The sequence below is a fragment of the Bos grunniens genome, chromosome 14 (genome assembly GCF_055505025.1).
Source record: "Bos grunniens cultivar Pamir isolate PY7600 chromosome 14, Bosgru_T2T1.0, whole genome shotgun sequence".
NCBI lineage: Eukaryota > Metazoa > Chordata > Mammalia > Artiodactyla > Bovidae > Bos > Bos grunniens.
Genome location: NC_141178.1, coordinates 20931150 through 21172869, shown reverse-complemented (window position 1 = coordinate 21172869; position 241720 = coordinate 20931150). Strand labels below are relative to the sequence as shown.

Genomic DNA, 241720 nt, shown 5'->3' with positions numbered 1-241720 from the left:
AGTAGGCAATGGCACCCCACTCCAGTACTCTTGCCTGGAAAATCCCATGGACGGAGGAGCCTGGTAGGCTGCAGTCCATGGGGTCGTGAAGAGTCAGACACGACTGAACCGACTTCACTTTGACTTTTCACTTTCATGCATTGGAGAAGGAAATGGCAACCCACTCCAGTGTTCTTTCCTGGAGAATCCCAGGGATGGGGGAACCTGGTGGGCTGCCGTCTATGGAGTCGCACAGAGTCGAACACAACTAAAGTGACTTAGCAGCAGCAGCAACAGCACGCACCTCTCCTGGTCTGGGCTTTCCTAAAGAAAACCTGTGGACTTTTTCAGCGTCTACAAGGCCAGCCTGGAAAGCCCTACCTGGAGTCTCAGAACTAGTGACAAAGAGGCAGTGATGACTGTCAGTCGAGGAAACACAGTCCTCCTGTTTTGTTTTACTGTAATTTTTATTTGCTCACAGCCTGCCAACAAGGTCAGCTCTAGAAACACAGCATGCTATTCTTTTTCACTTGGACTCTGCACTGACAGAGGTGGCAGCTGAGAGGCTAGAAATGCCAGCAAGGGGTTTTGCCAATGGTCAGCTTGGTTTACAGGCTCTGGAGCTTCCAGTTTTACGAAAGTTTTCATTCAGGCTGTTCAGAAAGACTGGAACCACCAGGGGAGCTAGTACTTTGTCGGTGACTTTTCCTACATAAAGTCTGGAGTCTCTATATATTCAGATTCATACATTTCCTGACAGTGAAACTAATTCGATCCTAGAATAGGCCCCCAAGGAAATAATTCAGCTTCATCCCCCTCTCACCTCCTCCTTTTGTGGTGGAAAATTAGAAAATGTATTCTTAGAACATTTTCCTAATTTTCCCTTTTTTTCTTCTTGAGATGGAAAAGAAAAACCTCAGATTTGGCTGCTAAATGTATTCATCTAGCAATTACTTTTTCTTTTATTTTAATTTCTAACTGGTGTTTACCAGTTCCAGTTCTGCCTTCTTTTTGTATCTTCTTTAAAAATATATTTTTTATGTCTCTATTGAATTTGTCACAGTATTGTTTTCGTTTTATGCTTTGGTTTTTTGGCCCAAGTCATATGGGATCTTAGTTCCCTGATCAGGGATAAAACCTGAACCCCCTGCATTGGAAGGTGAAGTCTTACCTAACTACTGGACTGCCAGGGAAGTTCCTCTGCCTTCCTTTTCTTTTACCATCTTTCTTTCATATTGTTTCGGTTGGTTTCTGCTCCTCTGGTTATGTTCATGACAAACTTACTATGCCATTTTCATTAGTGTTTAGCTCTGGGTCCCAGTGTCTTCTGAACTTTGGGATTAGCCCTTTAATCTTTTCTTTTTAATTTATTTTAATTGGAGGATAATTGTTTTACAATGTAGTGTTGGTTTCTGCCATACATCAGCATGAATCAGCCGTAGGTATACATGTTTCCTCCCTCCTGAACTTCCCTCCCACCTCCCACCTCCCACCCCATCATCCCCGCCACCCCCGTGTTGTCACAGAGCACCAGATTTGAGCTCCCTGTGTCATACAGCAAATTCCCACTGGCTAATTATTTTACATATGGTAGTGTATACGTTTCAAAGCTACTCTTCTGTATGTCTTCTTTGGAGAAATGTCTAAGTCTTCTGCCCATTTTTTGATTGGGCTGTTTGTTTTCCTGATGCTGAGCTGTATGAGCTGTTTATTGTTGTTCTAAGTCATGTCTGACTGCAACCCCAGGGACTGCAGCACGCCAGACTCCCCTGTCCTTCACCATCTCCTGGAGTTTACTCAAACTCATGTCCATTGAATCAGTGATGCCATCCAACCATCACATCCTCTGTCACCCCCTTCTCCTCCTGCCCTCAGTCTTTCCCAGCATCAGGGTCTTTCCCAATAAATCGGCTCTTCACATCAGATGGCCAAAGAATTGGAGTTTCAGCTTCAGCATCAGTTCTCCCGATACATTTTCAGGGTTGATTTCCTTTAGGATGGACTGGTTTGATATCCTCGCTGTGCAAGGGACTTTGAGGAATCTTTCCTTATATTAGCCCTTTAATCTTTTCTTCTCTTTCCTCTTTGTTGATTCATTGCCATTGTGAGTTAATGAAAATGTGATTCTTCTGCACGTGGTAAGTCCCAGTGGTCACTGTTAAAACCTTTATCATCTGGAATTTTAAGTCTTTGACACGTGAGCAGTAAGGTATTAAAGATGATAATATTCAGGCAGAAAAGTAACAGCAGAGCTCCTGCGGTTGTTAAAAAATTACATCTTTCATTTCCTGAGTACTGGTATTTAACTGCCTTGGCAATGTTTAAACTTTCCAGCGGTACTGGTGGAAACACCCACCAGTGGTACACTTCTGAGAAGTAAAGAGGCACTAAAACTGTGATTTTGATGATGGGTGGCAATTACAAGCTGTTTTTCGTCTAGTTTTTCGAGGAAAGTCTAGGGAAGATTCTTTCAGTACCATGAATAGCCACGATGGATCCCAACGGGGTCTGTCTTTTTGAAAGATGGCATTCCACCAAGTTCTGTTCAGGATTTGTGGCTGATTTTCATAGTGACAAATGCTGCTTTATCATATCTTGACTGCAGTTGAATTTAGCTGCACATGGCTCACGCCAACTTCATTATTGTAAATGTAAATATAGTATGTAATTTAGGTCAACTTTCTTGTTTAAAAAAGGTTACGTAAATTCTTATAAAAATTAACACCACTGGGACTGCCCTGGTGGTCCAATGGTTAAGACTTCGCCTTCCAAGGCAGGGGGTGCGGGTTTGATCCCTGGGTTGGGGAGCTAAGATCCCATATGACTCATGGCCAAAAAATCCAAAACATAAAACAGAAGCAATATTATAATAAATTCAATAAAGATTAAAAAAAATTTATGTCACTTACTCTGAAATAGCAGGCTCTTTTTACATCGGAGATGCTGGTCCCATGAAAAAGAGAAACTGCTTTTTTCTTTTGAATTAAGAAGATGGTTTTAAAGTTTGTTATTAAAAATGAATACTTAAAAAAATTCAAGCTTACTGATTACAAACATTATGCCCATGGTTCAGACATCATTTAGAACATAGGTGGATATAGAAAGTGTTTAAGAGCAATTAGTTATTCAAAGCATGAAAGGAAATCTTATATTAGGAAAAGTGCTGACTGTATCACAATTGTAGACTAAAACATTGCTGTTGAGTTGCTCACTGAGGCTGTTTCTTCACCCTCTCAGATGCACACCTGGACCACATTTCTCAGCCTCCTTTGGAGTTAGGTATGGATCTGTGCCTGAGTTCTGTCAAAGGGAATGTAGCTGAAAGCGAAGCAAGCCAACTCCCCGCTCAAGCCATATTTTCCTGTGTGCAGGTGGTTGCTCTTTCTTGCTCTGCCTCCACCTGCTGGCGGGGTGCAGAGAAATCTGGAGGAGAATCTGAAGCCCTAACAGACAGCAGAGAAACCAGACAGAAATGATGGGGGCTTGAGGACTCACTTGGCAGACTAACTCAAGAACATCTGCATTTGTCATGTGAGTGGTAATGAAGTAATGAAGTCGCTCAGTCTTGTCCAATTCTTTGTGACCCCATGGACTGTAGCCTACCAGGCTCCTCCATTCAGGGGATTTTTCCAGGCAAGAATACTGGAGTGGGTTGCCATCTCCTTCTCCAGGGCAGCTTCCCAACCCAGGAGTCGAATCCAGGTCTCCTGCATTGCAGGCAGACACTTTACCATCTGAGCCACCCGGGAAGCGTGGTAACAGATTTTAGAATACTAAATTTAAAATAAAAATCATTGCAGTATAGTTGATTTGCAGTGTTGTGTTAATTTCAGGTGTACAGCCACGTGAATCATTTATACATGTATCCATCCCCACGGACAGAGGAGCCTGGCGGGCTACAGTCCATAGGGTCACAAAGAGTCAGACACGACTGAAGTGGCTCAGCACTCACTTTTTAGATTCTTTTCCCATCTAGGCCATTACAGAGTACTGAGTAAGAGTTCCCTGTGCTGTAAGTAGGTCCTTATTATTACCTATTTTCTATGTATGAGCTACTAAAATTCTGAGGATTGTTTGTGACAGCAGTTAGCCCCCTTAACCAACACTGGTAGCAAAAGGCATTTGATAAAATTCAACACCTACTGCCAATTTAAAAAACTGTCAAATGGAACAGGATTTTTTTTATTGTTAAAAATACCTACCTTATATCAAATGCCAACATTGTTATCTATAGGCATTTTCATTAAAATAAACAAGAATACCTGCTACTATTCACTATTAATGATTACTGGCTTCAAGATCAAGTTAGTTAAAAGGTGAGAAATGAAATTATCATTATTTGTACAAAAAGCTCACTTACCTAGAAAATCCAGGGAAAAATCAACTACAAAATTATTAGGGCCTAAAGGACTTTAATAAGTCATCTGTTACAAAATAAAAATTCAACATTAATATATTTTCTATGACTTTAAAAAGCAAATTATGTATCTTTCAATGTAGGAAGATTGCATACATAATTTCAAAAATGGCATACATAATTTCAAAAAGAGTCATGAAAACAGGAAGGTACTACAAAATGCTCTGTGAAATTAAAAAATGATAGCCAAAATAAAAATTCAACAGGAATTTAGAAGATAAGCTCGAAATGTTTTCTTAGAGAACAAAAACTCAGACACGAACAAAAGGAGAGGAAAAACAAGAAAACTGGAGCATCCATCTATAATGTCCAGCAACTGATGAAAAGGAATGCCATTGACATAGAGCCAGGAGAGGGGAGGAACTTATTGCATATATAATTAATGAGTATTCCACTGAACTGAATGACTAAAGCCCATGCTTTATTCGGATTTTGTTAGTTTTTATCTAATGTAGCTTTTCTTTTCGAGGATACTACATTACATCATGTCTCCTTGGCTCTTCTTGGTTGTAACTGTTTTTCAGACTGTTTTTGATGACCTTGAGAGTTCTGAGGAGTACTGCTGGTCAGGTATTTTGTAAAAACTCCATCTGCCTAGATTTGTGTGACTGGAGAAGTCATGACTAGAGTGAAGTTAGAAATTTGGGGGAGGAAGATCACAGAGGTCAAGTGCCGTTTTCAGCACATCATATGAAGGGTACGTACTTTCAATATGACTTATCATTGCTGACACCGACTTTCACCTGGTGGAGGTAGAGTGTGTCAAGGGAGGAAGTCAGTATGTGCTGATGAGACTGAAGGAGTGGAGGGTTATATACTGCATGTCAAGGGTAGTGTATCCTTATAAATCAGTTAAACACCTAGGAGTGTGATTGCTGGATCATATGGTAAGACCACATTCAGCTGTGTGAGAAACTGCCCAAATGTTTTTAAAGTGCCTACACCATTTTGCATCCCATCAGCAACAAATGAGAGCATCCTCAGCAGGAATTGATGTTGTCAATTTCTTGGATTTTAACCATTCTAATAAGTGTGCAATGGTATCTCACTATTGTTTTTTCTTTTCTTTTAAAATTATACTAGTTTAATGAACCTATGCCTGGAAATTTAGGAGTATCTCTCAATATTTTTCTCTTGTCTGATGTTTGTACCAATTCTTGTTCATGTATTGTTTTTGCATATCTGAGTATGTCTGAGTATATGATGGACATTGTATTTGAAAAAGTATCCACAGAGTAGGTAAAATGACATTTTCTTTCTCCAGAGAAAATTTTCATTTGCTTCTGCCTGGTGCCTGATGGTCAGTTATCCAAAACCACGTTATTCTAATTCCAGGGTTAGAGACTTTTCTAGTCCACCCAGATAACAAAGCAGAGTTGCTTTCCTTATAGTTCATCCTACCCTAGGATGCATCCCTTTGAGGTCACAATTCTGACTCTGTTCTCCTTGTCCTCGTCCTCCAGAATTTGAGGCTGATAACGGCACCGTTCAATGTCTCTGCCAGGTTTTCTGAATTGTCAAATGCTTCCTAGGCAAAAGAAGCTCCAAATGTTGGGCTTGGCAGTGTGAATTTCTCTTCTCCCAAATCTTAATCTGGCAATTTCACATGATCTTATTAGGTTTTTCTAATGTTTTCAGGATGATCTTGTTTTATTTCCCATTGTCAGGAGTGAAAGCAGGGTCCTGGGTTCCCTTTGCTTTATCCCATATCCCAGTTGGCTTTAAAAAGTTATGACAAAAACAGTTCTATAATTATACTGCTGCTGCTGCTAAGTCGCTTCAGTCGTGTCCAACTCTGTGTGACCCCATAGACGGCAGCCCACCAGGCTCCCCTGTCCCTGGGATTCTCCAGGCAAGAACACTGGAGCAGGTTGCCATTTCCTTCTCCAATGCATGAAAGTGATAAGTGAAAGGGAAGTCACTCAGTCGTGTCCGACTCTTCGCGACCCCATGGACTGCAGCCTACCAGGCTCCTCCGTCCATGGGATTTTCCAGGGAAGAGTACTGGAGTGGGTTGCCATTGCCTTCTCCGATAATTACACTATACATCACCAACTCAATAGACGTGAACTTGAGCAAACTCCAGGAGATGGTGGAGACCAGGGAGGCCTGGCATGCTGCAGTCCATGGGGTTGCAAAGAGTGGGATGTGACTCAGTGACTGAACAGGAAATATACTTTGAGAAGAAACTGTGACAAAGAAGAAATAACACAAGCCTTGACTGCCTTTTGATTCTCCAGGTAAAAAAGAGCCTATTCTGGCTTATTAGTCATGGAGCCATCAGTCTGAAAAACTATACCACTTCTTGGGCCAGAACACTGTGCATAACCATAGATTACTCTATAATCTCAAATACAGAGAACATTTTATTACTGAAAAGATCACAAAATTTTTGTATACAAAGTTAAAAAATGTGGAAAAGTTAATATTTACATTTTTCATACAGTACATGATGATTTTCTTTTTATGCTTTAACAGAATGTTAAATAAGAGAAAAAAACCAAAAGTATAAGAAAGTTTCATTCAGGGAAAGATATTCATTGAAAACAAAATTAAGAAAATTCTTTAATATTCCAAAGTATGTTACATGAAATACATTTTATTCTGTTTATCAGGACTATATATATACTTTTTCCATTTGGCACTAATACTGCTAGCACATGTTTGAATATTCAGCAAAATCTTATTTAGCTGCACAGATGAATTCTACATTATGTCTGAGAAAGACACTGCAAAAATGCAAAGTCTGTAGTATTCGAAATGTTTAAAAAACAAAAGTTAAATGTATAAGCAATTGTAAATGGTCATACAAACACAATCTTGGGTAGTCATGATATATTAAAAAAGGAAATCAATTGCACTTGGCTTAATTTATAAAACAGTAACAATTCATCTTGCACTTGGCTTAATTTATAAAACAGTAACAATTCATCCACTAATCCTTCAGAACATTTCATTTTAAAAAATCAGAAGGATCAGTCAGCAGCATAATATTATCAACATTGGACACTCAGTAAGCACCTTATTTCAGTTGCATAATAGATCTGTGAAATTCCTAAAACAACTAGACTTCATAAAATTCACACATTGAAGATGATAAGGTAAATAGATTTTTAAAGTTGAATTTCCATTATAAATGAATTTCAGTGTATCAACTACTTTTCATACTACAAAAGATACTTATTTTCTTAGAAATTCAATGTGAAAGCTACCAAAATAGTGCTAAAATCAGCTATTGGAATAACATAATAAAAATATCTGAATAGACTTCAGGATTTCTAAAAAAAGTTCAAAACATAAAAATTCATTTTCAAATATATAAAAATGATATAAAGATAAGTTTTAAATACTTCAGCAAAGAAAAATCTTGACTTTATACTAGAAAAGTGAAACAGCATAGTACAATTTAAAACACTTTTGACACAGAAGAATCTTCATAAATAGAAAAGGAAGATTCCTCTAACAGTCTCTCCCCCCACACAACTTGAAAAATATTATTAACCTGCACATTCCCATTTGGGGGGGTATATTGCTGCCACTAACCTCTGTGTGAAATGAATCATATCCTCAGAATCTACTGGTTTCAGTGTAACAAGAGGCGATGTAGCTTTAAGTGCAAAAGAAGACTGTAACAGTGATTCTTGTCAGACAGTGTGCTGTCACCTCCAGTGTAGCAGGAATCCACTTCTCAGTAACACGATGACCTGGTTTTCAAGTATCTGAACGACCGCCAGCGCCCTGCTCTTTTCCAGCTCCTGAAGCCGAGTGAACAAGCAGTGATGTTGAGCCTTTGAGGCTGCTTGGCTCTGGAGAACTGGACGCCTGCATGCTGTTGCTCTGCACTGGGCCACTTTCGGGGACATCACTCTTCGGGGTTACCCTAGGTAAAACAACAAAAGCTGATGTACATACACACCAAAGCACAGACGTGATGCTGGATGTCCTTACAAATGCTATTTCTCTTTCCATGAGTTTTAACTGCTAATTGGTAACCACTTTTATCAGAAAATAATTAACTCTTAACACCTCAAAGTACAAATAATTTATTTTCAAAAACAATTTTTGCTAACTTCAGAAACGTCATCAAGCATCACCCCTGTACGGGCTAAGCATGGTATCTTATGGGGAATAAGACAGGATTCCTGCCCTTAGTTTAGCAAACCTTTTGTTGATTCTCCCCCATGGATTAGACCCCGTGTAAGAGGCTGGGAGCACAAAGATGAGAATGACCTCAGCTTCACCTCTGAGGAGTTTACAAATCTAGGGGACAATAAAGGCATTTATCTAATAATACATAATCTAGTATGCAAAAGCTGTTGGAGGTACATTTGGTCTAGTTTGGGAGGATGAGGTAAGACAGCCTTGAGACCTTAAAGTAGTCAGCTGTCAATATTTTGGCTAATTCAGTACTTACCTGTGTTTGGATCACTTATGATCATTTGGAAAAATTCATTAAAGGTAATGTCAATATCCTTTCACGTTCAGAAAATAAAAACATTTTATAATCAAACTCATATAAAATGACAAATACCTTTTAGACAGTATTATAATGTGGGGCTAATTGAAACTTAATAGCCTGTATTTTACATGAATCAAACATTTCCCTAAATTTGTAAGCAACTCTTAACAATTACCATAGAACTGAACATTACTTTTCTATTTGAACAATATACGTAAAAGGCTCTTCCCAATACTAAGAATTAAACTATAAAAGAGCATTTATAGGCAGAATCCAGACTTCTTAATCCCAAACTGACTTGGACTAAAAATGTATAGACCTGTCATCTCAAAGAATGCATTCTTTCCAGCTATATGCTAGAAATGAAAATGTTATGCTTTAATGAAAAATGTGTAAGGCAGTATTTGAAACAGTCATATGATTTAAGAGAATCAAGTCCAAGCTCACCTTCCTTCACTCCGCGCACTTTCAGACACACTGCTCTTGTCATTCACCTTGCCTGCCCGGCCGTGGCCTTTCTTGTCCATCTGCTCCCCGCAGAGTTTGGAGCTGGGTGCTGCTGAGGAGGCAGGCTCCTCACAGTCCCGTTCTCTTAATTTGGGGGTACTCGCTCCATCCCCTCTCACCTCTCTCACTGATGTTTCTGGTGAAGTTTGTATTTCTGTCAGAGTTTCTTGTCCTAAGTAATCATGGTTAGTGATTGCTACTGCAGAAGTACCATGATTTGCCGTCGCTCCTGTGCTGGTTCCCATGGATTTGGAAATGACCTTCAGTTTATGTGAACTTGGCTTGTAGTGCTTCTTTTTGTGTTTAACTTTAGAATTGTGCTTTAAGAAAAACTCACATGACTCCTGTAACACTCTTCGACTTTCACTGATTGGACTGGAAGAAAATTCAAGAAGAGAGTTTACTGGATAAAGGTTAAGTGTTATAATAGAAACCGTAAAGCATATCACACATCTTGTGCCAAAAACCCTTATTCATTCAAGTTAGATTCTATATGATTTACACTATTTATAAAAATCTAGGATTATAAACACTATGAGATATCAGTAGATTGCCATGAAGTGAAATCTTTTGTGCATACACTGTCAGTGGCTTTTGTCAGCATAAATAGTAGAAGGAAATTAAATATGCAAAATCAAAAGATAAGGGCAAAAAAACTCAAACTGGCATAAAGTAGGGGATTATCTGTATGTGTATCATAAACAAAGATATAAAATATGAAAGTAAACCAGAGAGAGAGAGAATGTAGAATAGAATTAATGGTCTTTGTTTAAATACAATTGCTTTCTTTCTAATATTCAAGTTATAGCAAGTTATTCTGAAGTTAGTGTGGGCATATAAATATGGGATGTGCTTAGTCACTCAGTTGTGTCTGACTCCATGTACTGTAGCCTGCCAGGCTCCTCTGTTCATGGAATTTTCCAGGCAAGAATACTGGAGTGGCTTGCCATGCCCTCCTCCAGGGGATCTTCCTGACCCAGGGATCCAATCCAGGTCTCCCGCATTGCAGGTGGAGTTTTTATCCACCTGCAATGCGTCTGAGCCACCAGGAATAGAGATATAATAATAGTTCAAAGAAATTAAAGTCCCGTTAAATGAATTCTTCAGACTTCAAAAATTAATTTGTAAAAAGGTTCTAAAATTTTTACCACAAAAATGTTCACTAATCAAACCAATTGGAAACAGTTAAAAAACTTTGTATTACATTGATAGCACACAATTTATAACATATATAAATAATAAAGTTAACTATTTACTCATAAATGTAAGTCTACTATGTTGTTAAAGAATATTCCATAAGTTGAAATTTTTACCATCTTAAGGCAAATAAGTGACATGTTAAGTCAGTACTATGTGTAATAAAATTTAAAGGTAATGATCATATACCACGTTTGAATCATATTCTATGTTGCTTAATATATATTGATATTTGACCCATTTCATCTTTTATCACTGATTAAAAAGGATAAAATTATTTACAATGCTGAACCCAAAACAATGAATTCAATGATAGCAGTAATAATACTGGATATATTATAAGCCATGAAAAGAAAATGTACATTTTACAAACTTTGTATTTATATTTCAATAGAATAGTATATGTCAAAGACTACTGTAACAAATACTAAAATAAAGCATCTCTCTCCATGAAAAAAAACTTCAAGACTTTCAAAAGACTTTGAAAAACCAGGTAATATAATGAAACTCTGGTACAGTGATGATTTGAATAGTTCCTTGGTATTTGATCTATTTATTTTAAAACAATGTCAGATAATTCAATAGATGCTTACTCTTTCTTGCGATTTCGTTTAAAAAATCCAGCCCATTCTGTGCATGTCTTTTTGCTTCCAACCCAGAAGACAGCAGAGATGCCAACAATTAATGTCATCAGATATTTTATCATAAATAAAGCCAATTCTGGTCGAGTTTCTGTATTTGCCTACAAAAAAATAAGAAGAATTTCAGTGATAAATTTAAAGTAAAAAGAAATCTATACAGTTAATGCAAAACTTGAACAAAAGTATAAATCAGTTGGTCTTATGAAATGTTTGATACGGCATAATCAATAGTGATATAAGTGTAATACATTCCTCATGGAAGTTCTGAACAAAGAACTTTTATCAAAATATATAAATAGAAAGGGAATAACACATCAAATGTATTTAGGAAGGATGTCTTTACATCTGGGCTTGATATCTGGTATTTTTTTTTCCTGTAAGTATAGCAGCCTCTTATAATTCCCAAAATATGTGCCTCTCAATATTTACCTATTTTCCTTAACTATGATCTATTAAAAAATACATTTAAACTCATTTTTAAGAGCATACTATTTCAGAGTCTTTATGCACTATTGATGTTTATGTTATAAAAACTAGGTTGGTGAGAACAAAGTAAGCATCAGTAAAATGAAAAAAATGTGGAAATTTTGTAAAAATTAAATTATACTTTTCTTTCAAGCATAAACTTTCAAATATTTTTAGAATGTTATACAATATCAAAATACTATACATTATGCATTATATCTTTCTTTTTACACTTACTAATATTTCTTGGAGACCATTCTATATCAGTGTAAATAGAACACTTCATTCTTTTTAAACGCTGCTTCATTGTGTGAATAAACTATAATTTATCATGAGAAACGCTGGACTGGAAGAAGCACAAACTGGAATCAAGATTGCCGGGAGAAACATCAATAACCTCAGATATGCAGATGACACCACCCTTATGGCAGAAAGTGAAGAGGAACTCAAAAGCCTCTTGATGAAAGTGAAAGTGGAGAGTGAAAAAGTTGGCTTAAAGCTCAGCATTCGGAAAACAAAGATCATGGCATCTGGTCCCATCACTTCATGGGAAATAGATGGGGAAACAGTGGAAACAGTGTCAGACTTTATTTTTTTGGGTTCCAAAATCACTACAGATGGTGACTGCAGCCATGAAATGAAAAGACACTTACTCCTTGGAAGGAAAGTTATGACCAACCTAGATAGCATATTCAAAAGCAGAGACATTACTTTGTCAACAAAGGTTCGTCTAGTCAAGGCTATGGTTTTTCCTGTGGTCATGTATGGATGTGAGAGTTGGACTGTGAAGAAGGCTGAGCACCGAAGAATTGATGCTTTTGAACTGTGGTGTTGGAGAAGACTCTTGAGAGTCCCTTGGACTGCAAGGAGATTCAACAAGTCCATTCTGAAGGAGATTAGCCCTGGGATTTCTTTGGAAGGAATGATGCTAAAGCTGAAACTCCAGTACTTTGGCCACCTCATGCGAAGAGTTGACTCATTGGAAAAGACTCTGATGCTGGGAGGGATTGGGGGCAGGAGGAGAAGGGGACCACAGAGGATGAGATGGCTGGATGGCATAACCGACTCAATGGACATGAGTCTGAGTGAACTCTGGGAGTTGGTGATGGACAGGGAGGCCTGGCGTGCTGTCATTCATGGGGTCACAAAGAGCTGGACACGACTGAGCGACTGAACTGAACTGAACTGAACAGTTGCTTTCCCCCCTAGTTTGCCAAAAATATGAGCAATCTAGGACAAAATATGGCAGGATCACTTTAAGAGTACTTCCTTATTGATTATATAGTAAAAACAGATGATGGATAACAGACTACGAACAGGCTGTAAGGCAGGTGAAACCATTATCCCCATGTATCAGTATGTAAAATAGGTCTCACTGTTACAGTGCAGTAACTTTCTAGAATATAAATTACTACGTAAAATAATTCAGTCCATACATTGCTTGATCTGATACACTGTGATGATATAGCACTCACAAGTAACAGGAGTCAGTACCATATATAGATATTCAAGAAAAATTTATAAAATCTATTAAAAACAAAGCACACAACTTCTATTTTAAAAACTCAACTAAAATGCTCTAAGAGATTTTCTATTTTCAGATACTTTTAAATCTTAAAATCACAACTTTAATCAGAAGTATTAGAAACACATAAATCATGTTTTAATTGTGCTTTTTTCATAAGAAATGACAGGATAGTTTAGGCAAAAATTCTGTTTTTAAAAGTATATATGAGTAAAATATAAAATGATACATTACATATCATGTTATTATAAACACAAAGATTTTCTCAACTAACTAAAGAATTAAAGTGAAAGTGAAGTAAAGTAGCTCAGTTGTGTCCGACTCTTTTCGACCCCCGTGGACTGTAGCCTACCAGGCTCCTCCGTCCATGGGATTCTCCAGGCAAGTATACTGGAATGGGTTGCCATTTCCTTCTTCAGGAATCTTCCCGACCCAGGGATCGAACCCGGGTCTCCCGCATTGCAGGCAGATGCTTTACCATCTGAGCCACCAGGGAAGTTGCAAGAATTAAAAGCTATTCCCAATTCAGCAAAAGTTACTCTTCTTCTCCATATGAGAAGAACCTGTTCTTCTGACTCTATTCTTCAGTATCATTCATCTGCCTTTGCAATCTAACTTAATTTTTAAAAGATCAGCTAAAGGAGGCACTTTACTATCAGTGTAACTGAAGCTAAAACTTGAGGAAACAACTCTTAGGACACTCATCCCAGTTTCAGCTGATGCCTAGGGAACATTTCCCTCTATTGGATTTTCTCACCTGAAATCTAATTTTAGCTTCATGATGAATTCAAAGATATTTCCAGGGAATGCCATGTTAAAATTAAATAGTGAAATAATACAAATGATAGCTTTTACCTGATAAGGACATGGGATATGGTACTGACGACAGTGGTCAGAGACCCAAGTTATCTCCCAGGTAATCCTGTTTACTTGCTCGTAGACGTAGCATCCCAGAAGAGTTACTAATGGCACGAGATACAGGCCACTGAAGACTCCAATTCGAATCATAAACTTCTTCAGTTTCTCTTGGTTCCGGCCATCGTGTTGTATAACTTGTCGAACGTGATTTAAGGAAATAATGCCAGCTAAGAGAAGAGACAGCCCCACAAACACACAGAGGCAGAGTGGCAAGAGGACGAAGTAGCGCGAAGCATCCAGGTCATAGAGGCCGACAAAGCAGACGCCGCTAATGTTGTCTCCTTCAACTTTGCTCATGGCAAGAAGCATAATGGTGAGAAAACCTGGTATTCCCCACGCAACAGCATGAAACCACACTGCGTTTTGTTCAATGGCCTCACAACTCCATTTTCTGCCAGCAGCTAAGAACCAAGTAATGGTGAGCATCACCCACCACACAGTGCCAGCCATGGTGAAAAAATACAAAAACATGAACAGAATGGTGCAAGCCTTATTTTGAGAGCCTAGAACAACTGTGTCACCAAGTTCCAGTTTCTCATCTGCCTTATTGCACGCTGTGCTGTTGCCTAGCAAGAATCCGATAAAGTACATAAGAGATACAATGCTGTAACAGACAGAGTAATATATAATAGGCCGCTCTGGGTATCTGAATCTTCTAACATCAATTAAAAAAGTAAGGAATGTGAAAAGCGTTGCACAGAGGCAAAATATTGAAACTATTCCAATAAAACTTTTTGCAAACTCTAGCTCATCGCTTTTAAAATACATGTTGGGGCATGGAGGTGCACATTGGTCAATTCCCAGAAACTTATAGCCTTGTCCCCCAGAAGTCTTAAGATGCCTTGGACACCAAAATCCAATGTCTCTTCGGATTTGTTCTGATTTCTTGTGAGGACCAAGAAGCTCTGTGTGTGGGTTAAAAGTTGCAGGAACAGACTCATCACAGTACTGTAATCTGTAAAGATTTAACAAAAAATAAAAGAAGCCAACATTTTTGAGTTACTAGTTTAATGCTATACTTCACAACTATAAAATATTCCTTATGCATTCATTTTAAAATTATTTTACTATTATTATCATTTTAAAATCTTTTGGCCCAGCCACATGGCATGTGGAATCTTAGTTCTCTGACCAGGGATTGAACCCACACCCCCTTTACTGGCAGCATGGACTCTTAACCACTGGGCTGCCAGGGAAGTCCCTTCTTATGCATTCATAACTGATGGGGAGACATACAACCTTAAGCAGATACAGGTTTACAGTTGGGAAGGAAGTTTTGAAATTGACTAAAAACTTGTAGTTGTTAATGGGGCCCCAATACACTAACATATATATTAAGTATCAAGCACGTGAACATGAAAATGCCCTTAATTGGAAAACGATCAATTAATAACTGTTAAATAAATTCTGATTTCAAGGCTAAGTGTTTAAGAAAGAATTTATCTTGATTGGTAGTCTCTAGACAAAAAGATGCTGGCTTATCTGTTTGAAATATTTTGAAATATAAGTCTTGGGGAAATGAATTTTTATTTTCTAATATCCATAAGCAAAGTAGATCAGCCACATAGTAAGGTGATGATAATTAAAATGAATGAAATGAGAACATTCCCTAGATGGAGAAGACCAAGTTCAAGTGATCTCTAAGTTTATGAAGAAGGGCAAGGAGATCACCAAGAGGAAGGCTGGGCCCAGCTGAACTCACGTCACCATTTCGTTGCGGTATGGTTGTTTGCCTCCCTGTTCAGGGCAGTCAAAAATGATACAAATGATGTTTCTGTTTTGTGCAGAACTTTATCACTGAGTTTCTACACACCAGAATTATTTTGGGGGAGCTACAAGGTTTAGAAATTAGTGGAGGACCTCCCTGGTGGGTCCAGTGGTTAAGATTCATGCTTCCAACACAGGAGGCATGGGTTTGATCCCTGGTTGGGGAACTAAGATTCCACATACCACATGGCCAAAAAGTTTAAAAATTAAAAAAAAAAGAAATTAGTGGAGATTTTAAAGGAGAATGCATTTTAAATATGCCTTAGAAAGACTAGAAAATAATAAAATATATGCCCATATAAAAACATGGATGTATCTACTAGTTTTTTCAAAAGGTAGTATATCAGTTTCACTTTATTACAGATACCGTTGGGACCCCTTCTCCTATTCTCTTTTCTCTCTCTCTTCCAAAGTATTCATTACTATGAGTTCAGTTTTTATTTCTCCTCCCTTACTATGCTTTTTCCAACTATAATGTTACACAGTATTGTTTTACAGGTTTTGAACTTTTTTGACACGGTGCTATATACATCATACTTTTTTTTACTTATAACTTTTAGATTTATCTATATTGACAGATGTAGGTCAACCACACTCATAACTGTATGGCAGTATTCTAGTATGTAAGTACATCACGACTTATTTATTCTTACAATGGACTTTCAGACTTTTTCTCATTTAAAAAAACCTTTTATTTTTTTGGCTGTGATGGTTCTTCATTGCTCGAGAGGGCTTTTCCTAGTTTCAGAGAGTGAGGGTTACTCTTTGTTGGTGTGGGGGCTTCTCATTGCGTGGCTTCTCTTGCTGCGGAGCATAGGCTCTGGGCACATGGGCTTCAGTAGTTGCGGCTCATGGGCTCTAGGGTGTGGAGTCAGTAATTGTGGTGCATGGACTTAGCCGCTCTATGCCATGTAGTATCTTCCCAGACCAGTGTTCCTTGCAGTGCAAGGCAAATTCTTAACTAGTGGACCACCAGGGAAGCCCCCAGACTTTTTCTCATTTAAAAAAATCATGAGTAATGCTACAATAAGTATTCTTGCATATGATTCCTTGTTTGGGGAAAAGTTTCCATATAAGGGGATTTCCTAAAATGTACAGTAAGAACACCTTCACTTTACTATGTATTATCAGTTGTTCTAGAAAATGATTATACATCTAGCAGAAGTGGATGAGTTCCACAAAGGCTCTAGAGATTCTTTAGTCTATGGATAAAGAAACAAAAAGAGATCTGTCACCATCGTTCCCAGATTATATGAGGTCTCATTATGTGAGTAGAATATTTCAAATTACAAGCGTCCAATGTCTAAAGATTAGCAGATGAAAGTAATTAATCAAGACATAAGCAGAAAGGTCCATGAGTTGATAGTAATGCCAGTTCCCCCCGGTTTAGAGCAAAGGCATCTTCATTCATTCTCAAAGAACTTTGCACCCTCACTCACTGTATTAGCACAGGCGTAATTGTGCATTTAATTTTATGCTTATTTGATTACTCTCTATTCCTCCCACCCCACTGTAAGTTCTCTAAAAACAAGAACCAAGTCTGGTTTTGCTCACCATGGTGTACAGTGCTGATATACAAGTGCCTAACATATATTACAATGGCAACTCATTCCAGTACTCTTGCCTGGAAAATCCCATGGGTGGAGGAGCCTGGTGGGCTGCAGTCCATGAGGTCCCTGGGAGTCAGACAGTCCCTGAGCGACTTCACTTTCACTTTTCACTTTCATGCATTGGAGAAGGAAATGGCAACCCACTCCAGTGTTCTTGCCTGGAGAATCCCAGGGACAGGGGAGCCTGGTGGGCTGCCGTCCATGGGGTCGCACAGAGTCGGACACGACTGGAGCGACTTAGCAGCAGCAGCAGCAACATATATTAAGTGTGCAATAAACAGTTGTTGACAAATAATGAAAGCTTGTCACTAACATTCTTGAAAATTAATACCAATATGAAAATACCATTAGTAGCTTTCAGCTGAAAACATAATTTACCTATCACATTCAAGTTCCTCAGGCCATCGGATCCCAAAAGTGTCCATTAATTTCTTGCAATCAGAATACACTTTCTCACAAAATTTCCGACAGGGTGGAACCACATGAATTTGCTCAGTGCAGGTTGGTACAAAAGCTTTGCAAAGGAAAGTTTCAACATTTGGTGAACATTCCAGATTTGCAAGAGGAAGAAAAATCTATTAAAAAAAATAATAAGAGGTTAGAAAACATTTTAATACAACAAATGAATTTTTTAGCATATACTTTTTCACTTAGACTCCAAAAGAATTTTAAATCTCACTCTCAATACAATCAAATCTGAGGAGATAAGTGTTTAATTGGACATAAGAACCCTTCATACACAGTGGAATATTAATTTATACAATTATGCATTTTTGAAGCAGACATTAGGGTTAAATCAAAAGTATGAGTTGATTGGTAGATGAAATAAATTATACAAATATTCAATTTATAAGTATATGCTCCCTGGAGGAGGAAATGGCAACCCACTCCAGTAGTCGTGAATGGAAAATTGCATGCACAGAGGAGCCTGGTGGGTGATAGTCCATGGGGCTGCAGAGAGTCAGACATGACTGGGCATGCATGCAAGTATATCTTAAAATATCCTATCACTATACTGAGCATACTGGAGAATAAAGCAATGTTTGGGGCGGAGGGAACAGCATGAAAAATGGCATGAGGATCATAAGAATATGGTGGATTCAGGGAAAGAAGTTCAGTATTACTAGAATACAAGGTCAAATACTTGAAGTCAAGGATGTAGTAGACAGAGATGAGACTGAAGAAGAGGTTCCTTGACCTGATCACAGAGAGCACAGATGACATGCTAAATTGCTTGGATTATAAAAGAAGGAGTGGGATACTAGGAGAATTTTAAGCAAGAGATGTCTACAGTCTGACAGCTGTGTTTGAATGCTAGTTCCACATTTACTAGTTTTATAACTCTGGCAGGTAACTTAAATTCACTGTGCCTTAGTTTCTTAATCTGTAAAATGGCAATAATAATAGTACTTGTCTCACAAGATTGTTATGAATACAAGGTTAATAAATGTAAAGTGCTTAGAACAGTGTCGAGCATATAGTTACGTACTCAATATTCAACCTAGTGGCTCAGATGGTAAAGCATCTGCCTGCAATGCAGAAGACCTGGGTTTAATTCCTGGGTTGGGAAGATCCCCTGGAAAAGGGAATGGCAACCTACTCCAGTATTCTTGCCTGGAGAATTCCACAGACAAAGGAACCTGGTGGGCTACAGTCTGTGGGATGGCAAAGAGGCGGGCATGACTGAGTGACTAACACACACACACACAAGACTGTTATGAATACAAAGTTAATAAATGTAAGGCGCTTAGAACAGAGTCTGGCATAAGGTACTCAAGAAATGTTAGTTGTTGTGACTATTACCCTTTAGGGAGTGTGGATAGGTTCTGGAAAAACATGGTAGACTGAGCACACATGTTTATCTCCTTTCCCCCCTCCCTGCTTCCTTATTAACAGGACAGATCCATTAGTAAGCGAACAAGAGAAACTACTTTAGCATATCAGAGTTCTCCAAAGAACAAACATGAAACAAAACAACAAAAAAGAAAGCCCCAAACGTTGAGCGACAGAAAGCTACTAGAGGAGTGGTAAGTGACTTAATGGGACAAAGCTGGAGTGGAGGGATTCACATGAGAATGAGCTGATTCGTTTGCCCTAAAGAATCTGAGAGTCTCAGTTCTTTGAAGCACAGAGTAGCATAAAAGGCTACAACTGGAGGAACGTTTACATATTAGTTCCTCATTATGTCACCCCCCGCCCCTACCCAGGCAGCCAGATGACCACTGCTTTCTACCAAGGTTGTTTCCAGAAGAGATGGAACTTGGATGGAACGTTCGGCACTTGGGTATCAGGCACAGAGCAGGGCAAAAGCACGATCCACAGTGAAGGGAGGGACTGAGGAATAGGCTGCCTGTGGAAACGGGAAGCCCTCGCCTTCTTCTGCTCTGTTTCCCAAAGGCCGGCAAACGGGCAGATACCTACCATCCCCAAAGTTTGGGAAAAACCCAAACGCTTTGGAGAAAAGACTTCTACACACTGACAATGAAAAAGCTAGTTGCCCACCAGTAACAAGGCCCATTCACTCACACAGAGCTTTTCAGTGCCCCACACAAACATATCGGGCAGCCAAGCATCATCAGGCATCTGAAGAAAACACCACAAAAGACAGAAACTAAAATAAGCGAGCGGATAAAATGAAATGTGGAGGAAACAGAGATTATCCAGGGAATAGAAGAAAACAAATCACAAAACAAACAAAAGCCTCAATAAGTTAAATGAGAAGCTATTGCTTCCATTAAAAAGAATAAGATGGTAAGAAAAATTAAAAAACAAGATAGCTGAAATTAAAAACTCTACAGAAGCACTAGAAGATAAAGCTGAAAGAAGAGACAGGCCATAGGAGTACCAGTCCACGCGTTCAACTCCTGACTAAAGGACTTACAGAAATAAACAAGGAAGATGGGAGTGGGAGTGACAATCAAATAAAGAAATTAAGAATATTTTTCAGAACGGAAGGATGCCAGTTTCCACATTGGAAATGTTGGCAGCACATTGCAATCCTGCCACTAAAACATGTCTGGGCTAAAATGTCAGTCAACAAACTCTTTTACATTCTCTTCTCAGGTGATGACTTTATTCCTAGTTCACTGAAAAGTCAGAAATAATCAGAAGATAATTTCTACTAACCTACTTTATCTATATTCCCTTTCTTCTACTATTTCAATGGTTGAATGGCTTGAACTCATAACCAAGTCTTGCACTTGTACACTGGATCCCTTCCCACTTTTCTAATCAAGGACTTTCCTCTGGTAATGGTCTCCTATTCTTGCAATAATTTCCCCCCTCTGTTACAGTGATTCCATCATACAAACTTACTCTATTATCTCTAACCATTAAAAAAAAAAATCTTTCCTTGACTCCATATACCCACTCCAACTCAGGTATCATTTCTTTTTTTCTTCCTCTTTATTAAAAAAAAAAAAACCTGAAAATAGTTACCTTTACCCACTTTCTTCAATTCTGCTTTTCCATTTCCTTTCGAGCCCACTCTCCAATCTGGTTTTGTCTGCATACTTCAGTGAAACTGCTTGTCAGAGTTACCAATAAGCTTCAAATTGTCAAATCCAATGGTCAATTCTGAGTCCTCATTCTACTCAACTCTTAACATTTGACACAGTAGATCCTGCCCTCCTCCTGAGATACTTTTTTCAACTGACTTCTAGAATACGAATTTTCCTGAATTTCTATGGATCTCATTCTTCTGATTTCTTCCATTCCTCTTCTGATTTCTTCCATTTCCCAACTGGAAATATTGAAGTACTCCAGGGCTCACTCCTCAGACCTCTGTCTACTCTCTGTATACTCAACTCCTCAGGAGAAACAAATCCAGAATCACGGTATTAAACACCATCTCTCCATGAAGGATTCACAATTTCTGGCCTCTATCTTGCCTGTGAATCCTAGACTTGAATGACCATTTGCCTTGTGGACAGCTCCACTTGGATGTCAACATGCATCTCAAACCTAACACGTTGAAAACACAACTCAAACCCACTGAGCCCTATCCGCCAAACACTGCCTTAGTCTCCCCATCTCAGTGAGCTGGTGCCACCATTCGCCAAGTTACTCAGGCCAAGAATCTAAAGATTCATCCTCCAATTAAAATAAATAAATTTATATTTAAAAAAAATAATAAAGATTCATCCTCTAGTCCTCTCCTTTTCTCACTCCATAGCCAATCCATCAGCAAATCCATTGGCTCTCCCTTCAAAATATATCTCACATGTGACCATTTGTTGTTACTGTTGTTTAATCGCTCAGTCGTGTCTGACTATTTGCAACCCCCATGGACTGCAGCATGCTAGGCCTCCCTGTCCTTCACCATCTCCCGGAGCTTGCTCAAACTCATGTCCATTGAATCAGTGATGCCATCCAACCATCTCATCCTCTTCTGTCCCCTTCTCCTTCTGCCTTCAATCTTTCCCAGCATCAGGGTCTCTTCCAATGAGTCGGCTCTTTGCATCAGGTGGCCAAAGTATTGGAGTTTCGGTTTCAGCATTCAGTTCAGTTCAGTTCAGTTGAGTCACTCAGTCGTGTCCAACTCTTTGCGACCCCAAGAATCGCAGCACACCAGGCCTCCCTCTCCATCACCAACTCCCGGAGTTCACTCACACTCACGTCCATCGAGTCGGTGATGCCATCCAACCATCTCATCCTCTGTCGTCCCCTTCTCCTCCTGCCCCCAATCCCTCCCAGCATCAGAGTCTTTTCCAATGAGTCAACTCTTCGCATGAGGTGGCCAAAGTACTGGAGTCTCAGCTTCAGCATCATTCCCTCCAAAGAAATCCCAGGGCTGATCTCCTTCAGAATGGACTGATTGGATCTCCTTGCAGTCCAAGGGACTCTCAAGAGTCTTCTCCAACACCACAGTTCAAAAGCATCAATTCTTTCAGCATTAGTCCTTCCAAAGAATATTTAGGACTGATTTCCTTTAGGATTGACTGGTTTCATCTCCTTGCAGTCCAAGGGACTCTCAGGAGCCTTCTCCAGCATCACAGTTTGAAGGCATCAATTCTTCGGCGCTCAGCCTTCTTTATGGTCCAACTCTTACATTACTACTGTAAAAACCATAGCTTTGACTATATGGACTCCCTGTTATTAAGTTACTACATCTAAGCCAGTATATATTTCACCTAGACTACTGAAATAGTCCTAACAGATCTCACTGGACTTCCCTGGTGGCTCAGTAGTAAAGAACCAGCTTCTAAAGAAGGAGTCTCGGAGAGAAGGGTTCGATCACTGCATCATGAAGATCCCCGGAGAAGGAAGGGAATGGCTACCCACTCCAGTATTCTTGCCTGGTAAATATGAGGGACAGAGGAGCCTGGCGTGCTAATCCATGGGGTTGCAAAAGAGTTGAGCAACCAAACAACAGGTCTCACTACTTACCACTCTTGCTAATCTTACAGTCGATTTCTCTGATTCTTTAAAATGCAAATTTATCCTTGTCCAAAAGACCCCAAAGGAAAAAAATTTCAAAGTCCTTATTAAGTCCTATAAGGCCTTAAGTTCCCTGACCTTTGGCTATGTCTCCAGTCTCATTTTCTAACTCTTTCTCTTACTCCACTGCCACCAGACTGGCTCTCTGCCTCTTGGCATCCCATGTATATGTCAGGATCCTGCATTTGCTTTTCCCTTCATCTGGAACACTTCTCCTCCAGGTAGTCACACAGCTTGTGTCTTGGCTCAACTGTTACCTCAGAGAGGCATAGCCTGCCAGCCCTACATAAAAATTATACTGTCTTTCTCTGGTTCGTTACTATGTTTTATATTTCTTTATAGTCCTTATCATTATTAGACATCTCATTATATTACCAGTTTTATATATTCTCTAGTTTATTTTTGGGCTCCAAAATCACTGCAGATGGTGACTGCAGCCATGAAATTAAAAGACACTTGCTCCCTGGAAGAAAAGCTATGACCAACTTAGACAGCGTATTAAAAAGCAGAGACATTATTTTGCTGACAAAGGTCTGTCTAGTCAAAGCTATGGCTTTTCCAGTAGTCATGTATGGACGTGAGGGTTGGACTATAAAGAAGGCTGAGAGCCAAAGAATTGATGCTTTTGAACTGTGGTGCTGGAGAAGACTCTTGAGAGTCCCTTGGACTGCAAGGAGATGAAACCAGTCAATCCTAAAGGAAATCAGTCCTGAATATTCATTGGAAGGACTGATGCTAAAGCTGAAACGCCAATACTTTGGCCACCTGATGCGAAGAGCCAACTCATTGGAAAAGATTCCGATGCTGGGAAAGATTGAAGGCAGGAGGAGAAGGGGACGACAGAAGATGAGATGGTTGGATGGCATTACCAACTCGATGGACATGAGTCTGAGCAAGCTCCAAGAGCTGGTGATGGACAGGGAGGCCTAGCATACTGCAGTCCATGGCACTGGAAAGAGTTGGACATGACTGAGCAACTGAACTGATATATTCTCTAGTTTATTTCTTCCTTCACTGTCAGAAGATAAATTTCACAAAGGGAAGGGATTTCGTCTGTTTTTTTACTGCTGTATCCACAGTGCCTAGAACCATTTGGTGAGTGTAGAACAATGACAACCCACTCCAGTACTCTTGCCTGGGAAATCCCATGTATGGAGGAGCCTGGTGGGCTGCAATCCATAGGGCTGCAAAGTGTCAGACACGACTGAGCGACTTCACTTTCACTTTTCACTTGCATGCACTGGAGAAGGAAATGGCAACCCACTCCAGTGTTCTTGCCTGGAGAATCCCAGGGACGTGGGAGCCTGGTGGGCTGCCGTCTATGGGGGTCACACAGAGTCGGACACGACTGAAGTGACTTAGCAGCAGCAGCAGAGTGATTTATCTATAAATATTTACTGAATAAATGATAACTATCCAGAGCAATGAATGAACAATGACAAGGCATGTCAAAAAATTTCAAACCACCAAAATGAAGAAAAGATCATAAATATTTCCAAAATATCAAATATTCTGAATATTTGATAATATCAGATGTCAGAAGACAATGCCGAAATAATTCATAAAATTCTGAAGGAGCATTACTTTCAATCTAGAATTCTACACCCAACCAAACATTTAGGTGACAGTAAAATAATGACCTTTTGGGCCCTGTGAGGAAGCAAATTTTTAACTTTCAAGTATGCCTTTTAAGGAAGCAACTAGAGGATATAGTATTCCTAAAACCAACTGAAGGAGTATATGAGTAAATCAGGAAGGAAAATGACATGGGACTCGGGAATTAGTTGACCCAACACTAAGAATGGCAAGAGGAAGCCACAGAACAACAGCTGAGAATCTAAATCAAGCAGCCAGAGTGTACTGATAAGAGGACAGGCAGACAGCAAAGGAGGAAGATCTCCAAGGGGCTGGAAGTGGGGGACTGGAACTGACAGATTATATGATATTCTGAGCATCTGGGATAATTACTGCTATATGTCTAACAGGCCTGCTGGAACATCTGAAAAAAATCAGCCACAGGTACACAGGAAACAAAGCAAATGGGGAAAGATGCAAATGCTGCATTAACTGCGGGGCGGGGGTGGTGGCAGAGGAATTACAGAAGTAAATGTAATCAAAGTATGCTGCTTGATTCAGCAGTGCAACATACTGTATTAGGGTGAGAGACATAAAAGTGGTAGAATAAGATAAATAAATTATCAACTACCATAATGGAGGAAAGACTGAACAGATACTGCCTGAAGTTGTAAACTCATTCATCAATAAATAACAAACTAAGCATATTAGGTAGAATATGGCCTACGTAGCAGGGGAATACCCAAAAGAGCTCAAAGTACCTGCCATGAGGGAGGAGGATTGGGTGGTGATAGAGAATAGTGGGCAAGGGTTGTTGTTTTCCTGTTAAAAGTCCTTAATTCTGAGAGTTTTTTCCCAGCTTTATTCAGGTATAACTGATGTATGATAAACTGAACATGCATAAAGTGCATTCCTTGATAGGTTTTAAAATCATTGCCATAATCAAGGTACCAATTATCCATCACTACCACAAGTTTCCTCTTGCCTATTGGTAATCCCTCCCTCCTATCCCCTCTCTCATCAACACCCTCTCTCCCACCCATAACCTTCCCTGGCAATCACTAATCTATATTCTATTGCTATATAGTGGTATTTTTCTAGAATTTTACATAGAGGGAATCATACAGTATGTATTCTTTTTTGTCTGGCTTCTCTCACTTAGCATCATTTTGAGGTTCATCCATGTTGTTCTGTACATCAACACTTCATTCTTTACAACTGCCGAGTAGTTCTCTACTGTACTGGGCTTCCTGATGGTAAAGAATCCCTGCAATGCAGGAGAACTGAGTTTGATCCCTGAGTCTGAAAGTTCTCCTGGAAAAGGGAATGGCAACTCATTCCACTATTCTTGTCTGGAAAGTTCCATGGACAGAGGAGCCTGGCAGGCTACAGTTCAAAGGATTGCAAAGAATTGGACACGACTGAGAGACTAACACAAACACTCTATTGTATGGCTATATCAAAATTTGCTTACCCATACTCCTGTTGATGGACAGTAAGAACTGCCCATGGGACATGTGAATGTCTATATCTACTAACAGGAAGTTAAATAAAAGGAGCTCTTCAGGTAAGAGATTAGGTTAAGGTTACAGATTTGCAAGTCATCGTTATAAAAATGGTAACTAAAACTATTGAATGAAATTATCCAAAGAGAACATGTAGAGTAAGATGAAAAATCTGAATCAAGGGGGAATGCACTGATCTTATAGAATATATTCTTTCTTTCCAAATGCCACTGAAATGTGAGAAAATGTTTAAAGATAAAAAAGAAAATCTATAGAAAATCTATAGCTACACAAAAAATAGGGAAAGGGTCTCATCAGTGAACTATGAACATTGAACTATGAACACTGAGACATCTCTGAAAAATAAAAAGGAGAATGAAGACTTCTACTTTCAGCACTGTGACCAATTAGACATCTCTGGCTACAAAACATTCAGATTCCAGACAAACTGCAACAGATAAACTTTAAAATACACTGCTGAGCACTGCATTAACCTAATAAAATGGCACAAAATATATAAGATGCAAAGCAACAAATCTACAAGGAGAAGTGGATAATTCCATGATCACAATGGGAAATTTCAATGCATAATTCTTAGTAAATGAAAGACCAAGTAGACAAAAAAATTAGTTAAGTAAATATGAGATGTGATTCAGTTCAGTTCAGTTCATTCGCTCAGTCATGTCCTACTCTTTGCAACCTCATGAACTGCAGCACGCCAGGCCTCTCTGTCCATCACCAACTCCCGGAGTCCACCCAAACCCATGTGCACTGAGTCAGTGATAACTCCAGCCATCTCATCCTCTGTCGTCCCCTTCTCCTCCTGCCCCCAATCCCTCCCAGCATCAGGGTATTTTCCAATGAGTCAGCTCTTCGCATTAGGTGGCCAAAGTATTGGAGTTTCAGCTTCAGCATCAGTCCCTCCAATGAACACCCAGGATTGATCTCCTTTAGGATGGACTGGTTAGTCCTTTAGGATGGACTGGTTAGACCTCCTTGCAGTCCAAGGGACTCTCAAGAGTCTTCTCCCACACCACAGTTCAAAAGCATCAATTCTTCAGTGCTCAGCTTTCTTCACAGTCCAACTCTCACATCCATACGTGACCACTGGAAAAACCATAGCCTTGACTAGACGGACCTTTGTTGGCAAAGTAATGTCTCTGCTTTTGAATATGCTATCTAGGTTGGTCATAACTTTCCTTCCAAGGAGTACACTGCAGTGAACAAGTCTGGTTTAAAGGCATGCCCAACTATTAGAGGACAAGAGCTGTGGAGGACTTTGGACCAGTACAGAGTTCATCTTGCCCTGATGGGGCAAGTGACTGAGCAAAGAGAGGGCTGCCATGATTATACACTGAAAGTCAAAGTTGCTCAGTTGTGTAAGACCCTTTGCAACCCCATGGACAGTATAGTTCATGGAATTCTCCAGGCCAGAATACTGGAGTGGGTAGCCTTTCTCTTCTCCAGGGGATTTTCCCAACCCAGGGATCGAACCGAGGTCTCCCGCATTGCAGGCGGATTCTTTACCAGCTGAGCCAAAAGGGAAGCCCAAGAATACTGGAGTGGGTAGCCTATCCCTTCTCCAGCAGATCTTCCCAACCCAGGAATCAAACTGGGGTCTTCTGCATTGCAGGCAGATTATTTACCAACTGAGCTATGAGGGAAATAAGGGAGATACACTGCATCTCCCTTATTTGAATGATCCTGAAGCCTAAACCACTAACAGGAGCTAGCTGGAGAGCAAACAGTAGAGTACTTTTTCCATTTTCTCTGTCCCGAGGGGGAGAATGCCCAGCCTGTGTGGGTATCCTCCTCTGGGACTGAGGTGGAACAGGGGAGGCGTGAGCAACTTGTAGCATTTACCTCTTTGTTTGCTGTCCCAAGAGAGCCTGCTGCTGCTGCTGCTAAGTCGCTTCAGTCGTGTCCGACTCTGTGCGACCCCATAGATGGCAGCCCATCAGGCTTCCCAACCCCTGGGATTCTCAAGGCAAGAACACTGGAGTGGGTTGCCATTGCTTTCTCTGCAAGACAGCCTAGTTCCTACAAATTCTGAGTCTCTGGAAATTGAATCTTATGATGGAAAGAATTAAAACACACTGTGTTTAAGTCTTCTAACCCAATAGCTATAAATAAATTGAGGGTCAGCACTTTAGAACTATTATTGTCCTGGGTGGACAAAATGAAACTAACACATGTACCTTTTGCTGCTGCTGCTGCTAAGTCGCTTCAGTCATGTCTGACTCTGTGCGACCCCATAGATGGCAGCCCACCAGGCTCCCCCGTCCCTGGGATTCTCCAGGCAAGAACACTGGAGTGGGTTGCCATTTCCTTCTCCAATGCATGCAAGTGAAAAGTGAAAGTGAAGTTGCTCAGTCGTGTCCGACTCTTCACGACCCCATGGACTGCAGCCTACCAGGCTCCTCCATCCATGGGATTTTCCAGGCAAGAATACTGGAGTGGGGTGCCATTGCCTTCTCTGGTACCTTTTGCTACATTAAAACAATTTTCTTATGGGGCAAATACGGCAAGTCACATTCTCTGTCTAATCCTTCTATAGTGTCAACACTGGTTAATCCAATAACGTTGTTTATGCAGTCCACAGGGATAAATCAGATGTTGACAACTCAAGACACCTTTAGTGGCCAGGCAGATAAATTCAAAAGGGTAGGAGTAGTTGGGTAGCAGCTGCTACTCACTTCTAGTAGACTGTTATCAGGGAGTGGGAACACAGAACTCTCCAGTATTTCAAGTTTTCATAAGAAAACAGAATCTGGATTTGTATGAGAAGTCTCCAAATAAAAAGAAAACTTAATGTGAACATGTAAAATAATGTACAGGACAAACAAAGCATGTCTTCAGGTCTGATCCAGTGTGGACTACTAATGTTCACGCTCCGTTACAAGCTAATAGCTGTTTAGAATTTTAGACTTGGGAGGGACTTTGTTTTTAAAACGTGTGTATGTATGTGTGCATTCTGCCAAGGAATAGTTTCTTTAAGTAAGAGGTACAAAGAGGCGTAAAACATTCAGTAAATAAAAGCACAGCTGTACTGGCTGAACAGGAAGCCCTCCCTCTGAGACACCTCTCACTATTCCCCTTTCCCTCCAGTAACCTCAGAGAACCTCCAGAGACCACGTCTGAAAAGTACCAACCTAATCCAAACCCTCAGACTACAAGTGAAAACATGGAATCCAATTCTTATGGAAATCGTTATTGCAATCCCCACAACCAGTCTGAATTAGACTTTAAGGGCCTTATCCCCGAGCTAATGTTACTGATAGTAAATGAGAGCTTTGCACCTACCATAAACCAGCACCTACCGTAAACTGTGCTTTTTCATATACCAGGTCTTTTCACAGCAAGTCTGTGAAGGGACATTCTTATTTCCACCTCATAGACGGGGACACAGACACTCCAAGAGCACCTTTTATAGAGTCAGTAAGTAGTAAGCGGCAACCAGGACAGGAACCTGGGTCCATACGACTCCAGATTTGTCCTCTGCAACCCTGATGCTAAGCTGCCACCCAGCTCTCCCTGAAAACTACTCTTCCCCAAAGCACAACACAGGCAGGAATGCCAATGTGAGTGGAGGCGAAGAAGGATATCAAAAGAGGGCTGAGTCGTCTAACATAAAACAAAACCAAGGTTCACAGGACACATTACTCAAAGACAATAAAACCTTAAACTATGTTTATCATATTCTGGATGATACATGCACCTCCTGAAGCTGGTAATTCTGGAACAGGTAATTTTATAACACATAATAGCACTTTAAATAATGGGTAGTCAGCCCGTTAATGAACTCATCCCAAATGGTTATAAAAACAGAAGGATATTTCCCTCATCTTTTAAATAAAATTCTTGATAGAAATCATCTATGTTCTTCCATAAAATGTCCTGGGTTTCATTATCAGAAACCAAACCTTGACTGAGGCAGAAAGACTACTAACATGACTCACTGTGACATTTCCTGTGTCCTTAACCTTGTACTCAGGATATCATCATGTTATTTAACTAGTATTTAGCACGGCAGGATTTTATCTAATTCTTTGCTGGAAATAACGCCAGCGCTGTAGTTATGGTCCCAGCTCTGCCATTAACTATTGGTGTCACCTCTGGCAGGAAACTTTCTGTCTTTGAGTCTCAGAACATTCATCAGGAAAATAAATGTGACGAACTCCAGGATGGCCTCTGAGGACACTTTGTGTCTCAAAAAGTTTATGAAGAAGCTGACAAAGACGTGAATAGCAGAGGTAGACATACATTTCAAAGCAACTGTTGGTACTACGATGAACATTTCTCCTTGTCAGTTAACTAACTCTGTCTACTGAGCTCTAGCGTGAACATTTTCATTTCCATCTGCCCAGAAGTACAATTCTGGGGAATCCCAAAGTAAGTGGAATGCTGCGCAAACTTAAGGATGGATGCAACCTGACAACAAAAATACAGACACAAAATCTAAGCTAGGCCATTCTTCCAGGTGTTGAGATTCTTGTACCAAAGAACAGTCAGATTCCTTGATGCATCTGCAGTGGGATCAGTAATATACACGGGGCCAAAATAAGTGTTCAGGGACAATGGTTCAGAAGTGCCCACTGGCGCTGGTGACGGGGTGATCTTGTGGCATGATCTTAACTGTGTGTTGTTCCTCTTTGCTTCTCTCTGGTTCTCCAGCCTCTCCAATGATCCGACAAGCCACCCAACATCCATCCATTTTCTGCTTCAGTTAGTCAAAGTGGGGTTCTATTGTTTGCAACCAAGAAGACCAGCCAGCATGGCAATAATATAAAGAATGAGTTGTAAACGACCTCAGTGAAATGAGAAGAATTCTAGAACTAGTTTTCCGGCCTAACCGGGGCCAAAAGCGAGTGAACGTTCTATTAGTGTTTAAAGATGGAAATCTGGAAGCCCGTGGTATGTAGCAGAAAAGCAATTAACTGCGTTATCTTATAATCACTCAGATTCAAAGAACTTCTTAGAATGATGTGCCCAGTGGAGACAAGGCTGAGTGGTTGCTATCAGAGAAGCCGAGAAAGGTATAAAGAGTGTCATGTACTCAAGGCCCGTGGGCTGAAGTGAGTGCTTCTAAGGGCACTGTTCGGCTTAGGAAGACAGTGACAAACTGGCACCCCTGAATTCTCGGTTCAAGGTGTGGGGTGCAACACAAGGATTAAAGGCCACTCCAGACTGGTAGGTGCCACCTTTAGTAAGCAAGAAAACACACACGTGAGGCCTGTCTCGGGCAGTTACAAGATGACCTCCACACCTGCCCACCAGAATCTTAACTGGGCTCAGTCACACAGACCATCCACTGGCCTCAGTACCGCTTTACTGTCTCAAGGCTGAAGGTGAAAACCAAAGGTACGGAGTGATCCTGCAGGTTGCCAAATTACATCAGTTAAATTTGCTTCCCTTTCGTAGAAGAGATCTAATGACATAGTGATAAGGAGGGATACTGTGATGAGTGGGACCTCAAGATGTGACATGGGGATACACGACAAGGTTCAGAGTACCCAGGCAGGATTCTAAACCCACAGCCCTCAAGGCAGACCCTCATCCCTTGTCTGCTGGGGCGCTCCTCTGAAAGATATACTTTGTAACAAGAAAACAAACAGCCTCATACCCCATTCCCACCATTCTTCAATGTCTTCATCTGTAGGTAGAGTTCTGCCCACTGTGCTCTGGAAAGGTCAAGTCAAACTTAAATCTGGAAAAAGGATTATATATTGTTTATAAGACACTATACATTTACACTGGTTTGAGGGTGCTAGATTATGGAGGAAAGGATGAAATTTTAGATGGGGCTAAGATATACTGACACAAATGTATTGATTCTGGATTCAATGCTGTAGCTTCAGAGCTGGTCTTTTGGGGGTTAGATGATCAGTGGGTTTTTGGCAGGGGCTTGGTGGGATCTTGTTGGAGGAGATAACGGGGAGGACGTGACCCATGAGCTAGGCCCTGGCAACTGGAGGTCTCTCATCCCCTCTCCTGTCCTTGGAAGTTATGTTCACTGGCTTTCCCAGCCCTAGAAGCTGCCCAAGACTCATAGTCTGCCCAAGTACCATACTGGCTTCCCGGATAAACATTTTTATGGTTGAAGTAGCCAAATTAAAAATATTAGAGATCTCCCTCTACCATGGCAGGAAATCAAAAGCAATACTGCAGATGGGGCTTTCAGAGATAAGTAATGCCCATCTTCATGGGTAGCAATTCTTGGCATTTGTCCATTTTAACTGGATATGTTATTAATATATTGTCTTGAGCAACCTTAATCAAATGTATAAGGTAGTTTTACAGATGTGGTCTTTTTAATGCAAGAAATCAGTACACCCTTGGCAACACATATGCAGCTTGAATTTGGCCAATGCTTTTTCCTCCAAAAGGAATTTCCTTTCACCCTAGAAAGGAGAGCAACACGTCCTCACCAACTTGCCTCAGAGTGTTCTCAGAGTGCTCCCTGAAGCAGCAGCAGCAGCAGCAGCAGCAGCCCCTGGAAACTTGTTAGAAAGGCAAATTCTCCATCCCGCATCAGACCTACTGATTCGGGAGATGGGGTCAGTGATCTGTGTTTTAACAAGCCCGACAGATGATTCTGACGCACGCTAGAGGGTGAGGAACACCACCTTGGAGTAACATCAGCTCTTCAGCTCTGTGCCTTAATTTCATTTGACCAGAGACTAGAGACTCTAAGCATATTACTGTTTCATAGGCCATCACACTAGCCCATCTTATTTAGGACAGAAAGCTGGTGAGGCCATAGATACATCCCAATGAGGATATGAACCCTACATAAATAAAAGGGGTCTTCCACCTTGATTCTACTAACAGTTCCTGGCAAACACGGGGCACATCTATGGAACACCTGGAGATAATCAGCCCAAGACCGCTCATGAACTGGGTGTTATCTGGTAACCTACTTATGACATCAGGTGTAGCCAATAGCATTCCTTCTTCAAGTGGCCGGAGTAGAACTTAAAAGACAAGGGAAAGCTACTGCTCATACCCTCAGAATGCCTGCTTCTGCCATACGACACCTTTTCCTTAAAACACACTGGCTAGCTCCCCATGCTATAATGACATGATAATGGAAAGAACCATAGCATGGACCTGGGCTTGCTGTTGCTGTAAGATTCTGAAGAGAAACTCTGGGTTAGAAGGCTAAGAGAGAGGAATCTAAAGAGGAAAAATATTTTTATTTTAAAAAATATATAAAATATATAGAGCTAAGCCTCTGCAGAGTGCTCTTGTGGTAGCGTCTTGTCTATACCTTGTCTCCCTTTGTACTAAAGCTGCAGATTATATAAACATTTGTCACTTTTCTGAAGCCCCTGGTACGTGGAAGAAGCCACTTTACTAGTGACCAAGGCCAAGTGACTGTCAAGCATCTGATTCTGAGCTTAGGATTTGTGCTTTCTACTTCTGGTAACACACACAGTAACTCAAGAAGTGGTAAGAGCTTTATTTCCTACCTTAATATGTCACCAAAAAGAAATCCAATTTCCAGTGACAGTAATGAAAACAGAGAAAGTGAAGAAGTTTAAAAAATGGTTGAAACAAAAGTGGTGTGCCGTAGCTAGGAAACAGACTCACTAAAGAGCTAAAGGGGTCCTCAGCCGTTTACACTTCACAGAGCAAATACTTTCAAAGTGGCTACAAGAGTCTAGAGTAAATTCTTTGAGATTGTTAATTGACTAGTATATAATCAAGTGGTGCAAACTTTGCCACTTATTATCATGAATGTGACCAATCTCAGGCAAGTCAACTTCTTTTTTAAAAATGCAAAGCAGGGCATGGGACATAAGAAAAGAATAATAAGCAGAAATGTGCATTATTTCCACAACAGAAAACTTATTACTTTTAAAGTACTTAGGTAGCTCAGTGGTAAAGAATCCAGGGGAGACATGGGTTTGATCCCTGGGTCAGGAAAATCCCCTGGAGTAGGAAATGGCAGCCTCCTCCAATATTCTTGCCTGGAGAATCCCATGGACAGAGGAGCCTGGCAGGCTACAGTCCATTGGGTCGTAAAGAGTTGGACATGACTGAGTACAGCATAACCACAACAACAAAGCAGTGAGCACTATAAATTTTAAACTATTTCTCCAAATGAGCTTTCCTTTGGAAATTAGACAAAATAATCTTGGCACTGCAAAATAATCCATCCACTAAAGAGTCAATTTTTAAATTTAAAAATTGTTACTTAAGGGGATTTAAGTAACAAATTTAAGCAAAATTAAGTAACAAATTTAAGTAAAATGTGCTACTCAAGTCCCCCTACTTAGAGGAACTTCCCTGGTGGTCCAGCGGCTAACACTTGGTGCTCCCAGCGCAGGGGGTCCAAGTTTGATCCCTGGTCAGGAAACTAGATTCCACATGCCAAAACTAAGATCTGACACAGCCAAACAAACAAATAAAAATAAATATTAAAAAGAAATAAACTTATAACTTAGAGAGTGTGGCCAAGATGGTGGAGCAGGAAGACTTTGAGCTCACCTCCTCCCACAGGCACACCAAAATTACAGCTATGTACACAGAATCTACTGATGAACATGACCTGAAGACTAGCAGAAAAGATTTTCCACAACTAAAGACATAAAGAAGGAACCACAATGAGACAGGTAGGGGAGGTAGTGATACAGTACAGTCAAGATCGACTCCCCAGGCTAGGCAACCCACAAACGGAAGGATAATCACAACTGCAGAGGTTTTCCCCAAGGAGTGAGAGTCCTAGCCCTACATCAGCTCCCTAACCTGGGGGCCTCACACTGGGGAGATGAGTGCCCAGTATGCCTAGCCTTAAAGGCTAGCAGCACTGCACACAGGAGAGCTAGAGAGATGCAAGAAAGAGACATTCCATGCTCAAAGGGCACATACAAAACTTCACAAGTGCCAGTGCAGAGGCAGTAATGTGACCGGGTAAGACCACCTTGCTGATCTTAGAGAGCCTCGCAGAGAGGCAGAAGGCAAGGGACGCCTCCTGGGGAAACAGACACTGGCGGCTCCCATTTGGGAAGCTCATTCTACCATGAGGACAATGGTGCTGGCAAGTGCCATTTTTGAGTCTTCCCTCTAGCCTCTTAGTGGTGGGAGGGTCCACTACCACTGGTGGCCACCAAACAAGGCAGGGATGTGGAGCCAGTAGGGCCAGGGACCAGACCCGCCTACCAGGGTGCCCACAGTAGTCAGCCCTGTCCCATCAGGAGGACCCACACAGTGGACACCCTCAGAGCACATGGCCCTGGTGACCAGAGAGGAGTGTTCTCCAAGGCCCCATGCAATGTCTCTTACATAAGACCAGTTCTCCAAGACTGGGAAACATAACTGACCTACTTAATACATAGAAATAAGCACAAGGAATTTGGCAAAATGAAGAGACAGAGGAATATGATCCAAATGAAGAAACAAGACAAAACCTCATAAGAACTAAGTACAGTGGAAATACGCGGTCTACCAGATAAAGAGTTCAAGATAATGACCACAAGATGCTCAAATGAATTCAGAAGAATGGATAAATACAGTGAGGAATTTAATAGAGCTTAAACAAACTACCACACAATTGCACTCATTTCACATGCTAGTAAAGTAATGCTCAAAATTCTCCAAGCCAGGCTTCAGTAATATGTGAACCGTGAACTTCCAGATGTTCAAGATGGATTTAGAAAAGGCAGAGGAACCAGAGATCAAATTGCCAACATCCGCTGGATCATCGAAAAAGCAAAAGAGTTCCAGAAAAACATCTATTTCTGCTTTATTGACTATGCCAAAGCCTTTGACTGTGTGGATCACAATAAACTGTGGAAAATTCTTCAAGAGATGGGAATACCAGACCACCTGACCTGCCTTCTGAGAAATCCGTATGCAGGTCAGGAAGCAACAGTTAGAACTGGACATGGAAGAACAGACTGGTTCCAAATAGGAAAAGGAATCCGTCAAGGCTGTATATTATCACCCTGCTTATTTAACTTCTATGCAGAGTATATCATGAGAAACGCTGGGCTGGAAGAAGCACAAGCTGGAATCAAGATTGCCAGGAGAAATATCAATAACCTCAGATATGCAGATGACACCACCCTTATGGCAGAAAGTGAAGAGGAACTAAAAAGCCTCTTGATGAAAGTGAAAGAAGAGAGTGAAAAAGTTGGCTTAAAGCTCAACATTCAGAAAACGAAGATCATGGCATCTAGTCCCATCACTTCATGGGAAATAGATGGGGAAACAGTGGAAACAGTGTCAGACTTTATTTTTCTGGGCTCCAAAATCACTGCAGATGGTGACTGCAGCCATGAAATTAAAAGACGCTTACTCCTTGGAAGGAAAGTTATGACCAACCTAGATAGCATATTCAAAAGCAGAGATATTACTTTGCCAACAAAGGTCCATCTAGTCAAGGCTATGGTTTTTCCAGTAGTCATGTATGGATGGGAGAGTTGGACTGTGAAGAAGGCTGAGCACCGAAGAATTGATGCTTTTGAACTGTGGTGTTGGACAAGACTCTTGAGAGTCCCTTGGACTTGCAAGGAGATCCAACCAGTCCATTCTAGAAGAGATCAGCCCTGGGTGTTCTTTGGAAGAAATGATGCTGAAGCTGAAACTCCAATACTTTTGCCACCTCATGCGAAGAGTTGACTTATTGGAAGAAACTCTGATGCTGGGAGGGATTGGGGGCAGAAGGAGAAGGGGACGACAGGATGAGATGGCTGGATGGCATCACCAACTCGATGGATGCGAGTTTGAGTGAACTCTGGGAGTTGGTGATGGACAGGGAGGCCTGGCGTGCTGCGATTCATGGGGTCCCAAAGAGTTGGACAGGACTGAGCGACTGAACTGAACTGAAAATTATAAAGAAGAATTAAACAGAACTGAAGAATATAAGAACTGAGAGAAAAAAATATACTCCAAGGAATAAACAGTAGATCAGATAATACAGAGGGCCAGATCAGTGAACTGGAATACAGAGTAGTAAAAATCTCCCAAGCTGAATTGAAAAAAGGAAAAAGAATTTTTAAAAATTAGGATAGTTTAAGAGACCTCTGGGATAGCATCAAGTGTACTAACATTTGCGTTATAAGGGTCCCAGAAGAAGGAAAGACATAAAGGGGCAGAGACTTTACTGGAAGAAAACTTATAACTTGAAAGACTATAATTCACATTCAGGTACACCTTGAACAAACATCAATGAATGAATACATAACAAATATACAAACTAGAGTAATAAAAATATAATATCTACAAGCTGCATTCTCAAGGAAAGGTGATAATCACAACTCAACAGTCTTCCCATGGTCTAAAAGAACCACATCCCTTTGTGGAAGGCTCTCCTGAAATCATAACTAATATCCTAGACTGTGGAATGTCAAGGAATGGCCCTAGGAACCTTGTGCCTATCAGCAGAGACTCCTAGGAGAAATATTGTCCCTTGTTTCCATACAGGTCTAACCTTGATTCTGCAGACTCAGAAGTGGTCAAGGCGCTCTTTCTTTTAATGCAGAACAATGTCAGGAAGGAAGGTAAGTTTATATCTTTGTTTAAAATGCAACAGTGGCCATTATACACACAACTGATCTGGAATACTTTTCCATATCTATTTCACTTTAAATGACTCAATACATGACTTTCAGAATAGTTACACTTATTTTCAGAAAGTCTTCCCTAAAAAAATACAGAGGTTAGTCATATTAAACATTTCCTTTTGCATGGGATAGAAGCGGGGTCCATTAGACTCATCAAAAAGCAGATGAATATGTTTAAAAACCAGTGCCCAATAGAAGCTGACTTTTTTCTTAAAAGTTTGTTTATACAGTTTTTCTCCATCCCCTTATTTCTAATTGAATAGAGACATTTTAATAGTGCGTATTAACAGGTGAAAGGAAAGGGTTTTTTTGGCTCACTTCCCTTTAGACCTTTCAAAAGTGGAACAACCACATGCTGTTCCAAACACAATACTTGACTTAGCTTTTGCCTAGGCCTTAACGTAGGCAATTCAAAAAGAAAAACACAATATTCCGGTTTCCATTTTCCCTAGATCAGTCTCAGCTCTTTTTGGATGAAATTAGTCTCTCAAGGGACATCAACCTCACAATTTGAGAAACAATGCTCTAGATATGAAACAAAAAGCAACACAATGGAAAACCAGCAACCATTTGTTTTTACACTTGGAGAGTTACACTGTACAACATCCTTTTCATTATAAAGCCAAGTAACTACTCAGAATTGTAAATTAACTCTTTGTAATACAAATCACTTCAGCCTCAGACAATAAAATAAGGGGAAAAAAATCAAAGTCCTTTATTTCAGGTAATCTCTGAAACAGAACTAAAGGACCAGGATATTTTGGTCAGATCCTTTGGTTTGTGATAAATTTGACTTAAAAAATTTTATCTGGAAAGTAAATAACATATAGCACATATGCTGCTGCTGCTAAGTCACTTCAGTCGTGTTCAACTCTGTGCGACACCACAGCAGGCAGCCCACCAGGCTCCAGGCAAGAACACTGGAGTGGGTTGCCATTTCCTTCTCCAATGCATGAAAGTGAAAAGTGAAAGGGAAGTCGCTCGACTCCTCGCGACCCCATGGACTGCAGCCCACCAGGCTCCTCCATCCATGGGATTTTCCATACATACAGCATGTAATAAATAATCATTATTGTGCCTTCTTATTAATGTATTACATGCTGTATGTATGTAATCATTAAGAAGATTTTCAAGTACTTTAAACCAGGGTTCAGCAAATTATAACCTGTGGGCCAAAAATGACGCAGTGTTTTTGTAAATAAAGTTTTATCGAAACACATCCACACTCATTTGTTATTTGCTACAAATGAAGAGTTGAATAGCTGTGGCAGAGACTGAATGTTTTACAAAGCCAAAATTACAATTTAGCCCTTTACAGAAAAAGTTTGCATTCCCTGTTCTAAACCAGTGGGTCTCAAAATTTAATGCTCATAAGAAACACCTGAACAGCTTGTTATCCGTTTCCTGGGCTCTACTTTCACAGATCATGGTTCAGTAGGTTGGGCTGGGGTCCATGAACTTGCACTTCTAACAAGCTCACAAGCTGCCAGTCTATGAACTAAACTTTGACACACCACTTTGGCCTAAACCATCTCATATACTCACAGATCAGCAATGACCACAAATTCTATAAAACAGGATAGTCATCACACATAATGGAAACTAAGGCATAAAAGAGGAAGGAAATAGATCTCCTGACTTACATGAAATTCATGATAGCTATGAAGGACAATTGGTTGGCACAGTCAACAGATAACTCTTCACCCCTCATCCTGACATTAGTGACAGTGACAGTGTTGGTAGGTCAGTCGTGTCTGACTCTTTGCGACCCCATGAACTGGAGCTTGCCAGGCTCCTCTGTCCATGGAATTCTCAAGGCAAGAATACTGTAGTGGGTTTCCATTCCCTTCTCTAGGGGATCTTTCTGACCCAGGGATTGAACCAGGGTCTCCTGCATTGCAGGCAGAGTCTTTACCGTCTGAACCACCAGGGAAGCCCCTAACATTACACCAGGGAAGCGTCCTAACATTAATTTACACTGAACACTGGAAATTCAACAGGGACTAGCAGGAATCCAAAGCAATTGGGTTGGAGGTGTAAAACCCCATCAGTTCTTCAGAGAAGTTATAAAACACTTTTTAAAAATAAAAGCCCCTTTATATTCAGTTATAATTTAATACTTGACTAGACTATAAATACTCAAAGACAACATTTGAAAAGAAATCTCACACACATGGTTTATAATACAATGGTCCAACCAAAAGATTAATTCTTACACATCATGTAGATAAATATAAAATTTAAATTAAAGGGTTAGTTAAAAATCTAATCCTTTCAATTAAAAACAAATACATGTCAAGCTAGTATGTGAATGAACACAGATGATACAACTGATGTATTTTATTAGAACTAGCTCAGGCAGATCAAAGGTGGATGATATGTAAACCACTGAAAGATATCAGTGCCTTTCACTTAGACTCTAAAGAAGATACAGAGGAAGGTAAAGATTTGGAGGGAAAATTCTCTTTGCTGATTTATTAGAATAGGAAACATCTCCTCTTCCTTTAGTCAGCCTTTATTGAGCATCTACCAGGCTCAGATGCATTGTACTAAGCATTAGAGATAGAAAAGAATAAACATCCCTCCTCTCAATGAGCTCACAAGCTCATAAGAGAGCTGTGTAAGTAAGTGTACTACAGCATGTTAAGTACAAGGACACTTGCATATATTATGTACTATCAGAGTGTACAGTGAGTTGATTAAATATACTTGGGAGAAAAGTGAAAGGAAGGCTTCACTAGCCATGCTGCTGAGGCTGCTGCTGCTGCTAAGTCGCTTCAGTTGTGTCCGACTCTGTGCGACCCCATAGATGGCAGCCCACCAGGCTCCCCCATCCCTGGGAATCTCCAGGCAAGAACATAGAGTACTTTAATTGAGACCTGAAAAGACTGAGCAGATGAAGAAGGGTAGGTATTGAGGCAGTGGATACAATATATGCAAAGGTATAGAAGTGAGAGGGAATAATATGAATCTGAGTTCTACAAACAGGTCAGTTTGACTGAAGCAGAGTGTATAATGTGGAAAGGGGCAAGATGGGAAGCTGGACAGGAAGGCAGGGTCACATACAAAGAACGTTGGGTGCCATGCTGGTCAGGTCTGTATTTTTCTGGCTTTAGGGAAATAAAGAATTTTAACCCCAGAGAGGTCTGCACATATTTGCATATCAGTAAAATCGCTCTGGCACCACCACAGGGGACAGACTGAAGCCATAAGATTTTGTTTTCCATCTAAAAATTCTGACAAGACTTTGTATCCAAGGCATGGATGAGAAAGAGAAAGGTAACACTGATTAGAGGTTAAAAAAAAATCTCCCAGCTTAATTTTTATTGAAGTTTATAAAGAAGCAGCAAAGACGGAAATTAACACATGACATTCTAATCTTAGGAAGTATTTTGTTGTTGTTGTTATCTAATAAGGTCAAGGGTAAAAAAAAAATACATAAAATAGTTTAAAAATGACACTATAGTCCATGGTGACAGAGAAGACTGCATCAGACCATAGTGCTCAAATCACAAGCAAGTCACAACTTCTTGCGGCTTCAGTTTTTCACCTATATAATGACAGGTTCAAAGTTTCCTAACCTGGGCTATAAACAAAAGTATATTTCAATATAATTGGTTTCCTTTGTAATCCTACTCATTTTATTTAGAATTCTGAAAATGCATCAATGGCACAAAAGAGGATAAGAAACTCTGCGTGATATTTAAGTCACTTGCGTGCGTGCTAAGTTGCTTCAGTTGTGTCCAACTCTGTGACCCTACGGTGGCTACGTAGCCCGCCAGGCTCCTCTGTCTATGGGGATTCTCCAGGCAAGAATACTGGAGTGGGTAGCCATTCCCTCCTCCAGCGAAGCTAGAGCTGAAGCTCCAACACTTTGGCCGCCTGATGTGAAGAGCCGACTCATTGGAAAAGACCGTGATGCTGGGAAAGACTGAAGGTGGGAGGAGAAGGGGACGACAGAGGATGAGGTGATCGGATGAATTCACGGACTCAATGGACATGAGTTTGAGCAAGCTCCAGGAGATAGCAGACTACAGGGAAGTCTGGCATGCTGCAGTCTATGGGGTTGCAAAGAGTCGGACAGGACTTAGCGACTGAACAAGAACAACAAAGACTGACTTAGGTTGATATTATTTTGCCTTTCCATTTCCCTTTCTTCTTTTGTAGACTTAGGTTAATGCTGATATTAAATGACTGCTTGGTATCTTTCTTTTACATCCTTAAACCAACTGAAAAGTGACTTATGGAATAAAACTCAATAGTAAGGGGTAAGAGAAAGTTTAGTGCATGAGGAAGATTATATAATGAAGAAATTAGTAGTGTCAGCAATCAAGTAAAGGAGGACATTTCTTGGGTATGTCCACACACAAAACTACCTGGGAAAGAAGCTAGGTAAATAAAAAAATAACTCTTTCAGGGGGTCAAAAACAATTGGTTTTAAAAAGACATGCATGAAACAAAACCTCATTCTTATCATCTTAAAACTACAGTATCTAATAGCAGGGAGGCATCTCTCTCTCTCTATTCATAATGGTACTTCTCTATGATAAGGAACTCTAAAGAATCTGAATTTTAAGGTCAATGTCAGCATTCTAACTCCAAATGTATATAGCTATTACACAAAAAAGGAAACCAGATTTAAAAAATTTTTTAAGAACGCTATAAGAAATGAGTTATAAAACACATATTAGAGAAAATGTGAATGAATGTTATAATTATTCCTTGAAGTTACTCACACTACTTGATTTGATCAGATTAAACAATCAAAATGGTTCTGATTAGCCAATGGAAATCTCACCACATCATCTGTTCAGTGCTCAAAATGACAACTTTGCACTGGCTTGGAAATCTACTGAAAGATTACAGTAATACACTGATAATTTGCCATATCTTTTAAAAGTACTTCTACTCAGTAATCAAAAGCCCTCCTATTTCAGACACGAGTCTACAATGAGGTAGCTGGACAACTATTCCACTAAACAACAAGGGAAGACTGCAAAATCAAGCCTAGTCCGTTTTTAAAGCTGTGTCTATATTAAAATTGCCGGGGTTTCAACTCTTAGAAACAATCTGAGGAAATAAGTCTTTACCTTTCTCAGCCTTTCTGGAGAAAATCTACAAAAAAATTTGTCATCTTACCTTCACAAAATTTATCATCCTAATAGATCTGTAGGAGAGGACAGGCTCCTGTCTCTACAGGTAACTCTTTCTTCCCACACCTCCCTAGCCATCTGCATATCTCTAAAGCAGACGCAGGCAACTGAGGCACCTGGGGCAATCTTTACTGTCACTCTGCTCCTCCCCTGCCGTGTGGTTTCTTTTAAGGTCGGGCAGATCTCATGGAGAAGGAAAAGGCAACTCTTGCCTAGGAAATTCCATGGATGGAGGAGCCTGGTGGGCTACAGTCCATGGGGTTGCAAAGAATCGGACACGACTGAGAGACTTCACTTTCTTTCTTTCTTTTTACAAAGACTACTTAAGCACTATACTTAAAAAAGTCACTTCTTAGCAAAACACTATCTACAGCCCCCAAATCCCCAAAATCTTCTAGTCACTGATTTGCTTCAGACAAACAGGCCCAAGTGAACATAACAACTACTCACGAAAATATATGTAGTCCAAGCACTTTAGTCCAGGCAATAGAAGATTATACGTTCACGGAATTAGTAAAAATTCAGAATTCACATTTTTTACCATGAGGAATTACCAAATTGACTCAAGAGAGCAAAATATCTGCCAGGTGCACGATATTTCAAAATCATTCACAACTATAATTCATAGAGAATGAACCCTATCTTAGGCAAATCCACTAAACAAAGCCACAAATGTACACAAAATATAAGCCAGTAGGGAGATTTAATTTTCAAAGGCATTTATTCAAAGTAGGACTTATTTACAACTTGAAGAAATCCCTTACTGTTATCTTTTTCAAAAAAAGGTTGCATTTATAGCTTATTCCAGAACAGAGCATAAACTATTCTTCCATAAAGATATGAAGAACTACTCACCTCCATTTCTACAGCAGCAATACTCTGGTCGTAATGACCCATCAGATTAGGGAAAAATGTCATGTTGTAGGCCATTTTCATACATCTGGGAACAGTAATTGGTTCACAGGTGAAAAGACTGTGCCCTCTTACCAGGGGTAGAAAAATACATGTCCACAAAAATGTAAATGTTTCCATTCTCTTCAAATTCCTAATTTTACCACATGGCTTGGATTAATCACTCTTCATTCTCAGATTTCCATCCAAAGATAAAAATGTTCAAATTCCTCATTTGATTATTTTACCATTTTGAAGGAAGCTCTTTTTCCTGAAAATGAGTTCTGGGTCAATTACTGTAAAAACAATCAAAAGGGTGTATCAGCAACATTTGTTATCGACTCAAATGCAAACGTCAAAGTGCAGAGTTTCATGCTAGGTAATTAACACTGGGAAAACGACGGAAAATTTCGTCCCATCAATTACTGTTCCACCTGCCTTGGCACAGAATCTGTGACTTGCGGAGGAAATCTCATCTCTAGGGACCGGATGACCGGAGGTTCGTGCTGTATGGAACACAGGGTAAAAGCGGGGCACTGGATGAGTGAGATGGAGAAAATGGTGGGGCTGGGAACAAGTTAATGAGGATTAACAGAACTGTAAAATCTAAAAGGCCCTGTCGGGTGTTTTATTACGCACAAGAAAACTGAGTTGCAGGGAAGTTCCTTAAGATCTCACGAGTTCTTAAATTCTTTAAAGACTCTAAAGGGCCAGCTTTTGTGGCACTCTTCTGGAGACTAACTTTTGTCTTTAAAAAGGCCAACCAGAGGGAGACTTCTAGGATTCCTACTGCGGAGGAGCGAAACGAGTGTTCAAAAGGCTGGGGAGGGGGAGGGGAGTAGCGATCTCACAGAAAAGAAAAATGAGCAAAGCTGTCCCGGGAGGCCGACGGAGTTTCGGTGGGAGGGAAGCTGTGGGCACTGAGCCACGAATCGTCGCACCCGTCACCCCATCCCCCCAACACACACACACACACGTACGTCCCGGCTTCCAGCGCCGGGCAGGGCAACTCACCCCCTCACCCCATCCCCCCAAAACACACACACAGAGCCACGAATCGTCGCACCCCCTCACCCCATTCCCCAACACACACACACACACATACAGCACCGGGCAGGGCAATGCGCCCCACCCCCGGGCACCTGCCCCAGGCCCAGCGCCGTGCTCCGCGTCCCTGGCCCCGCGGGGACCAGCATCGCAGCGCCCCAGCTTCCTGGGAACCTCGGGCCGGCGCGGACCGTCCGGCCGCAGCCTTTCGCGCACCTGCGGCTCGGAGCGCGCGCCCCCTACCCACCCCGCACCCCTCCAGGCCCGCCCCGCTCACCCCGCTCGCCCTGGCGCCCGCAAGCCAGCCCGCCCGCGGCCACTCGCCCAGATGGCGTCCGAGGAACCTCACCTCGGGCGGCGGTCGAAGGCACCCGTTCCTCCCCGTCCCCGTCCAGCCCACCGTCCCCCTGCGGCCAGCGACAGCTCCAGGGAGCGTCCGGGACTCCGGCCACCACGGGAGCCGGGAGTCGCACGGCCGGGCGAGAGCTGAGCAATCCCGCGAGACAGCGCCGCCAGGTCGGACGGGCAGGTCCCGGCTCGCGGCGGCGGCGGACCTGGCTCTCCGCCCGGGCCCCACCCGCGCCGCGCCGTCCGGGTCTGGCTCTGGGCTCGCCCCACCCGGCAGGGGCGAACAGTGTTGCGGGGGCGAGGTCCAGCTGCGGGGCCTGGGGGCCCCCTCCACCTCGCCGTCTCTTCTGTGCCGTCCGCAGGGGTTCAGCCTAGAGGGTTTTTGTTTTTTCTTTTGAAGTTCTTATTGAGTCCCAGATAAAACTTCTTTTAGAAAAACCCAATTTATTTCGAATTTCAGGAGCCAAGAATTTTTAAACGGGGCCAGTTTGCTCTGTAAAGTCCATTGCCCAAGTGACCTTAGAGGGTGGGTAATTTCCTGGGTATCTGTCCTAAAAAAAAAAACAAAAACAAAAACAAAAAAACCTGTATAATTTATTAATTCAGGGTGTCTGGTCACTAACTGGAGACACAGGTGGCAATGATTTCAGGCCTGGCAGGTCCTGTGGTTTACTGATGCAGAACCGTATTAGGAAGTTGAACTGCTCTAGAAGTCAACCCAGTTTTTAGTACCAAAAAATGGCAACCCACTCCAGTGTTCTTGCCTGGAGAATCCCAGGGGCAGGAGAGCCTGGTGGGCTGACGTCTATGGGGTCACACAGAGTCGGACACGATTGAAGTGACTTAGCAGCGGTGCCACACATCATCTCACGGTGCTTCCCTGTTCATCCCTCCTTCCCTCTTAAAGTTGGAAAATCACCAGATCTTACTGTAACCAAGTTTGGTCTTTTGCAGAATGTCATACCCTTCTTTTTGTCCAGTGGAGTCAAACAGTATGTAGCCTTTTCAGACTGGCTTCTCAGGCTCTTTCACGGAGTAATATTCCTTCATGTCTTCTTGCGTCTTAATAGCTCATTTCTTTTTGGTGATAAATAATATTGTATTGTATGGATGGACCACAGGTTATTTATCCATTCACCTACTGAAAGACATCTTGGTTGATTCCAAGTATGAGCTCTTATGAATAAAGCTGTTATAAACATTTGTGCACAGGTTTTTGTGTGGAAGTAAGTTTTCAGTTTCTTTGAGTAAATACCAAGGAACCAGCTTGTGTGGTAAGAGTATATTTAGTTTTATGTGTTTTTAAAAAGTGCCAAACTGTCTTCCAAAGTGGCTCTACCACTTTACATTCACACCAGCAGTGCTTGAGAGTTCCTGCTTTTTCACAACTTGCCAACATTTGCTATTGTTAGTGTTCTGGATTTTGGCTGTTCTGATAGGTATTTAGTGATAGCTCTGTTTTAATCCCAGGGACGGCAGAGCCTGGTGGGCTGCCGTCTCTGGGGTCGCACAGAGTCGGACACGATTGAAGCGACTTAGCAGCAGCAGCAGCTGTTTTAATTTGCATTTCCCTGATGAAATTTGATGTGAGCATTTTTTCATGTGCTTTTTGTCATTTGAATATCTTCTTTGATGAGGTGTTTATTAAGGTCTTTGGCCTATTTTTTAATTGGGTTGTTTGTTTTCTTATGGTTGAATTTAAAGAGTCCTGTGTATATTTTGGATATCAGTTGTTTATCAGTTATATCTTTTGCAAATATTTTCTCCATGTCTGTGATTTAACGTCTAATTCTCTAGACCTCATCTTTCATAGAGCAGAAGTTAATTGATTTTAATGAAGTACAGTTTATTAATTATTTCTTTCATGGATCGTGCCTTTGGTGTTGTATCTAAAAAGTTGTCACCAAACCCAAGGACGTCTAGATTTTCTCATATGTTATCTTCTAGGAGTTTTATAGTTTTGTGTTTAAATTTAGGTCTGTGATTCGTTTTTAGTTAGTTTTTGTGACAGCTGTAAGATTTGTGACGTTGATTTCTTTTTTCTGCATGTGCACATCCAGTTGTTCCAGCACTGTTTGTTGAAAAGATGGTCTTTTCAACTTTGTCAGGGATGAGTTGATTTTCTTTATATGGGTCTGTTTCTGGGCCCTCTGTCCTGTTCCACTGATGCATTTGTCTATTCTTTCACCAATGCCGCACTACGTTGGTTACTGTAGCTTCGTAGTGAGTCCAAGTTGGTAGTACCTGCTTCCAACTTTGTTCTTCCTCAATATTGTGTTGGCTATTCCGGGTCTTTTTGTTCTCTGTATAAACTTTAGAATCATTTTGTCAATATCCACAAAATAATTTGTTGGGATTTTGATTGGGATTTCATTGACTCTCAATAGATTTGGGAATGAAGATCATGGCATCTGGTCCCATCACTTCATGGCAAATAGATGGGGAAACAGTGGAAACAATGGCTGACTTTATTTTGGGGGGCTCCAAAATCACTTCAGATGGTGACTGCAGCCATGAAATGACCAACCTAGACAGCATATTAAAAAACAGAGACATTACTTTGCCAACAAAGGTCCATCTAGTCAAGGCTATGGTTTTTCCAGTAGTCATGTATGGATGTGAGAGTTGGACTATAAAGAAAGCTGAGTGCCGAAGATTTGATGCTTTTGAACTGTGGTGTTGGAGAGAGTTCTTGAGAGTCCCTTGGACTGCAAGGAGATCCAACCAGTCCATCCTAAAGGAGACAGTTCTGAATATTCATTGGAAGGACTGATACTGAAGCTGAAACTCCAATATTTTGGCCACCTGATGCAAAGAGCTGACTCATTGGAAAAGACCCTGATGCTGGGAAAAATTGAAGGCGGGCAGAGAAGGGGACGACAGAAGATGAGATGGTTGGATGGCATCACTGACTCAATGGGCATGAGTTTGAGTAAACTCTGGGAGTTGGTGATGGACAGGGAGGCCTGGCGTGCTGCAGTCCATGGGGTTGTAAAGAGTCAGACACGACTGAGCAACTGAACTGAACAGAACTGAGATTTGGGAAGCACTAGTTGGAGAGTGCTAACATCTTTGCAATATTGAGTCTTCCTATCCTTGATCATCAGGTATCTTTATTTCTTTTTTGATTTCTTTCATCACAGCGTTGTGGTTTTCCTCGTTACAATCTTATTTACACTTTGTTAGGTTTATGCTCAAACATTTCATTTTTAGATATGCTATTGTAAATGGTATTGGAATTGTTTGCTTTTAATTGGTATTGTACTTTTTATTTCAAATTCACTTGTTCATTGCTGGTACATAGGAAGGGAATGGGATCTATGTTAACCTTGTATCCTGCAACCTTACCTGTAACCTTAGTTACAGGTGTTTTTAATAGATCTTTCCAGATTTTCTATATAGACAATCATGGCATGTGTAAACAGAAACAGTTTCATTTCTTCCCATCCAATCTGTATACCTTTTACTTTTTTTTTTTTTTTTTTTTTGTCTCATTGCCTTAGCTGGGACTTCCACTACAATGTTGATAAGGAATAGTGAGAAGGAACATTCTTCCCTGGTCCCTGATGGTAGCAGGAAAGCTTCTAGCATTTAATATTATGTTAGCTATAGGTTCTTTAGTAGAACTTTTATCTTAAATGGGTGGTAGATTTCATCAATTGCTTTTTCTGCATATATTGATAGGATTACATGATTTTTCTTCTTTACCATGTTGATGTGATGGATTGCATGAATTTTCAAATGTTGAATTAGTCTTGCATACCTGAGATAAATCTGAAGTCTGCTCTGCTGAAATGAATATAGCTACTGTAGCTTTCCTTTTTGGAGAAGGCAATGGCACCCACTCCAGTACTCTTGCCTGGAAAATCCCATGGATGGAGGAGCCTGGTAGGCTGCAGTCCATGGGGTCGTGAAGAGTCGGACACGACTGAGCGACTTCACTTTCAGTTTTCACTTTCATGCATTGGAGAAGGAAATGGCAACCCACTCCAGTGTTCTTGCCTGGAGAATCCCAGGGACGGGGGAGCCTGGTGGGCTGCCGTCTATGGGGTCACACAGAATCGGACACGACTGAAGCAACTTAGCAGCAGCAGCTTTCTTTTTATTTATTTACTTCTTTTTGGCTGTGCTGTGTCTTTGTAGCTGCAAGGGCTTTTCTCGTTGCGGCAAGCGGGGGCTACTCTCTACTTGTGGTGCGTGGGCTTCTCATTGTGGGGGCTTCTCTCGTTGCAGAGCATGGGCTCTAGAGCAGGTGGACTTCAGTAGGCTCAGTAGTTGCGGCTCCCGGGTTCTAGAGCACAGGCTCAACAGCTGTGGTGCACCAGCTTAGTTGCTCCTCGGCCTGTGGGATCTTCCCAGACCAGGGATCAAAACTATGTCTCCTGCATTGGCAGGTGGATTCTTTACCACTGAGACACAGGGGAGCCCTAGCTTTCTTTTGATTGGTATTAGTATGGCATATCTTTCTCTATTCCTTTACTTTTAACCTATATGTGTCTTTATTTTTCAACTGGATTTCTTATGGACAACACATTGCTGAGGCTTGTGTTTTGATCCATTCTCATAACCTCTGCCTTTTAATTAGTATATTTCTACCATTGATGTTTAAAGTGATTATTGATATGGTTGGATTAATATCTGACATTTGATGCTGTCTTCTATTCATTGACCTTGGTCTTGTTGCTATTTCTGCCTTTCACTTTTTTCCTGCCTTCTGTAGTTTTAATTGAGCATTTTGTATAATTCCATTTTCTCTTCTTAGCATATAAATTATTACTTCTTTTCCTACTATTTTTTTAATGGTTGCCCTGGAGTTTGCAATATATATTTACAACTCATTCAAGTCCACTTTCAAATAACACTGTGCTGCTTCAGGAGTTGTACAAGTGCCTTATAATAACAAAGTATTCTTAATTCCTTTCTCCCACCCTTTATATCATTGCTATCACTCATTTCACTTACACATAAGCTATAATCATTGAATGAGTAGTTGCTATTACTATTTTGAACAAACTATTATCTCTTAGATCAACTAAGAATAAGAAAAATAAAGGTTTTAGTTTGCCTTCACTTATTCTTTCTCTGGAGAAGGCAATGGCACCCCACTCCAGTACTCTTGCCTGGAAAATCCCATGGACGGAGGAGCCTGGTAGGCTGCAGTCCATGGGGTCGCCAAGAGTCAGACACGACTGAGCAACTTCACTTTCACTTTTCACTTGCATGCATTGGAGAAGGAAATGGCAACCCACTCCAGAGTTCTTGCCTGGAGAATCCCAGGGATTGGGGAGCCTGGTGGGCTGCCGTCTATGGGGTCGCACAGAGTCGGACACGACTGAAGTGACTTAGCAGCATTCTTTCTCTAATGCTTTTCCTTCCTTTGTTAGATCTGGTTTCTGACTGATATAATTTTCCTTTTTTCTGAAGAACTTATTTTAACATTTCTTACAAGGCAACAAATTCCCTCAGTGTTTGGCTGAAAAAGTCTTTATTTTTCCTTAGCTTTTGAAGGATGATTTTGCAGGATACAGAATTCTAGGTTGGTGGGGTTTCTTTTTTCTCTTAACACTAAATATTTCATTTCAGTCTTTTTTTGCTTGCATGAATTCTGAGAAGTAAAATTTAATTCTTATTTTTGCTCCTCCATAAGTATGATTTTCCCCCCACTCTGGCTTCAAGATTTTTTCTTTATTTTTAATTTTCTGCAATTTGCATTTTCCATGCCTAGGTGTAATGTTTTGTTTTCTGCATTTATCCTGCTTGGTATTCTCCGAGCTTCCTGTCTCTGTGGTTTGGTGTCTGACATTAAAATGGGAGGAGTTTCTCAGTCATTATTTCTTCAAATATTTCTTCTGTTCCTTTTTCTCTTTCTTCTCCTCTGGTATTTCAAAATATACTTTTGTAGCTGTTCCAGAGTCCCTAGACATTCTATTCAATTTTTTTCTCAATCTTTTGTCTCTCTTTGCTTTTCAGTTTTAGAAGTTTGTATTGATATATCCTCAAGCTCAGAGGTTCTTTCCTCAACTGTGTCCAGCCTACTAAAGAGCCCATTTCTGTTACACTGTTATGTCTATTTTTTTAATCTCTAGCATGTTTTTGTGATTCTTTCTTAGGGTTTCCATTTATCTGCTTACATCATCCATCTGTTCTTGCATGTTGTCTATTTTTTTCATTTAGAGCCCTTAGCATATTAATCATAGTTATTTTAAATTTCTAGTCTGATAATTCCAACATTCCTGCCATATCTAAGTCTGATTCTGTTGCTTGCTCTGTTTCTTCGTATTGTGGGGTTTTTTGTTTTTTTTTTTTTGCTTTATGGTATGCCATAAAACTTTTTGTTGAAAGCCAGACATTATGTACTGGGTGAAAGGAACTTAGGTAAGCAAAGCTTTAGTGCTGTGATGTTAAGGTGGTGGTGGTAGGGGAAGCATCCTATAGATGTATGATTAGGTCTCAGCCTTTAGTGTGCCTGTGATCTTGATCTATGAATTTCTCAGTTAATACTCCCATTAGGTGGGATAGTATGGCTAGAGTGGGCTGCCATGGAGTGTTTCTCTCTTCCCAGATCAGTTACAACCTTCACGGAGATCCAGTGTTTGCAGCATACCACACTTCTGGGAGTTTTATCTTCTGAAGCTCTACCAGATTCTCACAGTGAATATTAGAGAAAAAAAAAAAAAAAAACGCTCACATTTCTGGCAGGGTGGAAAGAAAAGGTAAGATTTTGAAACATGCTAGAGAATTCTGTTCTTAACAGTTGAAAACTTAAGTTAGGCTCTGATGAAGCCATGAAATTAAAAGATGCTTGCTCCTTGGAAGAAAAGCTATGACCAACCTAGACAGCATATTAAAAACCAGAGATATGACTTTGCCAACAAAGGTCCATCTAGTCAAGGCTATGGTTTTTCCAGTAGTCATGTATGGATGTGAGAGTTGGACTCTAAAGAAAGCTGAGGACCAAAGAATTGATGCTTTTGAACTGTGGTGTTGGAGAAGACTCTTTAGAGTCCCTTGGACTGCAAGGTAATCCAACCAGTTCATCCTAAAGGAAATCCATCCTGAATATTCATTGGAAGGACTGATGCTGAAGCTGAAACTCCAATACTTTGGTCACCTAATGCAAAGAACCGATTCATTGGAAAAGACCCTGATGCTGGGCAGGATGGAAGGCGGGAGGAGAAGGGGATGACAGAAGATGAGATGGTTGGGTGGCATCACTGATCCTGTGGACATGAGTTTGAGTAGGCTCCTGGAGTTGGTGATGGACAGGGAAACCTGGCTTGCTGCAGTCCATGGAGTCGCAAAGAGTTGGACACGACTGAGTGACTGAACTGAACTGAAAACCCCAAAGGTTAGTTTCTGGTAAGATAATTTCTCTAGAGGGCAGGACTTGTTAAGAACAGAATTCTGTACCATGTTTCAAAATTTTACCTTTTCTTTCCACCCTGCCAGAAATGTGAGGGTTTTTTTTTTTTTCCTAATATTCATTGTGAGAATCTGGTAGAGCTTCAGAAAGAAGATAAAACTCCCGAAAGTGTGGGTATCCTGCGAACACTGGATCTCCATGAAGTTTTTAACTCTCAGAGTCATTGGCACTGAGTCTCCAGAAATTCATCTATGACAGTTCAGGTTTTTCATACCCCTTACTGGTTCCCCTGGAGGTTTCTGCCCATGGGTTTCTGCTCCAGTAAGTTGTGATTCTCTGTTTCTACCCATTTGTCTCTCCAATTTTAGGAGCAGCAGTTTGCTTTGTGATTTCAGTTCCCTGAAAGATCTAAGAAGAGTTGTTGATTTTCAGTTTGTTCAGCTTTTTACTTGTTAGGATGAAGTGATGGCTTCTATACTCTTTATGTCCCAGAACAGGAACCCCAATTCTTCATTTTCTAAAATAAGTATTTTTTTTAAGAATCTTTTTGGCAATTTCAACTGCTACTGAGCAGAAAAAAGTTTCTCCGAAAGTTGAACTTAAATTTAAAAATTCCAAAGCTACCATATTATGTTGTTTGGCATTATTGTTAATAGAACACTAGTTATATGAAAAGTATAGTTATAACAACTTCCTTAAGCTATTTTGCTGAAATGAAGGGGAGAAAATAAATTCATAGAGTAAGTTGTATGCATTTTTATTTTGTTAATATTACTTATCCAAACATCTACAGCCCATCATCAGGCTATGCAGGAACTCACAATAATTAAATCTTGTCATCACTGCCCATACTCATTAAAATGCCCATGAATCTGCCCATATTCATTAAAATATAGCTTTATACATAATAAAAATTTTATCTTAGGATAAAGGTAGAAGGACTGAACATATTTTATTTAACAGTTTGTTAGCTTGATTTATAACTTTTAACTGTGTAAACATAGAGGTGCAACCACTACAGAAAACGGTACTCAGGTTTCCAAAAAACTAGTTACCATATGCTCCAGCAATCGCACTCCTGGATGTATAGTGAGACAAAACTATAATTTGGAAAGTTACATGCACTTCAGTTTTCATAGCATCACTGCTTACAATTGCCAAGACATGGAAACCATCTAAATGTCCGTCCATGGATGAGCGGATAAAGAAGATGAAGTACATATATACATGAGGGAATACTACTCAGCCATAAAAAAGAAGGAAATAATGCCATTTGCAGCACCATGGGTGAGCCTAGAGATTGTTTCCTAAGTCAGTCAGTCAGAGGACAAATACTGTATGATGTCACATATATGTGGGATCTGAAATATGCTACAAATGAACTTAATGAAATAGAAACATCCTCACAGACATAGAAAGCAAACTTCCACGGTTACCAGCAGGGAAAAGGGGTCGGGGATCGACAAACTAGGAGTTTGAGATTGGTAGATACAAACCACTGTATATAAAAGATAAACAACAAAGTCTGCATAGCACAGGCAACTATATTAGTAACCTGTAGTAAACAGTAGTGGAGAAGGATATGAAAAAGAGTATGTATATATATCAGTATGACTGAGTCACTTTGCTGTACACCAGAAACTAACACAACATTGTACACCAACTGTATTTCAATAAAAAATAAATAGAGTATGGTGCCCTCCTTTGTACTCTTGCCTGGGGCCTGCAGACATGTGGATAGGCCTGCTTGTGACCGCCCCTCAGGTGTTAAGGGACCGGGGAGCAAACAGCATTAGGGGGATTCCTGCTAGAAGAGTCTGGCTGAGCAGAGGCATAGAAGAGAACAGAGGGAAAGAGAGGAACTTGGGCTGCACCAGACCTTCCCTCCTGAAGTTTCTGCCTAAACTCTTCTTGGTGTAACCCTTGGAAGAGCTCCGCATGGCTCCAATCCCTACAGGTGATATGTGTGAATTTGATGGCTTATTGACTTAATTTAGAGGAGTCTACAAGCACAACATCCTGGAGGAGGGCATAGCAATCCATTCCAGTATTCTTGCCTGGAGAATCCCCATGGACAGAGGAGCCTGGCGGGCTACGGTCCATGGGGTCACAAAGAGCTGGACACGACTGAGCGACTAAGCACAGTACATGATCACAACATTAAGCATAACCTTTATTTAAAAACTTTCACTTGAAGTATGTTGCCTGTCGAGCCCCGCTTTAAAAGCTACTTACTGCAGTGTTTGTAGCAAAACAATTAACCTTTTCTGTGGTTGTATCCATTATGGTTGGCCAGAAATAATATACCTTCTAATTACTACCTCCTGTATTACTGGAAAATAAAAATTTCAGTAGTAACATGACACTGCAGGAGAGAGCCACATATTTTCCTGACAGTTTGATGTATAAGATTGCCTCGTTGGAGCTCTGGAATTGTCATTTGCAAAGAAAGAGATTCATAATGCTAAAGAAAAATAGCTTCAGCTTTGCTACTTCTTTAAGTTACGTTTTGTGCCTATGATTTTACCCTGCTTGGTTTTGTTCTTAGTGGCTTCACTATCTACCATCTGGTCATCTTTAAAATTTAGTATTTTACCACTTTTTATAGCAAAGCATTATGTTAAGTCAAATATTAGAAATTATATTTTCCCTAAAGCTTTTTGCACCTAGAAAAGGACTTCTGCCTCAAACTTAATGATTTAGATAATAACTAATGTCCTTTGATATGAAAAGCCAACTTTATTCCTAATTGTGCTTCATGGGCTGCTCATGACTATATGTCATTTTCTAAAATTGCCTCAAACCAAGTGGGATAAGTATGTTGTTACAGGGTGATAAGTGAAGGAAAATACAGAATTAAATTTTAGAGAAAACGGAATGAAAGAAATATTAGTTTTTGCTGTTCAATAGGAAAGATTATATAGAGGACGTCAGCTTTTGGAAACAACTTGAATATAAATTATTGAGAGATTTGTTGTTCCAGACATGGTATGTGGATTGGGAGACAGGATAATTTCAAACAATAGACCTTGTGTGTTTTCACTGGAAGGCAGAGGCAGATTTACCATGAAGCTAATGAAGCTTAAGTCTTATAGTTCCATTTAATTTTTTATTTGAAATCCAACTTTCTCTTAAAAAGAGTCCCTAAAATTTGTAAGCTTCAAGAAACTTAGAGTTCAGTCCTCTTGGAAGGAGAAAAAGAATAGTTTGGAGACCAGGGAAATGGAGCAATTCAGGTGGATTTTGAGGTTTCAGTCATGTTCGACTTTTTGTGACCCTATGGACAGAAATGGAGCAATTCAGGTGGATTTTGAGGTTTCAGTTATGTTCGACTTTTTGTGACCCTATGGACAGTAGCCTGCCAATTTCCTCTGTCCATGGGACTCTCCAGGCAAGAATACTGGAGTGGGTTGCCATGGCCTTCTCCGGGGAATCCCAGGGATCAAACCTAGCATCTCTTAATGTCTTCTAGCATTTACCACTTCTAGTCTTTACCACTAGCACCACCTGGGAAACCTGATTTTCAGGCAGTTAATGACAATTAAGAGTCTAACTTATTTCCTCTAGGTAAGGGGAAATGATGGGAGGTGAGGTTGTACCTACCTATGTTCTTATTAGTACTAAACCTGGGTTTCCCTTGTGGCTCAGTGGTAAAGAATCTGCCTGCAATGCAGGAGGCCATGAGACTCAGTGTTCAATCCCTGGGTCAGGAAGATCCCCTGGAGTAGGAAATGGCAATCCCTAGTATTCTCGTCTGGAAAATTCCATGGACAGAGCAGGCTATAGGACCGTGGCGGGCTATAGTGCAAATTTAGTGACTAAACCATCACCACTTGTAGAACTAGTTAAGTTTTGTTTGTATAACTTTGGCAAAACTCAAAACTTTATTTTATTTGAGAAGAAATGGAGCACTGAGCAGTACACATCCGTTCTTGTTGCAGAAATCTTCCAACCAGGGAAAGCCCTGGCCGTCTTTAGCCCTCCACCCCTTCTTCCAATCTAGGAGTCCTTGCTGCCAAAGGCAGCGTTCATGGGAAAAGCAAATTATTCTCCCACATTGCTTGGCCTGGCCCTTCACCTTCCCCATTAGTGCTGAGAATTTCTTCCCACGGCGGTGGACTGGGGTCGGGGGTGGTCTTTGTTACCCTCAAATTATTCTCCCACATTGCTTGGCCTGGCCCTTCACCTTCCCCATTAGTGCTGAGAATTTCTTCCCACGGCGGTGGACTGGGGTCGGGGGTGGTCTTTGTTACCGTCTTCCATTGGTTGGATTTTCTTTCCCACATTGCCTTATCTGAGGGTAGAATCCACACTCAAGGTGGATTCAGCCTCCAAAAAAACCTACTAATGCACAGCCAAAACCATAATAAAAACTTGACTTGATTTCAGCCTCTTTTTAAGTATAATTTCAGATGACCTCTTTCACTTTTAATTTAAACATACTTTTTACTTAAATAACTATGTTTTTGCTCAAATTGAATGGATTATCTTAAAAAGAGAAAGCTTTAAACAGGAATTTTGTGAATAAAATATTTCCATTTTAGTAAAAATTCTGGATGAAATATTGTATTTTAATTGATAAATAAATCCATTGTTGCAAAAATGATAGAATCACATGGGCGGTTCAACAACCAGAGACATCAGAGACTGGAAAAGCAGTCCTCTGGGCTTACTATAGTTATAAGATAAATACAGAATGTTTTCCTACATAAAATTATTTAAACACAAAAACACTGACAGGTCTGGGCTTGAGCGGGGTGAGATCAAGACATGGTGGAAGGGGGCTTTCTTGGTGGCTCAGTGGTGAAGAATCTGCCTGCTAATGCAGGAGATATAGGTTAAATCCCTGATCCAGGAAGATCCCACATGCCATGGGGCAATCAAACCTCTGTGTCACAGCTGTTGAGCCTGTGTTCTAGAGCCCGAACTGCAGCTACTGAGCCCGAGCACCCTAGAGCCCGTGCTCCACAAGAGCAGCTACAGCAATGAGAAGCCCACATACTGCAACTAGAGAGAAGCCCCCAATTGCCACAACTAGAAAAAAGCCCGCACAGCAACAAAGACCTAGCACAGTCAAAAATAAATAATAGATAAAATTATTAAAAAAAAAAAAGATATGGCAGAAGGAATAGAGATTCAGAAGAGAGGTAAAAAGATATATTTCTAGGAGGTATAGGAAATTGTTGATGTTGGGTCCCTTGTGGCTAGCTAATAGTCAAGTCTAAGGCAGAGGCTGGTGTGCAAAGGGGATTTCTATAGAGCATATATTACTTTTATAAAAACATTTTGAAGGAAAATAGGAAAATCTTACTGTGTAGTGCATATACAATAGAAAAACAAAAACAAAAAATACAATACAAAAACCAACAATTAGAATCCACTATTCATGGGAAATAGATGGGGAAACAGTGGAAACAGTGTCAGACTTTATTTTTCTGGGGTCCAAAATCACTACAGATGGTGACTGCAGCCATGAAATTAAAAGACGCTTACTCCTTGGAAGGAAAGTTATGACCAACCTAGATAGCATATTCAAAAGCAGAGACATTACTTTGCCAACAAAGGTTCGTCTAGTCAAGGCTATGGTTTTTCCTGTGGTCATGTATGGATGTGAGAGTTGAACTGTGAAGAAAGCTGAGCGCTGAAGAATTGATGCTTTTGAACTGTGGTGTTGGAGAAGACTCTTGAGAGTCCCTTGGACTGCAAGGAGATCCAACCAGTCCATTCTGAAGATCAGCCCTGGGATTTCTTTGGATGGAATGATGCTAAAGCTGAAACTCCAGTACTTTGGCCACCTCATGCGAAGAGTTGACTCATTGGAAAAGACTCTGATGCTGGGAGGGATTGGGGTCAGGAGGAGAAGGGGACGCCAGAGGATGAGATGGCTGGATGGCATCACTGACTCAATGGATGTGAGTCTGAGTGAACTCTGGGAGTTGGTGATGGACAGGGAGGCCTGGCGTGCTTCAATTCATGGGGTCGCAAAGAGTTGGACATGACTGAGCGACTGATCTGATCTGATCTGATACTTCTATTAAAATGGCCAAAATCCAGAACACTGATGATACCAAATGCTTCCAAGGCTGTGGAACAACAGGAACTCTCTTCAGCTGCCAGTGGCTATGTAAAATGGTTCAGCTACCTTGGAAGACAGTGTGACAGTTTCTTACAAAACTACACAAACTCTTAAGTGAAATAGGATAGGGCCTGTACCTGGGATGTACCTGGGATGTAGCCTTTACTGGATGGAGTGCTTGCACCTGGACAAAGGTCTTCTTGAGCAACAGAATACAAAGACACTACAAGGGACTAAAAATACCTCATGAATTTGCAGTTGGGGCAAATCATGAGCAAGATACAAAGCGGCCAAACCCAACTGCCACTTCTGAGAGGACTTTACATGATTGATCTCTGCACCCAGCACCAGCAAGGGGGTGGGCAGACCACCTAAAGCCACTCCTCCCAGCTGACCCACCAATCTGTCCCTTACCCTCATCCCTTCAGGGACCAGCTTGCCCCTCTCAGGGTGCAAGCAAGGGCAGCTGTTACTTGTTTTCATCCCCTCATGCTGCAGTATGAGTCAAGCCTTCCCCGAATTCCTTGTCTGACCTCTTACCAATTTCTACTAACTTAAGAATCCAGGGATCCTGATCAGTAACTTTACCATACTACCATATGGTCCAGCAATCATACCCCATAGTATTTACCCAGATAAGCTGAAGAATTATTTCCACACAAAAATGTGCAGTCAGATGTTTATAGCAGTTTTATTTGTAACAGCCAAAGCTTGGAATCAACCAAAATGTCCTTCAGTGTGTTATGGGCTTAATGTTCGTGTTGCCCCTCTCCCCCCCGGCAAAAGAGTTGAAAACGACTCAGTGACTCAATAACAACAACATTCCAAATTCATATGTTGAAGCCCTACCCTCTATAGTGATCTTACAGGAGTGGGGTCTTTGGGGGCTATTAGATTTAGATGAGGCATGAGGGTAGAGCCCCCATGATAGGATTCGCTTCTTGTGAGAGAAGGAGAGAACCAGAGCTTTCTTTTTTCTACCATGTAAGGTGACTTCCCCAGAGAAGGCAATGGCACCCCACTCCAGTACTCTTGCCTGGAAAACCCCATGGGGTTTTCCATGGGGTCACTAAGAGTCTGACATGATTGAGCGACTTCACTTTCACTTTTCACTTTCATGCATTGGAGAAGGAAATGGCACCCCACTCCAGTGTTCTTGCCTGGAGAATCCCAGGCACGGGGGAGCCTGGTGGGCTGCCGTCTATGGAGTCGCACAGAGTCAGACACGACTGAAGCGACTTAGCAGCAGCAGCAGCAGCAAGGTGATTTCCCAGGTGATGCTAGTGGTAAAAGAACCTGCTTGCCAGGAGGAAACATAAGACATCTGGGTTCAATCCCTGTGTTAGGAAGATTCCCCTGGAGGAGGGCATGGCAACCCACTGCAGTATTCCCACCTAGAGAATCCCATGGACAGAGGAGCCTGGTGGGCTACAGTCCATGGGGTTGCAAAGAGTAGTACGTGACTGAAGTGACCTAACACACACTCACACACAAGGAGACAGCCAGAAGGAGGCCATCTGCAAGCCAGAAGAAAACTGAATCTAGGTGCCTTTATCTTGCACTTCTCAGCCTCTAGAACTGTGAGAAAGAAATTGTTGTTTAAGCCACCAAGTTCATGCTGTTCTGTTATAGCAGCCCAAGGTGACAGAGATAGCAGGTAAATGGATAAACTATGATACATCCAGATGATGGAATAGTATTCAACACTAAAAAGAAACAAGCTATCAATCCATGATGAAACATGGAGAAAACTTAAATACGTATTACTGATAGAAGCCAATCTGAAAAAGCTATACACTATATGATTTGGGGCTTCCCAGGGTAAAGAATCCTCATGCCAATGCAGGAGACATAAGAGGTGCAGGTTCAATCCCTGGGTTAGCAAGATCCTCTGAAGAAGGAAATGGCAACCCATTCCTCATTCTTGCCTGGAAGATCCCATGGACAGAGGAGCCTGGTGGGCTGTGGCCCATAGGCTTGCAAAGAGCTGGACATGACTAAAGCAACTTACCACACATGGTATGATTCCAACTATACGACATTGTGAAAAAGGCAGAACTATGGAGACAGTAAAAGATTGGCAGTTGCCAGGGGTTAGTGGAGAAGGAGGAATGAATAGGTGGAGCACAGAGGATTTTTAGGGCAGTGAAACTTTCTGTTGTTGTTGTTGTTGAGCCACCAAGTCGTGTCCGACTCTTTGTGGCCCCACGGACTACAGCATGCCAAGCTTCTCTGTCCCTCACCATCTCCCAAAGTTTGCCCAAGTTCATGTCCATTGTATCTGTGATGCCATCCAGCCATCTCATCTTCTGATGCCCTCTTTTCCTTCTGCCCTCAATCTTTCCCAGCATCAGGGACTTTTCCAATGAGTTAGCTGTTTGCCTCAGATGACCACAATACTGAAGTTTCAACTTCAGCATCAGTCCTTCCAATGAGTATTCAGGGTTGATTTCCCTTAAGATTGACTGGTTTGATCTCCTTGCTGTCTAAGGGACTCTCAGGAGTCTTCTCCAGCACCACAGTTTGAAGGCATCAATTCTTTGGTGCTCCGCCTTCTTCACCGTCCAGCTCTCACAAACTATTCTACGTGCTACTATATCAGTGGATAAGCACCATCAGACATCTGTCAAAACTCATAAAATGTAAAATACCAAGAGTGATCCCTAATGTAAAGTGTGTCTCTGAGTGATAACGATGTCACTGTAGGTTCATCAACTGCAACCAACTGTACCGCTTTGCTAGGGGATGCTGATATGTGGGGGAAGCTTATGTGTGTGTGAGAGCAGGGAGTGTATGGGTCCTCTGTGTACTTGTCCCTCTATTTTGCTGTGAATCCAAAGAAAGCCTGAAACATAAAGCCTATTAAAAGAATAAAAAAGGAAAGAAAAAAAAAAAAGATTCCAGGAAAACTTCCCAGAAGACTGCAGTCTTGCTTTTGAGAGCCCACTGGTTAGTCTAAAGGGGTAGGTGAAGTTAGGAGTTCCCATTGAGACCTTAAGAAGCCACAAGCAAGAAGGAGTTAAGAATACAGAATAATATAATCAGGCAAATGGGTAAAATAAAAGGACGGTCTGCATATAGACACACAGGCATTCACACTACTCTGCCAGGGTCAAGTTCCTAGCAGTGGGATGGAAGTGGGAGGTGGTAGAGGATACTCACTTTCCTGCAAGAGATATCTAAACACACACACAATGGGAGGGAAGTGAGTGATACCTCCGGTTCTAATGGAGAAACCAGATAAGGCAAGAAATTGCTAGAAAAGTGTGTATGTCTTACATGTTTCATCCAGTTTGGCATTGCAGTTCTCTCAGAGAGCTACACACTACCAGACTGTAAAAAAATGTTAGTTAGAATGGATACATTCCTTGGCCTTTTTCCTGTTGGACTGGTTTTACTATGTTTGAAGTGTTTGTTGGCAGTCCATTTTACTCAACAAGAAGAGAGGTGATTTGAGACAGTTTGTAATTATCATGAGCTGCAGAGAAACTGTATCTTGGAGGGAAAACCCTGACATATCTTGGACATCAAGCATGACTATTAGATCTGCTTTTATCATTTTATTTAGTATTTGATTCCCAGGTTAAACCTTTTTGCATAAGCCGTCTCATGTATTTTTCTAAACCTAATTTATGCACATTTTCATTTCTTGGTAGAATGGAGACTCTCATAGTGGAAAATTGATTCTCTTTTGGAAAAGGAGTTTTCTTTTTTTTCCCTCTAATTGCTCCCATGCTTTGAATAATGAGTCTTCTTAAATATTTCTCCCGATCATGGTTCTAAACTTTAAGTCCAACAGTGTAATTTCTTAGAAACGGGGGAAAAAGAAAAACAACTTTGAGATGGAAGAAGTGTGGAAAGTGAATGAGGTATTTGGTGACATCCCAGGCTCTATAAAGAGAGCTTGGTAAAAGGCACTGGGGGAATATTTACTACTACCAGGTTTTGTGAAGATATTTTTAGTTCCTACAGACAATCATCTACTTTACATTCAATAGCAAGAAGCAGAGGAGTGTGGCTAAGAGCTAGGGCTGTAGCTTTGTGCTTCCTGAGTTCAAAACCTTGGCTGGACATTTACTCACTCTGTACCTTAGGTAGGTGTCAGTTCTCTGGCCTCGTTTTCTATATCTGTCAAATCAGTTCAATAATAAAACATTTCTGCTTTTCCACCCATTCCCCGCTTCCCCCACCTGCTTGAGCTACACCAGGCTCACTCGGAGCTCGGGCTCCTGCTAAGCTAGCAGGGCAGTGGCCATCATGGTCACCTACCGGGACCTCGTCAGGCATGATGGGATGTTCTCCATCTACGAGCTCTAGGAGGTCGCTGACGGGCTGTGTCTGGAAGCGGAGGGGAAGCTGGTCGTAGCACAGAGAGTAACACTGATGGCTCGGCTCATTTATGGAAATGGCTCCACTGAAGGGGGCGAAGGTATCTAAAGCACAGTAATCACTGGTGTCCATACTGTCATGAAGCATCACTTGCAGGAAACAAGCTTCACAAAAGGAGCTTACAAGAAGTACATTAAAGATGACGGAAACCTGAAGTATAGAGACCAGAAGAGTAAAGCCTTTCATGGCAGGGGCTACGGAACAAATCAAGCCCCTCCTCACTAATTTCAAAAACCGTCAGTTCTTTGCTGGTGAAAACACGAATCCAGCTGCACGGTTGTGCTGCTGGACTTGTGTGAGGATGTTGTGACCCCGTATATGATTTTCTTTAAGGAAGGTTCAGAAATGGAAACATGTTAACAAGTGTGGCTGTGACTTTGGATCTAGCACATAACTTCATAACTGGCTGGCAGCTGCTTTTCATCTACCAGGCCTGAGACAAACGGGACTCAGGTCAACTTGAGCTCTTTATTTTGACATTGATTTATCTGGAGTAGAAGCATTATTTTTGAGGCGGGGGTGGGAAACATACAACACATCATGTAGGTTGTCTAAAAATAAAGTTCATATAAATTCAAAAAATAATACATTTCTCACTACGTCTTTTGAGGCTTAAGAATTAATTTATATAAAGCATTAAAGCCATTGTCTGGCAAATAGTAAGATGCCCAATTAACACTGACCACTAAGTCCATTGAAAAAAGTCTCTGGAGGCCTTTTGGACACTGGTAGATGACAGTGGCACAGCCTGTTCTAATCAGGACATCAGGCATTCCCTATCTCTTCCCTTCATCTCAGACGGTGCTTTTGAGAATCACAGAGCAGCCATTAACTGTGTGAGTCATTGCCTATGAATTTACAGATTAAGCTCACTTAGGTGTCTGTGGAGAGCTTATATGTCAGCTAAGTGGCTCTGCTTCCAGAGTTTGGATGGCTACTAGCTATGGTACTTCACCATAGCTAGTGAAGTCTGGTATTCTCTCAAAAAACTAGTCTAGCTAGGGTTTATTCATATGGGTCTCTGAAATTTCTAGGAGAATGAAACTATGCAAGGCCTTTTGAGACCTAGACTCAGAACTGGCATGGTATTGCTTCTGTTGCATTTGTTAGGTGAAGCAGTTCATAAGGCCAGATTCAAGGGGTGGGGAAATGCCATCTCTCACTGGGAACTATTTCAACGTCATCTTGCAAAAGGATATGTAAAAAAGGAAGAGAATAAGTGCAGCCGTTTTTGCCGTCTTCTACGGTACCCAATTTGTAGCATTTCTTCTACAGCATTTCTGGCAGGTGGTCATGTAGCTGAAACACCTTCAAAAACAGGGAGGTCACTGTTTTACCAGGCAACTCAGTATTGTTGAAGTGCTTTTTTTATGCCTCTGTAGAGACACTGACTTCACAGAATTTTTTAATCATAGAATTGAAGGTCATCCAGGCAATGACATTTTTGAAGCCAGGTTTCTGTACAGGAAGCCACAGGAAGCCTGCAATTTCCACTGATTTGTCCCCGTTCTACCTCTTGGAGCAAAACAATATATTATGTATTTATTACTTCTTTGTTTTCAAGAGAGTCTAACTAAGGCCAGCTTGAGCATTACATACCAGGTGCATGTTCCCATTCATTCATTGTTTTCATTCACTTGTTCTTGCATTTAATATTTATTAAACAGATTCCATGGGCCAGGCACTCATTTTAAGATGAATAAAGGTATGGTGTCTCAAAGCAGTCATATTTAATACAAAGTTTCATTTTACCACTTGCCAAGTGTGTGACTTGGGAAATTTTAATTTTCTAGTTTTCAGTTTCTTCATGTGAAAATTGGGTATATAGTTCCTCATACTTTCAATTTTTAAAATGTTTATTCACTTATTTTTGGATTGCCTGCCCTAGTCTTAGCTGTGATACACATGGTCTTCGTTGTGGCAGGCAAGATCTAGTTCCCTGGCTGGGGATGGAACCTGGCTCCTGTGCACTCGGAGTATAGAGTCTTGACCACTGGACAACCAGGGAAGTCCCTATGAAAAAATTGGATATATAATATCTCTACTTCATAAGGTGGTTGCAATAATTAAATAAAATAAAATGTCTGGTCTTTAATAGGCCCTCAGTCAATGATAGCTGTCAGCTATGATTAAGGTTATTAAGGGATAATTCCTGTCCTGGATATGTTTCCTGGCATTTCTCCACATCTTGGTAATGCTTCTTTCTTTAGAATAAGTTACGTTCTACACAGATAATATCGTATGGTATAGCACTTTGAATAAGTGGCCTTTGCATTCAGACATAACTAGGTGTGAATCCTCACTTAGCCATATACTAGTCTGTGACTTAAGTTCTCAAAGCCTCAGTTTATAAACCTGCAGACTAAGGATGATAATAATCTTAGACTTGGTATGAGGAATATATGAGAGAACGCACATACAACCTTTAACATGGTGCCTGACACTTAGTGAGTCCCTCCACTACCCACTCTCCACCAGATGGAAGCTGTGAACTTTATTTGATACATTTTCATGATTTGTAGCATGGTGTCATGAAAAGAATCAGGAGAAAACTTGGCCCTGGATTTCCCTGGTGGTACAGTGGATAAGAGTCCACCTGCCAGTGCAGGGGACACAGGTTCAAGCCCTGGTCCGGGAAGATTCCACATGTCTTGGGCAACTAAGCCCATGTGTCACAACCACCGAGCCTGCACTCTAGAGCCTACGAGCTGGAACTAATGAGCTCCTGCATTGCCGGAGGCCACAACTGTTGAGGCCTGTGCATCTAGAGCCTGTGCTCTGCAACAAGAGAAGCCACCGAAATGAGAAGCCCAGGCACCAATAAAGAGTAGCACTGGTTCACCACACTAGAGAAAACCTGCGTGCAACAGCAAAGACCCATCATAACCAAGATAAAAAAATAAAAAATAAAAAAAACACCTCAGTCAGGCCACTGTAGCTCTTGGGGGTCTTTGCCTCAATGTATAAGGGAGGGGATGGATTCTGTGGTCCCCAGGATAGCTCACAGCTCCAGTAGCTTATTCCTCCAGGTTCTCTTCCTCCTTTGATCAGAAATAGAGTTACATTCGGAGAAGGCAATGGCACCCCACTCCAGTACTTTTGCCTAGAAAATCCCATGGACGGAGGAGCCTGGTAGGCTGCAGTCCATGGGGTCGCTAGAGTCGGACACGACTGAGCGACTTCACTTTCACTTTTCACTTTCATGCACTGGAGAAGGAAATGGCAACCCACTCCAGTGTTCTTGCCTGGAGAATCCCAGGGACGGGGGAGCCTGGTGGGCTGCCGTCTATGGGTCGTACAGAGTCGGACACGACTGAATCGAGTTAGCAGCAGTAGCAGCAGCAGAGTTATGCTGGGATGAGTGTAAGAGTGCAAGAAAATGGAGACTCAAAGCCTTTCCAAGATTAAAAATCTCATATTGTGAGTCTCAGCTCCCCACAAATGTGCCAGGCCACCCTGTTGTTTATAATCAAGTATTGTGGTCCAGAGAGCCAAAGTCAGAGAGAAACTGCCCTCCTTCATCCAGGCCTCGTGCCAGAAGTTTCACACCGTGCTGTTCTGAATACTGGGCATCACAGCAGCTGTGACTGAGGGGATGGCCACAAGATAGAGTCTGTTTGCAAAGTTGTAACAGCACTGTCAGACGTTACAGGTAAATGCTTAACAAACTTTCTTACATTTTCCTTTCTGTGTCCTCCAAAGGTAGGAAAACAACTGTTTGCCCTCCATCTGCATTTGCTCATGTGCTTTCTTCTGATTTTCTTCAAGCGACAGCCTCATATACATAACCACTGTGAAAATAACTTAAAACCGAAAGACAACACCAACTGATGACCTGCAGCTAATCTCCCATCACTGGCTCAAATATTGTTCAGAGTTAGAAAGAAGGTAGTGAATTATTGACTTCTATGTTCTAGCGCCTCAGAATACTTAAAAACAAAAACTGATTTTAGTCTTGGCAAATGATAGCTGTCATTAAGGACCATCCTCCCAGATATGAGGACTAGATCTAATATGAGAGGGAAAGAGTGGCAGAATCGCAGGCCTTGTGATCTTTTTTTTTTAACCTTAATGTAAAGAGCTCCCACTAGTGTTAATATCAGATCCACAGGAAAAATTCAGAGCAATACATGACTTTGACTGGCTTAAGTGCCTGTCGTGGACCTGTCTGTCGTGAGGGAGTACTAACCATAGCCCACTTTGGCCGCATGCCACTTCATCTGGTTACTGCTCTGCTGCTGCTGCTAAGTCACTTCAGTCGTGTCTGACTCTTCGCGACCCCATGGACTGCAGCCCACCAGGCTCCGCCATTCCCGGGATTCTCCAGGCAAGAACACTGGACTGGGTTGCCATTTCCTTCTCTAATGCGTGAAAATGAAAAGTGAAAGTGAAGTCTCTCAGTCGTGTCTGACTCTTCATGACCCCATGGACTGCAGCCTACCAGGCTCCTCCGTCCATGGGATTTTCCAGGCAAGAGTACTGAAGTGGGGTGCCATCGCCTTCTCTGTATTGCTCTGTTAGGTTCCATTTAAGGCTCAACGTTCCTTTTATGTTTACCGTTTCTTCAGAAGCCTCCCTTGTAAGTCATCTAAGAAATGCACCATATTTCACAATGTAGTTAACAATAAAAAATATATTTATGTATATTTTTCTCTGATAAGAGAAATATTTCACTCCCAGATGTGTCTCATTAACATTGTTTCTGACTTGAACCAAGATAAGATGCTCCTTCAACACTCTTGGCAAGATGGTTATGTCTTGTGAAATTCTGGTCATTTTCAATTGAAATGTCTCTAAGCAGCTGACAATATATAAGCCATATCAACGTTACTTGTGTAAAAAAAGAGAAAAGTATCTAGATGCTAGTCTGCTTGTCCAAACCACCAAAAGAGCAGAAGAGATTGTGGGAGAGAGAGCTAGTTCTGGCCCCAAATAATATATTTTATAATAAATTAGGCGTTGCATTAGAACTATCATAAAACGTTTATAAATATTTACAAGTCTTTCCTGTCTTTAAGAATATGATAAGGAAAAAGTTAAACATGCAGTATAATAATGTTATGATTAAAGCCTCACAGCATGTCATAGTGATGTCAGAGAAATCACTCTGGGAACAAAAAAATAAAAAGTGAGAAAACTTCTATCACTGTGTCAAATCCAACAAACATTATTTTGGCATAATTGCAAACTTTTATAGAGTACAATGAGCTTCCCTGGTAGCTCAGCTGGTAAACAATCTACCTGCAAAGAGGGAGACCTGGGTTCAATCCCTGGGTTTGAAAGATCTCCTGGAGAGGGAAAGGCTATGCTCTCCAGTATTCTGGCCTGGAAAATTCTATGGACTGTATAGGCCATGGGGCCACAAAGAGTCAGACACGACTGAGTGACTTTCACAGTGTATGATAATTAAGTCAGTTTGCCATAACAGTATGATCATTGTCAATCAAATTAAAAAACAAACCAAAAAACCCAGCAGTCTATATATACTAGAAGAAGGATGTGAAAGTGAAAGTTACTCAGTCGTGTTTGACTCTTTGTGACCCCATGGACTATATAATCCATGAAATTCTCCAGGCCAGAATACTGGAGTGGGTAGCCTTTCCCTTCTCTAGGGGATCTTTCTGACCCAGGAATCGAACTGGGGTCTCCTGTATTACAGGCAGATTCTTTACCAACTGAGCTATAAGGGAAGCCCAGAAGAAGGATAGAAAGACTAAAATCTCTTGCTGGACAAAAAGATCAATAGAAAAGAAGGGAAAATGTTCAGCAAGCATATTAATAGAATTATAGCTCTAAGAAACATTGGGAGATGAATTAGACTACCATTCCTCTAAAGGCTTCCTGTATCTTACCCTCTCCCTCCCAATAAAAATTTTATAATATTTATTTTAGACGGGATAAGTATAACAAACATTTATTTGATAATTTCCATGAGTCAGGCTAGAGAAGGAAATGGCAACCCACTCCAGTATTCTTGCCTGGAAAATTTCACGGACAGAGGAGCCTGGCAGCTTACAGTCCATGGGGTAGCAAAGAGTCAGACACGACTAAGCCACTTACACACTTCCATGAGTCAGGCATTGGTTGAATGGTTGCATTGTCTTGTTTGGTTCTGCTCATAACTCTATAATCCGAGGAGGTAGGTACTGTTACCATTGCCATTTTTATAGATGGTTTCTAGAGATCGGTTAACCTGACCAGCGTTACCCACTCATAAGTAGATACCAGATGGAATCCAGGTCTCTCGACCTTTGACCCTCTACCAGTCATTCCCCTGTTTGCTCTCAGCTCCAATCTAGCCCTTCCGTGATCTGCTCTGCAATGCAGGATGCCAAATCTGCACTGTGCAATACAGAAACCACGAGCCACATGTGACTCTCCAAGTTATGCTAATTTAAAGTGAAACAAAATTTGGAATTCCATTCCTTGGTCATAGCAGCCAGTATAAAATGAAATACTACTCGGTCATAAAGAATGTCACAAAAGACTGAATACTACTCAGCCACAAAAGAATGAAATAATGCCATTTGAAGCAATGTGGATGAACCTAGAGTTCACCTAAGTGAACTGAGTCAGAGAAAAACAAATACATGCTATCACATTGCAGAGTCTGAAATATAACCCAAATGAATTTATTTACAAACAGAAACAAACTCACAGACTTAGAAAACAAACTTAAAATTATCAAAGAGGAAAGGGGGTGAAAGTGAAAGTGAAAAAGAAAGTCCTTCAGTCAGGTCCGACTCTTTGCGGCCCCATGAACTATACAGTCCGTGGAATTCTCCAGGTCAGAATCCTGGAAAGGGGTGGGGAGAGATACATTAGAAGTTTGGCATTAGCATATAAAATAAAGTCCTACTGTTTAGCACAGGGAATTATATTCAGTATCCTGTAATAAACTATAATGGAAAAGAGTATAAAAAAGGATGTGTGTATGTATGTGTAACTGAATCACTTAGCTGTTCAACAGAAACCAACACAACATTGTAAACCAGCTCTACTTCAATAGAACAACAACAACAAACATAGTGAGCCTCAGCACTGACCGTGAGGAATGACTGATGGGCCTGGTCACATCACTTTCTTTCTTTTTCTCTACCCTTGCGGGTGGTAGCAGATCCCGGCAGTTACTAATCTCTGTTACCTCACTGTCCCTGCTTTGCTCCTCTAACCCTTCCAATACTTTGTGACTCTTCCTTTTATTAAATTCCCTGTATGAAATATCAAGAATGTTTCTGACTAGATTTTGATTCTAAGTTCTTAACTTAAGCTATGGTAGAAAGGAAATGAGGATAGAGAATGATTAGTGCATCTCCCAGATGGCACTAGTGTTAAAGAACCCATCTGCCAATGCAGGAGACATAAGAGACACAGGTTTGATTCCTGAGTCAGGAAGCTCCCCTGGAGGAGGGCATAACAACCCACTCCAGTATTCTTTCCTGGAGAATCTCATAGACAGAGGAGCCTGAAGGGCTACAGTCCATAGGGTCACACAGACACGACTGAAGCAACTTAGCACAGGAGCACATAGAATGATTACTATCTAGACTAAAACTAGAGTGATTACTAACTAAAGTGAGTGCTTACACTATGAAAAATAATTTGCCTGAGAAGGGAAGATTTAGGTTTTTTTCCTACGATAAGTGTCATTACTTACATTATTTTAAAACATTTAAAACTTTAGTTGACTCATTGGAAAAGACTCTGTTGCTGGGAGGGATTGGGGGCAGGAGAAGAAGGGGACAACAGAGGATGAGATGGCTGGATGGCATCGCTGACTCGATGGATGTGAGTCTGAGTGAACTCTGGGAGTTGGTGATGGACACAGAGGCCTGGCGTGCTGCGATTCATGGGGTCGCAAAGTGTTGGACACGACTGAGCGACTGAACTGAACTGAACTGAACTGAAAGTTTATAGATCTGCCCTTGAATTTAACTCTTACCCTCAACTTATTTACCAAAAACTAAAACCGGATTCTTAGGAGTGGTAAAACAACTAATTAGGCTAATTCTGTGATGAATCAGTTAATCTTAGCCCCAACAACAACATCCACAACCTACACCTACTGCAGTTAATATATTCAAAGTTAACACTACTCCCTAGTGATCGAATGGGCTGGGGGTACAGAAGGTGTGAAGTCTTAAAATGTGTCCCTATTATTTATAAGTCCCTACCGTACTACCGAGGCCAGGGGCTGTGGCCGGGAGGACCAACCCCATGTCCAAGGAGCCGTGGCTGTGCGGGCACAGGAGGGCCTAGAGGAGCTGTCCCACATTGAAGGCCAGGAAGGGCGGCGGTGAGGAGATACCCCTTGTCCAAGGTAAGGAGCAATGGCTGCACCTAGCTGGAGCAGCCGTGAAGAGATACCCCACGCCCAAGGTAAGAGAAACCCAAGTAGGACGGTAGGTGTTGCAAGAGGGCATCAGAGGGCAAACACACTGAAACCATACTCACAGAAAACTAGTCAATCTAATCACACTAGGACCACAGCCTTGTCTAACTCAATGAAACTAAGCCATGCCCGTGGGGCAACCCAAGACGGGCGGGTCATGGTGGAGAGATTTGACAGAATGTGGTCCACTGGAGAAGGCAATGGCAAACCACTTCAGTATTCTTGCCTTGAGAACCCCATGAACAGTAGGAAAAGGCAAAATGATAGGATACTGAAAGAGAAACTCCCCAGGTCAGTAGGTGCCCAATATGCTACTGGAGATCAGTGGAGAAATAACTCAAGAAAGAATGAAGGGATGGAGCCAAAGCAAAAACAATACCCAGCTGTGGATGTGACTGGTGATAGAAGCAAGGTCCGATGCTGTAAAGAGCAATATTGCATAAGAACCTGGAATGTCAGGTCCATGAATCAAGGCAAATTGGAAGTGGTCAAACAAGAGATGGCAAGAGTGAATGTCAACATTCTAGGAATCAGTGAACTAAAATGGACTGGAATGGGTGAATTTCACTCAGATGACCGTTATATCTACTACTGCAGGCAGGAATCCCTCAGAAGAAATGGAGTGGCCATCATGGTCAACAAAAGAGTCCAAAATGCAGTACTTGGATGCAATCTCAAAAACGACAGAATGATCTCTGTTCGTTTCCAAGGCAAACCATTCAATATCACAGTAATCCAAGTCTATGCCCCAACCAGTAACGCTGAAGAAGCTGAAGCTGAATGGTTCTATGAAGACCTACAAACCTTTTAGAACTAACACCCAAAAAAGATATCCTTTTCATTATAGGGGACTGGAATTCAAAAGTAGGAAGTCAAGAAACACCTGGAGTAACAGGCAAATTTGGCCTTGGAATACGGAATGAAGCAGGGCAAAGACTAATAGAGTTTTGCCAAGAAAATGCACTGGTCATAGCAAACACCCTCTTCCAACAACACAAGAGAAGACTCTATACATGGACATCACCAGATGGTCAACACCAAAATCAGATTAATTATATTCTTTGCAGCCAAAGACGGAGAAGCTCTATACAGTCAGCAAAAACAAGACCAGGAGCTGACTGTGGCTCAGACCATGAACTCCTTATTGCCAAATTCAGACTGAAATTGACGAAAGTAGGGAAAACCACTAGACCATTCAGGTATGATCTAAATCAAATCCCTTATGATTATACAGTGGAAGTGAGAAATAGATTTAAGGGCCTAGATCTGATAGATAGAGTGCCTGATGAACTATGGAATGAGGTTCGTGACATTGTACAGGAGACAGGGATCAAAATCATCCCCATAGAAAAGAAATGCAAAAAAGCAAAATGGCTGTCTGGGGAGGCCTTACAAATCGCTGTGAAAAGAAGAGAAGCGAAAAGCAAAGGAGAAAAGGAAAGATATAAACATCTGAATGCAGAGTTCCAAAGAATAGCAAGAAGAGATAAGAAAGCCTTCCTCAGGGATCAATGCAAAGAAATAGAGGAAAACAACAGAATGGGAAAGACTAGGGATCTCTTCAAGAAAATCAGAGATACCAAAGGAATATTTCATGCAAAGATGGGCTCGATAAAGGACAGAAATGGTATAGACCTAACAGAAGCCGAAGATATTAAGAAGAGATGGCAAGAATACACAGAAGAACTGTACAAAAAAGATCTTCAGAACCCAGATAATCACAGTGGTGTGATCACTGACCTAGAGCCAGACATCCTGGAATGTGAAGTCAAGTGGGCCTTAGAAAGCATCACTACGAACAAAGCTAGTGGAGGTGATGGAATTCCAGTTGAACTATTCCAAATCCTGAAAGATGATGCTGTGAAAGTGCTGTACTCAATATGCCAGCAAATTTGGAAAACTCAGCAGTGGCCACAGGACTGGCAAAGGTCAGTTTTCATTCCAATCCCAAAGAAAGGCAATGCCAAAGAATGCTCAAACTACCGCACAATTGCACTCATCTCACATGCTAGTAAAGTAATGCTCAAAATTCTCCAAGCCAGGCTTCAGCAATATGTGAACCGTGAACTTCCTGATGTTCAAGCTGGTTTTAGAAAAGGTAGAGGAACCAGAGATCAAATTGCCAACATCTGCTGGATCATAGAAAAAGCAAGAGAGTTCCAGAAAAACATTTATATCTGCTTTATTGACTATGCCAAAGCCTTTGACTGTGTGGATCACAATACACTGTGGAAAATTCTGAAAGAGATGGGAATACCAGACCACCTGATTTGCCTCTTGAGAAATTTGTATGCAGGTCAGGAAGCAACAGTTAGAACTGGACATAGAACAACAGACTGGTTCCAAATAGGAAAAGGAGTTCGTCAAGGCTATATATTGTCACCCTGTTTATTTAACTTCTATGCAGAGTACATCAAGAGAAACGCTGGACTGGAAGAAACACAAGCTGGAATCAAGATTGCCGGGAGAAATATCAATAACCTCAGATATGCAGATGACACCACCCTTATGGCAGGAAGTGAAGAGGAACTCAAAAGCCTCTTGATGAAAGTGAAAGTGGAGAGTGAAAAAGTTGGCTTAAAGCTCAACATTCAGAGAACGAAGATCACGGCATCCGGTCCCACCACTTCATGGGAAATAGATGGGGAAACAGTGTCAGACTTTAGTTTTCTGGGTTCCAAAATCACTGCAGATGGTGACTGCAGCCATGAAATTAAAAGACGCTTACTCCTTGGAAGGAAAGTTATGACCAACCTAGATAGCATATTCAAAAGCAGAGACATTACTTTGCCAACAAAGGTCAGTCTAGTCAAGGCTATGGTTTTTCCTGTGGTCATGTATGGATGTGAGAGTTGGACTGTGAAGAAGGCTGAGTGCCAAAGAATTGATGCTTTTGAACTGTGGTGTTGGAGAAGACTCTTGAGAGTCCCTTGGACTGCAAGGAGATCCAACCTGTCCATTCTGAAGGAGATCAGCCCTGGGATATCTTTGGAAGGAATGATGCTAAAGCTGAAACTCCAGTACTTTGGCCACCTCATGTGAAGAGTTGACTCATTGGAAAAGACTCTGATGCTGAGAGGGATTGGGGGCAGGAGGAGAAGGGGACGACAGAGGATGAGATGGCTGGATGGCATCGCTGACTTGATGGACGTGAGTCTGAGTGAACTCCAGGAGTTGGTGATGGACAGGGAGGCCTGGCGTGCTGCGATTCATGGGGTTGCAAAGAGTTGGACAAGACTGAGTGACTGATCTGATCTGATCTGATTATTATTGGGCTTCCCGCAGTAGCTCAAACAGTAAAGAATCTGCCTGCAATGCGTGAGATCTGGGGTGGATCACTGGGTTGGGAAGATCCCCTGGAGAAGGGAATGGCAACCCACTCCAGTATTCTTGCCTGGAGAATCCCATGGACAGAGGATCCTGATAAGCTGCAGTCCATGGGGTCACAAAAAGTCGGACACGATGAGCGACTAACACTTATTATTTGCTCAAGAGAACCTTTACACAAAGGGAAGACATTTGACCACCAACTGCCTATTTACCCATGGTCCTCCCACCAGTGCCTGTTAAGGGATGAAAAAATGAGAAGGGAGCCCAAGGCTCCCAAAATTATTATTCCAAAATAATAGATTAAGGAGCTCTGAAGACCCTTTCCCAAGGGAAGCAACAATATCACTGGTAGTTCAAAGCAATAACCCGATTGTTAATATACCCTGTACTTGCTAATTTTTAAATAATATGGACAATAGTCAAAAGAGAATACCAAAAGAAAAAAAAATCAAGTACAAAATTGTATATATAGAATGATTTCAGTCGTATGCACATGTGGCTCAGTGATTAAGAGTCTGCCTGCAATGCTGGAAATGAGGGTTCAATCTCTGGGTCATGAAGATCCCCTGGAGAAGGAAACGGCAACCGACTCTGCTATTCTTGCCTGGGAAATCCCATGAATAGAGGTCCCCGGAGGGCTATAGTCTGTGGAGTCACAAAGAGTTGGACGTTTAGTGACTAACAACAAATGTACACATAGACACATATCTATAGAAATATGGAAGGAAAGATACCAAATGTTTACAGTGGCTATTTCTGGGTTTGATAATTATCTTAATTTTTCAATTTGTCCAAGGTACACTGCACCGCTAATGATTAACAAATCATTATATGTTAGTTTAGATGCTTATAAAATACTTTGCTTTCATTTCTGTTAAATTTACCTTATCACAGCGTAAAGTAATAGTTCTCAAAGAATGGTCCCTGGACCAGCAGTATCAGCGACACTGGGTAACTTGTTGGAAATGCAAACTATGAGACCCACCCAGGACCTCCTGAGGGCAGGGCCCAGTAGATCTGTGTTTTCAGAAGCCCCACAGGTGGTACTGACGCACACTGAAGTTTTCGTTCATGCGTGCCAAGTCACTTCATTCGTGTAGCCTGCCAGGCTCCTCTGTCCATGGGATTCTCCAGGCAAGAACACTGGAGTGGGTTGTTATACCCTCTTCCAGGGGATCTTCCCCACCCAGGGATCAAACCTGTGTCTCTTATGTCTCCTTCATTGGCAGATGGGTTCTTTAATTCTAGCACCATCTGGGAAGCCCTGAAGTTTGCCTAGAAATTGAAAGTAAAAGTGTTAGTCGTTCAGTCATGTCTGACTCTCTGTAATCCATGGACTATAGTCCACCAGGCTCCTCTGTCCATGGTATTCTCCAGGCAAGAACACTGAAGTGAGCTGCCATGCCCTTCTCCAGGTTACCACCCATCTAAAGACAACTTCTGTTACTCGTACCTGTAAATCCCCCTAGTGTTTCATAAGTGAAGTCCAAAACCTTCAGTCATTTAAAGTGCAAGATTGCATTATTGTGGGATTAAGGAACTGATTGGGGTGAGCCTGCTGATGAGAATGAAAACTGATAGAGTTGTGCTGTCTGAATTCATTGTGGGGCAAATTATGCTGGGATTTTATGAAAAATGTCAGCCTAGAGAGTGCCCTCTATATTGAAATCCATGGTGCCTTTCATAGATAAAATGTTAGACTGATTTAAATAGAACTCAAGTTCATGGAGGCCACTTGACATCTGCGATATTTTACAGAATTGGAATAAATTAAAAAAAAAATTCCTATCTCTGCTTGTCTGATGGTTTCACCTTCTCAAGTTTGATTTCCCCCCCCAATAATTCTTCCTTCTCTCCTCCACCTGTACAAAGATAGCTGATTTCCTCGTTTTGTGGGAAAGATCCATTGGCCTCCTGGATTGGAGAGGTTCCTATCTCACCTCCCCCATGGAGTCTTTGTTTAGCCCAATGTGTTACATTTAGTTGCTTGTGGATCTGTCATCCCCCCACTAAATGGAGGACCTGAACCCTTGTGAGAAGAGATAGTTACTTGCCCCTCCCTACATCTCTAGTTTTTTTTTAGTCACAGGGCCTGGCAGACAGCCAGAGCCCAAAAAGATGGTTCAATGAATGAAGCTATGAATAGAATGTTACAATTTATGAAATATACCCATCTATTCAACATCAAATGTTTTGCATAGCAAATTTTAATATAAGAAATGCAGGCCAGGAATTTTACCTACATTAATTTTAGTCTGGAAGGAATACATGTAGTACTTAAAATATATGTACTGTGCTGCTCATCTGATTCATCTTAACCTCATCAATTTTTCAGGAACTTCCAGCAGATGGCACCAATAAATACTGTCAGGGGACTGAATTGGAAATTGGTTGATATTTTTCAACATGAGCTTTAAAAAAGCAAGATAAACACAATTTCTTTAGTTCAACTGATAATAACTAGCATCTGTTTAGTATTCTCCAGTTAGCAAAGTGCTTTCATATCCTTGTCTCAATTCTGTCTCAGATTCTGTCAAGGTACTGAGAAAATTTTATTATGTACTTTAGATTTTTGTTGACATGTCGTTTAGTCACAGTAGCAGGATAATTTATGCCAGTTAATGACTCCATTAGTAGTTTATATTTATAACACACACCAGTCTTTTAAAGATCAAAATTTTCTTAGGAAAAAAATAAGTTCTTTGGAATATTTGGGCATGATCCTACTCATGAGAACTGAACAGTAATCCAGACCACTAATAATTTAGTGAACTGTTTCCCTGGCTCATTAAACAGTAATGATTCCTTTCATTTATATGGTATACTGTGAATAAAAGCACTTGCTTACACATAGATTCTTTGATCCCTGCAACAGCTGTATGATGTGATCCAAGCAAGTATTATTTTGTAGGTGAACAGACAGTAGTTCTCTTCCCCTCCTTCTTTCCCATTCCTCATCCCTCCTCCTGGGCCCCATTGCTGCCGTTCCCAGCTTGACCAGCTCAGGCTTAACATGTCATAAACCCAGTGATGCATGAATTGCATATAACATTAGCTTCCCTTATGTGAATGGACCTAGAGTCTGTCACCCAGAGTGAAGGAAATCAGAAAGAGAAAAACAAATATTGTATATTAACGTATGTATATGTAGCCTAGAAAACTGGTACAGATGAACCTATTTGCAGGGCAGGAATAGGGACGCAGGCATAGACGATGGACATGCGGACACAGAGCAGGAAGGGCAGGGTGGAGTTGAGAGTGTAGCACTGACATACGTGTCCTACCATGTGTAAACCAGGTAGCTAGTGGGAGGCTGCTGTGTAGCACAGGGAGCTCAGCTTGATGCTCTCTGATGGCCTAGAAGGGTGGGATGGGAGGGAGGCTCATGAGGGAGGGAATATATGTATACTGACAGCTGATTCACTTTGTTGTACAGCAGAAACTAACAACATTGTAAAGCAATTATATTCCAATTACAAAAAAACACATTAGCTTCACTTAGAAAATCTCAAGGAAATACTTAGAAAGGTTAAAACTCGGTTTGGTGTTTTAAGGATAATCCACTATATGGGAAAAAATAGGAAACAAAATAGGAGTCACAGAGTCTTTATAGTGTGAGTAAACACTTATACGGGAGACTCCAGTTTGATCCCTGGGTTGGGAAGATCCCCTGGAGAAGGAAATGGCAACCCACACCAGTATTCTCACCTGGGAAATTCCATGGACAGGGGAGCCTGGCGGTCTACAGTCCATGGGGTCTCAGAGTCATATACAACTTAGCAACTAAACAACAACAGCAACAATCACGCATAAACTTGAGATGTGTATTAGTTCAGGCTACCATAACTAAATATCATAGACTAGGTAGCTTAAACAACAAAAGTCCATATCTCACAGTCTGGAGGTTGGGAAGTCCAAGATCAAGGTGCTGACTGATGCAGTTTCTGGTAAGAGTGCTCTTCTTGGCTTGCAGACTGTGTTACTCACATGACCTTTTCTCAGTGCACGTGCTGAGTGAGAGAAGGAGGAGGGGAGGGGGGTTCCCAGGATACCCCCTGGGAAACAAGCTCTCTCATGTTTCCGTTTATAAGTTTCAAGGGCACCAATCCCATCATGAAGGCCCCACCCTCATGACCTCATTTAATTTTTTTTACTTCCCAAAGGCCACATCTCCAAATATCATCCCACTGGGAGTTAGGGCTTTAACATATGAATTTGGGGATGCTACAAACATTCAGTCTAACAAGATACAAACATTCCATCTAACATTCAACCCGTAACAAGGTATTACTGACTTTAAGACAGACAAGGGCTGATTTGGAATCCACAGATTCTCCCCCATTATTTTCCCTTGTCCCTTTAATACTCAACTGTTTTCTTCCTGGTGAGCTTGTTCTGCAGAGTATTCCTCTCATTTTAGAAATGGACCACTTTCTCTTTCACACTAATTACAAAACCAGGACCATAAAGTCACCTGACAGGAAACACAGCCCTTAGTAGAGCATTATCTGTGCCATATTTTGAAGTCACACAGTTCAGACCTAGTGCACACCCAGGCCCTGGAGTATTACTGATTGTTTATTGATTACAGATACAGCACGTACTCACAAATTCCAGAAGTAGAATGAAACCGCTCACCCAGGAAGACTTTGCGTGCTGTAAAAGAGGTAGAGCCAGCTGTTTATCATGTTACATAATTTTACACACCCTCTCCCCTCTTGTTACCTGAAGCAATTTGGAGCCTAACAGACCTCAGTTCAAATCCTAAGTCTGAATCTTAGCCCTTATGTGGCTTATGTAAACTCTTCAAGTCCCACATTCTACCAATATAAAATGGAGACAATTCTCAACTTTGTGGACCTTTGAAAGATTAGATGAGCTGACACAGGCCAAGTGTTTAGTAGAATGCCTAGTCACTTAGCCAGGGTTTAATAAATGAAGTTGTTTTAAGTTATTTTTCTCTTTCTCCTTCAATATTAATTGTTTCCTCTATGTACCAAACATACACTAAACGTAAGTGGTGAACAAAGCAGATGTCTCCTTTCCCAACAGAGTTTAAAGGTCAGTGGGAAAGACAGACACAAAAGTTATAAAACAAGTTATCCGTTACAAATAGTCCTCAGCATGCAGAAAGAAAAGACCCTGGAGCATGGGGGCCGACTGAGACCAAGTGAAGGGGCTTTTCTGAGGAGGAGCCAGTTAAGCCTAAAAGACTAGAGGGAACCACCTGGAAGAAAGGGAGGGAGCAGTTGGGAGGAATGTTCTGAAATGGGAAAGAGCTTGACGTTCTGGAGTGCGGATGCAGCGTATGAAGGAGGGAGAAGGTGGCTGAGGCGAAGGACAGAACCCAGAAAGCGCTGTCACGTGAGAGGAAGAGGGTGAGGAGGGAGGGGAAGGATGGCTGAGATTCACGGGCACTACATGTGTGCAGAGTTCTTTTGTTTGTTTGTTTCTTCATTTTTTTAAAAAATTAAAATCTTTTTGGAGTATAGTTGTTTTAAGCACAATTCTAAGTTTTACAATGATTAACTTACAAAACTGTAGAGAAAGGTCTGATATTATAGACCACATAAAGGAGTTTGTTTTAATTTTGAGTGTGATGGAAAACCCACTGAGAGATTCTAAGCAGGAAAGATATGATCAGATTTAAATTTCACAAAGGCTCTCCTGCTATATTGAGGAAGGATCAGAGATGTGCAGGAGTAGAAGCAAGTCATTAAATATCCACCCACCCAAAATTTTGCTCTTCCCCCATACCTTAATGAGCTGTTGTATATAAAGTGCCTTCCAAAGGATGGGTAAAATTATCATAGGAAGTTTACTGCTAGTACAGCAGAAAAGTAGAAGTAAAAATGTAAAAAACTGCAACATACGATAATTTTATTACCTTCTATACAGCCCTGTGGGTGAAAAGTTGCTATTGGGATAAGAAGCCAAGTTTTGAGAGGGTGAAAAAGAGGATGATGTGAATTCTTTGGTCTTCTAAGAATGCGACCTTACAGAATAGTAATCACATTTACATAAAGAGGCTGAATTGTACTTCTTTTGCAAGTCAGAAAAGAATTTTTAAAATGAATCAAAACTGGTGGTATAAAGTACCTACAAAGGCATGAGAATCAGGTTAATGAAATATACAGAATTTCCAGGATCTCATGTATACAGCATTATGCCTATAGTTAACACTATTGTATTGTATACTTGAAAGTTGCTATGAGAGTACTACTACTACTAAGTCACTTCAGTCGTGTTTGACTCTGTGCGACCCCATAGACGGCAACCCACCAGGCTCCTCCATCCCTGGGATTCTCCAGGCAAGAACACTGGAGTGAGTTGCCATTTCCTTCTCCAATGCATGAAAGTGAAAAGTGAAAAGTGAAAGTGAAGTCGCTCAGTCATGTCCGACTCTTAGCAACCCCATGGACTGCACCCTACCAGGCTCCTCCATCCATGGGATTTTCCAGGCAAGAGTACTGGAGTGGGGTGCCATTGCCTTCTCCGAGTAGATAGACCTTAAATATTCTCACCACACCCACACAAAATAGTAATTATATAAAGTGATGGAGGTGTTCACTAAATTTATTGTGGTCATTTTGCAATATGTATAGGTGTATCAAATTATCACATTGTACACCTTAAACTGACACAGTGTTGTATGTCAGTCATATCTCAATAAAGCTGGAAAATAAAATTTTAAAATAAATAAAATGGAAGAAACAATGTGTGGCACTTCCCCACGAGTGTCCATGCCACTGCCAGAGGCTGGGGCTTATCAGTGTGTGCTAACCAGCGTACTGAGTCTTAGCAGAAGTGCTGCTAAATCAGGAGAAATATTCACTTTAATATCTAACACTGGTTCCTTACACATGCATAATCCAATTTAAAGAATTTAATGGGCATGTCTGAGTTCACATCAAGGGCTGCCTACACTGAGATTTCATGGTTTACTTTCCTCCCTCCATGCTTGATTTAGCAAATTAGTGACCTTAGCCTGCCATCTCTTTTCCTTTTCTACCTTTCATAGTGAATTAATTTTTAAAGGCTTAAACAAAAATCCAAAAGGAATGGCTTTGAAGTTGATTTCTTTGAAGATGCATGAGAATTTGAAGACTCCGTTCTTCTAGATTGTCTTAAACCTCTCAGTATGGCAGGACCTGGGCCTCTGATTCTAGCAATCTTCACGAGGCTCAGGTGGTTTTGCTACGTCTAGTGTTTCAGTTTGTAATCGATTAGGGTGAGACATTGTACCGGGGATGGCTAGGATGATCACCATGAGTTTAAAGTCTGTTTATTTCCATCTGTTAGAGAATCAGATTTTGCCTCTGTTGTATACAGTTAGAGCCAGGCTTATTGTTATGATGGAAAATAGGATGACATCATTTTCCTGCTGACTAGCAACTATTCAGGAATGTATTGATAGAGTTTTCTACAGTTGTTTATAAGTGTTTTGCTTGTAAATGGTTGAGGTGTACAAGAGCATCTTTGCCCAGACAGGCTTTTGCACCCATGGGAAATTTCTCCTTTTCTTTCTCTCCTGGTCCCTGAGATATGCACAGACTCTTTTCCCACTTCCTTTACCATTTCTCAAAACCTGTGATCCAGTGTCCTAGGATTTATCAGTCAGGATTCAGTTATTAGTAAACAGGACGCACTTTCATTGGCTTTAGCAGACAGGGATTTAATATTAAAAATTGGGCTTCCCTTGAGGCTCAGCTGGTAAAGAATCTGTGTGCAATGAGGGAGACCTGGGTTGGGTTTGATCCCTGGGTTGGGAAGATCCCCTGGAAAAAGGATAGGCTACCCACTCCAGTATTCTCAAGCTTCCCTGGTGGCTCAGCTGGTGAAGAATCCGCCTGTGATGTGGGAGACCTGGGTTTGATCCCTGGGTTGGGAAGATCTCCTGGAGAAGGGATAGGCTACCCACTCCAGTATTCTGGCCTGGAGAATTCCATGGACTGTATAGTCCATGGGATCGCAAAGAGTCGGACACAACTGAGTGACTTTCACTTTCAGAACTTCTGGAAGGGCTGGAAGGGTAGATTCTAGGCTAAGCCTCTCAAGGATGAGCTCTAGCTCAGAACTAACGTGGCCAGGGAATCGCTGTAAAAGAGGAGAAAAAAACTAAACTCTTGGTCAAAGCATATGCCATGAATTTATCACTGATTAAATATATGGCCCAACATGTTTTATTATGGTAACGTTGGGAAAAAAACTGACCTGACTCTTAGTACAACACGGTCCACAGACCTGTAGCATCAGATCCCTGGGAGCCTGTTACAAATGCAAAATCTTGGGCCTCAACCCCCATCCCTACTGAGTTAGAAGCTCTGGGGTAGCCCAGGAATCTTGCTTAACTCGTCCTCCGAGTGATTCTGACGCAAGGGCGACCCACCCTCCTGGTTTCCCAGGGACTACGGAAAGGATTCCCAGGACACAGGACTGCTATTGCTAAAACCCAAAGAACCCTGGGCAAGCCAGGACACACTGGTCACCTTCGATGCCAGCTCACATTTGAGAAATACATCTCAGGCCATCTGTGGAGCCACTTGTAGACGGGGGATGGGGAGGGTGTTTGTGAGTCATAGATAGGAGCCACAGTATAACAATGTGGCATTGAAGCAGTGTAACAGCAAAATCCTGCTCTCTCAAAATAACTTCAGTTGAAACAGCAAAGCACTCCTTTGTCACTACTTTTCAGGCACGGATGAAGAAACAAGGTGCCAAATTTCTGAGCTGAACGACTGCCGAGAGCGAGACATGCAAACTGAGAACGCGTGTGGCAGATGAATTTTCACAAGTCATACACTCATTTCTTTTTTTATAACTGAGCTTAATTTTCATCTCATGTCCCCATTCTGCCTGACAGCAGAAAGTAATCCTCACCGTTTTAAAGACAGACTTAGTCAGATCGGAGTTTTCTCATTCAAAGCAGGTGTTTTTCAGTCAGTTCGTGGTTTTCCCCACCACCCCATTCCCTGGATTCAGTCTAAATTCTGGAGACCGTTCACAGAGCCACAGTGTTGGGAGGAGGGGAGGCATAGGTTCCTGCTGGCATCTATAGAGATGTACCTCATCCCTGCAGGAAATATCTAGGACATCTGGGTTCTCCATCTGGTTTCTGGTGGTTGGTCCAGGAAGGTCACCCTGAATCCCTCTCATCAAAGTCTCAAAGCATCTTCAGGCCTGCTGGCCTCCCTCAGGTGTTCCTCCCCTCATCACCCAGTCCAAAGGAGGTTTCATCTCATCTGGGGTGAGAAAAACTCATTTCTGCATAATCAAGGTCCATTCTCTATTTAGATTTATGGTTTCAACTTTACACCTTGAGTTCTTCAGGAATGTGGCAGAGATTTCTATTTGCAAGCTTTTATCCATTCTCCCTTTCTACTTCCCTAACAGTGTTATTTTATTTAGGTCAGTTTTGTGCCCTACAAAAGATTATATTTTTCCAGGGTCCCTTGCAGCTAAGCATGGCCATGTGATTAAATTCTGACAGTGATATATAAGCCTAAGAGTTGCGTGGGACTTCTGAGATGGTTTGTGAGTTGACTCAGTGGGAAGGAATATTCTTTGCCTTTCCCTAGTTCCTATTTCCTCACATGTGGATATAATGGTTGGAACTCTATCAACCATCTTGTACCAGGAGGTAATCCTGCAACTGCAAGGAACAAGGACTAGGAGGGAACTAAAACATAGATGAAGTCTGAGAATCTGATAACAGTGCCAGTCTTACACTATCAGACTGGTTTTATAAGAGAGAAATAAATTTCTATATTTACAATGTTTTATTTTTTATTTCATGTAGCTTAACTAACTCTAACAAGGGACTTGGTTTTTATTCTTGAAAACCCTTTTCAAGCTGTTTTCTCTGTCATGCATTTCAAAGGTCTATATAGCTAAGCTAAAATCAGATTCCTTTTGCTTCTTTGCATTTATCTTGTAACAATCTTTTCCTAAGAGCCATGCAGAGGACATCTTGCTGCCTGAAGGAATAGAAAGAAAGAAGCAAATGTTAATAATATTTCCAAATGTTACCTTCATACATGAAATTTATCCAAATAGCTACCATGCCTTGGGTTAAAGCCTATAATTTAGAGCTTTATGGATCTAAGAGATGCCATAGAGAGAGATGAAAGATTTTCAATAAATTTGACAATGTCTGAAACTTTTTCAATAAATTTGACAGTGTCCATCTCTACAGGAGTTTGGTTGAAAACACGTGTCTGCAGATAGCATATTCTGAGCTTTCACTTGCAGCTGCTGCTACTCAAGCCTAAGAGTTATCCCCTCAAGAGTTGAAGAGTCAACATCTGTATCATATTTCTTTGTATCTCCTGCAGAATTTCACAGTAAACCCTTAGTTAACTTTTTAAAATTGATCTGGGGCCTGTCAGGTTGTCCCTTCAGTGAATGGCACCAACCTCATGAATAACTCTTGAATAACTGCTGCTCCTCTGTGTTGATGAGTGTAGCAAATTCTGTGCCTTCTTAAGGAAGTAATGGTTATTCCACCATGGTTAACTAAATTAAGTTTCCTGAAATAGATATGTATCACAGAGCATGTCTGTCATTCTTAATTTTATTTTCCTGCAAGGTTGTAATTAATTTGGTTAACTAAGTTGATAGAATGGATGTTGATTTAGCTCAGGAATCTAGAGAAGTAGAATTAATTCCAATAGATATTCAATTTGTACTAGGATATAATCAAATAAAAGTAAAGATGTTTATGTTTCATCACCAAGAATACATTCCCCTTTGAAGATCTACTCCCTTTCCTTTTATTAGATATTTATAAGACCTAACTTCAAGTTTTTTGTGTGGTGTTTCATTTTTATTATTTATTTGTTTTTTAAATTATCATTATTATTTATTTTTGACTACACCTCTCGGCATGCAGGATCTCAGTTCCCCGACCAGGGATCGAACTTGTGCCTTCTACAGTGGAAGTGTGGAGTCTTAACCACTGGACCACCAGGGAAGTCCTCACTTTAAATTTTATACTATCAATTTATATGAATTAACTTGATTCTTTGATCAGGCACCTGTACTGTGACCATGTAGACAAGGTGGCCACGTGATATATTTTTTCAGGGCAGTCCTGATTTTTGTTTAATTATTATACATTCTGCCCCAGTCCACAAAGAATATGACACCACTCACAAGAATGTACACAATATTACCAATAAAATTCAAATACAGAATCAGGATCAAGGAAAATAAGGAGAAAAATCAAGATCAGATAAAAGAAAACTTAAACATATAAAACCCAGGGTCCTGAGCCAGCAATTGTCCCTTTTGTCTTTGAGCTTCCGGAAAGGCAAAGCTAAAGAAAAGGCACAGTAAGTCAATAATCCTCATTATTAGAAAAAAGGAAGCAGACAACTTCCTCAGGAGGTGCATATTTTATCCTGGAACCAGATTCTCAGAGAAATTTATCTTTGGGAATTTTTTAAGGGGCCCTGAGTTGCATGATGGACAAAACCCTCAACAGTATTCACAAAGTAACAAATTGTTTATGACTCACTTTGTTTTACTTTAAATCAAAGCTGAGGAAATAGTTAAAATTCTGCAAATGACCTCCTGAATTGATATTCTAGGGAGCAATGTTCTGAGGATATTAGTAGGAATGTCACTTAAAAAAAAATGTGTCCAGGCTCAAACAAGTTAATCAAAGTCAAGTCGATCTTTTTGTTGCAGAATTTCTTGCAAACTTTGATATGTAGATATGCAATGTGAGTCTCAAAAACAAAACAAAACAAAAAAGAATACACAATATAGCAGCTCTCATTTTTGGAAGCTTTTCTTTTGAGGTTCACTTTAGCTCTGTGCGTCCAAGTTCTGTGATGTGTGGTTTGGAAGTAAACTGATAGAAATCCAATGATGCGAGGGTAAGGCAGTTACTTTTGCGATTAAGAGCATGTGCTTTGATGTTGGGCAGATTTGGGTACAAATCCTGTCTCTGACACCTACTGGTTGTATGACTTTGAAAAAGTTACCCAAACCCACTGCATTTTAGTTTCCTCATTTATCTTAACCCTAACAAGTGCATAATTAGAAATACGTTTGGCTACATGAACAAAAAACATTTGTCAGAGTTACTAGGTATTTATTTTTCTGATCTAACAACTCCAGGATTGGACCATCCAAGAGCCAGTAAAGCTATTAAAGAGTGTTGTCTGGGTTCAGGCTCACTCTGTCGTTCTGCTTTGATATCGTTAGCATGAAGGCCTTTGTCTTCGTGCTTGTTGCCTCATGGTTGCAAAACAGCTGCTGTACCCTCATCCTCAAACCAGCATTTCCCTCATGGAAAACAAAGGGATGTAAATTACTTTGGAGTAGCCATTCCATAGTGTCAGCCATAGGGAGATAATAAGACTCTCCCTCAAAGAATTATTTTGAGAAGTGAGATAATGAGTGTAGCATGCTTATATAGTGCCTGGCACTAGTTAGTGCTCAATAAACATCCGTTATTAATATTCATATATAGCCTTGGAATATATAATGAATATATGAATATATAATATTCATTTTTCACCTTCAAGGTGATACAATTCTAGCAATTAGAGTTCTGAGAAGGTTGAAGAACACATACTTCAGCCAGTGATGAGGGGTCATCTCTTTTCTCAGTGGGGCTTAACTAGAAGCAAAAGATCAGACTGACACTATTCTCATAAAGCTCTGGATTACTGGCAGGTACAGAGGCTGTTTGAGAGCAGATACTCTAGGAATTAGACAAGTAGGAGGAAAGCAGGCATCCGACTGCACAAATAAGGAATCTACAAGGACTTTCTTCAAGGCTGTGTCAGGTCTTAGTTACAGCACCCAGACAGGTGGGATCTTTCTTTGCAGGGCACAGATTCTCTAGTTGTGGTGTGAGGACTCAGTAGGTCTGAGGCAAATGGAAACTTACTTCCCTGACCAGGGATTCGAACCTGAGTCATTCGAATGATGTAATCCATCATTACAAAATGGATGCTTAATCACTGGACCGCCATGGAAGTCCCTCCAGCTAAAGGCACCTTATGTGGTTCCTAGGGCAGAATTTGATTACAAAGCAATTTTGATGACAAAGCTTGGTGGTGGTTTAGTTGCTAAGTCATGTCCAATTCTTGCAACCTCATGAACTGTAGTCCACCAGGCTCCTTTGTCCATGGACTTCTCCAGGCAAGAATACTGGAGTGTGTTGCCATTTCCTTCTTCAGGGGATCTTCCCAACCCAGGAATCAAACCCTGGTCTCCTGCACTGCAGTCAGATTCTTTACTGACAAGGGAGACTTGACAAAGCTTGGTCACGTCCAATAACTACCTAAAGCACAGTATGTAATCAGGATGATTTTGGGACATCTCAGTTCTAAATGTTCTGGCCCATTGTCAGATCATGTTTATAATGATGTATCCTGACTTTTGGGTCACAAAATACAGTAACTGTAGAGATAAGATTTTGAAATGTTAACTGACAATTATGTATTGAGTATTTACTGTGAATCCAATGTTGTCTCATGGTCACGGAACTGATGAATATTTTTTGAACCATTTAGGGAAATATTGGGATAAATATAATACCTATTAGAAGAAACTCATTGGCAATTGGAGGGAAAAGTAAGAAAAGCACCATAGGAATGGCTTAACTTGGGACTAAACATTGTCATAGGTAATGAAATCCAAGCTAGTAGAATGGTGAGGAGGAGGCTGAAGACCGTGATCACAGCGAAGGCTTAATCAGCAACTATTATGAGTCAGACACTGTTCTTAGTGCTTTGCTTTCCATATGTCATCAATTCTAAATGTGCAATTTTCTTCACATTTGAAACATCAATAACTCACTTGGAGTGTCCAGCACCAGCATTTTATCCATACATCAAATCTATGATGTGGATTTGCATAATTATCACATGACTGGATTTATCTCAAGCATCGAATCATACTCTTTCTTTCCATCTCTCTTCCCCAACCTGCTCTTCCTCAGTCCTCTGCCCACTGAATTCTTTATCCCTACTGCCAAGGAATCCTCAAAAATGTAGGTATCGTGGAAGGTGAGTTATATTCTTGCCTGCAAACCTTTTGTGGCTTCCTGGTGGCCTGGGTGGCAGCACCTTCCTTCACAACTTTTACTTCAAGGCATTTAGAGAGCAATTTCAGGGCCATTTCCACTTAGGTGGACAAAACAGGAGTTTAGAGCAACAACGAATAGCTGGAGTATCTTAGATACATTATCTCTTGCCAAAATAAAAAAACAAAAGTTATCTTGTTCCACTAGATATTTTCAAATATTGTTTTGTTCCTTAAATTTGTAAAATTCCTCCCCCTCTGCTGCAGCAGGGGCCCCAGTAAAGCCTTGACTGGAAAAAAAAAGTTGTAAACTTCCTACTGATAGCCACCATCCAAGAATAAGCACATAAAAAAGTACATGGAACAGAAAATCCGAGTAATTTGTGATATTGAAAAACACCTCAGAAGAACATTGTTAGATGTGTAACCTAAAATATGGATGCTCTAGCATGGTGCCAGGCTTCCCTTGTAGCTCAGTCAGTAAAGAATCAGCCTGCAATGCAGGAGACCCTGGTTTGATTCCTGGGTGAGGAAGATCCCCTGGAGAAGGAAATGGCAACCCACTCCAGTATTCTTGCCTGGAGAATCCCAAGGACAGAGGAGCCTGGCGGGCTACAGTCCATGGGGTAGCAAGAGTCAGACACGACTTAGCGACTAATCGCCACCACAGTATGGTGTCACATAGCAAATGCTCAGCAGACTGTGTTCTATGGAGCTGAGTCCCTTATGATAAAATAAGTGTCCAGACGACTTCACAGACAAGCACAGGAGCGTTTCTAACATGGATAGACTGGTTCCAGAAGCTACGGAGATAAAGCTGAGGCTCTCAGAGGAGCGAGGGATTACATTGGTTTAAGAGGATTAAAAAATTTCATTGAGGAATGAGGTAGCCCTGGAACTGACCCTCAGAAGGTAAGAAGGATTCCCGCAGCAGTGGAGAGGGAGGCTCCAGTGGAGATCTGGGTCAAAGGCGGAAGGCTAGGCATTCAGAGGGCTGCAAGCAGCCTGATGGGGAGCACACAATGTGTGCAAGTTAGTCAGAGCTGCAGACAGCCAAGGCTCTGAAAACCAGGCAGACCAAGAAGTTCATTCTGAAGTCTGGCAATGAGAGCTACTGAAAATTCAGTAGCAGGGAAGGTTCACATTGAACTAATGTTTATTTACTGAGTGCATTTTTTTACAGATGAGGCAAATGAGGCTTGGACAGATTAAATGACTTGCCCACAGTCAAATGGATTAGAAGGAGCAGACATGGGGTCTTCCCTGGTGGTCCAGTGGCTAAGACTCCATGCACCCAATGCAGGGGGCCTGGGTTCATTCCCTGGCCAGGGAACTAGATCCCACATGCTGCAACTAAGAACTGGTGCAGCCAAATAAATAACTATTTAAAAAAGAAAGAAAGTGGCAGACATGGAATTGTACCAAGTCCCCTCACTTCAGTACTTGGGACATTCACTGTGCTGCAAGGTATGAGCCAGACTAAAGCCAGGGACAGCAGCTGAGAGCAAATGAAGGATGTTTCCTCTGCATCGACCCACCGAGTCACTCCCACAAATGAAGCATCTCAAACGTAAGCTCATCATGGCCCACCTTCCCAATGAGAAGAGGCAGAAAGATTTTCTGATCTGAATGTAGAAACTGACTGAAGATGATGGAAGGAGCCAGATGTTCAAACAACTATTTAGTCAGCTTAGCTTTACTACAGTCTAAACCTTGAGGGCAGCAAGTGCTCTGATCAGACTTGCATTTTTGAAAGATAATTTTGTTAGCAGTGTAGGATCTGGATTAGAGGCAACATGGGAGGCAGAGAGGTAAGGAGACTTGCAGAGATCCAGATTTGGTGGCCTTGGGCTAAGGAGTAGAAAAGACAAATATGAAGCAGCTAGGAAGTGTACGAGACGAAATTTGACAACAGAAGGAGAGGAGATAGTCAGAAGTGACTCCAGAGTGTCTGATTTGAGCATTTGGAGAAGAGTCATCCATTGATTGTTGGATGCAAGGCACATTAATGAGGACAAATTTATAGAACTAGGAAATGGTTATTAGGAAAGGAGAAATAAAGACAAGAGGATGGGAGAGAAAAGATGTGACAGCCATACAAGCAGAAGAGTCAAAAGGAGTCACTGGTCAGAAACAGCAACTTAGCTGGGGCAGAGGCTGAGCTCTGTGTGGGGATCTTACTTCTCTTCTGCCCTCTCTCACCAGCTTAGACTTCAACATTGTCTTGAGGGTTAATCATGTGTTACCATCAGAAAGTTTCTCTTTCCTGCTCCCTAATTTCCTCTCAGGAAAAGCTAAATCTCCTTCAAAACGAATATATTCCGAATGACATAAAAAATTGAGCAAAATGAAAACAATCTTCCTTTGAAGACACAAATAAACAAAGTCCCCAGCAGTAAACACTTCTGTCACCAAAGGAGAAAACATCTGGAAGACTGTTGGTTTAGGAATAAGGTGATCAACTTGTCCCCAAATCTAGGAATCATCTTTGATCTCCTCACTTGTTCTCTGACACAAATCTAGGCCTAAAACCAAATTCTGGGAGCTCAACCTCAAAAGTGTATCCAAATCCATTTACTTCTCCAATCAGTAGCCGGGGCCGGGGGGCGGGGTGGTGGTGGGCTTTGAAAAATAACTCCCAATTTCTTACCACGGCCCATGAGGCTTTCCAGACCTGGCCCCGGCCTGGCTCTCTTATCTCATCTCATCTCCCTCCCTCGGCTCCAGTCACATCCAGAGCCTTCTCACTTGTCCTTCACTTCTCCTGGACTCCTCTCTGCTCTGAGCTCCAGGAGGCTGGCTCCCTCTGATCACTCTGGTATCAGCTCAGATGTTTCCTCAGTAGAGAGACCTGCTCTGACCACGTGTCCTGTACAGGACAGATGCTGCCTGGGGAGCAAGAGCTGGACTGGAGCCTTTTGGACCCTTGCCCGGTAGAACAGCTTGGGAGGGTAATGGGCTTCAACAGAAGGCGTCTGTATGGAGGGGAGCCCTGGAATCAGGGGCAGAGAGGCGGGGAAAGGCAGCCACATAGCCCCCAGCACAAGAGTGGCAGCTGGAGAGGCCCAGCGAGGGGGTTTATGGAGACACAGAGAAGTACTCAGGTAACAAAAACAAGGAAACAAATAATAAGAATTTAGTGTTCGAAGACCCTGACAACTGGAAGCAAGCTTCTGACTGCCAAGTAAGAACTCTTGATTCCTTTTCTCTTGAAAGTGAAAGTGAAGGTCACTCAGTCATGTCCCACTCTTTGCAACCCCATGGACTCTACAGTCCATGGCATTCTCCAGGCCAGAATACAGGAGTAGGTAGCCTTTTCCTTCTCCAGGGGATCTTCTCAACCCAGGGATCGAATCCAGGTCTCTGGCATTGTAGGCAGATTCTTTACCAGCTGAGCCACCAGGGAAGCCCAAGAATACCGGGGTATCCTTTCCTCTTATTCTTCGGCAAATTCCAGAATGGAAGATGGAGGGGGTAAGCAGAGAAGGGATGGTAAGTGCTCAGAACCCCTCCCTACGGCAGGGTGGCCACTTCCTGCAGGCCCTAACAAAGGACAAGACCAGAAGAAATCTCTCTTGGAGTGCAGGCTGATGAGTTGATACATTCATAGGACTTGCCATTCTGATTTCTGAATTGAGAGATGTTGCCTGTTTGTAAACTTTCAGTGACTGCAGGGCTTTCTGCTACCTAAGAGTACTCTGAAAGATCTTAAGAGCTGCTGGAAGCATCAGGTGAAAACCTAACTTAGAGATAAAAATAAAGCCATACTGTGATCATGTCCCAGGAGCCGTGCTACCACCAAGCTGTTTACACTGACTAGCAGCCCAGCCTGGAGCTGAGCCTGGATCTGTGTGTTTCCTGGGCCCTCAGCCTGAAGCTGTAAAATGTGATCAAGTCTTCAATAGTAAGTATAGGGTGACCAGTCTCATCTACTCCATCTGTTTTGTTCAGAGGCATTCCCATGTTTTAAACATTAGCCTTGATTTTGCTCAAGAAATGGTAGATGAACTGACTCTATTCTTCTTTAAGAATTCTCAAAGCTGTTTTGGAAGGATCTTGTCATTTTTTTTTCCTTTTCTTTTAAAGGATTTGATTTTCTGTGCTCATTCAAGTGATGTATTTGAATATACACATTTCTTTGAGTCTTTCCTGTCTGAGCCATGAGAGGGTCTTAAATCAGACCCCTGGGTTTGGATCCTGATTTCACCACTTACTACTTGTGTGACCTTGGATAAGTCATTTACCCTGGTTGCCTCTTTGTGAAATGAGGCCAAGAGTATCTCATGGTGTAACCAACCAGGGTTCTTGGCCTCCTTAAAAATAGAAATTGATGAGGCCAGACAAGAAATTCAGGCAAGGCTTTATTGGGGCTCCTGCTTCAGCAGGGAGGAGTGAAAACAAATACCAGGTTGCTTTGCTCACTCCCAGAGTGAGGGCAAGCTGGTCCCTTAAATGGGGTGAGGGTGGGAATGGATTATTGGGTGGGCTTGGAGGGGTAGTTAGGTGATTGGCCCGCCCTCTTAGTGGTGGTGGTGTGTGCAGGGTGCATGCATGCTGCTGCTGCTGCTGCTAAGTCTCTTCAGTTGTGTCCGACTCTGTGCGACCCCATAGACGGCAGCCCACCAGGCTCTGCCATCCCTGGGATTCTCCAGGCAAGAATACTGGAGTGGGTTGCCACTTCCTTCTCTAATGCATGAAAGTGAAAAGTGAAAGTGACCGACTCTTAGCGACCCCATGGACTGCAGCCTACCAGGCTCCTCTGCCCATGGGATTTTCCAGGCAAGAGTACTGGAGTGGGGTGCCATTGCATGCATAGCACCCTACTTTTGCACTCAGCTCCTCAGAAGTGGCAGTTGGATGTTTTGTCTTTTTGTATCTTTTTGTACATAATTTAGGCCAATTGTGCATGCACAAAGTTATTCTTACCCTTAAAGTTTCTTTGTATCCTGTTGCTCAAGCAGACATTTGCACAGATACAAGCACTGCCGCAAGGGATCCCAGGTCCCATGTTTCAGGTCCCAACCTGACTCATGATAGCGGAAGGATTTAGTAACGATGTGTATCTAAAGTGCTTAGCACTGTGCCCAGCAATGAAGATGAACACAAGGTGGTTTGTTACTGTTGAACTGTTATCCAACCCTGAAATTTCCAGGATATGGGCAAGACTTGGCATATAAAATTCAGCTCTTAAGGGTAAATGTACCAGAGAACTGGCTTCTTACTTGAGTAATTTGTTTATGTACCACAAATATATCTTTTTTCCAAAATAAGCACTTCTTATCCAATACAGAATGTACCATGGGCACCATGAGATGAAGACAGCAACCATTCTCACGAATGATTTCTCACAAAACCTTACTAAGAAGCTTGGGCATTGGGCAGATGCATGGACTCAGGATAATGCAGAGGAAGAAAGCTTGCTTAGTTATTGATAGTTTGGGGTTCTGGAAACTTTATATTGTCCCTTTAAACATGTCTGAGATTTTGTTGGCAAATTCTCCAGAGGGTGTGTGTGTGTGTGTTAGTCACTCAGTCGTGTCTGACTCTTTGCGACTCCATGGACTGTAGCCCACCAGGCTCCTTTGTCTGTGGGATTCTCCAGGCAAGAATACTGGACTGGGTTGCCATTTCCTTCTCCAGAGGGGGGCTGTCCCCAAACTGGGGATTTTCAGAATTGCTGAGATAATTTAGGAACTCACAGCAAGGGAGACTGGGAAATACAACCCAGCTGAGAGAATCACCTGCCCCTTCAAAGAGACCCAAACAAAATTTTTCACTTCATCTTATAGTACTTTGCCAAAACCCTGTTGATCAAACAAAAAACTTAGGAATCACACTGATTTCCCCCCTTCTCTTCATTCCCTAAAACCAGTCCATGAGCAACTCTTAATGTTTCTATTTCTGAAATGTTCTCAGCATCCATTCACTTCTATCCATCTTCAAAGCCATTCCTCTGCTCCTTGCATCTCTCTCCAGGGCTGCTGCAGTGCTTCCTAAATGGTTCCTGCTTCCATTTCTGCCTCCTTCCAATCCATTCTCCTGTTAACTCCTGTCTTCTTTTCAGCATTCATCACCATCTTAAGTTACTGTGATCATTTCTTTATGTCATTATTGTCCGTTTTCTCCATTAGTACACGAGGGCACGGGACAAGTCTGTTTTATTCTTCACTGTATCTCAACTTTGAACACATGGAAGCTTCTTGAGAAATTCCTATGGAGTAAATGAAAGAGGAGGTGAATACAGAACTTTAAAAATGAAATCACGTTCGGAGTTTGCCTACTCAGAAAATTTTCCCAAGTTTGACTTCCCAGAATGGTGGGAATGCAGTAAAAGGACCTTGTATATTTTGACGACTCCTGAAAAGAACATGAAAACGATATACTGGAAACACAATTTGGAGCAAGGGTTGCAAACACAAATGTCTCAGAGCTCAAGCAGGTAACAAATGGGGAGGCTGCAATGTGTCAGCCACAGTGAGTGGTGGGGGCCCTCACAAGCTGGAGACCCCCAACTTCAGCTAACACAATCTTATCAACTCCAGCTGACTGTATGTAAGCAACAATAAGGACCCAGGGATGAAAGATCTTCCAAGTTTTCAAAGATGGGAAGTTAGTATATTATTTAGAATTAGGTTTGGCTGGGAGTAATGACCTGCAAAGCCCATCCAAGTCTTTCCCCTCCAAGTCCATCTCCTGGCCATGCTAGACCTTCTGGCTGGGAAAGCCGTCCTGTGGAAACCACTGGATCTGCAGGCAAACTTCCTCTCTTGAATCCTTGTTCTGCCACGTACTGGCTGAACAGACCATAAATACTTTTTAAACTGTAAATGGGAACAGTGTTCCCTTTACCTGTTTCATGAGGATTTGGGGAGGACTCTCAGGCATCACTTATGTAAAAGCCCATTGTTTATTTATTTTAAAAAATAATCTATTTGTTTGGCTGGGCTGGCTCTTCCTTGCTGCGTGGGGGCTTTCTCTAGTTGTGGAAAGCAGGGCCCACTCTCTCGTTGTGGCGTGAGGGCTTCTCATTGCAGTGGCTCCTCTTGTTGCACAGAACGAGCTCTAGAGCGTTCAGATTTCAGTAGTCGTGGCACGTGGGCTCAGTAGCTGTGGCTCCCAGGCTTGGTTGCTCCGAGGCATGTAGGATCTTCCCAGATCAGGGATTGAACCCAGGTCTCCTGCACTGGCAGGCAGTAGTTCATCTACCAATGAGCCACCAGGGAAGCCCAAAGCCCTTTGTTTAAAAGAAACAAGATATCTAAGCAGCTATGTACACAAATTTGCCTTTTCATACTGTTCAAGGGGTTCTCAAGGCAAGAATACTGAAGTGATTTGCCATTCCCTTCTCCAGTGGACCACATTCTGTCAGACCCCTCCACCATGACCCATCCAGATTGTTCTGGAGCAGGAAAGATCATGTAATGCCCTTTATTCCCCTCTCCTCCAGAAGTGGAAACTGTTTTTGATAAACCAGAGACATCCTCTCAAGTTAATAAATTCCAAACAACGTACAGTAGTTAAGTGATGCAAAAAACAAGGTTGCAAAGAGGAAGGGGGCTCAGCTGGCAACTGGCAGGGTTGCTGGTGCAGGAACACCTTGCACAGAAATGCAATGCATGAGCCCTTGAGTTTGCTGGGTCGATGAACACCAAGCTTTGGCAGTGGGTGGACGAACGCCAAGCTTTGGCAGTAGGTGGCTTCTGCTGAGTAATGCCAGAGGGGACGCCAGAGTCACAGGTTTTGCTTTATTATTATTTCTAAAAGTTTCAGAACCTAAAGTTCCCTAAAAGCCCTTTCTCAAAGAATCACAAAATGATAAAGACTTGGTAAAACTGTAGTTTTGTGTATGATGGAGTCTTGTAGAGTGATCGGAAGGAAGCCCAGATCTGTAGTTTGAGAGAGAAACCTAGCTTGACCATAAAAATGAGGTTACACTGCAGAACAGTTCACACCACATATATCTCAATGTCTAAAAACCAGCCTCTTAGTTATTTCACCGTGAGATTCAGGATATACAACCATGACAGTGCGGGTATGCATGCTAAGTCACTTCAGTCACGTCTGACTCTTTGTGACCCTATGGACCACAGCCTACCAGGCTCCTCTGTCCATGGGATTCTCCGGGAGAGAATACTGGAGGGGGTTGCCATTTTCTTCTCCAGGGGATCTTCCCCATCCCAGGATCGAACCCGCATCTCTTCATCTCCTGCACTGGCAAGCAGGTTCTTTACCACTAGTGCCACCTGGGAAGCCCACGGCAGTGACTGGCCAGACTCTAAATCTCTCAGCCTTACACAGGGCTGTCATTTAATGTTTAATGAATAAATATACAGTCCACTGAAGGAAGGAAGGACACTGCCCGCTTGTGTTTGAGGAATAACACAGCTGGCAGGTAACGAGGCCAAGGATCTGAATTTTTAGCCAGCTTGTGTCAATTCTCTGGACTATGTTAGATAAACATACACCATCAGACTGTGCATTTCTGCTAAACACGGAGTTTATTGGTATCATTCAGTACAACTTTAGTCCTGCCTTTCCCAACCCCAGGCATGTTGACAGTCCTTTAAAAATCAGGCTACATTATTTTGGAGGAAAATACGTCCACTTAAATGTTTAAAGAATGCTAGAAAATTTTATTCCTATCAAAAAAAATTTTTTTATTTACCCCCTCAGCTACTTGACTTCTAACAGACTGCATGTTGATCTAAAGTCCATGTGACTTCACACCAACCAGGTACTAACTTCCTAAAGGGATTTCTTTGCAGATACCAAATGACACAGTCCTGAGCTATGCAGAGAGGCCTAAGGGAAGCCGACATGTCCCAGATTTTCTCCCTCTTGTGAGCCCAGTCTTTGACTGGGCCAGAGGTCTTACTGGAGAGAAAAAATACTCAAGAAAACAAGCAAAGTGGAAAGCTGGAAAAATGCAACATCTGCAGAGCCCTGAAGGCGTCTGAAGTGACCAAAATTGTAATACCGTTGTTCAGAGGCTGATGTGGACCCCAGCCTGGGGGGATGCTGAAGACAGGTGAGAGAGAAATGGGTGTGACTGTATCACCGAGGCCTCCTTGGGACACACTGGTTGTTGGTGGGGTTAGTTCCTATAAAATTGGATCTGAATCTGTGTCATAGGGAGCTAAGGAAACAAGAGTAACAGTTTTCCTGTTTCTTGATTCCTCATTCAAGAAAGCTGGGTGAAAGCCAGCTTTTAAGTAAGCTTTGTGATAGTAGTATTTTAAAATAAAGGAATAATGAAGGAATAAGCTGGCCTGAAACAGTGCATATTGCCGTGGCCAGGAGAGCACAGAACTGACCATGACTCAGCCGGAAATCCACCCCTCCCATTTTTCTGTTTCCTAAACTGGCCCGTGGCTTTTGCTCACCATTTTTCTATCAGACCACACTGGAGGAGTTACAAGAGACAAACTGAACACACATTTGTGGTTTATTACCCTATGGGAATACTGTGCCAGTGCATTTATGTGATATACAGGAGGCTGAGAATGTCTCAACAGGCGAAGACAGCATCCCAAAGCCCTTGGCCATGCTCCCACGCAGCAAGAGCAACCTCTTCTTCAAGGTTCCTCAACAGTATCCAGAATGTGAGGGGCACCAAGGAAGTCCCTCTGCCCTTCAGCTGGTGGAACACTCTGCTAGTTGATGCAGTTCTTTGTGATTCTTCGACTTCTGTCCACCTGTCGGATGCTGTCTGCGACATTAATGGTGACTTCTTTTGCAGACATCCGCTTAGTCTCCCTTTTAGCCTGTTAAAAAGTTTAATGCAGTGAATTGAGTTACTAAGAAATATCCAAAGGTCCTCATATTGGCATTAATCTCTTGAAGTTGTTACACACACACACACATAGAGACAGGAAGAATAACTCATAAGGACACATGCACATATACTCCTTTTCATAGGCTGTTCTGTTGAATCTCTTTTACCAACCTAGTGCAGAGCTTGGTATAAGAGATGCTTGGTAAAGCAGTGTTGAAGGAATGAATGAATCAATTAGCAAAGGTCCATCAAAGGGCAATGTGAAGGATTTCACTGTTGGCTTTGGTAGAATAGCTAAGGGTTTGAGCTTTGGAGTCAGACAGACTTTGGTTCGAACACTGACTTTATAATTTCACTGTAGGCAAGTTTTTTCCTAACCTCTCTAACCCTTAGATGAGTTTCCTCATCTGTAAGATGGAAATAATAATAGTACCTAACTCATAAGGTTATTATAAGCACTGACTAAGAAAATGAATATAAGATACAATGCCTGTCACTAACCAAAATGAGGAAAAAAAAAAAAGACCTGGTAAGTATGATAAATAGAAAATAAGATAAATTGTCCACTTCTTTTTTCTTCAATTTTTTAATTAAAAGTAAGATTCTTTAAATTCCACAGTGCCTTACAATTTTTGAAAGTGTCACACACATGATTTCATATAATCCTATAATAACTATTTCCCCCCCAAAACCTTATTATTGCCTCCTCTCTCCTTACCTCTCTGCACAAGTTTGTTCTCTAAATCTGTAGATCATCCACTTCTAAGTGAAGACACACCAGTGAGATAAGTCCAGGATTCATATTAAGTACTAAAGCACTGACTAAATTGCAGATTCCTCAAGCATATGTATGTGCACAACCCTGGCATTTCCCCTCAAGAGAAGACAACGTTACCCAGTCCGGGGAGGAGGGTAATTCTGCGCCTATTCTTCTCAGTGATCACGTGCTGACGTCAAGTGAGCAACAGATGGGCCTCCCAAGTCGTCGCCATCTTGGACAGAGATGTGTGTGCCCCCAACCCCCACGCCAGGGAGGCCCTCTGCCCAGATGCAGAGAGTGCAGCCATCAAACAGCCTCAAGCTGTCTCTTCAGGGCAGCCTCAGCTGCAGAAAGCCCCCTCACCCTGGGCCCTCCTTCCCTGAGGTGGCCCAACGAGAGGGTGCCACAGGGGTATACATGCCTAGCTATCTGACCCAAAGCAGGCCAGCCCTGACCAGCCATTTAGCTCCAAGGCTCCCCATGGGGTGGGGTCACTGAGGCTGTGGTCAGAGCTGCACTGTGGCTCCACTTCCTCTGCCCTACTCCTGCTTCTGGCTCCCTCTCCTGCTGACTTCCCGAAGAATATCCCACAGGATGACATCTCAGAGCCGGCTTCCTGGAAAACAAGTCTCAGAAGTGTCAGAGCATCTCTCACGGCATAAGCATCTCCCCATTCTGGGTGTGAGTCTAGTGTTGATAGAAGCCTCTTTTTCATACAACATGGTCCCTGAACATAAGCCAATGATTTCATCTGTAGTGCATCCTAAGATGTGGTAGCCTGTTGCCTCACTGGATAATAACTGCCCTGTTGTATTTAAAAAGGTGAAATGCAGGTTTCTAACAGACGCTTACTCCTTGGAAGAAAAGTTACGACCAACCTAGACAGCATATTAAAAAGCAGACATTACTTTCCCAACAAAGGTCTGTCTAGTCAAGGCTATGGTTTTTCCAGTAGTCATATATGGATGTGAGAGTTGGACTATAAAGAAAGCTGAGTGCCGAAGATTTGATGCTTTTGAATGGTGGTGTTGGAGAAGACTCTTGAGAGTCCAAGGGATCTGCCAGGAGATCCAACTAGTCCATCCTATAGGAAATCAGTCCTGAATGTTCACTGGAAGGACTGATGTTGAAGCTGAAACTCCAATACTTTGGCCACCTGATGCGAAGAACTGACTCACTTGAAAAGATCCTGATGCTAGGAAAGATTGAAGGCGGGAGGAGAAGGGGACGACAGAGGGTGAGATGGTTGGATGGCATCACCGACTCAATGGACATGAATTTGAGTAAACTCCGGGAGTTGGTGATGGACAGGGAGGCCTGGCGTGCTACAGTCCATGGGGTTGCAGGGTCGGACACGACTGAGTGACTGAACTGAACTGAACAGGTCGCATAAATCCTGTGTAGTGGCTGTTGGCGATGCTGCTCTCAGATGCCCTTTACTTGGCTGGTGCCTCCATCCCTCAACTGTTTTGAGTTCTGGCTGCTAATCACTCAGAGTTGCACCCTTCTTTTGAGAATTGCCCTTATCTGATTGGAGCCACCTCAGCCAGAAATACCAAACAGGTTATACCTGAATTTCTAGAGATAACCCAAAGCTAATGCCTGATCATGGGGAACATAAAGACTGGCCCTTTTGCCTCAAGGGGGTATAAATCCACAATGCCATTCATGCTTTGGAGCTCCCTGAGGGATCAGGCTGAGGCTGCAGCTACAACTCTTCAGCTGAGCTTAGTATTTGCAGAACTTGGTCCTCTGCCCCACCCTGCGTCCCACCACCTTAAGGGTTTCACCTGAGACTACGCTTTTACTCACTTACTTGCACAAGAATCCTCATGTCAAGCTCTGCTTCCAGGGAATCTGACCTAAGATAATACTTCATGGGTGATTTGAGGAATGTTTATCGATCATTTTGACTATATGCAACTTTAGCCTTATTCATTGATTTCATGAGATAGGATTTCAGTGTTTTCCTCATCAAGTTCCCAGCACCTAGCATAATCTGAGATATAGAAGGCCTTCAATTTAACTTTGGTTGAACAAATGGGTGAATGAATGAATAAACACCACATATCTGAGAATGTACCCTTTCTTTAACTATCAGTAGTCAATACTGTCTAAGAATTTAGTCTTGCACTTGGGGCTTCCCAGGTGGCTCAAATGGTAAATAATTTTGCCTGCATTGCAGGAGACCCAGGTTTGATCCCTGGGTCTGGAAGATTCCCTGGAGAGGGGAATAGCTACCCACTCTAGTATGCTTGCCTGGAGAATTCCATGGACAGAGGAGCCTGGTGGGCTACAGCCCATGGGGTTGCAAAGAGTCAGACACAACTGAGCGACTGACGCTTTCACTTTTCACTTAGCTCCTCCACGCCTGAACTGGCACTAGGGCCTAGCAGTGACTTATGGGTTTATTTTTTCCCTAAAAGCAGAAAGCCCATAGAGTCCCACAACCATTTTTGTTTCCGAAATATAGGTTGATTCCATCTGACTTCAATTTTGGGTGTTATTGCATAAAAGCTCAGAGGACTGCAGCACGGAGGAAAGACACAGAGGCCTTATTTGAAATGAGCCAAGTGGAGGGCGACATTCCCATCAAACCAGTAGGCAGTAAGAGAGCTTTCCAGAATGGAAATGTAAACTTTCTAAACTGTAGAACTGCTTTTCTTTAGAGTTATTGGCAAGGTTTCACAAAGTTATTAAAAATTCTACACAGAAAGTGCTCTTGCTCCATGGTTCAGTCTGCCTTCATAAGATTAAAAAAATCCAGGCAACATTTAATAGTTAGATGATCGTTAGTTTTTCAGCCTGTTTAAGAGTTAAAGGCTACAAAACAGTCATTCCCAGAAAAGCCGCAGAATATGCACAGTTTGCATCTCAAGTACACTGGAGCAATTAAAAAAAATTTATTCGGTTGTGCTGAGTCTTCTGTCTTTGTGGTGGCATATGGAATCTTTAATGGCAGCAGTTGAGGCAGGTGGGATCTAATTCCCTGACTAGGGATCAAACCCGCCCACTGCATTGGGAGCCCTGAGTCCCAGCCTCTGGACAACCAGGGAAGTCCATGGGGCAATTTCTTAAATCTGTAAATCAAAAGCCTGACAATGAAGACGTTCAAAGGACAAGCTTTGGGAGCCAGATAGACTTGGCATGAGGCTTTGCCATTATTAAGAGCGGGCTACAGTCCACAGGGTCGCAAAAGAGTTGGACATGGCTTAGCAACTAATCAACAAGCTGTACAAGACATTGCTTTAACCTCTGAAACTCACCTCCCTTATCTGAAAGGAGGAATAATGCTTGTTTCTTAGTGGTTTTTGTAAGGAGGGTTTCGGAGAGAATTAAGCATGTCACTTAGCATTAATAGGGTGATCAACTTCTCCTGGCTTGCCCAAGACCGTCTTCAAACAAAATCCCACATTCTGGGAATCTTTCTTGTTCTACTGAAACCATCACTACTGGTGAAAGTGAAAGTCGCTCAGTCGTGTCCAACTCTTTGCAACCCCATGACTATACAGTCCATGGAATTCTCCAGGCCAGAACACTGTTGGTGGGGCTACTTCTAAATACCAACAATAATAATAACTCTATAAGATCTGTCTTTGAATAAAGGACAAACTGGAGTTCTGCATTCTAATAATGGGCACAGACAATTCCAAGCCATAAACAAATCCACTTTCAAATAATTACAGTATATTTAATATGACAAATGAAACAATTAGAACAACAGTGCATTGACTTAAAACAGCAAAGAGAAACTTCCGAGTCTGAGACCTCAGAGAGGCAACCACCCTTTTTATAATGGCACAATTATCTAGGAGGTTGGCAGTTGCTAAAATGTAGTTACAACTTGGAAACCTCAGATTTGAAGCCCAAATGAGAGGGACAAAGAAGATGAATGAGAAAGAGAACCACAAGGCCAGGGAGTTTGTCTAGAAGTTCCAAGAAGCAAGCCCCCTTCTGAGAAGCGCTATAGAGATACACAGAATAATTACACCACTTGTGCTTCTGGGACCATGGCGTTTTGTATGACACAGATATTTCCACCTCTGATGAGGTTTTTAGCCATCTGAGCCTTTTAATTTAACAGCCAACTCTCTCTATTCAATGACAGGAAAGCAAAATGTGTCCCTATTGCAATTATTGGCTTAAAAAAGAAAATCTTATGGTCTTCAACTCAATGCTGAGAGAAGCCTGTTTGGCACCTTTTCCTTCTGTGGCTGTCTGTTAATTCAATCCTTCCACTTTTAAAATTCTTGTCTTGTGAGTTTTATCACCACTGGCTTTTGTTAATGGCCACACTCTTGTTTCTTGCCCAGTTTTACAGCTTTTCTATTTTCCCCTCGCCTCGTTTTAATTTCTGCAGGTTTAGAATCATAGATTATAGTCCTCTCGATATTGCCTTTTTAATTAATAGTAACTTACTGGCTGCCATTTCTCAAGGGTAACCAGACTGACTGTGATAACTTCCTGGCAGATGGATGTGTTTCTTTCAGGGTTTTAAAAGTCAATGAGCCAGCTCATTCCCACAAAAGGAGACCTGAACTCAAGAGGGCAGCTACGTCTCCTCAGCCTTTTCTCACTTTTCTCCCAAATGGAAATGGTGATGTTCTTTGCTTTAATTTGACTCCACGAATATACCTACCAGGGCTGTACTGACCTTTTTGCAGGTTCTTGTAGACAATGAAGAAAAACAAGGCTTCCTGAGATCAAAATGTTTTTTGAAAATGTATTTATTGATTGGTGACTGTGCTGCGTCTTCACTGCTGTGCACGAGCTTTCTCTAGTTGCAGTGAGCAGGGCTGCTTTTTGCTGCAGTGCACGCGCTTCTCATTGCACTGGCTTCCCTAGTTGCAGAGCACAGACTTAGTTGCTATGCGGCCTGGTTCCCCAACCAGGGACCTAACCGGCGATCCCTGCATTGGCAGGTGGATTCTTAACCACTGGACCACCTGGAAGTCCGTGAGATCACAATTTATCAGACACCAATGTTCTATGTAACTAGTATTTTTTATAAATTATAAAAATGATATGTAATTATGGTAAAAAGAAATCCACAGAGTAGGGAAGGGCAGAGTGACGAGCAACACTTGCTCCCATGCTGGGGCCACACCGTGCTTTCGCCAGAGGTGATCACAGCTAATCATTTCTTAAGGGGTGTTGAAGGGATTTTCTAAGCAGACACAGTATGGGGCTGTCTCATTTCCTCTCCTGGTACTCTGTACTTTCTTCTTGGCCTTTAACCAGAGATTGGGTTATCTATTTATCTGCTTGTTTACATGCTTATTTTTACATCTTCATTAGATTAAAACTTCAAGGGGGTAGTGACCCAGTATTCCCAGCATCTAATTTAGTGCTTATCACATAACAGACACCTGACAATCTGATAAAGGACGTAAGTGTAAAGATACATCTTCAGAAAGAAAGAGGAAAAAAAATCCCTGGCAGGAGAACCTGTTTGCATTGCCCTGCCTAAACATTCTAGAACTTTCCTACAGGATTTCAATCATGCTCATTATTAATTGCTCCTTGGGCCATCCCTGAAAGACGGCCAGCAATGCAGCTGTGTTCTCTTTTTCTGAGGAGGCAGCTGAAGTCACTCAGGCTAAAGCAATTTGCCCAAAGTCAGCGTCAACAGGCAAAGAATCTGCCTATAATGCAGGAGGACCTGGGTTTGATCCCTGGGTTGGGAAGATCCCCTGGAGAAGGGAATGGCTATGTACTCCAGTATTCTTGCCTGGAGAATTCCATGGACAGAGGAACTTGGCAGGCTACAGTCCATGGGGTCACAAAAAGCTGGACACAACTGAATGACTTTTACTTTCACTTTCTTTCACAATGTCAACAGGGGTGGTGAGTTGAACTAAAGATGGTAGGAGGGTAGATGTGGGCTTTGGGTCTCACATATAGATTCCTGCAATTGTCAGCACTCACACTAAATTCTCCACCATTTTGTTTCAGGAAATGGGACGAAGATCGTAGAGTTTGGAGGCAGACAGACCTGGATTTGAACTCCAGCACAGCCAGATACTACTCCCTGTGCCATGCTGGCCTTACCTTTCCAAGCCTGTTTTCCCAGCTGGGGAATGAATGATGCTACTGACCACTTATCACTGTGAGGGTTAAAGATAATGCCATGTATATACACAGGGTGTCTGGTTCACAGTAGACACTGAAATGTTGGTTCTTCCTCTCCACCTTCCCAAAAGATGAAAGCTCGAGCCTTGACAGCTACAACTCAAGACATTTTTCTTCTTTTCCATCATGCCCCATTAAAAGGAGACACACAAGAACAGACTTCTAGCTGTTCCCCCAGTTCCAGGAATTTATTTGCTGCTGCTTCACTGGCATTAATGTGAGGTTGTTCAGAAAACATTTGATCTCAGCAACTCCACCAAGAGCCAAGATACTAGCCTCCAAAGACAGGAGTCAGACCATGTCTTGGGCAAAACTCTCAATATGTTATGTTATGTTAGCTGCTCATTCGTGTCCTACTCTCTGCAACCCCATGGACTGTAGCCTGCCAGGCTCCTGTGTCCATGGAGTTCTCCAGGCAAGAATACGGGAGTGGGTTGCCATTTCCTTCTCCAGGGTGGCATTAACACGAGCTTGTTCAGGAAACATTTGATCTCAGCAACTCCACCAAGGGCCAGGATACTAGCCTCCAAAGGCATGGGTCAGACCATGACTTGGGCAAAATTCTCAAGAGCTCCCCAAATCTAAAGCAAATCCTACACAGAACACAGCCACTTGCGCTAATTTAGGCTAACTAAGTCTAGGGGTTTTTATTTATCAGGTATCTGGTGCCAAAAGAAGTTGTTGCTTTTCAACTTAAACCTCAGATAGATCAAACACTAGGAGGGCAGTAGAACCTGCTTTAGAAAAGCAGCTGGCTCCAAGGGAACAGTCATCAATCATATGATGGTAGCACAGGGGGTGGGGTGGGGTGAGTTGGGAGTGGACCCGTGGGAAGACTTTCTAGTCTTAATGAAGTCCCAGGCCAACCACATTCATCAGCAATCGGTGAGTTAATATACCATATTTGTTTTTCTCTTTCTGACTTACTTCACTCTGTATAACAGCCTTGGGATATTGTTGTATAGCACAGGTACTCTGATGATCTAGAGGAGTGGGGTGAGGGGAGCGGAGAGAGGCTATATATGTGTACTTGTGGCTGATTTGTGTTGTTGTAGGACAAAAACCATCAAAATTTGTAAAGTGATTTTCCTCCAATTAAAAAATCAATTAAAAACCAATCCATGAGTACATGCTAGGTGCACACTCCTGAAGCAGGCTCAGGGGACAATGGAAGAATACAAAAGAGAATAAGAAGGTCTCTGCCCTGCTGCTGCCGCCGCTAAGTCGCTTCAGTCGTGTCCGACTCTGTGCAACCCCATAGATGGCAGCCCACCAGGCTCCTCCATCCCTGGGATTCTCCAGGCAAGAATATGGAGTGGGCTGCCATTTCCTTCTCCAATGCATGCATGCCTGCTAAGTTGCTTCAGTCGTGTCTGACTCTGTGCAACCCTGTGGACAGCAGCCCACCAGGCTCCTCCGTCCATAGGATTCTCTAGGCAAGAATACTAGAGTGGGTTGCCATTTCCTTCTCCATCTTTGTCCTGAGAGTCTTCTAATCAAATTGGTTTCTCTGCAGACCCTTAGGTGAACAGCGAGTCTTGCAATTCTTCATCTACATAAGGTAGCAGCTAATATATACATGCAATTGTGGAAATCACCACACACACACACACCCCCACCCCTAAACTGCTACTTTGCTTCCTTTTCCCAGGCTCAAACTAGAACATGCATCAAAGGAGGCCCCTTCTACAGGGTCTTCCTCTCTTGTTGTCCTAAATGTGCCTTTTTTTTTCCCCTCTCTCTCCTTTTAACATCATATTTTTGTTTCTCTAAGAGAAACTCACATTTCCTTTCCAAACTCTCCTCATGGATCTTACATTACCACCACCAGGAGAGATTCTGGGTTGGTTTCATCCTCCTTTCGGGATTATGCCCCCCCACCCCCGCCTCTGGTCACATCCACATCTCTGAGGCTTCACCTACCTTTCCTGGACCATGCCAAGCCTTGCTGACAATTAGACACTGGAGAGAGGAGGGGGCTGGGAGCAAAGAAAGGAGAGGCTACTTAGCCGAGAACCAGTCCAGGCATCGGCTAATTTGTTTGTCAAGGTCTGGCTACTCTGCCGAGAATAATAAAGCAAACCCAAAAAGATGAAGCCTCTGAGGATGTGAAGGCTCCACTGGGAGGCCGGCCACAGACCAGAGTTTCGTGTGCCCAGAGCTACATCCATATTCACTTCTCTACCTTAGCTGAATACTTGAGACAGCTCTGTAGGAGGAAAACAGGAGTCCTCAGCCTGAAGAAATGTGTTGGAGAGTCATGTCTGGAGGTGGCCCTGAGCTCCTGAGCAATTCATTGGCAGGAGAGAACAAGCAGCTACAGAGCTCCCCTTGTGTTGTCTGCTGGGCTCAGGGAGGGGTGGGGAGGAGACAGCCGATGATCTATCAGCTGCTCTTCAGTCGAAAAGGTCCCAGGTGACTGGAGCAAATCAAGGTTTAATAGAGAAAGAAAGAGCGCCCCACTGAGACAGTTCCGACTCGTGAAGCATCACTTCTGTCACATTCTTTCTGCCAGTTATCACCTATTAACACCAGGCATGAGACAGAGGCCAGTGGGAACTGAAAGAAAGATGTGGTTGGTCTGATGGGGCGTGGATTGGAGCAGGGCTCCGAGTGCGAGGTGCGGCTGCTCATAGGCGTCAGCTGCCCCATCACCCTTCGGAAAGCGATCTGAACTGTGGGATCACGTCTGCGTTAAATCGAGTAGCGAGGAGAAGGGGACGACAGAGGATGAGATGGTTGGATGGCATCACCGACTCGATGGACATGGGTTTGGGCGGACTCCGGGAGTTGGTGATGGACAGGGAGGCCTGGCGTCCTGCGGTTCATGGGGTCTCAAAGAGTCCGACATGACTGAGCGACTGAACTGAGCTGAACTACCATCCCCTACCAGTGACCTTTCATGTCCTTCGCAGCACCATTTCGAATCCGTAAGGCTTTGTTCATTTACCCTGTATTATCTGCCTCCCCAGGCTCAGTGCCATTAAAATCGGCAGCTGCCTCTTCCACTCCTGGACCCTTGGCATCAGAACAGCGCCTGGCAGGCACCCAGACCGCACTCAGTGGGTGAGCATCAGATGAATGAATCCAAAACGTTCTTACACGACCCAGTGAGGAAATTTTCCAGACCAGGGGAGGATTGCCTTTAACCCACAAACACGGTCTGTCAGTCTGAACCGGAACACTGAGTAGACATGGGCATGATGACGCATGCTTCATGAACAGGTTCTTCTGGAGAGGGGAAGCTTTAAAAAAGTGCCCAAGAACCATTAGCTGGTGGCCCGATGACGTCCAGGGGAATGCTGTGAAGTACTAACAGGTGGTCTTGGGGGAGCCAAAGGCAGATTGGAAGAGGCCAGTGGATACTGCCTGAGCCAGACACAGAAAACGCAGGAAGCTCTAGCCTGGTGTAGGAGACACGCCAGGAAGAGACAGTGTGTCAAAAGCCCTAGATGGAATAGGAAGAAAATCGTTTTCTCTTTATTTAAAAGATTTATGTATTTGTGTATTTTTTGGCTGTGCTGGGTCTTTGTTACTGTATGCAGGCTTTGTCTAGTTACAGCAGCTCAGTCATTGAGGCACACAAGCTTTAGTTGCTCTCTGGCATGTGGGATCTTCCAGGACCAGGGATCGAACTGCCGTCCCTTGCACTGGCAGGCAGATTCTTAACCACTAGACCACCAGGGAAGCCCAATCTTTTTTTTTTTTTTTTTAAGCAGATTCTACTTTTTTTTTTAAGCAGATTTTTTTTAGATTTTTTTTTTTTTAAAGCAGATTCTGTTGACACAGCTCTCAGCTGTGTCAACAGAAGCTTCAATCAGAAGTGGGCCTGTCTTGTAAGCTGACACCTTTGGTAGAAACCTTTGCCCTTGAGGAAGTCAGGACAACTTGTAGCTGGTGAGGTCTCAGGACAGGAAGAGCACTGATACACTTCAGTAATTGTCTGAAGCTTAAAACTGAAGCTATCTGCTCCTTGATCTTATTTTGGAAATACTTAGTACACAGCACTGTTCACTGAATCTGAAAACACAAAAGCTGTGTGTTGGGCTTGTCAGTGTGTGCCATCCCCCGCCTCCCCCTGGTGCTGTGTTGGTCCTATTGCTCAGATGTGTGGTCCTTACTCCCAGCGACACAGTTTTCAGTACGGCTGGAGCCTAGGGAGGTGGGCTCTACCCGGCCCCCTTTTAACTACCACACGGTGGGGAGAGCTCTCCTGAAGCACCCGAGGCTCCATGCTTATCTGTACAGTGGAGACAACAATACCCACACTGTGAGGATCGAGGATATGACGAGGTGCTTAGACCCCAGGCTGCATGTAGAAGACCTAAGAAAGATGGGACTAAGCACAGCTTACTGGCCTTACATTCTTATGGTCCCCAACTGGAACTCATCTGCTGCCAGTTAGCATGTTAAGTGATATAACCACTTTTGGAAAACTGTGTCAGTATCTGTTAAAGTCAAATATGTACCCATCCTATGAGCCAGGAATTCTACTTCTGGGTATATACCCCAGGGAAGGGAATGCCTACCAAAGGGCACAAGCATGTTAACAGTTGGGACTTCCCTGGTGGTCCAGTGGTTAAAACTCCCAGCTCCCAGTGCAGGGGACACAGGTTCAATCCCTGGTCAGGGAACTAAGATCACACATACCACACGATGTGGACAAAAAGAAAAAAAGAATACAAAAAAGACTAAATATATGTGTATATATGTAACATTCACTTTAAGCAACTATCAGTCAGTCCAGTTCAGTCGCTCAGTCATGTCTGACTCTTTGCGACCCCATGAACTTCAGCACGTCAGGCCTCCCTGTCCATCACCAACTCCCAGAGTTCACTCAAACTCACGTCCATTGAGTCGGTGATGCCATCCAACCACCTCATCCTCTGTTGTCCCCTTCTCCTCCTGCCCCCAATCCCTCCCAGCATCAGAGTCTTTTCCAGTGAGTCAACTCTTCGAATGAGGTGGCCTAAGTACTGGAGTTTCAGCTTTAGCATCATTCCTTCCAAAGAACACCCAGAACTGATCTCCTTTAGAATGGACTGGTTGGATCTCCTTGCAGTCCAAGGGACTCTCAAGAGTCTTCTCCAACACCACAGTTCAAAAGCATCAATTCTTCGGTGCTCAGCTTTCTTCACAGTCCAACTCTCACATCCATACATGACCACTGGAAAAACCATAGCCTTGACTAGACGGACCTTTGTTGGCAAAGTAACGTCTCTGCTTTTGAATATGCTATCTAGGTTGCTCATAACTTTCCTTCCAAGGAGTAAGCGTCTTTTAATTTCATGGCTGCAATCACCTTTGCTCTAATAAAAATTAATTTTAAAAAAGAACATTAACAGCTGTATTGTTCACAACAGCCCTAAACTGGAAACAACCCAAATGTCCTTCAAGTACGAGTTAAATTGTGGTGTATTCATTTAACAGAATATACATGGTAGTGGAGATGAGGAAATTTTTGCAACTCACAGCACCATGGATAATTCCCACTAGCATAATGCTGAACAAAAGAAGCTGGACCCAAAAGAGCACATACTATATGATTCCATTTATAAAAGTCAAAAATAAACAAAACTGATCTCTAATGCTAGATGTCAGAGAGTGGTTATGTTATGGGGCGGATGGTGACAGACACATCCGAGTCCCTATGGTGAGGGGCACACGGGATACTTGGAGTAATGATACTGTTCTGTGTCTCCTTACAGATGATGGTTACATGTGTGTGTCGCCTTATTAAAATTCATCGCACTTAGGACTGACTTGAGCATTTTTCTATACGTATGCTGCATGTAGTAGATTGCTAATCCTTTGCTGTCTATCCACTGCAGACAGACTCCACTTCCTTGTCTTGCTGATGTTGGGTTTGTCTGTGTGACTTACTTTGACCAATAGGAGGTTGGAGGGTCTGATGGGAACAGTGACATGAAATGGGTTTGCCCTCTTGGGTTTCCCACAGGCATAATAAATCCCAGAGAGCTGCTGCTCTTTTAGCCTGATTCCCAGAATAATATACACGGAACAGACTAAGCTAGACCTGGAGCCTGAAGTCAGGTCTAGCCATTCAAGTTGTGGTTGATTGAGAGGAGAAAGATTCCTGTTTTAAGCCACTAAATGTTGACTTGCTTTGTCATGCAGCATTATTGTGGCAATAGCTGACTAATACATTATTCTTCAACAAAAAAAGGACTTTAAGATCTATCTGCTCTATTTTTCTTATAGTCACTTGTTTCAATTTAATGTTACTGACACCCATCTCTAGCACTTATCAGACCTATTCATGTTCTCGATCAAGTGAATTTCAGTTTCCTTGTCTATAAAATGGGATGATGCTTACTTTACACACTCTTGGGTAAAATGAATGAGCCAGTAGACCTAAAGCGTGCGTGCTCAGTCGTGTCTGACTCTTTGTGACCACATGGAGTATAGCCCACCAGGCTCCTCTGTCCTTGGGATTCTCCAGGCAAGAACACTGGAGTGGGTTGTCATTTCTTCCTCCAGGAGATCTTCCTGACCCAGGGATCAAACCTACATTTCCTGCACTGGCAGGTGGATTCTTTACCACTGAGCCACCTGAGAAGCCCAGAAGACCTAAAAGCACTGTATAAACTGCACAACACAATTTTAAAGTGATGGATTTTAAAGTGAAGGCACACTCACACTGGGCGAAGCTGCTTCCTCCCTTTGGTGCTCATCTTGGCTCAAAAGGTGAGGGTGCGGTGTGGGGAGCAGGCTGGGGAACAAAAGTCAGGGCCTGACCGAGAGCAGTGACTGAGCTTCTGGGCGTCATTCTGTGGGACCCAGATTGCCTTGGGAGATGGCAATGATGCTTGGGCCTCTAGAAGGTCAGCTTATGCACAAAGAAAGCAGACCATACAGGACCCCAGGAAGGCCACCGCTGCCCTCAAATCTACTCCCCAGCCAGGACCCTCTGTGTGTCTGAAGAACTACCATCAGTGTTTCCTTTCTCGGGGTTGTGGTGCTGGGTGTCTCACCAGCCTCTGTTGAATCCTTACTGCCCTTCTCACTGCACTTCTCAGTTCCCAAAGAGCAGGCCCGTCTGTTCTCTCATTTTGGTATCATTTCCATTGTGTGGATAAGGATCCTGAGACTCTGGGAAACTGAGTGATTTCTGCAAAATCACTTAGTCCAGGAGTATTTGAGCTCAACTTGCAACAGGTTTTCTGACTAAAGCTTAGAGAGGCAACTCACTGATATGGGCAAGAATTCTATCATTAGATAATCCAGTCGGATCTTCAGACATCCAATAGATGGCACTGGCCTGAGGGATAGGACCAGTAAGTTTTGACAGAGGAGACGGGAAAGACAGGTATTGAGTGAGCAGGTAAGTAGTGGACTTTGAAGTGGGTTATGGGGGATGGTGAGGAAGTGAGAGGGAGGAATGGAGTTGGGGGCAAGGGGGGAAAGACTGCAGACCCCCGTGCTGGTCTGCTAAGGAGCAGTCAGGAGCAGCAGCAGGAAGAGTCCTTCCCAAGAACGGCTCTGAGAGAAAAGAAAGAATCAGAAAGGATGCCAGCTAGGTCCAGGGACTCTGCAGCCCCACTCCATCTCCAATAGCAACAGTGTGGGGTGGTGCCGTCACCACATCATACAACAGGATCCCCCCGGGGGACCCTTCTGCTGTCTGCCTGGCTGGAGGGTGAGGTAAGACTCCAGGCTTGTCTCCTACATGCTGGGCTCTGGTCTTGTTCCCTGCCAAGCCCTGTGACGCCGACTGCCTGGCGTGAGACTAGTTCCTGCAACCAGTACAGTCCTCACTATCAAGATGAGACGGCAAAGGAGACCCTTGAACAAAGCTGTATTTAAACAAACACACACTTCCTCTAGAGCCCAAATATCAAGGATCCATTTCCGCTGATTCAACCAAACGCAGCAGCCCTCAAGGCAGGGGGTGGGAGGTGGGGCCCTGCTGTTTTCTTTACAACAATTTTCACACGGGTGGGTGGAGAATTTCCTTTGGCAAGGTGAGCCATCACGGCCGCTTCCGTGGGTGCAGTCTCAGCATGGCTCTGCCCGAAAGCAACCTTCTCGTCCGTTCTGCGGCTGTGACCTACCTCTGCGGTCCGGAGGCCGTTCTGTTTCTGGGCCAGGGGGCCTGAGCTGAGGCTCTGAGGATTCGGGCACTGGGTCCCACAGCTCATCTTCTTCTCTGGGTTGGATATTCCACTCGGGGCTGTCGATCGGGGCACGCCGTTGGAGGTCACGCCATCTTCCAGCACACCTGCGGGGAGGGAAGCAGAACATGGGACTAGAGTCTTGCCCATGGCAGTTGCTGCAAACAATCCCCAAGACAGCAGAAATGAAGAAATAAATGTCACCTAGAAGTCCCATCATGCAGAGCTACATTTTCTGTAAGAACATGTGTGGGTTTTTTCTTCTTCTTTTTTAAAAAAAAATTTTAAAAATAATTTTTGACCACAAGACCATGTGCAGTCTTATTTCCCTGACCAGGGATCGAACCTGTAACCCCCGTGTATTGAAAGCCTGTAGTCTTAACCACCAGGCAAGTCCCTGTTTTTACAAAAATGAGACTTTAAAATAATTTTGTAACCTCAAATTATTACTTAATAATACATCATTGACATTTTCCCATACCCTTAAGTATTCTGCCATACACCTTGGATATGTCACTATTTATTTAACTAATGCCCTCTAATTGGATATTTATTTTTACCTTTTCATATCAAATGTTACAGTGATGAAAGCCAGTGGGGCTAAAGTTTTATTCTTAATTATCTCCTAGGATAAATTCCTAGAGGTGAAATTACTAGTTTGAAGGTAACACATTGTTTTTTTACATAATTCCATTTCAAGGTGTTGGACTGAGTATGTGGTTCCTCCCAGGGAAGGCCAAGAAACGACAGAATGAAGTTTAAATATGGCCTCAGTGAAAAGCAAGAGGGTGGAATTCCCTGGTGGTCCAGTGGTTAGGACTCCGAGCTGTCACTGCTGAGGGCGAGGGTTCAATCCCTGGTCAGTCAGGGAACTAAGATCCCACAAATTGTGTGGGGAGGCCACAAAAAAAGGAAAAAGAAAAGCAAGAGGAGGACTACAGAGAGGAATTCATGGATAAAGAGTATTTAATTGAAAAGACAAAAGTGGTCCAGGGAGCACTGGGGGTGGGGGTGGCAAGGGGGAGACAGGAAGACAGCAGAGGCTGTGATGACCACAGGGAGGCTGAGGGCAGCCGGGCAGGCCAGTCATTCTACTCCTCCAAGGCCAGTTGGCAATGACAGAGCGGTCTGTGAGGGTAGGACACTGTGATACAAAAAGAAACATATATTTGTTCTTTGTCCCCAGTTCCCGGCACAGAGCTCCTAAAACCCTTGTCATTTCCCAAGTAATAACGGGGGATAGCAGCACCTTCGGTGACAGCATTTTGTATTTGCTCACATTTCATGACACAGAGCTCCCAAATTCCTTGGAATTTCATGAGTGACAGGAAAGAGAGGAGCACTATTTGTTATAAGGAGGCAACTCCTGGTGGCCCCCTAGGTCAGGGTGAGGGCTGGTTGCCAGGAAGACCTGACCTTGAGTAGGAACTTGGAACTTTCAGCCCCACCTTCCAACCTCTGGTGAGGGGAGAGGGACTGGAGACTTGAGTTAGTAACTGATGATGCCTACATGATTAAACCTCCCTAAACATCCCTTTGTGACAGCGTTTGGGGGAGCTTCCAAGTTGGTGAAAGCATACAGATGCTGGGAGGGTGGCAACCGCAACTCCACAGCTCAGATCCTGTGCTTAGAACTCTTTCAGATTCTGCCCTGTGTACCTCTTTATCCAGCTGTTCATTTGGATCATTCATAATATCCTTTACAAATAAAATGTAAACATAAGATATATGCCTATTGGCTAATTGTGTGTGTGTGTTTAAATTTTTGAGTCATTTGCCTGTCTTACTTTTGGGGTGTTGGGGTGTTACTTTGGGGTCTTTTGGGGTGTTTGCTTTCAAACTTAAGGAAAATAAACAAAGTCCTTTCCCAGAGTGTTGAGAAATCTGGCTCGAGGCAGGCATCAGAAGCCGTGTATCAGATACACTAAGAGAGGGAGGGGCAGAGCTGAGGAGGCTGCAGTCTCCGTGCAGCTAAGGGAGGGACCTGAAGGACACACACGTCCACATGCCCCCCACCTGCTCTGCAAAGTGCTAGGAGGCTCCTGACCATGCCCACAGGATAGAAATCCGCATTCAAAACACTGTTAGTCAAAATGGAAGATGCCTGATCGAAAGTTTCCTGACTGGCAGGCACTCTGGATAAGGTCCAGATGTGTCGAGAAATGGCTGGATTCCTTCAGCTGGGCTCACTCCAAATCTTTGTGCTCCTCTTCCTCCACCAGCTGGCAGCCTGCCCCCCTTCTCTTCCCATCCTCCCTCCATCCTGCACCAGCAGTGCTTCAAATGCATATGTAGACACCCCAGCATACATATTCAATCTCCATCCCCACTGCCCCCTGCAAACAGCTGCCCCTTGGCCTAGGGAAATGCAAACCGGGAGAATGACTCAGGTGAAGAGGCCCATGAAGACACTGGAAGCAGGTCTGTGTGATTTGGACGGGTAATTCCAGGATCCTGACACCCACAGAAGAGTCTAAAGCAGAGCTTTTTATCATGGTCCACTGTTGTTACTGGTCTGCCGTGGGATAACTATAAGAACTGAACACAAGCATTTGGAAATGTACGGATGTGAGAGCTGGACCATAAAGATGGCTGAGCATGGAAGAATTGATGCTTTCGAATTGTGGTGCCAGAGAAGACTCTTGATAGTCCCCTGGACTGTAAGGAGATGAAACCAGTCAATCCTAAAGGAAATCAACCCTGAATATTCATTGGAAGGACTGATGCTGAAGCTGAGGCTGAACCTCCAATACTTTGGCCACCTGATGTGTAAAGCCGACTCACTGGAAAAGACCCTGATGCTGGAAAAGATTGGGGGCAGGAGGAGAAGGGGATGACAGAGGATGAGATGGTTGGATGGCATCACCGACTCAATGGACATGAACTTGAGCAAGCTCCGGGAGATAGTGAGGGACAGGGGAGCCTGGCATGCTGCAGTCCATGGGGTCTCAAAGAGTTGGACACAACTGAGCGACTGAACAACAACAACAAATGACAATCTGACATCACTGGAACCTCCAAGGGTGAACCTGTCTGACTGAACTTATCTGGCTGAAGACAGTATTAGACCAGTTTCAGTGTTGTCAAACTCATGAGGTGAGTCACAATTGCTGCGAGCTGGGTGTTAATCATATACATAGGACCATTTATTTGTCTGTGATGGACTGGGAAAAAGAAAAGTAACTGGCCAAGAACAGACAGTGGAGACCACAGAAGCTGAGAGGCAACAGGAAGTGGGACCGAGCACAAGGCAGAGCTCCAAGCTCCTGGCACATGTTCTACTGTTTCATAGTATTTCACTTACAAAACGCAAATTTAGACAAAACTATTAAGAATTTCAGGATGGCACCTGCAGGGCACTAAATCATATGCACAGGCCCCTTCTGAGCCTGGCAGGCCCTGTGGGGCTGCCCTGGTGGCACACCCAGGAAGCCAGTCCTGACAACAGACAGATCGAGGCAGAGCTGCTGTGGCTGCGGTGCATATGGTCAGCCCTACCCTCTCAGCGGCCCCTTGACTCCCTGGGTGTCTCTGCTGAGACTCACGACTCCTAGAAACATGGCCATTCATTTGGTCTAGTGTTTTCAGTTTTCATTGGTGGCTGAACAAAAGTTAGAGCTCCTTCTTAATCCCCAGTCTAGGGACTTCCTCAACGATTAAATGAGAAGAATAATTCCCACTTCCTGGGCTATTGTAAGGGCTAAACGAGACAACATATATTAAGGTTCTAATATGTTTGCCACATGGGCTTCCCAGGTGGCTCAGAGGGTAAAGAATCTGCCTGCAATGCTGGAGATGCAGGCAGATGTGAGTTTGATTCCCAGGTTGGGAAGATTCCCTGGAGGAGGGCATAGCAACCCACTCCAGTATTTTTTTCCTGGAGAATCCACATGGACAGAGGAGCCTGGTGGGCTACAGTCCACAAGGTCGCAAAGAGTCAGACACGACTGAAGTGATTGAGCATGCATGTCACTTTGCACTTATTATTATTTCAGGTCCAGCACCAGCTGCCTTGACTCCTCAGGTGCCCCCCTCTATTAGCCATATTAATTACATTCTTGATCTATGAGTCACACAAGCAGGGCCTATGAAGAGCTCAACGACTGGCCCGCTGAGCCTGATGCATGTGTGTGTGTGTGTGTGTGTGTGTGTGTGCTCAGTTGTTCAGTTGTATCTGACTCTTTGCGACACCATGGACAGTAGCCCACCAAGATCCTCTGTCCATGGAATTTTCCAGACAAGAATACTGGAGGGGGTTGCCACTTCCTGCTCCAGGGGATCTTCCCAACCCAGGGATTGAACCCGTGTCTCCTTCACTGGCTGGCAGACTCTACCACCAAGCCACCTGGGAAGCCCATACCGAACCTGATGAACAAGAAAATCCCTGATCATAAGCAGTGAAACAGGGCCAAGCTTGGGCCTGGCATTGCCAGTGAGCAGGACCATCTGCTCAGTGTGGTCAAGAGGTCACTGCAGGGGTCAAGAATACGGAGTCATTTACTGTTACTTCTGCCTACAATCGATCAGGTGGTTTCACTGCGTGGATTTAATTTTATGTGTCTAGTTCCAAAAAAAATAAGACTCAATATTAGAAAACCTGTCAACTATAAAAGTGCACAAGGGGAAAAGAATTTTTGCCTCATCATGCAGAGATAACAAGGAGGTGATGTCCTTCTGACAGATGCTACTGGTGCCCCCACCCAGGTTCAGTCATCTGACCCCAGCTGCGGTGCATGCTGGTGGCCAATAGCTCATGCCTGCCCCCTTCTCCTAAGGCCTGTCCTTGGCCAAAGGAGGCCCCCTCACTGGGAGAGGCTTGGTTGATTATGTCAGGTATAGCCCATGGCCAATAAAAAGTGTGTAGCGGTGTGTGTATAAGAGCCCAGCTGAGCAGGATAATTTCTACAAAACAACTTTTCTCCAAAGTAACTCAGGGGAGGAAGCTGGGACTAGGCTCATCCTGAAACTAATACATCTTTGCCTAGTTCCCTTCCCTGGCCCATCCTGCTTTCCGGGCTCCCCTCCTCATATGGTTCTCCCAGGAGTATCTCCAGGAGTCAGTTGCATACAAACCCCATCTCGGGCTCTGCTTCAAGGAACCAAACCTAAGACAGCATATATACCCTGCATGCTCAATATATTCTTTCTGCCTCATCACACTGATCTTCCCTTCATCTTTACCCTGTTCCAGGCCTAGAACTCTGACTTGAAAAGCGTCATATTCACAGGCTCCCTTGCCCACTGGCTTCTAGTTGGGTTTGCTGGTGGACATCACTAGCTATTGAGCTGGGGTCTCTGCAGTAGCACACTGAGGCAGGGTCTTTACTCTCCTAGCTCCCTTCCAGTAGAGTTTCCATGGGTGCCCTGTGTCCTCTACACACTCCTCCACCAGAAAAGGGTATAGAATCAAGAAAAGCCAGAGAGACTGTGCCATTAGGAGGCTCCTGGTGGCTTCAAGGGGAGCTCAGAGGAGTGATGGTAAGAGAGAACAGATGGTAAGCTGTTGAGTAGGGAGTTACAGACGCTCTATCAGTCAGAGCGCATAGCTGCAAGCAACAAAAATTGACGTCAGTGAATTAAAGTTGAAAAGTGATTCATTTAAATAATCTGAGAAGCTCACAGAATGTCTGGAAGGGCTGGAGACTGAAACACAGATCTCAGCTGTCAATCAAGGAACAATGTCCCAAATCCTTCTATGGAGCTTGTCCTAGCAGCCCCTGGGCCCTGGAAACTCACCTTGGCATTGTTGCCACAGTTACACTGAAAAACTATTGTTGTTTTTCTGAAATTCAAGTTAACCAGGTGTCCTGAATTTTATCTGGCAACCCTACAGGGTGCCAAGTGACCCAGACTGGGGGGACACTGTTGTGAAAGTTGCATTGTACTAGACCCCGAGCTTCATCCACATCCCTACTCCAGGCCAGCCCTTTTCTACCTGGGACCTGGGGAGTGAACCTTATTTTGTAGGAAAAGAAACTGACGTTTAACTCTGGTTCTGTATATTTCCAAAGCTGGTGATCTCAGCAAGTATTCATTCACATTACCTTTGAGGAAAAGCTCCCAAGGAGGCAGTTTTCAAATTTTAGTGTTTGTGAGAACCACCTAAGTGAAAGAAAAAGTCACTCAGTTGTGTCCGACTCTTTACACAGTCCATGGAATTCTCCAGGCCAGAATACCGGAGTGGGGAGCCTTTCCCTTCTCCAGGGGATCTTCCCAACGCAGGGATCGAACCCAGGTCTCCCTTATTGTAGGCGGATTCTTTACTAGCTGAGCCACAAGGGAAGCCCAAGAGAGCCACCTAAAGTCCCTGTTAAAATACAGGTCCTTACATCCACCCCCCGTCCAGAACTTCTGATTCATTGGCGGCTCCGGAATATACATTTTAACAAGTTCTTTCCATCCTTCCCCCACCTCCAGTGATTCTGAGGCAAGGAATTCTAAAGACTACACTTCTATGCTCCTGGCATAGAGATCAACACTCCTAGTAGTTTTGAAGGTTCACTGAAAAATGCCTACCTCCATTTCTTTCCACAGTGAATTCTGTAGCAGTAAATTGAGGGACATTTGTGTGCCCCTGGGGTATGTCCTTTTTGGACACCCTTCACAAAATGTTCATTCCATCCAGAAGACAAGCCAAATCACTGACTTTGCCAGAAGAGGGGAAACAGCTGTGTCTAAAGCTGGATGACAAATTGCAACCCGGGACTTCTTGCCAGTTTCTTGCTATTTTTGGAAATGGAAATGGGAGAGGGGCAGAGCATAGAAGTTAAAAAAGATAGCCGGGAACTTGTGGGGAGCAGGACAAAGGGCCATTTCTCCTTAACCCTTGTTAAAGGTGATCACAGATTTCAGTCACTGAAACCACCTGCAAGTCATTCCCTCAACGCTCAGAATCCAAAATGTTGAGTCATTAGCAGTCTGTTTGGGAAGAATCTTCTAAAGTCACATCAGATAAAATTCTGGCTCACCAAACACTATCTGGGCTCAGGCTCTGAATACGTGGCTGATAATAAGTCTGTCTGAACTGAGTTATAAGTTAAATAAACTGCAACTACTGAGAATTTGTTTCCTCAATTTTTCAAAATGAACTAGAATAGGAAGGTGTCTGTCATTTCTTCATCCTTGTGGGTAATTTTTGATTACACACATGACGTGTAAGAAGCTTATATGTGACTTTTGGAAAATATTTATTTATTTATTTGGCTGCTCAGATTGCGGCAGGCAGGAGTTTTCGTTGCAACACATGGAACTCTCTAGTTATGGTTCGAGGGCTTAGTTGCTCCCAAGCCTGTGGGATCTTAACTCTCCGACCAAGGATTGAACCAGAGTCACCTGCATTGTAAGGCAGATTCTTAACCACAGGATCATCAGGGAAGTCCCTACATGCGACTTTTTGTGTGACTGGTATAAGAAAATCCTTAAAAATGTTTAGCAACCCTTACAATTACTGTCAGTTGATTTTGGGGAAGGATGGGGAAAGAATTGCTTTTTCAAGTGTATGGGATAACTGAATATCTACACAAAAAAGACTGAAATTGAACCCTGTTTCTCACGATATACAAAAGTTAACCCAAAGTGGATCAAAGATCTAAATGTAATCGCTTAAACTATTAAACATTTAAAAGAAAACATTGATGTAAATTTTCACGACCTTGGATTAGGCAATGGTATCTTAAAAATGACCCCAAAAGCAACAAGAATAAAATGTAGATACATTACAGACCATCAAAATTTTAAACTTTTGTGCTTCAAAGGATACCATGTGTAAAGTGAGAGGACAATTCACTGAACAGAGGAACAATTTTTGAAATTAGATATCTGGTAAGGGAGTCTTACTACCCAAAATGTACACAACTCAACAATAAAAAGACATACAGCTCAATTAAAACACAGGTAAAGGAGGTGAATAGACGGTTCTCCAAAAAAGATACGCTAACAGTTAATAAGCACATGAAAAGATGTTCAAGGACACTAGTTAACAGCAAAATACAAATCAAAACCACAATATCACTTCAAACCCAATGGAATGGCTATAAAAAAAAGACAAATAATGACAACTTTTGATGAAGGTGTGGAGAATTTAGAACACTTTTATACTGCTAGTGGGAACATAAAATGGTCCAGTCACTTTAGAAATCAGTCTGGCCGATCCTCTGAAGGTTAGACATAGTTGCCACAGACCCAGAAATTCCAGTCTTAAGTATACCCCCAAGAGAAATGAAAACCTATATCCACACAAAGACTTGTACATGAATGTTCATAGCAGCATTATACCAGCCCCAAAGTGGAAATACCCTAAATATCCACCAGCTGATGGATGAATAAAATATGGTTTATACCTACAGTAGACGGCACCCCACTCCAGTACTCTTGCCTGGAAAATCCCATGGACGGAGGAGCCTGGTAGGCTGCAGTCCAAGGGGTCGCTGAGGGTCGGACACGACTGAGCGACTTCACTTTCACTTTTCACTTTCATGCATTGGAGAAGGAAATGGCAACACACTCCAGAGTTCTTGCCTGGAGAATCCCAGGGATGGCAGAGCCTGGTGGGCTGCCGTCTATGGGGTCACACAAGGTTGGACACGACTGAAGCGACTTAGCAGCAGCAGCAGCAAACTATTACTTAGCAGCAAACACAATGAAATATTGAGACAAGCTGCAACATTCATAAACCTTGAAAACATTATGCTAAGTGAAAGAAGCCAGTTACAGAAGGCCACATATGGTATGATTCCATGTATGTGAAAAGATCAGAAAAGAGGCAAATCTATAGACAGAAATGTAGATTAGTGGTTGCCTGGAGCTGGGGAGGTTGGAGGGGCAATGAGGAGTGCCTGTTAATAGATACAGGGTTCTTTTTAAGTGATGAAAATGTTCTAAAATTGTGGGGACGGCTGCAGAGTTCTGAGAATACATGAACAGCCATTTAATTGTACACTTGAAATAGGTGAATTGTATGGTATGTGAATTATAGCTCAATGAAGCTGTAATTTAAAAAATGGTGAGCAACACATTTTAGAATGGTATATCGTCTTGAGAAAACACAGCATGTTTGGATTTGAACAGCAACAGTCAGGGAGAGAGACTGAACGATGGACTTCAGGTCCATAAGGATGCCTGCAGTACTCACTTCACAGTCCCCGAAGGTCATGAGTCCCACCAGGAGAGCCCCCGAGATGGATCTCTAGCCTGTCACACCTGCCCTTGCCTGTGGGGCTTGGTGGTGAAAACGGCTCCCCTCGTCCCCAGCCGTGATACCCAGCAGCGTGCAAGACAGACACCTGCTGAGAGCAGCGGACCCCAAGAAGGAAGGAAAGTCTTATCTGTCCCCGGTGAAATCACCCCTGAATTCTCTCCCCAAAGAGACACTCAGGAGACCACAAATAAGCAATGAACTGGGAGCGTGAATTCTCTCCCCGATGAGACACTCTGCTGCTGCTGCTGCTGCTAAGTCACTTCAGTCGTGTCCGACTCTGTGCGACCCCATAGATGGCAGCCCACCAGGCTCCCCTGTCCCTGGGATTCTCCAGGCAAGAACACTGGAGTGGGTTGCCATTTCCTTCTCCAATGCGTGAAAGTGAAAAGTGAAAGTGAAGTCGCTCAGTCGTATCTGACTCTTAGCGACCCCATGGACTGCAGCCTACCAGGCTCCTCTGCCCATGGGATTTTCCAGGCAAGAGTACTGGAGTGGGTTGCCATTGCCTTCTCTGAATGAGACACTCAGGAGACCACAAACAAGCAATAAACTGGTAGGTAGCCAAAAGGAAAACTCACAGTTTCCCTTTTCTTCTCCCTACCAATACCCTTAGAACCTGTCTGTCTTAGCCTCTGCTCTCACTTTGATCCCTTCGGTGGCCCCTCCCTTCCTTGAAGCTTCCACCTCTGCTTAGAGATCATTACAGAGTAGATACTCCAGGGAGGGGACGGCCATATCTCTGAGTTAATTACCGCGGGGCTGTCTCAACTCTGTAATAAAAACTCAGCTCTCTCTCCCATCAAAGAGCTTATTGTTTCGAAGGTACACAATACTGCTATGCTAAGAACATAACAACGCCATATGCTTTTCCATAGTCTTCCTCCCAAATTGCCCAAAACACTTCTCTGATATTATTCCCTGTCCATTTTGTCTTTCCTTGAAAAATTTTCTATTTTTTGGTCGTTATGAAGTTACAAAGTTATTTTTGTCTGTATCAAAGAAATATTCTTTAATTGAAGTATAGCTGAAGTACAATGCAATATTACATAAGTTACAAATGTACTGAGTAATTATCTTAAACTTTAAAAATGTCTCCCTTGTGTATTAGTTGCTAGGGCCATCACAACAAAGTATCACAGGCTGCCTGGTTTAAAACAATAGAATTCATGACCTAATTTTACCTTAATTACCTCTTTAAAGAGTCTGTCTCCAAATATAATTGTATTCTGAGGTACTGGGGGTTGGGATATCAATATCTCAATTTTGAGGGGACTGTATCACCTCGCTTTTCCTTTTATAAAATAATGTTTCTATTTTGCTTGTATGAGAAATAGATATTTCATATAGAAAATTGACTATATTGGTAAAAAAAAATAAGAAAATGAAAATTATTCATAATCCCACCAACCAGGGATAGCTGTTAGTTGATGTTTTGCCTACTATGTCCCCAAACGTGTTTCACTGCTTAGACATACAGCTTTTAACAAATGAGACGAGGCCCTAATCCTGCTCCATTTCCCCCTTACCTATCACCATTTCTACTCAGCCTTATTCCTCCTTCATCTGCTTCTTCCTCTTCATAGATCACTTACACTTTTGTCATCTGTCTTTCAATTAGTCAATCACTTGAAAAATATTCAGTGCCTACTGGGGCTTCCCTGGTGACTCAGATAGTAAAGAATCTGCCTGCAATTCAGGAGATCTGGCTTTGATCCCTGGGTCAGGAAGATCCCCTGGAGGAGGGCATGGCAACCCACTGCAGTATTCTTGCCTGGAGGATTCCATGCACAGAGGAGCTTGGCGGGCTGCAGTCCATGGGGTCGCAGAGAGTGGGACGCAGCTGAGCGACTGACACACAACACAGTGTCTACTGCGTGCCAGGCGCTACGCTGGGTGCTGGGTTACACCTGAGGCTTAGAGCCCAGTAGGGTTGTAGTCTGTCAGCTCAGGCCTCCCCCAGCCCACCTTCCTTTTCTTACCACCCCTCCCCGTCGCTTCTAAGTCCCCCACTTCCACACCACAGGGAATACCAGGGATGGAGGGAAAAATTGAATTCTCATTGGTGGGAGAAGGAAGACAAGAAATTGAACTGGTGTAGACATAATTCTCTATGAGGGATGGAGGGCGCGGCAAGGCAGAGGTCGTTTGCAAGACAGTAAGTCACGTATCTGACGCCCCCTTCCTCTCCCACGTGGCCTGGTCTGGAGCCCACCGTCCTACTCAGGCTGAAACTGCCTCTTTAGAGAATTGTTCATCTGAGCAACCCCAGGAACCCTGAACAGCGGTGTCATTATAGAACAGGGTGACGAACCGATGCCCCAGAAGGAAATCCTAGGAGTCAGGTGGGACAGGTCCCCTCCAAGGGCTGTGACATTCCTTGGCCAAGGCCCTGCCCATCATGGTCCCATTTTTTGGTAAGCAAGCTTGAAAGGGGAGGCTTACTTTGATCGTTTTTTCTTACCCCACATCCTTATGTGTTCAGACAACGTATCGTGCTTGTGGCCTGGCCTTTTTCCACAAAGTCTGCAGATCTAATCAGTCAGGGATTTAAAAACACCCCAGGGGTTACCTCTCACATGGCTCCAAAGGTGGCTGGCTCCATGCTTGTCTCCTCAGCCTGCCCTGGACATCTGCTTAGTTGGTGAAATTGTCCTCAGGGAAGAAGTCTTCCAATGCAATTTTCCTGCCTGTTTTCTTTTTGCCTTGGTTCAGTCACTTTGGGGATGGTTAGCCCGAAGGCAATGGCACCCCACTCCAGTACCCTTGCCTGGAAAATCCCATGGACAGAGGAGCCTGGTAGGCTGCAGTCCATGGGGTCTCGAAGAGTTGGATACGACTGAGCGACTTCACTTTCACTTTTCACTTTCATGCATTGGAGAAGGAAATGGCAACCGACTCCAGTGTTCTTGCCTGGAGAATCCAAGGGACGGGGGAGCCTGGTGGGCTGCCGTCTGTGGGGTCGCACAGAGTCGGACACAACTGAAGCGACTTAGAAGCAGCAGCAGCAGCCCCTTAAGGAAGGGCAGCTGGTTTCTTGCTTTTTTTTTTTTTTTAATTCCTTGACATTTCTAAATTTAGTACAACTAGCTTTTTCAGTAGGCTCTTGTCAGGCCAGCTTTAGCTGGTACTAAATTTTTCTCTTAGGTGGACATTAGACGTTTAGTGATAAAACCTCATTAGATATAAGAAATATATTTGGGTCAATCAGAATCAGGAGATTTAGGTCAACTGAATAGAAATTTTAATTCTTGGAAATTTAAAATTATCCAAAGCAATCAATCAATGCTCTAGCATCTCTGAGCGCCTCCTCTGTGCCTATCAGCACTGGGCTGTCCCTGGAGGATGGAAAAGACCTGCCTGCCTGAATCCTTCCTGCTTCTGTAATTTAACTGGAAATTCAATAGCTTATTTAAGAATTACTGGAAAATAGACCCAAGCAAAATTTAAATAACAAGGTATCATTTCTCACCCTTCAGAGTGGCAAAAGTTAAGAAGTCTGATAATATTAAATGTTGAAAGGTGTCAGTAAGTGAATTCTCTCATAAGTTGCTGGTGGGAGTACAAATAGAACTATCTATTTTGGAGGACCACTGGTAGAATTTAGGCAAGTTTAGAATTGTGCACATCATGACTCAGCAATTTCCTTTTTTCTTTCTTTTGCTGGCTGCACCTTGAGGCATGTGGGATTTTGGTTTCCAGAACAGGGATCGAACCCATGACCACTCCCCTCCCACCCCCCACCCCCTGCAGTGGAAGCCTGGATTCTTAACCACTGGGCCTCCAGGGAAGTCCCCCTTGACTCAGCATTTTCAGTCTGAGTCTACTACTCAGGAAGAGTCGGCTGCTACTACTTTCTACCTACTGTAGAAAATCTCTTTACCATGGCACCCAGGCCTGTTGAGAACATTCTTTACACCCCTATAACAGTGAAAAGTGGAATCAACGTAGCCATTCATTAGTTGGATAATTACTAAGTTAACTGTTTTACCTACACTGTGAAATTCTATACAGTAATCTAAAAAGCATAAAGATTTATGTAGGTAGAAGTCCAGTATATAATCTGTTTCTTTGCAAGCTCAGTGGTGTTTGATTCTCTGCGACTGCATGGACTGTAGCCTGCCAGGCTCCTCTGTCCACAGAATTTTCCAGGCAAGAATACTGGAGTTGGTTGCCATTTCCTACTCCATCAGTATTTAATAATAAGTGGAATAAAGCAATTAGATGATAAATATGTAAGAATGAGTTTTTGTATAGGAAAGAAAAAACTATATTACATACTATGCTATCGTTGTCATATTTTTGCATGATACATACACACACGTGTATGTCAACACAGCATTCATCACTGTTGGGATTTTTTGTTCCAGGTCTGCCTGCTCCACTAGTCTGGTTGTTCCACAAAGCCAAGGATCATACCTGTCTTGTTCATGACAAGATCTGGCATGTATTAGGCATTCAAGAAATGTTTGTTGGAAGAGTCCTGAACGGTTGAGCAGGTTGCCAGAGCTAGAATCATCACTTAGAAAGAAGCTGTCATATAGACCTCTGTGTGTTCAGTGTTTCCTCCTGTGAGGGACTGAACAGCTGAAATCCCAAAGAAGCAAGTGCAAAGGTGCAACCTGCCAGCGGTTCCCATGACTGTGGTGGTATCAGGAAGTGGAGGAAAGAGCTCACATAAACAGCATAATGATTCCCCAGGAGAGACCTGTTAAAGGCTGCTGGCCACTCACCCCACACCCCTCTTCAGGTTACTGTGACTCCCAGGAGCTCCCAATCAGGGCAGATGTCTTTCCAGGATTTGGGGCTGCATGCAAACCCTAAGTCCACTTGCCCTTTAGGGGCTCATGCTGCAGGAAGGAGGGATGGCTTTCCCTCATCATGAATGTCACGACCCTCTGGCAAGAGCAGTTCTCCCACAAACTCAGCCCAATAAGGTCATCCTGTGCCCAGCTACAGGAAGGGCTGGTGACAGGGCAGTGCAATGCTGCCTAGGGGCTGGCAATGATAAAGTGAGAGGTGAGTCACACTGGCCTTTCCTTTCATTTCTCTACAGATGGCTGCCTCGCTGCAGGAAGGGGAGCTTTGATGGGGGTTGGTGTGGGGCATGAGAAAGGTGCCAAGGCCCTGACCTCTGGGCATTTGAGTCCAGGCTGAAAGGTCTACAGGGTCAACTTTGTGCAGAAGAACCCCCCAGCCTCCACTGATGCTTAAAATTCCTTCCCCAGTATCTCTTATACTATGATTAGCACTAAGGTTTAAATTTTAGTTAGTTCCAGGAGAGAGAGCATGGTAATTGAAATTCACCTCTCTCCGCCTCTCCTAATCTTTTAAAAGCAGAGAGGATTCTTGTACACTAGAATGACCTCATGCCTTGCTTCTGAGTTGAAGAATCCACTTAATTAACTGGTGGAAAGGAAATCAAAGAAAAGGGAGACATTAGGTTGACTTAGGATGACTGCAGATGGTGACTGAAGCCATGATATTAAAAGATGCTTACTCCTTGGAAGGAAAGTTATGACCAACCTAGACAGCATATTAAAAAGCAGAGACATTACTTTGCCAGCAAAGGTCTGTCTAGTCAAGGCTATGGTTCTTCCAGTGGTCATGAATGGATGTGAGAGGTGGACTATAAAGAAAGCTGAGCGCCGAAGAACTGATGCTTTTAAACTGTGGTGTTGGAGAAGACTCTTGAGAGTCCCTTGGACTGCAAGGTGATCCAACCAGTTCATCCTAAAGGAAATCAGTCCTGAATATTCATTGGAAGGACTGATGCTAAAGATGAAAGTCTAATACTTTGGCCACCTGATTCAAAGAACTGACTCATTTGAAAATACCCTGATGCTGGGAAAGACTGGAGGCAGGAGGAGAAGGGTTTGACAGAGGATGAGATGTTGGATGGCATCATCTACTCAATGGACATGAGTTTGAGTAAATTCTGGAGGTTGGTGATAAACAGGAAAGCCTGGCATGCTGTAGTCCATGGAGTGGCAAAGAGTTGGACATGACTGAGAGACTGAACTGAACTGAAGGTTGACTTATTTATTAGGGCCTAGGTGGAGAAGAAGCAGGAAGCAAAAAAGCCATGTCAGGGACAGAAAGAGGAGGGAGAGGGAGCCACTGCCAGATTTGTAAAAAAAAAAAAATATCTGAGTCAGAGGATTTCAAAGACGTTTAGTTATGTAGCAAAAGTAAACTCCTTCCAAAATCCTGCCATTTGTGACAATGTGAGTGAATCTGGAGGGCATTGTGTTTAGTGAAATAAGCCAAAGAAAGACAGATACTGCATGACATTCCTTATATGTGTAATCTTCCACTCCAGTGTTCTTGCCTGGAGAATCCCAGGGACGATGGAGCCTGGTGGGCTGCTGTCTGTGGGGTAGCACAGAGTCGGACACAACTGAAGTGATTTAGCAACAGCAGCAGCAACAAAAACAACAACAACAACAACAAATTGAATGCATGGAGATAGAGAGTAGACAGGGCTTCCCTTATAGCTCAGTCGGTAAAGAATCTGCCTGCAGTGCAGGAGACCCGGGTTCGATTCCTGCGTTGGGAAGATCCCCTGAAGAAGGAAATGGCAACCCACTCCAGTATTCATGCCTGGAGAATCTCATGGACAGAGGAGCTATAGTCCATGGCGGGCTATAGTCCATGGGGTCTCAAGAGTTGGACACGACTTAGTGACTAAACTACTACTAGAGAGTAGAAAAGTGGTTGCCAGGGGCTAAGGATGGGGGAAATAGGGAGAGGTTGTTAAAAGGGTACAAGCTATCAGCTATTAGATGAATAAGATCTGAGGATCTATAGTATAGCGTGGTGACTATAGTTGACAATACCATATTGTATTACTGAAATTTGCTAATAGAGTAGAACTTAAGTGATGAGTATGTATTAATTGCATGGGGGGAAATTCTTTCACAATGCACATATATATCAAGTCAGTGCGTTAGTCACTCAGTCATGTCTGACTCTTTGCAACCCCAAGGCCTGTAGCCCATCAGGCTCCCCTGTTCCATGTAATTTTCCAGGCAAGAATACTGGAGTGGGTAGCCATTCCCTTCTCCAGGGATCTTCCTGACCCAGGGATCAAACCCGGCCTCCTGTATTGCGGGTAGATTCTTTATCATCTGAGCCACAAGGGAAGCCCATCATGTAGTATACTTTAAGTATCTTACAATTTTATTTGTCAATAGTGACTTTAATTTTTTAATGAAAAAAATTAAAAATTCCTTCTTTTGTGATACTTTTCTTGTAAGATAAAGCAGGAATTGAATTGTATTTTTTCCTTTATTCCATATCTCTGAATATGCCTCCATTTTGAGCCTGTACCTCTTGGGGCCCTAAGTGTCTGTGAGCTGAATGACTTAAATACACATTCATTCAACAGGTGTGACTGGCGGCGGTGTGTCCAAGAGGCGTGTGCTACAATGGGCGGCACCGCATCTGCAGCCACGCAGGCCTGGGTTCAAATCCCAGCTCTGCACCTTACAAGCTGTGTGACGTTTCTGAAGTGACTAAATAATAACATTTTCCATTTTTTTTTCCCTTTTGGGCCGCTGCTGCTGCTGCTGCTGAGTCGCTTCAGTCATGTCTGACTCTGTGAGACCCCATAAATGGCAGCCCACGAGGCTCTCCCATCCCTGGGATTCTCCAGGCAAGAACACTGGAGTGGGTTGCCATTTCCTTCTCCAATGCATGAAAGTGAAAAGTGAAAGTGAAGTCACTCAGTCATGTCCGACCCCCCATGACCCCATGGACTGCAGCCTACCAGGCTCCTCCATTCATGGGATTTTCCAGGCAAGAGTACTAGAGTGGGGTGCCATTGCCTTTTGGGCTACCAAGTATCAAACTCTCTGCTATGATTATTCCCATTTTACAGGCTAGGACACTATCTCAGAGAGGCCAAGTAACCTGCTCAAACAGTCTGCCAATGGTGGAACCAAGACTCAATCCTCAGATCTGTGTGACTCCAAAGACATCTTGTCCCTATCTTCTGTCTCTGTCTTTGCTCCACTACTCAGCATCATTAAGCTTCAATTTTCTTGGATAAAGAATGAGAATTATGATATCTGCATCAAAGATTGGTGATCAAAGGTAGAAAGGGCAGGTGAGACCGGCTCTGGGCCTGGCACACAGTCAGGGCTGATTTCTCAACTTTCTACCCCCAGGCACAACAAGATATTGATTCCAGATCTTTACTCAAGAGTAAAGGGATGGGGTGGGGGGAGGGGTACTAGGTGGGTGACAGAAAATGGAGAAAAGAGATGAGGACAAGAGAGTATTATCAAAGATCAACTTTGCCAAGTCCACAGCTTTGTTTCAGATCCGGTCAGGGCATAGAAACCCCTAAAGAGTCCAAGACTTCCTTGGTGGCTCAGATGGTAAAGAATCTGCCTGCAAAACAGGAGACCTGGGTTCGATCCCTCGGTTGGAAAGATCCCTTGGAAAAGGAAATAGCAACCCACTCCATTATTCTTGCCAGGAAAATCCCATGGACAGAGAAGCTTGGCAGGCTTCAGTCCATGGGGTCGCAAAGAGTCAGACATGATTGAGCCCGCATGCATGCAAAGAGTCTAAGACCCAGAGACTATGGGGCCCCAGGAGATGCATCAAAAGGTCAGAAGGTTGAGCTAACATAGGAGCCCCAGACGACAGAGCACATGGCTGGCAGATGAGGGTCTCTTTACTATACTGTCATTAGAGAGCTGTTATGTGACACATGTGACAGGGTAAAAGATAAAACTCAGTATCCCCAAGCCCTCACTGGCCCCCCTTCTTTAGAAAGACAGATCATTTGGAGCTTGGCCAGCTATGGACCTTTGTTGTCCTGAAGAGAAATGGCTTTCTCTGTGCTGAGCCAGAGAAAACGGAGCATGGGCCAGACGGTCACGAATATTTACTGCACTCCGATGTGCTGGGCTCTACTCTAGGGCTGGGAGTCAGCAGTGGAGGAGAGACTCAGCCCTTGCCCTTTGGTGGAGATATTCGGGATGTGGGCAAGAAAGATATTGATGGTGGCAAAGAACAAAATCGGCCAGAGACGCAGAGGCCAAATCACAGGTGTCAAACCTTGTCAAGGAGTTTGGATGCCGTCCTGTGGGCAGTGGCAGCCTGAGAACTGTATGGAGGATCCATTCAAAGGGCTTAAGCCTGGAGGCAGGGAGTCCAGCCAGGAGAGCCTTGCCTTTGGGGCTCTGCCTGCTTCTGGAGTGTCCCTTAGCCCTTTGAATGCACTGTTGAGGTGATAATCTTCCCAGCTGGGATCACCAAATTGGAAACCACTCTCAGAAGACTGTGACTGATAATAACGCCACTTCAGAAAGATAGTGTCTGCCAAAATACACACCTGATAAATGCAATTTAATATTTAGAAAGAAAGGCGAGAAAAGGAAAACAATCGTAAATTAATTGGAATAATCATCTGTAACCATGATCTAGATGAAAGGATTTTCAATAATTTCAAAAGGACACAGACAGAATGGACAGAATTAAGCTTCCCAGGCCACTCACTACAGTTCGCTATGAATGCTTAAACAGTTGGTGAGATCTAAAACCCCTTCTGTAGCATCACATAAGACAGATACTGTGAGTTTTCTATCAGAAGCAGAAAAAAAAAAAAAAAAACCCTCCAGTTGGGCTGATTTGATTTTCTATCTCTGAAATGCAGTAATTGGCTCTTATATCCCCAGTTCCTGTCTCTGAGGTCTCCTTGGATAGTTTTTAAAGCAGGTTTAAGCTTAATATTTTCTTCTGAGAAGTCAAGTTCAAGCTCCCCACCCTCAACAAGTTCCTGCAAGAATCCAGAAGTAGGAGCAGTTGGTTTTGCTTTAAATCCTATTACCATTCTTGATATTTACAGAAGGAGGTGGCTCTTCCAACGGATGGGCTTGGACAACATTACCTGTAAAGCCAATAATCTGCTTGTGTGACCTAACTCCATCCCAAACGCACGGATTCATTTTGAAACAGGTTCTGCTGTTGTTGTTCAGTCACTCAGTGATGTCTGACTCTGCGACACCATGGACTGCAGCACTCCAGGCTTCCCTGTCCCTCACCATCTCCCAGAGTTTGCCCCCAAGTTCATGTCCGTTGAATCAGTGATGCCATCTAAACCATCTCATCCTCTGCCACCCTCTTCTCCTTTTGCCTTCAAAAAGTCAGCTCATTGGAAAAGACCCTGATGCTGGGAAAGACTGAAGGCAAAAGGTTCTGCTGAGTTTGGCATAACAGAACCAAGGGATGTGAAGTCTGAGAAAAATCAAAATCCCTTCTAGGGATTTTCTTCATTGTAAGAAAATATCGAAACTGATTTTTCTCCAAATTTCACTGAGTGTCTGGATAACACCTCAATGATATACAAGGAGGTAGGTAGGCAGCCCTGTGGGAAACTTCAAGAGCCCAAGGGCATGCAGGGCCTTAGACAGACGCAGTCCCGGGACTGGCTTACTCAGGGCCCACACTACTGACCCCCTGGCTCTGTAGCTGCTGTTAAAAAAAAAAAAAAAAAATCAGCACATGGTGCCCCATACATTTCTGAGAAGATAGCCACTCTAAAAGTCTTTTCCCTGCTCTTTGTTCCCATTCCTCTGAGACTACAACCATCTTCACCAATTTGACTCATATCTGACACTCAACCCACTGCTTCCATCAGTTCATCTCAGCCAGTATCTGCTGAACCCAACACATGCCCAGACACTTCACCAGACTCTGGTATCTCACAGATACATAGTTACAGTCTTTACCCCATAGGCACTCACATTTAGTGAGAGAGTCAGATACAGAAATCACTACAGTCCTTATAAATCAAGTCATCCTTGTGGTCCAGTCTCAGAATAACATTCAGTTCAGTTCAGTCGCTCAGTTGTGTCCGACTCTTTGCGACCCCATGAATCGCAGCACACCAGGCCTCCCTGTCCATCACCAACTCCCAGAGTTCACTCAGACTCACGTCCATCGAGTCGGTGATGCCATCCAGCCATCTCATCCTCTGTCATCCCCTTCTCCTCCTGACCCCAATCCCTCTCAGCATCAGAGTCTTTTCCAATGAGTCAACTCTTCGCATGAGGTAGCCAAAGTACTGGAGTTTCAGCTTTAGCAACAGTCCTTCCAAAGAACACCCAGGACTGATCTCCTTTAGAATGGACTGGTTGGATCTCCTTGCAGTCCAAGGGACTCTGACAGAAATCATGTTCAACACTTGTAAGTTATTAGAAACTAATTAAAACCCTTTACTTGATTTTTTTTAGAGATAAGCAAAGGCAGTTCCATTCATAATCCGCCACACTTTACAGTCTCCCTAGAGCCATACTGAATTAGTAATCTGGAAAACCAAATTATGGGCATATGAGAAATAAGAGGAAAAGTTCAATGACATGGAAGATGATGGATTAAAGAGGATGAGTCTGGAGGAAGGAAACTTGGTTAGGACTATTATACTCTTTGAAGGCAGGAGGGGATGAAAACCTCAACTCAAACAGTAGGGTGGGGATGGGTTGAACAGGATGGATTCAAGACACAGTTAGGGGAGAAGGGAGGGAGAGATTCGGGAGGAGATGCCTGCAGTCCTGCAGAATCAACGGCAGTCCAACTCTTCCACATGGAAGTCGCTCAGGTCACCTTAGACTCAGCACGTCCAAACTGAGCTGATGTTACCTTCAGTCTTCTACCTGGCTCTGTCATGTATGTCATGAGCCCATGAACTTTCTAGCCTCTGGTCTTAAAAAATGTTTGTGAGTTATTTCCTTTCCCTTTTCCTTCTTTCCCAATAATCAAGTCTGATGCTAAGCTTTGCCATTTCTTCCTTTTATACATCTTCCCACGTAGCTCTTTACCGTCCTTTTATGCTCCCCTTGGTGAGGTCCAGCTCGCCTCTCCTAGATGATTGCAAAGGCGACAGCTGGCCTCCTTGACTGTAGTCTCTCACCACTGTCCAGAACATCCATATCATGACAGAAAGACGAATCTTCCGAACGCGTGGCTTCCTTCCTCGCATCACATTGCCACACTGCATCAGATCCAAACACCTCTGCTGGCTCTAAAGAGCTCAACCGTGTGGGCTCAGTCATTATGCAGCTTGGTTCTAATTGCGCATCTTATCCTCCAGACATGCTGGTGTCCTTCTGTTCCTCGTAAGTGCCAGCCTCATGCCCACCTCGGTGACACTGCTGGGGATGATCTCTTCCCCGCAGGGGTCTCCCTCACTCCTTCACCTTTCCAACCTGGTGAGGGGGCAACACAGACCTGTGCTTGCCCAACACCACCCACACTTGGTGTCAACAGCACCCAGCTCAGCACTAAATGACTCCTTCTCATTTGGCATGCCAGAGGTTTCTCTCCCTTTCCAGGGAATGAATTCTGCCACTGTGCCCAGCTACCTCTGCTAACCTAAGAAGAGGAAAGATCTCTTTGGCGTTTTCATTTTTGCTCTCATTTTAAGAAAAACACTATGTTTTTCTTATATAAACCATGGGAAATATAACTAATTTTGGAACAAGTTTGCACACAATTCTAATTCATTTTTAATTATTAAATTACATACTTTATTTAAAATGAAACTATAACTTAAGTTTAAGTCATATAACCTCTTGGAAAACATGAATATCGCAATCTCTGCAAACTATAGTGGATATGGTCCATTTCTTTTCCTTTATCAGAGTTTTTAAAGGTATTAAAAAGAATGGGAAGGGAGTTTCTATTTATAGAGAGCCCATCAATGTCAGGCACTGACTAGTTGCTTTCTTTTAAGCCTCCCTACTCCACTGAGATAGGTACAAAGATTTTTTTTTTTCTTTAAAATTGACTTCTATTTAAAAGATATGCTTACAAATAGCACTTGGGTGTGAAGTTGAAGAATTGCAGTTTAAAGTCTAATGGAAATTAAAAGTACTTCAATTGCCACATTTTGGCTTTTAAAAGAAACTAATGAAACATTGTTTTAGAAAGTTGCTTAGTAAAACAAAGATGTGAGATTTCACAAGCAATTTTAGGAATAAATCTGAATAAATTAAGATACAGAAAAATGTAAGTGTTCATCACAGTTGAATACACCATGGCATATAATCAGGCAAATATCAAACAGTATTTATATATTTCATGTATTGAAAGGTTGAGGCAGGGCGCAGTGCGTCAAATAGGAGCCTACAAACAGTATAACAGGAGGAACATGTAGACAATATTTCCTTTCTATCACAGGTTACTATAGAGTTCCCTGCACCTTCCCAGACCCCATGCTCCCTATACCCTGCAGTCCAATCTGTTTTAAGCATAAAACTATCAACCCTTTCTCATTTTAAAATGACATATTCTTCATTAGAGATTCTCTTCCTGACCTACCTAGTAGCCCTGTAGCTCCTTTGATAGAACCTAAGATTCTAAACCACTGCAGCGGGCTTGTCCCCCTCTACTTCAGTATTCTTTTTCCCAGCAACCTCACCCTCCCCCCTTCAGACTGGGTGATCTGAGTTAAGATCACCCAGTTAGAGATCTGAGTTAGAGATCTGAGTTAGAAAACAAGGGCAAAGCCAGTCAGCACTCTGCATTCTCAGGGACCATGTGATTGGCTCAGGGGCATCACATGACCCAGGTCAGTAACTCTCAGGACCCATTAGCAGGAGCTAATGGAAGAGGCTCTTTTTCCCACTGGGCTGGACTCTGGGAGCATTGACGTTGGGCTGTGCCAGTCCTAGAGAAGACGCTTTCTGAGAATGGAGCCCACACAGAAGAAGGGACTTGAGACGTGGAGAGGGAGACATGGGGTCCCTGACATCATGTGAGCCTTGAACCCAGCCTCACCCCAAGACAGTCCTACACTTGGCCTTTCTGTTACCTGAACCAATACAGTACTCCCCCTACTATTTTTTTGGTGGGGGGAGAAGGGCAGAACAGTTTATTTTATTTATATATTTTTGGCTGTGCTATGCAACATGTGAGACCTTAGCTCTCTGATTGGGGATCAAACCCGTGCCCTATGCATTGGAAGTTTGGAGTCTTAACCATTGCACTGCCAGGGAAATCTCCTACAGTCCTTTCTTTTGCTTAAAGTTTTATCTTGGTAGATGTTGATTTTTTATTACTTGCCACCAAAAGTGTCCTAACTGATTCATAGTGTAGACCACAAGCTTTACACTTCAATAGCACTCAAGTTCTGCAGTACCTGGACACCAACTCATAAAAGATTCTCTCTTGTTTGAGCTTATGCTAGGATCTGCACTGGAGTTCAGACATGTCAGGACAAACTGGTGTGGTGGGGGGGGGGGGGTGGCGCGCAGCTAGCAGGATATGTGTATTATCCTCCCCAAAATAACCTGCCCTAAGGGGAGAGGAGCCAGGCTCAGTGGGCGTCACCCAGGAAGGAGAAGAGCCAAGCCTCACGGCTCGAGGGGAGGAGAGGAGCAAAAAAAGAATTCATCCTTTATCCCTGAGCTCCGTCTTCTGTCCCCAACCTGACCCCAGAGAGCACAAGCAAAAATTAAGAAAGCTGCTGGTCAAAAACTTATCTTAAGTCATAGGGTACAAACCACACCACAGGGGGCCCCTCTAAAACTACAACATAACACAAAAAGGGGAGAGAAGTCTTCTTTCCTACTTTGTCATATAACTCCGCTCATTCTGGACATTCCGCTAGAGCAGAGTTTCTCAAGCTCAGTACTATGCCGTTTGGGGATGGGTAATCTCTGCCTGTTGGGACTGTCCCGAGCTCTGCAGGGTGTTCGGCACACCCCTGGCCTCTACCCTCTAGATGCCTACAGCACCCGCCCCCTAGTGGTGACATTCCAAAATGTCTCCAGATCTTGTTCCCAGGGCAGTGCTGTGCTTAGTTGCTCAGTTGTGCCCGACTCTTTGCAACCCCATGGACTACAGCCCGCCAGGCTTCTCTGTCCATGGGTAGTCCCCAGCCGTTTTGGCACCAGGATCTGGGTTTCGTGGAAGACAATTTTTTCACGCATGGGGGGATGGGGTGGAGATGGTTTCAGGATCATTCATGTCATTACATTTATTGTGCACTTTATTTCTATTATCATTACATCAGCTCAACCTCAGATCATCAGGCAAGAGATCCTGGAAGCTGGGTAAATTGCCTAGTTGAGAACCACTGCTTTAGAGTCTCAGTGGTTGTGGCAATAACTAAAAGGGGACTTCAGTGCCCACTAGAAGTGACAGTGATGCCCAGTTGCAAAAATAAAGGTGCCTGGAAGATATGCCAGTGCCTGCCTGGGATAAGAGTCGGACATGACTGAGCAACTTCCCTTTCACTTTTCACTTTCACGCATCGGAGAAGGAAATGGCAACCCACTCCAGTATTCTTGCCTGGAGAATCCCAGGGACGGGGGAGCCTGGTGGGCTTCCGTCTATGGGGTTGCACAGAGTTGGACACGACTGAAGCGACTTAGCAGCAGCAGCAGCAGCCCAGGATATATGCCCAGGTGTGGGGAGGGTGGGGACAGCAAGTGAGGGGGCAGTTTCTAAAACAGAAAGTAAAAAAAAATCCCAAACAAAAATAGGACCCCATCTTAGCAGAATAGCAGCTGGCTAGTCCTACCCTGAGGATCCCCTGAAATACTCTGGGAGATGACAAAGGGCTGGGGGACGGAGAGAACAAGTAAGCGGTGGTGAGAAGCAGTGAAATATGCTCTTTGTTCTTCCTGTGAGCCTCTCTGTACCAAGAGGCCAGTGAGATCTAAGGACCTTTGGATTAAATCTGGAAAATCCTATAACTTTGAATTATACCAAATACCTTTGGCTCAGGATGACCCACTACTGTTCTCTCAGTCACAAGTAAATTTACCTACAACCACAGGGAATAAACTCCAGCCTCTATTTCTGGGGCTTGGATGTTCCAGTATGTGTACTGAAAGGAGAGAATGCAGGAAGGTATCTCCTTGGAAAATTTAATCAATAGTCTTCAGAAAGCAGGAAGATTAGCTTGTGTGTAAAGGAGGCATTGAGACAGACAGAAAATAATCCCTGCTGGTAATAGAGTTTAGTGATGAGCAGAAAAGCCTCTTGGGATTTTCAAAAGGAATCAGATTCACTGATTCACCACATTTTCCTTGGCCTCTTATGTCTGATGATGAGGTGTCATGAGAACTGGCTTTGCCATCAGACAGAGCTGGGATCCAAGCCCTTCACCTATTTGTTAAGTGATCTTGAGTAAAGTTACTTCTCTAAGGGTCAGTTTCCTCATCTAATAAAGCAGCTAGAGCAGGCTGGACACTTAGGAGGTGCCTTACCACATGCTAGCTGACCTTCCACAAAGGGAAGTGGAGGGTGACTCCTGGACATTCGCTCAGTGGACAGTGACCACTGGGCGCATTAGTTGACAGCCCTGTAGTGGGGATCACAGACCGATGAGGCTGGTCCCCGCCCTAAAGAAGCTTGACATCTTATTCTTCAATCCCACTGAACAAACATTTAAATTACATGCAAGTACAGAACTGGGCATGTGGGCTATAGTGAGTGCTAACACAAGACCCTGGCAACAAGTAGAAGAAAGAAAAGGAGAAAAAGCAAAGTGAGGTTGGGCCCCACTCTTCAGGCATGTAATAAGTGGCAAAGGAGATAAAGTGGTGAACTCAAAAATGTCCATACCACAGGGTCTTGTATTTCAAGTTCAAAGCCCTTTGCACATTTGTGTCTATTTTACTAATGACTTGGCTACTGTTTGTCTCCAGTGTTAAAGGATATTCCCCATAAAGGCAGAAGCTGTGTCTCACTTGCTCTACACTATATTTTAGCACCAGCATTTAGCAGACACTCAGAAATAGTGTACATCTTGATATGATACTATACACAGAAAATCCTAAAGATGCCCCTGGAAAACTACTATGGCTCTTTAATGAATTTGGTAAACTTGCCAGATACAAAATTAATATAAAAATGTTGCCTTTCTATACACTGACAATGAACTATCAGAAAGAGAAACTAAGGAAACTATCCCATTTACTATTACATCAAAAAGAATAACATACCTAGAAATAAACTTACCTCAGGAGGTAAAAGACCTGTACTCAAAAAACTACAAGACAATGATGAAACAAATTGAACATGAGATGAGCAGATAGAAAGATATACCATGTTCTTGTATTAGAAGAATTAATATTGTTAAAATAGCCATACTACCCAAGGCAATCTAAAGATTCATTGCAATCCCTATCAAAATACCAACAGTATTTTTCACAGAACTAGAACAAATAATTTTAAAATTTTGTATGGAAACACAAAAGACCATGTATAGCCAAAACAACCTTGAGAAAAAACAAAGCTAAAGGAATCACAATCCCTGATTTCAGGCTATACTACAAAGCTACAGTAATTAAAACAGTATGATACTTAAAACTCCTAAACATTCTCTGACATAAATCATACCAATGTCTTCTTCAATAAGTCTCCCTAAGCAACAGAAATAAAGGCAAAAATAAACAAATGGGACCTAATCAAACTTACAAGCTTTTACACAGCAAAGGAAACTATAAACATATGAAAAGACAACCAATGGACAGGGAGGAAATAATTGCAGGTGATACGACTGACAAGGATTTAATTTCCAAAAGCTCACACTACTCAATGACAAAGAAGCAAACAACCCAACTGAAAAATGGACAGAAGATCTGAATGGACATTTTTTCAAAGAGGAAATGCAGATGGCCAACAAGTACATGAAAAGATGCTCAGCAACTCTAATCATCATGGAAATGCAAATCAAAATCACAACGAGATATCACTTCACACCGGTTACAATGCCTTTCATCAAAAACAGTGCAAATAACAAATGTTGGCAAGAATGAGGAGAAAAGGAAACCATCATACACTGTTAGTGGGAATGTAAATTGGTGCAGCCATTGTGGAAAACAGTATGGAAGTTTCTCAAAAAACTAAAAACAGAACTACCATTCAGTCCAATTCAGTTCAGTTGAGTTGCTCAGTCATGTCCAACTCTTTGCGACCCCTTGAATTGCAGCACGCCAGGCCTCCCTGTCCATCACTAACACCCGGAGTTCACTCAAACTCATATCCATCGAGTCAGCGATGCCATCCAGCCATCTCATCCTCTGTCGTCCCCTTCTCCTCCTGCCCCCAACCCCTCCCAGCATCAGAGTCTTTTCCAATGAGTCAACTCTTCGCATGAGGTGGCCAAAGTACTGGAGTTTCAGCTTTAGCATCATTCCTTCCAAAGAACACCCAGGACTGATCTCCTTTAGAATGGACTGGTTGGATCTCCTTGCAGTCCACTCAGCAATTCCACACCTAGGTATATATCCAAAAAAACCTGAAAATATTAATTCAAAAAGATACATGCACCCAATGTTCATAGTCACATTATTTACAATTGCCAAGCAACCTAAATGTCCATCTCCATCAATAGATGAATGGTTAAAGAAGATGTGGTGTGTATGTGTGTGTGTGTGTGTGTGTGTATACACATATATATATGGAAAGGAATACTACTCAGTCACAGAAAAGAATAAAATTCTGCCATTTGCAGGAACATGGATGGACTTGGAGGGCATTAGGCTAAGTGAAGTAAGTCACAGAGAGAAAAATAACTGTATGATATAACTTATATGTAGAATCTAAAACATACAGCAAACTAGTAAATATAACGAAAATGAAACAGATTCACAGATATAGAGACCAAATTAGTAGTTATGGGGAGAAGGGGGGAGAGGCTATATAAGGAAAGGGTAGGCGCTTAACTGGTACTATTATGTACAAAATAAGCTACAAGGACATACTGCTCAACACAGGGAATATGGCCAATATTTTATAATAATTATAAATGTAGTATAATTTTTAAAAATTGTTAATTGTGTTGTACACCTGTAATTTATATTAATATTATACATCAACTATACTTCAATAATGAAAGCCAAGTGCTGAAGAACTGCAGTTCATGGGGTCACTAAGAGTCGGACATGACTGAGCAACTGAACTGAATTGATAACTTCAATTAAAAACAAAGAGAAATAGTGTACATCTTGAATCCCAAATAGCACATTTCTGTTTCTGAAATTAAAGTATATTTAAAAATTGATGTCATATTTAATCTGCTCAACGTCTTCTCTTTTTAAAAAAGAAAATTTATTTGGCGGCACCACACCTTAGTTGCGGCATTTGAACTCTTAGCTGCCACCTGGGGAATCTAGTTTCCCAGCCAGGGATCGATCCCAGGCCCCCTGCACTGGGAGCATGGACTCAGCCACTGGACCACCAGGGAAGTCCCTCTCCTTCTTAAAAGCCATTATTGAACTGATCTCACAACGTGCAGAGTTTCTACAACTGTGGAAAGGTGTTTGCTAGCTAACTGAACAATGCAGGCAGGGAGAGGCACAGTGCTGCAATCTCCTCTCCCCGCTTCAGGGGTGAGGGATGGGCATCCACCCCAGTTCTAGTGCCCCCCAAAATTCAGGGATTGAGATGCCCCATCATTCAACCCTAAGAAAGACACTTTCCCACAGGTGAATTTGGAAGAAGGAAACAGACGCATATTTAAGGCAGGTGTACCTCATAAAATAGACCTCGGGGAAAGCCCATATGGCGGCTTTGGAACTGCCAGCCTGAGATAGTCCCTGGAGGTAGGATATGCTCCGTGAAATGCAGCTGACCTTCAAGAACAGAGTCCCAGCAGGGGAAGAATGCACACCTGGCTCTTGATGGAAGGCAATCTGTTTTCCCAGACCAGGTGTGAGGCAGTAATGCAGGCCAGCTGGGTGCAGAAGCCCTGGCATAAACTAAAATAGTATGCCTTATTAGGGAAAAAAATTCTTCAGTAAATCATACTGGGGGAAAACTGGATATCCACATGCAAAAGAATGAAACTGGACCCCTGATTTACTTCACTCACGAAATCTGAAATGGATTAAAGACTTCAATGTAAGATCTGCAACTGTAAATCTCCTAGAAGAAAACATGGGAGGAAAGCTCCTTGACATGAGTCTTAGTTATGACATGTTGCATTTGACAGCATAAGCACAAGCAATAAAAGCAAAAATAAAGAAGAGAGATTACATCAAGCTAAAATTCTTCTGCAGAACAAAGGAAAATATCAGCAACACGAAAAGGCAACCTACAGAATGAGAGAAAATATTTGCAAATCATGTATCTGAAAAAGGCTTAATATCTAAAATATATAAGGATTTCACATAGCTTAATAATGAAAACACAACCCAACTTAAAAATGGGCACAAGATCTAAACATTTTCCCAAATGGCCAATAGGTACATGAAAAGGGGCTCAACATCACTAATTATCAGGAAAATGCAAATCAAAACCACAGTGAGATATCACCTCACACCTGTTAGAATGGCTATTATTTTAAAAAAATGTTGGCGAGGATGTAGAAAAAGGTAACACATGGGACTGTAGATTAGTGCAGCCAGTCAGGAAAACAGTATGGAGTTTTCTCAAAATATTGAAACTAGAACTACCATATATTCCAGCAATTCCACTTATGGTTATAGAGCTGAAGGAAATTAAATCACTGTCTTGAAGAGATATCTGCACCCTTGTTCACTGCAGTATTACTCACAATAGTCAAGATATGGAAACAATAAAACTCTATTGCTAGATGAATGGATTAAAAAAATGTAGTATGTTTATATATATATACACAATGGAATATTATTCAGTCATAAAAAGGAAGAAATCCTACAATTTGTGACATGTATAAGTCTTGGGGGTATTATGGTAAATGAAATAACTCGGAGAAAGACAAGCATTGTATGATCTCATTTACATGTGGAATCTAAAAAAAACATTGAATTCATAGAAACAGAGAGTAGATTGGGAATTGTCATGGGTGGGGGTGTGAAGTAAATGTCAAATTTCCAGTTATACAATGAATAAGTTCTGGGGATTTAATGTATATCTTCATGACTATATAGTTAACAATACCATATTATATAATTGAGAGTTACTAAGAGAGCAGATCATGAAAGTTCTCACCACAAAAAAGTTAACTGTATGATTAGATGAACATGTTAACTAACTTATTGCAGTAATCATCTTGCAATATATACATATATCAAATCATGTTGCACACCTTATACTTGTATGTTACGTTGGTTTATGTTATACGTCAATTATATCTCAATAAAGCTGGAAAAAAATGTGCTTTGTTAGTACTACTGAGGTTAAACCCTACCTTTAAAAGTACCCATCAGATACAGGATATTTTCACAATGCATTAGAAAGAATCAGTATACTTATTATAGTTAAACCTATTATGCTTATCAGTATATGTACTATAATAGTATAATGAGTTGAATTGTGCCCCCCCCTAAATTCATATACTCAAGCCCTAATCCTCAGAACCTCAGAATGTGACCTTATTTGGAGGTTGTGGCAGACGGAACTAGTTAACTTAATTAGTTAAGATGAGATCATTGTCCTAATCCATGATAACTGGTGTCTTTATAACAAGGAGAAATTTGGACACAGACACACACACACAGGGAGAAGCCAAACAAAGGCAAAAGTCAAGGTGATGCTTCTGCAAGCCAAGGACCCCAAAAGGTCATCAGCAAACTGCTAGAGGCTAAGACAGAGGTACGGAAAGGATTCTCCCTCACCGCCCATAGGAGGAACCACCCTACCGGCACCATGATCTTGGACTTCAAGTCCCCAGAACTGGGAGAGAATAAATTCTTCTTGCTTTTCGGTTTTGGTTTTTAAACTTATTTAATCTGTGGCTGCACTGGGTCTTCTTTGTTATGCATGGACTTTCTCTAGTTGGCACGAATGGGGGCTACTCTCCAGTTGCGGTGCATGAGCTTCTTCTTGCAGAGGCTTCTCTTCTTGAAGAGCAGGGGCTCTAGGGCACGTGGGCTTTAGTAGTTGTAGCACACGGGCTCAGTTGCCCCTCGGCATGTGGAATCTTCCTGGACCAGGGATCCAACCTGTGTTCCCTGCACTGGCAGACAAGTTTCCCCATCACTGGGCTACTAGAAGAGAAAGTGAAAGTCCCTCAGTCGTGTCCGACTCTTTGTGACCCCATGGACTGTAGCCCTCCAGGCTCCTCTGTCCATGGAATTCTCTAGGCAAGAATACTGGAGTGGGCAGCCACTCCGTTTCCAGGGGCTCTTCCCTACCCAGGGATAGAATCCGGGTCTCCTAAATTACAGGCAGATGCTTTATTGTCTGAGCCACCAGGAGTGATGGACCACCGGGGAAGACCCAATTCTTGTTGTTTTAAGTGATCCTGTCTCTGGTACTTTGTTTCAGCAGCCCTGGAAAATTAGCACACTTAGTATCAAAGAGAAAGGACTAGCAGAAATCAGAGGTAGTGACAGGTAACTGAATCCTTTCTCAATGGCCCTGCTTGGGGAAGAAAGACATGAGGTATCAACAGAGTAAACTCCCCAGTAAATTCACTCACTGAGGAATCTTTGATCACAGTGTCACCACTTGATTTTGAGGCCTGGGACAGAGCCCCATGCGCAACTCTCAAGCACAGTTTTTTGTTTGTTTTTAGGAAGGAATTTAGCCCACACAGGAACAAGGAAAGGTATTGACAAACTTCAGACTTTGATCAATTAAGGAGATAGAGCAGATATGTTACAACTCTGGGATAATCACTACAATAGAAAGAGAATGCAAAAGCTCCAAACTAGAATTCAGGAAGACATCAGAAGTGATAAAAACAACAATCTAGAAGCTGAAAAGAGGTGGGGGAAATAGAGAAGCTTGGAGAAGAAAATTTGAAGAATTCCACTGGTCCATTTCTCAGCAGAAGTAGGAGGCGCCATGCTCCCCTGAGAGGAAGGGGCCCGAGACGGACGGGAATGGCGGCCTGCAGAGGGGGGTGAAGGTTTGGAGGGTCAATGAAAGGAATGGGAGATGAGGCTAATCTTGACTGAGTCAGAGGATCGATTTGCAGTCATCAGGACCTGGCTGAGGATTAAAATCACGGTTTTGGAGGACAGCCAATCAGCTATAAAAGACTAAATCAGGCAGAAAGCTGCTTGGTGCAAACAGAATCGGAGCACAAAGAAGAAGGTGTTGAGGCTGTTCCAGCCAGGCTTTGGAGCTGTGAAGCCCAGGACAGGAAGATTGCTCTAGTCTGTGTCATGACACGTGTGCCCTCCCTTTAGAGAGAGCTGGATAATAAACTGAGACAGTCTTATGACTCAGATCCTGCTTTGATCATTCTCTAGAGGCAGCTCTACGTCGGGCAAGTTACAAATCAGCGGAGCAAATGACAGTTCTCTGAGCAGATGGGTCTGCAGGCCTGCCCCCTCCCCCCACAGCCTTCTATTGTTGGCAGCCCAGCAGTCACCAGTTGTCTTGGGATGAGTCACCACTTCTGATTGTCCCTCTCATCTAAGTTGATTCTCCTTGGCTTCAAGTTCAGAGGTGACTTCTTACTGTGTTTTTTGTCCCTCATCCCTAGGTACACTTCATTTTGAATCCTCTGGGCCTGTTTGGAAGGAACAAAGGGTGGCAGAAGGTAGGACGGACTGAAGGACATACGGACAGAATCCCACAGTCCCCAGCTGTGTGATTAAGCCTCTGTGAGTCAGCATTTTCTCACTCCTAAATTAGGGCTTGAATGCTGGGAAACTGAATGAGATAATCTATAAAGCACCTATTTTACTGTCTGACACATCGTAGGCACTCAGTAAATGGCAGATCTCTTCCTCCGTAGCTCTCAAGGTTTTGACCAGAATTCTGACTGGGGCCATGGTGTGGTAGGCAGAATAATGCCCCCGCCCCCAAATATTATTTAAATAATGCTCTCTTTTTTTAAGATTTTTTTTTTTGATGTGAACATTTTTTTAAAAATCTTTATTAAATTTGTTACAATATTGCTCCGGTTTTATGTTTTTGGGTTTGGTTGTTTTTTTTTTTTTTTTTTTGGCCACAAGACATGTGGGATTTTAGCTCCCCAACCTGTGATGGGACCCACACCCCTGGATTGGGAGGTGAAATCTTTTTTAATTTTTCCTTTGGGAGATGAAGTCTTAACCACTGGACCATCAGGGAAGTCCCTGTTCTTAATCCCCATAAGTAATAGGGTGTTCCCTAATACATATAATTCCATAATACACTTAATCCCCTGTAAATGTATTAGGTTACCTGGCAAAGGGGAATTAAGGTCACAATGGAATCAAGGTTGCTAACTCCAATTAAGGTTGCTGTTTTAAGATGATTGTAAAGTAGATTATCGTGGATTATCCAGTGTAATCACGAGAGTCCTTAAAAGTAGGAGGAGGCAGAAGAATAAGACTTAAAGGATGATGTGTTTGCAAAAGGAAGGCAGAGAAATGCAATTTCATTGACTTTGAGGGTGGAGGAAGAGGCCATAAACCAGGAAGTGTGGGCAGCCTCTAGAAGCTGGAGAAGGAACTCTCTACCAGAGTACCCAGAGAGGAACCCAGCCCTGCTGACACTTCAGTCCAGGAAGACACCCTCCTCTCCACCCTCACAGCTTTTAACTTACAGACTGGAAGGTAATAAACTATGTTGTTTAAACTGCTACATATATGGTAGTTTGTTACAATAGCAACAGGAAATGAATATACCTGGTGTCATGGGAGTTTTTCCATCCAGACTACATAAAGGAATTCAGTTAGTATCCAACAGTGCTCTGCAACCTTAGGTATTCCAACACCACCACCATGACTTCTATGCCTGGGACCAATTTGAGTCATTAACTATACACTTAGTTTAGTGGGGAGTATGGAGCAGGGGTGATGGGGCTGGGTAGGTAGTCACCCCAAGATCTGTGTTGTAAAAGAATTGACCACTGCTAGCGATTCTGTGGTGACTGTGTTGTTGTTCAGTCACTAAATCATGTCCAACTGAAAACCCATGGACTGCAGCACATCAGGCTTCCCTGTCCCTCACCTTCTCCCAGAGTTTGCCTAAGTTCGTGTCCATTGAATCAGTGATGCCAAGCAACCATCTCATCCTCTGTTGCCCCCTTCTCCTTTTGCCTTCAATCTTTCCCAGCATCAGGGTCTTTTCCAATGATTTGGCTCTTCACGTCAGGTGACCAAAGTATTAGAACTGTACTGAACCCTAAACGGCCCACCTGCTGCAGGGACCTCCTGACACCCAGGCCAGGGAGGCTCTCCCACTGGTTCTTATTTTCTACTTGACTTCTCCCTGGGCCCTGCAGTGAGTCACAAGGAAGGAGGGAAGAGCTTGAAGGGTGCTGAAGCTGGAAGCCTCCTTCCTTGAACTGCCTCTGTGTGCGAGGCTGATGCTCTGCATCTAAAATACTTTGGAAACAGCCCCTGTGCCAGCCAGGCCTGCACTCTGCCAAAATGTTTTGGAGGTTAGCATTCAAACCACAGTTCCAGAGGCTGTATCTTCCCTGTGGCCAAGCCCATGAGCCCTGGAGCAGACAGCCTGGAAGACCCAGATGCAAGTTCGTGTGCAGTCAGCTCCCTAAGGACCCGTGATGACTAGTACGGCTCTGAGCTCTGTGTGGTCACTTCCTCTGCCTTGGGCTTCACTGTCTTCCATTCTCCATCTTGTAACAATGGCATTCCTCCTGCTAACCCATCCTATCCTATCTTTGACTTTATCTCTTAGTTATAAATCTGCTCCTCTCTCTCCCTTGTTTTGAACAACTTCCCAATTCTGCATCCCCTTCTCTTATCATTCTCTCCTGGGCTGCCAGGAATCCCAGGACCTGGCCTGGGCCTCACATTCCCTCTGGCCAGGAGCAATGACTCAGGGCTCCTGCAGTGGGTACAGTTGTCCTTCCTTGATCAGGAACTGAGAATTCTGCAACAATGGAAACAGTGACAGACTTTATTTTGGGGGGCTCCAAAATTACTGCAGATGGTGACTGCAGCCATGAAATTAAAAGACGCTTGCTCCTTGGAAGAAAAGCTATGACCAACCTATTCAGTTCAGTTCAGTTCAGTCGCTCAGTCATGTCCGACTCTTTGCAACCCCACGAATTGCAGCACGCCAGGCCTCCCTGTCCATCACCAACTCCTGGAGTTCACTCAAACTCATGTCCATCGAGTCAGTGATACCATCCAGCCATCTCATCCTCTGTCGTCCCCTTCTCCTCCTGCCCCCAATCCCTCCCAGCATCAGAGTCTTTTCCAATGAGTATGACCAACCTAGACAGCATATTAAAAAGCAGAGACATTACTTTACTGACAAATGTCCGTCTGATCAAAGCTATGATTTTTCCAGTAGTCATGTATGGATATGACAGCTGGACCATAAAGAAGGCTGAGCACCAAAGAATTGATGCTTTTGAACTGCAGTGTTGGAGAAGACTCTTGAGAGTCCCTTGGACTGCAAGAAGATCAAACCAATCAATCCTAAAGGAAATCAGTCCTGAATATTCATTGGAAGGACTGATGCTAAAGCTGAAGTTCCGATACTTTGTCCGCCTGATGCAAAGAGCTAACTCGTTGGAAAAGACCCTGATGCTGAGAAAGACTGAAGGCAGGAGGAAAAGGGGATGACAGAGGATAAAATGGTTGGATGGCATCCCCGAGTCAATGGACATGAGTTTGAGCAAGCTCCTGGAGTTGGTGATGGACAGGGAAGCCTGGTGTGCTGCAGTCTATGGGATCAAAAAGAGTTGGACATGACTGAGGAACTGAACTGAACTGAATAGAGACATCCCTAATCCCCGAGACCCTAAGGCCACCCTCTATCGCCCCCATCCATCTCAGTACCACTTCCAACTCTCACTACTGAATATTCATCTCACAGTAATGATTGGCCTGCAGCCTCACCTGCCCAGTAAAACCATCAGCACCTTGAGGGCAGGAACTCCGTGTTAGTCATCTTCCAAGCCTGGAGCCCACTACAGCACCTGGCATATAACTGATGTTCACAAAGTCATAGTGACTCTGCGGTGATTGCCTCAGATCCATTCTGGAACAAAAGAGCTTAACCGCACACACTCTGCCAGGAACCAGCTGTCTGCCTGTAGAGAAACCACCTCTACTCGTAGCTGGAAAATAATGGGGTTGGGCCAGGCCTAGGGCATGTCTGAGGCTCCTGTTCTGCTAAAAGTCTGTGACTCCTGGTAGAGCTCATTGTGCTCCTGTGACCCTGTAATTGGTAGTTTTATTTGTGAGGAACAATTGCCCCAAAGCTGGGAGGAGATGGTAAATGTCATCCTAGGAACAATTCCTAACAAGCTCACCTAAAGGTCTTCAGGCTCCAGGGCCCCTGAGAGTCTAGACTAGTGGTTCTTAAGTGGAACGATGTTACTCCCTGAAGATGTTTCGGTTGTCAGCTGGGGGTTGTCTACCCCATTGGCATCTAGTGCGTAGAGGCTGGGGATGCTGCTAAACATTCTATAATGCACAGGACAGCCTCTATAACAAAGGATTTTCAGGCCCAAAGAGTCAACAGTGCTGAGGGTGAGAAATCCTGCCCTCGAGCGTGCAATTGTGTTCCCACATTTGGTCTTAACCCCAACATTTTACAATTCTGAGAACAGACAATGTGCGATGAGTTTCTTTTCCACTGGCTAGACAGGATAACCCCAACGACTATGCTTTTATTTTCTTTTTGCCCCATAGGCTATAACAAGTTTTATATTTAATATCCTTACTTCAGCTTTCCTTCTATCCACTACCTATTAAAAACAACCTCCACCACCAGTTTCGAACTTCCCTGTTGGCCCAGTGTTTGGGACTTGGCCTCCAGTGCAAAGGACGTGGGTTTGATCCCTGGTCTGGGGAGACTGCACATGCTGCAGGCAACTAAGCCTGTGCAGCCAGAGCCCGTGCTCCACACCAGGAGAAGCCACCGTGAGGAGAAGCCGCACACCGCAGCTAGAGAGTAGCTCCTGCTCGCTGTCACTGAGGAAAGCCTTCCTACAGCAACAGAGACCCAGCAGAGCCAAAATAGAGACAAATCAAAGAAAGAGACGGAAGGGTCTTCCCTAGTGGTCTAGTTAGGACTCTGCACTGCAGAGGACATGGGTTCAAACCCTGTCAAGGAACCAAGATCCCATGTGGCACAGCCAAACAAAACAAAAACCCACTTTCTCATGTATTTTTCGGAGCTATTTTTAAAATTATATTTTGTTTTTAAATTAAACTTTTTATTTGTATAGATTCATAAACAGCTGTAATGCCCAGAGCTCTCTGGGTCCTTTACCAGTTTCACAAAGAACCATATACAAGATCACAACCAGGGTGCTGACGTGGGTACAATCCTTCCATCTTACTCAGATGTGCCCAGCTGTACGTGTATCCATTTGTGCATTTGCATTTAGTCCTAAACAGCTTCACACATAGGTAGGTTCACGAAGCCATCACCATAGTCAAAACACAGAATAGTTTCACCACCACAAGGATTCCTGCCACCCTTTTAGTGACCATACCAGCATGCTCTCTTCTGACTTGGATTTATCAGCCTGCTGTGACCCTTATTAATGAGTTAGTAACACCTGTTTACTATTTGTATGAGAATTTAACATATATGGTTCTTTGAGAAAATACACTTTGGGTTTTTTTTTTTTTTTTTTTTTTTTATATTTTGGCCACACCTTGCAGCATATGGGATCTTAGTTCCCCAGCCAGGGATGGAACCCTGAATTGGAAGCACAGAGTCTTAACCACTGGGAAGCCAGGGAAGTCCTGAGAAATACACGTTGACATATTCCTTTGCCATTATGAAGTTACCCTACCTAAGCAGCAGCTCCAGGCTGAGCACCGATGACAATGGTAGACCAGTGGTTCCTAATTTCTCCATCATTGAGTACATTAATGAAAACCATCATCCTATATGCCAGGAACACAGAATGGCCGTGAGAAAGCTACTTCTCTTCTCTGTGATTCAATTTCTTCTTCTGAAAAATGGGAATAATAACAGCCCCTACTTCAAAAAGATCATGGAGAATTCAACAAGTTAATACACACAAAGCACTTAGAATAGTGTGGCATATAAATCCTTAATAAATTTTAGTTACAATATGTTCTCTCACCCACAACTACCCTATTAGGTAAGTGCTCTTATTATTCCAGTACAATAGAAGAAAAAAACGGAGCTCAGAAAGTCCGAGTAATTTCCCCAGAATCTTAATCTAGTAAGAGACAGAGTCAGGATTAGAACTCTGGGCTCTGGGACTCCAAGTATCACCTTTGCCCCACTCTGTGGGAATATCGTGCTTCTGGGCTAAGTCACTTCAGTCGTGTCCGACTCTCTGTGATTCCATGGGCTGTAGCCCGCCAGGCTCCTCTGTCCATGGGATTCTCCAGGCAAGAATACTGGAGTGGGTTGCTGTGCCCTCCTCTAGGGGATCTTCCCGACCCAGGGATGGAACCCACATCTCTTACATCTCCTGCATTGGAAGGCAGGTTCTTTACCACCAGCGCCACCTGGGAAGCCTCCTGTGGGAATATTAAGCAGGTGTTTTCAGAGTAAAAACTAGAAACTTGGATCCCAGAGGAACACAGCTTGCTGAGAAGGTGGGGATTTGGTATAGGACAAGTGGCTATCAAAAGAAACCAAAATTCTGAGATCCAAATACCCCCAACACCTTATTTCTAGAGTTTGAGGACTATTCCTCTGAACAACAGAAACCCAAAAGAAAACCTTTTGTAAAACGAATGAAATAATATTTTTTCTAAAATTTCTTCCCACACGAAGCTGCATACACATGGGGGAAAGAAATCACTATTGATCAGCTCAAATTTATTCAGCACACCTAGCAAAGGGAAGCTAGACAGCAGAAAGGCAGGAGGGGGACCCTGAGCCTCCACCCTTAGAAAGGAAAAGTTTTTGATTCACAGTTCTTTCTTTACTGACGTATTGATTTACACTGAGGCATAATGAAAAACTTCCTGGATCACGACTTAGGCAAGATAAAATCCCAGCCAATCAGTAGCCTAGGAATTGAAAGCCAGGAGTTGGGAAAGGCTGGATCGTGAGCAGAGATTGAGTCATCCTCACCAGTCCCTCCCATCTCAGCTTCCTGGAGCTGGGACAGCACAGAGCAGAGGTTCCCAACGTTGCTGGGTCACAGGAACGAGATCCCCGGTGCGCTGCACCGTGAGAAAAAGGCTGTCATGCAGCAGGTGCATGCGGGTGCTAGGAGGGTCCACGTCCCTTCTTAGGGGGGAGCTCTGCCTCCTTCCTCAGCAATGACTTCCTCCCCCACATACTCACATCCCTCTCCCCCACTTTATTTTCTCCCCATAGCACTCATTTTTACATACCATGTGCTTTCCTTATTATTTTTTTAATCTATCATGCCTCACTTAGCATTTAAGCACGAGGGCAGAGGTTTTTGTTTATTCTGTCACTCTAATATTCTCTACTGCCTAGAATAATACCTGGCACACAATAGCTTCTCAATAAATACTCATTGAATTAATTTAGAAATGGTTTTTTGTATATGTGTATGTGTGTGAAATATCCCTTCTGATGAAATGGTAATAACAACAAATGACAGGCCTTTTTCATGCCCCGATGGAAAAATTAAAAATTAACAACTCTACTTGGGGAGAATGGATACATGTATATGTATGGCTGAGTCCCTTCACTGTTCGCCTGAAACTATCACCACACTGTTAACTGGCATACCCCAATTACAGGCTTGCCAGGTAGCTCAGTGGTAAAGAGCTTGCCAGCCGGATGTACGTTCAACCCCTGGGTCAGGAAGATCCTCTGGAGGAGGAAATGGCAACACCCTCCAGTATTCCTGCCTGGGACATCCCTTGGACAGAAGAGCCTGGCAGGCTATTTTCATGGTGTCTCAAAAACAGTCAGACACGTGTTAGCAACAACAATAAATACTCCAATACAAAATAAAAAGTTTTTAAAAATGGCAATGTTATATTACCATTCATGCACTCTTACACTTTTTTTCTCTTTTTAACTTTACACAAAACAATTTTACTGGTCAATGAATTCTTAAAGTTTAGGGCTCCGGGGACTCAGAGAATCATTTCAGAAAAAGGTAGGCTTGGTTTGAACCCGGCTCTACCAGCCATTTGATCTTAGGCAAATTCCTCTATATATTTAAGCCTCAATGTTCTCACCTGCAAAACAGGAATAGTCATTGAGAGGATGATATATATAAAGCAGGGACCCGGTACAGAGTGAGTTTAGCTCAGTGAATAAATGATGCTCACCGTGTGATTCAGCTGTGCTCAAGGCAGGCCTTCTGCACTGAGGCCGCATCTCAGAAATCCGTTTGGGCTTTGCTCTCTTCGCTCCAGCTACACTGCTGACACCTGGGCCCAAGCCAGAAACGGGCCACCCAAAGGCAGTTTCCTGACATTCAAAGGAGCTAATCTTAACTCAGTATTTAACTCCCTTGCTATAAATGATAAACATTGAAAGGTTTCGAGGCCCTACTTCCAAGTTGCTCAAGTCCACTTGCCTGGAGGTGGTGACTTCTGAGATCCATATAAATTAAGAGATTGATAAATGAATTCTTTTCCCCAGTATGACTAGAAAAGAGAGGAATCAGGTCAGAAACCACTGCCAAAAGGATATCCTTCAGAAATGATGACAAAACAATTCTGAAATTAGAACATAAATAACTGAGGACATAGAAATCATTTCCTGTCAATTTGATTTGCATACATTTTTTAATCTTTTGCCTTCATTCAAGCACAACTTGCCTTTTGTTGGAGTCCATGGTATTGGAAAGCTATGTTAATGAAGAAAAATGAGTGTGAAACTGGGCGTTGCGAAAGCAGAGAGCTGTCTCTGCTGCTTAGCCTTGAGAAAGACGGAGCTGAGTCCGAGCAGAGACCGAGGAAAGTCTCTGGACTTTAACTGCTTAGGGGGAGGGGGGTATGATGAGTAACTGGAGAGGGTGAAACAGTTCTGCCACATCTGACAGGCTCTGTCCTGTGTAATTCCATCCACGGAGATGGATGTGGGCAAGACTCCTTCAGCAGCGGTTCTCATATTTTCAAAATGATCTGAAAAAATTGGGGGAACCATGGCCAGACTGCTAGCTGCCATCTAACATTGCTGTCGTTCAGTTGCTCAGTTATGTCTGACTGCGACCCCATGGACTGCGGCATGCCAGGCTTCCCTGTCCTTCACCACCTCCCAGAGTTTGCTCAAACTCATGTTCATTGAGTGGATGATGCCATCCAACCATCTTGCCCTCTGTTGAATGTTAGCCCTTTGTTTTTACTTTAATAACAGAATCTTGATTTTTAGCATAGCATGTTACCACTCAGCTAAAAGACATTTCCCAGCTTCACTTGCAGCTAAATGTGGTCATGTGACTAATTCTGACCAATGACATAGAAATGACGAATGATGCTACCAGGGAGTTTCTTTAAAGGAATGAGGCAGGTCCTTCTCCATTTTCTTCCCCCATCTTAACATCTGGAATGTGGATGCCATGCCTGGACCATAAGTTCAAAGGCCACCCGAGCATGGCAGGGCAGTAAGCTCATGGCAAAGCATTGAGATAGAGGAAGCCTGGGTCCCTAAGGACTTGGGACTTGCCATATTGGCCCAGGAAGGAAACAGAGATTTATCATGTTTTAAATCACTACTTTTTCAGGTTTCTTCTTCACAACTAAACCTAATCCTAATTGATAAAGGTTTTGACTTTTTATTTTGCCAAATAAAACTTTAAAAAATCAAACTACTGTATATCATCACATGATGAAATACCAGAATAAAGAATTGTCTTCTGAATTGAATACTTTTTTTTAATTCATCCAATAATCACTGAACATTTACTATGTGGCAGGCACTGTCATAGGGCCTGGAAGCCAGCAGTGACCATATGAAGAAGACACAGCACTTACCTTTGTAGGGCTAACACTGCGGTGACACTATGTAAAGCTTGCCAGGGACTTCCCTGCTGGTCCAGTAGTTAAGAATCTGCCTTCCAGTGTTGGGGGCGGGGGGTGGCAGGCGCATGCTGGATCCCTGGTCAGGGAACTAGGATCCCATACGCTCCAGAGCAGCTGGACCTGTGCACTACAACTGGAGAAGCCCATATGACTCAGTGAAAGATCCCCCTGTCGCAGCTTAGACCCAATGCAGTCAAAAATAAAATTCATAAACAAATATTTTGGCTCTGTTTCTCATTTTACTGCAAGCCAATGATAACTTGAAGAAGTTCTTCTGATAGAAGAACTGTACAAAAAAGATCTTCATGATCCAGATAATCACGATGGTATGATCACTCACCCAGAGCCAGACATCCTGGAATGTGAAGTCAAGTGGGCCTTAGGAAGCATCACTATGAACAAAGCTAGTGGAGGTGATGGAATTCCAGTTGAACTATTTCAAATCCTGAAAGATGATGCTGTGAAAGTGCTGTACTCAATATGCCAGCAAATTTGGAAAACTCAGCAGTAGCCACAGGACTGGCAAAGGTCAGTTTTCATTCCAATCCCAAAGAAAGGCAATGCCAAAGAATGCTCAAACTACCGCACAATTGCACTCATCTCACATGCTAGTAAAGTAATGCTTAAAATTCTCTAAGCCAGGCTTCAGCAATAGGTGAACCGTGAACTTCCAGATGTTCAAGCTGGTTTTAGAAAAGGCAGAGGAACCAGAGATCAAATTGCCAACATCCTCTGGATCATCGAAAAAGCAAGAGAGTTCCAGAAAAAAAATCTATTTCTGCTTTATTGACTATGCCAAAGCCTTTGACTGTGTGGATCACAATAAACTGTGGAAAATTCTGAAAGAGATGGGAATACCAGACCACCTGACCTGCCTCCTGAGAAATCTGTATGCAGGTCAGGAAGCAACAGTTAGAACTGGACATGGAAAAACAGACTGGTTCCAAATAGGAAAAGGGGTACATCAAGGCTGTATATTGTCACCCAACTTATTTAACTTATATGCAGAGTACATCATGAGAAACGCTGGGCTGGAAGAAGCACAAGCTGGAATTAAGATTGCCAGGAGATATATCAATAACCTCAGATATGCAGATGACACCACACTTATGGCAGAAAGTGAAGAGGAACTCAAAAGCCTCTTGATGAAAGTGAAAGAGAAGAGTAAAAAAGTTGGCTTAAAGCTCAACATTCAGAAAACGAAGATCATGCCATCCAGTCCCATCATTTCATGGCAAATAGATGGGGAAACAGTGGAAACAGTGGCTGACTTTATTTTTCTGGGCTCCAAAATCACTGCAGATGGTGACTGCAGCCATGAAATTAAAAGATGCTTACTCCTTGGAAGGAAAGTTATGACCAACCTAGATAGCATATTCAAAAGCAAAGACATTACTTTGCCAACAAAGGTCCATCTAGTCAAGGCTATGGTTTTTCCTGTGGTCATGTATGGATGTGACAGTTGGACTATAAAGAAAGCTGAGCACTGAAGAACTGATGCTTTTGAACTGTGGTGTTGGAGAAGACTCTTGAGAGTCCCTTGGACTGCAAGGAGATCCAACCAGTCCATCCTAAAGGAGATCAGTCCTGGGTATTCATTGGAAGGACTGATGTTGAAGCTGAAACTCCAGTACTTTGGCCACCTGATGTGAAGAGCTGACTCACTGGAAAAGACCCTGATGCTGGGAAAGATTGAAGGCAGGAGAAGAAGGGGACGACAGAGGATGCTGTGGTTGGATGGCATCACCAACTCAATGGACATGGGTTTGGGTGGACGCTGGGAGTTGGTGATGGACAGGGGGGCCTGGTGTGCTGCGGTTCATGGGGTCGCACAGTCGGATACAACTGAGCGACTGAACTGAACTGAATGATAACTTGGTCAGGACTGATACTGGTCCACATGACATATCTGAGAACCACTGCCTAAAGTGGGATTATGGCATTGTCTGCAAACTCAGATACATATTAAGCATTGCCTGTAGCTCACATATTAACTACTGCTTCCAAAATGTAGGTAGACTCAAAAAAAGGAAATTCATTTAAAAGCATTACTGAATTCATAATATCTTCCTGTCAATTTGGTGGGGGGTGGGGTCAATTTTTCTCAATCACTAAACACTGAAAGTTTGGGACATTATACTGAATACTGAAATTTTTTGGCATTATAAAATAATCACTGTACTCAAAATGTGAGAAAACAAGTATCTTTTTTTCTCATAACCATTTTCATTCCTAAGGATTGTGAAAGATCACTGAATCCTGTTTCCATAGTTTTCCATGTGAGCCCTGAGAAGACTCTCCCCTTTAAAATTCTTGGCTTAGAGACCCTGATAGTTTCTCCCTATTCAGGGTACACTTTCTAAGCTATTTAGAGTCGCTTGTCCCTTAAGGATTCCCCTGAGATACTGCCTTTGCTAAGATCTAATGGCATTAATCCATACAGGTTGGAACGGAGCTGAATAGTCAAAACCTCTGTCCTCATAACCCATAGGACAGTGTTAAAAGGGACAAGTTGCTGAGCAGGTGAGGCAGAAATCATCTGCCAAGGTCTCACCGTGGGCACAGATTCCCCACTCCAAGAAAGAAACACCGTAATGGACCTTGGGACCACACGGTCCTTTGAAGTGACCACCTCTCGGCAAAGAGTTGAAAGCAATGCAGTTGACCTCAGAACAGTCTGAGCACTGAATTTCACAGGGAATAAAAGACCAGGTGAAACTTTCAGTTCCCAGGCATCCTGACAGACAGTCCTTGTGCAGTCCAGCCTTAGAAAGAAGATCCTTCCAACCAATTACCTTGGGAGAGATTGCAAGAACACTTATAAAGCAAAGACGGCAGGCAGTTCTGGGAGAGCATTTATGGTCTGTGTGATAAACAAATGTCAGAAGGATCTGATGTTATATCTCATAGATGTGTGTGTGTGTGATCATATATGTAAAAGAGCACAAACAGGCAAGATGGGTGAGAGGCAGCAGGAAATGGGAGGTGCCCTTTCTGATGGGAGGACCAAAGAAACACCTGTGTGGCATGGCCTGTAGTTCTGGCCAGTCTGTGGACTCCAGTAACCTCAGGATGGACCCAGACTTGTGAATTTCCTCAGTGACACCACTGAGATTCAGTCACTCCTGAATTCATCTCAAGTGTCGTTTCCCAGAGTGAATTCTTCAGAACATTACGTTTCCAGAATGCTAACTGGGATTCTGTTATACCCAAGCAGGAGGAGAAGGGGATGACAGAGGATGAGACAGTTGGATGGCATCACCGACTCGATGGACATGAGTTTGAGCAAGCTCTGGGAGTGGGTGATGGACAGGGAAGCCTGGCATGCTGCAGTCCAAGGGGTCGCAAAGAACTGGACACGACTGAGCGACTGAACTGACTGATTCTGTTATAAGTTTGGGCAACTCTTCATTAAACAAAGGTGTCTTTGTTATTATTTTCTTTTAAAAAGTATTTACTTATTTGTTCGGCTGCACTGGGTCCTCGTTTTGGCACGCAGGATCTTCCATTGTGGGGCACGGACTCTCTGGTTCAGGCACACGGACTCCAGAGCAGTCGCGGTATGTGGGCTTAGTTCCCAGACCAGCGACTGAACCCATATCCCTTGCACTGCAAGGCCCTACTATACAGCACAGGGAACTATATTCAATATCCAGGGATAAGTCATAATGGAAAAAATATTCAAAAGAAAGTTTATATATGTACATGTATGTATAACTGAATGTTATATATGTACAGGTACATACACATATAACTGAATCACTTTGTTGTACAGCAGAAATTAACACAACACTGTAAATCAACTATATTTCAATTAAAAAAAAAAAAAGAAATGGGTTTCTGTATCCTCAGGTCTGTTACAGGTTCAAACAATCACGAATCATCCTTTGTACATCATACATTTCCAGGGTTTCCTCTGGCTCTCTTCCACACCTTTGCAGTTCATAAGGTGAGCCCAGAAAACCAGCAAGTTGATATGCCCATAGCAGATACCCAAGGTCTTGGCAGTGGTGCCATGAACACCAGGGAGGAAGCCCCGCCCAGGGCTTGGAACGAAGCCTGCTCCTGGCTGTGCCTGACATGAGAAAAAGCGACCTTGTTTCAATTTGTTCTCACCACACAAATAACTTTCTCCTTTATTCCCAGAACACGCTGGCATTTTTTCAAGGGGTGATATGCCAGAGGGGTTTCCCCGACAACCGAACTAGAATTTGTGTGCTTGTCCTTTCCTGCACCAAGTTCATCTTGAAGCAGGAGGCTGGAGGGGTAGCTTCAGGGTCTCGTCCCCCTTCAGACTTTAATGAACCATCAGCTTCTGGGGTCCAGATTCTTTTGAAGCTGTGCTGTGTACTGGGTGCAGAATTTTCATCCTCAATTGTTTACGGATCAAAGCCATTTTTCCAACAAAAAACACATTTAATTGTGCCAGAAGGTGGAATTTTCGTGTCTCTATTCCATAGTTAAGGTCAAGTGGATTTAAGTGAGCTTCATGAAAACAAATACCAATATCCCCACATTATCTGAATAGGTGGAAAAACAACTCCAGGTTCTAGTAGTATAGGGAGGGCCATTTTTTTAAGGTGTGACTTTTATAAAGAGTTTTTGAGGATGTACCTGCTTTTGTATATTTTCTAGCAGAGAGACTGCAATGTTCAAGCATCGTTGTGTATCTGGGAATGTCTGGCATGGATTCCGGGTGCCTCATGTGGCCCCAGGGTGTCTAGCATAGATCCTGGAGACATCTGCTGTGGATCCAAGGCATCTGGCACAACCTGGGATTGTCCAGTGTGGATCGGGGTGTCCGAAATGACCCCGGGGTATCTAGCATGGACCCTGGCGTGTCCAGCACAGAATGTGTCCAGCATGGGCCTTAGGGTATCTCTGCTAGGATAACTCTTGCTCATTGTAAAAATGGTTTTCTTTTCATAGCCTCTTCCTTCTTCATGTGATAAGTTTGAAAAGTAACTCCTTTTTCTGGTTCCTGTGAAGATTGGGGATTGGGGCAAGGATCATAACTAATTTTGCATTCTTCATCTCATGCTATTCATTTCTGGCACCACTGTTACTAGTGACTTAGACTCGAACTGTTAAGGTTTACATTGGGTAATATTTTTCCTGCTCCTTTAGAAATGTTTGGAAACGAGATTATTGAAACCAATTGATTTAACTTTAGATACACAGTTGGAAACCTCTGGCCTTAGTGGATGGTTTTGGCATAAATATCATTCACACTCGCCTTTATCCAGGGACGACTGCACACTTTCTTTAATCTGTGTCAATGTGCCTAAAAATGCAGGGGTCAGCACAGTCCTGGGGAGACCGAGGTCATATTCTTGTGCTTCCATTTGGATAATAATTGTGAAAAAATATTATATGCATATTTGTGATCATCCAGATGATTTCAGCTCAGTAGAATTCCATGATTTGGTGACCATGTTTGCATTATTTTTAAGGCTCTGTTGGTACCAAGTGCTTTAACAGTCTTGAAGTACGAAGAAAGGAATGTACAAACAAGACCTCTGCACTACGTATGTGAAGGGGAAATGGCCTCGTGGAAGAAGAGTCATTTAAATGGAGAAAAGGTAAGAGATCTGAATCATCCCCCAACACAAGGAAATACAGGGGGCTGATCTGGAAACAAGGGCATCCCAGCATAAGCAGTTGTGCTCCCGTCCTTAGAGCAACCCACCTGCAGTAAGAGTACTGCATGCTGAAAGCTGGAATCGCTGTTAAGATGAAGAGTAACTGTGACAGTGACCATGACTCAAATGATGGTCCACTGTGTTCCAACATCAAATGCATCAAGTGGATGAAAGTGAAATAGAAAATAAGCAAACGTATCTTTCTACCATGAAAACTAACAGTCGTGAATCAGCTTCTACAAAATTACCTGTGAAATTAATGCTATTATTCAGAATGCAAATGAATAATAATTATTCATTATTTTAAAATTTAATAATTATTCAGCTATTCTTCAGGCTTTCTTGTTTGTGAATTTCTCCTTTGTGAATTATTCTTTGTCTTACAACTGTGTATGAGTTGTAAGGAGTGGCTCTACCTAATTTAATGTGTATATATTTAAGCATATTTTAAGTCTGTTATCCACAGGTCAATTAATCTTTAAACCTGTGAGGTTGGCATTATTTTTCCCATTTCTATAGGGAAACGGGAGCTTAGAAGATATACAAATTTGTCTCAGCAAATACGCAATCCAGAGTAGAAATCAGGTTATTATAATTCTCACAACCTTCTACAGCCTTCCTAAAGCCAAAGATGCATCCTTGGATAGGACATGTGGCCTTTGGATCATTTGGTCAAAAAAGAATTCACCCAAAAGCAATTCACTGGAAGACCCATTTGCCAAAAGCTAATTAGTCAAATGGGCTTCCCAGGTAGCTCAGTGGTAAAGAACCTGCCTGCCATTGCAGGAGACGCATGTTCCACCCCTGAGTTGCGAAGATCCATGAAGAAGGAAATAGCAACCCATTCCAATATTGTTGCCTGGGAAATCCCATGGATGGAGGAGCCTGGTGGGTCTCAAGAGAGTCAGGTTCACAGGGTCTCAAAAGAGCCGGATATGACTGAGTAACTAACCAACAACAATTAATCAAATACTCTTTTCACTGAAAAACAAAAAAGCCAAACAATCAATCCCCCAAGTACTATCAGTCAATTATTTTAAAGGCAGTTCAGAAAAGTCTGCTGGAACAATATGCTGTCCACGCAGATTCAGAAAAAGGCAGGGCAGGGGCTGGAAGTGGAACAGGGGCAGAGTGGAAGTCCAGCAAAAATGGATTTAAAGGAAAGTCTCATCATTGACACTTAAAAGAATCCCGGACTAGCAATTCTGAGATAAAGCAGCCACAGCAAAGTTGAGGCAGAACCCAAACTAGGGGCAAAGTCTTAGGTATTCAGTGGATTCACTAACAGGATTCATTTATTTGTGAAGAGTTGGGCTTTGAACTGATAGTTCTTTCCTGTGAAGTCTCTATCTTGAGTGGGAAGCCCATCTCACCTGGGCTTCCAGAGTTCAGCCAGGTCCTCACTCCAACCTGAGAGGTAAACAGAGGTGGGGGAGGCAGGAAGTCTGGTATCGAGAACTTTCCTTAAGGCTCCTGTCTCCCCATTGCTGCTCTCTGCTCTGCACAGGTCGCATGGTCGCCCAGCATTTATTAATGTGCCTTTAAGAATTCATGTTCCCAGGGCTTCCCTGGTGGCTCAGTGGTAAAGAATCCGCCAACCAATGCAGAGAACACAGGTTCAAACCCTGGTCCAGGAAGATCCCACATGCCTCAGAACAACTAAGCCCATGCACCACAAGTATTGAGCCTGTGCTCTAGAGCCCATGAGTTGCAACTATTGAGCCCACGTGCCACAACCACTGAAGTCCACATGCCTAGAGCCCATGCTCTGCAACAAGAGAAGCCACCACAATGAGAGGCCTGAGCACCGCAACTACAGAAAACCCACGTGCAGCAATAAAGACCCAGCACAGCCATAAATAAATCAATCTTAAAAAAAGAATTCATGTTTCCAGAGCAAGGGAGAAAGTCCGAGCAATGGCCACCAGCAGAGGCAAAGGATTTAGTTACCAGGGGAGGATGAACTGATCCACCCAACAGGAGGTCCTTAGAAGAATCTATGTGATGGCACTACTAAGTCTGGGTTGCATGGAACAATTTGGGGGACCCAAATTGGATTCTGGAGAGTCTCAGCGATTTCAGGAAAAAGAGGTGGCAGGAGATAAAGGAAGAAGTCATACTTTGTTCACTGTTGCTGGAAGATTTTTCAGTGTTTGGGTCAAAATGAATGGGGACATATTTGGATTCTTTTTTTTTCTTCCCTGATTGGCTTTCCTAAACTTCACCTGGCTCTGCTTGGCTTGATGATTTTCCAAAGAAATCAGATAGGCATCTTAAAAGTCAGCCAGAAAAATAAGACACAGATGTGTGCTACATAATGACATTTCATAGTGTTCAAAATTAAGACATACACTAAATGAAACTTCCAGATAACAAAATGGCATAGAGAACAAATTCTTCTTTCGGGGAGAATCACCTTCTGTTTCTCAAAGCACATTTCACTTTTAAGAACACTATGCCACATGGCAATGTTCATCTGTGTTAGTTTCTCAGGGCTGCAGTTAACAAAGTACCACAAACTGGGTGGCTTGAAAGAAACAGAAATTTGTTTTCTCACATTTGTTTCAGAGGCTGGCAGTCTGAAACGAAGATGTTGGCAGAGCTGGTTCTTTCCGGAGGCCCTGAGAGAGAAAGCCTGTTCTATGTCTCTCTCCCAGCTTCTGGGAGTTGCTGGCAATCCTTGGTATTCCTTGGCTGGTAGAGGCATCACTCCAGTCTCTGCCTCTGACTTCACATGGTATTCTCCTCTTTGTGTCTGCATCCAAATCTCCCTCTTATAAGGACATTTGTCACTGGATCAGAGTTCCCCTTAATCCAGTGCAAAATCATCTTAACTTGATTATACCTGCTAAGACCCTGTTACCAAATAAGATCACATTCACAGGGGTTAGGCTCACTGGGGCTCAGGACCTGAACAGATCTTTCTGGAAGATACAAGTCTATCCACTATCTCATCCAATACAAAACCATCTGAACCAGCAAATCCTTTTTCTATACTATAACTCAAGGTTTTACTTTTTTTAAACCAGGCTCAGTGAACTCCAATTTTCCAAATGGAAAATGTTATAACTGCAATTGCAACTAGCTCTGTTCCACTCAAGCCCTTCAGTAACATCTACTTCTATACCATCCCAACAGAAAAACCTGCACCAAAGAAAATTAAAACTTAGGTAACAAAATAAATAAATACTCATGGCATCATTTTGAGGCATAATTAGGGAGTCAAGTGACTCATCAAGGCAAAAGGATTACACTTCATCCAGAATTAGATTCTCGATTTGTTGTATGAACCAATCATTAGAATTAACCTCTAAGACATGTATTTTCAGAGTGCATTGGATTTAATCATCCTAATGTGTCCTGTGACTATGGCAAGCTAAGTCAGTTTGGGCATTGTGGAATACAAATCCAGTTCAGATGTGTATTCAGAATTACACCCAGAGAAAGAGATTAAATAGATATGCTTTTCTTTTAAGAGGACTGTTACCAGGCTTTTAAAGATGCCCAAGCACTTCATTAATGGTTAATGTGTTCACCGGGCTTGTACAAATTCAACAACCCAGAGACACATTCAAATATGTTTATTTAACCACTCTGGAGATTTAAAAAAAAGAAAATTGGGTCTTTCTGGATAACAATAAATCATTAGCTCCCCCTCCCCACCATGCTGGCTATGGAAGAGCCCCTTGCCAGTGCCCTGCCCATATTCCAAAACATGGAGGGAGGTGGTTCCTCTCCACTCACTCGCAACATCATCTCCACTTCAAGTCCTGATTCAAGGAGGTCCCTGGCAACACAGAAAGTGTTCTCGAGGCCTAAAAGAGCAGCCTGAGAAAGTAGGACTCTCTCCTCATTGATGAAGGTGTAGTTTCTGCCTCCTCCTTGTTTATCTTCCTCCATCCTCTTTTATTCTCCCAAGGCTGATCAGAGTGCAGTGGAAATAATGGTCAGAAGGGGAAAAAAGTAACATAGGGAAATGGGGAAACAGTGATTGGTTCCGCCTGGGGAGAACCTAGGGAGTTTTAACAGAGGGCATGGCTTCGGGGTTGGATTCGTACAAGAACGAGCAAACGTGAAGGTAAAATGTTTCATCTGAGCAAGTGAGACTCGAGACGTAGAAAAGAAAGGAAAGGGCAGACCGAGGAAGCATGTGAGGACTCTAGTGTGGAGCTGGAAGGACAGAAGGTTCAGGCCAGAGGGCCATGGGCCTGGAAGGCCAGGCTGAAGTTTTCATCATCCGTCCAGTAAGAAACAGAGGTCACAAAGCACCCGGGGGTGTGAGTGACAGGATCACATCCATGCTCCAGACAGACTCTGGCAGGAGCGTGTGGAATGACTGAAGAAATGAAAGGTCAGAAGTAAACGAGAGGACTTCCCCAGTGGTGCAGTGGATAAAAAAACCCACCTGCCTATGCAGGGGACATGGGCTCAATCCCTGGTCCGGGAAGATTCCACATGCTGTGGAGCAACCACACGCCTAGATGCCGTGCTTTGCAACAAGAGAAGCCACCGCAGGGAGAAGGCTGAGCACAAGAAGAGTAGTCCCCACCCCCTGCAACCAGACAAAGCCCGTGCACAGCAACAAAGACCCAGCACGGCCAACGTAAATAAATATAAACGTGTTTTTAAAACGAAGTAAACGACAGGCTCAGAGCCTCCATGGAGGTAATCCCAGTCCTGCTTCCCCTGCCCCTGGAGCGAAGCCCACACTCTTGCCCATCACCCATGAGGTGGGGGCTACACATTCCGTCCCCTACAAGCTCATTCCAGCCTTAGGGCCTCTGCACTCGCCGGGGCTGTCCAGGAGCCCATCGGCCCCGAACGTCCACAAGGCCCGCCCTGCTTTCCACTCACAGTTGAACTCACATATCACTTCCTCAAAGAGGCCTTTCCTGAGCACCCAATCTGTTAGCCCCATCCTATCCCCAGTCCCATCTCTTTCATTACCTAGGTTTGTTTCCCCCCCCCCCCCCACCCGCCACGGTGCTTACAAATATCTAAAATTACCTTGGTAATTACCATTACTATCACCATCACACCCCATCTGAACATAAGTTCCAAGAGCAGAGTCTTGTCTGTCTGGTTCTCTTCTACAATATCTAAAGCAGTGCCCCCTACCACCCACAGTGGGTGCCGAAGAGTATTTGTGGAAAGGAAGGAAGGAAAGGAGAAAGAAAGTTGCTCACTAGCTGAGAAATCCAAAACAATTCAACTGAGCTTGTGGTCTGGGGAGGGACAAGCCTGGGGTGATGAGAGAAGTGCCTGCCTTGCCACCAGATTGCCCCACGTGCAGGAAGGTCAATGGGAGGCTATTCAAAGGGGAGAATGCAGGAGGCCCTGAATTAGGGCACTAGTCGGGGCCTAAAGAAACCAATTCAATCCAAGAGGCATTTCAGAGACAGTCTGTGGGATTTGGTTCCACATCAGATATGCAAAAAGAGAGATAAAAGTGGGTGTAAAACAAAAATAACTCTGAAGTCTCGCACCCAGATAACCAAAGGATGACTGTGGTAAACAGAGAGGGAATGCACAACAGGATAGGCAGGTGTGTAGAAGAAGAGGTTAATTTGTTTGTGGGAAAACTGAATTGGAAGCACCTGGCTGACAGCAGGGTTTCCCCGGTGGCTCAGGGATAAAGAATCTGCCTGCAACCTCAGAAGACTGGGGTTTGATCCCTGAGTTGACAAGATCCACTGGAGGAGGGAATAGCAACCCACTCCAGTATTCTTGCCTGGAGAATCACATGGACAGAGGAGCCTGGCAGGCTCCAGTCTAAACAGTCGCACAGAGTCAGACATGGCTGAAGAGACTTAGCACGCATGCACAGCTAACAGCAGCCAGATATCTTTGGAGCAGTTGGAAATATGATGATTTCCTCTTAATGAAAGAGAGCCTGGAAAGGACATGAAGAGCCACATACCTATAGGAGGAGGGTGAGGGGGAACCAGGAAAGAGGAGTCAAAAAGGGAAAACGAGGCAGAGAAAACATAAGCAGAGGTAGAAGGGAAGCTCACCAGTGGTGGGGGTGCTGAAACCAAGGGAGAAGGTTGATTTTGATCTTTGATGTGGGCAGAAGAGATTAGCCAGATCAACGCACTGCATAGAGCTCCGACTCTGCATTTACAATACCACTCTTTGTGAGAAGAGTTTCAGTAGATTCCCAGGCACATAAATCTCCTGTAATGCAATCTGTGAAGGAATCCATGTGGACCCATGGGCATCACCCCTGTGAGACTTGGGAAAAGGGGAAACTGCTGCAAATAGTAATTCCCATGAGGCTCACTGCACCACAGTGATCAAGCCCTTTGTTTCTGACCCAGGAATCTCCTGTCTTAACAGCTTCCAAGACAGTGTCACAGGCTAACTAGCCAGGTAAGACTCAGAATTTCCACAGTTGTTAAAACTGCCATGCTCTTCTAGACCCTTGCCATTCCTTCTTCAAGGGGTGGTGTATAATTCCCTCCCTTTGAACCTGGCCAGGCTTGTGACTCACTTGTAAGCAAGAGAATGCAGGAGACGTGACACCCCCATGAGTTCCAAGGCTAGGTCGTGAGAGTTAATACAGCTTCTGCCTTTATAGCTGGGACATGCGCTAGAGCTCAGAACAGTTATGTAAACAATCTGACTGTCCCGAGGCCACCATGCCATGAGGAAGCCCAAACTAGCCCAGGCAGAAAGACCATATGGAGAAGCCCCCGGACTGTACTCAGAGGGAAATGCCCAGCCAGCTCCAGCTGCTCCACCCGAGAGCAAAACCCCAACAATTTCATTCACTAAATAACTATAGGGACTTTTTGCTCTTCAAATATTTTGAAGAGCATCCTCCAAGGATGAAGATTTGCAACTACTGAATATGGTCAAAAAAATAGGTCTAGAGATGTAAACAGATTGTATATGTCTGGGAAAAAGGCAATTTGCCCATAATCACATGAAAAGAACAGCAACCTCACTCACAGAGATGTACATTAAAACTACCCATTTTCTTACCCATTAAAGTGACAAAACTCCCTATGTTGGACAGTATACTCTGTTGGCAAAAATATGGGACAACAAGCACTTTCAGACACTGCTGATGGGAATGCAAAATGGTAGAAATCCTGTGGAGGGGGATCTGGCAATACCAGTTTGCATTCAGCCTTTGGCCGAGTCATCCCACTTTTAATAATCTATCTAAAGATACATTAGAAGAAGTGAAAAAATGCATGGACAAGACTAGCTGCCTAGTAAAAGTCTAGGGACAACCCCAGTGAACTGTGACACAGCCACAGAACGGAGTACTATGCAGTTACAAAAAAAGAACGAGTAATTTATATACTGCTTTGAAGTGGTCTCTGGAGTATACTGTTAAGTGAAAAGGCCAAGGCACAAAACAGAGGGTATAGTATGCTACCTTTTATCTTTAAAAGGGAGAACATGTGACTGTATGTGTTTGTGTGTGTGTACATATTGTATAAATACATCAAAGTGAAAGTCGCTCAGTCCTGTCCGACTCTTTGCGACCCTATGGACTATCCAGTCCATGGAATTCTCCAGGCCAGAATACTAGAGTGGGTTGCCTTTCCCTTCTCCAGGGGATCTTCCCAACCCAAGGATCAAACCCAGGTCTCCCACACTGCAGGCGGATTCTTTACCAGCTGAGCCACAAGGCAAGCCCTAAATGTAGAGGAGGGCAAAGGGTATAGAGGGGTAGAAATAGAAGTTGGACTTCTTAAATGGAGCTTGTTGTGCAGATTTGCCATTGGACCCACGTAAAATTTTTACCGAAGTATAAAACAAATTAAACTAAAATTTTCAAAAGCAACAATTTGGCCACAAAGTTTACAAATGCACTTACCTCTCTAATAGCAAGTTGATAGCTTAACCATATACAGCAAGAAATTATTTCAAATTACTGTTAAACATAGCATTATAACTATATAGTTCTATTATGCTATACCCTAAGGACAAAACCCCACAAAAATCTAAAAATATTTTCAGTAGCATATTGTTAGATATACAAAAAGTAAATAAGGACTTATAATGTTGTTAGGAACCAAGACTTTCAGCATTTAAAAAGAAAAGAATATAAAATAAATAAGGAAAGCCCTACAATTGAAAATTTTGAACTGATAATATCAATACAAATATCTCTTTAAAAAAGAAAACAGGGAGGAGGGTTCAGGATGGGGAACACATGTATACCTGTGGCAGATTCATTTCGATATTTGGCAAAACCAATACAATATTGTAAAGTTTAAAAATAAAATTAAAAAAAAGAAAAAGAAAACAACTCCTAGCTCTGTCCACTGCAAAGGTTCATAAACAACAAACCCAATAGCAATGAACACTCCAAGTGCCCAAGCTGTAGTCTCTAAATATCATATTTCAATGAAAAGAACCAGGACTCCTCAGGGAAATGGTTAATTCCAAGTCTAGCACAGGAAAAAATACAATATAAGTCTAGAAAAAATATCACAGCAGAAAGCAAGGACTATCAAAGACCGAGTTGTGTATAAAGGAATTGAACTGAGAAGCTCCCTTTCATCAAAGATGGAACCGTTTAGAAACATACACATACATAGATAATAATAGGTGCAACAAACTAAAACTCATCAAATATGCTAAAAATCCATGAATTCATAATGATATTTCCACTTTCGGAGGAAACCAGGAAAAAAATTCAGTTCAGTTCAGTTCAGTAGTTCAGTCGTGTCCAACTCTTTGCGACCCCATGAATTGCAGCACGCCAGGCCTCCCTGTCCATCACCAACTCCTGGGGAAAGAAGTGGACATTTAACTGCCTTTTCAGGGAAACCAAAAGGGCAACAAGGAAAAGTTATTCTTTATAAAATATCTAATGAATGTTGAAGAAATGTTAGAATGTCACCATTTTGCAATTCCTAATAAAATAACTGATGTGAGCAATGATTATCAATGACTGAAAGCTAACAAGGAACTTAACAGTGGATGGTTATTAGATTGTCACAGGCAATCTTAACAACAGAAAATTGAGAGATAACCAGATAAACATCAACCAAACACAACGTGTGGACATTGCTTGCATCCCAATTCAAACCAATTGTAGAAAAAACATTATGAGGTCATGGGTGAGATTTGGCCAGTGAATGAATCTGGTTATATCAGAGGTATTTTCATCAATTTTTTAGGTGTGCTAATGGTATTGCAGTTCAGTTGAAACATAGAATTGATGATATTACATTTCAACCTACAAAAATAACAGTTTCATATAATTCAACATTGTATCTTTTTAAAAAGAATCCTTATGTTTTAGACAGCCATACTAAAGTATTTACGGATGAAGTTACACGACTTCCCAAACTTGCTTCAAAATAATCCAGTGGGTGAACACAGATGGATGCATAAAGGAGACAAGATTTGTTGTGTGTTGATAATGTTGAAGCTGGATGATGATGGTACAAAGGGGTTCATTACACTATTCTCCCAGTTTGAAGTATGTGTATTCATTTGTATAGTTTTAAAGTTTTAAACTTTTATGTAAGTTGAAATGTTAATGTTAAAAATGCCTGAGGATACTTCAATAAAAATAAGTAAACAAAATTTTTTAAAAAGAAAAAAGAAAGTGCCTAAGGCTATGATTGTGGGGTTCCAGAATTGTTTTGAGCAATTGCAACCAGTTGGTATCTGCTGGGAAGCATCCATGCTCAATTGAAACTATAATCGGTATGTGGGTGTCTGCTGCTGCTGCTGCTAAGTCGCTTCAGTCGTGTCCGACTCTGTGCAACCCCATAAACGGCAGCCCACCAGGCTGCCCCATCCCTGGGATTCTCCAGGCAAGAACACTGGGGTGGGTTGCCATTTCCTTCTCCAATGCATGAAAGTGAAAAGTGAAAGTGAAGTTGCTTAGTCGTGTCCGACTCTTAGCAACCCCATGGACTGCAGCCCACCAGGCTCCTCCATCCATGGATTTTCCAGGCAAGAGTACCAGAGTGAGGTGCCATTGCCTTCTCCAGTGGGTGTCTGCACACATGTTTAAATCACCTTGTCATATGAGATTTTATTACATTTCCCACTGCTGTCAGTGCAAGAGACCTGGGTTTGATCTCTGGGCTGGGAAGATCCCCTGGAGAAGGAAATGGCATCCCATTCCAGTATTCTTGGCTGGAAAATCCCATGGACAGAGGAGCCTGGCGGGCTACAGTCCATCGGGTCACAAGAGTCAGACATGACTTAGCGACTAAACCACCAAACCACATGCGATTTGGGGATTCCACGAATACTCAGTGTTTGACTTTTGAATTCACATGCAAAAGAAAAAAGGCTATGGGCAAACTCTCCCTGGATTCCTTTTTAACATTTTTGGCAGCTTCTATTTAAATGATGCCTTTTCTCTAAGTTCACTGCATGTTTTCTGAAGCCATATGTAATGGCTAGATGCCCCTGCCTCTACAAAGGAAACACCTGATTCAGAAAAGTAAACATCGTAACAGCAACCAGCTGCCCAGAACTATCATCAACCATATGGTGAGCAGAGCTCAGAGAGACACAGCAACTTTTTAAACACCCCAACTCTGGCCTTACAGCCCATGGCAAGAATGGGTGTTAAGGAATGGTGAGCAGAGCTCGGAGAGACACAAGGAAATGACTGATTATTCCTCTCACCTCCCAGCAGCAGCTCCGCACCCACAGAAGAAGCACAGGATGCAGCTGGGAAAAAGCCTTTCATGCCGCAGCAGCTGCCTCTCGGCTCTCAATCAACAGCGACCCGTGATGAAGGGACAGAAGGATTCCAACATTCCTGGAGACCCAAGGCAGGGACACCTCCTGAGAGAACCAGGAACCCCAACTTTACTCTGGGTGATGCTGTGACAAGGTTTTCTTCCCAGATCCCACTCAACCCAAGAGGGCGTGTGTACATGCTAAGTCACTTCAGTTTTGTCCGACTATGCAACCCCATGGATGCAGCATGCCAGGGCTTTCCTGTCCTTCACTATCTCCCGGAGGTTGCTCAAACTCATGTCCATTGAGTCGGTGATGCCATCCAATCATCTCATCCTCTGTTGTCCCCTTCTCCTCCTGCCTTCAATCTTTCCCAGCATCAGGATCTTTTCCAATGAGTTGGCTCTTCACATGAGGTAGCCACAATACTGGAGCTTCAGCTTCAGCATCAGTCCCTCCAATGAATATTCAGGGTTGATTTCCTTTGGGATTGACTGGTGTGATACTCTTGCAGTCCAGGGGACTCTCAAGAGTCTTCTCCAACACCACAGTTCGAAAGTGTTCAGCCTTCTTTATGGTCCAACTCTCACATCCATACATGACTACTGGAAAAACCATAGCTTTGACTAGACAAACCTTTGTAATGCCTTTGCTTTTTAATACGCTGTCTAGGTTTGTCAAGACTTTTCTTCCAAGGATCAAGTGTCTTTTAATTTCATGGCTGCAGTCACTGTCCACAGTGATTTTGGAGCCCAAGAAAATAAAGTCTGTCACTGTTCCTGCTTGGCAGGCAGATTCTTTACCACTGAGCCACTGGGGAAGCTGCATAATAAGATACCTAATACCTTAATGACCTAATGTTATCAGGGACACCTTACTAGTCTTTCAAAACTGCCTTCCAGGTGAGAAAAGCACTTAATCCCATTTATTCACTCATTCCACAAACATTGTTTCAGGGCTTATTGTATATGCTGAGCTTGCCAGAGGTGTGCTTGAGGGCAAGGACTGCTGCTAAGTCGCTTCAGTCGTGTCCAACTCTGTGCAACCCCATAGACGGCAGCCCACCAGGCTCCCCTATCCCTGGGATTCTCTAGGCAAGAATACTGGAATGGGTTGCCATTTCCTTCTCCAATGCATGAAAGTGAAAAGTCAAAGTAAAGTCACTCAGTCGTGTCCGACTCTTAGGGACCCCATGGACTGCAGCCTATCAGGCTCCTCTGTCCATGGGGATTTTCAGGCAAGAGTACTGGAGTGGGGTGCCATTGCCTTCTCCAGAGGGCGAGGACTAGTAACCGCAAACCTTGTTCTTTTCTCCCTTCCACTCTGCCTTTGGGATGAAAGACACTGGCTCCTAAACCTGACTCAGCCTCAGAATCACAGGAGTGAGCATTGGTACATGGCCACGCTCACTGATTGTATCTTTTCCTTTGGCGGCTTCAGTGCTAAAAACTGCAAAGTTGAGTAGCTGCAACAGAGATCAACGGCCCACTTAGCCTGAAATGTTTACCATCTGACCCTTCACAGAAAAGTTTTCCCAGCCTCTGATCTAGAATCTCCCTTCTCTCTGAGAGGTCCAAGCATCACTCGGGAGCTTATTAGAAACGCAGGATCTTGGCCCCACCACTGACAGAGGGAACTCCACTCAGTGCAGACCTAAAGAGGCTATTAAACGTGCAGGAGTTCTGGCCCCACCCGCCTACCATGTCTGAAGCCCCAGGGTTGGGGGGCAGGCTTTATTTTAGGTTCGCCAAGAGAACCTGATATGCAGCCCTTGGGCAAGATGCCTCACCTCCCTGACTTCCCCAATCTGTAAGATGGGGTAGTAGCACTAGGTACCAAACACACAAGGCCTGGCATGTCCTCTGCACACAGTTTACCAGAAGCCACACTCACAGGCAGGGGTTGTGACTGTGAGTGTTGGCACGCACATCATTTTTCTCCCAGCAAGCAAATCTGAGCCTGACTGCTACGATGACTGTCCTTGAAAAGTGATTCTTGGATGTAATAATCAATTGTGGCCTTGTGGTCAAACATGGCTGTTGTTTATGGAGATGTTTAAGCCTGAACGGTCCCTCTGTGATCGGCACCAGCCCATCGCCACTTCCCTTGTAACTGCTGCTGCACCCTGTTGCTATGACGACCAGTTTCACAAACAGCCCTGCCATTTTCTACAAATCCTTTCCGTTTCCCCATGCCCTAAAGTCCAGCAGCCCTAGAGATAATAGCGGGGTGATTTTTTTTTTAACTTTCACAGGAAATACTGTCAATTCTTTAAACGAGCCAATTTGCTGTCTGCTGCTCCCCTAGCAGGAGCCCCCGGCCTGGGCCTTAGAGTCACCCTGCACAGTGAACCTGCACAAATGTTCCCACTCATTGGAAACGGGTGCCACAGAGGATCTGTGGGCACATCAGCTTCCGGCTGGCATCAACTTTACAAGAAAATGAAGCAGCAAAGAAAGAAGTGGCCACCACATATCTCTGTACACAGCAGAGTCTGATGTCAAGAGACCATTTTAAAAGATTTCAATTTGAGTTATTGCTGCGTTATTTCTAAGATTAGCTCAATATTGGCACACGTAACTTTTTCAGCAAATACTCACCTTTATGAATTCATTTGACACGGGGGAATGCTGAAAACAATTATTATTAGAATGTGTTATTATTACAGCAAACTCTTAATGCTAGTCATTATGTTATCTGGGTTTCTGGCAGACCTGCCTCCCCCTCACTTCCTCTTCTCCTTTCCCTTGGCTCCTGCTAATCCTCTCTCCTCTCTGACACAGTCTTAGGATTAAAGGGACAGCACCTGCTTGCAGTCTACCTAGTCTCTGCTCTCCCCTTTTTTCTCTTGGCACAAGGACCCACTACTTTTAAGGCGTCATGAACCCAGCTAAAAGTTTTGACTTCCTAGACTCTAGAAGCCTGTGACAGCCATATAACATGCTTCTGGCCAATGAGAAGTGTAAGCAAATTTACTGGGTCCTGAGAAATCTACTGTTTTACAGATTAAAAAAAAAAAAAAACTTAGGCAGAATGCTTCTTTCTACATTTTCCCCTTCTTCCTACCTAAAATAAGATGTCATAGTAACTTGCAACTATGAGGACGAAATCCACACACCAAGGATGGCAAAATAATAAGCTCAAAGAGCCCAGGTCCTGGATAGCAGCCTTAAGTGGTGGTGTGGCTCCTGACCTCCAGACTTTCTGTTAAGTGGGAAACATAATGGAACCACCTGTGATGGCCTCACCTATTGTTACATTAAGAAGCAACCCCATCAGTGCGCTGAGAATCCAAACAGGCAGATGTGAGGAGAGAGGATGGCTAAAGACGTTTAAAAATGCTGAAGTGGCAAGAAGGATGCACAGCAGGTGACTGGAGGGAAAGATGAGAGAATTCACAGCAAGTCTTCGATGTTTTTAGCATTCAGAGGGCAAGAAACAATGTCGGGAGTGTCACATACAGACTAAAACAGCATTTTAATAAGGAATAGAACTGCCAAGAACTGGTAAGAACACTGAGGTTCCAGGCATGAACCTGGATGCAATCACCAACACTCATCACTTTCAACAGCAACTCTGGGCAACACAGAAACAGAGGAGGGGTGACCCTGGCTTTGAAGTTGGCACAGTAAGCTCAGGGCAAGACTGAGGAGGTAAAGGGATCCTGGGTGCTAGGAGAGGCAGTACGTCCTTCATATTTGTGAGCACATTAATTCTGCAATGATTCCCGTCCTACAACGTGGAAAGCGAAACCCAGAGAAGCTAAGAAACTTGCTCAAGTCACACAGCTGGGAAATGTCTGTTGTTAAAGTCTAATTCCTTAACCACCAAACTATACCATCTGCGAGCAAAATAATGAGGAGGAGGAGGATGAAGAAGAGAACGGTCAGGACATGGTCACATGAGAAGGACGCTGTAAACAGACAGATCTGGCAAGGTGGTGTGGTGTGTGTGGCTGTCTCACAGGCTGCTGCAGGGACTGAGAAGAGAAGGGCAAGAACTTTGGGACTGGATTTCCAGGCTGAAGGGCATCTGGTTAGGAGCAGCTGACTCAGCCTTGCCCAACTGGCTGTTAACATGCCTAGAAGACAGAAAAAGACCAAGACTCACAACAATCCCTAAAGTGAAGACTAACAGACAACTTAATCCAGAATCTGAGAGAAATGGGCACTATTCATAGAGAAGATGGACTAGATTAAGAAAAATCTACTGCTTCCTGGCTTTGCTTCATTACACAGAAGCCACACGGCAAGATGTAGGCAGACACTCAGTACCTATCCCATCTGACACAGAGACCCAGAGCTGGAGCATATGGGGTTGGAGCAACCCCAACATTGGGCAGCCAACCTGCATGACCTCGTGGGCATTTGAGACTCACACAGAGAGCTGGTCCACATACACATCATGTTTCTACATCCATAAAGCAACCACAAATCCCAGAAAACAGCTGGGCAGAATATAAAACAGCATCCTCAACCTGAGCGAATTGTAGGGAGGTGGAAGGGAGGTGAAAGGGACGTGAAGGGATTACATACAATGGATTCACACTACACATCAGCCTAGTATGTAATGTGTTGTTGTTGTTGAGTCTCTAAGTCATGTCCAACTCTTTTGCAACCCCATGGACTGTAGCCTTCCAGGCTCCTCTGTCCATGGGGATTCTCCAGGCAAGAATACTGGACTGGGTTGCCATTTCCTTCTCCAGGGGACCTTTCTGATCCAGTGATCGAACTTCATCTCCTGCACTGGCAGGCAGATTCTTTTACCACTGAACCACCAGGGAAGCCTGCAGTATGTAATTAACCTGAATTCAACTACATTGCCTAGAAAAATAAAGGGAGAAAAACCCCTTCACCTATCCATGGTCTTCACTGCTTGCTCTTCCCTATTCCGTCTAGACCTTGGCTGTCACCATCTGTAACTAAGGGGCTTCCTAGGTGGCGCTAGTGGTAAAGAACCTGCCTGTCAATGCAGGAGAACTAAGACACAATTCAATCCCTGGGTCGGGAAGATTCCCCAGAGGAGGAAATGGCAACCCACTCCAGTATTCTTGCCTGGAAAACCCACGGACAGAGAAGCCTGGGCAGGCTACAGTCCATGGGGTGCCAAAGAGTCGGACACGACTAAAGTGACTTAACACAGCATCTGTACCTAAATATTTTTTTGAACACAAGGAGAAAAAAGGTTTTTTACCTCCTTGGCCTTTGGGCTTCCAAGCAACTTGAAGGCTCTTTTACATATCCCCCAACCAAACTTTAAACATAACCCCTACAGAAGATGCAACACACACTATATACACCTAGATTCACGACCTAAGGATGAAACCTAAATGCTATGGAGACGTGTTTCCTTCTGTGTGCTTCTCTGCACTTTTTAAATTCTCTGAAGGAATATCCATTGCATTCGAAACCAGGAAAAAAGATTATTCTGCCCAAAGACTGCTCCGTCTGTAACAAGCCCATCAAGTGAGTGGGATGTAGGTGATTCTCTGGGCAGCTCCGGCAGCCCTGCTCAGGGGCACTCAGCACCGGCAGGGGTGGCATCTGTGCCATAGGGCTGTGGGCATCACTTCAAGGACTCATGTCCTCACCTTGAGAATGCTGGCAGGAGGCTCCCACTCCAAGTGGTTCGCATTTTCAAATAAGCCAAAGGCAGATGGGGTGGAGGAGAGCCCTAAATTTGTCCTCAGTAGTTAGCACTGCCCTGGATTTAGAAACAAGAGATCTGGATTCTGACCTGGGTGCTTCTATTTCCTGGATAGGTGACCCCACTCAATCTCTTTTATTATTTCTATTGTGATTTTTTTTAAATTTTCTTCATAGTTGATTCACAATGTTGTGTTTAAACCACTCAGTCTCTTAAGCTCACTAAGCCTCAGTTTTTCCTCATCTAGTAGATGTTGATAGCAATGATGTATGAGGTTTAGAGAGTTATGAATACTAACGTCTCTTATTCGTGTCCAACTCTTTGGGACCCCATAGACTGTAGCCCAGCAGGCTCCTCTGTCCATGGGATTCTCCAGGCAAGAACACTGGAGTGGGCTGCCATTTCCTTTTCCAGGGAATACTAATATCCCCAAAGAAAAATGCTCACTTATAGTAGATGCTCAGTAAATGGTATTTGAATATAAATGACAAGGAAAGAGAGGCAATCTCAGAAGGAAGTGTGAGGTAGTGACCACAGAAATCCTCTTGCTATTTCCAAATGTTCCGTGCGTGTCTGGGCTCACAAGAACATTTCTATCAGTTTTCTGTGGCTGTAACAAAGTACCACAAGCTGGGGGGCTTAACAGAAATGTCTCGTCACAGTTCTGGAGGCTAGAAGCCTGAGACCAAGGTGTTGGCGGGGTTCATTTCTTCTGTGGGCTGTGACAGAGACTCTGCTTCACGCCTCTCCTGCAACTTCTGCTGGGTGGCTGGCCACCTTTGGCCTTCCTTGCTTTCAGTGTCTGCCTTGGTCTTCACATGGCATTCTCTCTGAGCGTTTGTCTGTGTGTTCACATTTCCCTTTTCATAAGGACACCAGTCACATTGGATTATAGCCTACTGTAATGACCTCATTTTAAAGTGATTACTTCTGTAAGAACTCTATCTCCTGAAAAGGTTACATTTTGGAAGAGAACATAGGCAAAACATTCTCTGACATAAACCCATAAATTGTACCAATGTTTTCTTAGCTCAGTCTCCCAAGGCAATAGAAAAAAATAAAAATAAACAAACGGGCCCTAATCAAACTTATAAGCTTTTGCACAGCAAAGGAAATCAAAACCAAAACAGAAAGACAACCTATGGACTGGGAGAAGATATTTGCAAGTGATGCAACCAACAAGGACTTAATTTCCAGAATATATAAACAGCTCATTAAACGCAATAATAAAAAACCAAACAACCCAATCAAAAAATGGGCATAAAAAGATATTTCTCCAAAGAAGACATTCAGATGGCTTGACAGGCACATGAAAAAATGATCAACATCACTAATTATTAGACAAATGCAAATCAAAACCACAATGAGATACCACCTCACACCAGTCAGAGGAGCCATGATCAAAAAGCCTACAGATGACAAATGCTGCAGAGAGTGTGAAGAGAAATGAGCCTTCTTACACTGTTGGTGGGAATGTGAATTGGTATAGCCATTATGAAGAACAACATGTGTTGCGGTCTTTTACAGACCGGGACCTGGTGGACTTGAGTCGACCAAAAGAAAGAGAGAAAAAGAGAGAGAGAGAGCAGTATCTCTTGGGTTACATAGAAAACCAATAAAGCCCCCACACACAGGACTTGTACCACTCGCAAAGGCACAGGGTGTCCTCTCAAGGAGGTCTTGAAACCCCAGGCGAGAAAGTGAGCTTGGCAGGTTTTCACAGTCCGACGAGAATGAAGACAGAAAGGCCACGGGGGACCCAAGTCTCTAGTGGACCTCCCAGGCTAATCCAAAAGATGGAGGTGGGAACAAGCCAGTGTGACCGCTGCTCTCACCGGGCTGGACAAAGGGCCTGGAGAGCCTGGGGCAGGACGAGCGGCCACCCAGGAGACCAGGGTCATGAGAGGTGAGATTCCCAGATGTTGATGAAAAGCCCGGGTTTGTTGCCACCTGTTTCTTGAAGTGATTTTGCAAAACCACCCTTATAACAAATGAGCTTGTGTTTGGCAAAGCCAGTGTAGAGAGGGGGGAGGTTTTCTTACTATGCAACCCACCAGGTGGACAAGAACCTGAAAAGGAAGAGTGGGTAGAACTCCTGAGGAAAGGAAACATCAACTCTGGGGACTACAGGAAGAACGAAATGGATACAGACAAGTTTTAGGAGATGTATTCATTCAAGAGAGGTAGCTTGAGGTCCTACTGTGGCCAGGCCCAGTGTTAGGAGCAGGACTACAATGGCCAGTGGAAAGACCCCTTCCCTGTCATTCCCAAGAGTACATGCCTTAACCAATAATTATTTGACTGTCTTGTAATAACCTAAATGGAAAAGAATCTGAAAAAGGATATATACACACACACATATATGTATTATATATTAGGTTGGCCAAAAAGTTAATTTGGGCTTTTTTGTACCATCTTACGGAAAACTTGAACAAACTTTTTGACCAACCAAACATATATAAAAAGTCACTTCTCTGTACACTTAAAACTATCACAACATTGCAATTTAACTATACTCCAATTCTAAAAACTGTTTGAGCGAGTAGAGAAGATCTAGGTGCCGCACGAGTGAGCAAGAAGTGACTGTTTGTTTGTTTTTTCTTTCTTTTTTAAATCAAAGAGCCAGCCTCTGGGCAACAAAGTGGAAATGGAGATTGTGAGCATGTTGGAAAAAAACGCTACGCTCCTCAAATTCGGCTACCACTTCACCCAGCAGGGACCTCGGCTGCGAGCGTCCAACGCCATGATGAACAACAACGACCTTGTGAGGAAGAGGAGGCTGGCAGACTTGACCGGGCCCATCATCCCCAAGTGCCGGAGCGGCGTCTAGTGTGTGCGGGTGCCGACCACGCCTTTGAACTGGACGTGTTCTACTGATAAGCTGTGCTCTGCGGTGGGAACCAGAAGGCAGAATGCCAGCACAAACCCCGTTGTGGTTCAGTTCTTCATGCACTAAGGTTTTAGGTTAGCTAGTGGTTGTAGCTGAGGATTTTATAAACTATGGTTAATGTGAAGTTTTTCTTTAGTCACAGAAATTCAGTCTGTTTATTATTTAAAAACTAAGAAGCCCCTGAACCGGCAGATCTTAGTGAAGACGATGTTAGCGCAGCAGTGACTTAACCCCAGAAGTCCAGTTTCAGTGACCTTGGTATGTGGTGTTTCAGGTATATTTAAAATGTGTAACAGGAACAAACAGCACCCTCTTCCACATGGTTGAAAAACATTATAAAATATTTTATTACAAATTTGATCTTAGCTCTTTAACAAACAAATCATCATTCTTAATCCTCCTTTAAATTTTAAGAACCTCAAGATTAAAGTTGCTAAATTGAAAAAAAAATAAAAAATAAAAAATAAAAACTGTTTGAAATATTACCAAGTGGTACTATCTGACCTGCCTCTTGAGAAATCTGTATGCAGGTCAGGAAGCAACAGTTAGAACTGGGCATGGAACAACAGACGGGTTCCAAATAGGAAAAGGAGTATATCAAGGCTGTATATTGTCATCCTGCTTATTTAACTTCTATGCAGAGTACATCATGAGAAACGCTGGACTGGAAGAAACACAAGCTGGAATCAAGATTGCCGGGAGAAATATCAATAACCTCAGATATGCAGATGACACCACCCTTATGGCAGAAAGTGAAGAGGAACTCAAAAGCGTCTTGATGAAAGTGAAAGAGGAGAGTGAAAAAGTTGGCTTAAAGCTCAACATTCAGAAAACAAAGATCATGGCATCCGGTCCCATCACTTCATGGGAAATAGATGGGGAAACAGTGGAAACAGTGTCAGACTTTATTTTTCTGGGCTCCAAAATCACTGCGGATGGTGACTGCAGCCATGAAATTAACAGACGCTTACTCCTTGGAAGGAAAGTTATGACCAACCTAGATAGCATATTCAAAAGCAGAGACATTACTTTGCCAACAAAGGTTCGTCTAGTCAAGGCTATGGTTTTTCCTGTGGTCATGTATGGATGTGAGAGTTGGACTGTGAAGAAGGCTGAGCGCTGAAGAATTGATGCTTTTGAACTGTGGTGTTGGAGAAGACTCTTGAGAGTCCCTTGGACTGCAAGGAGATCCAACCTGTCCATTCTGAAGGAGATCAGCCCTGGGATATCTTTGGAAGGAATGATGCTAAAGCTGAAACTCCAGTACTTTGGCCACCTCATGTGAAGAGTTGACTCATTGGAAAAGACTCTGATGCTGGGAGGGATTGGGGGCAGGAGGAGAAGGGGACGACAGAGGATGAGATGGCTGGATGGCATCACTGACTCAATGGACATGAGTCTGAGTGAACTCCAGGAATTGGTGAGGGACAGGGAGGCCTGGCGTGCTGCGATTCATGGGGTCGCAAAGAGTCAGACACGACTGAGCAACTGAACTGAACAGTCTACAGGTCCAGCTGGTGGAGAGGGAGGCTTACCCACCACGAAGTCAGAGGTCAATTCCCCACAGGCACCCTCACTCAGGGAGTGGATCGGGGTCATCGGCTGTGTGCAGCCTGCAGGGGCAGTCCTGTTTACCAACGGAGGTCTCCTGCAGGGGTCTGTGCACACGGGCCCCTCCCCAGGCAGAATGAATGACTCAGTCCTCTGCACTCCCCTAGCTCCCTCCCCTCCTGCTGTTCTAGAGGGCTCTCCTCTGCCCTTGGAGGAGTCTGCTGCTGCTGCTAAGTCGCTTCAGTCATGTCCGACTCTGTGCGACCCCATGGATGGCAGCCCACCAGGCTAGGTTAAACTTATTCAGGTGAGCAAACATCAGCAGCGAGAGATGTAAGGCAGAGAAAGCAGGAGGCAACTTAGGAAGACTGGACAGGAGGAGGGCAGGTTTAGATCAAGTGCCTACTCATTCAGAGGACCCCAACGGGCGGCTCCATAGTTTGCTAAGATACAAAGATGAATGAGTCCACTCCCTGCACTCAGAGCTCCTGAGGCTGGGGTGGCCAGAAAAAAAAGTGGTTTCAATGTGATACTAAAAGAGAGTGACCAGAGGCCCAGAAGGAAAGGACTCTTGAGGACTGAGGGAGCTGGGGGCAGGAAATGTGAAGGGACAGGGAGGCTGTGCAGTGCAGACTGGACAACTTACCAAATCCCATCTGCCTTGAACAGAGACCCTCTCCAGCTCCAGAATTCTAGCCATGAAGCCATTAGTGATGATTTTGTTGTTGTTTAGTCACTCAGTTGTGTCCAACTCTTTGCCACCCCATGGACTGTAGTCTGTCAGGCTCCTCTGTCCATAGGATTTCCCAGGCAAGAATACTGGAGTGGGTTGCCATTTCCTTTTCCAGGAGGTCTTTCCAACCCAGGAATCGAACCTGTGTTTCCTGAGCCATCAGGGAAGCCCAGTGATGTTTTTACAATATGAATTATCCTAAATCCTGGTTTTCCTTTTGTCCCCCCGTCAGAAAAGAGTTGATGGGAACAGGAATATGTGTCGTCTGGCTTCTTACCACACAATCACTGTGGACCAGTGCAGTGCCCCCAGAAGCCTGGAACTGAATTAACAGGTGGCTAACGGGCAGAGGGTGGGTAAGACCCGGGGAGTAGGAGGGAAGAAAAAAATAAACAACGCTGGCTAATCTCCCAGGGTGACTGAAGCCCAGGGAATGCTTGGTTCCATGCTGACCTTCAGAAATGTTTCCTCTCCTCTGAGGCTGATGGAAATTTCTGGGGAATTGAAATGATCCTGCCCATCTAAAAGTCTTGCCAATTTTAGGGCTCTGCTGTTCTGAGACAGCAGTTGAGCCATTCCTGTGAATGACTCAGGTCTTCAGGACCACCTGCCTGGCAGGGCTGTCCCACGTATGGCAGGGTACCACGAATGAGCGTGATTGTCCCAGGTCCCACCTGTTGCAGATCTCATGATGCATGATGGGACATGACTCAGGATGGCAGAGTAACAAATGAATAAGTATTGGAAACAAATAAATATGGACATATTTAGCCATCCCATAATAACTCTCCCACACTTGAACACATGTACAGACACACATATGCTTCCAGTCACCAAGGCAACCATTCCCTGAAGCTATATTTTGTTCTTTTCCGCATTAGATATTTTCAACCTTATTTCCTAGGAGTGTAGCTCTGGTCTTTTGAGTCTCTCCTGAGGAAGTACCTCAGTACACCTCCTTGGGACATGCTGTTACATCTAACATTTTCCAGGTCAGTTTTGAAGGCTCATGTCTTATCCTCTTTCTGACATTGAATTCAGCCAACACACCATTTGAAAAGGCACTGAAAGCATCAGCAACACAAAATGACCATTACGACTGCTACTGTGAGTCAGAGAAATTAGAGACAAAGGTAGTGTTTGCCTTGCACAGTTTTCCCTGACAATTCTCGCTTTAAAAAAAAGGGTGGGGGGGATCACAAAGTTCACGTGAAAAAGGAGCCAGTGTGGTTCCAACAGATGGAGACAGAATCTCAGGATTAAAAGGGACAGCTCTTATTTTGGAGGCAGGAATTTAGGACTAAGGATGGTTTAAGAGCAGTTGTTGACATTTCTTTCCTCCTCCTTATGACATATGTTACTCTTCAAATTAACCCCATTTTCTGTTTTAGATTTCAATATTTTAAAATGCCAGCAACACAAAGGGGTCAGGAAACAGTTAAAACATTCTTATACAAATATTAATATGGCTTTTGACAACATCCATGTAATAAGCAAGGAAGTTTTTTCCTTTTAACATCACCAACGCGTTCATGATTAAAGGTCAGTCTGTGGCAACAGTTAATCTAATTTCATCTCTACGCTACAATCATTACTCTCTGCTTTAAAAAAAAAAAAAAAATCTTATTTGTCACTGGTCCAAAAAGTTCTCTGCATATCCTTCTGTCAGATTTCTGCCAGAGGGGGAATGGTACGAGTATTTAATTTACAGTCGTAATCCACTCTCATGCGCTGCCTCTTATTAAGCGTCGGGGCACAGTGGAGTGGAGAGGTAAGTCTTCACTAGGAAACAACTGCTTGTAAAGTAGCTTAAGCGCAGAATTGGTGATGGTGCGGCCGGCGTTTATTATGCCCTGAACTAGGGCTCTGGTTTTCAAAACCCGAGACGGGAGAAAAGGTGGGAGCCGCGAGGAAGACTGCACCCAGGTAACCTGCGTCAGTCTATACATCAACGGAGAGAGGGGCAAGAGGCCAGTGGATGCAGAGCCTCGGCCGCGTGCACAGTGGCCAGAACCCGGCGAAGGCGCATCCCAGGGGCGGGAGGCGTGGGTGGGCTGCGGAGAAGGCGTGCGAGCCGGGCGCGCAGTCCTCCCACCCCATCAGTCCCTGCCAATGAGCGGGCACAGGCGGGGGCCCGGAGGTGCGGGGTTTCCCGGAGGCTCGGGGATTAACTCAGCTTCCCTGAGGGTCTCTGGTTGGCCCACCCCCTCCCTGGGCCTGGGCGGGTCAGTCACAAGGCAGGTCCCGTCTGTCTGTCTGCCTGTCTCCCGCCTCTCCCTCCCACCACTACCGCCGCCGCCGTTCCGCACCGAACGCTCCGGGGGTCTGGGCTGGCCCTGGCGCCCCGCGTGCCCCCGCCTCCCGGAGCCGGGCGCACTCACCCGCGTGCAGGCCGCCCGCCTCGGGGCCGCTGTCCGGGGCGGCGTTGCTGGGCTGCGCGTCCGAGTCGGTGTAGGTGAGCCAGGTGGACTCCGTCTCCCGAGTCCAGCTCTCGTAGTAGCGGGGCTCGATGGCATCCGCCCGGCTCCCGCCGCAGCCCATCGTCCCTCCCGCGCTGCGGGCGCGCCCGGCGGCCGCTGGGCTTTTGGTTCCGGCGGCGGCTCAGCCCCGGCGGCGCAGCCCTGGCCCGCGAAGAGGCGGCGGCGGCGGCGGCATCGGGTCCCCGTGCCAGCCCTCCCGCCCGCGCCGCAGCCAGGCGCCCGCCGCCCCCTCCGCCGCGCCAACTCCCTGCGCCCCTCCTCTCCTCCTCCAAGGCCCTCCTCTTCCCCACCTCTCGGCCCCCTGCCGCCCCTCGCCCTTGCCGCGCCCCCTACCTGTCCTCAATTCAAATTCTCCCCCGCATCATCCCTGGGGGCGCCCAGCCGACCCGGGGACTCAGGAGCGATGGCCTGGGAATGGGAGGGGACGAGGGATGGATGTCCCTCCAGGGGTTCAGCCCCTCCAGCTGGGGTTATGGCTCCCAGGCTCTTGCGCATCCATCCACTCCCCCTTATTTATTCCTTCATGCCTTCTTCCTCTCTCCTTCCTTCCCTCCCTCCCTTCCACCTTTGTTCCACTCAAACATCCCGGGGAACCTTGGAAGGGACTCTCAAGCTTTCTGGCCACTTGTTTCTAAAGCAATGGAGCTGGTGACGACCCAGAACCAGGAAAAGAAACTATTGCTGTTAAGAAAAAACTGGAAATAGAACTGCCTTATGATCCAGCAATCCCACTGCTGGGCATACACACTCAGGAAACCAGAAGGGAAAGAGACACGTGTACCCCAATGTTCATCGCAGCACTGTTTATAATAGCCAGGACATGGAAGCAACCTAGATGTCCATCAGCAGATGAATGGATAAGAAAGCTGTGGTATATATACACAATGGAGTATTACTCAGCCATTAAAAAGAATACATTTGAATCAGTTCTAATGAGGTGGATAAAACTGGAGCCTATTATACAGAGTGAAGTAAGCCAGAAAGAAAAACACCAATACAGTATACTAACGCATATATATGGAATTTAGAAAGATGGTAACAATAACCCTGTGTACGAGACAGCAAAAGAGACACTGATGTATAGAACAGTCTTATGGACTCTGTTGGAGAGGGTGAGGGTGGGAAGATTTGGGAGAATGGCATTGAAACATGTATAATATCATGTATGAAACAAGTCGCCAGTCCAGGTTCGATGCACGATACTGGATGCTTGGGGCTGGTGCACTGGGATGACCCAGAGGGATGGTATGGGGAGGGAGGAGGGAGGAGGGTTCAGGATGGGGAACAAATGTATACCTGTGGCGGATTCATTTTGATATTTGGCAAAACTAATACAATTTTGTAAAGTTAAAAAAAAAAAAAAAAAGAATGAAGGAAGAATCAGAGCCCCTGCCTCTCCTACTTGGTTTGGGAAGCAGGGAGTAGGGTCTTATAATGTCTGAGAGAGCTGGACCAGACTCTGTGTCGCTAACAGCCTTTCCAGTTCTGAGACTTTGAACTTTATTCTCAAGAAAGCAAAAGAGCATCAGGAACCTCAAGGAACTCGGAGCAGTCCCTCTGGGTCGTCTGTTAAGGCGTGGCTGGCTTCCCTCCAAATCCATTGGTGGCCTTGATACTCCCAGGGTTCGTACCCCAACTGTCAGCCTTTCATTCCGGGGTGCACGCTCAGCTCTGTGTGCTTGATGGGAGCACTCCTCGAGCTCAGACTTGGGTAAACCAAAGAATTCCCTTGTCCCAAAGGAACCAGAACACCCTGGGAAAAGAAGGAAACTGCCTTAAGGAGACAGCTAAGAAAGAAGGGTTGAAAGAATAAATCCTCAGTGACTAAGCTCTGGCAGATCTTCACAGTGTTGAATAAATACTGTTTTCATTCTTCCAAAAGTATATATATATATATATATTATTATTTTAGTCGAAATATATCTGACGTACACTAGTAGGTTAGTTTCAGGTGTACTACCTAGTATTTGACATTGGCATCCATTATGAAATGATCACCATGGTAAGTCTAGTAACCATCTGTCCCCATACAAAGTTATTAAATTATTATTGACCATATTCCTTGTGTTGTATATTACATCCTTGTAGCTCATTTATTATATCACTGAAGGTTTGTACCTCTTGATCCTTTCATCTGTCTCACCCACCTTCTCACCTTCTGCCCATCTGGTGACCATTCTTTTGTTCTCTGTATCTATGAGTCTGTTTTCAGCTTGTTTTGTTTGGCTTTTAGATTCCACATATAAATAAGATCCGGAGAAGGCAATGGCACCCCACTCCAGTACTTTTGCCTGGAAAATCCCATGGATGGAGGAGCCTGGTAGGCTGCAGTCTATGGGGTCGCTAAGAGTCGGACACGACTGAGCAACTTCGCTTTCACTTTTCACTTTCATGCATTGGAGAAGGAAATGGCAACCCACTCCAGTGTTCTTGCCTGGAGAATCCCAGGGACGGGGGAGCCTGGTGGCTGCCATCTATGGGGTTACACAGAGTTGGACACGACTGAAGTGACTTAGCATAAATAAGATCACACAGAATCTGTCTTCCTCTGATTTATTTCACTTGCCTCAATATTCTCTAAATCCACCCACATTGTTGCAAATGGCAACTTTTCATTTCTTTTTAAATGATTAATATTACATTGTCTATATACCAGATCTTCTTTATCCATTTTTCTGTTGATAGATGCTTACGTTGCTTGTACCTCTTGGCTATTGTAAATAATGCTGAAATGAACATAGGGGTGCAAATATAGTTTATTTCTTTATTTGGCTGCATCAGGTCTTAGTTGCAGCACGCAGGATCTTCACTGTGCCATGCGGTGTCTTTCGTTATGGCACACGGGCTCTCTAGTTGCAGTGTGTGGGCTTAGTTGCTCCATGGCATGTGGGATCTTAGCTCTCCCACCAGGGACTGAACCCCCATCTCCTGCATTGCAAGGCAGATTCTTAACTGCTGGACCACCAGGGAAGTCCCCTTATATCCTTTCAAATTAGTGTTTTTGTTTTCTTCCAGTAAATATCTAGAAGTAAAATTGCTGGATCATATGGTAGCTTCACTTTTACTTTTTTGAGGATCTCTATACTGTTTTCCAGAGAAGCAATGGCAACCCACTCCAGTACTCTTGCCTGAAAAATCCCATGGACAGAGGAGCCTGGTAGGCTGCAGTCCATGGGATTGCAAAGAGTCGGACAGGACTGAGCGACTTCACTTTCACTTTTCACTTTCATGCACTGGAGAGGGAAATGGCAACCCACTCCAGTGTTCTTGCCTGGAGAATCCCAGGGACAGAGGAGCCTACTGGGCTGCCGTCTATGGGGTCGCACAGAGTCGGACATGACTAAAACGACTTAGCAGCAGCAGCAGCAGCATACTGTTTTCCATAGTAGTTCTACCAATTTACTTTCCCACTAACAGTTCATAAGTGTTCCCTTTTTCTCTGCATCATCAACACTAATAATTAGTGATGTTGAACATCTTTTCATGTGCATGTTGACCATCTGTATGTCTTCTTTTTTTTGAGAATTAAAAATAATTTTATTATAGTAACATACATATATAAGTTCGTCACTTCACCCACTTAGTGTATGTCTTCTTTAAAAAAACGTCCGTTCAGATTCTCTGCCCATTTTATGCTGACTTGTATGAGTTCTCTGCATATTTTGCATATTAACCCTTTAATGGATAAATTGTAAACATCTTCTCCCATTCAGTAGGTTACCTTCTCATTTTAGTTTCCTTTGCCGTGTAAAAGCTTTTAATTTTATGTAGTACTGTTTATTTTTGCCTTTGTTTCCCTTGAGTGAGGAGACAGATCCAAAGAACTATTGCTAAGACCAATGTCAAAGGGCATACTGGCTATGTTTTCTTCTAGGACTTTTATAGTTTCAGATTTTGAATTTATTTTTCTGTATAGAGTGAGAAAGTAGTCCAGTTTCATGCTGATGCATTAAGCTATTCAATTTTCCCAACACCATCTACTGAAGAAGCTGTCTTTTTCCCATTGTATTTTCCTGGCTTCTTTGTCATAGATTAACCATATAAGCTTGGGTTTATTTCTGGGCTCTCTATGCTGTTCCACTTATCTATGGGTATGTTTTATGTCCACACCATACTATTTTGATTACAGTAGCTTTGCATTATAGTTTAAAATCAGGCCTTGTGATGCTTCCAGCTTTGTTCTTTCTCGAGATTGTTTTGTCTATTTGGGTCTTTTGCATTTCCATACCAATTTTAGAATTATAGCTCTATTCTAGCTCTGTGAAAAATATCATTGGTATTTTGATAGGGATTGCATTGAATCTGTAGATTGTCTTGCAGAGTATGATCATTTTAACAATATTAACATTCCCAAAAGACATGAGTGTGGTATATCTTTTCATTTGTTCATAACATTTCAACTTCTTTGATCAATATCTTACAGTTCTCCAAGTCTCTTATCTCTTTGATTAGAATCATTCCTAAATATTTTATTCTTTTTGATGCAATTGTAAATGGGATTTTTTTTCCTAACGTCTCTTTCTGAAAGTCCACTTTTAGTGAGTAGAAATAAAGCCGATTTCTGTATAATAATTTTGTATCCTGCAACTTTACTGAATTCATTTAGTAGTTCTAATAGTTTTTTGTGGTGTTTTTAGGATTTTCTATATGTATTATATCATCTGCAAACAATGAAAGTTTTACTTCTTCCTTTCTGATTTTGATCCCTTTTATTTCTTTTTATTGCCTAATTACTATAGCTAGGACTTCCACCTCTGTGTGAAATAAAATTGGTGAGAATGGGCATCCTTGTCTTATTCTGGATCTTAGAGGAAATGGTTTCAACTTTTCAACACTGAGTATGATATTAGCTGTGGGTTTGTCATATATGGCCTTTATTATATTGAGGTATCTTTCCTCATTCAACATATATTTATTAAATACCTATTATGACAAAACACTGCCAGTAGATATAATACCCATCTAATACATTTTATTATCAATTGTATATATACTATAATGTGTATTGTTTAATATATCTTATAAAGTATACAGAATATAGGTATAGTATTCATTATATACTATATAACATATAGAATATAGACTAGGTTACATTGTCTATAGCATTCAGTATGTATTAACAGCATCCAGTAGATAGGCCAAGTTCAGGGCATTCCTGGAACACAGTAAAAATGAATAATGTAGGCTAAAGAAGATCTAGTTTAGGGCAGAGCTCTTAGATGTCCCTCTGGCAGGTTCTAATCAGAATCCATAATGCAGAAGTGAGCAAAGACTCCCTGAGCTAAGATCAGGGACTCCTCCTCATGCTGAGTCCAGAGCCTGCCAAATCCAAGGGCCCAGGCTGGCCCTTTCCCTGCAGGGTTTGCAGGGGAAGACACCTTTTAAGACACACTGGCACTGTCTTCAATCTGGTTTCAGCTGTGAGAGGCAGAAGAGGTGCAGTTATTTAGGATACAGAGGTTTCCCAAGCCCATTGGAATTCAGATGCCCTGTGTCCTTTTTTCTTAACCTTAAGATTTTGGTTTAAGAAGAATGAGCCCTCTGGAACAGAGAATTCTCAACATCTGTAACAGAATTTCTGCTTCCATCAGTTCTAGTGCGAAGTGGCTCCTTTAATAACCAACTACTTTGTAAAAGTCACCACCCAAAGAGCCGTCCAAACAGAAAGAGTGTCCATGCTGGGAAGATCCCAGGGAGTTCTAGAAAAATTTAAAAGGCCCCCAGAGCTGGAGCACCGTGAGCCAAGGAAATGAGGTGAACATGAGAGGAGGTGGAGGAGTGGGCTGGACCAGCTCGGGCACGGAAACAACCAGAGAGAGAGATTTGGACTTCATCTTAAAAGCGATGGGAAGTGTTGCAGAGCTTGAAGCCATGCACTGTTAACATCAGATCTGTGATTGTGAACTGTCACTCTGGAGGGAGGTGGAGAATATGTGTCAAAGAGGCTGGAATGGGTCCTGCGAAAGCATTAAGAGGCTCTTAGAGACAATGATATTGGAGAATGCAAGGAGTTGGGTGGACAGGCTTGCCAGTTGCTGAGAAGAGGAATCCTGGAGGTGAATTAAGATTGTATCAGCATGGGGAGGTCTGGAAATGGCAGATAGATGAGGAATACTGTTTCAGTTGAATTTGCGATGCCTCTATGGCTTGAGTTCACATAAGTAAAGCACTTAGCTTAGTTGCCAGAATGTAGTAAGAGTGACTTTGTAAGTGATGTGTGTGTGTGTGCTCAGTCATGTCCAACTCTTTGTGACCCCATGGACTGTTAGCCCGCCAGGCTCCTCTGTCCATGGGGATTCTCCAGGCAAGAACACTGGAGTAGGCTGCCATTTCCTCCTCCAAGGGATCTTCCCAACCCAGAGATCAAACCTGTGTCTCTTGTGTCTCCTGCATGGGCAGATTATTTACCAACTGCGCCACCTGGGAAGCTGGTTGTAAGTGCTGGTTTTTCTTATCACCTGGCTCCAAGTCTAGAACTCAGGAGAGAGATCTTGGCTAGAGAAATGAGTTTAGGAGGTATCAGTATATTAAAAATATCTGAATAAATGTCTTCCCCAAATATCTTGGCCTTCTCTGTTCTTGTTTTCTAGTAACTTCCCCAGCTCCTGCCTCCTGCACCCTGTCCCTTAAAGCTCAGTCTCTTCTGTCCCCAGTCTTCCTCTCTTTCTATAAAAAGCAACTTACCTCTGTTCCAGCATCTGACTCCATATTTGATATTTCAGCCACAACTTAACAATTTCTTCAGGCATCTCAAAAACTTGAAGGATGAAGATATTGTCCACACCTAGCTTTGAAAAATCCTCTATTACTAAGCTGTGGAGGATAATAAATAATAATCAATTTTTATTGTCACATATTCAAATTCTAAATAAGGTATCTAATACATGTACGAGTTGGAAATAGGGCCTGCTGACATTTTGCCAGTGACAGGAGACAGGAATGGAAACCTGCATGAACCAGCATCATGTTTATGACTGATTCCAGCAATGTTTCAGCACACCATGTGAATTAGTGCCTCAGAAAGTTACTCTGCCAGCCCAGCTTCCTGAGGCTCTTAGAGGAGGAGAATTTTGCTGAGCTGGACTGGTGAGTATGGAAAGACACAGGAATATGGGGTCATCAGAGCCAGATTAGGGAGCAGAGGCAGTGAAACTGTGAGATTGTAGTAAGATGTGTGAGTTAGTGAGATCCCAGGGAGAGACCATGGGAAGGGAAGGCTAGGAGTGAACGCAGAGGATGTTCAACATTTGCAGGGTGAATAGAGAGAAAGAGCCAGGAAGGGAAATCAAGGGGAAATCATCAGAGGAGAGTGGCACATCAAAGATTTTGAGAGAGGAGACCTCTCCAACAGTGCACCTATACAATGCAGATTGCATCACATGGGGACCAAGAAGGGGACCATGGGCTCTAACATCAAGGAGGTCCAGTTTATTGGAATGTTGGCAGTGGAAGCCAAACTGACTCAGGTCAAGAGTATAGGAGGGGTGAAGAATGAGACCACAATGCAGCAGCTGGAGGGAAAGTCCACATTAGAACTTTTGTTTTAATAGAAGAAACTAGAGAATATTCAATCTTAAATATTCACTGGAGGGACTGATGCTGAGGCTGAAGCTCCAATACTTGGGCTACCTAATGCGAAGAGCCGACTCATTGGAAAAGATTCAGGGCAGGAGGAGAAGGGGGTAACAGAGGATGGGATGGTTGAATGGCATCACTGACTCAATGGACATGAGTTTGAGCAAACTCCAGGAGATGGTGAAGGACAGGGAAGCCTGGTGTGCTGCAGTCCATGGGGTCGCCAAGAGTTGGACATGACTGAGCAACTGAATAACAACAACAAAAGAGCATGTTTATGGCTCGAGAAGGAGGCGAGAACACTGAAATCTGGGGATAAAGAGGGAGAGAGCCACAGCAGTGGGATGCGATTGGCCCCCGTGGGAGGAGGGCACCCCGCCTGCACTGTTGTAACAGAAATGCACGAGGAGGGCTGAGAGGATTCCAGGTTAGAACTAGGATGTTGAGGGTTCTCCAAAGGGATGGGTTTTATTTTCTCTGTGAAACAAGAAACACAGTTAGCCACTGAGAGTGAGGTAAAGAAGGGTTTCAGAGACTGGGAAAAACAGAGAAGGATTCCATCATTATTATAGAGACTGGGAGACTGAGCTGTACGTTTTGGGGGACCAGTCTTCAGCTCAATTGAGACTGCTGACTGTGGAGATTCCTCGGCAGAGTTGAGCCACCGGGGTGCAAGTTCCAGATGAATGAGGGCTCAGCCAAGACTGGGGGAGGTAAGAGGGACAGAGGGACTGGGAAGTGACTGAGATAGTGGTGCGTGGAACCCACTGGATGGGAGGAAGCTGATGGGGAGGAGGATGTGGTGAGGCCCCCAGTGGCCAAGGAGCACTCATTGTAGGGGCTTCCGTGGCCAGTTGGGAGAAGTAGGGATGATGGCAGAGAAAGCAGAGGGACTTTGAAACCCCATGTGGAACGAATCCTAAAAAGTGCTGAGATTGGACAACTGCCCATTCAAAACCTGTGAACAAGCTTGTGGGGCCTGGGTAAGAGTGCAAATGGAAACCGTCATACCATATATCTACTTTTTAAAGGTTGATAAAAAAGTTAGTACACTTATGGAAAATATGTTCTCTTATCTCAACAGATTATCTTCTTAACAACCTGAAAGGCTGGGTTCTAAGGTTGGATTTTTCTCTGGATCTTTGGAGATCTATGCTGAACATGGCAGAGTGGGCTGCCCAGTCTGGGACTCCTCTTCCTGCCTCCATGTCAGTCTTGCTCTCCCTGTGAACCCACAAGTCCATGTTCCATTTGCGCTCTCCTCCTCCAAATCAATGCCCTTGGCCCCTCCTCTGGCTGAGGAATCTGTAGCTGGGGGCTGAAATCTGCCTCGAAGGGGCTTGCTTTCCATGCAAGCTCTGGAAGTAGGGTCAGGGCTTTGCAGGGAATTGCAAGTTCCCGGGTACCCAGCAGGGAGGTTAGAAGGGAGGGGTTGGGGCCCAGATTCCAGGTGGATGAAGCCCATGGCCCCTGAATTCCTTACCCTCAGAGAGGAACAGAGTAGGGCCTCTAGAACAGAAGCCAGGAGCAGGGGGTCCCTCTTGCCAGGTGCTGTCCAGTGATTTGAATGGAATTGTGAACACTTCCAGGAAACAGGAGCTAGTTGTAAAGTTCTTGGGTTGAATGTGGTCACTGATTGCATGCACATTCCTGAACATCTATGTATATTTTAAGCTTCTCAAGGATAAGAGCATTATCTCATTTGGCTTAGAATCCTTAAGAAAGAATAATGGCTTAAGAGAGTCGATACTCATCAAATATTTGCTTAATGAATGAATTGCCTCTTAATGACAAGAGGCAGTGTGGGGATGTGGTTAAGAATATGAATTCTAGAGCCCAGCTTTCTGAGTTTGGAACTTGACTCTGCCACTTACAACTAGATAGCCTTGGACAAGTTGCTATCACCTGTGCCTCAGTTTCCTTATCTGTAAATGGGGATAGTGAATTGTGTGAGTATATGTAAAGGCTTGGAAGAGTGCCTGGGACATAGAAAACACTCAATCAATGCACGTATCTCTGCACTTGGGGGAAAGCAGCAACAATGGCATCTCTCTCCCTTACAGAGGAAATCTCTGAAATTATATGTTTTCACATGAGATAATGTCTGTGAATTTGGGGGGTTTTGTTTAATATTTATTTGTTTATTTGGCTGAGCCAGGTCTTAGTTGCAGCATGCGAGACCTTCACTGTTTGTCTCGGCATGCAGGATCTTTAGCTGCTGCATGTGGGATCTAGTTTCCTGACCAGGGATCAAACCCAAGCCCCCTGCATTGGGAGCATGGAGTCTTAGTCACTGGCCACTAGGGAAGTCCCCCAATATCTGTGAATTCACTTAGCACACAACAGAAGTTTGGTAAATGGTAGTCTTTTTTCTTTCCCTTTCTTCCCTTTTCTTTCCCTTTATGATGTTACGGGGGCTTCCCAGGTGGCGCTAGTGGTAAAGAACCCACCTGCCAATGCAGGAGAGCTAAGAGATTCGAGTTTGATTTCTGGATCAGGAATATCCCCTGGAGAATAAGGGCATGGCAACCCACTCCAGTACTCTTGCCTGAAGAATCTCATGAACAGAGGAGCCTGGCGGGCTACACAGAGTCCACAGAGTCACCGAGATGTGGACACAACTGAAGTGCCCCTGCTCCTCCATGCTCTTTTAATTACAGCTTTCCAATTGGTATTGAATTTTCTCCCCAAACTTCAAGAATAACTGTAATAAATTAAATGTCACTATGTAAAGTGTAATAAATTATGTTAAACCCTCTGTTCAGAATCTGGAACTCAACTGCCACGAATTAGTCATCTTTTTCCATCAAGTTTAAAAACAACAACCACAAAAATGCATTATTTTTAAGTGGGTATGATTGCAACAGGGAACTGGAAAGTCTTAGCCAAAGTCACCCAGATCAATGAAGTCAATTATGCCTTCAGAAAACTTTTGCTGAATTTTCACAGAAAAATAATTTTACATGAGTTACCCAAATCATGTTCTGACCAAATCCTCAATGTTCAAAAAATTTCAAAGTGTGTTTTAACCTTTCCTCCATTTGTCCTGACCTTTTTGCCACAAAAAGAGCAATGCCACTCTGGAGATGTCTGCAGTAAATTAACAAAGTACTTTACTAGGGTGTGAGTATCAAGAGAAAAGTGATGGAAGTAGAGCAGGCTACCAGTCTACTGGCGCAAAGTGTAACTAATGCAGAAAGGCAGACACTGCAAGTCATTGGCATCCAGCTGTGGATTACAAATGTTGCCTACTGTATAAGCAAATAAAGGACGTTGCAACCATCAAGCCATCATCCACTGCAGCCACAAACTGTGCACCCAGAGGGGATTTAGGATTGAGGAAAGCAGGATACTGGCCCCAGATAGTTAAGATGCAAAGGCATGATTCCAGTGACTCCAAACTCTTACATCTGTGCATATATAGAAGAGCGCTAAATTCATTAACTTGAGATGCCTGGTTTTCTTTAATTAACAGTAATCTTTTGATATTCCTACCACCTTGTTTTTGTTGCAAAAATCCCTACCTTACCTCTACCTGGCCTCTACCTTATCTATTCAGAGCAGTCCCTCAGAGCTATCTGAGGGGCTGTCTTCTGGGCGTAAGTCCTCTGTTTTGTCCACCAAAAGAAACACATAATTCTCAACTTTAAGGTTGTGCTTTTTTTTTCAATCGACAGCCATCTCCACTAAAGGGTTCAGTGACCAGTCTGTCATGAGTAGATAGAGGAGACAATTCCTGTACTCCGCCCCCTCTGTCATGAGTAGATAGAGGAGACAATTCCTGTACTCCGCCCCCTCCAACTTTCAGCTTTCAATTGGAATAACAAGGTAAGAATACAATTATTTGTATGTGTGTGTGATAAGAACACACTTCAATAAAGTTTTCTTTTAAAAATGCAAAAAAAAAATCCACTTTTGCTGAATATTACATCATGTGTTACATGATGGGATTCTCAAAATAAAGTCTCTAAGACCTTTAAGACCTCTTGTAGTGGTTATTCCCCTCACCCCTCCTCCCACACACACTCATTTCTATGGAAACCAGAGCAGAGAGCTTGAGGACCCAAATCCATTCTACCTCCAGGTCACATTTCTGGCCCAGTATCACAAGGCTCTGGCCCACTGTGAAGAGTCAAGGAAAGAAGACCTTTCGTGAGAAAGTCAGGATCCAGGGCAAACCTCCCACCAGGATCAGTCATCTGAAAATGAGTAAAGATAGATTCATTGCCTTAGAAGTTTCCATTTTGCCAAGTGAAAAAGTAATACAGATGAACAGCAGTAGCAACAGTAATTCTGGCCTTCGGGTGCAGACTCCAGGTCAGTCTCTTGGGCACCATTTACTAGCACCCCACTGCTCCAGAGTGAGTGGAACAAACCAGAACTCTGGTCCCTGCCCTCCCTCTGGCGGGTATTAAAGCATTCCACTGAGCACACCTCCTAATCCCCAGTCTTGGCTGGCTGACACATCCTCAATCTACGAATTGTAATTTTGTTCTAAAGTAAGAGAGCTCGGGATTAGTGTCCCAGAGCACAAAATCTGAGTCTGTTCCCTGCATCTGGGTGAATAACCAGCAAGTGTCATTTGATCATTTGACGTGGGCCAGTTCGTGCATCCCTCCCGGTTGAAGAATGACTTCGTGCCCTGTGGGAAGGGCGCAGTGCACCTGGAATTTAGGTGATGCAGATGATGGGGTAAACATGACAATTAGAGTGGAAACAAGAAAGGGAAACTGAAATTTTTGGCAAAGGGAGACATGAGTTTTTGACTTGGTGGAAGAGGCTAGAAAAGGTGAAAGAGAATTTGGGGGTGGGTGGGGGAAGAAAGCAATTAAATATGGTACCACAAAACATTTATACAGGAAATGAAACGTGAAGTAAAACACTATAAATTTTCCCTCCACTAATCTTTAAACCAAATAATTCTCATGAGAGGAAAGGTCTGCTCCTTTGGGTTAATTCTAAAGAAACTTAGCAAGTTGTTTTAATGTCTTCAGAAGCTATCTCAGTGCCTGGATTAATGTCTGTGGCACTTTATTATACCCCAAGTAAAAACATGAGACAAAGCCATTACATGTATTTCCAAGCTTCTGATTTCATTACACTTCCTTTCTGTAAAGTACCGCTTGTTGATAAGATGTAAGGAATAACCAGTTTGTTCTCTCACAAAGGAATATGAGACCCATTCTTCTGGAAATGGCCTGGAGAGGAAAATCTGGTGATGATGCAGTGGGCAGGTGATTTTTTTGTCAGAACAACTTCAAATTGTAGATCATGAGAGTTTGAAAGGAGGGGTACTCAACTGGAGATGAGAATAGATCCAGAGAGGCATATTCACACAGAACTAATTCCAAAGAGACTTTTGAAAACCCAGAGAAGGTTTTGATTAAGTATCCACCTAGCATTACATATTTTTAAGGACCTTTAGAGTCATCATTATCTATGTCTTCTAACATTGTAGTGGCTGAATTAATAATTGTCCTCTGCACTTCCTCTTCATCTCAAATGAGGAAAGGTTGAGTAATTCATCAAAGGTTACTCTAAATGTCAGGAAGAGAAAGATTAGATCCTGGACATTTTAGTCAAGACACACAGACTCTTAATTCTCTTTAGAAGAAAGGAAGGACAGAATGCAACTTCTTCCTGAGTTTGGAGAAAGAACGTTTTCTATGGATTTGAATAGTGCTCTATTCAGACAAATGGTCCCATTTCCATGCATCACCTCTCTCTAAGTGTGCCTTCACCTGGAACCCATGAAAGTTTTGACAGCATATAAATCTCAAGAGTGGTTTGAGTCTTGGCAGACACCTTTAAGAACATGATCTGGTGAAAAGAGAACTGAAACAGAGGGAATACATTTTGGCTGAGGCTTTTGAACAAAGGTTGCTAGTTTACAATGCTGGGAGCCCAGAGCGCGGGGCTTGGGTTTCTAAGGCAAAGCTCAAGATGTGGAACAGAATGTTTTCCTCAGCTCTGATCTTGACCCATGAAGGCAACTTGCTTCCTGGGGCTCTCGAAGGTTCTCAGAAATGTTCATGTTGTACACAGTAGACCAGATCATTGAGATTCTTTCTCTGAAAGAAAAGAAAGCACTTTAAGACCATTTTTGTTTGCTATTTGTTTAATCATATGACAGTTGACCTGGACTTCCCATCACTAAAGAAAGCTGCTGTTTCTTATTCATTTCCCTTTGCAAAGATTTGCTTGCCTATTCAGTTAGACCAAACAAACAATGAGTTCCAGGCAAGTGAAAAAAATACAAATTGATTTTCATATATATTACACTGCTCCTTCCGGTGGGGCAGGCCATTAACTAGACCTATATATACATTTAGTCCACACGACAGCAGAGCCCAGGGCAGCAGATGCTGACTTCTGTTCATCATTTCCCAGGTGAGGAACAAAGGATCATGGTCATTTACACTGTCCATGCCATTTTGGTGGCAGCTGTTGTGTTTCATGCCTTTGTTAGATAAAGTATAGATCCAGAAGAGGGAGGGAGCGAGACCCCGGAAGTCAGGTCATCTCTCAATTCAGTCCTCATAACATTAATGTGGAAATGAGGCTCAATTTGCTTTCTGCTAGTCTTCATCAGCAGAAAAATAATTGCCTTATCCTAAATGAAAAACATGACTTCCTGATTATAGGAGAAGGGAAAAAAAAAGAGCAGGCAGAGAATCAGGTCTTTCATTTGTAGTCATCTGGAGAAAGCATTGTCTCCCCAGAGAGTTGGCAGCTCTGGAGCTGATGGAAAAGAAGCCGAGGCAGTGCACCGGGCGTTTTGCAGGCAGAAATTGTTCAGATGCTTGAAGCTCCTGGTGCACTGCCGGTTGAGGGCGGCGGAGCTTCATCTGTCTTTGCCTGTACTGCGCTTGTGCTTACTAGCTCAGTCGTGTCCGACTCTTTGCGACCCCATGGACTGTAACCCGCCAGGCTCCTGTATCCATGCTGATTCTCCAAGCAAGAACACAGGAGTGGGTTGCCATTCCCTTCTCCAGGAGATCTTACTGACCCAGGGATCAAATCTGGATCTCCTGCATTGCAGGTTCTTTATTGTCTGAGTCACCAGGGAAGCCCAAATCATGTCATCTTTTTAATAGCCACAGAGTATTCCAACCTTGGTTCATTCATTCCCCTGCTGATGGACACACTAGGGACATTGTGCAAACATCTGCAATGAACATCCTTGGACACGTGTTTCCTTGAGCCCTTGCATCAGCTGGGGGATAGGTAAACCAATAATTTAGAATGTTTTGTGCATTTTCCCCTCAAGAAAACCGGTGTTCAAATTCTGGCTTTGATACTTACTAACTGCAAGACCATAGGCACCTTTCTGTGTCTTAGTCTCATCTATGACATGGAAAAGCATGGTGCCTGCCTCACAGTAGGAGAAGGGAATGGTGCATGCAGAGTTCTGAACACAAGTCCTAACATACAGGAAGTCTTCAATAGGTGGCATCTATGATTTTAATCTTTAAACATGTTTTATTCTTATCATTGTTATTCCTTGACTGGGACCACCGGGTCTTCTTTCTGTCCTGCTGTTGACATTGCTACCCGGACTTGCTCTTTCACAATGTCCTTAAAGCCCTGGCATCCTGAGAGCAGAAAAAGAGTGGGGACAAGCCAAGTTAGCCCCCAGCAGGCTCCACAAGTACAGAGGCCCTTCTCCCTTTCTTTCCATTTCCACCTCTGGCCAGAGAGGCAGAGAGCTCACAGATTTCTGCACAGATGCAGCTGCCTTTTGCACCCAGAGGTGACCATGGAAATGGACAAGGCACACTGGAGGGCGTCCATCCCCACAAGAAGATCTTTCTGATGGACGGTGGATCAGATGGCCCTTGGGTGCACACGGATGGCGTCCAGGCTAGAACAGCTATACTCAGGGGAGCAGCAATCCTCCACCCAGCTCCTGTGACTAATGATGGCCCCCCTGGGGGCTCAGATACAAAGAATCCACCTGCAATGCAGAATACCCAGGTTCCATCCCCGGGTCAGGAAGATCCCTTGGAGAAGGGAATGGCAACCCACTCCAGTATTCTTGCCTGGAGAATTCCATGGACATAGGCTATAATCCATGGGGTGGGTAAAGAGTCAGACATGATTAAGCAACTAACACTTTCACTTTCACTCTCTGTATGTCCCAATCTCTATATACTAAGCACTTTCAACATGGATTAACTCATTTACTCCTCATAGCAACGCCAAAAGTTAGGTGCCATTAAAAGCCCCAGTGTCACGATGAGAACACTGAGACCTAGAGAGGTCAAGTCTTAATCGGTGTCAACCATAGTACCAACACTAAGATTTAAACCCAGGCCTTTATGACACCCAAGTCCACACACGCATTGATCATCATGCTGATTTCCCATTTGAGAGCTGTTCTCCTGGGCTGGTGACCCACAAACAGCTGCACATGTCATAGCCCTGGGTGAAGTGCCTGCAAGGTCTTCTCCAAGGGCAATTCCATTGTAGGAAAACTACGCGTGCTCTCCTATTGTCCACGGGAGAAAAATGAAGATTAATAAAGACCTTGGGAGAAATTTTCCAATTCCAAGCAGTGTCTATTCTGTGAGTAATCCTATTTAGAATTGAGCAAAGTAGAATAGTTACTGGAAATAAGGTGAAAAATACTCCCTCTACAGTTTAGAACTCCCTCATAAACAACCATATGAGCAAACCCAGGAACAAGCCACGAATATGAGAGCAGTAATTTGATTTTGTTTATTATCTGTGTTGCATAGGGTGTTATCCTGGCAGCGCTGGGGAGAAACAAGCTAGTAGAAATTATGTGTGGGCTGGTAGAACGTTTGAATTATCTGCATTATTGATTTTACCTCCTGATAGATTCTCTCAGAAGGCTGAATGAATTGATGTGAATTTCAGGTTCTCAGCTACCAGTAAGCAGCTCACCGAAGAATCTGAGAATTGCTGCAGCACACAGAGCAGACAGCAGGTGGTTTCAAAGCACCTCAAATAAGAATAGAAATTTAGGATTTTTTAAAGTGTATTTACTAATAACCTCCATACAGAAAGAACAGTGCTTTTTTTTTTTTTTTGGTCCCTAAAATGTAGGCAGACATTTTAGAGGGAAAAGGCAAGACCTGAAATGATTACAGAATGTTTGAAAAGTAGGTAATGGTGGTGGGGAGCAGGGTAAAGCAAAATTGTCCAAATGTATCTAACCTATTGGACATAGGCTCAGGTGGGCTCTATTTGCTTGAGAGGCTGAGAAGCCTCTTGGGAGGAAGATTTAGGGAAAGTGTGGGTGTGTGTACTCAGTCACTCAGTCATGTCTGACTCTTTGGGACCCCATGGACTGTAACCCACAAGGCTCCTCTGTTCATGAAATTTCCAGGCAAGAAACTGGAATGGGTTGCTATTTCTTCCTTCAAGAGATCTTCCCAACTCAGGGATTGAACCCTCATCTCCTATATCTCCTGAATTGGCAGGGGGATTCTTTACCACTGAGCCACCAGAGAAGCCCTCTATTTCATTTTCAACTTTTTATTTATATTGGAATATAACCGATTAACAATGTTGTGACAATTTCAGGTGGACAGCAAAGGGACTCAGCCATACACACATGTATGTCCATTCTCCCCCAAACTTCCCTCCCATCCAGGCTGCTACATAACATTGAACAGAGTTCCCTGTGCTATACAGGAGGTCCTTGCTGGTTTTCCGTTGTAAATGTAGTACATATGTGAGAGTATTCAGTGTTAACTAAGGATACTGAGACATTGTGTAATCAAGGGTGAGAGGCAGCTCACTTCATTTGAGAACATGAAGGTCACTGGTGAACTTGGTCTGAGTGACATCAGTAAAGGGGTGGACTCAGAGCCAGAGTAGAGGGTTAATGAGCAAGAGAACATAGGCATCTCGTTTTCCTCCTGGAAACCCACAAAAACAATGATAAAGTGATTGTGTTTAACATAAACCCATAAGGATGGTGAGTAAGGGACAGAATAAACTAACAACAAAAATTTGAGAGCTGGAAACCATTTAGATAAGTTTTAACTGATTGAGCAGACTGAAGAAAGCTGACTTTGAAGCCAGCAGTGAAAAAACTTAAAACCAACACAGTTTACATCTTCAAAGTCTTAGGAAGTGGTGGCACCTGGAAAAGTGGGGTAAGGCAAAGGGGCTAGAAACTAGCATTAAAACAAGGACAATTGGTTGAAAGCTGTTGAAAAAGTAAGGCTTCCCATGTGGCTCGGTGCCAAAGAATCCACCTACCGATGCAGTAGACACAGGAGACGTGGGTTCAATCCCTGGGTTGAGAAGATCCCCTGGAGAAGGAAACGGCTATGCATTCCAGTATTCTTGCCTAGAGAATCCCATGGACAAAGGAGCCTGACGGGCTCCAGTCCACAGGGTTGCAAAGAGTCGGACAGGACCAAGCATCACGCACCTGTGGAGCAGTGTCAGGCAACCTCATCTGAATCCCACCTCCACCTCTTACCTGCTCTGGGCCTCAGGCACTGGAATTCTCGGTTGAAAAAGGAATTATATCTGCAGGGTCACCACTGTACCCTGAACAGCCTTTGAACTGCTGCAGAAGCAGGATTCCAAGGGAACAAGGTCCCTGAGAAAATTAGAGGTGTGGAATCTAAACCACAGGGTCAGGGTGGGCTTTGATATGGAAGGGATACCTCCTTCATGGAAATGAGAGGGGAGGAAAAGACAGATGCAGACACAAATAGAATTGTGGGATCAGCCATGACCCTGCTTCTCCTCTTGTCAGGCCTCAACGAGATACCCAGAGCAGAAAAAACAATGCAATACACTGGCCGTTGGCTGAGCAGTAACACATGCACACGCTATAACCAGGCGTGTTCCTTCAACCCTCCTACGGTGTGCAGTGCCAAGCTGCCTGTGCTTGATGGAGTCACTCTCACAATGCATCTGTTACCCTTTTATCTCACAGAAATAAGAACATCTACATTTGAAAATAAAAGGACTTCCACTGCTAATATGTGAATTCAATCCTCTTGTGCCCCATCCCCAATTCCTGCTGTAAAACAACTACATCGTATATAGAAATATATATACATCATATATAGAAGAGCTAATTTGGGTACAGCAGAGGACTGCAGCCCACCAGGCTCCTCTGTCCATGGGATTTTCCAGCAAGGATACTTAAGTGGTTTGCCATTTCCTTCTGCAGGGTATCTTTGCAACCCAGGGATCAAACCCAGGTCTTTTGGACTACAGGCAGATTTTTCACTGACTGAGCTACCAGGGAGTATGGGGGGAGGGGGCAGAGCAAAAATGCAAACAGAAGTGCTGCTTTGAAGTTTTGTAGGTTAAGGAGCGAGGAAGTTGAGGAGGAAAGTGGAAAGTGTCTTGAGGCTAAGAGGAAAAGGGAAAGTGCCTCATTGGGCGACTGGCAATGACAGCAATAGACAAACCAAAGTCGAATGGCTACTACATGCCAGGCAGGGCGAAGTATTACAACAGCCCTATCCGGAGGTATTCATGTTATTATTTCACAGATGAGAAAAATGAGTTCAAAGAGGTGGAATAATTTGTTCAGTATCACACAGCAATAAGTTATGGAGCCAAACTCGAACCCAGGATGGCTCAACGTCATTGGCCATGTCTTAAAAACTTTTCTCTGACATGATTATTTAAGTAGGTGATTTCAAGATTCAAGCTGTATGGCAAAAGCCATCACAATATTGAAAAGTAATCATCCTCCAATTAAATACATACATTAAAAAAAATTTTTTTTAAGTTATTACCGTTCTTACAGAGAGAATTCTTTCTCTCACCATGGCTCCCCTCCTCATAGACAACCAATGTCATTAGACTATGTGTGATATTCCCAGCATAGTTTATGGATTGCATTTTGCTATGTAAGTGATAGATTATACACACTGTTCTGAACCTCACACCTTTCACTTGGGGAGGCGTCCTGTGGATCCCTCCATGGAGGCACAGAGAGAACTTCCCTGCTCTGTTTCCAGCTGCAGTGTTGATTGCTGCTCGGAGGTGCCATGACCTTGTTTACAGTCCCCAGCAATAGACTGAGCCATGTTTCCATTCCTCGAGTAGCTGGAGTGCATTGCTCTGAGCAAACTCCCACTGCCTCTGGAGAGATCTTGAGACTCTCCCTCGACAGTTGGGCTGCTTTAAGCTGCAAGACACATCAGCACTCTCAGGTTGCCTTGTCGAGCAGGGGTTTACTGAGAAAAGAAACAAACAGCCGGAGAAGCAGGAGGCAGAGAAGCCCTGCCCCAGTACCCTCACCCCCATCAGCAGGGAGGTATGCCAGGAGCTACCCTCCCTCTGTCGCCAAGGCCGTCAGTGGTGTTGGGCTCCCTCGGTGCTCCTGAGTCCAGACCTCCACACAGGAGAGGGCAGGGCAGGCTTGGGGAGCTGCTGGCCAGCCAGCTGCCCCAGGAGCATGGCCCACTCCTAGTCCCCCCAGGTGTAGCCAGGGTGATGGGGTCAAGGGGGAGAGGGTGTGAGAGGCCTGTGTATAAGGGTTCGTTTTCTCAGAATGAGGTGCAGACCCCTTGCTCAGAGCAAAAGAGACTGCTGGGTGGTACCCCCTGTCCGGGAACCCCGGAACTGCCCAGGAGACATTTTCTTGGGCTGTAATTCCTGCCAAGTGAGTGTGGCCAGCCTCACCTCCTGCCAAGATCCTCTTGAAGTTATCTTGTTTTTAGGCCCAGGATGATTCAGTCTATAGGGGAAACCTGATCACATGGAACCACTTATAAGGCTTTTAGCTTAAAAAACAATTTCATGAAAAAAAAAAAAATTCACGAACCTTAACTCACCAAAGTCCACTGAGGTAGGCAGTATGGGTTAAATTTCCATTTTACAGATAAGAAAACTGAGGCTTAGAGAGTTGCCTGGGGTCACACAGCCAGTAAATGATGGAGCTGAGACTCAAACCCAGGTCTTCAGACTCCAGCTTGCCTCCTTCTGATTCCTCATCATGACAAGTCTTTTTACCGACCCTCCTCCTTCTCACCTCCCGAATGACAACACTCCCAAGGTTCTCTTTCAGAACCTTCATTTTCCTCTCCCCATACAATCTCAGGTTATTCTCATTTACTTCCTTCTCTTGGGTATGCGTGTGTGAAGTTGCTTCAGTCATATCTGACTTTTTGTGATACGATAGACCATAGCCCACCAGGCTCTTCTGTCCATGGGATTCTCCAGGCAAGATTACTGGAGTGGGTTGCCATTTCCTCCTCCAGGAGGTCTTCCTGACCCAGGGATTAAACCTGCATCTCTTATGTCTCCTGGATTGTCAGGCAGATTCTTTACCACTAGCGCCACCTGGGAAGTCCCTTCCTTCCCTTGGTCTAATTCCAAAAGCTTGATGGCCCCCGGTTTCTCTCTTCAGCCCAGATGTCTCTCTTAAGTTCTATACCTGTACATCCACTCTCCTACTGAACACGGCCATGTGGCTGCCCAAGTCACCTCCAGTGCAGTGCTTCTAAAATGAAACTTATTGTCTTTCTCCTTCAATGGGTCCTCTGTCTCAGGAACTGTAGCTTCCTCTTCTTAAGCATCAACTATGTGCCAGTCACTTTATACTGGCGAGATGGTATCATCCCATTTCACAGGTGAAGAAACCAAGGCTTGAAGTTATGAACTTACTTGCACAAACCATACCACTGAGTAGTTGACAGTGCCAGGATGCAAACTGAGCTCTATTCTGTGTTGCTTCCTCTTTGCTAGGCTGTCTGAGAACTGCAGGGCCAGAGCTGTTCACTCTGTTTGAACAAACCAGGAGTCATGGATCATCCTCCCACCCACTAACCCCTGCTCTCACCCCCCACAGCTGCTTCAGACCCAGGTCTACCTCCTAAATGTTTCTCAGGTCATCATGTCTTCCTTCCAGTCCCATGACACCTCCACTCCCATAATGTGAGTTGCTCAGTCATGCCTGACTCTTTGCAACCCCACGAACTGTAGCCCGCCAGGCTCCACTGTCCACGAAATTCTTCAAGCAAGAATACTGGAGTGGAGTGGGTAGCCATTCCCTTCTCCAGGAGATCTTCCCAACCCAGGGATTGAACCTGGATCTACCACATTATGGGCAGATTCTTTACCATCTGAGCCACCAGGGAAGCCCCTAGGTCAGCACCTAAATGATTTCTGCCCCACTACGGAAATAGCTTGCTAACAACTAGTTTGTCTCTGGGAACACTCCCACTTTAAATTCCCTCGCCCTAAGAATGGGCTTTCTAAAATACACCTCATTATTGCCTTCTTGGGCTTCCCTTTTGACTCAGCTGGTAAGGAATCCTCCTGCAATGCAGGAGACTTAGGTTTGATCCCTGGGTTGGGAAGATCCCCTGGAGAAGAGAAAGGCTACTCCAGTATTCTGGCCTGGAGAATTCCATGGACTGTATAGTCCATGGGGTAGTAAAAGTTGGATACAAGTGAGCTACTTTCACTTTCAACTCCCTGTTGAAATCCCAACTCCCCATTCCTGCCATTGCCTGTCCATCCAGGGTCTCTGCAAATGCCCATGGCCTCACTAATAAAAATGGCTTCATTTCTTGGAGGGTTCCACTAAGCCAATATTCACAACATCCTCATAGCACATTGCACTGGTCCCAGCCATCTAAACTGTATTCCAAAGAACTGCAGAATAATGCTGGTTGAGAGTCATTCATACGCGAAACAGAGAAAGGCTGAAATATGCGGGAACTCTCGATAAGTCTACAGTCATCCATCAAGCCATTGTTTGCCCAATCGAGTGTGTTTATATTGTCTTGGGTGCCATGTAATTTGGTTTTACAATTGGGGAGCCAATTAGACCCAGGATGGTGGGATCTGAGTGTTGCCGAATGATTTATTACTCCACACCTCAGGGAGAAGTGCACTTCATAAACTTTCCAAAAGTGTTCAAGACAGAGCATCATTTGTGCTCTGCAAGCAAAGCATTCTGTTGTTGGATGCACACTAACAGATTAAAGGCTCAGAAAAACCTGGCGTGCAGGAAGTGGAGTGATTTTGTTCTCAGGAATTTTGTCCACAGTTGTTTCTCTGCACATCTATCTAGTAATATCCCCTGAAAGCATTTTTGCCTCCACAGATGTTTGGGGAAGTACTGGAATGCAACGTGGAGGCCCTGGACCTGCTTCGATGTCAGGTTCAAAGTACAAACCTGCTACTGTCTGCCTGGAACAGCTCTAGTTACTCCTGCCGGTCCTTCCAGGTTTGGTTCAGGTGTCACTGCCTCCTAAAAGCCATCACACACACATATACACACATACATATACATATGTGTGACATTTAATCATATGTGACTCCATAACACCCCTCTCTCATAACACCTCTCTGTATTTTCTATTGGTTGATAGACAATTCAGCCCAGACCAGAATCTGAGTAGAAGGTATAGGCTCAGGCATTGGAGGCATCCTGACTACAGCAGCTCCTGCCTCCACTGCTCCAGGTTCAAGTTCAGCAGGAAACCAGGTTCCTCAGCAAGCTCACTAATAAGTCACACGTCCACTCGCTGTGGATGGGGAAACGAGTTCAGGATGTTAGTACATGAGGCCTAGACCACAGGTGCCATCTCTGAGGTTGAGAGGAGGCAACCTCTCAGATAGGGGACGGTTTCTAAGAGAAGAAGGTGGAGGAGGATGGACGGCCAAGGCATGGCCCCAAACCATCCATATATGGCCCAGAGCTTTCTCTTTACTCACTAATCTTCCCTGGCTGACTGTGAAGTCCCCGAAGGTGAACAAAGACTCATGTCATGAAATATTCAAAGCAAGACCCCTATCTTGAAGAAGGGTTTATGGTCTAGTCCAAGTCAGTATTGATACAGAAAAAAAAAATCAATGAACCATAGACAGGTGACAGGACTCAAGTGCCAAATGAGTGACTAGGGTGTTGTCAAAGGAATTTAAAAAAGGGACAGTTGAGGAAGGGGGCCGAGGAAACCCACTCCAGGATTCTTGCTCAGAGACTTCCATGGACAGAGGAGCCTGGCAGGCTACAGTCCATGAGGTCACAAAGAGTCAGATACAATTGAGTGACTGAGCACGCATGCATGTACACGAGGACCCACTATATACCACAGCAAACTCTACTCAATACTCTGTAATGGCCTATTTGGGAAAAGAGTCTAAAAAAGAGTGGATATATGTATAGGTATAATTGATTCACTTTGGTGTACACCTGAAATTAACACATTGTAAACCAACTATTCAATAAAAATTAAAAAAAAAATACATGTCCCTTATGTGAATGCTTATTTATCTACAGTAAAGAGAGTGGGCTCTGTTGACCCTTTTATGCTCAGGAAATGAGGTTCTAAGGTTAACTTATCTAACTATAAGCTCTTTGTTAAAAGAGTAAGATTCAGTATGGTATAAACAGAAAGACAGCTTTAGGGGAAGAAGAGGTGGGATGAATTGAGTAGCAATGAAACATATACATTATCGTAGGTAAAACAGAGAGCTAGTGGGGCTTTGCTATATAGCACTGAGCTCAGCTCGGTTCTCTGTGACAACCTAGAGAGGTGGGATGGGAGAGGTTGGTCAAACTGAGGTTCAAGGAGGGGATATATGTATACTTTTGGCTAATTTCACAATGCTGTGTGGCAGAACCCAACACAACATTTTAAAGCAATTATTCTCCAATTAAAAATCAAAAGATGTTAACCAAAAAAAGAGAAAAACATCTTGACTCTTTCAGGCCACTACTTTTTTAAGCAACTCCTGGTAAAGTTGTTTTTCTCTGTCCCCAGATGAATTCCAGGTCAAGTCCCAGAGCTTTTCCAGTCATTGTATTTATTACTGAATAGTCTCCCTTTGCAGGTACTGGGAAGTCCAGTTCAGTCTACCTCAAGGCTATAACTCCATATCCAAGTTACAACTCAGGCTTGACTCGGGCTAAGAAACTCAAAATAAGGGAGGAGGAACACGGTGGACATCTCCCCCGTTCCTCCCCTGCTCAAATCCCCTTCCGGCCCCTCCAGACTTGGAGCATGGAGAGGGGACAGGGCACTCCAGGAGAGCGCTTGATCAGTGCAGGGCCCCAAAACCAGTGCCTGGGGTGGTGGTAGGGGTGTCCCTCCCATGAGCTTACTCTCTACCTTGGGGAGCTTCTGCAGTCCCGAGGAGATCCCTCTGCGGGGACATATTTGACATTCGTGCTGTTCCTCAAGATGCCCACTTAGCCCCCAGCCTTGGCTTCTGCCGCCCACCCCACCCTGAGTCTCTGCTGGGGTCACATTGCCTTGCAGGTCATCCTTTGGGGCTGAGTCCCTTTCAAGGTAACTCCACGCCAGCGCACTTTTGCAGGTCCTCCCGCCACCATGGAAACTCGCTCCTGAGCCCACATTCCTGAGTTCAGCTCACTGCCATGCACCCCTCTCCTTGTCCCACCACCCTAGGGGGCCACTCCAACCAGGCTCTGCCTCTGTGGCTTGAAATGTGGCTCAGGCATCAGTCCCTTTGTTCCTCCAACTCCAGAGGGTACCTGTTGAGCTCTCTGCAGGCCTTCTGAAGCCTCAGAATTTCACTTGTCTTCCTTCGAGCCATGCCAAGTGGCACAATTGGTTAAGAGCCTGCCTGTCAATGCAGGAGACGTAAGAGACGCTGGTTCCATTTCTAGATTGGAAAGGTCCTCTGGAGAAGGGCATGGCAACCCAGTCCAGTATTCTTGCCTGGGAAATCCCATGGACAGAGGAGCATGGAGGGCTACAGTCCATGGAGTTGCACAGAGTTGAACATGACTGGAGTGACTTAGCACTCTTGTGGGGATGGGGGGGTGGGGTAGAGACAGTCAGAGGTGTGAAGGGAAAAGCACCACCTCCCATTCCTGTACAGCTCTCACCCTTGACAGCACCTCCCCACCTGTCTCTTACTGGGTGCCCCAGCCTTGTCTTAGGTAGTCTCCAAGCAGGTGATGAATTAACGGTCTCAACACTGACTTCACAATATCTTAGTAAGGCCTAGACAGGCAGCTCCATATTTTTGTTTCCCTTTGTTGCAGGGGTTGGGGGCAGCGGGGCAGGTCTCTGATGAAACTCAGAACCTACAGGAGTAGTTAGTTACATCTAAAATCCTGGTACGTGGTTCACAGCAGACTTTCCAATAGTATCTGCTGTTTCCAGCTAACACCCTGAGAGATGGACTGACCAAGCATGTCATGAGCATCTTCTTGTGTTACAGACAGTGAAAGCAGAAATGTGAGTTACATGGCTCCACGCAGAGGGAGGGGAGGCTGAACCCAGCTCCTGTGACTCAATCTGAATGTTCTTTCTGTGACAAGACCCTGAAAAGATGCCCCGAAGGCCCCCTGGGGGCAGTCACCAGCATACTGGTCACTGTAGCCCGCAGCCCAGCCAGAGCAGACCATGATGGCCTTCTCCTCACCCAGCACCTCCAGCCACGTTGGCCTTTTGCCCTTTCTTAGGACGCACGAAGCTCGTTCTCCTGCTAGGCCTCCTGTATTCACTTCCCAGGGCTACCAGAACAAAGTACCACTAACTGGGTGCTGAAACAACTGAGATGTATTCTCTCAGAGTTCTAAAGGCTAGAAGCCTGAATCAGGTTGTCCGCCGGGCTGGTTTGTTCTGGTGCTCTGAGGCTGAACCTGTTGCCTGCTGCTCCTGGGGACAGCTAGAAGTCCTTGGTGTTCCTTGGACTCACAGATGCATCAGTCAGATCTCTGCTGTTACTTTCTTCCCTCCACACCTTCATGGAAGCCCACACTTCACACAGATGGAGGACTTCCCTGGTGGCCCAGTGGTTAAGAATCCACCTGCCAGCTGCCAATGCAGGGGACACGAGTTCAATCCCTGGTCAGGGAATGAAGACCCCACATGCCTTGGAGCAACTAAGCCCATTCTCCATAACCACTGAGCCCGCATTCTAGAGCCACAGGTCACAACCACCGAGTCCAGGCACTGTAGAGCCTGTGTTCCACAGCAAGAGAAGCCACCGCACTGAGAAGCCCAGGCACTGCAGCTAGAGAGTAGCCCCTCTAGCTCACTGCAACGAAAGAAAGCCCAAGGAGCCCCAAAGACTCAGCACAGTGACCCTCTCCACAAAATTTTTTAATTAAAAAAAAAAGACAGATGGAAATTTGATGAATGCACAAAGGCCTCTAATAATCTCTCTGAAAGCATTAGTTGCTCAGCCGTGTCTGACTCTTTGTGACCTCATAGACTGTAGCCCACCAGGCTCCTCTGTCCATGGGATTTCCCAGGTAAGTTTACTGGAGTGGGTTTCCATTTCCTTCTCCAGGGGATCTTCCTGACCCAGGGATCAAACCCAGTCTCCTGCACTGCAGCAGATTCCTTACTGTCTGAGCCACCAGAGAAGCCCAGATATCAGAATGGGATCCTAGAGATATTGTCCGGCTTCACGATGTCTATTTAAATCACTGAATTACCATTCTGGCCCATCTTCTTCTGCCCGACCCTTGACTGAGGCTGGTAACCCGGTCAGAGAAGGACGACGTCCCTGCCTTCACCTAGCAGGAGTGATGGCTTGAGTGACCAAGAGTGGGTTTTCTCTCTACATTAAATAAACACTAACAAGAGTTAGGTGATCCCCCTCACCCTACACTACCTTGTTCAGAGAAAGGATCTGACTTCACCAGACATAAAACCTGACAGGTATTTCTCGCGAATGAATCAGTGGGGAGGAGCTGAAGCGACTTAGTTTTTTATCTAAAGAAATGTAATATTTAAAGAAAGAGTTCGCTATCCCCCCTCTTTGGGGAAGGGAGCCCTTAATTTTCCCATCAACTCTGACACATGTGAATCACAGCACTTTCAGTCCTATAAAAGCCTCATGATTCATCAACAACCCTTCTAGCTGTGGGCTGCGCTTTATTCTGACAGGGCAGGCTTTCCCCAGAGAAGGGATCTGGGAACACACCCCTCCCTCCCAGCTGAGCGTCATTGCGAGCCAGGCCCCTGTTTACTTCTCAGAGACTGGAGACTAGGATAACATTAATGCCCTTGTAAGCCTGTGACATATTCAGAGGGCCCTGCAGGAGGGCCGTGCTCCCATCTTCATAGGGACCAGGTCACCTTGACTGATTCAGAAAACTGCATCTTTTTAAATTTCAAATTTTGTGCATAAAAGGGAAAATGATTTTTCCCTGAAGAAACCTGACTGAAGTGTATGTTATATATAATTCAGTTCAGTTCAGTCAGTCAGTCATGTCCGACTCTTTGCGATCCCATGGACTGCAGCATGCCAGGCTTCCCTGTCCATCACCAGTTACTGGAACTTGCTCAAACTCAGGTCCATCAAGTCAGTGATGCCATCCAACTGTCTCATCCTCTGTCAACCCCTTCTGCTCCTGCCTTCAATCTTTCCCAGCATCAGGATCTTTTCCAATGCCTATTTTAGTTCCATACAGTCAAAGCTATGGTTTTTCCAGTAGTCATATATGGATGTGAGAGTTGGACCATAAAGAAAGCTGAGAACCAAAGAACTGATGCTTTTGAATTGTGGTTTGGAGAAGACTCTTGAGAGTTCCTAGGACAGCAAGGAGATCAAACCAGTCAATCCTAAAGTAAATCAGCCCTGAATATTCATTGGAAGGAATGAACATTTTCAGCCACGTGATGGGAAGAACTGATTCCCTGGAAAAGACCCTGATGCTGGGAAAGATTGAAGGCAAGTGGAGAAGGGGACGACAGAGGAGATGGCTGGATGGCATCACCAACTTGATAGACATGAGTTTGGGCAAACTCTGGGAGATGGACAGGGAAGCCTGGCATGCTGCAGTCCATGGGGTCGCAAAGAGTCGGACACAATTTAGCAACTGTACTGAACTGATTTTAGGTATTCGGGTTATTTTGATAAATGGATACACTTGTGCAACCACCATCCTAATCAAGACATAAAACATATCCACCATCACCCAAAGTTCCCTCATTCTCATCTGCAGTCAATCTTATCTACTTCCATCCAGGCAACCACTGAGATGCTTTCTCTCACTATAGATTAGTTTGGCTTATTATAGAATTTCACCTAAGTGAAAAGCATATAGTGTTTTTGGGGCTATGTTTCTGAGACTCACTAAGGACTCACATGTATCATTTATTTATTCTAATGGCTCAGCAGGACTCCTTGTACAGAAAGATCACAATTGTCTTCTCTACTCACCTGTGGATAGGCGTTTGGGTTGTGTCCAGGTTTTGGTTCTCATGAATAAAACTGCTACAAACAGGGATGTACAAGTCATTCCATGGAAATATGCACTCATTTCTCTCACACACTTACCTAGAAGAGGATCAAACTGCTTTTTTTTTTTTTTAAGAATTCATCAAACATGATGAAGCAGACCATGATCAGGAACTTGGGGGAAAATTTGAATATTGCAAGTGACTATAAAAGAAATTATATAAGAGTGCAATACAGTGACAATCCAAACAATGTGGGCTTCTAGGGATGGGTGATATGGCAGTGGAGAGTCCTGGAGTCCAGGAATTTAACAATCCCTTGTTTCTCTCCAGTTGTCATGAGCCTGGACAAGTCTCTTACCTTCTGAAACCACCACAAATGAATATCTGATCCTTCACTGAGCTTTAAGATCATCCCTTGGAAAATGTTAGCTCAATTGAGAGAACTTCAGCTATAAAAAGCCAAGCAGTGTAGACTGTACTTAGAAATATGGACTTAATTCAGGAGGTCAGGCACATACCACATATATGGTAGGTACTCTTTGGGGAAGTATGAAAGTGAGAGCATTAGCCAATCAGTGGTGCCCAACTCCTGGTGACGCCATGCAATCCAGCCTGCCAGGCTCCTCTTGTTCATGGGATTCTCCAGCCAACAATACTGGAATGGGTAGCCATTCCCTTCTCCAGGAAAGCTTCCCCACCCAGAGACCAAATCTGGGTCTCCCACATTGCAGGCAGATTCTTTATCATCTGAGCCACCAGGGAAGTTAAAGGCAAAATCTTCTCCCAACCCAGAAATTCTCTTCCCAAATGTAGTAGAGAACAAAATTGGTTTTGTTATTGAATAAGCACTGAACCACAATGTGAGGCACTGCACAGACAATCCATCAAGAATTACAGAAGCAGAAAGAAATCTCACCCTTTTAGAGAGCCATGCAGATGCAACCCATTACATACAGGTTCTCAGGATAAACCCCACTAGTCCTGAAGTCAGGGGACTTGCCAGCACCACCGGTCACACACAGCTCATCCTAACTTTACCTGGTAATTGGGGTAACCATCTGTGTAACCTACATGACTTTATCCAAAGGAAAAACAAACTTATACTTCATGACAGGAGGGTGTTTTGCAACTCACCTATGCTGGGAGACAGGTGTCATCTCCCTTGGCATTCACATTTCAAAGAGGTGCCTGATGAAGACATCCCTGGGTCATAAAAGGGACAAAATGCCAATCTAGTCTTCAAAAGGATTTAGGTCTTTCAAAGAAGAGAGCAGATCCTGACAATGACAAGTTTTCTGAAGTCAGTGCTCAAAGTAAAAGAGGGAAATCTCTTCCATTATTTTTAAACAGGGGGGATGGAACCTCTTACTTTAATCAGCATTTGTCCTGACAGTACCCAGTGAATATTTGTTCCTTACAATCATGCATCTCCCAGTTCAGAGCCTCAGAGTCTGGGGTGAGCGAGGTGAGGGATGAACCCAAGACTCCCACCCCTGCACCCAACTCCTGCGACAGCCTCCGTGCTGAGTGTTCGCTTTGGTTCCCATCTTTTCCATCTCCAGCTCATTTTTATTCTTGAGGTTGGTCTCTTCTAAGAAACCACCCTCCTTTTTCCTCCTGCTGCTAGCTTGAGAGTCTCTGACATCCTTCCAAAGCCCCAGCAAAATCCTTGACTGGCCCCTTGCCTCCAGAGGCCCCGGGGTCACCAGAGGTGACCAGGATACTGGCCAGCGTCACCAGGACACTGAGACTGGGCACGTTTTGGGGTCCATGAGTCCATCTCTGTGCTGGTCATGGAGAAACTCACAAGCTGCAAACCTGGCCATGACCTGCGTCCTCTTTCCCAAGCCGATCCCCCTATTGTTCTGTCTGAAAGACATCTGTAAGCTGCCCCCATCCAATTACTGCAGTTTCTTTCTCTCTAAAATACTACCAATTTCTAACCGAAATTGGGTGGCCTCCCTTTCTAATTAACTCAAGTGCCCTCCTCTCTGATGGTAGCAACTATAATTACAACTCACTTCACTCTGAAAAGTCTGTTTAAAACTGGGGAACGTACAAGGTGACCTTTTTATCACCCCTTGTTTATCTGGGCTTGGTACTGGGGGGAGGAGACAAGGACGTTGCTTTCCCGCCTCGTCTCAGAGAGCTGCATCATGATGTACGTACGTGTAGCGCTGCCTGCGTTTCAGGCCCGCAGAGAGTAGCTGACTCAGTGGGTGCAGGACCAGAGAGTTTGTGTTCCGTGGCAGAAGGAGCAGGAGGAGGAAGACGGTTGATACTGTCATTATTTAAAATCACTTCCGCCCACTGGGCTGAGTCACTAGAACGTCACTGCCTGGGATTTTGCATCAGTCTCAAAAATATACCTTTGCAGAGCTTTCCAAGCTCAGAAGCATACCCGTTCCCTCACTCAGGCCCCTTAAAAGGAAGCTGTGTGGATCCTGCGCACGGCTACTCTCTGTCAAGGGCCTCAGCTCTCCCCCTGCATCTTCCTGATGCAGCACATCTTCCTGCACGTGTGTGCTGCACATTTACATGCCAACCTGAGCTCAGAGGGAGGTGGTGCCATCTCCCTCCACCCCACTTCCACACTCAAGACAATGAAGATTTCAGGAGCCAGAGAGCAGCCTGCGCTGAAATCCAGGTTTCCGGCCTCCTGGTCTAACCCTGAACCAATAAGAGAGGAAAAGGAGCTTTGGGTCTGAAAACATGGACCACCCTCCTCCCAACATGCGCCTACAGTGGCCAAGTGAACAGAGACAAAACTCCACTTTGGCTGAAATGATTTGAACACTTGACATGTGGTTTCAGATTTCAAAGCAAATGAGACCATTTCCTATTTCTCTTTCTACCCCAGACTATGAATATTCTCTCCCTGTCCCTCCAAGTCCAGAACAAGAGACTTCCTATAAAGGCTTGGCTGGTTTCCAGGATACTCGTGACTATTCACAAGGAAAAGAAGGATTTCCCAGCAGTAAGTTCTAGTGGTTCTCAGACAGCAAACCTGGGAAGGAGCCCTGTGTGACTTTGGACTGCTGACCATGACTCCATCTATGGTTACTTACAGTTATGATTATCTACCTGCAATGGAGGAGACTCAGGTTTGATCCCTGGGTTGGGAAGATCCCCTGAGTAAGGGAATGACTATCCACTCCAGTATTCTTTATTTTTTTTGACTAACACTTTTTTATTAACTAATTTTTTTATTGAAGGATAATTGCTTTACAGAATTTTGTTTTCTGTCAAACCTCAACATGAATCAGCCATAGGTACACATATATCCCCTCCCTTTTGAACCTCCTCCCCATCTCTCTCCCCATCCCACCCCTCTAGGTTGATCCAGAGCCCCTGTTTGAATTTCCTGAGACATACAGCAAATTCCTATTGGCTATCTATTTTACGTATGGAGATGGCTGGATGGCATCACTAACTCAATGGACATGAGTCTGAGTGAACTCCAGTTGGTGATGGATAGGGAGGCCTGGCGTGCTGCAATTCATGGGGTCGCAAAGAGTCGGACACAACTGAGTGACTGAACTGAACTGAATTGAATCTAAGTTTCCATGTTACTCTTTCCATACATCTCACCATCTCCTCCCCTCTCCCCCCCCTCCCCATGTCCGTAAGTCTATTTTCTATGTCTGTTTCTCCATTGCTGCCCTGTAAGTAAATTCTTCAGTACCATTTTTCTAGATTCCGTATATGTGCGTTAGAAGATGATATTTATCCTTCTCTGACTCACTTCACTCTGTATAATAGGTTCTAGATTCATCCACCTCATTAGGACTGACTCAAAAGCATTCCATTTTATGGCTGAGTAATATTCCATTGTGTATATGTACCACAACTTATTTATCCATTCATCTGTTGATGGACACCTAGGTTGCTTCAATGTCTAGCTATTGAAAATAGCACTGCAATGAACAATGGGATACATGTGTCTTTTTCAATTTTGGTTCCTCAGGGTATATGCCTAGGAGTGGGATTGCTGGGTCAAATGGTGGTTTTATTCCTAGTTTTTTAAGGAATCTCTATACTGTCTTCCATAGTGGCTTTATCAATTTACATTCCCACCAACAGTGCAAGAACTTTCCCTTTTCTCCACACCTTTTCCAGCATTTATTTTTTGTAGATGTTTTGATGATGCCATTCTGACTGGTGTGAGGTGACATCTCATTGTGGTTTTGTTTTGATTTGCATTTCTCTAATAATGAGCAATGTTGAGCATCTTTTCATGTGTTTATTAGCCATCTGTATGTCTTCTTTTGAGAAATGTCTGTTTAGGTCTTTTTCCCACTTTTTGATTAAGTTGTTAGTTTTTCAGGTATTGAGTTCTATGAGCTGCTTGTATATTTTAGAAATTAATCCTTTGTCAGTTGTTTCATTTGCTATTATTTTCTCCCATTCTGAGGGTTGTCTTTTCACCTTGCTTATGATATTTGCTGTGCAAAAGTTTTTAAGTTAAAAGCTTTTAAGTTTAATCAGGTCCCACTTGTTCACTTTTGTTTTTATTTCCATTACTCTAGGAGGTGGGTCATAGAGGATCTTGCTTTGATTTATGTCATCGAGTGTTTTGCCTATGTTTTCCTCTAAGAGTTTTATAGTTTCTGGTCTTACATTTAGGTCTTTAATCCATTTTGAGTTTATCTTTGTGTATGGTGTTAGGAAGTGTTCTAATTTCATTCTTCTACATGTACCTGTCCAGTTTTCCCAGCACCATTTATTGAAGAGGCTATCTTTGCCCCATTGTATATTCTTGCCTCCTTTGTCAAAAATAAGGTACCCACAGGTACATGGGTTTATTTATGGGCTTTCTATCTTGTTCCATTGGTCTATATCTCTGTTTTTGTGCCCGTACCATACTGTCTTGATGACTGTAGCTTTGTGGTATAATCTGAAGTCTGGAAGCTTGATTCCTCCAGCTCCATTCTACTTTCTCAAGACTGCTTTGGCTATTCAGAGTCTTTTGTGTTTGCATATGAATTATGAAATTTTTTGTCCTAGTTCTGTGAAAAATGCTATTGGTAATTTGATAGGGATTACATTGAATCTGTAGATTGCATTTGGTAGTACAGTCATTTTCACAATATTGATCCTTCCTGCCCAGGAACATGGAATATCTCTCCATCTGTTTATATTGTCTTTGATTTCTTTCATCAGTGTCTTATAATTTTCTGTGTACAGTTCTTTTGTCTCCTTAGGTAAGTTTCTCCCTAGATATTTTATTCTTTTTGTTGCGATGGTGAATGGGATTGATTCCTTAATTTCTTTTTCTGATTTTTCATTGTTAGTATACAGAAATGCAAGTGTATTGTGCACTGATTTTGTGTATTGATTTTGAATCCTACAACTTTGATAAATTCACTGATTAGCTCTAGTAATTTTCTGATACTATCTCTAGGGTTTTCTGTGTACAGTATCATGTCATCTGCAAACAGTGAAAGCCTTACTTCTTCTTTTCTGATTCGGATTCCTTTTACTTCTTTTTCTTCTCTGATTGCTGTAGCTAGGACTTTCAGAACTATGTTGAATAATAGTGATGAAAGTGGACACCCTTGTCTTGTTCCTAATCTTAGGGGGAATGCTTTCAGTTTTTCACCATTGAGAATGTTTGTCATAGATTTATCATATATGGCCTTCACTAGGTTAAGGTAGGTTCCTTCTATGCCAATTTTTTGAAGAGTTTTCATCATAAATGTGTGCTGAATCTTGTCAAAGGCTTTTTCTGCATCTATTGAGATTATTATATGGTTTCTATCTTTCAATTTGTCAATATGGTGTATCACATTGATTGATTTGCATATATTGAAGAATCCTTGAATTCCTGGAATAAACCCAACTTGATCACGGTGTATGAATTTTTTGATGTGTTGCTGAGTTTTGTTTGCTAAAATTTTGTTCAGGATTTTTGCATTTATGTTCACCAGTGATAATGGCCTGTAGTTTTCCTTTTTTGTGTTGTCTTTGTCTGGTTTTGGTATCAGGGTGATGGTGGCCTTGTAGAATGAGTTTGGAAATATTCCTTCCTCTGCAATTTTTGGAAAGAGTTTTAGAAGGATAGGCATTAGCTCTTCTCTAAATGTTTGATAGAATTCTCCTGTGAAGCCACCTGGTCCTGGGTTTTTGTTTTTTGGGGGAGATTTTTGATCACAGCTTCAATTTCAGTGCTTGTAATTGGGTTGTTCATAATTTCTATTTTTTCCTGGTTCAGTCTTGGAAGATTGAACTTTTCTAGGAATCTATCCATTTCTTCCAGGTTATCCATTTCATTGACATATAGTTGTTCATAATAGTCTCTTATAATCCTTTGTATTTCTGCATTGTCTGTTGTAATCTCTCCTTTTTCATTTCTAATTTTGTTGATTTGATTCTTTTTTTTTTTCTTGATGAGTCTGGCTAAAAGTTTGTCAATTTTGTTCTTTACTATTGTTTCTTTCATTTCTTTTTCATTTATTTCTGCTTGGATCTTTATGATTTTTTTCCTTCTACTAATTTTTTTTTAATCGTTGTTCTTCTTTTTCCAGTTGTTTTAGGTATAAAGATAGGTTGTCTATTTGATGTTTTTCTTGTTTCTTGAGGTAGGATTGTGTTGCTATAAACTTCCCTCTTAGAATTGCTTTTGCTGCATCCCATAAGTTTTGAGTTGTTGTATTTTCATTGTCATTTGTTTCTACAAATTTTTTTATTTCCTTTTTGATTTCTTCAGTAACCTGTTGGTTATTTAGAAATGTGTTGTTTAATCTCCATGTGTTTGTGTTTCTTATGGTTTTTTTCTTGTAATTGATATCTAGTCTCATAGCATTGTGCTCAGAAAAGATGCTTGATATGATTTCAATTTTCTTAAAATTACTGAAGTTTGATTTGTGACCCAAGATGTGATCTATCCTGGAAAATGTTCCATGTGCAGTTGAGAAGATGGGGTATTCTTCTGCATTTGGATGGAATGTCTTGAAGATATCAATGAGATCCATCTCATCTTATGTATCATTTGAGACTTGTGTTTCCTTATTAATTTTCTGTTTTGATGATCTGTCCATTGGTGTTAGTGGGGTGTTAATGTCTCCTATTATGATTGTATTACTGTCAGTTTCTCCTTTTATGTCTGCTAGTGTTTGTCTTATGTATTGAGGTGCTCCTATATTGAGTGTATGCTGCTGCTGCTAAGTCACTTCAGTCATGTCCGACTCTGTGCGACCCCATAGATGGCAGCCCACCAGGCTCCCCTGTCCCTGGGATTCTCCAGGCAAGAACACTGGAGTGGGTTGCCATTTCCTTCTCCAATGCATGAAAGTGAAAAGTGAAAGTGAAGTCGCTCAGTCGTGCCCGACTCTTAGCAACCCCATGGACTGCAGCCCACCAGGGTCCTCCATCCATGGGATTTTCCAGGCAAGAGTACTGGAGTGGGGTGCCATTGCCTTCTCCATATTGGGTGTATAGATATTTACAATTGTTATGTCTTCCTCTTGGATTGACCCCTTGATCATTATGTAGTGTCCTTCCTTATCTCTTGTAATCTTCTTTATTTTAAGGTCTATTTTGTCTGATATGAGGATTGCTACTCCAGCTTTCTTTTGATTCCCATTTGCATGGAACATATTTTTCCATCCTCTCACTTCCAGTCTATATGTATCTTTAGGTCTGAAGTGGGTTTTGTAGACAGCATATATATGGGTCTTATTTTTGTATCCATTCAGCCAGTCTGTATCTTTTGGTTGGAGCATTTAATCCATTTACATTTAAAGTAATTATTGATATATATGTTCCTATTGCCATTTTCTTAATTGTTTGGGGTTGATTTTGTAGATCTTTTATCTTCTCTTTTATTTCTTGACTATATAAATCCCTTTAACATTTGTTGTAAAGCTGGTTTGGTGGTACTGAATTCTCTTAACTTTTGTTGTCTGAAAAAGTTTTTATTTCTCCATCAATTTTGAATGAGATCCCTTCTGGGTACAGTAATCTTGGTTGGAGATTTTTCTCTTTCAGTACTTTAAATATATCCTGCCAATCCCTTCTGGCCTGCAGAGTTTCTGCTGAAAGATCAGCTATTAAGCATACGGGATTGCCTTTGTATGTTACTTGTTGCTTTCCCTTGCTGCTTTTAACATTCTTTCTTTGTGTTTAGTCTTTGTTAGTTTGATTAGTCTGTGTCTTGGTGTGTTTCTCCTTGGGTTTATCCTGTATGGGACTCTTTATGACTCTTGGACTTGATTGAATATTTCCTTTTCCACGTTGGGGAAATTTTCAACTATAATCTCTTCAAAATTTTTTTCATACCCTTTCATTTTCTCTTCTTCTTCTGGGACCCTTATAATTCAAATGTTGGTGTGTTTGATGTTGTCCCAGAGGTCTCTGAGACTATCCTCAGTTCTTTCCATTCTTTTTACTTTATTCTGCTCTTCAGAAGTTATTTCCACCATTTTATCTTTCAGCTCACTAATTCGTTCTTCTGCTGCAGATATTCTGCTATTGATTGCTTCTAGAGTATTTTTAATTTCAGTAATTGTGTTGTTTGTCTCTGTATGCTTATTCTTTAATTCTTCTATGTCTTTGTTCATTGATTCTTGCATTTTCTCCATTCTGTTTTCAAGGTTTTTGATCATCTTTATTATCACTATTCTGAATTCTTTTCCAGGTAGTTTGGCTAATTCCTCTTCATTTATTTGGACTTCGGTGTTTCTAGTTTATTCCTTCATTTGTGTATTATTTCTCTGCCTTTTCACTACTGTTTTAAAAACTTATTGTGTTTGAGGTCTCCTTTTCCCAGGCTTCAAGGCTGAATTCTTTCTTCCTTTTAGTTTCTGTCCTCCTAAGTTTGGTCCAGTAGTTTGTGTAAGCTTCGTATAGGATGAGATTTATGCTGAGTTTTTTTGTTGTTTTGTTTGTTTGTTTGTTTTTCCTCTGATGGGCAAGGCTGAGTGAGGTGGTAATCCTGTCTGCTGATGATTGGGATTGTATTTTTATTTTGTTTGTTGTTTAGATGAGGCATCCTGCACAGGTGATACTGGTGGTTGGGTGATGCCAGGTCTTGTTTCAAGTGATTTCCTTTGTGTGAGTTCTCACTATTTGATACTCCCTAGGGTTAGTTCTCTGGTAGTCTAAGGTCTTGGAGTCAATGCTCCCACTCCAAAGGCTCAGGGCTTGACCTCTGGTCAGGAACAAAGATTCCACAAGTGGTTTGCTATGGCATTCAGTTCAGATCAGTTCAGTTGCTCAGTCGTGTCTGACTCTTTGCAACCCCATGAATTGCAGCACGCCAGGCCTCCCTGTCCATCACCAACTCCCAGAGTTCACTCAAACTCATTTCCATCGAGTCGGTGATGCCATTCAGCCATCTCATCTTCTGTCGTCCCCTTCTCCTCCTGCCCCCAATCCCTCCCAGCATCAGTCTTTTCCAATGAGTCAACTCTTCGCATGAGAAAGTATTCAAGTTTCAGCTTTAGCATCAGTCCTTCCAATGAACACCCAGGACTGATCTTCTTTAGGATGGACTGGTTGGACCTCCTTGCAGTCCAAGGGACTCTCAAGAGTCTTCTCCAACACCACAGTTCAAAAGCATCAATTCTTCTGCACTCAGCTTTCTTCACAGTCCAACTCTCACATCCATACAATACGACCACTGGAAAAACCACAGCCTTGACTAGACGGACCTTTGTTGGCAAAGTAATGTCTCTCCTTTTGAATATGCTGTCTAGGTTGGTCATAACTTTCCTTCCAAGGAGTAAGCATCTTTTAATTTCATGGCTGCAGTCACCATCTGCAGTGATTTTGGAGCCCCCCAAAATAAAGTCTGACACTGTTTCCACTGTTTCCCCATCTATTTCCCATGAAGTGATGGGACCAGATGCCATGATCTTCGTTTTCTGAATGTTGAGCTTTAAGCCAACTTTTTCACTCTCCTCTTTCACTTTCTTCAAGAGGCTTTTGAGTTCCTCTTCACTTTCTGCCATAAGGGTGGTGTCATCTGCATATCTGAGGTGATTGATATCTCTCCCGGCAATCTTGATTCCAGCTTGTGCTTCTTCCAGTCCAGCGTTTCTCATGATGTACTCTGCATATAAGTTAAATAAACAGAGTGACAATATACAGCCTTGACGTACTCCTTTTCCTATTTGGAACCCGTCTGTTGTTCCATGTCCAGTTCTAACTGTTGCTTCCTGACCTGCATATAGGTTTCTCAAGAGGCAGGTCAGGTGGTCTCGTATTCCCATCTCTTTCAGAATTTCCCACAGTTTATTGTGATCCACACAGTCAAAGGCTTTGGCATTAAGTGAGATTAAAATAAATACCCCAAAATGAGAAACCAAAGAGGAACCCCAGACAAATGGCAGTTACAAAATCAGGAAAATGATAATTAAAATAATGGAATATACACATGCACATATATACCCATAAGCAAAGTCAAAACAGTCCAACAAAAATAAAATACAATAGTTTGACCCAGAGAACAAAGGAAATCAAAAATTATATTTACCAGTTAAGAACAAAACTAACTAAAGCATAAGCTGGAAAACAAAACTAAAGCAGGGTGCCAAGTGGGGAATAAAGCAATGAAAACAAAACTGACAAATATCTTGAGAGGAAAGGAAAGAAAGAATAGATATGCAAAGTTAAACAGAGGTAGATAAAGAAGATTTATATACATTAAAGATTAACTGCCAGGGGAAGAGAACAGTAGGAAAAGCAAAGAAAGGAATAAATGTAGAAAAAATAATAATAGGTTTAAAAAAATTTTTTAAGAAAAGAAAAAAAAAAAAAGGAAAACTCCACAGAACTGCAAAAGTCCAACAGAGAGGCAGAGGTTTATACCAACGATAAAAAATGTGACTGAGAAAAAAAAAAAAAAGCTCAGAAGCTTAATCAGACTTCACAATGCCAATAAAATCGACAAGTACAACAGAGGCGGGGAAAGAAAAAAGGAAAAAAAATCCAAAAGAATCTACAGAACAAGTCAAAACAAGAATAATAACCGGTTTTCTCGAGTCACTGCTTCCCAAGTCCTTTCCTTCACTGGAATTCACAGTCCACCTCACCTCCCTAGGATGCCCTCCAACACTGTGCTCATCTCTGGACCTGCTGTGGGGGCCACTCAGATTCTAATCTGGTTCTACTCCTGTGTATTCTTGCCTCCAATGTCCACAGCTATCAGAAGTAGTGCATTTTCTTTTGTGGGAGCTCTCAATGTCCTTTTATATATTCCATAGACACAGAGTCTGCCTAGTTGATCATGTGAATTTAATCTGCAGCTTGTACAGCTGGTGGGAAGGTTTTGGGTTTCAATTGTGGTTTTATTTCCACCTCTGTAGGTGGGCCGTCCACTAGGGTTTGCTTCAGAGGCTGCCCTGGAGGACTTGAGTTTGCCCCTGTGAGGGCCAGGTGTGGAGGTGGTGCAGCTGCTTGGGTTGCCAGGGTTCTGGCAGCACCAGGTACTCAAGGGGGTTGGCAGCTAGGGCAGCACGAAATATAGTGCTCTAGAAGGGAATGGGGAGAAGGCAATGGCACCTCACTCCAGTACTCTTGCCTGGAAAATCCCATGGACTGCGAAGCCTGGTAGGCTGCAGTCCCTGGGGTCGCTAGGAGTCGCTAGGACTGAGCGATTTCACTTTCACTTTTCACTTTTGTGCATTGGAGAAGGAAATGGCAACCCACTCCAGTGTTCTTGCCTGGAGAATCCCAGGGACGGGGAAGCCTGGTGGGCTGCCGTCTATGGGGTCGCACAGAGTCAGACACGACTGAAGCGACTTAGCAGCAGCAGAAGGGAATGGCAACCAGTATTGGCCAATACACTCCAGTATTCTTGCCTGGAGAACGCCCCTGACAGAGGAGCCTGGCAGGTTACAGTCTACAGGGTCACAAAAGTCGGATACGACCGAAGTGACCCTATGCACATAGACGCAAGACTTTGCTTGCCTGTGGTGGCTCTGCCCCAGTAAGAATTGAGCATGAAGGTGGTGCAGCTGCTTGGCTTGTGGGGACCCTGGCAGCACCAATTGTGCAGGGACACGGACTGCCTCTGCTGCAGGAGTTGTGGCCCTATCAGAGTCTTTTTTGAGCCTCTTGTAGCTGGTGATCAGAAGGTCTCTTTGGCCAGTCTTTCTCTATCTCCGCCTGTTTAGGCATTTAAGAGGGCTCCCTTGCCTGGGTTCCTTTTCTGTTGTTTGGCGCATCAGGCACATAGAGGGGCCCCCCCTGGCTAGGGTCCTACTCTGTATATTGGTGCGTCAGGCACTTAAGGGGGCACCCTGGGTGGGGCCCTACTCTGTGGTTCAGTGCATCAGGTGTTTGATGGGCCAGCCTCTCTATTGTTCAGCTGCCAATGTAGGCTTGTCAGGAGAGAGAGGCTATGGTGATGGCTCCACCCGCTACACGTGACTCAGCAGTATCCCCTTGCTTCCATGGCTGCCTGGCTTTCCTCGACAGGCATTTCCCACCACAACATCCTCCCTCACACCCCCTCGATCCAACTCTCCGCAGTCAACAGCAGCCCTCGCACTGGGATTCCACAATCCCTAAACTCCAGCTCCCAGCCTCTCCACCTTTCAGGGGATCTAAGTCCCTGTTTGGGGTGTCTATGACTATGGCAAAGACTGTCTGATTCTCATTCCATTTAGGCTGCGACAGGTCAGTTGTTTCACTCTCAACCTTAAATGTTTCTCCTCTGACTCAGACAATTGCACCCATGTGGGGATCGGACCCCTGCTTCAGTCCCCCCACCCGTGGAGGGCAGGTCCAATCCTGCTAACACTCCTGTTTTCCCCCAGTTCCTTCATCCTACTGAGATTTGTGCGGTTGTATATATTCTTTTCTGCTGATCAGGCACTCCTGTCCCTCTCAGCTGGTGTTCTGCATGCACTTCTGTGTCTGACAGTGTATTCCTAATGTATCCGTGGAGAGAGATGTACTCCACGTCCACCTGCTCCTCCGCCATCTTGTTCTCCTGCATGCCAATATTCTTGCCTGGAGAATCCCATGGACAGAGGAGCCTGGAGGGTTACAGTCCATGGGGTCACAAAGAGTTGGACACTACAGAGCAACTAACACACACGATTATCCCAGCGCTGTTATGAGGATAAAATGAGACAATGAATGGAAACCACTTAGTGCAAACACTTATTAGACCTTCCATAAATGTTGATAACGATACAGTAAATTTTCAGTAATTATCTCATGCTACATATCTGCGAGTGACGACTCTTGTCTTACCTTTTCTAAGCACCTCTTAGAATGACAGTCCTTAAAGATATCCTTTGTAAAAGATATTTAAGCATGTATCTTAAACTCTACATCCAATAATGTTACCAAAACAAATCTCCTACAATGAAAACATTGATTTTCGACATATGGATAACTGGAGCCCCCTACTGTCAGGGGAGCCCTAACTATCTGATTTTGTTTTCTGTTTTTTTCCATCCAATTCTCAAAACTCCTAGGAGCCTTCTAGGAGTCCTGAGAAGACTCAGGACAATTGGTTAACCCAAGACAACAGAGGGCTTCCCTTGTGGCTCAGACCGTAAAGAATCAGCCTGCAATCCAGGAAACCCAGGTTCCATTCTTGGATTGGGAGGATGCCCTGGAGAAAGGAATGGCTACCCACTCCAGTATTCTTGCCTGGAAAATCCCATGTACAGAGGAGCCTGGAAGGCTACAGTCCATGGGGTCACAAATAGTCAGACATGACTGAGGGACTAACACACAACAACAGGTCCCACATGGCAAAGAACCTGAGAAAACCAGCCCTCTCCATAACAACAGGAGATGCTTTCCAAGAGCGGGATAAGTTGAGATTTCTTGATGCTTCCAGAGTATTCTCAGGGGCTTCCCTGGTGGCTCAGAGGTTAAAGCGTCTGCCTGGAATGCAGGAGACCCGGGTTCGATCCCTGGGTCAGGAAGATCCCCTGGAGAAGGAAATGGCAACCCACTCCAGTACTCTTGCCTGGAGAATCCCATGGAGGGAGGAGTCTGGTAGGCTACAGTCCATGGGGTCACAAAGAGTCGGACAGGACTGAACGACTTTATTTACTATAGAGTATTCTCGAGTCTCTTCCCCAGATAGAAGCCTCCATCCTCCTCACCACCTCCCAAAGAGCTGAGCCCCCTCTCACTGCCCTTCTGAAGCCTGGGGATTCTGGTACATGGAGACTAGCCAGACCCCCATGGCAGGCACCTCAGTGTCCCCACTCTGCTCTGCTCTAAGGAAAGGATGGAGCCTGGGAGCCACCCAGCCTCCTCCCCTTTAGAAATCAAAGTCTGAAATAGGCAGTCAAGAGGCTAAGGAAAAAGAAGAGACAGAAGTGACCTGAGAGCATAGCCGCCGCCACCACCACCATGGGCCTTCACAAGAAACCCAGGAGTGAGATGATCCCAGAGAAGCTGCAGACGCGGGAGGAGGAGAAGGTTAACTTGAGGCCACTCTCCGTGCTCACGTAGCCGGTCAAGAACAACACCCCGGTGCCCATCAACTGCCGCAACAACAGGAAGCTCCTGGACGCTGTGAAGGCCTCCGACGGGCACTGCAACACGGTGCTGGAGACGCGAAGGAGAGGTGGGCCGAGGTTTCCAAGGGTGGCAAGGGCAAGAAGAAGTCCAAGCCAGTCAACAAGGACCGCTACATCTCAAAGATGTTCCTGTGCTGGGTCTTCGTGGTCCTGTGAGACCCGCTCATCCCTGACAAGGAGGGGGCCTCCTCCCCGCTGTCAGAACCTGCCCCTCATTCTTGTTAAACAACAAACAAAAATACTAAGGAGCACTGATATTCCGTTTAAAACTGCAACTCTCCCCCACATCTCCAGCTTTATTCCTCTCCATTGTGTTTATCATCTTCTTACATTCTGTTTTACTTGATTTCTTGGTTGTCTGTTTTCCCCTTCTAGAAAGTAAAATCCTCGAGGGCAGGGATTTCTTTCTTCTTTGCACACTGCTATATTCTAGCACCTAGACCCTGCAACACTGTAGGCTCTGAAAATATTTCTTAAATGGCTGAAGCAATTGAAGAGTATTTATTGGATTTGAAAGTGGCTCTATCTTTTTGACAGATCATAACAGGTCAAAGCTTTAAAATTTCAAATATTGTGAGTTTTACCCATGTCCTCCTTGAAATATTATGAAAGTTTATCACAAGCATCTCTAAAAAGGCTGAAGTTTTTAAATGGATGCAAGGCTTAAAATAGTAAATGATACTGTTTTCTTTGTTGTTTGTTTTTCTTCTATCTGCCTCGTCCCCTTCACCAACACCACTGCCTTCCCCCACCCACCGCTGCCCTCCGTTGCAACATACACATATGTATCCTCTTGGATTTTGCCCCCCTTAGGCATCTAGACTATTTTGTAAATTTAAAAATACCATGATGGAAGGAGGGAGAAAAGAGTCTGTTTTTAGTTTTAAAAGCCTAGGCCCTGAGAAAATTCAGAGCATAGGAAAATCATGAGTATGGGTCAGATATTTATACCCTCAGACCAGGAAAAGATTTCCCAGGCTGTTGAGGGCAACCACTTGTTTTCTATATCTATGACTCTGTTTCTATTTTGTTAATTTTTTTTTTTTTTTTACTGTTTTTAAAAAATTTTATTTTTGGTTGCTGTGTGCAGGGCTTTCTCTAGTGGTGGTAAGCAGGGGCTACTCTTTGTTGCAATGCAAGGCCTTCTCGTTGCGGTGGCTCCTCTGGCTGTGGAGCACAGGCTCTAGACACCTGGGCTCCAGTAGCTGTAGCATGTGGGCTCAGCAGTTGCGGCACAGGAGCTTAGCTGCTCTGTGACACGTGGAATCTTCCCAGATCAGATCATGTCTTTATCCATGTTCCCTGCACTGGCAGGTGGATGCTTGTTCACTGCACCCCGAGGGAAGTCCCTTTTTATTTTTACTACTTTAAAAATATGTATTTATTTATTTGGCTGTGTTGGTTGCAGCATCAGGATCTTGGCTGCAGCTCGTGGGGTTTCCGTTGCCGCTCTCGGGCTTTGCTCCAGTTGTGGTGAGCAGGCTCTGGAGTGCGCAAGCTCAGTAGCTGCAGCACGTAGGCCTAGTTGCCCTGGGGCATGTGGGATCTTAGTTCCCCAGCAGGGGATCTAACCCATGTCCCCTGCACTGGAAGGCAGATTCTTTACCACTGGACCACCAGGGAGGTCCCTGTTTTGTTTCTTAGATTCCACATGTTAGTGAGACCATACAGAACTTACTTCAGTTGGCATAACACCCTCTAGATTCATCCACCGTATCACAAATGGCAAGATTTCATTCTTTTTATGGCTGGATAATATTCCATTGTGTGTGTATGTATATGCATATACACAGTGGAATATTCTTCTTTATTCCTTTGTTGATGGCCACTGAGGTGGTGATGTGGTTTTACAAAAACAACACAGATATGTGGGATTATGGATTATTTTGTGTGTTCCCTTTTGTGAAAAAAAGGGATGACAGATTTAAATTAATTTGGCTCCAGGCATACTGGAACAAGATTTTGTTAGTGCCTCATTCTCCCCCTTACACTGAGGCTCTTCCAGGGCCCAGTTACAAGTCTTGCACTACAGTAGATGTAGCCACAACTAATATAGCTTCCAAAGAGGACAAGTAAAGTGAGCCCCCTGGGATCAGGAAAAGCAGCAGGAGGAGGGGCAGTGAAGTCTCCTTGTTTAAATGCATGTCATGTGTGTTCAGCTCAGATATTTCTCTTATTAAGCTCATATTCTATGTGATTAATACAATTTATAAGGTTTCATAGATACATATCCCTATAGTGTTACACAACAAATCGTGTGGCTACCCTAGACACAACTTCAAAAAATTCACCTTCTGAATTATTCCTTCTATATGACTTCCTGATCCTTTATTGACAGACCTACAACCCTCATGATTTTAAGTGTCTCTTGCTGATATTTTGCAATAGGAAATCTAGGCTTAAAGAAATTTCTGCCAGGTCATTTATTATTAATAGTGACTATTTCCCTCATTGGAGAAGGCAATGGCACCCCACTCCAGTACTCTTGCCTGGAAAATCCCATGGACGGAGGAGCCTGGTAGGCTGCAGTCCATTGGGTCGCTAAAAGTCAGACACAACTGAGCGACTTCCCTTTCACTTTTCACTTTCCTGCATTGGAGAAGGAAATGGCAACCCACTCCAGTGTTCTTGCCTGGAGAATCCCAGGGATGGGGGAGCCTGGTGGGCTGCCATCTATGGGGTCGCACAGAGTCGGACACGACTGAAGTGACTTAGCATTAGCATTAGCATTTCCCTCATTAAGTTACAAAGGAATGACGTACTTTAGAACCCAGAAGAAGCCTCCTGAACCTCACTTGGCGAGATTGTGTGATATGTAGGCTACTCATAGGCTAAGGAGGAGAAGGCAATGGCACCCCACTCCAGTACTCTTGCCTGGAAAATCCCATGGATGGAGGAATCTGGTAGGCTGCAGTCCATGGGGTCGCTAAGAGTCGGACACAACTGAGCGACTTCACTTTCACTTTTTACTTTCATGCATTGGAGAAGGAAATAGCAATCCATTCCAGTGTTCTTGCCTGGAGAGTCCCAGGGGCAGGGGAGCCTGGTGGGCTGCCGTCTATGGGGTCGCACAGAGTCGGACACGACTGAATTGACTTAGCAGCAGCAGCAGCATAGGCTAAGGACTTGAGGTTTATTGTATGTGTGATGGAGACACATGAAGATGCCCAAGGAGAAAGTGATCTCTGCGTTTTAAACCCTGCTTCTCAGAAGCTACTTTTGTAGCAGTATGAGCAAGGGTTGGAGCACCAAGACTGTGTGAGCAGGAAGTGGGCAGCTGCAGTGATATGAGGTAGAGATTATCAGGCCCATAGAGAGAGCTAGTATTTGCTGAGTGCCCCATCTGTGTCAGAGAAAAGAGCTCAGTGTTTCTCACTGCTAGTCTCCACAATAACCTTGTGAAGCAGTTCTTAACTTCTTTTCACGGATCAGAGAAATGGAGACCTAGAGAGGTTCATTACGTTGCCTAAGTTCACACAGCTACGAAATGTTTGTTGTGGTTGTTCCAGTGGCTGCTGCTGCTGCTGCTAAGTCGCTTCAGTTGTGTCCGACTTTGTGCGACCCAATGGACGGCAGCCCACCAGGCTCCCCCAAGAGAACTGCTACATCCCAAATGCCAAAAGTGCCTGTTTCACGAAATTCTGGAGACAATCTTAAAGGACATCTCCCTGCCAGACTGGAGAGAAGTGGGAATGAGAGACGGAATTTCAGAAATAGATGATTCAGAATCTATGAGATGTATTTTGTTATTCAATTGCCAAGTCATGTCCAGCTCTTTGTGACCCCGTGGATTGCAGCACACCAGGCTTCCCTATTCCTCACTACCTCCCAGTTTGCCAAAGATCATGTCCATTGAATCGGTAACGCCATCCAACCATCTCAAATGACACTAAGAAGAGCTCACAAAGAGAGAACATTCTGAAAAACCAGCAAAGTCAGCATCAAAGTGTGGTTTCTGGAGCACCTGGAATCCATCAGCATCACCTGAATTCATTAGATGCTAAACCTTAGACCCCATCCTAGAACTTCGGAGTCAGAAGCTCTGGGTTGGGGCCAACAACCTGTGACCTAACAAGCCCTCCAGGTGATTCTGATGCACAACCAATTGAGAGAACCATCGAGGGAAGGGCTGGGCAGAAAATGAGGAAAAGAGTGCAAGAAAAGAGAAATGAGAGTTTCTGGAAGAAGTGGTCAGTGGAGACAAATGCTGTGGACTCAAGCAGAGCAGCCACTACATCTGATGAAACAGGATGTTCTCGATGACTTTGCCAGGAATAGTTTTCCATGGTTGGGCAGACTGAGGGCTTATCTGGAATAATAATAATAAAATGGAGAGTAAAAGAAAAAGGAGAGATCGCTAGTACCTTTAGAAGGACATAGGGTTAAGGGAAAGTTTTTTGTAAAGAGGACAGAATTATGCTTATATAAGACAAAGGTGAAAAATAAACAAGAAAAAAAAAAATTAGAAGCTCAAAGTGACTGGACAGTAAGATCGAGCCGAGTGTTGTAGGTAGCAGGGGCAGGGAGATACTGGTTGAAACAGGACATACCTTTCCAGAAATGGGAAGGACAAAGGCAGGGAGAAGTCCAGAGGTGTTGAAAAAGCAAGGACGTTTAACATTTAGCATGATGCCTCCCACCCAGCAGGCTCTTGGGACTAAGGAGGCCACTAAATTTCAGCTTGACTGTTCAGTGGCCATGTGGCCTTAGGCAGAGCAATGGACCTGAGTCTCGGTTTCACCCATCTGTGAAAGGACAGGCCAGATCTTAATCAGAGGTCAAGGGGCAGGAGCTGGGAAGCAACCTTGGGAAATGGGAAGATCTACAGCAATTCCTGTGAGGAATGGGAGACAGAGACCAGTAAAAAGAGCAAGTACGCAACCTGGTAAAGGGTACATAAGGAGCTTGTGAAACCAGAATGGTACAAAACTTAAAAATAATGTTCCAGCTCTGGACTGACATTCCAGTCCTTCTTATTTTGGTTCAACTTCTGTATACATCAAACAACAAATAACCCCAAACCCAGGATTGTGTGGTTACTGAGAAAGGAAGAGCTGCTTATAGCAGATTAATTTTATGTATCATCTTGACTGGATCACTGGGTACCCAGATGATAGTCAAACTTTATTCTGAGAGTTTCTGTGTGGGTGTGTTTGGATGAGATTAATATTTAAATGGGTGGACCCAGGTAAAGCAGACTGCCCTCCCTAATGTGAGTGGGCCTCATCCAATCAGTTGAAGACCTGAATAAAACAAAAGGCTGACCTCCCACAAGTCAGACAGAGTTCTCCTGCCTGATGGCCTTCGAGCTTGGACATTAGTTTTTCCTCATTCTACTGCAGCGTCTGGCCTTCAAACTCAAACTACGACATCAGCTCTGGAGATCTGGGACTTTCCAGCCTCCATAACTCTGTGAGCCAATTCATTATAATAAATCTCCTCTCAGAGTTTCCTATTGGTTCTGTTTCTCTGAAGAATCCCCCCAACTACTCTACTGTCTCCCTGCATGATTTTACCATTCATCCCCCTCACTTTTGGAGAGGATTTGAAAGGGCTGCTTAGCATCATGAAATTTCAGGCGAGCCTTTCAACATGCAAACTGTTCCTTACAGGAGCAAAAGCAGGCTCATTGGAAAGGGGTTCTGAAATGAAGTGAGAATAAGGGAAAACAGAATAAACAGAAGAATTACCAAGGTAAAACAATCAAAAGAGAACCAGAATGTTAAAAGACTGTGGCCAAACAAAATAAGGCATGAAAGATACGCAAAGTTATCAAAGAAGGAGAAAAAAAAAGGAAAAATGGAGAAGTCTTGATAAATGTTATTGGGGCCTCACAATTTCAATGTGGGATTTGATGAGTTTGGGGAGACTAAACTGGAGAGTTAACTTTTCCAGGGAGGAGGAACTGAAGCTGTGTGTCTGAGTTTGAAGATAAGAGCCTTCCAAATCATTTATTTTAGAAAAGGAATTCTGAGGCAAGGGCAAACAGCCAATTAAAATCTGTAGCACTTTGGGAAAAGCTCACACTTTCCTTCAACTGAAGTACCTAATTAGACGGCCCCATTCCAGAACTAACACTAGCAATTCTCAAGCAATCAATTCCTTGTTCCCAATGGTCACACCTCTCTGAAGTTGCAGTACTTCCTGAAAGAGTTAGGAATGCAATATTAGCTGAGCCAGATGAATACCTTAAATGACTTAAGAGGCAGAGGCAAGATAGAGGTTAGAGTAGCAACCATTTATATGATAGATTTATTTATTTAAAAAAAATATTTATTTTCTTGGCTGTGCTGGCTCTTAGTTGCAGCATGTAGGATCTTAGTTCTTTGACTAGGATCGAACCCCAGGCCCCCTGCATTGGGAAAGTGGAGTCTTAGCCACTGGACCACCAGAGAATTTGCTCTGATAGATTTCTATATTAAGTTAAAGAACAGAGATCATAGCTGCTTGTTTCCCAGTAAAAGGGCATAATGGATTGAAGCAAAAAGACAACTTGCCCTCATCATGAATGTGGAAGTGAGACATACATATTGGGAAAATGGGAAGGAAACCAGTGTCCTCCACCCCCACGAGCTCTGTTGTCATATGTTGGCTATTGTCAAAGAACTGCCATACCATGAGTTAGCTGGGTATGTATCCAATAGGGTCTAAACTGCCAAGTAATTTTATAAACACATGATGACTAGGAGTTTGAAGAAATTGGGGCAGAAATTCATAGTAAAGTTCACAAATTACTAAACTCTGCCTGGATCTCCATGGACATTTGCAGGATACCATTGAGTCTGTTCGCAAAGCACTCTTAAAAGAGTGACGGGGTAGACAGCTTTGGGGTGCAAAGTCCAACATACTTCCTGGCATAGAAAGTTCTCAATAAATCCAGGTACTGGATGAACCCAGCACTGGCCATAAATGTGACAAACACATGAGTAAGAGCCCTGCTGGGGATTCTTGAAACATGTCAATCAGACCGTACGGTGGGTTCCCTTTGCTATGAGAACTCAATCTAGGTTCTCTGCCGTGGGCTGTAAGACCCTACTGGCTTCAAATTGTTGACACCCCCTCTAGGTCAGAAGCTGTGCTGACCTTGCTATTCGAACCCTCTGAGTGCCTTCCCCGCCTGGACCTTTGCATCTGCTGTTCCTCCAGCCAGGGATGGTCTTCCCCTAGTTCTATGCAGGCCCAGCATCTTCTAGGGCAAGTCACCACCCTATTTAAAGCAGCTCTCTTCACCCCTTCTCAGCCCAGGTCACTCTCTTATCACCTCACAAGGTCAGAGGTGCAAGGCTGTACTTGATGTGTTTGTTGCCGCCCCACCACCAACAGGTCAGCTCCAGGTGGGCAGGGTCCTTCTCCAGACTGCTTCGACACAGCCAGGTTTTCACAACTAGTCAACATTTGCTGAAGGAAATGGATTCTGCCCTCAGGGAACTCATAAAGTGTACCTTCAGGGAAGGGTTGTCCAGTGAAAGAATGTGAAGTCACTCAGTGGTATCCTGACTCTTTGTGACCCCATGGACTGTAGCCCTCTGTCCATGGGATTTTTCAGGCAAGAATACTTCTCCAGGGGATCTTCCCAACCCAGGGATCGAACCCAGGTCTCTGGCATTGTAGGCAGACTCTACTGTCTGAGCGACCAGGGAATCCCCTGGTGAATGAACGAACTAGAGATATTCTCTATAGAGAGTGTATCTATATTCTCCACAGAGAGTGTAGAGGAGTGTCAGTGACATGTACCAAAGCAGCAGAGAGAGACCTTCAGACCAGTTAATCCTCACATAGCTTATTTCTCAGACACTGCTGGGAAGGAGTGCTGACTGTTGTCATGACAACTGGCAATAGCAGAGTTCCCTGAAACAGATGTGTGACGACTCGGTAGTGGGGGAGGGGTCGGCAGCCTGCTGCAGCTAAGTCCAACTGCAAGATGAGTGGAACAAAGGAAAACACGAAAATAAAGACACTGACAGAAAAGGCCATTAAACCTTGGAATAAATAGCAAGAGTACCGAAAGGAGTAAAACCTTGAAGTGTAAAACTCCACATCTTTCATAAAGGGGAATTCAAATTAATTTTTTATCTACATTGATATAAATATATGAGAAAAGAATTGAGGGAATTTGTATGTAATTTGAAAATTTAAAAACCTGGCAGGCTTTTAAAATTTAGAAATAATAAATATATATTAGAAAAAATAAATATATATTTATATATAAATAAATAAATATATAAATAAATATAGATCATAAAATTTATCCTTTTAAAATGTCCAGTTCAGTGTGCTGTGCTGTGCTTAGTCCCTCAGTCATGTCTGACTCTTGCGACCTCATTGACTGCCGGCCAGGCTCCTTTACCCATGGAATTCTCCATGTCAGAATACTGGAGTGGGTTGCCATTCCCTTCAGGGAATCTTCCCAACTCAGGGATTGAACCCAGGTCTCCCACACTGCAGGCCGATCCTTTACCGTCTGAGCCACCACATCAGTGGGTTTTGATATATTCACAAAGCTATGCAACTATAACCATTATCTAATCTCAGACTATTTTTATCACTCCTAAAAGAATTGGGTACAATTAGTAGTCACTCCCAAATCCCTCCCTCTTCCTGGTCTCTACCAACCATCAGTCTTTCTGGATCTTTGGCTTTGCCTATTCCTGACATTTCATATAAATGGAATCATACAAATATATGACCTTTTATGTCTGGCTTCCTTCACTTGGCATAATGTTTTCAAGAGTCATCCATGTTGTGGATTGGAACTTCATTCCTTTTTATGGCTGAGTAATATTCCATTGTGTGGCTGTACCAGAGTTTATTCACTCATCCATCATAAGTTGCTGGGCACATGTGTCGTGTCCACTTTTTGGCTATTGTAAATGATGCTGCTATGAACTTTCATGTACAGGCTTTGTAAGGATATATATATATATATATATATGTATGTGTGTGTGTGTGTGTGTGTGTGTGTGTGTTTACAATTCTCTGGGGATTATGCCTTGGAATAGAATTTCCAGTCATATGATCCTGGTGAGTTTTTAATGGGGGAATTTGCCTTCAAACTATATGTGGCTAGAGAAAAACTGATTTCAATTCACATGAGATGTAGAAAAGACAAGAAAGAAACATCAGGTAACATAAAAAATAATACTAACAATAAAAACAGCAGCTAACAAGTTAAACCCCTCTTCTGTGCCATGTGCCTTACTAGGAAGTTGGTACACACCATGAGGTTTAATTCTCACAATAATCCTAGAGTGTTGTTATAATTATCCCTCTTCTGCAGGTAAAGAAATGGGTTCAGACCCCAGGATGTCAGGCTGCCCAAGACCACACAAGAAGAGAGCACACAGATCTGAACGTGGCAGGGATGTCCAGCTCCAAGGGGCCAGCAGAGACCGCAGACTGCTGGGGCATTCCTCACCAGCACCCATGGCCTAAATTCCCCATCAGAGAGACTCTGGTCAAGTTGAAAACAAACATAAAACAAAATAAAATAATATTCTGCTTTCAGAACCCACACTGAGAAGCTAAATTAAAAAGAAGGAAAGCATCCATTTTGCACAAAGGGACATTGTTCCTGGGTAAGTGAGCTCTTCAGACCTGTGAGCAGACATTCCTCCAGCAGCAGTGCTCGGGCGCGCTGAGGCTGAGCAAGGGTGGGGACAAGGCTGGCTAGGAGGCTGTCAAGAGAGCAGGGCCGGGGTGGAGAAGGGGAGGAGGAACCCCAAACGCTGGAGTGCCTGGATCAAAGGGCGAGACAAGGAACAGAGAGCAGAGGTGGGTGTGAGAGGCTGGGGTAAGGGGGTGTGGAGGTTTGAGTTTGGATGTCACTCTTTCTTCCCTTGGCCAGTTATCCTGCCACTGAGTTCAAGAAGGAGGCAAAATCTGTGACAACACATCCCTGGTGAGAACCACCCACACACAAGGTAGATGTCTGTGCACAACTTGCCTCTTTCCAAGGCCACCCTGTAAACTGCTAGACTTCTTGCTGAAGACCTGAGCTGTTCACTTTTATGAACCTCTTAAATCCCTCAAAGAGTCAAGAGACAAATAATGTCCTTCAAGAACATGTACTGAACGTCCCCTCAAAATCTCCCTCCAGAGCCTGGCATGGCAGCCGCTCAGCACACAATGAGTGCTAAGTGAGTGCTGACTGACAGGAGAAATTACATTCCCTTTAGAGCCACCCAGCTGTGTTTTCAATTCCGCTGATTCAATATTTCCCATCAGAAACAGCTTTTGGTCTTTCAATATTGCAACTGGTTTACCCTCGTGCGCAGAAAGGCACAAAGTATACGCAGCTGTCTTTTGTGATCAGAGAAAGCTGTCTCGTGTAGCAATCTGAGGCCCATCAACAATGACCCAGAAAGCAAGCCTTTGCTCTCCTGGGAAATCAAGTCTGGCAATCAGAGTGAAAAGAAGCTGGACTGGCTCTGCCAGTTAAGAGACAAAGAGAGCCACCAGACATGCAGCATGTTAGAACAGAAAGGGCAGAAGAGCTCATTGCTCCAGTGTCCAACCTGACACAGTGCGCTAGCCACTATCACCTATAAGACTACAAGGGCAGTCCCTCAGTCACCCCAGCCACACTTTAAGTGACCTGTGGCCACCTGTGATAGAGGGCACACTGGGTAGCAGAGACGCAGAATGTCCATCACCATAGGAAAATCTCTTGGATAGTGCTGAACCAGACCAACCATGTGGTCAGATCTGAAAAAAAAAAAAGGAAAAAAATAGACACAGATGTATAGAACAGTCTTTTGGACTCTGTGGGAGAGGGCGAGGGTGGGATGGTTTGGGAGAATGACATGTATAGTATCACATGTGAAACGAATCACCAGTCCAGGTTCGATGCAGGATACAGGATGCTTGGGGCTGGTGCACTGGGATGACCCAGAGGGATGGTACAGAGAGGGAGGTGGGAGGGGGGTTCAGATGGGGAACACGTGTACACCCGTGGCGGATTCATGTCGATGTATGGCAAAACCAATACAATATTGTAAAGTAATCAGCCTCCAATTAAAATAAATAAATTTATATTTAAAAAAAAATTAGTCTGTTCTGTACCCACTGACAGAAATAACAGGTTGACTTTTTTGGACCAATATCCTTAACTGTTTTCAGAATTTGGACTTCATAGATCAGTAAAATACCTCTTTCTTATTTGGGGTTGCCAAGTTTACACTTTGTCAAGTAAGGCTGCCACCAGATGACTCTTAGGCCCACCAAGGCAGGCACTGTGCCTTTTCACTGCCCAGCATCCTTTAGGCATATGCCCTGTACCTAAAACAATGCCTGGTGCCTGGTATGTGCTCAGTGACTGTCTGCTAAGTAAGTGATTACACAGGCACACACAGACATCCTTATTTTTTTCATGTTTTTGGTGAAAACTCTGTCACTGGCTGGCACCGGAAAGGTGTCTGGGTTCTACATACACACACACACACACACACACACACAAGGCTGGATTAAGTCACAAAATGAGTATGAGTCATCTAACATTTTCTGAGAACTTTACATGAATAAATACTTGCAACAAAATATAACAAATCAGAATGGGCTTCTCTAAACTGTATTTCACAACTAACCTGAGGGGCAGTGAAGGGGAGTGGGGAGAGACTGTTAGCTTTTCAACGGCACCAGAGTGCCCTCTTGTGGGAAAATGAAGTACTTGCGTGGTCTCAACTTTTAAAAAACATGATGTTTCTAGTAACACATTAAAACCTGTACTGACAAGTAATTATTCTGAGAATCAGCCCAAATATGTATACCGGTCACTGTAAAATCTGGCCAGTTGTGTTGGTGAAAAAGATAATTAAGAAAGATTTGTCACAGAACTATTCAACGAGGTCATCTACGTACCTAGGAAATAGACCCATGAGAACTGCTTTTTAGGTCTGACATTCTGGTTTGTTTATCCTCTAGCTAAAAAAAGAAAACTACCACTGTCAGGTTTAAGGCAGTGTTGTACATACTGTTTACTCCACTTTTGGGCAAACATCAACAAAAATTTTTGCTGTATCCAATTTATTTTTCACTTTTGATATCATTTTTTTTTGTTGTTTATAGAAACCATTCTTTGAAACTGTTATGGCTGTACTTTTACACTTTATAAGTAGTGATAAACCATACCCACAGTGGATTTTCCATTAAAAGACTAAAAATGGGACTTTGATCATTTTAGATGATTTTTGCAAATTTCAGCTTGATACTCTGTGGCCTTGCAAGGGCAATGGACACCGATGCTGGTCAGTTTTGGCCAAGGCAGAGCTTTCTGCTTCTCCTGATCCATGTAGATGTAGAATGCTGGTCTGGCTGACAGGTAGGAAAAGCTGACTTATCCATGATGATCCTATTAAGTGTGGTCTGTGTGAAATAGAGAAGAATCACTATCTGAATGAGACCTTAAGAAGCTCACAAATTTTAAAGTCAACAACCCCCTCTGGGTGGAGGGGTTCAGAAGATGAATCTTTAAAAAGCAGTCTCAGATTGCAATTGGCTGACACTAGCATCTGAGCCTCTTGTGTGCTTGTAGGCAATTCCTCAGACGTACTCCTTAGACTGTTAGCCACAGCTCTAGAGAATTTAGCAATGAATTTGCATTTTTATTAAATTCTGCAGGTAAAGAACCACTGTGGACATAATCAATTCTGAGCAACTGTTAGGAAATGTCGCTTGTGTGTGCTGCCTGCCTTCTGCTTTGTTGTAAACTTTCTTCTTCTTGTTATTTTGACCATTCTTGCATGAAGGTTGTTGTCCTATTTCCCCTCAGTTTCATTTTTTTAATCTAGCTAAACAATCCTGGGGGGTATTCTCTACTGCTAATCACTTCCATGGTTTTATTCTGTTTCCTTTTTCCTCTCACAAGTCACTGGACTCGGATCTAAGAATATTCTATGGGTTAATCTGCCAGTAAATAAAATAGTTCTGATGTGTTGTATTTCCTTTTTAAAAAGGCCAGAATTACATTCATATATTAAAATAAAGCTATCCATGCTAGCAAAATAAAGACCATAAAAAACTTTACAATACTGAAATGGGTAAACTTCAATTTAGAGACAAGAACTGAATTAGAGCAGTTTTCAACAAATTTCCTCTGGAATACCGTTACAGACTTTCTAGGACAAACCATCCTTTACTAATGTTAACAGGAAACAATAACCACATTTCTTCTAAAGGCCAGCACGGTTTTCACTATAAGCTATTCCACAGTATTTGTGTATACCACGTTTAACCTTGTGTGTGCGTGCTAAGTCGTCTCAGTTGTGTCCAGCGCTTTGCGACCCTATGGACCGCAGCCCGCCAGGCTCCTCTGTGCATGGGATTCTCCAGGCGTGAACACTGGAGTGGGCTGCCATGCCCTCCTCCAGATCTTCCTAACCCAGGGACAGAACCCGAGTCAGTATCTCCTGCGTTGGCAGATGGGTTCTGTACCCCTAGCGCCACCCGGGAAGCCATTTTAACCTTGTGTACATGTTAATTTCCAACATTTGGGGCTATTTAAAGTGAGAGCAAAGAACAGTTC

General features: G+C 43.4%; 2 protein-coding genes, 3 long non-coding RNA genes, 1 other non-coding gene and 2 pseudogenes across 10 annotated transcripts; 4 read left to right on the top strand and 4 right to left on the bottom strand.

Annotated features, from left to right (window-relative positions):
• Window positions 1-6744: 6744 nt before the first annotated feature.
• FZD6 (frizzled class receptor 6) lies at window positions 6745-45264 on the bottom strand. 3 transcript variants are annotated; one of them, XM_086335334.1, is made up of 7 exons: window positions 45015-45264; window positions 43583-43914; window positions 17864-18060; window positions 14046-15063; window positions 11153-11301; window positions 9303-9737; window positions 6745-8276 (listed from the first exon to the last, which is right to left on the bottom strand). In XM_086335334.1, exons 2-7 carry the CDS (start codon window positions 43757-43759, stop codon window positions 8108-8110), a joined length of 2145 nt encoding a protein of 714 aa, XP_086191460.1. In that variant the 5' UTR covers window positions 43760-43914; window positions 45015-45264; the 3' UTR covers window positions 6745-8107. The 3 variants fall into 3 exon arrangements, with proteins under 3 accessions (XP_086191460.1, XP_086191461.1, XP_086191462.1); XM_086335335.1 differs by having other exon boundaries at window positions 43583-43889; window positions 45015-45170; XM_086335336.1 differs by lacking the exons at window positions 43583-43914; window positions 45015-45264 and adding an exon at window positions 31628-31706.
• A 17445-nt stretch (window positions 45265-62709) lies between these two features.
• LOC147359173 (translationally-controlled tumor protein-like) lies at window positions 62710-63263 on the top strand (annotated as a pseudogene).
• Window positions 63264-69457: 6194 nt separating this feature from the next.
• Window positions 69458-79222, bottom strand: LOC147359172 (uncharacterized). 2 transcript variants are annotated; one of them, XR_015140183.1, is made up of 3 exons: window positions 79172-79222; window positions 78459-78573; window positions 75759-75838 (listed from the first exon to the last, which is right to left on the bottom strand). It is a non-coding gene; the product is annotated as an uncharacterized LOC147359172 (long non-coding RNA). The 2 variants fall into 2 exon arrangements; XR_015140184.1 differs by lacking the exons at window positions 75759-75838; window positions 79172-79222 and adding an exon at window positions 69458-69637 and having other exon boundaries at window positions 78459-78612.
• Window positions 79223-97085: 17863 nt separating this feature from the next.
• Window positions 97086-185264, bottom strand: BAALC (BAALC binder of MAP3K1 and KLF4). The gene is made up of 3 exons (XM_086335332.1): window positions 184893-185264; window positions 113349-113515; window positions 97086-98370 (listed from the first exon to the last, which is right to left on the bottom strand). The coding sequence occupies exons 1-3, from the start codon at window positions 185050-185052 to the stop codon at window positions 98260-98262; spliced, it is 438 nt and encodes a 145-aa protein (XP_086191458.1). The 5' UTR covers window positions 185053-185264; the 3' UTR covers window positions 97086-98259.
• On the top strand, window positions 143940-170516 carry LOC147359171 (uncharacterized). Its single transcript, XR_015140182.1, has 4 exons — window positions 143940-144147; window positions 145991-146111; window positions 160826-160954; window positions 170286-170516. It is a non-coding gene; the product is annotated as an uncharacterized LOC147359171 (long non-coding RNA).
• Window positions 185265-198352: 13088 nt separating the features above from the next.
• Window positions 198353-216407, bottom strand: LOC147359169 (uncharacterized). The gene is made up of 3 exons (XR_015140181.1): window positions 215873-216407; window positions 214838-214980; window positions 198353-198637 (listed from the first exon to the last, which is right to left on the bottom strand). It is a non-coding gene; the product is annotated as an uncharacterized LOC147359169 (long non-coding RNA).
• A 4823-nt stretch (window positions 216408-221230) lies between these two features.
• On the top strand, window positions 221231-228422 carry LOC147359167 (small nuclear ribonucleoprotein Sm D2 pseudogene; annotated as a pseudogene). The gene has a single exon (XR_015140180.1). The product of XR_015140180.1 is annotated as a small nuclear ribonucleoprotein Sm D2 pseudogene (transcript).
• Window positions 227524-227596, top strand: TRNAS-GGA (transfer RNA serine (anticodon GGA)). The gene has a single exon. It is a non-coding gene; the product is annotated as a tRNA-Ser (tRNA).
• Window positions 228423-241720: the final 13298 nt, after the last annotated feature.

Bases quoted from the DNA above. Each gene is read 5' to 3' on its own strand.
- BAALC (XM_086335332.1), bottom strand. From the start codon at position 185,052: ATGGGCTGCGGCGGGAGCCGGGCGGATGCCATCGAGCCCCGCTACTAC. The intron at 113,516-184,892 runs GTGAGTGCGCCC...CCCTCCCCGCAG, and splicing joins GGCGGGCGGCCTGCACGCGG to GTGTGCTGGAAGATGGCGTG. The intron at 98,371-113,348 runs GTAGGTCACAGC...ACTTTTTAACAG, and splicing joins ACGGCCTCCGGACCGCAGAG to GCTAAAAGGGAGACTAAGCG.
- FZD6 (XM_086335334.1), bottom strand. From the start codon at position 43,759: ATGGAAACATTTACATTTTTGTGGACATGTATTTTTCTACCCCTGGTA. The intron at 18,061-43,582 runs GTGAGTAGTTCT...TTTTTTTAATAG, and splicing joins TTGCTGCTGTAGAAATGGAG to ATTTTTCTTCCTCTTGCAAA. The intron at 11,302-14,045 runs GTAAAAGCTATC...ATTTTTTTGTAG, and splicing joins ATATCCCATGTCCTTATCAG to GCAAATACAGAAACTCGACC.